The sequence below is a fragment of the Nomascus leucogenys genome, chromosome 15 (genome assembly GCF_006542625.1).
Source record: "Nomascus leucogenys isolate Asia chromosome 15, Asia_NLE_v1, whole genome shotgun sequence".
In the NCBI taxonomy this organism is placed as follows: domain Eukaryota; kingdom Metazoa; phylum Chordata; class Mammalia; order Primates; family Hylobatidae; genus Nomascus; species Nomascus leucogenys.
In genome coordinates, this window is record NC_044395.1 from 50756304 (window position 1) to 50963648 (window position 207345).

Here is a 207345-nt window from a genome sequence, read left to right on the forward strand (position 1 = left end):
TGGAAAACCTAATCCAGTCTTGAGAGTCAGGGAAAATTTTCCAGAGGAATTGAGATCTAAATTAAAACTTGACAATAAGCAGGAAGATTGGAGCATTGAGTGGGAGGGCCTGGGACAGAGGGCATTGCAAACACAAAGCCCTAGAGGTAAAAATGAAAATGATGAGTTTCTAATGGAGCAGAAGAGATTACCGTGGTTGGATAATAGGTTCCCAGGGATAGGAGAGAAGTGAGACAGGAGGCTGGAGAAGCAAGTAGGGACAAATCATGGTGGGTCGTCTGAGCCATACAGAAGATTACAGGCTCTGTGATGATGACAGAAGTTCACTCTGGCAAGTGTGGAGGAGGCTGGGAACAGGCAGGACAGGGTCGGGTTCCAGAATGAGTTCCACTGACCACAGTTTCAATCTTTCTTTTGCCTAAGGTCACTCACTTGGTTCCAGTTTCTGGTCCAAGGAGCTTGTCTCAGGCTCTGCCCTTTGCAAGATTGCAGTGACTGGCAAAAAGAATGACCTCATCTCTTTGGCTCAAGTTGTCAGCTTGCCTAATCTCTGAAGTCTTCTATGACTCAGGTGAGATGCCCACCTCCACACCAGGAAGTAGTCTATGAAACTACTCTTACCACACCACCAGAGAATATTTGGAGTAACACTACCTCACATCTGGAGAATGAGGCAGTATACATTCTAACTTCCATATTTTAAGAACTGTATTTGTTTATGGAAAGGAAAATAAAATGACATTTTCAGGAATATCTACCAATATTGGCAAACCCGAGGTAGTGTGCTCCATTTTTAAATAAGGGAATAATAAGGTTGTGAACTACTCCCTACACATTTCATACGGTTTTGAGGACATACTGTTTTACCCTTTTTACACCACACTAGCTAAGAAAACCCACTGCCAGAAGACCACTTTCTTGTTCTATGTAAATGAAATGTCTACAAAAGGCAAATATACTGAGACAGAAATTGAGAGGCTTCAGCTAGGGCTTACACGATAGAGTCACCAGCAGGGGGACTGCTTGGAGAGGAAGCTGTCCAAGTGAAGCCATCAGCGGTTGAAAGGAGTATTGCAGAGAAGAATATTCTTTGACCCTGAAATTGAAAAATCCTTCTTCTATCCAATGCCCCTGACTTTGGGAACTACCAACTGAGGCATCTGGTGAGACTGAGAGATATACTTTCCATAACCACACTTTGTTGATGCTTATTTTGTTTAAGAACATGAACTTGGGGGTCGGTTCAGGGTTCTGAAGCTGTTTACTAGTTGTGTGACCTTGGATGAGTTACTCTACCTTTCTGTGTCTCAATTTCCTGATCTATAGAATGGATATAATATTGCATACTTCTTAGGGCTGTTCTGAAGATTACTGGGTACAATTCCTGGCAAATAGTAGGTTCTCAATAAATGTTAATTCTTCCTTGTAGCCTTTTAACTGTTATGTGAGAATGATGGAAAGTAGGAGAATGTGAAACTTTTCTGTGTCACATTTCCCATGTAACCAGAGAGGGCTTTCTCCACCTAGTTAGTATCTAAATTTGATGGAACCCAAATATGCATCTCGGACCCAGCTCCAAGCCTGCACACACACACTCAGCATCAGTTAGATGGCTGACAGTCGCACCGTGCCCCAAACTCATTCTCTTCCACCCCCTCCAATTTGCCCCTCCTCCTCGAGGCTATGTTCCATATTTAGTAAATGACACCAGCCTCCACTTAGCTTTTCAAACCTGAAGATTAGGAGTCGTTCTAGACTCTTATTTTTTATTTTATTTTTAGTTTTTGAGACAGTCTTGCTCTGTCACCCAGGCTGGAGTGCAGTGGCATGATCTTGGCTCACTGCAACCTCTGCCTCCCAGGTTCAAGTAATCCTTCTGCCTCAGCCTCCCAAGTAACTGGGATTTCAAGAGTGTGTCAGCACACCCAATTTGTATTTTTATTAGAGACAGGGATTCACCATGTTGGCCAGGCTGGTCTTGAACTCCAGATCTCAAGTGATCTGCCCACCTCGGCCTCCCAAAGTGCTGGGATTATAGGCATGAGCCACCATGCCTGGCCCATTTTAGACTCTAATTTTCCTCACCTCCAAGCTTCAAGTTTCAACAGTCTATTAACAGATTCCACTGTCCACAGCTGGAATTGAACACATTCTACAGTAGATTTAACCCAGTCATTAATTTTCATCCAGAAGTATTTTGGATGATATTTGTTGAGCAGCTACTATGAGCTAGACACTATGTCAGGCTCTGTCGTCACTGCCTCCTCCCTAGTACAGGTCCCAATCTTTCCTGAGTTGACCGATGAAATAGCTTCCTACCTAGCCATCCTGAATTCAGTCCTGTCTTCACATTCTTCCACAGACCCATTCCCTTGTTTAAGACCATAAATGACTTTCCACAGATCTCTTAGGAAAGAGTTCCTGACATGGCTGATAAGGCCCTCCAAGATCCAGGCCCACCCAGGTCTAGGTCAGGTCACCTTTTTATATGCTCCAGTTGGGTTCCCCCCAAAACACCCTTATATGGGGGTTTTAGTGCAAGTAGTTTATTAGGGAGAGAGTCTTAGAAAGCTATGGTAGGAAAATGGGGAGATGAGGGAGGAAGAAAAGCCAATTCAGGATACGTTAACAAACAAGTTATTGGGGGATGGGTAACTGGGGCTTGGTTTCACTGGGAAGCCTGGGAGACAGGAGAAAATACGCTCAGAATTGTCTTACCCACAGGGTGAGGAAGGTTAACTCTCACTTATCATTAGTTGAGGGCGCCCCTGAGGGCATCGATTCCCTGGCCCCAATAGCCTACAGGGGCTAACCATGCCCCTACCCACTGCAGGTCAGAGAAGTCCTCACTCAGGACTGAGTGTTGAGGTGCTTGCAGGAAGAAGCTAAGGGCTTGCCTGGTGAATGCTGAGGGGATATGGGTAGCCACTAGAGTGACCACAGCTTTCAGAATGCAGTTGACCTCCCCTTTGTAGCTCTCCTTACCCTTGAAATGAACTCATTCAGTGTCAGTCTTTCAAGCTAATCTCTTAACTCTGTAAGGGTGTAGACCATGTCTCTCTGCTTCACCATTATACCACCAGTGCGTAGCACAGAGCCTGACATGTAAAAGGTGCTCAGAGATATTTAGCGAATGTTTGGATAAATGAATAAATGGTTATTCTTTCCAGAAAGTAAACCAGGCAAGCCATACTGTGAGAATGCCAGAAAGTAGTACCTGACAAATAAGTTACACCTGCGTAATAAAACCTCTATGTTATTGTGACATCTGAATTCCCATAAATCACTGATTTTTTAAAATTTAACTTTTATTTTAAGTTTGGGGGTACATGTGCAGGTTTGTTATATAGGTAAACTTGTGTCATGGGGATTTGTTGTACAGATTATTCTGTCACCCAGGTACCAAGCCTAGTACCCATTAGTTATTTTTCCTCATCCTCTCCCTCTTCCCACCCTCCATCCTCTGATAGGCTCCAGTGTGTGTTGTTCCCCTCTATGTGTCCATGTGTTCTCATCATTTAGCTCCCACTTGTAAATGAGAACATGTGGTATTTGGTTTTCTGTTCCTCCATTAGTCTGCTAAGGATAATGGCTTCCAGCTCCATCCATGTCCCTGCAAAGGACATGATCTTGTTCTTCCTTATGGCTGCATGGTATTCCATGGTGTATGTGTGCCACATTTTCTTTATCCAGTCTACCATCGATGGTAATTTAGGTTGATTCCATGTCTTTGCCATTGTGAATAGTGCCGCAATGAACATATGCGTGCATGTGTCTTTATAATAGGACGATTATATTCCTTTGAGTATATACCCAGTAATGGGTTTGCTGGGTTGAATGGTATTTCTGTTTTTAGGTCTTTGAGGAATTGCCACACTGTCTTCCACAATGGTTGAACTAATGTATACTCCCACCAACCTTGTATAAGCATTCCTTTTTCTCTGTAACCTCACCAGCATCTATTTTTTGACTTTTTAGTGACAGCCATTCTGACTGATGTGAGATGATATCTCATTGTGGTTTTGATTTGCTGATCAGTGATGTTGAGCTTTTTTTCATGTTTATTCGCCACATGTATGTCTTCTTTTGAGAAGTGTCTTCATATCATTTGCCCACTTTTTAATGGGGTTGTTTTTTGCTTGTAAATTTGTTAAAGTTCCTTATAAATGCTGGATATTAAACCTTTGTCAGATGCATAGATTGAAAATATTTTCTCCTATTCCTTAGGTGGTCTGTTTACTCTGTTGATGGTTTCTTTTGCTGTGCAGAAGCTCAATTTTTGTTTTTGTTGCAATTGCTTTTGGTGTCTTCGTCGTGAAATCATTGCCTGTGCCTATGTCCAGAATGGTACTGCCTGGGTTGCCTTCCAGGGTTTTTATAGTTTTGGGTTTTATATTTAAGTTTTTAATCCATCTTGAGTTAATTTTGATGTTAGGAAGGTGTCCAGTTTCAATCTTATGCATATGGCTAGCCAGTTTTCCCAGCACCACTTATTGAATAGGGAGTTTTTCCCCATTGTTGGTTATTGTCACCTTTGTTACAGAAGAGGTATTTGTAGGTATGTGGCCTTATTTCTGAGCTCTCTATTCTGTTCCATTGGTCTATGTGTCTGTTTTTGTACCAGTATCATACTGTTTTGGTAGCCCTGTAGTATAGTTTGAAGTTGGATAGCAGATTTCTGATATTTTTTGACAATACCCAGTTGAGCGCAAGCCCTCAAACTATGAAACTACTACAAGAAAACATTGGGGAAAATCTCCAGGACATTGGACTGGGCAATGCTTTCTTGAGTAATACCCCACAAGCACAGGCAAGCAAAGCAAAGACAGACAAATGGGATCACATGAAGTTAAAAAGCTTTTGCACAACAAAGAATACAACCAATAAAGTGAAGAGATAATCTACAGATTGGGCGAAGATATTTGGACACTACCCATCTGACAAGGGATTAATAACCAGAATATATAAGGACCTCAGATGACTCTATAGGAAAAAAAATCTAATAATCTGATAAGAAATGGGCAAAAGATTTGAACAGACTTTTCTTGAAAGAAGACATACAAATGGCAAACAGGCATATAAGTAGGTGCTCAACATCATTGACCATCAGAGAAATGCAAATCAAAACTATAATGAGATATCATCATCTCACCCTGTTAAAATGGTTTATATCCAAAAGACAGGCAACAACAAATAGTGGCGACGGTGTGGAGAAATGGGAATCCTTGTACACTGTTGGTGGGAATGTAAATTAGTACAACCACTATGGAGAACAGTTTGGAGGTTCCTCAAAAAACTAAAAATATAGCTACCATATGATCTAGCAATTCCACTGCTGGGTATATACTCAAAAGAAAGGAAATCAGTATATTGACGAGATATGTGCACTCTTATGTTTACTGCAGCACTGTTTACAATAGCTAAGATTTGGAAGCAACCTAAGTGTCCACCAGCAGATGAATGGATAAACAGAATGTAACATATATACACAATGGAGTACTATTTAATCATAAAAGAATGAGATTCAGTCATTTGCAGCAACATGGATGAAACTGAATATCATTATGTTAAGTGAAATAAGCCAGGAACAGAAAGACAAACATTGCATGTTCTCACTTATTTGTGGGGTCTAAAAATGAAAACAATTGAACTCATGGGAGTTCAACCATCCCCACCTCGCCTCAATCCCCCACACCCTTCCCATCCTCTGATAACTATCCTTCAGATGGGCTTAGGATGTGCTGGTGGGAGGTGGGGATGGTGAAATTGAGAAAGCCTGGTTTGGAAAAGATCTGTTACAAAAAGGTGAATATCACTGTGGGATAGCAGACAGTAAAGTGTTCCATCGTAGTTAGAAAGAGTGAATAAGACTTGCTGTTTGATAGCACAACAGGGTGACTACAGTCAATAATAACTTAATCATACATTTGAAAAAATCAAGAATGCAAGTTCCTGTAGCTGTTTTAAGTTTAAAAAGGAGGTAAAGTGGCATTTATTTTTGTATGTTCATGGGATAACTCATGAATATCCCCTACGTACATCATATGACTTTCTCTGAAACTAATAAACTTTGTGCTTCCCTTAAATTTTTAAATTTAAAAAGGCCCAACACAGTGATGGGCATCTACAGTCTCAGTATTCTAGAGGATGAGGAGGATCCTTTGAGCCCAGGAGTTTGAGGCCAGCCTTGGCAACATAGGGAGATCCTGTCTCTAAAATAAGTAAATAAGCAAATAAAAACTTGCTTTTAAATGTTCTACATCTTGATTGTGCTGTTGGTTTCATGAGTGTATACATATGTGAAAACTCATATGACTATTATATATGTGGAGATATCTTTGCTGATATAATTTGGACATTTATCCCCATCCAAATCTCATGTTTAATTGTAATCCCCAATGCCGGAGGTGGGCCCTGATGGGAGGTGTTTGGGTCACTGGGGTGGATCCCTCATGGCTTGGTGCTGTCTTTGCCATAGTGAGTTCTCTTGAGATCTGGTTATTTAAAAGTGCGTGGCACCTCCCCTGGCACTCTCTCTCACTTGTTCCTGCTTTCACCATGTGAGATACCTGCTTCCCATTCGCCTTCTGCTGTGTTTGGAAGCTTCCTGAGGCTTCCCTAGAGGCCAAGCAGATGCTGGCACCATGATTCCTGTAAGGCCTGCAGCACTGGAAGCCAATTCAACCTCTTTCTTTATAAATTACCCAGTCTCAGGCATTTCTTTATAGCAAAGCAAGAATGTCCTAATACATACACCTATGTCTATGTCTACATCCATATCTATGTTTATATCTCCAGAGAAAATAGCTTTGTGTAACACAAAATATGGATACATACTATCTCCCAAGAAATAATATGTTTCCTGCTGGTATCACAAGAATTTTTTTCTCTTCACAAATTCTTATCCCAATGCTTATATTTGAGGGAGAAATACAGTATTACTTTTCATTACCACTTATTTTTGACGCAGAGGTTTGTCAGAGGTTGACAAGTTTTAATAACTGTAGCCCAGAACCACTAAAGGCTAAACAGTGGTTCTTAAACAGGGTGATTTTGTTCCCCTGGAGACATCTGGCTATGCCTGAAGACATTTTAAATTGTCATGACTGGGGAAGGGGTGCTACTGGCATAAATAAATAAAAACTTGCTTTTAAACGTTCTATAACATTTGTGGGTATAATTAGTGGGTAGAGGCCAGGGATGCTGCTAACCATCCTGCATTGTACAGGATGCCCCCAACAATTGGCCTGAATTTCAACAGTACTGAGATTGAGAAAGCGTGGGTTGGAAAAGACCAGTTACAGAAGGGTTAATATCGTTGTGGGATTGCAGAAAGTAAAGTGCTCCATCATTATTCACCTATTCTTCATCTGCTCTTATAAATAATCAAGAGGCTTCATTCTGAGGGAGGACTAGTCATTATAATGTGTGTTCCTCCAGGGTAGAAATCAGATTTGGAGTCATAGCAGTAGCCAGAGGCCCTGGTTCTGCAGTCACTAGGGCTTAATTCTGTTGTCAGCAATCATCAGGAGAGTAGCTCCATCATATGGCTTCCCAGTCTCATCATTTTGACTTAAAAAGGATGTATTCAGAAAAATAGGGGGAAGTATATTCTTCTGCTAGGGCAGCCATAACAAAATACCACAGACTGGATATAAACAGTAGAAAGTGGTCCAGATTAAGGTGCCATCAGGGTTGAGTTTTCTTCCTGACTTGGGGAGGGCTTTCTTCCTGACTTACAGATGGCTGCCTCCTTACTGTATCCTCACATTGCCTTTCTTCTGTTCACATGGAGAAAGAGAGAGATCCCTGCTAGGTCTTCCTCTTCTTATGAAGATAGCAGTTCTACTGAATTGGGCCACACTCTTATACCCTTCATTACCTTAATTGCCTCCCTGAAGGCCCTGCCTCAAAATACAATCACATTGTGGGTTAGGGCTTCAACATATGAATTTGGGAGGATACAATTCTGTCTCTAAGAGGAGCATTACAAGTAAATGTGGGATATAATGATGACTGAATTTGGAGCCTGATTCTGTAAATGGAATGTTAGAAAAAGGGTGCATATTGATTGCTTGAGGAGAAAATTTGGAATTTTCTCTCCTAACTACTTTTTGGGTTAATTACAGAAAGGAGCAAACGGTTGAAAACCAAAACATAATAAACAACTTTTGTAACAGTGAAGCCATGGAATGGGGTGGAGAAATACTGATTTTTGAGGGTTAAAAATGCCAGAAGGAATGTATGTCTATGTATCTAAATTCTAAATTACCTTGTCTATCTATTAATCATCTATCTACGTATCTGTGTGTGTGTGTGTGTGTGTGTGTGTGTGTGTTTATACACATTTCCAAACAGATCTAAAGTCACCTTATTATTTTGGAGGCATAAAGTATACTAAGTATAATATGTATTATATTTCATATTTATTAGCTAGAAATATGTTTTCTTTCAATTACTAAGTAATTATTTTTTACTTCTCAACTCATCTCTTTGTTATATCATATATATCAAGAGCCATCATGCATATCTACCCTGAGAAACTCTGGGATGTTAGAGGCCTGTTTGTAAGAGGACCCCTGGGGCTTTGGGAGAAATGGTAGAAGGGGGCATTTAGGGTTGGTTACCATTATTCTTAATATATTATTATTATTATCATGATAATTTTATACACCTCATAATGCCACACGTATATACATGTATGAGACTATAAGATTAGAGATTTCCAGTTAAACATGGCAGAGTTTATCTCCTCTTCCTACTGAAACCTCACTAAATGTATACGTGTATGGTGGGGTGGGGTAGGTGTGGGGTGTGGTGTAAATCCAAAAAGACAGAGAATTGGAAAGGAGACATCAGCAAATGGGAAATTTCAGAAAAAAAAATTTGGAAGGTGGAAAATTAGTAGAGGAGAGAAACATAATTTTGAGCAGAAGAGGTTACTATGTGAGAACCCATAGAGGACACAGGACTTAAAGTGGTACCAATACCATGGAAGATAAGTGAGGTGCAGGGATCAGTTATATGTTTGTTTGGAGCTATTAGCACCAAAGGACCTCTTCCCCATCTCTTGATGCTAAGCAGCTAACCTCCACAGGTGACAGAAGACAAGTTCTCTGGAGACAATGAACCAGAGAGAGCCCAGACAGACTCAGGGATGCCACACATGTAGGGGTGAGGTGGAATTGAATTTATGGCAGGAGGCTGAAACATGCTGATTATGGGAAAATTCGAGTAATGAACAGTGAGATCCTCAGCCTTCTTTGTCAAACCTTGTCCCAGAAAGACCCTACTACCAAATAGCAACTAGACATATGCTACCCTTCCCTGCAGGCAGGAGATTGGAGGCTTTTTCTCAAGAGAAAACATGTGTACATACTGACATTTGAAGCCTCCAACACAAGAAAGCAGTGAAGGAAATCCCATTATGATAGTTGTGCAGTAGACCTAGACAGTAATCACCCCAACTGGAGCAGGAGAGTTGGAGGGTTCCGAGAGGGAGATTGCCAGGAAAACAGTGGAGTAGAAAGATTATTGGATATATCTGAGTATTTGAACAATAATAATAGGACCTTGACAGACCCAAATAAGCATTTGTATAGATTCACAGAAAACTGTGCAACTGAAAATAACAAGGCAAGTATTAACACTCAGAAAAATAAAAAGTTGTTCAAGAAAGGAAATATAATCATAGTATACTACCTGGCTCAACACTGCATAACATTTGCTTGCATTTTTTGTTATATAAATAGTGACTAATGATTTAACCAAAAATTGGGAGGCTAGAGGATGGAGTAAGTGAAGTTAGAAGTTGTTGGATAACTTAATTCTCATGTACCATAATGAGAAATTAATTTAGTTTGTGTCAAAAGTGATACTTCAAATTAGTGAGAAAGAAAGGTATATTTAATAAGCAGTGCTGGAATTTCCAAATGCTATCTATTAAAAATAAAAATTAGACCCTTATCTTAATATAAAACCCATATTTAAATAATTAAAGTACAGATATTCCTCAACTTATGATGGTGTTATGTCTTAATAAACCCATCGTAACTTGAAAATGTTATAAGCCAAAAATGCATTTAAGGGCTGGGTGTGGTGGCTCAGTCCTGTAATCTCAGCACTTTGTAAGGCTGAAGTGGGAGGATTGCTTGCAGCCAGGAGTTGAAGAGCAGCCTGGTCAGTATAGTGACATCCAGTCTCTACAAAAATTTTAAAAAGTAGCCAGGCATGGTGGTGCATACCTGTAGTCCTATCTACTTGGGGTGCTGAGGTGAAATGATCACTTGAGCCCAGGAGTTTGAGGTTATGGTGAGCTATGATTGTGCCACTACATTCCAACCTGGGTGACAGAGAAAGACCCTGTCTCAAAAAAAAAAAAAAAAAGAAAAAGGAAAACATTTAATATGCTTTTCTGAACATCATAGCTTAATCTATCCTGCCTTAAATGTCCTCAGAACACTTAACATTAGCTTGCAGTTGGGCAAAATCACTGAATATAAAGCCCATTTTATAATAAAGTATTGAGTATCTCATGTAATCTATTAAATACTCTACTGAAGTACAGTCTTTACCAAAGGTGTATTGCTTTCACACCATCATAAAGTCATAAAATTATAAGATAGATATTATTAATTTGAACATCGTCAGGTGAGGACTGTCTGTGATAAACATTTTAAGATAAGGGCTTTAAAAATAACCTTGGAATAGAAACAGCCTTCCTAAGCAAGAGACAAGCTGCAAAACCATAAAGAAAAAGGATGGACAGATTGGACTTCAAAAGAATGAAAAACTTAGAAGTAATAAGAAACAAGGTAAACAGAAGCAACAAACTTGGAAGAAAATATGTGCAACATATTTAAGAAATAATGGATTAATACTGTTTAGCTACATATATACTTTTCATTAATAGTAGTCCCATTTTGTTCTTTTTCAATCTGTCTTATTTTATATTCTGAATGTGATAATATCTGCAGTATTTGTAGTTCTGATTCTATATTTTATTGTTTCTGTTAACTCTTGTGCATGGTAGCTTGTTTCCTTGTGTTTTAATTGCAAGTTCATGTTCATTAAAACCTTATATGTGAGAACTTTTTAAAACTTTGGCTGGCTGTGGTGGCTCACACCTTTAATCCCAGCAATTTGGGAGGCCGAGATGGGCGGATCACTTGAGGTCAGGAGTTTGATACTAGCCTGGGCAACCTGGCGAAACCCTGTCTCTACTAAAAATACAAAAATTAGCTGGGCATGGTGGTGTATGCTTGTAATCCCAGCTACTCAGGAAGCTGAGGCAGGAGAAAAGCTTGAACCTGGGAGGCGGAGGTTGCAGTGAGCCACGATCATACCACTACACTACAACACTACAGCCTGGATGACAGAGCGAGACTCTGTCTCAAAAAAAAAAAAAAAAAAATCTTTGACTCAAAGGTCCTTTTCCTGAAAGTTTGCTTTTACTAACTAAATGCCTCAGAGCATTACCAACCCAGGACCACTTTGAAGGATATTTATGTATGAGGTTTTCTTATGCTACACAGATTTGTGGGTTCTGGTTCCAAACCTGCCTGAGGGCTGAACTTGTAGTTAGCAATTTTCCCCCTTCACTTCTCCCCAGTGTCCAAATGGCTTTCCCATTATTAGTCTTGCAAATCTGATCATGTCACTTTCCTCTACTTAAAAACATATATATAATCATATATATGTGATATACATACATATGATATATATGTGTGTATGATATATATATATGATATAGTGATGTACCCAAAGACCTACATAATGGAGTCTGGCAATGATAGATGCCCAATATGATATAGGATATAATTTTTTTAAAGGATTGTTTACATTGCTGCCTATTTTCTTTCTTTTCTTTCTTTCTTTGTCTTTCTTTCTTCCTTCCTTCCTTCCTTCGTTCCTTCCTTCCTTCCTTCCTTTTTTTTTTCAGAAACAGGGTCTCCCTGTGTTGGCCAGGCTGCAGTGCAGTGGAGCAATCATAGCTCACTGCAGCCTTGACCTCCTGGGCTCAAGTGATCCTCCTAGCTCAGCCTCTCGAGTAGCTGGGACTACAGGCACAAGCCACCATACGCAGCTAATTAAAATTTTTTTTTTTTGTAGATACAAAGTCTCACTATGTTGCCCAGGCTGGTCTTGAACTCCTAGGCTCAAACAATTCTACTGCCTCAGCCTCCCAAACTGCTGAGATTAGAAGCATGAACCATCACACTAGGCCTTAAAAACCTACAGACCAACTCATTTGTCTGGTCTCAGCTTGAACATTATTTCCTCATAAATACCTCCTCTAACTGCCTGTCCTGAAACTAAGTCAGATTTCCAATGCATGTTCTTATACCTCCTTGTACTTCTTCTCGCAGCATTCATGACACTTGAATTCAATTATTTGTGTAATTATATTTCAGTGACTCTCTTCATCACTGGCTGTAAAGTTCCTGTTTTTGGGAACTTTGTCAACAACTTTCACTGCTATATGTCTAACATCTAACGTAGGGCCTGGTGCATATTTGTTGAATGAATACAAAAATTAATTAATAGTTTGGGAAATATTACCATGGAACAAACTTAGTTCCCAGTTCTGCAATGTTCTTGCTATGTAAATGTGTCTAAATTATTTAACGTCTCAAAGTCTTGTTCACTTATAAAATAGAATTAGTAATACCCACCTCATATGGTTGTTATGAGGGTAACAAATGATGTACCCAAAGACCAACATAATGGAGCCTGGCAATGATAGATGCCCAATAAGTGGTAGCTTTTATTATTATTTTCCAGGTATGCCTCTTAAGTTTTGCAGAGTTGTGCCAACCAGTTTTTTGCACATATGCACTTTCAGCATACTCCTGTAGCATTTCAAATACAGAATAATGTAAAGAGCTTTCAGCCCTTGATGAGTCACTATATAAAGATAATAATTAATGGGTTATTCCAGAAATTGTCATTTAAAAGTGATATAGACTTAAAACTACGTAAAATTTACTTTTTTAAAATAAGCCAGCATGATGGTTTCATGGATGTATACCTATGTCAAAATTTATTAAGTTGTACATTTTAAGTATGTGCAGCTTATTATGTGTAGCTTCCAAGTTTGTTGCTTATGTTTAGCTTATTACTTATCACTCCTGAGTTTTTTGTTGTGGTCAAATCTGTCCATCATTTTCCTTTATGGCTTTTGCAGTTAGTGTCTTGATATGCAAACAAATTGTATACATTTAATGTATATATCTTCATGAGTTTGGACGTATGCATACCCTATGATACTATCACCACAACCAAAGTACTAAACATATCCATCACCTCCAGAATTTTTCTTGTGTTTTTTAAAATCTGTTTTTTTTAAATAAGAAAAATATTAAGCCATCACCATGTAGAATGAACTACATGAATTAGTTCTACTATTTAGGAGGAAGTTTGATCATTTAATTTTTTTTAACCAAAAGGATCTATTTCCATTATTTGGCTTCAACTTGAGGACAGTTTAATTGTTTTTCAGATGGGTTTTTCTCTTTGAGATTTGCTCTGCAGTTTGACAAATGTCGATGCCATCACTGCTGAAACTCCCCTCCTCAAATGTAAATATTTGCTGAAGGTTAATCTTGCTTTGATAGTACAAAAGCAAACTTTCTACATTTCAAAGTTGGCAGGTGCTTTTCACAGTGGTGCCCTGAAAAATCTGCATAATGCCAGTTTTTTTTAAAGCTGGTATCCTTCATAGATCTGATACTGGTGAACTTGAGCCTTTTTCTGAAGAGTGACTACTTAAGCATACAATTGATGAATTATGAGTATCCACACATGACTCAATAGTCTGTATTTCTGCTACTGTTAAGGCAGCAACAATCTTTATTATTTATTTATTAACACCCATTGAATACACTCAACTTGGGTTAGCCAGCCCAAAGACCCATGAATAAAACCCCAGGGCGTAGAACTGAAAGTTGATCAAGAGCAGGTGCTGCTTCCATGAATCTGGTGAAGAATTTTGAGATATAGTGGCCTAGTTTTTGTTGCCCCCAAAGCTGACCCTAATGCAAAAACTTGGGATGTAGGTAGTTTTTTAAGGAAGTGATCCCAGGAAGCATAAATCAGGAAGTGGAGGAAATGGAGAGGGAAGGGAGAAATGTTAATTTAAAAAATGTGTTAATGAGTAAGTTTCTGCTGCAGGAAACTGGGGCTCCATCTCACTAGGGATGCTGTAAGGACGCTGAAGGAAGAAGCTTCAAAATTGTCCCACCACGGGATAGAGAAGCTAGAGTATTTATCCACATATTCCTATCTTCATTGTTTGAAAGATGTCCCTGAGAATTAGGGGCATCTGTCCCTTTCTTCCACCCCTTTGTGGGCTGAGCAAACTCTTGTGAGCTGAAGAAAGTCCTAGACAAAGACAAAAAGAGACGTCAGCCATTGTGATAGAGCTGCATGCAGGTAAACTCAAAGGTTGGACAAGGGGATACGTCTGGAGCATAAACACCACAGGCTGCATGGAAGGTTTAGGATCTTTGATGTGACAGACTATCAATGCAAGGTGTCAATGAATGTGTAGTGGCATGGTTAAAGCAATGGGTTTATAAACTCTGAAGGAGTCCTTCACCATTTTTTTCTCAGAATGAAAATTGATGAAGTGCACAATTGACTAGTCAACTCAGTTGTTTGGTATCCAGTAGACCATTGGTTTTCAGAGCATGGTCTCTAGTCCTGCAACATCAGCATCACTTAAAATTAGGAATGAAATGAATAGGGGCCCACCACAGCCCTATTGACTCAGAAACTCTGGAGTGGTACTCAAAAATCTGTGCCCAGCCCTCCAGAAATCTTGATACACACTGAAGTTTGAGAATGATTGATATAGACAAAACACTGTACTGTGAGATGTAACTGTATCCCAACCACAGGGTTGTTAACTGTGTATAAAGAGAACTGTTTGGTTTCTGGTCTTAGTTAGATGCGAATATGGACAAATTAGCTGACATTTAGAAATCGTTTCCTATCTGTAAAATGAGAAGTTTCGATTAGCGTACTGCTGTTTCAAAGTTTTTTAAAGAAGTGGAACACCTACCTTCTTGGAAAGAAATTTTACTTGAAACATCAACCCTTATATACTAAAATGTCAGTATATAAGACATATAAAAAACAGAGCTCCAACATCATTAATCATCAGAGAAATGCAAATCAAAACTACAATGAGATACTACAGTACACCAGTCAGAATGGCAATTATTAAAAAATAACGGATGCTGGGGAGGCTGTGGAGAAAAGGAAACACTTATACACTGTTAGTGGGAATGCAAACCAGTTCAGCCACTGTGGAAAACATTTTAGAAGTTTCTCAAAGAACTTAAAACAGAACTACCATTTGATCCAGCAGTCCCACTACTGGGTATATACCCAAAGGAAAGTGATTCATTCTATCAAAAAGACATGTGAACTTGTATGTCCATTTCAACACTACTCACAATAGCAAAGACATGGAATCAACCTATGTGCCCATCAACAGTGGATTGGATAAAGCAAATGTGGTACATATACACCATGGAATACTACACAGCCATAAAAAAGAACAAAATCATGTCCTTTGCAGCAACATGGATGGACCTGGAGACCATTATCCTAAGAACTGCATGCTGTCATTTACAAGTGGGAGCTAAGTATTGAATACACATAAACATAAAGATGGGAACAATAGACACTCAGGACTACCAGATGAGGGAGGGAGCGGGGCATGGGCTTAAAAACCACCTATTGGGTACTATGTTTACCAACTGGTGACCGGACCATTTGTACCTCAAACTTCAGCATCACATAATATACCCCCATAACAAACCTGCACATTTACCCCTTAAATCTATAATAAAAGTTGAAACTATAAAACAAACAAAACAAAAAAAACCAGAGCTCTTGGTTGGGTATAGTGGCCCAGTATCCTGTCTTCTTACCTTCCCTAAGGTGGCTTCCCAAGCACCACTATGGATCTTCAGGGTTTGAGGAAGTATAGTTTGAGAACTACTGCGCTAGAAGACCAGGGTCCTTCTGCAATATGATCTGAGACAGCAGGCAGACTTAACCACTATTTACTTGATTATGATGACATTAACATAGACCTGGGATCACAAACCTTGGGTTCAAGGCCTTGGCTGTACCCCTACTAGCAGGACAACCATGGACAAATCATGTAGTCTCCGTGGCCTTAGCATCCTCATTTATTAAATGGCGTTGACTCTGATTCTTGTCAAACCTGCCTTAGAGGGCTGTTGAGAGGATCAAATGAAATCATGCATGTGACCATAGTTTATAAATTGCTAAGTCTTGTTTAGTTGAAAGGGATTATTGTGGGAGAAATTATCCTTCCAGGTAGTTTTCCTTTGTAACCGGTGCCAAAGATAGGTAGAGATAGACAGAGAATGTAAATAGTTAAATGGTCTGTAGTTTCTGCCTTATCTTAGAGGGATGCAAATATAATTTTCCTTTTTAATTAAAAACCTGTTTACCATGATGAGTCACTGAAGCAGAGACTTGAGTTAACCGGTTGAATCATTCTACAAAGCTTGTAAAAGTAATGTTTGAGTAATACTATCTAAAGAGATCATTTTTCTTAACCATTTACTGCCTACATGCTAATAATTTGAACATATTTCAGAATATGTTGACCTTAGTGTTTGCAGCTGCTTTCATATGCAGAAAAAATTTAGTATAACATTAATTCATATTTATTTAGTTTGTTTTTCTGTCAGATAAGTCTTCTGGGAGTGACTCATTCATCCACCACAGAGATGCCTGAGAAATACCAAACAGCATGTTTTATGGCTGTATTTTGCCATCAGGGAAGTTATAAATAGTTCCTTGTGGAACTCTTAGAAGACAGTCTAGTAGGAAGGCCAAACGTAGTCACTACAGTTAGCTAGTAGTCAGGTCGAAGACCTATTTATTTCCAAACCCTCAGGATGGCAGAGGGTTAAGATAATGTCTGAAAACTGTCATCCTAAGAAACAGATATTTGCCAGTAACTCTCAGTGGCCACATTGAGGTTGCCTGGACCTAGCAACTTTTCGTGAGTGTGTTTCACTTTGCATTTGCTAAACACAGTCTTATCACTACCTAGATCATCAACCTAACACTGTTGTACTCCAGTCAAAACTCTCTGAATGGGAATCAACACAGACTTGACAAGGATTTTCTTATGACTACCCCATATCTGGGTGGAGGGGCTGTCAACATCTCTGAACCTTGGAGCTAGCTAGGAAGACATGGAACAAGCTTCCTGTAAGTGTGCTCATTCACTCATTCAAAAAAGAGACAGGTACCCAGAACTTACTATTTATAAGGCACTGTGCTGGCCACAGTGGACAAAACAGGCCTTTGCTAAGATCCATAGAATACGGAGGAGTTGGCAGGCAGGAATTAGGGGTGGGGAGACAAAGAAGCATGGAGGGGAGCAGAGAGTGCTTCCAGCAGAGAGAACAGCACCTGGAAAGGCCCAGAAAAGGATGAATGGCATATTCTGAAGACTGAAGAGAGACCACAATAGATAAAGAACAGGGAGCCATAGGGGTAGTGAGGTGAGCTGGTGCCAGATGCTAGAGGATCTTGTCATCATGGGGTCCCTTTTCCTCATTTCTTTAAAGCTAAGACCAGTGCAGAGCAGTGCTTCCCAACTGCTCCATGGAATCCAGTGGGGTCCACCTAGGGGCCTCAGAGGGCCTTGGGGAATAGAGGTGGGAAGGGAATGGCTCTGGGATCCAACTTCTGCCTCAGTAACAACAGCATTGCTAATATCCATTTCAAATGTTGGGGATCTGAGTAAGATCACATTGGAAGACAGGGCCCCATGGATTAAAAAAATGATTGAAAGCCACCAGGTCTCCTCTGGCTCTGACATCCTTGGATAATAGTATTCCATGCTGATCTCCCTGAGACTATGCTGTCTGGGTTACTGGGTCCTTCGGCTTATTATCTCCTAAGGAGGAGCCCATTCCTGGCTGAAAACACTCAGAGTTATGGTGCGAGGAAAGGGCCTGGGACTTGCTAGCCTGCTTTTCACAGAACTTTCAGAAATGGTCCCTGAAATTTCACTTTCCCACTTTCACTGTTCATCTCTTCATGTCAGCAGGAGAGAAGACCTTCTGGCAGGATTCATACCTGCCTCGACGAGGAGCGAATGTGTTGTGATGCTGAGTCCCTGCCGACTGTGAACTAGAGCTTTATAGCACATCCACCTCCAGGCTGAAGAGAGTTTAACGAGCGTGGGTAGCAACTTCTCCTAAAGTGAGAGCTCTCTCTCTGACATACCGTTAGAGGCTCAGCAAATATCAGCAGAATTGTTTGCTTTCTGTTTCTCCCCAGCCCCTTGTCCTCCAGACGCTGGCTCCCTAGACCAGCACAACCTGTTTTAGCTTCTCTCTCACCTGACTGCCCTGGATTTACTTCTTGCCTCCTTGACCTCTGGACATTGCCTCAAGACCAGCCTCTTGGTCTGAAATTCAACCTTTGCTCACATACACATGGAATCTGCAGACTGTCTCTGCATAGATGGATTGAGGGCCTGGCTCCTCTGATGCAGAGCAGCCTGGCCATCTGCCCAAACCCTCACAGACAGTGGTCCTAATTTAGGGAATCAGTTTGGACACTACTTGACAGCTCTGCCTTCCCCAGCCACTCCCAGCTGCAGCCATTAGATGTCTTCCAGCAGGAGACAGGCCTTCTCAGTCCTCCGGTGCATCCTGACATAAGCAGTGCTTTTCAATGTTTAATGTCTAAAGAATCACCTGCGGATCTGGCCAAAATTATAGGTCTGGGGTGGGGCCAGAGAGCCTAAATTTCTAAGACATTCCCAGGGGATATCAATGTTCATGAACTCCACTTTGAGTAATAAGAAAGAGAATGTGACTAGACTAGCAGCCTCAGCCTCACGTGAGAATGGGATCTGGAATTAGTTTCTTGTTTTTCACTTATTAGTACACATTTATTAAACACTCTTTCTCTCCGTGGCAGTTGCTATGCTGCTATGATCCATTCTTTGCTTTCAAGGAGCTTACAATCTAACAGAATAATATTTCTATCGCTTAATTCTCACAAGATCCCTATGAAATCATGATTAGTGCCATTTTATACGTAAGGAAATAGTCTTAGAGAAGTTAAGAGATTTGTGAAAGATTACACTAATAGGAAAGGACAGCCTGGATTCCAGTTAAAACATTGCTCTGGCTCTGGGCCTTCATGCTTTCTAGGATATCTCATGCACCTTTTTCTTGATATTTTTGTGCTGCCCAAATCCATACAGTTGTGTTTCTGCCTCAGTTTCCTTGCCTAACACTTTAGTTGTGGATTAGGCTGAGATCTGCTCCAACCCTCTTCCCCAAATCTTGCTAGAGATCAGGGACCCAGCTCTTTCCAGTCTTTCCTCACCTACCCATCCCCTGTGGGGTCTTCCTATAGATAGTCCAGTTGCTTGGAAACACAAACCATTGCTCCATGTTGCAAAATAGCTTCTAGGAACTAGCCAGGGAAATGTTCTCTTCCCTCTATAACTCAACCTCATGGTCCTTTAGAGCTGCACACTCAGCATCAGGCACTTCAAAACATAAGTAAGCTATGTATTAGGCATAGTGAACAAAGAAGGAAGTGACACTGATTTATGCAGTATTCATTCTCCAGCCTCTTAACCCAGGGCAGTACACTAATGATCCAGACACCCTTTTCCGAGGGATGGACGCAGCAGCTAGTAAAGCTCCTGAAGTGGCTTGTCCCAAACCCTATCTCAGCTGTGCTAGTCTCTCTGCCAGCGCTCTAGGGAGAGCAGAAAGGATGGGATAGATTCTGGAGGAGTCGTCTTCGCAGGATAAATGTTACACAAGCCATAGCAGCTCTCCTCTGTGGTCATGGCTTTGACTTCTCCTAGTGCCCACACTTTCTTTTCCCCTGCCCTGCTAAGCAGGACCTGCTTCTCAAGCAAGCAAGGAGCTTACTTTCTATTGGCTCCCTTACTCATTTAGTTTCCTGGAGGGCAGGGAAAAGGAGAAATCTTTGCTATGGCCTCAACTATTTTATTTTAGAATGGCAGAATTTAGAAATAGTTAGGAATTGAGAAATGTGTAATTGCCAGTTCTCACTGACCATTGCAACATTTTCTGTTACTCAATACAAACCATTCTACCCCAAGACACTCAGTGTGACTTTTAGTGGGAAATCTCCAGTGAAATTCTATAAACCATAACCAGGCTGATCCTTTCTTTCATATTCTAATCTCTCAAGGAAGATGATCATAAAGCAGATCTTAGGTAAATCTTCTGTGGACGGTATGTAATTTTGAATGATGCCTCCTGCTTGTATAAATGTTCCTTCCCTCCTCACACACACTCAACAGACAGTAATACCCATCCTGCACAAACCCAAGTTTGCCATGGATCTTCAGACCCTGTAGCTTAATGTCAGCTGGATGGTCTGATCCCACCCTCTCCAATCTTCTTCCCCACCTCTGTCTGCATTGTTGAGGCCCCAGCATATACTACTCAGCAGCCTGCTGGAGGAGTTACAGGATTAGACTGTTTTAACCACATCATGGTTAAAACAGTGCTCTGTAAGTCACTGAGACTCCATTTGCACTCACCCGCACTCAGACAAAATGTAAACATGTTCATGGGCGGCAGTGTGGTGGCCTGTGGTTTCCTTTAATTCAAAGTTAAAGTCCCATTTAGGGTTTCCCATGGTTTCTTTGCAAGTCCCAGAATTGTTATTTGTTTACTCTGAACATGAAGGTGGCTGATGGAAGTTCAACCTGACTAACCACAGCATCCTGTAGTCAGCGCATAGATGATTGGAGCTTACGTAGAGTTTACATGCATCTTGAAAACTTTTGAGTGTTATTTGAACTAGTGCCTTAAGAAGTAACTCGGAGTAAAATCGTAAAGCTTTGCATCAATATTTTCTTTTTGGGACTCCAATCAAGTATAAAAAGTCTTGTGGTCCAACTCTATAATTTTTGAGCTGCAGGGTTGACTGTACAATTTTGGCAATTTCCAGGCATTTTTCTATGGAAAATTCCTTTGAACCCAGTAACAGATACTTAGTAGTATTGATAGAATTGACCACAAGTTTTTTAAAAATAGGAAACTTAAAGAAACAAAAACGGAAGTAAATTAGTACATTTTAGATGTTTTAAAAGTGGATTAAAGTACTAATATAAAGCATAACGTATAAACTATATCTTTACCTTCTTTCAAGTCCACATGCTATTTCTTGCCTTAGAAATTTGTAAATGATCTTAATGTAGAAAGTATCTGACTGAAGACTGTGCAAGCTGGCAACTGCTAGACTACTAAAATCTTGAATTTTACTGTTGGTGAATATCAGCCGGCAACATGTACTTGATATTCTATTTAAGGCTATTGGCACACTAGAAGATAATCTAGGACTCAGCACATTTCCCAAACACTCGTGTATTATTTATTCATTCTACAAATATATCCAGTGCCTACTATGTGTCAGAAACTGCTTTGGATTTTAAGCCTTAAAATGATGAAAAAGACAATGTTTCTGCCTGCATGGAACTTATATTCTAGTGGAGGCTCAAATGTTTGTTAGTTGAGTAAGTGAATAAATGAAGGAGGGTGGCAAGAGGGAGGAGGCTGGGACTGGGCTGGATTGTGGTGAAAGCAACCAATGTTCCATGATAATGCCTGAGGGCTTAGTCACAGCCGCAAGGTTAGGTCCAAGTGTTTAAGCCAGCGTGGTGACCTTACCATTCTCTCCACACTCAGAGGCCTACAAGGAGGCCCTGTCTCCATATTCAAGTGCTTGCTTGGGAAGTCATTGCTATTTGCACCTCCATCCTCCCTTTTACATGCACTTGTTCCTTAATGTTGGCATTAGTTATGGTCCTACTCCCTGTCGGCTGGTCCCTCCTCTCTGCCAGGCTCTTTGGATTGATACTTCTTTGGCCTGGCTGTGGATTCCCCTCCTTGCCTTTGTCCCTAAATACTCTCCTTGGGATTCCTTCTTATCTTTATCTACCGCTTCCCACAGCTAATGGCCAGATCTATCCCAATCTGAGCACAGCTATAGTTTCTGGTTTGAAGCCTTAGATACTCCCTGACCTAATGGGAAATCAGATGTCAGGGAGTGGGACTTAGCAGCAGCAGTTTCCAGACAGTGATGGCTCTCAGATCCAGGCAGGCAGCAAGGCTGAGTTTGCAGGGGTTCATCTAATTTGGAATAGGACCACAACTGGGAGGAGGAGGTTGACAAGAGAAGGTCAGTGGCCCAGGGATTCAAGACAGGTTCTCTGCCCTGGCAGAATAACTAAAGTGCAGAGCAAATAGTAAGATCCAGTCTTATAGATGCTTGAGCATGGCCAAGGTTGGGGCAAGGCTGTACCTTGCTGCACAGGGGTGGGCTCCAAACTCATTTTTTGTTAGCAGTAGCCATTCCAGACCCTATGACTAGGAGTCCGAGATCATTGATCTGGCAGTCTGCTTACACCTGAGACTCAGAGAAAACTGGCTAAAAGAACAGACTTTGAGAGGAGACAGACTAGGGTGTGAATCCCTTCACCTCTCTGATCCTTAGTGTCCTCACCTGTAAAATGGGAGCGGTAACACCTGCCTTACAGGGATGTGGTAACGATTCAATGAATTTGGTATAACTATTAGATCTCTTTGAAATGGAAGGCAGATAAATGAGTCTTTGAGCACCTAGGGCTCTCTATGAGGCCCAACTAAGGGTGGAGATGGCCAGGGCCCCAATGCTGGTGTGGCTGGCTCTGCTGCCACTGGCAGGATCTAGCACAGTCATTCAGGTAGAGCTGTTCAAGAGCAACAACACCCAGTGGGTGTGCGCTCCCACTGGATTCTGGGGAGTGGTTGGAGGTTGGCTCATTCATCTCCGCCACATGCTCACGTGTATATCTCACGTGTATATAGTCATCTTATATTTGTCTTGGCTCTGCTGTGAGCACATTACCTCTCTGGGTACTGAATCTACTTCCCTTAATCTCAAAAAACATTGACCAAAAACTGAAAATGGACATATATGTAGCTCTTGTCCCTGAGTCCATTCCACATACTTAAGCTTCTTTCATTCTTCTGCTCAGAAATCTTCAGTTGCTTCTTATGTTTAACTGTACCATTGCTGGACTTTCCAGGCCTTTTATAATCTGATTTTAACATGTCTGGCCATTCTGCTCCCTTTGCTTCCTAACACTCCCCTTCTTTGTCCCACTGGAACCTGTGTCTCTCAATCACGGCTTGCTCCTCCCAGCTCTGGTGCCTTCACCTCCAGTTGTCCCTGTTATTCCTCTTTTAAAAATCCTACTCTTTCTTCAATGTGGCTCAAGTCTCACCTTTCCCTTTTTTGACTCCTGGAATCCTTATTGGTCTACATGTCTCTGAACTCCTGTGATACTTCATATTTTAGAATCTATAAGATGCTCTAAACTGAAGATAAACCATTACTTTATGTACCATTAGAAAAACACTTCTAATTAAACTGGCAATTGTAGAATGCAAAACACATCCTTATCTCAGAAATGTTAAGCTATAAAAAAGATGTGCATCTTAGAATCAATGAAATATGGTAACTAGTGTGGATATTATTCATAATTAATAGGTGTTATCACTGTTTCAGAGTTGCCTGTTTATTTCTCTGACTCACCCACTAGAATGTATACTTCATGAGGACAGACTTCATGCCTGGCTCATTCACTGTTGTATCCCCCAGCATGCAGCACCCTGCCTGGCACTCAATAAATGATTGGATAAATGGATTTCTAAAGTGATTGAAAAGTTCCTTGAAGGCAGGGATTATGCATTGAACTCTTATATGTTTCCTACAGTATACTTACTTTAAAAATGGAGATATAACATGCATTTAGTAAAGTGCCCAAATCTTAAGTGTGCAGCCTACAGTCTTTTTATATATGTACACATCTGCATTATCATCACTCAAATGAAGATGTAGAACGTTTTCTTGTGGTACGTTTCCCAGTGCTGAGGAATAGGAGATACACATCGGTATTTATCAATACTTATTGATTGATTAAATAGGCTTTAGCAACCCCTGTATACCTCAGATGCAACTATTTTTCCTAGTTTAATGGCTCCTAAACTCTCATACATGCCAGAATCACCTGGAAGGCTTATAGAAGCGCATACTGCTTGGCCTCACCCCCAGAGTTAGAATGTCTGTGGTAGAGCCTGATAATCTGCTTTTCTAACATGTTCCCAGGTGATGCTGATGCTGCTTCTATGGGGTGGAAAATAGATTCTTTTTCTGGGTATTAAATGTCTTCCAAATCAGGTGCTCACTCTAGGCAGGGGTTCTTTATTTTTATTTTGCCATGGACAGTCTGGGAAGTTTGGTAAAACCCATGCGCTCCTTCTCAGAATAATGTTTCTAAATGAAATAAAATAAAATACCCAGGATTACATAGAAAATCAATTATATTTAAATCATTGTTCAAATTATTTTAAAGCTATTTTTAAAAATTCAGTATTTACAATATCTGCAACAAGTCAACTGTGGTGTTAAATAAAAAATGTGAGATTTCTATTGGTGATAAAGTTGCGTCTACTGATAATACTACTGTGGGTTGTTGCTTACATTTATAATGGAAGGAAATGCTAAATTTCAAATAGGCATTGATGAAAATAAAGAACCTAGGTTAGGAATCCTTGCCCTACTGCAATCTAAAATGAAATGATCTGCCCTTTGCATTTGGTGAAGTTCTCAAAAATTCAATTCAGTGCAGTGTCCCTCATGCAGAGACAGTGATGCTGGACATTCAGAGAGGAATAAGACACTGTCTCTTCCCTTATTCATGAAACTTCCATTTTGGAGAGTGAACACCAAAATATAAACAATAATTAAAGTGGAGTGTTACATATGCAGAAATACAAGAATGCCCAAAGCATGTAAGTAGAAGATGGAATGATTTATGTTAGAGCATGAGAGAGAGGGATGAGATCTCAGTTAACTAGAATCCAGTTGAATGGAAATTGTGGCAGCAGACTGTTACATTGGTGGTCCCTGATGAAACATGCTTCCAGATATTCAGGCCCTCCCACATTGATACTGAACTTGGCTACAAAACCTGCTTTGGCCAAATGAACATTAGCAAGCATGACATAAACACTTGCACATTGAGGCTTGACTCTTGCAATGCTTGGGATCCAGCAGCTATGTGAAAAGCTTAGGCTAAATTACTGAATGAGAGGCCATGTGGGCAGAGGCCTAGAAGGAGGAGAGACCGTCTTGGGGGTTCCACCCTCAGCTGAATGCAGCTCTCAGCTGAATGCAGCCGCATAAGAAATCCCAAGTAGTGAGTGCGGCAGCAGAACCATCCAACCCACAGAATCGTGAGAAATTATAAATCATCATTTAACCACTGCGTTTTGGAGTGGTTTGCAGCAAGCATACCAATAGATAACTGAAACAGTTGTTTTAAATTTCTTTAATATTTTTCCTTTTCTATTTGTCTTTTAAAGATGCAGAGGGTAACATAATCTGAAGCAGAGATTTTTCTGCAAACAAGTGAGCACAATTTTCAGAAAAGCTACTAGTATTTTATACATTTAAACCCTATAAGATCTATGACTAGAGAACTGATATGAAAATTATGACAGGTAAATTTAAATGCTGATCTTCAGAGAATGACTATCTTAAAAATCATAAACTCTTAAAACCTGGGATTTTGAGCTGAAGAGATCTTGGAATCTATGCAGCCTGACTTCTTATTTTTAGAGATAAGGACACCGAGGCAGGAGAGGTTAAATGACCAATTCAAGGCCACACAGTATGTTGTTAGCAGGGTGCAGAAGAGAAGACAAATCTCCTGACTTCAAATTCAGTGTCTTTTAATAAATACAAAATATTAGCCAGGTATGGTGGTGCATGCTTATAGTCCCAGCTACTCTGGAGGCTGAGGTGGGAGGAATGCTTGAGTTCGGGAGGTCAAGGCTGCAGTGAACTATGATCACACCACTTCCCTGCAGCCTGGGTGATACAGCGAGACCCTCTCTTAAATAGATAGATAGATAGATAGATAGATAGATAGATAGATAGATAGATAGATAGTAATTTGTACATTACCATCATCTTATTTACATTTTTACTGTAGGCAAGTGGATATTTTTATCCATCCTTTCCAATTTTTATTGATGGAAAATCTGAGATTCAGAGTTGAAGAGACCTGCTGATTTTTACATAAAACCAGAACTAGATTCTTGGCCATATGACCCCCGGTCCAGGGCTTTTTACTTACGTTGCCTGTGATATTCAATATAAAAAGCAAGGAAATAAACTATTTTTGAAAGAGAATCAACAGCAAACCCTAATCTGATACATCTTTGAATTCTTCATAGCAATATACCATATATAATGGTCATTCAATAAATATTTATAATATGAAATAAGTACATGAATGAGTAACTGAATAAACAAGGGATGTAACAAAGTTATGTTTCATGTGTATGTGTCATGTGCACCACGCACTTCATCCTTGAAGTGTATGGTTAATCAAGGTTCCTCTGGCCAGGCACGATGGCTCACGCCTGTAATACCAGCACTTTGGGAGGCTGAGGCAGGTGGATCACTTGAGGTCAGGAGTTCAAGACCAGTCTGGCCAACATGGTGAAACCCTGTCTCTACTAAAAATACAAAAATTAGCTGGGCGTGATGGCACACGCCTGTAATTCTAACTACTTGGGAGGCTGAGCCAAGAAAATCGCTTGAATCCGGGAGGTAGAGGTTGCAGTGAGCCAAGATCACACCACTGCACTCCATCCTGGACCACAGAGTGAGACTCTGTTAAAAAAAAAAAAAGACACAAAGGTCCTTCTGTACTTGAAAAGGAACAGGGGATAAAACCCCCAGTCAGTAGCAATGATAACATTTTGTAATTATTGTGCTTTGAATTCTAAAGCAGAGTAACTAACACAGACATAAGATCTTTCAACATGACTCTTTTATTCTGTATACAATAACTCACAAGTCCCTCTCTGGATGTGGCACCATGGTAGGAAGGAGGTGATGGGAGAACTTGCCACTGAAACAATGAGAAACAGAGCTGACTGCCTCTTCTCCCGAGTGGGAAAACTGAGGTAGAGAATGTTACCCTGTCAGCTTCAACCAACCCTTTCCAAAAGAAATATAAGCCACATATTTAATTTAAAATATTCTAGTAGCCACACTAAGAAGTAAAAATAAACAGATGAAATTAATTTTGATAACATATTTCATTTAATTTAATATATTCAAAATATTTCAACATGTAATCAATACAAAATTACTGATGAGGGGTGTATGTGTGTATATATTTTACACTTACAGTACATCTCAATCTAGACTAGTCACTAGCCCCAAGGGGCTGGTGGCTACCATTTTAAACAGCACAGGCTGTGTATCCTTGGGTAAGTAACTAAACCCTCATATAACTCAGCTTCTCATCTGTAACCACTGAGAGCTGCTTAGATGATTACATGAAATAATGAGTACACATGAATTTAGTCTAGTTCCTGGCAGGTAGGATGCACTCAAATAGTAGTAGCTGTAATAATCTACCAGGATCTCACTTTGTCACACAAGTGTTCAACCCCATTCTGGATTATTTTAAAAAGTCAGTAAGAGTCCCTACACAGATTACTGTTTTCTCTTCTGCAGTAGGTGCAGAGGGGCTCTTAGGTAAGATGAATTTCAAAGATTAAATAAATAAAACTAAAAAGGTCATGAGTTATGAAATTATAACTAGACTTCTTCTACCAGAGAGACTGTTTTATAAGATGGTATAAGATGGTCTTTTTTTTTTTTTGAGACAGGGTTTTGCTCCGTCACCCAGGCTGGAAAGTTTAGTGGCATGATCATGGATCACTGTAGCCTTGACCTCCCGGGTTCAAGCGATCCTCCCACCTCAGTCTCCTGAGTAGCTGGGACCACAGGCATGTGCCACCATGTCCAGCTATTTTTTATTTTTATTTTTTGTAGAGAACAGGTCTCACTATGCTGCCCAGGCTGGTCTCAAACTCCTGGGCTCAAGCGGTCTTCCTGTCTCAGCGTCCCAAAGTGTTGGGATTACAGGCGTGAGCCACCGTACCCAGCCATTCTAACCATTTAAAAATGTACAGTTCTGTGGTATGAAGTACAGTCACATTGTTTTGCAACATGCATGCAGAACATCTCCAGAACTTTCTCATTGTCCCAAACTGAGACTCTGTATCCATTAAACAGTAACTCCCTATTACCTTCTCCTCCCTAGCCCCTGGTAACAACTATTCTACTTTCTGTCTCTTTGCTTTTGACTATTCTAGGTACCTCATATAAGTGGAGGTCTTCGGTTTTTTGAAGTAATGTTTGTTTTTTCATTAAACATTAAAATAAACAAAATCTGTTCTAAAACAGTTATAGAGGAAACCTAGAGGTTTTTTAAAAAAGTGTAATGTTGACAGTCACAGATGAAAGACACTGAAATAATAACTAATGATGATGACACATACATATCTGAGGGAAGTGATCACTACAAAAGTTGTTCTTTACTTTTTCTTTTTCTTTCCTTATTTTTTTATTTATTGAGAAGGAGTCCCACTCTGTCACCCAGGCTGGAGTGCAGTGGCGTGATCTTGGCTCACTGCAACCTCCGCCTCCCAGGTTCAAGCAATTCTCCTGCCTCAGCCTCTTGAGTAGCTGGGATTACAGGCATGCACCACCACACCTGGCTAATTTTTTGTATTTTTGGTAGAGATGGGGTTTTACCATGTTGTCTAGGGTGATCTCGAACTCCTGAGCTCAAGTAATGCACCAGCCTTGGCTTCCCAAAGTGCTGGGATTACAGGAATGAGTCACCGTGCCCAGCCAGTTTTTCTTTAGTTTTTAAAGGAAGGCCATATGAAAATACATACACATGGTTATAAATTATAATATATGAGATTGTTGCTCATAAAGATGATAAATAATGATGCCACAGTTTTCACGAATATATGAAATACCTCTGGTATAGTAGATTCCTGGGTCCTAACCTTGACTTTGTCATTTGCAATTTGGCCTCGGTTTAAGGACCTGATCCTCTCATGTGCCTCCTATCTTCATCTGTAAAATACAGACACTAATAGCTGCCCTTCCTACATTATAAGGTTGAGTGAAGATCAAACAAGATAATCAAAGTGAAAAGGCTTTGAAAAATACAAAGAGCTGTAGAAGTTCAAGGCATTATTAAAGACTGTGGAGAGATTGCTAACACAATTTGATTCAAGGCCAAAGTTTTGTACTTTTGAAAGTTAAAAGGATATTCAGTATTTACAAATTATTTAAAAAACCAAATTCTTGCTTTGGTGACCCAGTACCATGACTAAATTGTGTTTTAAATGCTGTACATTTGATATGTAACTGGTATAAGTCATCTAACCACATTACCATGCCAGATATAATTATATAGCATTTTAGCAATATCTATAATTTCTGGTGGTTAAGAAGTTATAAATTCACATAGCTTAAAGACAAAGTCATGTCTTTAAGAGAAAGGTTCTTTTACTTTTTCATTGTGGCAAAAGTGCTGCTCTTTGTAACATGCATACTATGAAAGACCTGCTTGTCAATGCAATTTATCAAGCATTTATTTAGTGCCTATTGTGTATAAGTCATTTTGGGTAGCAATGAGGTGGGGAGAAGGATGGAGGTGGTAAGAAGAAATACAAGAGAAAGAAGGGGTCCCAGAAATGGTTGAGCTTTAAAACTAGTAGGGAGTGGCAGATCCTGTGACAAGTAACTATAAAGACAGGATGAAATCGATGCCAAGAAAATGCTTGAGGAATACACCATGGGAATTGGAGAGGTTGCAAGGATTAATTTATTCAATCTAGGAGGGCGAATCTGGTGACATTTGTCCTAAGCCTTGATGCATAAGAAGCATTCCTTGGGTCAGAAATAGAGGGAAGGACATTTCAAGCTTGAAGGAACCACACCTAGCCTATGCTACCAATAAATGTTTATTTACTAACTAGCTGATAAAACTAAATAATTTAGCAATGTGCCTGTGAGTCTACGAAGTCACTGTTGGGTGGTGTTAGGGGTTAAATTTCAGATTATCATTTAAAAGCACCAGCCTTCCACCATTCCAAGAGGGCAGCTCAGAGAGTGGTCATACACAATTCTGCAAACAATATTCCATTTTGTTCAGTTCCATAGAGCTACAAGAATCTTATCCTTGTTCAGACAGGGGTTCTCAACTTAAATAAGTCTACCTACAAAACTCTTCCAGGCCCATGCCCTACCTGCAGTTTTCTAAGCTCACTTCTACTCCTGTCCCAGTTAGTTTTCACAGATCCAGCACCAACCTTTACATGTAGGTTTAGTTTTTTCCAGGATTACATTTCCTCTTTCCAATATATTAGTTACAGTCACATACACTGAAAGAGGGGGACAATAAAAGCTTAAATTCAAATGTGACCAAGCTAGATCTTGAAGGAGGGCTACAAGTTAGGTCATCTGGAAGGGGTGACAGAAAACTGGGGTGCAGAGAGGCAGGCAGAGGCATGGAGATTATTCTTTCCAAAAACTATAATAACTCTCTTCCAACCATTATCACACCATTAGCTAACATGAATTGAGATCTTACCTTGGGCCAGGCAATGTGCTATATATGTTATGTGTTATCTCCTTGGCATGGGGCAGGTAATATGACTACTTCTATTTTATAGAAGAACAATTGCTAACAGAAGTTAAGTGACTTAGGCTGGGTGCAGTGGCTCACGCCCGTAATCCCAACACTTAGAGACGCTGAGGCGGGCAGATCGCTTCAGCTCAAGAGGTCAACATTGCGAAACCACATCTCTACTAAGAATACAATAATTAACTGGGCGTGGTGGTGTGTGCTTGTAGTCCCAGCTACCTGGAAGGCTGAGGTGGGAGGATGGCTTGAGCCTGGGAGGTTTAGGCTGCAGTGAGCTGTGTTTGTGCCACTGCCTGGGCAACAAAGTGAGACCCTGCCAAAAAAGGAAGGAAAGAAGGAAGGAAGGAAGGAAGGAAGGAAGGAAGGAAGGAAGGAAGGGAGGGAGGGAGGGAGGGAGGAGACTTGTCTAAAGTCACCCAGCGAAAGAAGGAAATTAAGTGACTTGTCCAAAGTCACCCAGCGAGTTCTGTGGTAGACCCAGGAGATACACCAAAGTCTGTGCATTTAACCTTACACCATGCTATCCCTACCCTCTTGCCTTCCCCTTCAATGTCAACCTAGAATTCTGTAAAGTTTAAGTGTCTCTTATATGCAAACCATTTTGAAGGGTTGCTATGGGATAAGTGGAACAGGCCGTTGCTGACTTGATATGATCGTGTTAACCAAGGCTTTTTCAGTGCTCTATATGTGCAAGGCATCATGCTAAACATGTGCATCTTCTTTTAATCTTCACAGTAGGCATGAGAGAGCAGTGCAATTATTTTCTCTCTAACAAATGAGCAAACTGAAGCACAGGGAGGTTGACTAATTGGTCTAAGGTCTTATTAGAAGTTGACATTTCTAACAGCATTTGGATCTTGGCAAGAGCTGTAAGGTTTAGTCTCTGAGCCATACAAGATTTAGACGAATTGGGAGCCATAACAAGACCCTGCCTTAAAATTTCTCCCCCACTTGCCTGCCCCACAACCTGAAGGAAGGATCCTGTGACCCTCTCTAGCATTTAGGCATTGCTATTTGTTTCCAGGGGACGAGTGATACTGGGAACAGCATGTATTTAGTTCCTTCAAAAGCCCTCTGCCAGGTGATGCAAGGCACTCAGAGGTGAGCAAGACCCAGTGCCTGCCCTCCAGAGCTAGAGAGGGGCAGAAAGGGGATAACCAAGGCAGGTGGAATCAACAATAAAAGTACCAAAAGCATCTGAGGTCATGCTACTCCCCTGCCTAAAATCATTCACCAGCAGCCATCACCAACAGGACACAGCCTGCTTCCCTCAGCAAGGCAGGTACAGCCACTCCTCCAATATCTGCCCTCCTACCTCCTTAGCTTCATCTCTGCTTCATTGTCCCAAATCCTGTGCAATAGCCGTGACATATGACAGGCATCTCCATGTCTCTGCCTGCTTCTCTGTGCCCAGTGTTCTGTCACCCCTTCAGTCTGACCTAGTTTGTAGCCCTCCTTCAAGACCTACCTTGGTCACATTTCTATTTAAGTTTTTATTGTCCCCCTCCTTCAGCGTAGTGACTCTACAACACTTTGTAAACCTATTATAACACTTACCCTAAAATGAAATTATTTACAAATTTGTCTCTTCAAAGGCAAGACCAGTGGCTTATTCCTCGTTTGCATGTGGTGTGCTCACCCAGCACAGGGACACACCAGGCTCTCAAAGGCTGAAGGAAGCCAGAGTACACATCTCTGCACAGTGCCAGGACTCTTGGGCCAGGCTAGCAGCCTGCACTGGGCACTAAGTGAAGCCCTTGGGGATAAGTATTTGTAAGTTTGGGAGAAGGAAGACCTTTGGAAGAACCAAAGGCAGACCTGGGCCACCCTCAGTTGAATGGACAACAATAGTCCAGGAGATGATAAGGAAAAAGGCTTTAAGGTTCACCTCCTTCAGAGGTTTGCCTGGGATGGCCCCATCATGGGTAACTTGTAAAAATGGGTCGTGATAAAATTTTAAAATTATTTTATTTATTTATTTATTTGAGACAGAGTCTTGCTCTGTCACCCAGGCTGGAGTGCAGTGGTGTGATCTTGGCTCACTGCAGCCTCCATCTCTCGGGTTAAAGCGATTCTCCTGCCTGAGCTTCCTAAGTAGTTGGGACTACGGGCCCTCGCCACCACGCCCGGCTAATTTTTCTTTTTTTTTTTTTTCTAATTAGAACAGAGTTTTGCTACGTTGGCCGGGCTGGTCCCGAACTCTTGACCTCGGGTTATCCACCTGCCTAGGCCTCCCAAAATGCTGGGATTACAGGTGTGAGCCACCGCGCCCAACCACAATATTGTATTTACTGTATTGTATTGTCTGCCTCCCTGCCACACAGCGTCTTCCAGGAGCTTACCAGTCCTCTGTGCATACCCCAGTAGGTAGTTCAGGCAGTACATGACTCCCTCACCTTTCTCTAGGTATTATTGTATTTTAAAGCATCACTTCATTTAGTCCTCTCAACAACTTTTTTCCCCCCTTCTTCTTCTATTTCACATGTGAGGAAATTGACGTTCCGAGTGTTAAAGCAACTTACCCCATGACCGGGCTCCATACCCTCCGCGCCCCTTTCCCTGCGCGGTGGCTGTCCCCTCTCTGAGTGCAGGGGCTCCTAGTGCTCCACACTCTCGGGCTCCAAGGCCCCCTAACGCGCCGTGATAAAAATAATAATAACAATAACAACAGTGCTGCTTTATTTGCACAGAAAACAAGTTGTTTCGGGGCAAGGTATACTTGAGAAGGAGGCTAGGAACGGGAGAGAAGCAGCAGGCGGGGGCGGAGGGCGAAGGGAGGGAAGCGGAGAGGGCAGGGGCTGGCGGGCGCTGGGTGCCGGGCGAGGAGGCCGGGGCGGGCCGAGGCAGGGAGCGGGCGAAGCGCCATTGGCCCGAGCACCCGGGACCGGCCCCAGCGCGCCGCCCGCCGTGGGGCGGGGGTGGTGGGGAGGGACTCGCGCACGCCGCTCTGCGTTGACAGTGCCGGGCGACACCCGGGTCGCGCCGCTCGCCTGCGAGCCGGGCAGAGCCGTCAGCGTCCGTCGGGAGAGTGAAGGCTCGCAACGCCCAGCCCGGGGGAAGGTAAAGCGCCGCGCCCGGGGCTGCGCGGTTTGCACCGCCAGGCCGAGGGCCGGGGGCCAGAAGACAAGAGAGACGGCGAGGCGTGCTCCCTGCCCGGCAGCGACTCGGAGGTGCGCACTCGGGTTCCAGTCTCTACTTGGCCCACTCGCTGTGTTACCTCGGGCAACTTTGTTTCCCTCTCTTGGTCTCTGCTTCCTCCTCTGTTAAGTGAGGGAGGTGGTGTAGAATGATGTTCGTTAGTCTTCCCAGTTCTAAAATGGGAACTGCGTTTTGGCACCGGGAAAGCTCCTTTCCTCGGTTTCCCACCTACTCTAGAGCCACCTCCGCTGCCCAGGCGGCCAGGAAGCTGGGATGCCTGGGTAGGCGAGGGTTCTGCTGAGCTATCGCGTTTTCTGGGGCTTTCAGGGACTGACCTGGGCTTGGGGCTGGGTGCTGGGGAGACCTGGCTGCAGAGTAACTGCCCCCGGATTGCTCAGGTGCAGAAAGGCAGGAGCGTCAGGACCTGTTTACAGGTGGGGTGTTGGGAAGGGCCCGCCAGGGGATGATGATTTCTCCTTTGAAAATAAGACGTGTTTTGGAATTCTCTTCCATACCCACACCTCGTCCCACGGCGAGCTATAAACTACACGAGTGGGCTTTATCATCCTTCGAAGTGGAAAAACGACTGTTTTTAGCGTCTAAGACACAGTGCTCCACCAGCATATAGGAAGTGGGTCTCTCTCTGCACCCATCCTGCCGCCTCTTCCCTTACCTTCCTCTTCTCTTTATAAATCCCCTCTGACCTTGAGGGGCTCCACTTCCTGCCTTAATGAAAAGTTCTTCTTTTCATTTAGTGCTGGTTTGTGACCAGCAGCCTCCAGGGCTTTGGGCTCAGGATTGAGATAGAAGCCTAGGTAAGAACAGGCTATGAATCACCCTGTCAGCCCGCTGAGCCACACAGCCCGGCAGGGATGTGCAGAGGAAGCCCGGTGGGGCTTCAGACAGACAGATCCTGGAAGGTGGGGTGGATGCAAACTGCCATCCAGCTTCCCATCCCCTTGTTGGCAGCCATTCCCCACCAGAATGGTGACCCCTGCTGTCTGCTGGATGGAGTGGCCAGATAGAGTAGGATGATTGAAAGGAGCTGAGGACTTGGCTGGATTTCTCTGGAAGGTCTCCAGCATCTCCCTCCCCTCACTTTCCTCCACCCCTGAAGTTCTGCCCCTTCTCACCCTTAGTGTGGTATCCAGGTGAAATCAGATTGCAGAACCCATCAAGAGCACCTAGGAAGGAGAAGAGAAGGTGTGGGGACGGCAGCAGGGCAATGTTGACTGCTGTTTAGTGGGCACTTACTATGGGCCAGACACTTCTTTGTATGTAATATGTCCTTAATTCTCACAAAGCCACATGAGGGGTGATATACTATACCCTATTTTATAGGTGAGAAACAGGCTCAGAAAGAGTGTTTCGTTTTGTCACTTAGCTAGGAAGTAGCATAGCTGGGATTCAAATCCAATCTCTGATTCTAAAACCTGTGTTCTTTACACTTTCTTTGTGCTCCTTAAGTAAGAGCAAGCTGGAATAAGATTTATTGAGTTCTCACCAGGTGTCAGGCACTATGCAAAACATCTTAAAGCTATTATGTCATTTATGGTGCAGGAGTTTCCGTTATTCTGGAGGTAATCTGTGACTGCCTTAGCCTCTCAGCAGCAGTCCTGTTCTAGAAGGCCTACCCTAATCCTGCCCAGCTGCTAGTGGGTGGGTGGGGCAGGGCCCTGTTTGCTTTATCTTAGAGGTGGTTTGGGGTCTAATGAAAGATTGATTGTCCACATCTGACCCGTTAGCCCTAACCGTTGGCTGGTGAATGATTCCACTGTCCCCTAAGAGGCCTTTTTCAGGTTTTGCTCAATAAACATTTGTGGAATGAATGAATTAGCACCTTGTGCAGAGTGGTCTGCTGCCTTGTGGAAATGTGAGGAAGCCTAGGGGAAGCCCAGGTTCCCCCATCTTCAAAACCCAGATGCTAGTCTAGGTGTTTCTCCTCTTTGGGCAAGGGAGGTACGGTGAACTGTGCCTGTGTAGGCTTCCAGAGCTCCTTGGGATTATGTTTGCTTGTCACCTGTTTTACAAAGAATTTTTAAACATACAGTAGATGAAGAAAAATGTGGCTTTTTTTTTTAATTAAGAGAAAAACTTACTTGGTATTAATGAGGTTGTCAACTCTCTCAAAAGTTGGGGGGGATAAGATTATAATGTTTGTCTTAGGGCTTACCAAACTTTTCCATAGAAGATCCTGCAATGGAAAAGAAGACCAACACATGCTCCTGTGCTTCTGCAGTTTTTTCATTTGATTTCATAATTATGGACTTTGATTTAAAAATATAAAGTTTTTTCTTCAAAATATCTGAATAAAGCTGGTGTCCTGGCAGATTATTGTATATTCTTAGGGGCTTCGAGTACCCAGATGGAGAAGCAGGACCAAGGTTCTGGAGGGCTTAGGCTACTGTTTGAATTTTCCACTCTCTGGTTCACAGTAATAGAGCTTCTCTAGTCCCGGGGGAGACATCCACTTTTTCCCATTTTTCAGAATGAAGAATGTTTTAAAACTAAAAATATCCTTTATTTTCTTATTACCAAAACTAAACATATTCATTGCAGAAAAAAATATAAGATCCAGATTAGCATTAATAATAATATCAGGCAGGCTGCGGTGGCTAATGCCTGTAATCCCAGCACTTTGGGAGGCCGAGGCAGGTGGATCACAAGGTCAGGAGTTTGAGACCAGCCTGGCCAATATAGTGAAACCCCATCTCTACTAAAAATACGAAACTTAGCTGGGTGTGGTGGCGTGCGCCTGTAGTCCCAGCTGCTCAGGAGGCTGAGGCAGGAGAATCTCTTGAACCCGGGAGGCGGAGGTTGCAGTGAGCTGAGATCACGCCACTGTACTCCAGCCTGGGTGACAGAGCAAGACTCCATCTCAAATAATAATAATATAATAATATAATAATGATATCAATACATCTATACTCAAATAATTAAAGCAAAACTTGGGATATAGCCTTCCAAATCTTTTTCTTTGCATCTATATTAATTTTCAAAACACACACACAAGTAAATACAACCCTTTTGACTGAATTATCGTCAGAGCTAAGAGCCATCTCAGATTGTTTTTGAAAGAATGTAGAGAAAAAATCATGAATAATTAAAAGCATCATGAAGGTTAATCTTGTTTGTGAGCCCCGAAGGTCACCCCTCATAATTTCCCTGTATTTATCTTCTGGGAGAGATGAGTGCTGGGCCATGGGGCTGCTGTTGAAAATGCAGGGTCAAGCTGTACTCTTGCTAAACATCTCAAATATAACAGAAAAGGTAGCTGTTTAGTGTTGCTGATGTGCAAAATTTGAGCAGAAAATTAAAAAACTAATTTGCACAGTAATTTGCAGAAAATTCAGGAGGGACCTAGAGAAAGTCATTGCCCCAGCATTGCATTTTATTACCTATGTGACCTTGGGCAAGACAGATGGCTTCTCTGAGCTGGTTTCCTCTTTTATAAATTGATGATAATAAACAAATTCTATCCTCACCAGAGTCACTATAAGGATCAAGTGTCAGGTGTTATTGTTTGTTACTTGGATTGCATGCATGTGTGTATGCTATTAATATTTTAAAAATGTTTAAACATAGAGGCAATAAAACCTTATCAGTCTTTATAAAATCCTGGAATCCAACTCTTGGTATTAGTAGGACTTAATCATGATGTAAATGCTCTATTGGGACTCAAGTTTTCTTCAAAGAATGTAGGTTTCCTTGGTGGCTAGTATCTCATTGATCTTCATCACAATCCTGAACAGAAGAGGACAGAAGATAGTCCCATTTTATAGAATGAAAGCAGGCTTGCCACTCAAGGGAATTGTTCAGTTACACAGGGAGTCTCAGAGCTCCTGGGAGCTGTCTCGACTTGCCCTAAGCAAGGCAGAGGCTTGCTAGGAGGAAGCAATGAGAGCCACTGAAAAGGCAGTGTACCCATGGGGGCATGTGATTGCCAGTAGCCATTGCCTCAAGGACTGCTTTCAGGCATGCGCTGTGCTCCTGGCTGCTCTGAGGAGATAATGGGCCCTGCATTGGGAGGCAGGTGGCTTGGTTTCAACTTCTGCGTCTGTCAAAGACAATCTGTGCAATCTGAGTTTAGTCACACTTTCTCCCTGAGCCTTGGTTTCCTTATAAAGTTAGAGAATTGGACCAGATGAGGGTCCTTCTAGTCTTAAAAATCTGATTCTGGGTTATTTTCTATTCATGGTTTCCCAAGTTGAAGTCTGGTAGAGAATTTCCACATCCAGATGAATCAGATGTCAGAAAATGTTTCCACTTTCTGTTGCTTCAAGCTTCTGACCCCTCCTCCTGATTTTCTAAGGGTCTCCTCTATTGACTGCCTTCATGCAGAACACATGATCCACAGATCATTGAGAGGAGAGTGGTTTCTGCTCATTTATTTGTTATTATTAATCTATAACCTCTTGAGATTGTTAGAAATGCTTTAAGGGAATTTTGGGGAAGGTAGGTTGACAGAAATACAGTATAATGAAAGCAGGTTTAAAAACTGGTAATAAAGCCATGTGTTTCACTAAGTATTTGCCTCTGAAGTCACTAAATACAGTAATTTTCCCTAGTGCCCATTTGGGCACTTGGACCTGTGCTAGGACTTTTGCAGAATGTGGGAGAAGCACATGACCTCACTCTTAAGTGGCTCAGAACTGGAGAGGGGGAGAAAGAGAAGGAAAAAGGGAGCAAAGAGACGTGCAGCTGTGATTGGAATAGGATAGAGATGAAAAGAACAACGTAGGAAAAGATTGAGCCCCTGAGGGCTCAGACTTTGTGGTTTATTTCTGTATCCACATAGCCTGGCACTGTTCCTGGCACTCAGTGGGAACTTAGTATAAGTATTTTAAATTAATTAATAAATGAACAAATAAAAGAATGAATGAATCACTCTGCTGAAATCTGGTGCAGTGTCCTCAGATTACTGCAGTGACTTCTTCACATATATGAACTACCTGCAACCTACAAAGACACTTTTCTATGTGTTATCCCTTGTATTGATGATTGAGATAAAAGAAGGCCAAAATAAGAGCATTTCCTAATGTTATACTTTCTAAACACTTTGTAGCTACTAGTTTAGATTTGGTTTATTATTCCTAGATAAGTTGTCCTCTTTCTATAAATGCATCAAGAAATATTTGGTGGTAGGTAGATATAAGACGTAGCAAACAATTCCACATATTTGCCTTCTGAGTTAGAGGGGGAAAGAAAGACATCACTTGATTTCTGAGTGAATATAAGCTTCTTTTTTTTCCCTTGCAGAAGCATTGTTTTACTGTAAGTCTTGACAGAATGGATGCCAGCACCACTAACTTCTGATCAGACAGATGTGTTTTGTGCTGCCATCCCTCCTGGCCACAGGCGCCTGGACTCTCCTGCCTCTGGCTGAGTCACTTGATTAAAACACAGGGCTCTGAGGCTGAGGGCATGAGCTGAATCCCAGGCAAGCTAAGTTGCTCAGTCAAATCTATTGCCTGACAATTCCCATTCCCTCTGCCAGCGATCTGTGTTGGGAGGAAGGCTGAGCTGTATTGTGTTAGATTTCTTAGGGCAGGTTCTTTACCACTGTTGGTTTTAGACTAGTCATTTGAGTTTTGTAAGTAAAAGGTTTGGGTTTTCAGTTTTGTTTTTGTTTGTTTTGTTTTGTTTTGGTAGAGATGGGATCTCACTGTGTTGCTCAGGCTGATCTTGAACTCCTGGGCTCAAGCAGTCTTCCCACCTTGGCTACCCAAAACGCTGGGGTTACAGGCATGAGTCACCACACTCGGCCCTTTTTCTTTTAGTTATAGTCTAGGGTTGTTTCAGTTATGCCATTTTGGGACACATTCGGGGTTTTCATCCTGAGACCTTTGCTATCCCCAAGACTGCAACTATTGTCATAGCATATAATTCCCTCCATGTGTCTATAAAATGAGAATGATTGGATTTGTTTGACAAGATTGTTTAGAGGATTAAATGAGGTCCTGTATTTAATGAAAACCAGCAAAAACAGATTGAGATGCTGTGCTGGGTGGTTGACCAAAGACTTACCAGCCAAGGACTCACGACTTCATTCCTTTCTGGTGCTATTGATTTAACTACAATTTCTACATGACGTCTTCAAGGTAAGTTTTGAATAGTTGGAGCCACCGGCATTCAATCTGCAAATATGATAGATCTACTGCTGTTATGGCACCTAGAGGTAGTAACTGGTTATGTAGGATTCATTTTATTCAGTTATTTTAAACGTATTTTACCTGATCTGGTATTTTTGGTTGCTAATGTAACATACTATATCACATCTAATTGCTTCAGACTGTTTTTCAATCTGAAGCAAGTGAATGATGAGGATGTCTAACATTTATTGAGCACTTACTATGTACCAGGCAGTATTCCAAGCACTATACCTACATCAATTTATTTAATCCTCACAATAATCTATTATTCATACCGTTTTTGGTACTATGATTGTTTCTATTTTATGATGAGGAAATTGAGGCCCATATAAGTTAAATAAGTTGCCCAAGGTGACACAGCCAATAAGAAGAACAACAGAGGTTTGAATCCAGGCAGTCTGACTTCAGAGCCCATGCCTTGGATCATTGGAAGATAATCTGATATGATTGTACGCTATCTGTACCCTACTTGTATTCTGCTCTACTGTTCATGAAATTACAGAGCTGCAAACTGAGTTCTAAATGCAGAATGAGGGTGTATAGCTTGGGATAGTGTTTTGACCACACAGGATAACCCTTGAAAATGGGCTTGTTGCAAAAATTTAGAAAATTTTGTTACACAGAGATAGTAATAATTAATAAAGTTTAAGTATTTCAGGAAATATTAGGGGGTGACACCAGACTACAAAGTGATGAGTCAGCAACTTAGTATACTATTTAAGAATCAACACTACCTGGAATGTAGTAACTGAAGTGTTGTGTTTAGGAAGTTGAATACAGGTAAATCACATAATTTATAGTCCTTTACTTAGAAAAGCAAAAATGGTATCTTTCTTTTCCATTCCCTTTAGGGATGCTACAAATAACAACATAATAAACAGAATGTCTATTATCTATCTAGTGCATACTCTGTGTCAGTCCCTTTGCTATGTCCTTGTTCCTCTAATTGGCAGGACTACTCTCTAAAGTAGGTGATAATTATCCACTTTACTGATGAGGAAATGGAAGCACAGAGAAGTCCTTTGCCCAAGGTCACAGAGGTAGTAAATGGCCAAACAAACAATTGAGCCCAGGTTACTTTGACTGGAAAACCTGTACTCTTTCCACAACCCAGTATTGCCTCTTTTGGGGGAGTTCTTTAAAGGAAAGATGTTATATTCATGCTTACTGAATCCTGTGTTAAGACATATGTTTGTCACTAGTCTTGAAACAGATTATAAATATTCAAAACTAGGACTGTTCAGAAAACCTAGGATATTTCTGTTACCATAGAGATGTAATGATGGGCTTGACATAATCTTCCAGGAGAAACAACTGGGTTCTCCCAGCGCTCCATGGCCTAAGGAGTCAGCCACTTATTCCTGCAGTTATGAAGCAGCACCACCCAGGACTAGAGCAACTGAAATACTATGGAGAACTGGCAAGAAGACCCTAATTACAGTTTATTTTGGGGCATCACAACTTGATAAGTGAGAGGGAATATACTGAAGAACTTGAGTAGAAATGAAGTTGATCTTCATGTTGTACATGATATGAGGATTTTATAAAGATAAAGAATTTTTATATGAGTTGTCCTAGCAGGACCACTTAGATATGACACATTTTTACAGTTTTATAATATGCATTCTTGAACCTTTTTGAAATGGTATCATACTACCTTTCTGCAAATGTATTCACTGTGTTCTTGCCAGATTCCTAGCAACACCTTGCCATCTGATGGTTATAGCAGATGATTTTGAGGTGCAATCATAGGTGGAAGGCCAGAAGCCAGAGTTACGAAGCATAGTGGCCAACAAGGTGATGGGAGAGGGGTCATGGTTAAGAAGATGCTTCCGGCTAGTGTCCATGTTTCCCATAGAGGCCACTTTGTAGTGGAAATAAACTTGGCTTTGGAATCAGATGAGCTTGAATTTAAACATGAATCCACTTACTAGTTGTGTTATAAAGCGATTAATTTAACTGTGGTTAGCAACTTTTGAGTTTCTTTGGGGTAGGAGTGTCAACTTCCTTTTCTGAAAAAATTGTGTTCATTTTCTCACAAGATGGGGTAATGAATATATTAAAGCCTCTGACTTTGTGTCTTGCATAGAGTCACCATTCAATAAATGTCAGTTCTCTTCCTTTTCCTTTTCTTCCTTTCCTTTCTCTCTTCCCTTCTCTTTCTTTCCTCTCTTTCCTTCTCTTTCTTTCCTCTCTTTCCTTCTCTTTCCTTCCCTTCCTCTTGGCTATTGAAGGTGACAATGGTGAAGTAGTACTTACAGTACAGTGTGGTAAGTGTTCTAGTAGAAATGCATACAGCTTATTGTGAGATTGCTGAGAGAGCAACTGCCAGGGAAAGTAGGAAGGTGACAGATAAGCTAGACCTATGGCTGAGTAGGAGTTTGCTAGGGTAAGAAGAGACTGAGGGCCAGGTGCACTGGCTCATGCCTGTGATCCTAGCACTTTGGGAGGCTGGGCCTGGTGGTGGGCACCTGTAATTCCAGCTACTTGGGAGGCTGAGGCAGGAGAATTGCTTGAACCTGGGAGGCAGAGGTTGCAGTTAGCTGAGATCATGCCACTGCACTCCAGTCTGGGCGACAGAGCAAGGCTCCAGCTCAAAAAAAAAAAAAAAGAAAGGAAAAAGAAGAAAAGAGAGTATGGTGGGGAGGAAACGTTGAAGGACGTTTCAAGTTCAAAGGCATGGAGGCAGGGAGAGAAGGGATACTAACAGAATGGGGAGGCTGGGCGCGGTGGCTCATGCCTGTAACCCTAGCACTTTGGGAGCCCGAGGCGGGCGGATCACAAGGTCATGAGTTCAAGACCAGCCTGGGCAACATAGTAAAACCCCATCCCTACTAAAAATACAAAAACTTAGCCGGGCATGGTGGTGGGTGCCTGTAATCCCAGCTACTCTGGAGGCTGAGGCAGGAGTATCGCTTGAACCCGGGAGGCGGAGTTTGTAGTGAGCCGAGATTGTGCCATTGCACTCCAGCAACAGTGCAAGACTCCATCTGAAAAAAAAAAAAAAGAGAGAGAGAACGGGGAAGAGACTACTGAGTTGGCACACAGGGCAGGTAACTTGTGGTTGGTGGCGCTGCTAATGTAGTGGAGTTTACCCAAAGACCAAAGGTGAAATGAGGCTACAATCTTACCCTTTATCTTGGAGGCTGCCCTTTATCTTTGAAGTTTCTCAATATTGTGAGTGAGATAATGAAATTTCTCTTTAGGATAATAACACTGCTCATGGTATGAAAGATGGGTTTATGGTTGATTGGCATACTTGTTTGCACTTGTGTGTACAGAGGAGATAACATATATTAAAGCTTTTTTGGTAAAAGATAATGGTACTTGTAGAGATGGTGCTGCTATTCAAGACTTCTATAGAAAAGTACATAATGTGTTGGAAAATGGTGACTCCATATGCTAATTTATGGACTGGATCACATTGGAGCCAAATTATTCCAAAAATATAAATATGTCTTATCTTGAGTTAAGCATATTTACCACTTTTCAATAAAGGACCAGGTGTGTTTCTGGCAAAATGATTGAAACTTGAATCCAGAAAAAAAAAAGTTTAAGGCCCCTTTTTGTATTTCCAGAATTGAGTTTAAGATTCTAGGGATAGTTGATGCCTAATGCATGCTGAATTTGGTTAGTGCTTTGTAGAATTTCTTGTGCTTAGCATGCACTATTGTGGTTAGCAGCTATTGAGTTTCTTAGAGGGAGGAGTAGAGAGGCTCAGCCTGCAAAACTATCATCTATAGGAAATGGCAAGAAGCTAGGTGGCCCTTCTCCCTAAGCAGTCAGGATCAGACCCAGGTACGCACGAATGTGTGTTTCTGTGTTTCTAGGCCTGTGTTTATGTTTTCCGGATAGTTGTCTGCTTTATCTAGGCCAGAGGGAAAACCCGACATTACCTGGCTTCCTTGGGGAAAGCCACTGGGGAGATTAGCCTTGGTTACTAGAGGTGCCTCAATGTGAAGACAATCACCTGCATCTCCACTTGAACTATTAATAATGTGTGGCCAGGAGCCAAGGTTGTGGAGGAGACATAGCTCTATCAGTCAGATTCTGCAGGGGACAGATGTGACCCTACTGTGGAACTGAGCACAGGTATTTGCTTGGTGTGTGAGGAAGTGAGGAGGGAGTGGATGTGTTTGTTTTTTTCCTTCTCTGGCATACTTTTCCCAAGTCCACTCTCTGAGAAGCCAGGAACTAAAAGCAAGTCTTGGGCTGACATTCGGTGCATAGGGAGTACGTTGTACATTTTAAATTCCTGGGGGCCAGGCATGGTGGCTCATTCCTGTAATCTCAGCAGTTTGGGAGGCTGAGGTGAGAGGATTGCTTGAACCCAGGAGTTTGAGACCAGCCTGAGCAACATAGCAAGACCCCATCTCTGCAAAAAAATAGAAAAAAATTAGCAGGGCATGTTGGTGCATACCTGTAGTCCCAGCTACTCAGGAGGCTGAGTTGGGAGGATCACTTGAGCCTAGGAGATCAAGGGTGCAGTGAGCCATGATTGTGCTGCTGAACTCCAGCCTGGGCTGCAGAAACCCAGGAAACTCTTGGAGACATCCTACATTGGGCTTTTGGAATACTAGACCTTTGAACGTGGACTCTTCCACGTGCCAATCCCCAAGCCCTTTCACTGTGTTAGTCAAGTCTCAGTCTAGTCCTTTGATAGATTATGGTTTGGTCTCTTTCCTTTGAGACCAAAGCACCAAAACTGATGAACTGTGTGTGGGAATGGTCAGGTCCTTGAGGGTGTGTTTGTGTGCATCACTACCTGTAGATGCAGTGACCAAGGGTGTGAGCTTAGTTTAATAAAGTATGGTATGATTGATCTTTACAGAAAATCTCTTGCTATTCTCTTTAAATTATTATTAAACAGTGAACATTTGTTGATAAAAGGAGCAGGATGCTTTAGTGGGAAGAATGTCAGATTTAGAGACAAGAGTTAATTTATTTGGTAGATACTCACTGAGTGTTTTCTATGTTTGTGTGCCAAATTGTTTTAGGCTCAGGGTCCAGTGGGGAAAATAGATACCTGTAATTACCACTCAGTATGATGTTCATAGTCAGATGTGCACAGCGGAAGGAGGTGGGATGGTAAGAGGGAAGGGAGATCAAGTGCCAAGGTAGAGTTTCCTGGAAGAGGTGGCATTTGAGAGGAGATCTGGGTGAATAGGAATCAGAAGGTCAAAAGGCTGGGAAATAGTATGGCGAGCATGGTTTCATGTTCAAGGCAAGGCTGGCAGAAGCTGAGGCCAGTGAAGTAGGCAGTGGGCTGATCATGAAGAGTGTCGTACATGTTATTAAGGAGATTGGATATTTTTTTATGGACTTTTAGTCCCTTTTGTTGAGCTCCTCCTAACCCTGTTTCCAACTCTGAAATCCTAGCTGTTCTTAAAACTGCAGCTCTATGCTAATTCTTCCTGAAATCTTCCTGGTTCATCATGGCAGGAAGTTTTCTTTCCCTCCTCTAACTGGTTTAGTGTTCAGCTTATATCTCTTTTATGGCCATCATCACATACTACTGTGTGTTATCGTTCTTTATGTCCTCATCTTATCTTCCCTTTTGTTCCAAAAGTTCTTAGAGCGCTGGGACTAATGGGACTTATTATTTCCTTAATGCCCAGAAGGCTGAGATAGTACAAGTGTGTTAAGTGAATATATTTTGAAGTGCTAAGTTATGTTCACTGTCTTTTTAAGGTTTTTAGTACATTGATTGGCTATAAGAATTTAGTGGTCAGTGGGCAGTTATCAGTTAATTAGATATTTGGCTTTTTATTCTCATGCGTGCAGAAAAGAATTAACATAGTGGGTGTGAAACTGCCTATCCATAGAAAGGCCTGCTTGCAAGTTGGCCTTTGGCTGGCATTAGGGAACTTGGATTTCAGGAGGATTCCCACAAATCTAAATGATAGGAGTAGCTCACTGTGCCTAAACTGTTTGTGCAAGCAATATGGTTTATGCCGGGCACCTGCTTTTCTTCTGGGAGTCTGGAATTTGGGTACATGCCAGGGAAGGGGTGCCTACATGACTTGTCCCCATTAAAAACTCTGGGCACTGAATCTAATGAACAGTCTGGTTGGTAACATTTCAGATGCATTGTCACAACTTGTGTGTCCAGTGTGACTCCTCTTGGAGAAGACCCGTGGGAGCTCCCACCCAGTTTTATCCAGACTTCACCCCATGCACCTTTTTCCATTGTTGAGTTTGCTTCGTATCTTTTTCGCTGTAATAAGTCATAGCTGTGAATATGACTGTATGTTGTCCTGTTGAGTTATCCTAGTGAATCATCAAACCTGGGACTGGACTTGGAGATCCCTTCAACACACCATGAAATGCCACATATGTGAAGCCAATTGTTTTTTATTTTTGGTTTGTTTTTGGCTAAGACTCTGAAGATATTAAAGACTCTGAGAAGTTATTGGTCTTTACATAAGAGAAGGGCCCATTTCTCAAGACTCTATGTATTTAGGCATGTGAAGAAGGTGCTTAAGAAAGTTTCACGTTTTTTTTTTGTCATTCCATAAACCAAATCAGATTTCACCTTTTAGAAATAAGTGTCAAGCTTTAAAATTTCAAACTTTGAGAGTGTCAGAAGCTGTGATGATCCATTTGTTTAAAAATGAACAGGGAATGGGAGGGCTCACAAAAAACTGAACTTGAGATCAGTGGGTATAGGCCGGGTACAGTGGCTCACGCCTGTAATCCCAGCACTTTGGGAAGCTGAGGCAGGTGGATCACTTGAAGTCAGGAGTTCGAAACCAGCCTGGCCAACATGGTGAAATTCCATCTCTATTGAAAATGCAAAAAAAAAAAAATAGCTGGCATGGTGGGGTGCACCTGTAATCCCCACTACTCGGGAGGATGAGGCAGGAGAATCTCTTGAACCTGGGAGGTAAAGGTTGCAGTGAGCCAAGATTGTGCCACTGCACTCCAGCCTGGGTGATAGAGTGAGACTCCTTCTCAAGCAGCAAGAACAACAACAACAACAACAACAAAACTTTCTGGTCTTGAGATCAGTGGGTATAGACTAAGGTGTGGTATGAGATAGATGAGTGGCCAGGTGGGGTATGGCCAGCTGGGGAAGCTATGTATAAACACAGACTTCTTAAGATTTTATTAGATCACATAGGCTGTAGCTGACAAAAGGGACAATAATAACAAAGACTAATGTTTTCTTTTTCTTTTCTTTTTTTTTTGAGAAGGAGTCTCGCTCTGTCGCCCAAGCTGGAGTACAGTGGCATGATCTTAGCTCACTGCAATGTCTGCCTCCTAGGTTCAAATGATTCTTGTGCCTCAGCTTCCCAAGTAACTGGGATTACAGATGCCTGCCAACATGCCCAGCTAATTTTTGTATTTTCAGTAGAGACGGGGTTTCACCGTGTTGGCCAGGCTGGTCTCGAATTCCTGACCTCAAGTGATCCTCCCACCTCAGCCTCCCAAAGTGCTGGGATTGCAGGTGTGAGCCACTAACATTTTCTAAGATAACATTTATATAGAACTTTACAGTTTTCAAAATGTTTTCACATACAATATCATTTAATGCTAAAATAATCCTATAAGGTAGGAAATATTATTAGTTTCCACAGCTGAGGCAACTATAATTCAGAAGAATTGAACAGCTTGCCCAGAGTAATATGGCCGGTTTGAGCTGCACACCTGTAGTCCTAGCTCTTCAGCCTTGACCTCCTGGGCTTGAGCAATCCTCCTGCCTCAGCCTTCTGAGTAGCTAGGACTACAGGTGCATGCCACTGCATCTGGATCATTTAAAAATTTTATTTATAGAGATGGGGTATTGCTATGTTGCCCAGGCTGCACTTGAATGCCGGAGCTCAAGTGATCCTCCAGCCTTGGCCTCCTAAGGTGCTGGTATTGCAGGCGTGAGCCCAAATTCAGTCCTTTTGATTTTAAACCTAGATCCTGGGAAATATAAGAACTATAAAGTCTCTTAGCTTCCTGATATATTTAAGTTTATTTAAAGTATATATCAGTCAAGCCTCAGACCTGACAGATATTACTGAGTGAATGAAAAGAAGTTGAGGCAAATTGGCTACTTTCACTCTGTGCCATCCTGTGTATCGATTGTGGGGAGAGAAACAGGTGATCTTTCTTTTTAGAAGCTGCATTGGGATTTGGATAGAAAGAGACTAGAACAGAGGAGCTGGGAGGATGTGGGCTCCAGTTCCAAAGCTCATGGTGCTCTGCAGGAGAAAGTTGAAGCCTTCTTGATTGCCCACTGTAAGAACTAGGTGACAAAGAGCTATTGGAGAAGGTTTGGTTGCATTTTTCATAATATCTCAGGTACTGTCAGAGTCCTAAAAATATCACTTATCAGAATTAGACTCTTAGAAAAATGAGGGGCAATATTTGCCTCGGATTCACTTTCATTATTTCTCTAAATCAAGGGAGGAATTCTTGGGACATTTTTCCTGCCCCAAAATAAGAGGTGGTCAGAGCACATATGGTGTTAAGTTTCTACCGTGTGTCAGATATCAGCTAGGTGTTTAACATGAATTCATGTTTTTAATTCTTACAGAGATCTTCAGAGGTAGAAATTTGATGCCATATAGCCTAGATAAGAAAAATCAGACTTGGAGAAGTTAAATATTTGCCCAGAGTCTCACAGCTTTTAAGTAGTAGCCCTGGAATTCAAGCTCAAGCCCGACTCCCAAGTCAGTGCTCTTTTTCTTCCCTGTGCTGCCTGAACACAATGATGCAACTTCATAAAATAATAATCATTAGATCAGTTCTTATGTAAGTGGTTAAATCTTACCTGAGCCTTAGTGAATGTTAAGGCTCTTCTATGAAGAAGTTTAAGCTTCTGGTGCCAGAGTTTTTCCCCTGGTGATGATGGCTTATGTGTATGCTCTGTGCCTGTGTGTTACCTTTCCTGAGTCCTATGGGATTCCCAGAGTGGCAGCCTTCCCAGCACTATTTGCAGTTTGGTAGATGTGAGGGAAGGGGAGTGGTGGCCTGCTCTGTCAGTTTGCTGATTTCAGAGCCAGCTCACCTGAAGTCATCCTTTCTTGCAGATATTTGGCAAAAACTCATCTGGGAATAATCTGCTTTATCAAATTTAAAAAGTTGGTGAAAATTTTTATATTGTAGAAATATAAGGAAGAAGATAGAAATAGATGGTTTGGAGTGGCTTTTACTATTCTTGGTAGTTTCATCCTGGAAAATGTTTCCTATGTAACTTTTTCTTTTTTTAACATAAGCAGAACATTATAGTTAAAAAAAAAAAACACAGCCTTGGGCTCTAGAAAATACAGTGAAAGTGCTGATCATGAGCAAATAAGTTCAGCACCTGGTACACTGCCTCTCAGAGACTAGGGACACAATTAACATTTGTTAAATGAGTGCAACTCAGGCTACTGGGCATAAGTATCTGGCCTCTTCTGCTGCCCAAATCACAGAGCAGCCCAGACCCCAGTTCACATTAGTGTGCTCTGGCTGAGAGGGTTCAGTTTTTTTTAGATCTGATGGTGAGCCTGGAGCCAGGCCATCATCATTTCAGAAAATAAAATGCAAGCATTATTCCTTGGGGGGATGTGGCTTTATTTGGGAGGCTGAAAATAAATTTAGCAGTGGTGGTAGTAATAATAACAGCTAATACTTATATTAGCTAATATAAGTATTACAGCTAATGCAAGGTTCACTATGGACTCATGCCAGACTAAGTCTTTTATACATACAAGTGCATGTAATCCTTATAAAACAATTTTAAGTAGATATTTTACTGGTGAGGAAGCTAAGTAACTTGCCCAAGGCCACACAGTAGGCAATAATTCTGAAATACAAATGTGGAGACCAAAGTACAGCCACTTAACCTCTCCTTAGTGATATTGTAAAGGAATGGGAACCTAGGCATTTTGAAAGACCATCTCTTTATTGTTTTTTCTTGGTTTTCTTTAGTAGAAAAAAATGATGAATGGATCTACTTTCCATGAATTCCTGGAGCAATTCCTGGAAATTCTGCTTTTCTTTTACTTCTGTATAAACCTCAAATGAACTTTTGTTTTCAGAAAGAAATACAAATTCAAATTCATGTTTGAGACTTACTTCCTGTACTTCCCCAGCAATATAATGATTTTTTTTCCTCCCTTCAAATACCAGACAAATAGCAGAAATCAAGCCCAAGCAAGTAGAAAAGTCTTGATAAATGCAAGTTTCCTTACCAAGGGATAATTCATGGAGAGATGTGATGCCCATTTGAGAATCTGGATTCTTTTGAGTTTGGTGATATGAAAGGCTCTTTTGTGACCTTGAGAAGGTGGGAGGTTTTGTTATTTGTTCTGTTGTCCTTTAAAATTTAAAACTGGCTGGGCATGGTGGCTTATTACTGTAATCCCAGCACTTTGGGAGGCTGAGGTGTGAGGATCACTTGAGGCCTGAGGTTTGAGACACCCTGGAAACATAGGGAGAACCTGTCTCTAGAAAAAAAATTTAAAAATTAGCTGGATGTAGTGGCATGTGCCTCTAGTCTCAGCTAGAGGCTGAGACTCCCTACGTGGGAGGCTGAGGCAGGAGGATTGCTTAAACCCAGGAGTTTGAAGTTACAGTGAGCCATAACTGTGCTGTTGCACTTCAGCCTGGGTGACAGAAAGAGGCCCTGTCTCTAAAAAAAAGAAAAAAAAATTTAAATCTTGCTGGGGAAGGTGGCTTATGCCTGTAATCCTGGCACTGTAAGGTGGGAGAGTTGCTTGAGTCCAGGAGTTCAAGACCAGCCTGGGCAGCATAGTGAGACCCTGTTTCTACAAGAAAAAAAAAAAGTGAATCTGCTCTTTTGAATCTTTGGAGGATGGGGATTGAGGGATTGTGTGCTCTTTTCTCTAATGAATTGCAAAGCAACATTAAAGATGGCAAAGCATTAACTTCTTTTTTTGACTTATTTTTCAGACCACATAGTTATGTTTAATTAAATATTTTCCAGGGTTCATATCTGTATGAGGGAGGGTATGACTAAAACAAGGTGGAAATGCAATTGCTTGCCAAATTACAGCTACAGATTCTACGACCTTTTTTGGGTAATAGGATTTTTCATTTGTGCAGAACTAAATATTGTGACAGCTGTGAGGTTTTAACCATGGATATGCCTATTTCTTTGTCTGTTGGAACAAATTCCATGACAGGAAGTGTTGAGAGCATGCCCTTCATTTTTAAGGACAGGTTATAAAATATTGGTTATAAGATATCTCAAATTAAATTTCATGAATATTATCAGAGTTTGAGGTGGCTGAAACTTTTCTCCATGTCTGCCTCTTTGAGAAATTTTGTAATTCAAAGGCCCTGGGCCGGGCGCAGTGGCTCACGCTTGTAATCCCAGCACTTTGGGAGGCCGAGGTGGGTGGATCACGAGGTCAGGAGATCAAGACCACGATGAAACCCCGTCACTACTAAAAATACAAAAAATTAGCCAGGCGTGGTGGCAGGCGCCTGTAGTCCCAGCTACTCGGAGAGGCCGAGGCAGGACAATGGTGTGAACCTGGGAGGCGGAGCTTGCAGTGAGCTGAGATTGCGCCACTGCACTCCAGCCTGGGCGACAGAGCCAGACTCCATCTGAAAAAAAAAAAGGGGGGGAGGTGGAGCCAAGATGGCCGAATAGGAACAGCTCTGGTCTACAGCTCCCAGCCTGAGCGACACAGAAGACAGGTGATTTCTGCATTTGCGTTTGAGGTACTGGGTTCATCTCACTAGGGAGTGCCAAACAGTGGGTGCAAGACAGTCGGTGCAGCGCACTGTGCGCGAGCCGAGGCAGGGCGAGGCATTGGCTCACTCGGGAAGCACAAGGGGTCGTGGAGTTCCCTTTCCTAGTCAAAGAAAGGGGTAACAGACGGCACCTGGAAAATCGGGTCAGCCCCACCCTAATACTGCGCTTTTCCAACGGGCCTGGAAAATGGCACACCAGGAGATTGTGTCCTGCACCTGGCTCGGAGGGTACTATGCCCACAGAGTCTTGCTGATTGCTAGCACAGCAGTCTGAGATCAAACTGCAAGGCGGCAGCGAGGCTGGGGGAGGGGCGCCCGCCATTGCCCAGGCTTGCTTAGGTAAACAAAGCAGCCAGGAAGCTTGAACTGGGGAGAGCCCACCACAGCTCAGGGAGGTCTGCCTGCCTCTGTAGGCTCCACTTCTGGGGGCAGGGCACAGAAAAAACAAAAATTCAGTAGGAACCTCTGCAGACTTAAATGTCCCTGTCTGACTGACAGCTTTGAAAAGAGTAGTGGTTCTCCCAGCACACAGCTGGAGATCTGAGAACAGAGAGACTGCCTCCTAAAGTGGGTCCCTGACCCCCGAGCAGCCTAACAGGGAGGCACTCCCCCGTACGGACAGACTGACACCTCACTCGGCCGGGTACTCCTCTGAGACAAAACTTCCAGAGGAGCTATCAGACAGCTGAATTTGTGGTCTCACGAAAATCCACTATTCTGCAGCCACCGCTGCTGACACCCAGCCAAACAGGGTCTGGAGTGGACCTCTAGCAAACTCCAACAGACCTGCAGCTGAGGGTCCTGTCTGGTAGAAGGAAAACTAACAAACAGAAAGGACATCCACACCAAAAACCCATCTGTACATCACCATCATCAAAGACCAAAAGTAGATAAAACCACAAAGATGGGGAAAAAACACAACAGAAAAACTGGAAACCCTAAAAAGCAGAGTACCTCTCCTTCTCCAAAGGAATGCAGTTCCTCACCAGCAACGGAACAAAGCTGGATGGAGAATGACTTTGACGAGTTGAGAGAAGAAGGCTTCAGACGACCAAACTACTCCGAGCTATGGGAGGAAATTCAAAACAATAGCAAAGAAGTTAAAAACTTTGAAAAAAAATTAGACAAATGGATAACTAGAATAACCAATGGAGAGAAGGGCTTAAAGGAGCTGATGGAGCTGAAAGCCAAGTATCGAGAACTACGCGAAGACTGCAGAAGCCTCAGTAGCCGATGCGATCAACTGGAAGAAAGGGTATCAGCAATGGAAGATGAAATGAATGAAATGAGGCGAGAAGGGAAGTTTAGAGAAAAAAGAATAAAAAGAAATGAACAAAGTCTGCAAGAAATTTGGGACTATGTGAAAAGACCAAACCTACGTCTGATTGGTGTACCTGAAAATGACGGGGAGAATGGAACCAAGTTGGAAAACACTCTGCAAGATATTATCCAGGAGAACTTCCCCAATCTAGCAAGGCAGGCCAACATTCAAATTCAGGAAATACAGAGAACGCCACAAAGATACTCCTCGAGAAGAGCAACTCCAAGACACTTAATTGTCAGATTCACCAAAGTTGAAATGAAGGAAAAAATGTTAAGGGCAGCCAGAGAGTAAGGTCGGGTTACCCACAAAGGGAAGCCCATCAGATTAACAGCTGATCTGTTGGCAGAAACTCTACAAGCCAGAAGAGAGTGGGGGCCGATATTCAACATTCTTAAAGAAAAGAATTTTCAACCCAGAATTTCATATCCAGCCAAACTAAACTTCATAAGTGAAGGAGAAATAAAATACTTTACAGACAAGCAAATGCTGAGTGATTTTGTCACCACCAGGCCTGCCCTAAAAGAGCTCCTGAAGGAAGCACTAAACATGGAAAGGAACAACCAGTACCAGCCCCTGCAAAAACATGCCAAATTGTAAAGACCATCGAGGCTAGGAAGAAACTGCATCAACTAATGAGCAAAATAACCAACTAACATCATCATGACAGGATCAAATTCACACATAACAATATTAACTTTAAAGGTAAATGGGCTAAATGCTCCAATTAAAAGACACAGACTGGCAAACTGGATAAGGAGTCAAGACCCATCAGTGTGCTGTATTCAGGAAACCCATCTCACGTGCAGAGACACACATAGACTCAAAATAAAGGAGGAAGATCTATCAAGCAAATGGAGAACAAAAAAAGGCAGGGGTTGCAATCCTAGTCTCTGATAAAATAGACTTTAAACCAACAAAGATCAAAAGAGACAAAGAAGGCCATTACATAATGGTAAAGGGATCAATTCAACAAGAAGAGCTAACTACCCTAAATATATATGCACCCAACACAGGAGCACCCAGATTCATAAAGCAAGTCCTGAGTGACCTACAAAGGGACTTAAACTCCCACACAATAATAATGGGAGATATTAACACCCCACTGTCAACATTAGACAGATCAACGAGACAGAAAGTTAACAAGGATATCCAGGAATTGAACTCAGCTCTGCACAAAGTTGACCTAATAGACATCTACAGAACTCTCCACCCCAAATCAACAGAATATACATTTTTTTCAGCACCACACCACACCTATTCCAAAATTGACCACATAGTTGGAAGTAAAGCTCTCCTCAGCAAATGTAAAAGAACAGAAATTATAACAAACTGTCTCTCAGACCACAGTGCAATCAAACTAGAACTCAGAATTAAGAAACTCACTCAAAACCGCTCAAATACATGGAAACTGAACAACCTGCTCCTGAATGACTACTGGGTACATAATGAAATAAAGGCAGAAATAAAGATGTTCTTTGAAACCAACGAGAACAAAGACACGACATACCAGAATCTCCGGGACACATTCAAAGCAGTGTGTAGAGGGAAATTTATAGCACTAAATGCCCACAGGAGAAAGCAGGAAAGATCCAAAATTGACACCCTAACATCACAATTAAAAGAACTATAAAAGCAAGAGCAAACACATTCAAAAGCTAGCAGAAGGCTAGAAATAACTAAAATCAGAGCAGAACCGAAGGAAATAGAGACACAAAAAACCCTTCAAAAAATTAATCCAGGAGCTGGTTTTTTGAAAAGATCAACAAAATTGATAGACTGCTAGCAAGACTAATAAGAAAAGAGAGAAGAATCAAACAGATGCAATAAAAAATCAAAAAGGGGATATCACCACCAATCCCACAGAAATTCAATCTACCATCAGAGAATACTACAAACACCTCTATGCAAATAAACTAGAAAATCTAGAAGAAATGGATAAATTCCTCGACAAATACACCCTCCCAAGACTAAACCAGGAAGAAGTTGAATCTCTGAATAGACCAATAACAGGCTCTGAAATTGTGGCAACAATCAAGAGCTTACCAACCAGAAAGAGTCCAGGACCTGATGGATTCACAGCTGAATTCTACCAGAGGTACAAGGAGGAACTGGTACCATTCCTTCTGAAACTATTCCAATCGATAGAAAAAGAGGGAATCCTCCCTAACACATTTTATGAGGCCAGCATCATCCTGATACCAAAGCCTGGCAGAGACATAACCAAAAAAGAGAATTTCAGACCAACATCCTTGATGAACATTGATGCAAAAATCCTCAATAAAATACTGGCAAACCAAATCCAGCAGCACATCAAAAAGCTTATCCACCATGATCAAGTGGGCTTCATCCCTGGGATGCAAGGCTGGTTCAACATATGCAAATCAATAAATGTAATCCAGCATATAAACAGAACCAAAGACAAAAACCATATGATTATCTCAATAGATGCAGAAAAGGCCTTTGACAAAATTCAACAACGCTTCATGCTAAAAAGTCTCAATAAATTAGGTATTGATGGCACATATCTCAAAATAATAAGAGCTATCTAGGACAGACCCACAGCCAATATCATACTGAATGGGCAAAAACTGGAAGCATTCCCTTTGAAAACTGGCACAAGACAGGAATGCCCTCTCTCACCACTCCTATTCAACATAGTGCTGGAAGTTCTGGCCAGGGCAATCACGCAGGAGAAAGAAATAAAGGGTATTCAATTAGGAAAAGAGGAAGTCAAATTGTCCCTGTTTGCAGATGACATGATTGTATATCTAGAAAACCCCATCATCTCAGCCCAAAATCTCCTTAAGCTGATTAGCAACTTCAGCAGTCTCAGGATACAAAATCAATGTACAAAAATCACAAGCATTCTTGTACACCAATCACAGACAGAGAGCCAAATCCTGAGTGAACTCCCATTCACAATTGCTTCAAAGAGAATAAAATACCTAGGAATCCAACTTACAAGGGATGTGAAGGACCTCTTCAAGGAGAACTACAAACCACTGCTCAATGAAATAAAAGAGGATACAAACAAATGGAAGAACATTCCATGCTCATGGGTTGGAAGAATCAATATCGTGAAAATGGCCATACTGCCCAAGGTAATTTATAGATTCAATGCCATCCCCATCAAGCTACCAATGACTTTCTTCACAGAATTGGAAAAAACTACTTTAAAGTTCATATGGAACCAAAAGAGCCCGCATCGCCAAGTCAATCCTAAGCCAAAAGAACAAAGCCGGAGGCATCACGCTACCTGACTTCAAACTATACTACAAGGCTACAGTAACCAAAACAGCATGGTACTGGTACCACAACAGAGACATAGATCAATGGAACAGAACAGAGCCCTCAGAAATAATGCCACATATCTACAACTATCTGATCTTTGACAAACCTGACAAAAACAAGAAATGGGGAAAGGATTCCCTATTTAATAAATGGTGCTGGGAAAACTGGCTAGCCATATGTAGAAAGCTGAAACTGGATCCCTTCCTTACACCTTATACAAAAATTAATTCAAGATGGATTAAAGACTTAAATGTTAGACCTAAAACCATTAAAATCCTACAAGAAAACCTAAGCAATACCATTCAGGACATAGGCGTGGGCAAGGACTTCATGTCTAAAACACCAAAAGCAATGGCAACAAAAGCCAAAATTGACAAATGGGATCTAATTAAACTAAAGAGCTTCTGCACAGCAAGAGAAACTACCATCAGAGTGAACAGGCAACCTACAGAATGGGAGAAAATTTTTGTAACCTACTCCTCTGACAAAGGGCTAATATCCAGAATGTACAATGAACTCAAACAAATTTACAAGAAAAAAACAAACAACCCCATCAAAAGGTGGGCAAGGGACATGAACAGACACTTCTCAAAAGAAGACATTTATGCAGCCAAAAAACACATGAAGAAATGCTCATCATCACTGGCCATCAGAGAAATGCAAATCAAAACCACAGTGAGATACCATCTCACACCAGTTAGAATGGCCATCATTAAAAAGTCAGGAAACAACAGGTGCTGGAGAGGATGTGGAGAAATAGGAACACTTTTACACTGTTGGTGGGACTGTCAACTAGTTCAACCATTGTGGAAGTCAGTGTGGCGATTCCCCAGGGATCTAGAACTAGAAATACCATTTGACCCAGCCATCCCGTTACTGGGTATATACCCAAAATATTATAAATCATGCTGCTATAAAGACACATGCACACGTATGTTTATTGCGGCACTATTCACAATAGCAAAGAGTTGGAACCAACCCAAATGTCCAACAACAATAGACTTGATTAAGAAAATGTGGCATCTATACACCATGGAATACTGTGCAGCCATAAAAAATGATGAGTTCATGTCCTTTGTAGGGACATGGAGGAAACTGGAAAACATCATTCTCAGTAAACTATCGCAAGGACAAAAAACCAAACACCGCATGTTCTCACTCATAGGTGGAAATTGAACAATGAGAACTCATGGACTCAGGAAGGGGAACATCACACTCCGGGGACTGTTGTGGGGTGGGGGTAGGGGGGAGGGACAGCATTAGGAGGTATACCTAATGCTAAATGACGAGTTAATGGGTGCAGCAAAACAACATGGCACATGGATACATATGTAACAAACCTGCACATTGTGCACATGTACCCTAAAACCTAAAGTATAATAAAAAAAGAAGTCCCTGAACAGGAAAAAGAAAAATGTTCATCTTTAAAACATAAAATATTATGATAACAGTTCTCAAATTCTTTCCTCCCTTATAGGTATTTGTATTTTGAAGTAAAGAAGACATGATAAAACCTCTGAAACTAAGAATCTTAGGTGGGGGTGGTATTTATTAATTATTTGCTTCTGTGATTTCTTTTGTGGAATTATTTTTACTTACTGTTTTATTGTTTCCAAGGAGTACTTCTTTGAAGAAGAAAAAATAACTTTGCAGCTTCAGAGTGACACATTTCATAGGCGCCCATTCAGAGATGGTTTTCATTCAATGGGCTAGAAAGTTAATCTACAGGTTAAGAGAGAAATGAACATCCTTGACTTAGAACATAGAAAAGCCAAGTGACATTTGGCTTGCAATTGCCTCCACTGCCCTGTCGGATAGTCTATTCTAAACTACCCCATTAGGATGGGTTTGAGAGAACTCTATTGGCAGAGCCCCGGGTCACCCCTAATTTGAAGATCACCGCCCCCTAGAGGCTGGGTTAGTGTCATGGTTTCCCAAGTAAGTCATGTCCTCTTCAGTGATTCAAAGTCTGACCTCCTACAGAGCAATAGGCTTTCCCTGGAGCAGACTATACCCCTCATCTAACCATTTTTTTGTCTAACTTCCTGTGACTCTTACTGGGTACATCCCCAAATTTAGTACATAGTAATAATCTGTTCTATACAATTCGCCAGTTATATACTTTGTGTAGGTTCAGTTTTCTCAGCTGGATCGTCAGCTCATCAAGGTTATTAATCCCTTTCTCTTGCAACTTTTGTAATCCTGTAAGCCGCAATAGCAGCTGCTGGTAGAATTCCCAGGAAATGAGATTGGGAGTTATGGGCCTTTCTCAGTTAAAAGATGTTGAGAAAGCAAGCAGCTCTTTGCTGCATGTATTCCCTTCCTTATGGCTCCAAGTTTAGACATATGACTCCACATGAGTTATTCCAAACATCTCGCTAACCACATGACTCCATCTGGGCCATTGACTTACGTTAGAGGAGAGGGAGTCAAGTGGACAGTCATAAGAGTCTTCAGGTATGTATTTGAGGAGCTATTGCAGGCAGATTGGAAAACAACTGTTTGCTATGTTCACAATGGATAGTACAAAAGGGAACAGATGGCAGTTAGATGGTAAAAACTTAGATGATAAGGAAGGAACTGGTTGACCTTTAGAACAGGAAAGATGTTTATAGTTCATCATCCCAATCCTCGTTATATGGATGAGATACTGAGGCAGAGGCTGGTTGAATGTTAAGTCCAGGCTCACAAAGCTAGTGAGTCACATAGCTAGGTATTGAACTGGTGTCTTTGAACTTGGTGTTTAATGTTTTTCTGTAACTCTCTACTCCCAATCCTTAATCATTGCAAAGATTGTGGCTAGTTGCTAAGGTGCTCTACCCAGCAAAGCTGAGTGAGGGCTCTTTCTTTGTGGAATTTTGTATATTTTTAAGTTAAAAGTCTAAATCATTGTCTTTCTGGGAGGTACAAGTAAAGTAAGATATTTTCCGTGAGCCAGAATATTTACTAAGGTTTTTTTTCTTTTTTTTTGAGACAGACTCTAGCTCTGCTGCCCAGGCTGGAATGCAGTGGTGTGGTCTTGGCTCATTGCAACCTCCGTCTCTGGGGTTCAAGCAGTTTTCCTGCCTCCACCTCCCAAGTAGCTGGGATTACAGGTGTGCGCCACCATGCCTGGCTAATTTTTTTTGTATTTTTAGTAGAAACGAGGTTTCACTGTGTTGGTCAAGCTGGTCTCAAACTCCTGACCCCAGGTGATCTACCCGCCTCAGCCTCCCAAAATGTTGGGATTACAGGCATGAGCCACCATGCCCAGCCTACTGATATTTCTTTTTTATTGGAAGATACACATTTGTTCACATGAACATTTCTTCTGCTGCATTTCATCTCTTCACATTAAAGTGGTTTCCAGGTCCTATGTTTATCTCTTCTGCTGTGGAATTGTGATCTGGGAGGACCTGCCAGCACCATAGGGCACATCCCAGTTATCCTGAACAGACAAGCGAGAATCTTCAAGTTTGTTCTTTATTTCTAACATGTAGAATCCCTGGAATCATGGGAAGCTACTGGGAGCCTGTCTTTGAAATACAGGTGAACCTGGAATAGGAGAGAAAGCACAGTGTTGGGCACATTGTAGGTACTTAATAAATAATTGTCGAACAAATAAATTATACTTCTCCTCACTTCTTCTCTTATACTTATGGAGCTGGGGAACCTAAAGACAAATCCAGTCTAACTTTTATAGTTATGCTTTATATTATGCAGTAAAGCAAGTGAAGTCTAGAAATGTTAAGTGACTTGTTAAAATTCATACAGCTAGTCAGGGGTTGTGCTTGGCCTATGCTTAGGTCATTCTGTCTCTTGATATTATATTAGGTTGAACCAAATGGAATTGCCATTTCTGTAGGTCAAAACAGTTGTATACAGGTTGAGCATCTCTAATCTGAAATCCAGAATGCTCCAGAGCCTAAACATTTTGAGCCCTGACATGACTCTACAAGTGGAAAATTCCACACCTGGCATCTTCACTTTCTGATGGTTCAGTGTACACAAACTTTGTTCTATGCACAAAATTATTTAAAATATTATTAAAAAATTACCTTCAGGCTATGTGTATAAGATGTATATGAGACAAATGAATCTGTGTTTCGTCTTGGGTCTCATCCCCAAGATATATATATGCAAATATTCCAAAATCTGAAAAAAAATTCAAAAATCCTAAATACGTCTGATCCCAAGCATTTTGGATAAGGGATGCTCAACCGGTATTGGCAATTTAATAGTGGTTCACCCTAATATGTTCTGAAGGATCTATACTGTATACATTCTTATTTCAATAATAGAAATCATAACTTTGTCCTTCTCTCTAAACCAAGCAAGCATATAATATTACAGCTTAATGTAGAGATCCCCATTTGTTCGGAATCAGTTGATCCTGGGTTTATATCCCTTGTTCTTTCTAAGCTGAAGTTTCCTCATCAATAAAATAGGAATAATATTATGTGCATCACTCATAAGATTGTTTAAAAGATTAAATTAGGTGATTCTTTGAAGGGCTTAGTATAGTGGCTGGCACATAGGGCTTAGTATAGTACCTGGCACATAGTAAGTACCTAATAAGTATATGATATTGTTACTTGTATCAAAAAGGAAGAGAATAAAACTGATAAGCCTTTAAAAAGGTATAACTTGGCCAGGGGCGGTGGCTGACACATGTAATCCCAACACTTTGGGAGGCCAAGGTGAGAGGTTTGCTTGAGCCCAGGAGTTCAAAACTAGCCTGGGAAATATAGTGAGACTTTGTCTCCACACACACACACACACACACACACACACACACACACACACACAAAATATATATATAAATATGTGTATATGTACATATATATGTTTATATATTTTTATATATATGTATATATATACACATCAGCCAGGTATGGTGGTGTGTGCCTGTAGTCCCAGCTACTCAGGAGGCTGAGATGGGAGAATCGCTTGAGCCTAGAAAGTCGAGGCTGCAGTGAGCTAGGATTGTGCCTGGGCAACAGAGTGAGACCCTATCTCAAAATGATAAATAAATATATAAATAAAATGTATAATTTTTCTGGAAAGCACATTCATCTTTTTGAGATTTGCAAGATATGCCAAGCCTTTGTTGTCTAACAGGGACATATCTTTATATTATCTCTATTTCATATTCTTCTGCTTGTTATAGGGAACATGTGTGGAATGATATTCTATTTTTGAGACCTTTGCTTTGACACGTGTGCTGTGTGCCACACAAGATTATTACAATAGAAGTAAAGCAACCAAATGTGAGTATGCAGAATGAGACCATGAGCTCTATAAAGGGAGGGGACCTTCTGTGTCTCAGTCATGGATGATTCCTTCTCATTTTCTTTTTCTTTTTTTTATAATTATAGAATAATTTTACTTGTAATGCATATTGTCAAAAATCTCATTCTAGAGGCCTTCTACAGAAAATTAAGGTCATAGCAGCTATTGACAAAGAGGAAGGGAAAAGGAATGTTAGCTATTTTACTATGATGTAATGGATGCCTTAGAAACCTGGATGAAATAAGGGTCTCTGGAACCAAGAAGGTACATTTCCACACTCATTATTAAAGGTGATGTGATTACTTTGGCAAGTTTCCAGACTTTTACATGATGTCTTTTTCACAACTTGTGTATATTTCACAGCTTCACAACATATTTATAAGCAATTGGTTCAACTAATAGAAAACATGCCATTTACTTCCCTTATCTTTGGGATCTGACACTAACTCTGCAACTTACTTTTTCTGTACCCCATTTTCTTACCTAAAAGGAGGTTAATAATATGACTCATCTCACAAACTTGTTGTGAAGAGTGAATAAGATAAAGCGTGCAAAGTCTTAAGAAGAAGACATGGCATTTAGTAACTAATCAAAAATGTCACCTCTCTCAATATCATTATTACCTTAGAAAAAGTCCTTCTCATTTTCAATCAGAGGCCAGGCACATAGTTAGGGTTCAAAATGCAGTTGACAAACTGACTGAATTAGCATAGTCTTTAAAAACTGGACCCTGGAACCATATCTCCTGTTTGTCCTTCCCTGCCTCATGGGTAAGCAAATATCTCCACTGCCTGGGCTCAAGAGACACCCATGTGTAAAGTATTTCTCAGATAACTACTCATGACCTGGTGACACATCAAGAGCAAATATATTTTCAGACAGCTGCACACTTGGAGGAAAAGTCACCACCCTTGGGTAAGAACAGACTAGGGCATTCCCAGCCCTGAGAAGGAAGCAGTAGATATTTCCTGAGTACAAGTAGCTTTCACAGCAGAGAAAGTAAACAGAGGCCCCTTCTCCTTCCTTTCCATACCTCTAACCCACCATTCTTAGAGGCCAGTAGGCTTTTCAGGTGTCTTCCTCTATTATCTAGGCTGCCTGTGGGTATGAATATACTAAATACCATAAAAATACAAAAAAAAAAGGAAAAGAAAAAAACAGAAAAAAGAAATAAACCATCAGGGAGGAGACGAAGCCCAAGACAAGTTGCTTTCTGAAGTGATGTAGTGGGAGAGGACTTGCAGTACAGTCCTAACAGCTACCCACAAATGCCCTTGTCGTCTTCCACTTGAACTTGTCTCTTCCCATTTACTCCATCCTCTATCTACATTTACTTTGTCCACACTACTTTGCCACTGGAAATGTAAGCAAAGTTTGATCTTTAGAGGAAGATGCTACATGAATACAACACTGGTTATTTATAAAAAAAACATAAACTTACTAAGAAATGGCTGCCATTTTTAGCTGTGAGGTGAGGACTAGTTCCTGGAAGTATCTATGGAAGGGTGAAAACATTTATTGAGCATCTAGTGAAGTTGACATTGAGCAAGGCCTTTTATGAACACCATGTCTCCTTCACATAGCAGCCTTGCAGAAATAAGTATTATCTCCCATTTTACAAATGGGAAATCGCAGGTTCAGAGAAATTAGCTGGCACAAGAACACACAAGAAATAATTAGGGCAGATCTGTAAACAAAGCTATGTATGCACTTGCTACTACAGCAGGCTCAGATGGAGATGGTCTGTAACCTCTCCACAGGCCTGTGAGGCAGGTGGGCACAGCTATTACTGACCTTTTGAAGTTGAGAAAATTGGAGCAAAAACATTGTGAATTTTCAGCTTATCTGGTTCTACTATGATGAGAAACTTCATCTATCCGTTCATTCGCTTATCCATTTATTAAAAGCACTTTTATTTGGGCTCTACTGTGGGTTGAGCATTGTGCTAGGCACTGAGAGGGTATCAAACAGGTATAAAACATGGGCTCTCATGGGTCTTATGACCTTTTATCCCAGATATGGTGATAAGAGTCCTGAAATATTTGTTTTTAATATAAGAGCAAAATTTAGGTTGTGTGAAAAACAACTGGTGCATTGGGAGTTTAAAGGAAGTTAGAGATGCCTCTAAACTCCCCATAGAGAGCTCTGTGGAGGTGGTTAAGTTTTATGTGTTGATGCCCTCTTTCTCAACCTGCCATGCACACACATACACACACTCTCAAATTGGTAGTGCTGATGGTAGCAGAGGAGAGGTCGCTTCAGAATGTTTTTAAATTAATCTTTTTATTTTGAGATAATTGTAGATAACATGAGGCTGTAAGAAATAGTGCAGAGATCGGTGTACCCTTTACCCAGTTTCCCCTATGGTAACATTTTGTACAACTATAGTATAATATCACAACTCAGATATTGGCATAGATTTTTTCCAGTTTACTAATGTGTGTGTGTGTATGTGTACACATGGGCCTGTGTGTATTAAGTTGTATACAATTTTATCACATGTATCAACCATCACTGGCCAGATACTGACCAGTTACACCACCACAGATTCTTTCCATTTGTTCTTTGATAATCACTCCCACCTCCCTACGGCCTCCACGGCCCCCATCCCTAACCCCTATCAACCATTAATCTGTTCTTCATTTCTATACTTTTGCCATTTCAAGAGTGTCATATAAACAGAACCATGCAGTAGTAGCCTTTTGGGATTGGCCTTTTTACATTTAGCACAATTCCCTTGAGATTCATCCAAGTTGTGTTCATCAAGAGTTTTTCCTTTTTATTGCTGAGTAGTATCCCATGGTATGGATGTACCAGAGTTTGTTTAACCATTCACCTGTTGAAGAGCACTGGGGTTATTTCTGATTTTTGGCTATTACAAATAAAGCTGGAATGAACAGGACTTTTTTAAACATAGTGTTATGTAACATAGTCAAGTCTAACCTTAGGCAGAGCGTGAAGTGGAAGTCACTGTCATTCTTTCCTTGGGAATATTTTATTCTTTCATTTAGCACTCATTCAACAGGTATTTTTTGAGCTAGGCATTGTGCTACTTACATTCTACTGAGAAATAGATGAGTGACAATCTGTTGACTCTCAGGCTTCATACATCTTAATATGTAGCTTCTTTGGAGAAAAACAGCCAGTCCAGGCCATGAGCCTCATTTAAGCTCCTGTGGACTCTGATTGACCTCGAGAGTTAAAACTTGGGGGGTATACCTTCTTTAATTCTCCTGAGCAAACTCATGTTTTCTGTAAGATTTCATGATGATTCAAATTCTCATTAAAAATCTTAAAAATTAGTGTTTTGAATTATTTTAGAAACAGAAATGGAAGAAGTTTTCTGCAACAATTGTTTTAAGATCTGTTTTTCTTTTTATAAAACTGTTAGACAAGGATTTTTACCTTTAGGAAGATAGTAGACACTTTCTGAATAATAGTTAAGGGAAAAGGCAAAATCCCACCTTTCCTTCTGTTTTCCATACCTGAAGGGGGTTCATTTCTGGCTGTCCTGGGTCCAGCTGTGTTGCTTGCTTGAGCTCATCCTGAAATGCTGTCCTATCCATGTTGGTATTTAGTTAATGTCTTTTCATTTTAGTTTTGTTTAGAATTACAAAAACCTTTATCCTCAGGTGAAAGACTGAATTCCACAGAGGGGACCTCATTGGTGTTTTGCCTTCCAGTTCTTAGCTGGGGCACTCAAGTTCTTTTCACTCAGCGACCATACATGGTTGTGGTTTCCATGTGGAATGGGTGTGGCATTTCTCTTGGCTCAAATTGCCCTTTTCTCACCTCCCACTTCTCCCTCTCTACCTTGAAGCCTCTTCTGATTGGTTTAATGAGAAATAATACCCAAATAAGAAGATACCGCATTAAATACATGCAAGTGCTGATGTGTTGCTGCCGGCAGCCACAGGCTGTGGTGTGAGTAACTAGTGATTCCGAGGATGAAAGAAATCAGTTTATAAATCCCAATGATAGGAACATTTTTTTTTTAACCCCTTACCAGCTCTGTGGAATTGTGGAAAGAAACTGAAGACCAGGATTCAAGATGATGTATTTTTTGTATAATTCTTTGCGTGTGTGTGAATGTTAAAGGCTGGCAATTTCCTATGCTTCTAATGTGCATAAATTTAATAAAACGAACATGTAATAAAGTTAAGGTGCATGATGATATCATTTATTTCCCTTGTATCTCAGCCTAAATAGTAGTGGCATTTGAAAGCCGTTATTTTAGAGAATAATATAATCATGGACCCTGAATTTGAAGTAAAGCAATTCAGCCTTACTATTCTCCTTGATCTCCTTTGATGTTTACTTCCACTTGTTTTTCTTCTTCTCTTCTATCTAAGATGGAAGGAAAAAACCAGTAAGACAGAGAATATATCTTTAGATGGGATTTTTTTCTTCACATCTCTGTTATTTCACTTACTCTTTTTTGCAAGACATTAATGAGGTTTAACATACTTTTTTTTTTTTTTTCTATTTTGCTGGCTTTGGTTTCCTAATGGGAGAATACAGCAGAAGGAATTTGAGGCATTAGTGGTTCATAGCCCAGAAAGCTCTGTTTTCAAACCATTGCATTGTACCATCTCTATCATTAAATATTGCAAAGCATAATCTCAACTGAATTCACTGAATGTCTTTCCTGGGGAAATGCTGCTTTTCTCCTCTGTCAGGGTCTTGACAAAGGTGAGAGTTCTGCCAGGTTTAAGAAAGATGAATTTCCAGTTACCTTGTGAAGGTTGATTTTAGGACCCTGTTCTGGGTCACACTAGGAAGCCTGCCATGGGCACATGGCACGTGGTTGTTGTGGCCATGTAATGCCCATCAGATAGCTAAAGACCTCCTCTTCCTGGGCTGCCTGGGGAAGTTCAGTGAGGAAATCTGTGGCCAGAATCTGAGCCAGAGATCAGAAAATGAGCCAGGCCAGAGAGTGTGCGGGGATCAGAGAGAAAGGATCAAGAAGAGCCAAGGACTTAAAAATGTACAACCCAAGCCACCTGGAGAATGATTCAGTGCTTTGTGACACTTTTGTCCAAGAAGGCAGCATGGGGTGGAAGCTCAGAGCATGGACACTGGAGTTCGACAATCTGGCTGGAGTTATGCTGCCATTACTAGCAGTTAACCGAGTAACGAGCAGTTACTTGGCCTCTCTAAACCTGTTTTCTTATCTGTAGAATGCTTACTTCATGTTGTTGTGAGAAATTAATGAGTTAATATATGTAAGGTACTTAAAACAGTGCCTAGAATATTCTAACTGCTGTGTAAGACTTTGATAGTCTTATTGTTATTATTAACTAATATTAACTATTTTTGCCTAGTTTGCTATATACCATCAAGAACAAGGGTGTTAGGATATATGAAGAACCAGAGTTCTATATATAAAAATCAAAGTGTTTGATATGGTTTGGCTATGTCCCTACCCAAATATCATCTTGAGTTGTAGTTCCCATAATCCCCACCTGTTGTGGGAGGGACTTGGTGGGAGGTAATTGAATCATGGGGGTGGTTACCTCTATGCTGCTATTCTAGTGATAGTGAGTGAGTTCTCATGAGATCTGATGGCTTTATAAGGGGCTTTCCCCCCTTTTGCTTGGCACTTTTCCTTGCTGCTGCCATGTAAAGAAGGACATGTTTGCTTCCCCTTCTGTCATGATCGTAAGTTTCCTGAGGCCTCCCCAGCCACATGGAACTGTGAGTCCATTAAACCTTTTTCCTTTCTAAATTACCCAGTCTTGGGTATGTCATTACTAGCAGCATAAGAATGAACTAATACAGTGATTTGGTACTGGGAGTGGGCTGCTGCTGTAAAGATATCCGAAAATGTGGAAGCGGCTTTGGAACTGTGTAACAGACAGAGGTTGGAACAGTTTGGAGGGCTCAGAAGAAGAAAGGAAAATGTGAGAAAGTTTGGAACTTCCTAGAGACTTGTTGAATGGTTTTGACCAAAATGCTGATATTGATGTGGACAGCGAAGTCCAGATTGAGGTGGTCTCAGATGGAGATGAAGAACTTGTTGGGAACTGGACCAAAGGTGACTCTTATTATGCTTTGGTAAAGAGACTGGTGGCATTTTGCCCCTGTCTTAGAGATTTGAACTAGAGAGAGATGAAACTTTGAACTTGAGAGAGATGATTAGGATATCTGTAAGAAGAAATTTCTAAGCAGTAAAGTGTTCAAGATGTGACCTGAATGCTGTTAAAAGCATTCAGTTTTATGTATTCACAAAGATACAGTTTGGAATTGGAACTTACGTTTAAAAAAGAAGCAGAGCATAAAAGTTTGGAGAATTTGCAGCCTGACTGTGTGATAGAAAAGAAAAACCCATTTTCTGGAGAGAAATTCAAGCTGGCTGCATACATTTGCATAAGTAATGAGGAGCCAAATGTTAATCAGTAAGACAATGGGGAAAATGTCTCCAGGGCATGTCAGAGACCTTCACAGCAGTGCCCCCCCATCACAGATGTGGAGGCCTAGGAAGGAAAAATGGTTTCCTGGGCTGGGTCCAGGGCCCCCCTGCTGTGTGCAGCCTCTAGGACTTGTTGGTGCCCTCCGTCCCAGCCACTCCAGCCATGGCTTAAAGAGACCAAAGTACAGCTCAAGTCATTGCTTCAGAGGGTGTAAGCCCCAAGCGTTGGCAGCTTCCACATGGTTTTGAGCCTGCCAGTGCACAGAAGTCAAGAATTGATGTTTGGGAACCTCCACCTAGATTTCAGAGGATGTATGGAAATGCCTGATGTCTAGGCAGAAGTTTTCTGTAGGGGTGGGACCCTCATGGAGAACCTCTGCTAGGGCAGTGCAGAAGGGAAATGTGGGGTTGGAGACCCCACACCCAATCCCTACTGGGGCACTTCCTAGTGGAGCCGTGAGAAGAGGGCTACTATCCTCCAGACCCCAGAATGGTAGATCCACCAACACTTGCATTGTGTGCCCGGAAAAGCTGTAGACACTCAATGCCAGCCTGTGAAAGCAGTTGGGAGGGGGCACTGTATCCTACAAAGCCACAGGGGTGGAGTTGCCCAAGGCTGTGGGAGCCAACCTCCTGTGTCAGCATGACCTAGATATGAGACATGGAGATCTCAAAGGAGATCATTTTGGAGCTTTAAGATTTGACTGCCCTACCGGATTTTGGACTTGCATGGGGCTTGTTGCCCCTTAATTTCGGCCAATTTCTCCCATTTAGAATGGGTGTATTTACCCAATGCCTGTACCCCCACTGTATCCAGGAAGTAATTAACTTGCTTTTGATTTTACAGGCTCATAAGTGTAAGGGACTTGGCTTGTCTCAGATGAGACTTTGAACTGTGGGCTTTTGAGTTAATGCTGAAATGAGTTAAGAATTTGTGGGACTGTTGGGATGGCATAACTGGTTTTGAAATGTGAGGATATGAGATTTGGGAGGGGCCAGGGCAGAATGATATGGTTTGGCTGTGTCCCCACCCTAATCTCATCTTGAATTGTAGTTCTCACAATCCCCATGTGCTGTAGGAGGGACTTGGTGGGAGGTAATTGAATCATGGGGGCGCTTACCCCCATGCCGCTGTTCTAGTGACAGTGAGTCAGTTCTCACAAGATCTGATGGTTTTATAAGGCGCTTTTCCCCCTTTTGCTTAGCACTTCTCCTTGCTGCTACCATGTGAAGAAGGATGTGTTTGCTTCCCCTTCTGTCATGATTGTAAGTTTCCTGAGGCCTCCCCAGCCATGCTGAACTTTGAGTCAATTAAACCTTTTCCCTTTATAAATTACCCGGTCTCAGGTATGTCTTCATTAGCAGCATTGGAATGGACTACTGCAGTGTTTTTCCTATTCTCTACTCACCACAGCACAGAACACTTCTGTACCCCAGATGTGCAGGGGTTTTCCCCACACATACCAAGCAAGCAATCAGTTCTGCAGCAAACACCAGCTGGGTATCCTCTAATTCAATTCAATTCTGACATTGCCTACGTGAAGATAGCATCAGATCTCATAGGCTAAGGGCCCAGTCCCACAAGACTGCTCCTAATTCAGATGCCAGTCGCAAGTAATAGGTTGTCACCTATATTTCTGATTGATTGACTGGCTGTAAATTGGGTTTCTCACTACTCCTTTTTTTGGGTTTGACTAATTCGCTAGAATGTTATAGAACTCAGAGAAAAACTTTACTTATATTTACCAGTTTATTATAAAGGATATTGCAAAGGATATGGATGAACAGCCAGATAGAAGAAATGCATAGGGCAAAGTATGGGAGAAGGGGCATGGAGCTTTCATGTGTTGAGCTAACAAGAAGCTCTTCAAACCCAATCCCTTTGGGATTTTATGGCAGCTTCATTACACAGGCATGACTGATTAAACCAATGGCCATTGGTGATTAGCTTAACCTTTGTGCTGGCAGGGACCTCTCTTCTCCCCAGAGATTGGGGCTTTGGACTAAAAAGTTTAATCATGCTTTGGTCTTTATTGTGACCAGCCCCCATTCTGAAGCTACCTAGTGGCTGCCAGCCACCAGTTATCACCTTAGCGTACAAAAGACACTCTTATCACTCCAGAGATTCCAAGGGTTTTAGGAGCTATGTACCAGGAAAAGAGAACAAAGATATTTCACATATTGCAGAGAGACATTTAGTTTGGTGGAAAATTATCCTACTCTTTAGATGAGCATAAGCACTATTGAAAGAATGACTGTTGCTTGCTTGACTACAGACTTTGGGATGGTTTTACTCTGGGCTCTGAAATGCAGTGAGAGGTATAGGGCCATAGTTCATTGTAGACAAATTCTGCTGTGGCCTGAATTGTCTTCTTTCACCAGTGTCAGTCACAGCATTTTATCGCCAGAAGGAGTCTATGTGAGAGATCATCCTTTTTAGTTCCCTCACTTTGCAGATGAGGAGATAGAAGCTTCAGAAGGTTAAGTGACTTGCCCAGCATCACATAGCAAGAGAGAGACTGAGCTGGGAGCAAAGTTGACCTTGCCTAATCCCTGGACAGTGTTCTTTCTCTAATACATACCAGTTTTCTAAAATCATGGCCCCTCTCTGCAGTGAGATGTACCTAACAAGTCTTCTCACACAGTATGTCCTTAGGAAGTATTTATTGATTGATCTTTGTTGATTAAAAATTTATAAAATGACTGTTTTTCTTCTTCTGAAATTGAAGATTGTTTTAGCTAAATATTTTCAGTTTTCCATGATAGTGTGACCTTTTTTAAGTCCTACTTCTGCTAGGAAAACAAAAAACACTTTATGAGTTTTATCTGTTCCATATGTTTATAGTTTTTGAAATGAACATTTGAAATTCCATTAGTCAGTTTGTAGATAGTAACTTATATCTATAATATATCCATATATACACATATCTATACACAACATAGTAATTAAGAGCACATATGGAGGTGAAATTATTCTGCTTCTGTGAACCCAGTTCCTCTTTTGTGAAATAGGAATGATAATGACAATTTCCTACAGTGTTGGACTGAGGATTTGGGGAGATAGCCCGTGTAAGTGTTCCAGCCTGGTGGCTCTTCATAGAAATAATAGCAATAGCAATAACTTCACATGTAATCCTGCTGTCCCCCTCCCAATAAACAACCACATCTGAACCAAAATAGCCTTGTTAGAACATTCTTCTATGGCGGAGGGATGCCTGATTTTACTACCTGGGGATGAGGATCCTGGTTTTATAATCACTTAGCAACCACTGAGCCTAACTTTCTATGTAATAATAGAGCAAGAAGTTTTCAATATTTCATAAATTGGTTGCAAATGTCTGAGAACTAAATGTATAGTAGTGTTTATGTATATAGATGTATATGTTATATAATATATATAGTATAGTACACTACAGAATATATAGATTCTATATTTTGTTTTTATTTTATTCATGTATTTGTTTCTTGAGACAAGGTCTGGCTCTATCACCCAGGCTGGAGTACAGTGGGGCAATCTCCTCTCACCACAACCTCTGCCTCCCAGTCTCAAGCCATTCTTCCACCTCAGCCTCCCAAGTATCTGGGACTACTTGGCATGCACTACTACACCTAGCTAATTTTTGTATTTTTCTGTAGAGATAGGGTTTTGCCACGTGGCCCAGGCTGGTCTCAAACTTGTGAGCTCAAGTGATCCGCCCGAGTCAGCCTCCCAAAGTGCTGGGATTACAGGTGTGAGCCACTGCACACCCAGCGTTATTTTAAATGGATAGTGTGTGCATGTGCCTATGCTGTTCCTCTTCACTAAGCTTAGACATTGTTAGGCACTTGCTCAAGGATAAGTCTTCAAGACTTCAGTGGTGCATGTCTACAGGTCTTGCTGCCTTCTGTTGAGTTGCTCAAGATGCCAGAATGGCTGAAAAGACACTAGAACTGGTTCTGCTGTCTAACTTGGGAGCTCTGCTTCTCTTTGGTCACTGCATTCACTCTGCAATTAGGACTGGGTACTGATGTGATGGAAAAGAAGGTTTAAATTCTCTTTGGTAGAAAGTCACTTTCAGCATCGAGTTGAAACTCCAAAACCACTCCTGGGTAACACTGTCAAATAGTCCTGGCCTCTACCCCATCCCCACTGCTTGCTAATTGTTTTGAGGGGTGAGGGGATGGGGTAAGGGTGAGGGAGGATTGTTTAATCTTATCATAACCTACATTGTATTAATTACACCTGCAAATTTCATCTCAGAACCCTTAGTGAAATTGTTTGAAGTGTTACTTGATGAAAATAAATTGGAATCTGCAGGTTGACTAAAGTCCCACTAGTAAGAAGACTGGCTGGGTGTGGTGGCTCCTGCCTGTAATCCCAGCACTTTGTGAGGCCGAGGTGGGCAGATCGCCTGAGGTCAGGCGTTCGAGACCAGCCTGGCCAACGTGGTGAAACCCCATCTTCACTAAAAATACAAAAATTAGCTGGCGTGGTGGTGAGCACTTGTAGTCCCATCTACTCGGGAGGCTGAGGCAGGAGAATCACTGGAATCGGGAGTCAGAGGTTGCAGTGAGCCGAGATTATGCCATTGCACTCCAGCCTGAGCAACAAAAGCAAAATTCAGTCTCAAAAAAAAAAAAAGAACTGTAATTCTGCTAAGTGAAACCTTAGGATTCCTATGACCTAAGTTTTACTCTTCTTGTGTCTGAAGCCTACTCTGTTAAGGACCTCTACCTGATTCCAGAGTCCCAATTCCTGTTTTTTGGTAGTTTTTTTCTTTTTCTTTTTTTTTGGTGGGGGGTGTGGGTGGGGGGCTTAAATCCCATTCTGTTAGTGTACAGAGCCTGGGCCTGTTTTATAATCCCTTCTATAATTTTGATGCTTTATTTTCACCTTGAAATCTTTTCTAGCCATTCCCCTCCTCTCCCTTCATGCCTCAGAAGCAGGTTCAGAGTGCACATTAATTACATTCTTGAGTGTTGGTAGCAATGAATGCAGTCTGGGAAGGTAGGCTTGCTGTACAGGCATGTGATTAGTCACACCTGCAGAGAGGAATACCTTGACTAAAAGGCCAATTAGCTCAGATACTTTCGGTAATGGTCAAGAGTGCCAAGATTAGTTGTTTTCACCTTCACTCAGTGGTACAGATCACATGTCCTTAACCCCATGTGAGCCCTCTTCCTGATACTTACTGTTACTGCCAAGGGAAAAGTAGGGCTTGGGGCCACCCATTTCTGCTACCAGGAAAAATACTCAGAGCATACACATGCTAATTACTGAGGTGACTAAAGAATGTCCACTTCTTCAATGAAAGACAATGCTCTTTTTTGTATGTAGGAAAATAGATGTCCTTTTGTTTTCCTGTACTCTACCCTCTCCAAAGCTGTACTATGCTGTCTTCTGCATTGAATTCAGTGAGTTGGCATGTGACTTGTCTAAATCTTTCCCCCTGTCCAAAGCTCAGGTTAAGTCTTACCTCATCCTGGTTTTTGCCCTGATCTCTTCACTACCCCTCTAACCACACAGCTGACACTTAAATATGCCCCATTGTCTTAGTCCGTTTTGTGTTGCTATAAAGAAATACCTGAGGCTGGGTAATTTATTTTTTTAAAAAAGGTTTGTGATGATTCCTCAAGGATCTAGAACTAGAAATATCATTTGACCCAGCAATCCCATTACTGGGCATATACTCAAAGGATTATAAATCATTCTATAATAAAGACACATGCACACGCATGTTTATTGCAGCACTATTCACAATAGTAAAGACTTGGAACCAGCCCAAATGTCCATCAGTGATAGACTGGATTAAGAAAATGTGGCACATATACAGCATGGAATACTATGCAGCCACAAAAAAGGGATGAGTTCATGTCCTTTGCAGGGACATGGAGGAAGCTGGAAACCATCATTCTCAGCGAACTATCACAAGATCAGAAAACCAAACACCGCATGTTCTCACTCATAAGTGGGAGTTGAACAATGAGAACACATGGACACAGGGAGGGAACATCACACACTGGGGCCTGTTGCAGGGTGGGGGGCTAGGGGAGGGATAACATTAGGAGAAATACCTAATGTAGATGACGGGTTGATGGGTGCAGCAAACCACCATGGCATGTGTATACCTATGTAACAAAACTGCATGTTCTGCACATGTAATCCAGAACTTAAAGTATAATAATAATAAAAGGTTTATTTGGCTCACGACTCTGATGGCTGAGAAGCTCAAGATTGGGCATCTATATCTGGTGAGGGCCTTCAGCTGCTTCCACTCCTAGAGGAAGGCAGAAGGGGAGCCAGCTGTGCAGAGATCACTTGGCAACAGAGGAAGCAAAAGGTGAGAGAAGTGGCTAGCTCTTTTTAAAACAACCAACTCTCAAGGGAACTAATAGAGTGCGGACTCACTCATCTTCTGAAGGAGAGTATTAATCTATTTGTGAGGAATCTACCCCCATCACCCAAACACCTGCCATTAGGCCCTACCTCCATCATTGGGATTAAATTTCAATATGAGATTTGGAGGGATAAACATCCAAACCATAGCACCCGTTGCTTTTAGTTCTTCTCTTCCTTTACAAATGTGTTCTCAGCTCTGTCACTTAACACCTGTGTGACCTTGGCTAAGCCACTTGACCTTGCTGAACCTCAGTTTTCATATCAGTAAAAGGGTGGGCTGGGCGTGGTCATTTGTACCTGTAATCCTAGCACTTTGGGAGGCTGAGGCTGGCAGATCACTTGAGATCAGGAGTTCAAGATCAGCCTGGTCAACATGGTGAAACCCATCTTACTAAAAATACAAAAATTAGCCAGGTGTGGTGGCACATGCATGTAATTCTAGCTACTCTGGACGCTGGGGCAGGAGAATCACTTGAGCCAAGGAGGCGGAGGCTGGAGTGTGCCAAGATTGCACCACTGTACTCTAGCCTGGATGATAGAGTGGGACTCTGTCTCTAAATAAATAAATAAATAAATGGGGGATTATGATGATGCTTATTCCTACCCGCTCTACCTACCTCCTAAGAAGAGTTGTGAAGAGTACATGTGCTACAGTACAGTGTAAACCGCCAACATGGTACAAATGGGAGCTATTATTATTGCTGTGGGCCAATATCTTCTTCACAACAGGAACCAGGTCTTAGGACTTAATAGTTGTACCCATTGTGCCTAGCTTAATCCCAAACAGAGGATACTGTCATTCAGGAAGGAGGGAGGGAGGGACGGAAAGAAGAAAAGAAAGACTTTTGTTAGATTTTATACCTATTTTCCTAATTATCATTCTCTCCTTCACTGTAGCGATGTCTTGTGAAAAGTGTTTAGTTTCTAAAAAGGCTTTGCACTGGGCAGCAGGGTGACATTTTTCTCCGGTAGTCTTCCTATTCATCTCTTTCTCCCTAAGCTAGCTTGGTGATGGTATTGGCATTCATTTTGTCATTTGATTTTATGTCCATGAGAAAAAAAAACAAAACAGGAAGGCACCTGAGAGATCAGAGTCCAAATGCCTCATTTTACAGGTGAAGTCACCCGGAGAGGTGAGTGAAACAAAGAGTTTCAGTTTTTAGTAGCAGAGCGAAGACCAGAACCCAGATCTTCAACTGTATCTCTAGGCAGGGCACAGGCTGACCCAAATTAATGAAGTACTAATGATCATTTGTGCCTGCCTTTGGAAGGGTTTAAGGTTTGATTAATACTATAAAGCTCTTGCCCAGATCAGTGCAAGGATTTTTGTTGTTCATGAGGGTATAGGAGAAATAGATTTGCTGATGCTATAACATCACACTTCCTGCCTGCTCTCCACACTTTGAATTTATTTATATAAGCTTCTAAATTGGGATCATGTAAAGAATAAAAATTCCTTTGTAACTGGTCTCATTTCACATCAAGTTTAACAACATTCTATCTTGCAAAGCTCGGTATTTGGGGTGTGTAGGGGTTTGAGGGAAACCCCAGCTCCTGTTTGCCTCTTTGGGTTCCTTTGCAGGGCACTGTGTACCTGGCCTTTTCTTCCACCTTTACTGCTGCTCTTCCTGTTATGTCAGAACTTTGGAGCCAGGTAGACCTGAGTTCAAATCCCAACTGTGTTGCTTGGAAGCAATATGAATTTAATGAAGTCCCTGAAGATCCATGAACTTCAGTTTCCTCATTGATAAAATGCAGGTGATGGTACCTACTTTGCTGGTTTGCCTTATGGTGTAGAAATGTGTGTAAAGATTAAAAAAGGTATTGGAGAAAGATTAAATGTCAGTTTTTTCTCTAATTCTTCAATAAAATTCAAGTCCTACCAATTAATTGCATTAATTTAGTTTTTTATTTTCTATAATATATGCACATAACTTTTAATGTTATTAGTAGTGAACAAGGCTTTTTGGTTTTGTATGTAATATCACATTCTTTCTTGCTGCCTTTCATCCGAATTTCCAGGGCTTGAGAATTTTCAGAAAGTTTAGTGTATAATTTATTCCTTTTAAAGATTTTCCTTCCTCTTGGTAAAAGAAAAAAGCCACATAACTGGACATCATTTCTAACTTTGAATTGCCTTTTTAAGAACTATGGTTTAGTTGGTTTAAAGAGAGGTTTTTCAGGGATAAATTTAATATATATTTTTCAGCTCTGCAAAGATTACATTACAAATCTGAATAGCTATATATTTTTTCTTTTTTTATTATTATTATACTTTCAGTTTTAGGGTACATGTGCACAATGTGCAGGTTTGTTACATATGTATCCATGTGCCATGTTGGTGTGCTGCACCCATTAACTCGTCATTTAGCATGAGGTATATCTCCTAATGCTGTCCCTCCCCCCTCCCCTACCCCACAACAGTCTCCGGAGTGTGATGTTCCCCTTCCCGTGTCCATGTGTTCTCATTGTTCATTTCCCACCTATGAGTGAGAACATGCGGTGTTTGGTTTTTTGTCCTTGCGATAGTTTACTCAGAATGATGTTTTCCAGTTTCATCTGTGTCCCTACAAAGGACGTGAACTCATCATGTTTTATGGCTGCATAGTATTCCATGGTGTATATGTGCCACATTTTCTTAATCCAGTCTATCGTTGTTAGACATTTGGGTTGGTTCCAAGTCTTTGCTATTGTGAATAGTGCTGCAATAAACATACGTGTGCATGTGTCTTAATAGCAGCATGATTTATAGTCCTTTGGGTATACACCCAGTAATGGGATGGCTGGGTCAAATAGTATTTCTAGTTCAAGATCCCTGAGGAATCGCCACACTGACTTCCACAATGATTGAAGTAGTTTACAGTCCCACCAACAGTGTAAAAGTGTTCCTATTTCTCCACATCCTCTCCAGCACCTGTTGTTTCCTGACTTTTTAATGATGGCCATTCTAACTGGCGTGAGATGGTATCTCATTGTGGTTTTGATTTGCATTTCTCTGATGGCCAGTGATGATAAGCATTTTTTCATGTGTTTTTTGGCTGCATAAATGTCTTCTTTTGAGAAGTGTCTGTTCATGTCCTTCGCCCACTTGTTGATGGGGTTGTTTGTTTTTTTCTTGTAAATTTGTTTGACTTCATTGTAGATGCTAGATATTAGCCCTTTGTCAGATGAGTAGGTTGCAAAAATTTTCTCCCATTTTGTAGGTTGCCTATTCACTCCAATGGTAGTTTCTTTTGCTGTGCAGAAGCTCTTTAGTTTAATTAGATCCCATTTGTCAATTTTGGCTTTTGTTGCCATTGCTTTTGGTGTTTTAGACATGAAGTCCTTGCCCACGCCTATGTCCTGAATGGTATTGCCTAGGTTTTCTTGTAATGGTTTTAGGTCTAACATTTAAGTCTTTAATCCATCTTGAATTAATTTTTGTATAAGGTGTAAGGAAGGGATCCAGTTTCAGCTTTCTACATATGGCTAGCCAGTTTTCCCAGCACCATTTATTAAATAGGGAATCCTTATCCCATTTCTTGTTCTTGTCAGGTTTGTCAAAAATCAGATAGTTGTAGATATGTGGCATTATTTCTGAGGGCTCTGTTCTGTTCCATTGATCTATGTCTCTGTTGTGGTAGCAGTACCATGCTGTTTTGGTTACTGTAGCCTTGTAGTATAGTTTGAAGTCAGGTAGCGTGATGCCTCCAGCTTTGTTCTTTTGGCTTAGGATTGACTCGGCGATGCGGGCTCTTTTTTGGTTCCATATGAACTTTAAAGTAGTTTTTTCCAATTCTGTGAAGAAAGTCATTGGTAGCTTGATGGGGATGGCATTGAATGTATAAATTACCTTGGGCAGTATGGCCATTTTCATGATATTGATTCTTCCAACCCATGAGCATGGAATGTTCTTCCATTTGTTTGTATCCTCTTTTATTTCATTGAGCAGTGGTTTGTAGTTCTCCTTGAAGAGGTCCTTCACATCCCTTGTAAGTTGGATTCCTAGGTATTTTATTCTCTTTGAAGCAATTGTGAATGGGAGTTTACTCAGGATTTGGCTCTCTGTTTGTCTGTGATTGGTGTACAAGAATGCTTGTGATTTTTGTACATTGATTTTGTATCCTGAGACTTTGCTAAAGTTGCTAATCAGCTTAAGGAGATTTTGGGCTGAGACGATGGGGTTTTCTAGATATACAGTCATGTCATCTGCAAACAGGGACAATTTGACTTCCTCTTTTTCTAATTGAATACCCTTTATTTCCTTCTCCTGCCTGATTGCCCTGGCCAGAACTTCCAACACTGTTGAATAGGAGTGGTGAGAGAGGGCATCCCTGTCTTGTGCCCGTTTTCAAAGGGAATGCTTCCAGTTTTTGCCCATTCAGTATGATATTGGCTGTGGGTCTGTCATATACAGCTCTTATTATTTTGAGATACGTCCCATCAATACCTAATTTATTGAGAGTTTTTAGCATGAAGTGTTGTTGAATTTTGTCAGAGGCCTTTTCTGGATCTATTGAGATAATCTTGTGGTTTTTGTCTTTGGTTCTGTTTATATGCTGGATTACATTTATTGATTTGCATATGTTGAACCAGCCTTGCATCCCAGGGATGAAGCCCACTTGATTATGGTGGATAAGCTTTTTGATGTGCCGCTGGATTCAGTTTGCCAGTATTTTATTGAGGATTTTTGCATCAATGTTCATCAAGGATATTGGTCTGAAATTCTCTTTTTTGGTTGTGTCTCTGCCAGGCTTTGGTGTCAGGATGATGCTGGCCTCATAAAATGTGTTAGGGAGGATTCCCTCTTTTTCTGTGGATTGGAATAGTTTCAGAAGGAATGGTTCCAGCTCCTCCTTGTACCTCTGGTAGAATTCGGCTGTGAATCCATCAGGTCCTGGACTGTTTTTGGTTGGTAAGCTCTTGATTATTGCCACAATTTCAGAGCCTGTTATTGGTCAGGCAAAGGCTTAGAGATAGTTTACTTTCTTTTTTGAATAGAGAAAACATTTATTGAAAAAATAAATTTCTGGTCTTTTGGAATAACACTATAAAATGAATGTGGTACTTTGATGGAATTTGGAACAATATCACCAAACATTGAGTGGCAGGCACAGGTCAGGTGTTGGAAATACAGAGGAGATTAACATGGCGTCTCCTTCTTCCAGAAGAGCTCAGGCTGATAAGGGAGACAGATAAGGAAACAGACATTTGCTATATAATGCCGAGTCCTGTGAGACCAAAGAGGAGGAGACTCTAACTCCACTTCCAGGAAGGGACTAGACTCATCTTCCAACAGGAGGTGACACCTGGACTCTGTCTTGAAAGGTGACTAGGAGTTTAAGAAGCTGGAGAAAGATCTTGCAGGCAGAGGATCTGCATGTTCCAAAGACAGAGGTGTGAAAGGTAAGTTTAAAGAACTTCAAGGGTACTGTGTCGGGAGAAATGGAAAGGAAGTCAGGGAGTAGATCTGGAGGGGCTAATGTAACCCTGAGTGGTTTGAATTTTATCCTGAAGACAGTGAAGCCATTGACTGTACCTCCCAGGGAGTCTTACACTGGCAGAAGACCTTAGAGGTCAGAACTGAGCCCTCTTATGTTTGCAGATGTGGAATCTGAGGCCAAGGAAAGGGAAGTGAAACACTCATGGCCATACAGGGAATTAGTGGCTGATAACCTATGTCTTTTATACAGTGGGAAGTAGGGAGCAGGGAACCTTCCCAAGGAAATATTTCAGTGTTGACCTTATGAAGGCAGATTCTCATAGGAACATTTGGCCAAGGATTTATCATGGGGACTTCATGGTTTGGGCTAATGACCCCAGCATGCCTTTTGCATATTATTTCCTTTAAAGGAAAGGCCATCACTAGCAAGAAATGCTCTTTGGCTATTTTTAGGCTGTGTGGTAGAGGGAATTAGTAGAATTCCTAAGGTTAGCTCCAGCTGTTTTTCTCCAAAAGGCCAGCTGAATATTTTATGAAATTTGCTCATTAGGGTTTTTATCCTTCTGTGAGGCATTGTACTGAGTCTGAGCTCAGGCTGGCCTGAGATATAAGTAAGGGGATTGGAGTTTGGGGACCACAAAACTGGGGCTGGGCTGGTTGCTGCCCATTTTGATATTTAATGTTAAATGGAGTTTTATATGTGGTTGGTCATTCTGCCTTTGTACACATAGTGAAGGTCCTTCTGGAATATGACAACTATCATGAAGGATGACTGGATTTTGCAGATTCAGAGACATAATGCCTGTGCAGAGTTGGTGCTGACTGATTGGTGTAACTACCATGTAATAGCACCTTTTACTCAGTAATACAACCTTACAGGACTTCATAGATAGCAAGTCAGATATTCATTAAGACTTATTCAATGGGAGCATGCTTGTGGCTATTTGTTATCTACAAGTAGAATACTACTTCCTATTGTGTCTCAGGAACTATATATATGAAGATAGGTGAAGTAAAAGCATTCTTCATTTCTTCTAGACTGTACTATGAACCTTTCTTCTTAACCAAATTTATGGGTATCTGCTTAGAGATCATGCTATGTTAGAAGGAGAATGGATCAGCCGGACACGTGCCTGTAATCCCAGCACTTTGGGAGGCCAAGGCGAGTGGCTTGAGCTCAGGAGTTTGAGACCAGCCTGGGCAGCATGAGGAAGCCTTGTCTCTACTAAAAAATAAAAAAATTAGCCAGGCGTGGTGTCATGTGCCCATAGGCCTAGCTGCTTGGGAGGCTGAGATGGGAGGATCGCTTAAGCCCAGGAGGCGGAGTTTGCATTGAGCTGAGATTGTGCCACTGCACTCTAGCCTGGGTGATAGAGCAAGATCCTGTCTCAAAAAAAAAAGTATAACTGGCTGGGCGCGGTGGCTCACGCTTGTAATCCCAGCACTTTGGGAGGCCGAGGCAGGCAGATCACGAGGTCAGGAGATCGAGACCACGGTGAAACCCCGTCTCCACTAAAAATACAAAAAAATTAGCCAGGCCTGGTGGCGGGCGCCTGTAGTCCCAGCTACTCGGAGAGGCTGAGGCAGGAGAATGGCGTGAACCCGGGAGGCGGAGCTTGCAGTGAGCCGAGATCGCGCCACTGCACTCCAGCCGGGGTGACAGAGCGAGACTCCGTCTCAAAAAAAGAAAAAAAAAAAAGTGTAACTATAATTGTATAATGTTTTGCACTTTACAAAATGTCTTTCCATACATGGTCTCATCAGCTCCCTGTGGTGATTCAGCAAAGAGGGTAGGCAGTGGTTAGTCTCAGTTTTAGAGATGAGCAAACTAAGGCTCAAGCAAATGCTGTCTGTGGTCACCAAGCTAGTAAGTGGGTAATCAGATTTCAAACCAGATCTTGTGACTTTACATCTTACGTTCTTTTTCCTTCATGACACTGCCAACTAGACTAAGGAAAAAGGGCCAGCTTCTCCTACAGTGTAAAAGTGGTTCAAGGAATGCCTTGAAAGCAAGGGAATTCTGTTGCATATACAACCAAGGAATGAAGGAGAATCCACAGCATGGGGTTTCTAAACAGGATGGAATAAACGTGAGCTTTGTCCCCCCAGCTCTGAAACAACAGTTGTCTGAGCTAGAACTCAGTGACATTAAACTAACAGTAACTTATGCTAATGAAAGAAATACTAATTTATTACTTTATTACTGTTGGTTGGGATGAATAGTTGTTTACATTCATTTACATTAATTAACCAAAGACAGTGGGTCTTGCCAAGTTTCCATTTTAAGAATTATATGGAACACTGATGATCACAAAGAGATCCAGTGTGCTTCTCCCCTCTCTCTGAAGTGTCTAAAGGTGAAACCATCCTTAGACTACACTGGTCAGGAAGCCTCAAGAGATGCTCTCAACACTTTGGTAACTATTTATGTTTTTTTCCACTACTATGTATAAGGTTCAGTGTGGCTAAAAATGGACAAAAACCCTTCCCTCGAAGAGTCTAGAAGTGGGAATTTGATATATCTATAAGTTACAAAATGTTAGTTATTGAATAATTACTGTGTTGGGCACCTATATATAAGCATTAATTTTCTTGACAACCCAGTAAGATAGGTATGATGCCCATTTTACAGATGAGAAACCTGAGGCTCAGGGAAGCTAAGTAACTTGTATAATAGGGCCACATTATATTCGAGTCTATCTGACTCTAGAGCCTGGGCTCTTTACTACTTCAGATGAGAGATGTACAGATAAGTATTATTAGGGCTCAGTGAAAGAGAAAATGTTGCCTGCTTGTGGTAGGGGTATTTGTGAGGGGAAATGGGCTGCAGGAGCAGTTTCATGGAGGAGGTGTCATTTACGCTGGGACTTGAGTGATAGGAAAGGTTTGGATGTGTGCAGATATAAGGTAAAGACATTCCAAGTAGAGAGAATGGCATAAACAATGGTCTGGCGATGATAGTGTAGAGGTGATATGTGGGGAATGGATGGGCTGTAGTTCAAGGGGTAGGAACGGTCCTGTAGGAAAGAAGATTGGATAGGGAACTTGGAATGAAATGAGAAGAATGCCAATACTGGAGTAAGGAATTTGGACTTCTCTGCCATCAGGGAAGTGGTAGGGAAGGTTTTCGAGTCAAGGCATGGCATGATGAGAGTGGTGCTTTGGATATGAGTCTAGCTGGATTGTGTATGGTAGACAGAAATGAGGGAGAACCAGGAGTGAATGAAGCCATGTTCAGAGAAAATTACAATCCCCTACATGAATGGTAGACAAGGAGAGAAAGAGTTGTACTGGAGGGAGATTGCACAGGTTCAGTCTGGCAATGATTGGTTTTTAGGATGAGGAGAGGAAAGCATCCACAGTGTCACCTCAGAGTTACTTACGAGGATGTACTTAGTTAACAGGTTCCAGGCAGCATGCTGGGGATTTGTATAGCAGATGCAATACGAATCCAACAGCAATAACTTGAGCACACCCTGAGCATGACTGTGTGGCAGATTTACCTGAATGTGTGTTCAGAGTTCTGAGCTAATGAATCTGGGAGTGGCCAATCTGGAGATCTATTCCTTATCTATGAGGAACATCTGAGCCCCCAGCTGTCCTGTTAAATGAGGCCCTTTGTTTTGGGTTAAATGATGGTTGCCAGGTGGAGGTTGTTAGGGGAAGGGTGCTAAGTGAAAATGCTTTATAAACTGTGTGTTTTTGCAAGTGGTTGTGGTTCTCCTGCCTAGCCTACCACCACGGGCCTGTGCGGTTATTCTGTCCAGCCTGCTGCCCCTGGACTGGTGGTTCTCCTGTCCAGCCCACCGCTGCTGGACTCTCTCCCCTGTGTGTAAGCCCCTGATAAAACCCCATGTTTCATTTGCAGGCTTTGGGTCTCTTCTTCAGCCTCTTAAACTGGGTGCCATCCCTGTTGGAGTCAATAGGGGTTTGGCACAACTCAGAGATGGACTCAGAGATGAATAAGTAACATTGTGTCCTCAGACTGTGTATTAATTTTCTATTACTGCTGTGATGAACTTAGGGGCTTAAGACAACACAAACTTCTACAGTTCTAGAAGTCAGAAGTCTGAAATGGATCTTACAGGCTAAAATCAAGAGATCAACAGAGCTGAGTTCCTTCAGGAGGCTCTAGGGGAGAATCTGTTTCCTTGCCTTTTCCAGCTGCTACAGGCTGCCTGCATTCCTTGGCTCATGGCCCCTTCTTCCATCTTCAAAACACATCACTCCAACATTTTCAGCCTCATATCTCCTCTCTCTCCTTATGACTATTCTAATTCCTTCATATAAGGACCTTGTGATTACATTGGGCCTCATTAGATAATCTAGGATAATCTCCCCACAAGATTCTTAGCAGTGATATCTACAAAGTTTCTTTTACCATGTAAGACAGCATATCTTCAGGTTCCAGGGATTAGGATGTGGACATCTTTGGAGGACCGTTATTCTGCCTACCATAGAATTAACATATTTATGGAAGATAACTTATCAAACTTTTTTGTACAGCCCTTTTTTGGCCTTTTCTGTATTCCATTGAATTGTTTTGCTTTTTTTCTTTCTGATCTTTTTTTCCTCTTCTTCGTTTACTCAATAAATGAGGCACCTGCTATATGCCAGGTACCCTGCTATGTGCTAGAGACACAGGATACCAAAGCCTTTCTGCCCACTGCTGGAGGAAGCTAGAGGAGGGCTGTTACTGCAGAACCAGAGACCAAGATATCAAACTCTTGGCTTTTGATTCTCTGAGGTTGGGGTCCAGGCCTAAGATGGAAAGATTTATGAGAATTCTTGTGTTTGAAGAATGAGATCCTTTCACCAAACTTTTCTCCTGCCAATACCCCATCTCAAATTTAGAAGATTTAAAAAACCCTCCTCAAAGGTCCCTGCAGTGGGCAGTGGGAGTGTGTGTGCATGCAGAAACCAATAATTTAACTCATTGTTAAAATGGTGTAGGAAGTTAGAGGATAGGAAACAGTCTAGTGAGGTAAATAGAAAAGGTAGCAGCAGTAATTCTCCAACCTTATAATGGCATGGAAAGGTGATTGAGTTAGTGAAATGTTGGGGATTTATTTATTGTCATTAGGTGTTTATGGAGCACTTACTGTGTCCCAGGCCATTTTACTTACAGCATAATGTCATCCTCATGGTAACCCTGTAAGGTGGATCTGTTTTGCTGCCCATGTTGAATAGATGAAGAAACAAACGAGAGTCGTTGGGGAAACTGCCAAAGAACTAATAGATTAATCCACTTCCAATTATCTTTTGACTCCAAAGCTACAAGTGCATTCTACTACATCACAACCCTTCTTCTGTTGGGGGTATAGAAAATGAATATGGTAGACATTATTTACCTGTGTCAGTTTCAAAATCAGTGTTTCTTTAGAGGATGGTGAGGATCAAGGAAGATCTTGCACACAGTAGAGGCTCGATGCATCTTTAATGGGGCAATTTGGCCTGACCAGATGGAATTGAGCAGGTATGGGACTACGCTGAGGCAGGTGAAGTGCCTAGAGCACAAAGTCTTTGGAGACAAGGTCATGCAAGTGCTGATGCTCACTTGTAGCACCCTGATAGTGAGTGTCTCTTTAATTATATGCCCTGGGTGTCTTACTCTTAAGGAGACACTTACTCTCAGAGTGCTGCAGGTGCAGAGTGCTGAGCTCACATGACCTTGCCTCTTTATATTTTGTGCCCTGGGTGCATTGCTTGCCTCACCTATAGGTCCTGGATTTGAGCAGAAGCTAGTAGTGGGAGAGAACCGGTTAAATTGTTTTAATTCTGGCTGCATACTACAATCATCTAGGCACCATTCTGAAAAATATCCTAGGTGGCAGTCTCCCCCAGGCCATATAAATCACAATTGTTGCGGGGGAGAGGGAGGATGAAGAGACCTGGGCATTGGTATTTTTAGAAAAATCTTTTCAGATGATCCTAATGTACAGCCAGTTTTTGGAACCCCCAAGTTGGTACATTTGGGGAGAGTCCCTCATTCCCAGTCTGGTTAGGAATGTACGTGATTGTACCAAAAGTGAGGCTTTCTCACTTTGAGTTTTTCTGTGGTCCTTTTAAAGTCTCAGCTGGTGATGGCTACAGTTCAGTTAACTTTATGATCCTGAGTTTAATTCCAGCCTAGTTAATAAATCAGCTTGTTCTTCCACTCCCTTCCTTTGAATTTGAAACCTAGAAAATAATTAAATCTGATATTCATCTGTAATTTGGGCTGTTATCAGTGTTTGGTTTTTAGGGGTGCTGTGAAATGCAGCCCAAACCATTTATTAGCCAGTTTGCAAATCCTTATTTATGTTGAAATTGTATATGTCCTAGAGGGTAAAGGAGATCTTCTCTGCATGTCCTAGCTCCAACGTTAGGCAGTTGTATGACGTTAAGCAATTGGTCTAACCCTTTTTCATCACAGATTCCTCATCCACGCAAAGAATTAGTTACGACCCTATGATTTGACTGTTACTTTATTTCATGTGTTTTCTCTTGTAACAGCTGAAAACAATTGATATACAAATATGCGTGTTTAACTTTGACTAATTGCTGTGCATTCACATCCTGTGGGAACATTTTAGAAAAATGCAGATTCCTGGACATCAGCTTTGAAGAGTTTGGTTCAGTAAGCCTTGAGCAATGTCTGGGAATCTGCTGCTGATCAGCCAGATTTGAATACTGCTGTTTATTGAAGCAATCATGAATATAATGAAAGTGATAGCACTCCCAATTTAGATGTCACTGTGGAGTGTGCTGTTGACAGATACCGTACTTCTCTTCAAGGAAGCCTTCCCTGGCTCCCCAAGAGTACATTAAATCCTCTGGCTAAAAGTTTTATAGCCCACTGCCCTTCTGCTCTGTGAGACTTCTTGGGCTTGTTCAGTATCTGCCCTGCTTTCCAGAATCTAAACTCCCTGAGGCAGGGGACTGCATACATTATCAGAACTTTTGGCGCATACAAATTACCCTCTTCCAGAATGAGATCTGGGCCTGGGGTGGATGCTGCCATTCCAAGGAGAGAGGAAGTTTCTCTCTGGTATTTGGAACTTAGGCAAGCCTCTTGGTGCTTCCCAAGCTGTGTAGTTAATAAAAGCCCATGGATATGGTGGCTTTTGCAGCAGCTCCATGCAATATCAGAACTCTGTTCTATGTGGCTTAAAGTCCTTCGTGATATGTTGTCAAAGATAAGTCACCCCTTTTGTAGACTGGCATCTCCCTTCTACATATGATTTGAATTTTCAGCTCAGGTATGAAGTTTAAAATGAACTTTCAGCTGCCCATTTCCTCAGATCCTTTCTTTCTTTACTATTTTTGTTTCTTAGAATCCTGATCAAGAAAATATAGATTAAAAGGATGGTTCTAGCACATTTATCAAGACTGGCAAGCATGAAAAATTCAGGTTCAAATTCCCCCCCTTGACACTTTAGGCCTCTTGGGGTCCAACCTTGGTCACTTGCCCCATTTACACCCTGTACTCCAGTTACCAGCCTTCTTTTTGAACACCTTTATGGTTTCAGGGTCCAGCGCTCTTGCCCAGAATGCCCACCTCCTTCTCTAATACAGCCTTAAAGGCTCGCCTCATTTTATCTCCTTCCTAAATCTTTGTGGCCTACCTGACACTTGGTGTGTGCCTCCTTTATTAGTAGCTGACATACTTGTATTATGGTTAGTCATGTGTGATGCTGTCTCCTCACATAGCCCATTATCTTGCCCTTGGTTAACATATTTTATTCCTATGGGTATTATAAGTTTAAACCTGTGGCCCAGCAATTGCAGAAAATAGGCTTTTCAGAAACCCAGGGATGTTATTGTTAGGTTTGAATATGAGATTAAGGAGTAGGGGGAATTGTCAGATAGGGTAGTCTTTCTACCTGTCTTTCCCTTTTCATTCATAATTTGAGACCACCAAGTCAGTTTCTAGAAGATACTAGCTGTCTGCTACTCAGCCTGGACCTGGAGGAGATGAATGAAGTAGAAAGATGGCTTCCATCTTTGGAAGAATCCACACAAAAGTGAAAGCTTTGTATTTTGAGATGCCTGTCCATTTTTAATTTTCAGTTGCTCTATAAAAAATGGCAACTGCCAGGCACGGTGGCTCACACCTGTAATCCCACCACTTTGGGAGGACAAGTTGGGCAGATCACGAGGTCAGGAGTTTGAGACCAGCCTGGGCAACATGGTGAAACCCCATCTCTACTAAACATACAAAAATTAGCTTGGCATGGTGGCAGGCGCCTATAATCCCAGCTACTCGGGAGGCTGAGGCAGGAGAATCATTTGAACCTGGGAGGCGGCGGTTGCAGTGAACGGAGATCACGCCATTGCACTCCAGCCTGGGTGACAGGGCGAGACTCTGTCTCAAAAAAAAAAAACAAGCAACCTATTATTGGACAGCTTATCCTTTCTTATTCTATCTGTATCCTTTCATTTGTTCACTTCTTTATAAAGAAGTTCATTTTATTTGTTCATTCAACTATTATTTTTTAAGAGGCTACCTTGAACCAGTCACAAGACAATTCTTTCCTCTCAAGAAGCCCAACTTAAGCAACACATTACATTGAGTAATTTACGTGTTTTTTAAAAATAGAGCACTGAAGGGTCTGACCCACAGAAACAAAATATTCATGTAGCATTGTTACCCAACTGTGCGTGGACAAAGTTTGCTTTTCATATAAACACGTTTCTGTGTACACATATTACAAAACATTTTGATTGGGCTTAAGCATATAAAATGTAGGTTCTTTTAGTAATAGTTTCTGGTTCGAGGGATTGATACCATTCTAAGAGGCTAGTAGGCATGTATAAATACCTGCATGGTGACACAGATGCCTTTTTTCCCCTCTATCCCATGCATATCCTCTTTTCCATGTCTATCCATAAACCAAAACCAAAGGGACTGATCATTTTCTAATTCCTAACAAGCTGTCCTTAGAAAAGCATGCCATGCCTTGAGGGCTGATGCATGTTGCCCATAAGAAAGGACAAAGTCAAATGTACAGAGGGAGGAACAGCAGGGTGAAAAGAGAACAGTCTAGGAATCAGGAAACTTGGGTTCTAGTGTCATCTTTGCCCCTAACCAGCTGTGTATCTTTCTGAGAAGTAGGGGATTAGTGATGCAGTGAAAGATGAAAAATAGTGGCTTCAGAATCTGAAGGCTTGGGTTCAAATCATATTCTGGTTGAGTAGCCTTAGGCAAGTTATTTAACTTGAGCGCCAGTGTTCTCATCCATGGGATGTGGAGAATACCTATCTGCATGGTGGTCAGAGTGGTTAAACTAAAATGTGTGTAAAGGGCTTAGCACCGCCTGCTCATTTTTTCAGTCCAGAGAGAAATGACTAAGATCATCAGAGGCTTAGAAAACAACATGTGAGGAACAGTTGAGGGAACAACAAAGTTTTTTTTCCCCTCAACTAAGAAGAGGTGGGGAGAGCATGACATCTTTTTTGTAAACCATTATGTGCAAGGGAGAATAAATTAAATGTGGTTCAAGAGAGCAGGGTAAAATGGAGCCAATGGGAAGAACTTAGGGCAAGTCCAACCAAGTGAGCCTGAGAAGTGGAGCAGCCCAGCTGTGCAGTTAGCAGCTTTGGGCATGGATGCCCTGGCAGTGTGATCTGATGATCATCAGGCTGGTACACCGGAGGGAAATCTTTCTGCTGAGAGGGAGGTAAGCAAAGACTCTCTGATTGTCACATTCAACTTGTTCCATCTTTGGCTTCTCCTTCCATCCATCCTTTGATGCTGCTGTGATCCTAGGAAGTTTACAAAGCATTTAGTTTTATGCACAATGGTTTCGTAAGTGTTCCGGTGGGGATGAGCCTTCTTGTTGATCAGGGCCTTTTTGTTTGGTGGCATTCTCCCCAACTCAAGCATATTTGTTACTGCTCTTCTGTTGCTGCCCAGATTTTTTTTTTTTTTTTTGAAGTCTTCATTCTTGATGTCATGGGACCATCAGAACAATTTGCCTGTCTTCTGAAATCCTCATCATGTGAGAGTCACCACTTACGTAAGTTTTACACTCCTTCCCTGGGATCTGTTTAGGCTTTGGTACAACAATACTGTCTGGGAAAGGAGAAGATGCTATCTGTGTTATCTGGGCCCCTCCTCGCAGCAGAGCCTGCTGGGAAGGAAATTTTGTTGTTAATTAGACTTTAACCTGGGATTCGAATTTTAATTGGAATTAGAGTTAGAAGCCCAGATCCACTCTTTGCTGCCTATCACAGGCAAGCACCAACTATTTGGGGCCTTAGTTTTTCTCTCCAGCTTAACTTTTGGACAATTGACAAGAAGAGTATTGGCATTCATAGACGTGGCATGGTAGGGCTGACACGTGGAAAATATGAATTAAGCACAGTCCACATTTGGAGTCCTCCAGTTTCCCTTTGTGCTGCTGTTTCTACTGCTGCTCCTTATCTTTCTTTGTCCTCTGCAGTGTCCTGAATTCTCACCAGAGCCTCACAGTAATCTCCACAAGGAAGAGAATATACCCATCATATGCATGAGATAACCAAGACTTACAGAAGTCATTCAACTTATTCAAACCACAGAATGATGTGAAAGATCTGGAGCTGGAACCCATTGAATAATATGGACCTAGTTTTTTATTTATGGGCCCTAGACCTATGTTCATGTTCAGGGGGAAATGGAAGCTCAATCCCCTTCCACCTGTGTTCATCATTTTTTTTTTTCATGAACACTTGAGTGCCTAGTAGATGCAAGACAGTGGCAAGAGCTGGGAATACAAATCACTGGGAGACACAGGCCTTGCTCATAAACTGGCAAGAGACAAACATGAGTAGGTAGGGATTTGAGACCGTGTGATGAGTACTGTGACTGACGAAGTCAGGTGCTAATTGAGCACATAGGAGGGGCACCTAAGCTGGCTTGGAGGGGTTAGGGAAGACTTTTGTGCAGTAAGTGACATGTAACTTGAGACCTAACAAGTATTAACAAGGGAAATGGTGTTCCAGGATGAAGGAACAGCACATGCAAAAGCCTGAAGGCAAGAAGAACTGGAAAATTTCAGAATGGCTGGAGCCTAAGGAAAAGAGCTTGGAGAGTAAAGCAGGTGCTAGTTCATGGAGAGTCCTACAGGCCACTTAAGGATTTTGAGTTTTAGTCAATGGTCCGTGGGAAGTTGGTGAAGGATTTTAAGCCTGAGAATGTGGCTTGGTCAGAGCTGAGTTTTAGAAAAATGACTCAGCATCATGCTGAATGGAGGATGGGTAGGAGAGGCTGAACCCGAGGAGAACTTGCCCCAGGAGCTCCTCCTGTGAACACATCAGTAATATCTGTGAACAATGGGTATGTTCACTCCTACCCTCCCTTCCTTACTGAGGTTATTGTGAGGCTCTGGTGAGAATGCAAGACACTGTAGTAGCCAAAATTCTTCCCTCACAGTTTAGCACTGAGGTTGCCCCCGTTCTGACTGCCAGCTCTGGGTCGGTGAGTCTCTTATACTTAAGCAGAGAATGAGGGTCCACAGAGACAGGGGTTTTGTTCTGCCTTGCTGATTGGAGGAATCTGTGTGAAGAGGAGAATTAAATGAGTTGTCAACTTTGGGTTGGCTTATTCTGACACAACCATCAGCAAATGCCAGTCAGACATAAGCTTGGTGGCAAATGCCCCCCTCAGCCTCACTCTCCTCGTGTGAAAAACACAGATAATAAGACCTACCTTGGGCTGGGTGCAGTGGCTCATGCCTGTAATCCCAACACTTTGGGAGGCCGAGGCCGGCAGATCACTTGAAGCCAGGAGTTCAAGACCAGCCTGGACAGCGTGGCAAAGCTGCAACTCTACCAAAAATACAAAAATTAGATGGGCATGGTGGCGGACACCTGTAATCCCAGCTACTTGGGAGGCTGAGGCATGAGAATTGCTTAAACCCAGGAGGTGGAAGTTGCAGTGAGCCGAGATTGTGTCACTGTACTACAGCCTGGGCAACACAATGAGACCATGTCTCAATAAATAAGACCTACCTCAGAGTGTCTTTGTGAGGATTCCATGAGATGTATGTATAGCGCCACATGTGTAGAAGGGACCAAGTAAATGTTTGCTGCCTTTTTATCTGGCTTTCTTTAATGCTGCTTCATCTCAGAGTAAAAGCCAGATGTCTTACTGTCCTCACAAGGCCCAATACAGTCTGACCTGTGTCCTTTCTGGCCTGCTCTCCTCCTGCTCTCCTGGGGCATTCTGGTGTACCAGCACTGGCCACCTTGCCATTTCTTGAATGTGCCAGACAACTCCCACCTCAGAACCCTGGAATATCTGCATGGCTTGTTTCCTCATTGCTGTCACGTTTTTGTTCACCTTCTCAATGAGGCCTACCCTAACCACTCTCTTTAAAATTCCTACTCTCCCTGAGTTATTATTCTCCTCCCTTCCCTTTTTTGTTTTCCTCCATAGTTCTCATCACCTTCCAATGTGTTATAATTTAATTATTTGGTATTCAAAAACTTATTATTTAGTTTGATTGTTCCACCCATTGGCATATGAACTCCACAGAGGCAGGAAGTTTTTCTGTCTTGTTCCCTTGCTGCACCTCCAGTTCTTAGAATAGTGCCAGGCTCTCAATAAATCTTTGTCAAGTGAGTGAGGTAAATGTTCAATTAGCTCCCATGCTAGACATCATCCAGACTATTAGAAGTTGGGTGAGCACCTCATACTGAGGAGTCTTGATTGCCCTCTGAGGGCTCTCTTACAGTTTGGTTGGGCACTGATTCCCACCTACCCAATTAAAAGGGAAGGGTTCCAGCCCTTCACCCCTTTGTAAAGTAGAAACATTGCCCTTTGCCTCACTAACAGCCTATTTTAAGGGAGAAATTTTAACCCTTAGAGGCTTTGACACAGAAGCACTAGTTAGCTTGTATTCTACTTGAAGGTGTGGAAGCCAACATTGCCCATTTCAGCAACCCTGCCTGTTACCACTGCTAGACGACCTAAGTTTTTTGTTGTTGTTTTCTTCCTGTCCACAACTCCTTGAATTTAAAGTCTCACATTGAACCAACCAAATGGCAGTGTAAGGCCTCATTGGGAACCTGGGTCCCAGAATGTGGCCTAAATGTACATTCTTGCCAGCCTTTGAGATCTAAGGAAGTTACTGCACATGAAAGAAAGGAAAGAATTGAGATAGCCATCTCTTGGTGATATTGTGTATTTGGATCAGGTTCATTTATTCATTTGCTCATTCATTTATTTGTTCACATTCCGAGACTCACAGTCAAGTAAGAGAGACTGAGAGTAGATCATCAAAAGAGTGGATGTGTATTTGGAGGAGAAAGTTTTTGTATTAGCAGGTTCCTGCTGCGGGAGTGTCGTATAACAACTCCCAAACCTCAGTGGCTTCCAACAACAAATATTTAGTTTTTTCTTTTATATCCTATAGGTCAGCGGGGATACCTGCTTCAGGGAGGTCCGGTTCAGGTCTGTCCTTTTATCTCTTTCTGGAACCCAGGATGAATGGAACCCAGGCAATGGATAATTGGGACAAGCTCTTCTCATGGCATGTGGCAGGAATACAAGAAGCCAGGTCAAACCACAAAAGCACATTTACAGCCTATGTTTGCATCACATTTGCTAACATTCCATTGGCCATAGTGAGTCACAGGCCAAGCCCAACATTAGGAGGGTAGGGATGAATTCTTTGCTTACTCTAGTGGGAACATGATAGTATAGTTCTGTTACAGGGAGGGAATGAAGAGTTAGGAATAATGATTGAATCTGCTGCAATTTACCTCGGGGTATGGAAGTTATGGAAGTCTTCACGAAGGTGGTAACTTTGATCTGTCTTGAAGGGTAAGTAGTTTTCAAAATGAACAAGCAGGTAGTAGCATATGCAAGCACATGCAAATTAAGAAGCAAATGAAGTAATGTCTTAATATTTATTTGAGTAATTACTGTGGACAGTATGCAGAGAGCTAGAGGAAATTAAAACAAAGGTCATTAGATTCCCTGTCAATGAAGCCCAAACTTCATGGGGGGAGATCAGAAAGAGACATAATACAAAAGAGAAATGTATTACTAAGTATAGTCTTACTCAGCTGGATGGAACAAAAGTGTGAACTCAGAGAGGAAGCTAGAATATATTTTTAGTAGCTATTTTTGGTACAGAATGCAAGACATGTGCTCTTTTTATATTCATTATTTCATTTAATCCTTACAATCTGTGAGGGACATCCTAATGTCAAGTACAAATGAGAAAACAGCTTCACAGTGGTCGGTAACTTGCCCAATGACTTATAGCTAGTAAGTGGTAGAAGGATAACTTCCCAGTAATTCTGTTTTTCAAGTAATTAATTTTTATAAATGTTATTCACTAGGGTACATACTCTTTTATTCTTAAGTGGGGCTGCTTGAAAATTGTTTTTTCTTTTTTTTTTGATAAGGAATCTCACTCTGTCACCCAGGCTGGAGTGCAGTGGTGCGATCCTGGCTCACTGCAACCTCCGCCTCCCGAGTTCAAGCGATTCTCCTGCCTCAGCCTCCTGAGTAGCTGGGATTATAGGCATGTGCCACCACGCCCGGCTAATTTTTGTATTTTTTAGTAGAGACGGGGTTTCACTATGTTGGTCAGGCTGGTCTCGAACTCCTGACCTCAGGTGATCCACCCACCTTGGCCTCCCAAAGTGCTAGAACTACAGGCATGAGCCACTGCACCCAGTCTGCTTTAAAATTTACTAAAGGTTTTTAGTGTGTATGTTCAGCACTGCACTTGTTAAAAGTGCCCCAACCTTGAGTGGATCACCTCTGAATTTCTGTAGGGCTGTGTCATTCTTCAGTTCTCACTTCCTTCCCATTACATATATATTGAAGATGCCTCAAAGAAAATAGGATTCTTGCACATTGTGCAACTGAAAAATCCTCACTTTGGATGGTGAGGTGTTTTGAAACTCTGCCTCTTCCTTTCCCCCAGTTTATATACACACACAGATAGGCGTTTTTCCCCTGAGAAATGAAAGTAGACAAGCTTGTTAGGTTCCTCTAGGCCCAGCAAAAGTTAGCAGTGGGACTGGATGAAGAATAACAATTCTCACTCTTCTGCAAACTATCTCTACCTAATACTAGTTCTCCTGTTAATATGGAGCACATATGTAGTACGGTGGAATGTTCCTACTTGTGAAGAGGTGAGCATTTAAGATTTTTATTTCTAGATTCTTGCTTGACCACTGGAATGACATATCCCTGATCTTACTGACCTTTAACATGACTTTTTAGCCTAGCATCCCCAGAGTTTGCAGAGAGAGAACCAGTTCCTTTTTGCAACCATCCTTTACTCAGGCGGATCGTTAAACATTGACAGGCGTTTTTGTGAGTTCTCCATCTTGGCGGTCTGGAATAGGGTTGAAGCATGTTTCATGACCTATTTACCATTTGCTCAGGAAGCCGGCTGAACTGGTTTCCTTGATCTCAGAGACCATCTTGCATGGCCATTTAAAAATCTTGTAGTAATGAGTAGTGCTTATAGGAACTGCCTCTCACTGTCTGGTGTTTGCTGTCTCATGATTCCCCAGGTAGGTGATGCTCTGATGCTGCTGCCTCTTATGAATTGACGACGGGTGCAGAGAGAGAATAAACTGTGTCTAAGACTGGACCAGAGAGTGAGTGTGCTGGAAGCCACCATAGGAGCAAGCGACCTGTTTGGCAAGGAATACAGCATCCTTCTGAGAGCCTCTTCTCAACATTATCCCACAGACCAGGACTTCCTCATGGGAAAGAGCACTTAGGATCTTGCTATCAGCTGCCCTAAACTTTTGCTGAGCCAAAATAAGACTTTTGATGCAGAACTGAACAAGATATTTCATTTTTGTGTCTTTTAATCTTCCTGGTTGCAGTCTTAGTTGTTCAGCCCTGAGAATTTTGAGCCACATTTGTTGCTATTATTTTTGCATGCACTTTTCAAAATGATTGACTTAAGCTTCCTGACTGAAGAGGAACAAGAGGCCATCATGAAGGTTTTGCAGCGGGATGCTGCTCTGAAGAGGGCCGAAGAAGAGAGAGTCAGGTAAGAGGCCAGAGAAACCTTGGGCATGAGGGAAGGAAGAGGCAGTCTGTACGAAAATAGGACACTGGGTTTTTTTTCAACCATAAGTGGTAGTTCTGACTTGAAGACTGAATTTGTGGATTCCAATTTTAGGTTTACTTCCTGGACAAAACATTTTTCCTCTTGGTGCCTCTTAATTTATCCTACTGGACTCCTACCAGAAATAGGGTCTTGATTAAAAACCTAACTAAATTCCTTTAACTTATTAAATACTGAGATAAAAATGAAATGTATACAACCACATACATCTACATTTGTGTGTCTGTGTGTATTTCTATCCACTTAAAAAAACTGGATCTACTTTTTTTTTTTAACAGAATCATGAACCAAATTAGAATTTTAAAAAATTTTTAGAATTTTGAAAAGAAAATAAACTAGCTCACATTTCTGCATGCTTTCAGAAATGTTGGAATTGGTTTTAATGGCAATTGAAAGTATTCTCTGAGCCAATTTTTCATTTGTCTTGGGTCCCATAAAGAGGAGTGGCAACTTTGATACACTATTCCTGTTGGGTGGAACCCAAATGTTCCATGTCAACATTCCTATCACTTTCATTCACCTTTGTGGTCAAACAAGCGCTAGGCCAGGATGCTGAAGAACTTGACTTTGTCCAGGCCCTGCCATTTACTGCCTGTGTAATCTTGGGCTTTGAAGGCAGTGACAGGCTTCCTGAATGTAAGTTAGTAGTGTTAATTTTATGATTCTCGCCCCAAGAGTTATCCAAAAGGAGCATAAGATATGTTCTTACTTCCTGGGACACAGGACCATGAATAATGGCTTTATTTTTACCATTTCCATATCTTGACATTGACTTAACATGGATGATTTATAAAAGAACATGCTAAAATTCACTTCAAACACTATAGAATGTCTGATTATGACTACTAAAATAACTTCTATATAGACAGTATTTAACAAGTTGCAAAGGGCTTAACATGCCCATTATTTTTTATGAGCTCACATACTCTTGCAGTTGGTGGGTGGAGTGGGATATAATTACCCCATTTGATGTGTCAGGAAGTTGACTTTGAGACAAGTCAGGTGACTCGCCCAATATCACACAACTGGTAGGTGTCAGAAGTGAGAATCAAATCCCAGTCTTAAGTACTCATTTGTTAACTCCACCTCCTCTCCTTGAGAAAACAATAACAGACAGGCCATCCTAGGACCTGGCAATGGAGGAAGGGGCTGGCTGTCATGGTGTGAAGTAGGACACTGAGTTATGATGACAAGCAGTGGCTGTAGGTAGCGGGGATCATGCTGTTCCTCAAAGGTCCCTTGCAATGCACACCTGGATGGGGCTCTGCTGTGCCTTCTCCACAAATGGTGTGCCTTAAACAGCGTCTCCAGGAGAGGTGAAGGATTGTCACTAACCCAGGCATTAGAGCCTCTTGGTAGCATTAATCTTCTACCCATTCACAGTTTATAAATCCCTTTTATGGATGTTTTCCTCTTATGTTCCTCTCAGCAATCCTGACATTTGGCAAAGCAGGGACTATTGCACCCATTTAGGAGTAAGGGCAGGAGGTGGGGGAGCATAGAGAAAATATTGATTCTTTAAGCATAAGGGGAAATGGTATTTCCTTTACTCTCTCAAAAGAAAATATTGGGGGAAGGACTTAGAAAGCAGTAGAGCTGGGACTGCACTGAGTCCCTCTTTCCACCTCAGGATGTGGGCCCGTGCATTTTGGAGAGGTGCAAGTACCTTTGATTCCTTCTGCTCAGGAGGTGTTATTTATGGTCTGCAATTCTCCCCCTCTAGATAGTCAGCTTACAAGGAGAAAGCCTCCTTTCATTCCCTCCCTCCCTTCTATCTTTTCTTGGCACCTGGGATTCCAAGCTGCTGAGTCTTGCCTGTAGTTCTATGATTCTGTCTGACTAGAGTGAAGGTGTTTCTTGGGCACTTGCGTTGGTTGATGAAAATATCCTCAAAAAATGCAAAGTTCTGCCTGAAACTAGGCCTTATAAGGGGTGTGAGTGTGTACCCTCTGGCATCAGCCAATCTACAACTTCAGCGAAAATGGTGTGAGTCCCTTCCTAGTGTTGGTGTTGCAGACGCTCCTTCTGTCTGTTGTTTCTGAAGGTGCCCCAGCAGCTGTCACTGGTGCTGGCTTTGTGTTTTGCTTTTGTGACTAAATGACAGGAAGAAGGCTTGGATTGGTGAAAACCCTGGTGTGAGTCAAGCCCTACCTACCATCACTTTCCCAAGAGACTTTCTAGTTAGGCACCATGCACTTCATGTGGACTTGGTCATGGGCAGTTTCAGGACCCTGGAGCTGGGGAGCAGTGACAGTGCACAGACAGATGGCAAACCTATGGCTTGTGGACCCTGAAAAAGGCTCAACTCATAGCCCGACCCCCTCTTTGCTTTAGGCCTGAAGGGATTTGTGGGGATGGTTTGTAGGTTGTTCTGCTCCTGGGATGGTGGAACCAGAACTGGATCTCTGAAAATGTTACTCCGTGGGCTTTTGTTTATCAGCGCCTTTTCCATTCCATTGCTGTTGTCTTTGCCTTTTCTACCAGAGTTATAGCCTAATAACCCTGAATTTTTGTTATTGTTGTTGTTCCATATCAGTCATTTTACAGAAAAAGAAGATAAAGCCCAGAAAGGGTAAATGACTTGCCCAGGGCCACACAGCAAGTCAGTGCCAAAGCCATGATGAGAAATCTCTTGGGCCAGTGCTTTTCCCTCTGCTCTATTCTGCTCATCGTTGTTATTCTTTCAGAAAGGAGCAGTAAGGGTTTGATCATGACACAAAAAACTCTGCTGCTTGGAACTGGAGATGAAACTGACATGCTTTTGCATCTCATTCCTACCACTAATGAACTGTGTTTCACTGGACAAGTTATTTAACCTCTCTTGAGCCCCAACTCAGAGTGGGCACGATCATAATACTACATTTAAATTCAAAAGATTAAAGTCAGGATTAAGTAAAATAATTTTTAGGAAGCGAGAGATAGCGAGAGATTTGGTAAAGGATACAAAATTACAGTGACCTGATGACTATATGTTATGTATATCAAAACATCACTGTTTCCTCATGAATATATACAATTATTATCTGTCAATTAAATTAAAAATAATTTTTAATCTTCCTGGCACATAATATGTGATAGTTCATTTTAATTCCTTTATTCACCACTCTACCTATACCTCCAAAAAGGGTCAGGAGATTCTAGTTAGTAGACTGATTCCTTAGAAGGAAATTACTCCTAAAACTCTTAATTATTTAATGTAGTAGAACTTAGCTGAGCACCTATTAAGTACAAGGCACTGCTCTGGACAATGATATGAAGAGAATTCTAGGGTGATTGAAAACATGGCCCCAGCTCTCAAGGAATTTACTATCTAATGACCTTTGTCCATTTAATGGATTATCAGTTGCAAATTTAAAATCTCAATTTTGTTTCCCTAACATGACTTTATAGTGCCTCATTCCTCCTAGGTGTTATTCGGCTTAGAAACACATTATATAATTATATCAGCCCAATCAAAACATCATTAGAAAGGCCAATTTATTACTAAAATTCAGACTTTTCTTTTAAATACTAATGTTTTATAGACTTTGGAGTGTAACTCTCCCATAGCCAAGAGGACATCACTAATGGATACACCACTGTTGCCTGCAAGACCAGATATCGCTTTAGAATCTTTTTCAGTATGGCTGTAGATGAGATCTGGCATTCAAATGGAAATGTTGCCATTCTCAATATGTCCGGTGCTTTGACTTGTTCACAGCCAAGCTCATTCAAGATACTTTGGAGATGATTTAGTTTATATGCCACTTCCCTTTTTTTTTTTTTAAAGAGAGTTTCTTTCTGTGGCCCAGGCTGGAGTGCAGTGAGGCAATCATAGCTCACAGCAGCCTCGAACTCCTGGGCTCAAGTGATCCTCGTGTCTCCCAAGTAGCTAAAACCACATGTGTGTGCTACCACATCCAGCTAATTAAAAAAAAAAGGTTTCGTTACTTCCTATCTCGATTTCGTGGATAGGAAAAATGAGTGTTGCACAGAGACATATCCAGTTCCTAAATCACTTGGTCTGTTAATGGTAGAACATGGACTCATACCCAAGGAAATAGTCACTGGGGTGTCTCTGGGGTACAGCTGAGACAATAACGGTTCCAGATCACTGTTGCTACCACACTGTCTTTTATGCTGCTCCACTACCTGTAGCCACAAGTACTGGACCCAGTTATTACCATGTATCGCTACACAGCCTGCTTCCCTAACACCCATGTGGAGACATTTCACAGACCAGCAGTGAAGGAGACATCAGGGTGGATTCTTTCTCTCTCTTCCACCCCTATCCTGTGTCTTCTGTCCTGCTGCCCTGCCCCACCTTTAAGGAAACATAACCATACATACACATATGTAATTTTAGTCTTTTATGGTTTGAAAATCACATACTCAAAAGGTGGCGTTTCCTGTGCTTTGCGTCACACTGCCAGCAGGAAATTGCTGCTCATGTCTGTCTGTACACCACCACCAGCACTGCATCCCCCACCCCCATATACACACAACCACATCTACGGCGATGGGTGTTTTTGCAGTAGATACGATCTCAACCGCCACCACATCTTATGATTCTCAGCTGCCTCCTTAGACCTAGTTTTTTTTTTTTTTTTTTTTTTTTTTTTTTTTTTTTAATGAAGGCAGTTGTCATTGAAGGACTAATTTCCAGGACCTCTCATGGTGTTTTTCTGTCAAAGCAAAGGGGAAAGGAACTAACATTTGTCAAGGGACTGTACATGGATTTTCACATAGATTTTCCTATTTCATCTTCAAAACAGTGTAGCTGAATCCACTTAACAGATGAGGAGATAGGGTTGAAGAAGGTAAGTGCCCTGCAGGATTGAAGCCTTGCTGATCCAACGTCAAAACCTGTGCACTTTTCTTACACTGTGCTGCCTCTCAGCAGACTGCAGAGATCTATGATGTGTCATGTAAAAGGTGGATATTTCTTGTTTTCCACTGTAAGGAAGGTTTGTAGTTTGTTTCCCACATGTTGGTTTTCAGATTCTTCATCAAAGATTGAGTTCCTTAGGAGGAAGAGTGAAGTGTGACAGCCATCTTAGAAACCGAAATCATGTTTGGCTCTCTGAGGCAGGATTGGGTAGTAGAAAGTGTGTTGGCTGGGAGTCAGGCTGGCTTCTGCTGCCAGCTCTGTGTGACCTTGGGCAAGCCTCTTCACTTCTCTGGGCTTCTATCATTTTATCTAGAAAGTGAGGCCATTTGTAACTATCTAAGGTACCTTTCAGCTCTCACATTCAAAACTAACATCTGAGAGCACCTCCAAATCACACAGTCTAAACATCTTGCCCAGTATATTCTGGGCAAGATGAAAAAAGAAAGGCTGGAGAATGGACCAGCCAACCTATCTGGCCAGCAGCTGTCCACAGTTGACTAGATACTATCAACCAGGTCCTGCAGATGATGTTCCAGCTTTGCCTAGTCCTGTTGAGTAGCTGGAAGCTGAGGTGTACATAAGTGAGCACAAGGAGAAAAGGGGTAGGCTGAGGGCAAAGGTGTTGAATCCAGCCCAGAGGGCATTTCTGCTCTTCTGGCTTTCCTCTGTAAGTGCTCACACTCTTGGCATGAAAAGGAGTTGACATTGACAGTTAGGGCTGTAGATAGAATTTTTAATGTCCGATTCGAAGCAGATGGCTGGTATGGGAATTAATGAGTCAGTGAACAAATAGACAGGGCTTAGATATGGCTTTTAGCATACAGAAGAGGTAAAATGGCCATCTTGTGCAATGGATGAAATTCTTTGAACAACATGGTGAAATTGTAAGGATGAAATGATAAGAGGCTTGTTAAGTGTCAGATGTGTGGTTCAGCACAAAGCAGATACTGTGTGCTAGCTGAAGGAATGGGAGAATGAATGAGAGAATGACCAGGACATCCCACCTGGGAGGCCAGCAGGCCAGTGTACTTTCTGGATTGAGTGCTCTTCTTCAGCCCTCACTTCTGCCCACCAGCCCACCGGTGTTTACTGAGCATCTTCTCTCTATTTAACTCTCTGCTAAACATAACGTGTGTGTATGGAGAGGATGGTAAAGGATAAATGTCGGTCCCAAGAAACTTACGCCTTTCTCTCTTCATCTAGATGGTATGATAATTAGAGAATGAAATGCTTATTTGGTTGATGTAATTAGAGTTCAGAAAAAAATGAGAGATGAACATGGGCTGGAAAACGAGAAGATTTTAACAGCAGCACTAGATAGTGGGATTTTAAAAATGATCTACATCTTTACAAAACTTAAACTTTGATGTTATACATATGGATTTATCTACGAAATATTACAAGTGACTAAGATAGAAAAAGAAATTGATTATTAAACCTAGTAGTGATAGTCATGTAAGGAAATATGTAAGTGGCACTTAACTACATTTGAAAGAATTTCCTGTTCTTTTGCCACTTTAAAATAAGTGAGCCAGAAACCCTTTCCTTACTACAACGGCTACCAGCCTTTGTAGGGGCCATTGATTCAGGGATTCGATGCACAACCTGTGCTCATTGTGCATTGATCGTGGGCTTACAGACAGTCATTTAGGCAGGAACAGATCAAGGTTTACACAAGAATCCCCACAAAGTGCATTTTAGTTGAAAAACAAAAATAAACAATCTTATGAAAAGAAATTGGGTGTTGTTCTGCTATAAGGGTTTGTGGCCTCCTTCAACAAGAATGCTGACCGACACCACATTTCATGATGTTTTTTCCTGTTCTGATGAGAGATAAGCATGTCCTGCTGCATCAGGAGGAGACACCATCATTGTGATGGGGTCTGAGGTTCACTTAATCTCAGCAGTGACGGGATCTTCTTGATCTCTTGCCTGACTCAGACGGGATGGCTGCTGAGCATTTATTTGTTCTTTGATTTATTCACTCAACAGACAGTTATTGGGTATCAGGTCTGTTCCAGGCTCCGTGCTAGGTGCTGGCATTACAAAGGTGGTTAAGACATAGTCCTCACTTGCAAGGAGTTGGCAAAGACCACAGATTAGTGAGTACAACAGATGTGCAAACAGATCATTGGAATGTGATATAGTAAGGACTGAAGTGGAGGTGCTGTGGGAGCAATGGAAAAGGAGAAACTGTGATAACTGTGCCCTCCTGAGTTAGGGAAAGCTTCCCAGTGAGGCAGTGTTTGAGCTGGATTTGAAGGATGAGGAGCAATGGGCTGGACAGAGAAGTGAGGGAAAGATATCCCATGAGACTTCACATTAACTGGCCTTGTACCAGGATCTAGGCAGTACTAAGTACTTTCAGTTAAACATCTCAATCATCTCAGAAGTCCTGGAGGGTATGTCTTATTTTCCCTGATCCTTAAAAACTAGGAGACTAAACCTTAGAGGAGTTTGGTAAACTGTCCAAGATCCCATCTAGGAAGGGTCAGAACTGAGATTTGGATGTAATTTGGGGAGCCTTGAAAACCCAGAGTCTTTCTGCCACAACTTCCTGCCTCTGTCATCTACAGAGGTCACAGAAGAGCATTGGAGAATTGTAAGACGCCGAGCCTGCTGGCAAGTGGGGTATGGGCGTGAGTGCTGGAAAAATGAATCTGAAAAAGTAACCTGAAGCCTTTTTACGTGGTCAGGAGCCTCATCTGATACTCCTCTACTCTGCAAGAACTGAATAAATACCCCCTATTTTCCAGACACTAAACAAAGATGTATTGAGTACAGACCCTGCCCCCAGGAACTCACCAGGGAGAAGTAGAAGAACTTCTCCATTCTGGAATTGAACTCAAACTTGGTCCTTTTTGGAGGAGAAAGCAAAGGTTCACCAGCAGTTGTTTGCTCTGCTGAAAACAGTGTTGAAAGCAGTGTCAAACCATTAGGAACATTTAATAAAAACCATGATCCTGTTGCTGACTGAGAACTATGAAGCGATGACGCTCTCCCTGTTAGGGTTTACAGATGGGCTGTCATGACAAAGAGAGGAAGTTCCTGTAACAGTTTACTCTGGGTGGAAGGACACTCTCCAGGCACGCTTGGGAGAGAGGAGACATTCTTGCTAGACCTGGGATAACTGCTCCCCCTCTTTTTCCCACTCCCAGGTATGCCTGTGTGCAACCCTTACATGCAGCGCTGCTACCACCTTGGCCCATTCACATTCTCTGCCTGAAGCACTTTGATTTGCTAATTGAGGAAGAGTGCATATTAGTTTGAATGACTATCTTAAAACCCCCTTGGATTTATGTAGCGCATTATCTTCCGAGAGTATAGTGTTCCTTTACAGCTTTTATTCCACTTTATTCTAAGTACATCTCTATAAACAAGAGAGATTTTGTGATTTTTTTTGTTTTACTGAGATGGATAGAGAGATGGAAAGGTTAAGACTTGTCAATTAGAACAAAGATTTTAGGGAAGTTTTAGGAGGGCAGACTATCTTGTTTGTTCTTTAGGTTTTAGCTTTTCAGTAAGCATGAATAATTGTGAAACTGTTAAATGCAGGATCTGCACAAATGGAACCTGCCTGTACACACTTCTCCTTACTTTTGGTCTTCCCTGATTCCAGCAGCCTTTTTAGGATTCCTTTCCCTAATAATAAGCATCAGAGACATCGCTCCTCCTCCACAGGCTTCCAGGAAAGTCTCTGATAAACTCATATCACGCAAAATGGAAAGACTGATAAGCTAATGACTACCACATCCAGTGTTTATTAGGTGCCAGGGAGGTGCAGAGAGCTATCAAATGAATTCACTTGGTTAAACCTCATAGAAACCCCAGTTTTAAAGTCCAAAGGTTACTATTACTAATGCTTTTTTACGGATAAGGAAACCAAGGCTTAGGGAAGCCTACAGTATTATCCCTCCCTGGGGTATTTGCATTTGAACAGCAGACACTGAAGAATGCAGCCAAAAAGTGAATTTGCTCTTGAGAAATTTCAGGCATCATACAGGAATCGTGGATTAAACCTTTATTTGAAAAAATGTTGGCCTTGTCTTCTCTGACTTTTCAAAGACGAACATACATTTGTTAGTCATCTGGGAAGTTTCTGGGATCATCTGAAATATTAAAGCTTCATTTTAGCTGTATGTTTACACATGTCTTTATGCAGTGTCACAATGAACTCATTTATTTACTGTGGGTTCTCAGCAAACTAAAGCTCTTTTCCTTTTGTAGACATTTGCCTGAAAAAATTAAGGATGACCAGCAGCTGAAGAATATGAGTGGCCAATGGTTTTATGAAGCCAAGGCAAAAAGGCACAGGGACAAAATCCATGGCGCAGATATCATTAGAGCATCTATGAGAAAGAAGAGGCCCCAGGTAGCAGGTGAGTTGACTTGGCTAGTGCATTTACAACCAGCATTCATTTGGGAAGGAGGAGCTGGGAGAAGGGAATGGTGTCAGAAATCTGCTGATGGAAATCATTTGAATGTACACTTTTCATAATGTGTGGCCCTCTAGTTTAAAATTCCCTTGCCTTGGATTTGGATGGATGAGGGCAGAGCTAAGTGACTCAGTGTGGTGTAGAGGAACATAGGAAGCCCTTTAGGTGCCCTGTTGAATTATAATAGCATAGATAGTTGGGGCCTGTAAGGGATCTACCACCTCTTCTTTGGCTTTTAACTCTGAAGATTCAGAATCTTCTGAGTAAAATGAAGGGCTTAGACAAAAAGATATCAGCCTCTCTGTTCAGTGATCTTAACATATGGTAGTACTTTCTTAATTAACCAATTACATTATTTAAGAGACTGTAAAGGCATTTTTTTAAATGGGAAAACCTTCTTGTTTATTTGATTGAACAAAAATAAATTAAGCTGTATAGGAACAAGTTTAAAGTCCAGAGAGACATCAAGTTTGTTTTGAGGCTGTAGTAGCTGACACAGCATCTCCTTGCTACCTACTCCAGCCTTCTCTGTGGACCACAGTGATACATTCAAGATCCTGTTAGCTAACACAGGAGTTTTAAAACACTTTTCCATTGGTTCTTCACCTGCTTATTGCCTGTCATGCCTGTGGCCTATAATAGTAACATTTAAAAATGAAAGTCAAAAGAAGGGGAGAATAAAAATGCCAACCAACCAAAAACCCACTTTTACCTAAAGGTTTGGGGGTAAATCTTTATTTCTCCACCCATCTACTGAATTGATGGGATTTATACTATCATGACAATGCCCATTTAAAAGTGGCAAAGGCAGCCAGCATCCCACCCCAGATGGGCTTGTAGCATGGTTTCTGTGGCCAGGGGGGTTACTATGATAGTGCATATTCCTTATATCATGGCACTATTTTTATGTCTTTTTTTTTTTAATAGACATAGAGTCTTACTATTTTGGCCAGGCTGGTCTCGAACTACTGGCCTCAAGCAATCTTCCTGCCACACCCTCCCAAAGTGCTGCGATTATAGACATAAGCCACCATGCCTGGCGACGGCAATATTTTGAGGGCTTGTTTAAAATTCTGTTGAGTTCATTAAATACTTACTGGTTACCTTCTCTCTAATTAACTCTGGCTTAGTCCATGTAAAGCCTTGTCAAGGTCTACCTTGTACTCAATAAGGAAAATAGCTATCACCTTTTGAGCATCTAAAATAGGATAGGCGTTTAATCTCTATTATTTCTAATTGTTGCAGTAATCCTGTAAGGTAGGCATTATTTCCCCCATTCTATACATGGGACATGTGAAGCTCAGAGAAGTTAAGTAACTTGCCCGAGATTATATAATTGGCAAATGGCAGAGCCAGGATTTCAAAATATTTCTGAATTAGTGCCATACTCGTTGCAGATAAGTACTGACTGCTTAGTACGTACAGTGCATTGTTTGTAGCCCTCTTGCTTTTCAAAATCACCCAGACCTTCAGAAATCTTGAGGGGTACTGGTTATTACCAGGTGACCCCATTTTGCAGTTGAAGAAACTAGACTTACATGTAACAGGACCTGTTGGGGGATACTCTCCTGGAATGTGGGTATTTGGAAACTGGAAGCTCCAGCACTGCTTCATCCTTAATATTGATGAAAGTATTCTGGGTACTTACTGGCTCTGTGGCCTTAGGCAAGTTCCTTGAACTTTTTGATCCTCAATTTTCAAATCTGTATACTTGGAAAATAGCTCTCACCTCATAGAATAATGCATGCAAAGAACTCAGCACAGTGCCTGGTAGTTAGTTATCATTCAGTTGATGCTAATTATCAGAGATGTTCAGGTAAAGAGTGAGTGCTGGATGTTCAGAGGCAAAAGAGGTTATTTTCTGAAGCAGGAGCACAGAGGTTTTATGGGGGCTCTGACATCTGAGCTGGGATTGAAGAGTATGTAGTTTTGGATTTGTAGAGACTATGGGGAGGAGGAGAAGGCAGCGGAGGAAGACATTCCTAGACCATAATCATTTGTTCCCCTTTGTATCTTAGAGCATGTACAAGATATTTGAACACATTGTAGCTATTCAGTAAATGCTTCGTAATGATGGTGCTTTTATCCCACTGAGGACTTCCTGCCCTGAGCATCCCCTGGCCATGCACATTTAGACCTGAACCCAACTCAGTTCAGATTAACCTAGAGGCAGATAGAATTTTGCTTTAATGGTCTCTGGAGTTACTCGCACATTTAAAGGTATGCTCATTCTCTCAGGAGACTCTGCTTGGGGAATCTAACGTCGTGGGAATTTACTGACATCTTTCTTAGATGTAATTCTGATCAACTACTTAGACCCAGTGATTGCCTTGGCACTGGGAAGGCCTGAGGTTCAGGTTCAAGCCTTCAGTGATAAGAGCTGATAAGAGAGTTGTAGATCATGGAGGTGAGAGATAACCTTCCTGTCTTTATTGTTTCCTGTTTCAGCTGAGCAGAGTAAAGACAGAGCAAATGGGGCAAAGGAAAGCTGGGTGAATAATGTCAACAAAGATACTTTCCTTCCTCCAGAGCTGGCTGGCGTTGTAGAAGAGCCAGAAGAAGATGCAGCACCAGCAAGCCCGAGGTAAGGCAAAGCTTCTGGGGAGAGCTGCTGCATGTGGCTTTCATGGCCTGGGGTGTCACATGGGCAGAATGGCAGGCTATGAGTACAAATGCCAGACTGGGGTCATGGGCATGGGGAAGGGGCAGTGTATGAGACAGTTCTGGGCCCCGATGCAGATGAAGCCCAAGTGGTACTCTTTCTCAGCTTCCAGAATTTCCAACAAATCTACGTCTTAAATAAAATAAAAATGTTAAGTGGTGATTTCTTCCAGCACCAGCAAGAGCTGTTTTTATTTCTCCCATGGATTTCTCCTTAGAGTGGAATGAAGAGGTACTTCAAAATGAATATCAAGGAATAAGTCATTTCAGGGAAAAGATAAACTATGATCAGATTGTAACAGCCTAGTGCAATGGAAGAAGCTGAAGCACAAGAACCAGATAGATGTGAATTCAATTCCTGGATCTGCCGTTTATTAGCCATTTGACTATGGGCAAGACATTTAACCTTTCTGAGTCTATATTCTTAACTATAGCTAGGAACAATAATATATACCTGAAAAGCTATGGCAAGAATTAGTGATAAGGTATGTAGAATACCTGGCATGATAGATACTCAGTAAATGCCTCTTAAGGATATAGATTATCTTCAATATTTTAGTCTTGGGGCTTTTTGGTGTTTTTCCTACATGTTGTTATCTGACCAATCAAAATGTACATTTGCACATCTTTGCTGAGATGCAGCCAATTGTGGGGCTACATTGCTATAAACCTTTTGAGCCATAATGATTTGTTTTTAGGTATTTAAGGATCTTCTCATGGGTGTCTGTTCCTTGAGGGCATAGTTGTTACCCTTTAGTGAGAGAGGCAGTTGCCTTTTATCTGAGCTCCTCAATTAAGTTAGTTCAATTCAGAGTCTCCAACTGGGATGAAGTTGATGAATTTACTGGTGGGATGTCACTGAATCAGGGTCTAAGGCTGAGGCACCTGGGAAGAGGGATATTTCTAGCATAGTTTATAGGTGTCAGGGAGGGTATATGATATAAGTACCAATAGGCATTTTAAAGTAAAATATGAGTAAAGTTATATCACATGGATAATGGAATACTGACTCTATGGGTACTCTAAGGGTACCCTTTATTTATCTATTTCCCATTTGGAAAGGGGATCATTTTGTTTCCCATGAATGTCAGGCTGTACTGTTTCCTCTCTGGGACTATTTGTAATATTCTTTTATGTCTGTAGAGGCCATCTTGGCTGGGGATAAAACACCTTAATAGTAGTCACTAATTGATAATGTGACCTTATGGTAGTACTGACTTAACTCCTTGGACTTTTATTTCCTCAGCTTTAAAATGGGAACAATAATATTAATAGTTTGCTAGCAGAATTACTGAGAAGTTAATTAGCTAGTGAATATAGAATTCCCAGAGCAGCCCATTAGCAAGTAATAAGTGCTCAAAAAATGGAAGCATGAGCTCTTGCCTATATATATTTCAGGAAGCCCAGGAAAGAGTGTGAAGGACACACTATTCTGTCCCCCTGGGTGACTCCCCACTTGCCACCTGCCTATAATCTCTCTAATGGAATGAAGGCCTTCCTTCATAAAGAAAGATGAGACCTAAAATATTGTCATGTTAAAGAAACACAAAGAGAGAGAACATAGTTATTTATATTTACCACCAAGAAGCTGAGAGAAGCTCTTAAGAGCTGGCTTTGATGGGGACTGGGGAGCACTAGAGCACTGACCGGCTGAGGGAGGGGGGAGCAGGTGCCACAGAAGGGGAAAGGAGATGATTTGGGAGCATCAGAGACAAATAGCTCATTGCCCCATTTTATCTGGGTCAGACTTTCCATCCTTCTTCCAGGAACTTATTCTATCTCAATGGCCCTGAGGGTCAGAGGTGCCACTGTCCTCATAGCCTAACTTTTTCTTCATGAACCATGGGGCTGATGGGTATTCTCCCACTCTTCCTCAACTTGAGGTTAACATAGTATTCAAGATTAGCATCTCCGTTATTTTCTGCATTCCTTGTGTGACTTCAGGCAAGTCTTTCAGGTCTCATCTGTAAATCAGAACAGAATTTCCTCACCAGGATATTGTGAGATTAAATGAAACAAGGTATGAGAATCACTCAGCATTTCTCAGGAAGAAAGAAAATTGGCCATTTTCTGGTGGCATGAAAATTGTTATTATTACATGGGTGAAGTATGGTTGAGAAGGCAAGAATAAAACTGTTAGACATATCCAGGATGCTTTGCTTGTTAAAGGCCAATCCTATAACACATGCCATGGGTGGTAATTATCCAGGAAGTTAGAATGGGCTATTTTTTACTTGCTTCTTTCAATATTAGAAACTACTACCTTACTCAGTATCCAGTTCCTGCAATGTTTCTTACCTATACTTTAACCTTTGTGAACTGGGTGTGTTAAGTGTATTTTGGGGCCTGTACTTTTAGACTAAGTGAACTTTAATAGAATGACTCAATACCTGTCAGTATTTTCTTAGCCAGGAGTCAGAAGTTGGGGAGTGTAAGGTGATAGGCTGGTTATTGTAGTTTCTGGAGTTTTGCTAACAGGCTCTGTGGCAACATCTTTCTTTCTGTTGTGGGCACAATTCTGTGGGGTCCCACACATGAAGAAGTAAAACACTGTGGGTACCCAGCATGTAGTCAAGCATTGGCAGCTGCCTGCATTCTTTCTGAACTCACCTTTGTTTGCACCTGGAGTACAAGGAAGCAGAGAGGTTTATGGGCAGAGGAGAAGAAAATAAGGCTTGTTCTGGAGTAGCAAAAGGAAAACCCTGAATGCTCACATTTCTAGTTCTGGTTACAGACTTTTCAGGTGGGCATTGTTGGTTGGACCAGCACTTCATAAACCCTTTGTACTGAATTACTAGTTTTGTTTCATTTTAAAGTTTTTATTTCTAATCATCACAGATTGATATCTTTTATAAAATATAATGAAAATAAATACTAGAAAAATAAAATACAGAAAACAACAGTGGCATGCAAAAGATAAGCCCATTGAGCATGTTTGCTATAAATAGTTCTTCAGCACATAGCCTCCATTTCTGTACTCATCTCATTGTGAACCAGTGACAAACAGTGTGTGGATGGGCACTGGTCCATGAACCATATGCTGATAGCACATTGTGTGCCCCCCACAACAGAAAATAACTGTTGAATATGTACACAGTAATCCACAGGACACAGCTGAGCCAAGGTGGGGAGTACAGAATGAAGACTCATCCCATGAAGGTCAGAACCCTGTCCATAAATGAGGTATATTGTTTCCTGACTATCAAAGTAGGTCTGTTCTGGTTTTACTAAGAAGCTGTCACTTCAGAAGTGTCCCCATAAGCCCTGGCGATTATAGAAAAATAGAGGAGAATTTGAGGGTCCTCTCAGATTTGCATAGCTATGAGAGAAGAGCATTCAAGATGGAGAACTAGACTGCAGGAGGTAGCCTATAAACCTCTGCATGGCCATGTCCCGTCCTTGGCCTGTAAGGAGGCTTGGCCGCTGCAGAGGTTTGTAATGTCTAGTAATCAAACATCTCTAGAGAATGTCTCCCAAATGAGTTCAGGGAGAACAAGATCAACCCTTCACTGTGGTATTTCAGTCCATGGCATTGGCAGGTTTTCTTCTGGGCACTTACCTGTAAAATGGCAAGAAAATGATAAATTTCCTTGTAAGAAAAACTGTGCATTTACACCTAACTTTGTTTTTGGTAGAATTAAAAGACTATTTGTAAGTCTTTGTGCTTCATTGCCTGTGCCTTAGGGATGCTTCTGACACCAGTCTCCTTCTTACTGTCTGTTGAATAGGAACCAATCAAAGTCGCATCTTTAGCTCTTAGTTTTCCCCCACAATGCTCTTTTTTCTGAAAGTCTTTCATAGATATTAATTTCCCTCTCCAGAAGGATTAGCTATTGCATTTACCCCTAGTATTAAGATGAGTGTAAGGTACCTAGGTTGCTCCCAAAGGCAGGGTAGAGATGAACCAATCTGAGATAATGCATCTGATATTTTTTCCTAGGATCGATAGCAAATCTAGTAATGTGAAGATTTCATTTCTTGGAGGCCTAGCCTACAAAGTCATTTATATTGAGCTCTTAAAATAATAATTCTTAATTCTATAAGAGCTCAGATTTACTCCTATCAGTTGTAGTAGGAATAGTTTCACTGTGACATAAAAATGCCTCATACTTTTATATGCGTGTTCAACAACTCTGTAGCCTGAACTGTGGGAACACTGGAGAACTATGTATACTCACAAGTAATATTTTACTTAAAGAAATACTGACTTGAAGTGCTTCACATAAGATATTTTCTAATTTGCCTCCCTCACTCCATCCCTGAGCCGTTTCTTCATTTGTTTGCTCATTTGTTCATGCTTCATTAAGTGCCAACACATGCCAGCACAGTTCTGGGTGCTGGGGATGAGACACAGCTTGAGGCCCCAAGGAACTCACAGTACAAAGGGAGAGATCAAAACAAAAAACAAGTCAACAACACTTGTAGAATTTGTTTCTGATTCTATAAACAACATTTAAGCTAAAACAGAAAACAAAAAACAAAAAACCTCAGAAAAAGGCATATCTGCTATTATTTTTACCTGTTTTACAGAGAAAGGCTGGTGAAGGTTAAAAAACTTTTTTAAATGACTGCATGTGCATAGAAGCACCTTGTGGCTGGGTAGAGCAGGCAGCTGCCTGTGTGGTATAATTTTAAAATGGCTGTAAAACCTCTTCCCCCAGTGGCCCTTCCTGTTGTTATTTATTCTTTTTAGTTAAGATTTCAAAGACTTGTATTAAAATGAAGATGCTTTTAGGAGGGGCACCCTGATGCCAATACCATAGTCTAATATTTTAATAATCTTCTTAACAAAGTAAACTCATTCTGTCTGAGTGCTGCTTCTAATGTCCTTTTTTGAAGAGTGCCTGAGGGAAAGTTACAGAACACAGGGTGTGGAATTTGGCTTGCTTCATAGTTTAAAAATCTTATCATGTGGAATGTATGGAGTATCTTTTATATTCAGGACACAGTCTACTACCCTCTGAGAGGAATTCTAAGAAACAGAATCTAACACAGTATCTGGCTCTATTCTGTATTCTCTTAGGAAAAATAATGCACTGATTTATGAAGATATGACCACATGATAGCAAATAGTGCCAGGAAGAAAGGAAATTCCTAATCCAAAGTACCAATAAAATGTGCTGCAATAATTGAGGCAAGAGAGACGTACTCCTAGCCAGGTTGATATAAGAGGTGAGATTTGGACTGGGTATGAAGAGGATAGGGACGATTTGGGTAGACAAAGAAAGCAAAAAGAACACTTACAGGGAGGGACTGGGGAATAGGTTAAGTGGAAATAGCAGAGTCAGGTGAGTTTCTGGGGCAGTAAGTAGATTGACCATTTTGTTTGGCATGAAAGGTCAACAGAAAGGAAGAATGGGAAAGTATATTGGGGCAGATGGTGGGTGGTCTCCAGTACCTTGCCGAGGAGTTCAGACTTCATTCCACGGCCTTAAGGATCCTGCAAAGGTAATGAACAGAAGAAAGACACCACCAAAGTTGCATTTTGGACCATTCCAGTGTAGTGGTAGAATGTAGAATGGTTTAGGAGAGTGGAACTTGGGAGTCAGGAAGCCAAATGTGAGGCCAATAGAGTTGACACAAATAAAGGAGGTGTCAGTAGAGGTGGAAAAGAAGAGACAAATTTGGGAGTCCCTGGGAGGGAAGAATCACCCAGACTTGCCTCCAGTCCTCTTGCCACAAACCACTGCTTTAATGCAAGAAACCAGAGGCAGTATAGCCTAGCCATTACCGTGATTGCCTTTGGAGTCAGACACACCTGGGTTCAAATCCCCAGCTCTTTTGCCAATTTTGTGACATCAAGCAGGTTAGTTAACCTCTGTGAACCTCAGTTTTTTCATAAGTGAGATGGAGAGAATGATAGATAAAATGATAGGTAACATAGAGATGATGCAAGGATCAATTGAGAATAAGGTGGTTGCTGTACTGATTGCCCAATAAAAGACAGACAAGCAAAACATTATAGTATCTCTTGAGAGAAACAAAGCTACTAGGAAGTAGCTGCATTTTCAGACAAAATTTGAGGCACTAAGACTCTAGTTTTAACTTTTTCCTATTAAGCAGACTGTAAACTTTAACTGAGTATCCCCTCTCATCCCAGTTTGCCCCTATCCCAACCACAAGGTAACCTAATGAATCCTGTGTGTTTCTAGTATTTTAGTGTCTGACCATATGTTCTGACTGTTTTGTTTCTTCCTCTCTTTTTCTTTCCGAATAGCGGAAACAGACATTTTGTTTAATACCTAAATAGTCTGCCTCACGTAGTTTGGCAAATAACATGGATTAAAACAAAAAAAAAAGCCTCCTGCTTACTATCTGTTGCTGCTTCTCCTGGCACTGGCTCAACTGGCCTTCGTTTATTTAGCTATTCACCAGTTATGTACCAGGCACTATGCAAGGCACTGCAGAGGATATAAAGATGTTTGAGATACTCTTGAGGGATCTCCCACTTTACTATGTGAGGTAAGATATGTATACACAGAGGAGGTTGCATAGTAGACATGAAATACATAGCTAGATACAGCTCAGTAAGGGAGAGACCTCATCTCTAGGAGGTAGGGACTACATGATTTGCAATATGGGCTGTTGAGGCTGGCGGCCTGGAGGCACAGGAACTGGAATTCCAGGGAGCAGAGGGAGAAGGATATAGACACTCTGCTTATCCTTTGGGCTAGGTGAGTGGGAAGCGGAAAGGAGAAAGATGGTGGGAAAAGATGGGTGTTCCATAGAGACTCCCAACCATCAGCACTTGGCTCAGGTCTTCTGATTATCTGACTGCTTTATTTACTAAGGAAGATTATGCAGAACACTCTGAGAAACTGAGCATAGCATCGACTATATGGATGTTGTTCCTCATATCACCCACTGGCTTCTAAAAATGGCATTCAAGAGAAACTGCTTTCTGGTTCTGAGCTATTGGTTGTTTTTATTATATAGAGACTGAATTATATCAGTGACTAGGTTTCTTTTTTCACTGTTTCTAGTTAGCTTGATTCAAGTTTGTGCACACCTATTACAGCAATGGAGGACTCCTGTAATGTGTGTATTAGCCTTAATTCGGGCTCCATTATACATTCCTATTCTGTTCCCTCCCCTTTCCCTCCCATCCTCTATTTCCCTCTTTCTTGCCTCTGTGTAATCAGGCTGTATTTTATATCCTTCTGCTCATCTGCTATAATGCCTTTCTGGAACAATGAGGAGAGTAATGAAAGGAAGAATGGCTTCTTCAAGAGCTCAGCCTTTTCTTGGGAGTAATTGTGTAAAAATAGCAATTGAAGTACAGAGATAAAGAAAAGAAATGAGGCTGCAGGAACATCTAGCCCATGGTTTTAATGACAATAATCTTGGTTGAGGTTCTGTGGCCTTGGGGGCAAACTGCTCCCCTCCTCTCCAGGCCTTTGGTTCCTTGCTTCATGGGGAAAAGCAGGAATCTTACCCCTACCTCCACAAACTAAGGTATTTTCCAAGCTCCTGACTCTGTGATGCCACTGAGAGAACTGGTGGTGGTAACAGGACATGAAGGCTTCAGCCAATAGCGACTTCACCTCCTGTGCCTGAGGCAAGACCACTGGAACAGGAAGTCTGCGCAGGTTGTTCCTCTCCCCACCCAGGGCCTCCATGACCCTCTTTTACCCTTCTCAATCAACAGCCAAGGGCGTGGTGGTTCTGGAGGGAGCCTGCTCACCTCACTTGTCTCTACTCACTCTTGCCTTACTCTCACTCTGGCGCTGTCCTATCCCTGGGATAGGGAATCATTCTCTAGAGAATCCTTATTCTTCTGCACCAGCTTCCTCTCCTAGCCTGCTGATAGCTTTCCACTTCAGAGGCGTAATTTATAATTCCTCAAAAGGTGAGGTTTTATTCTCTGAATTATTGTTTCTTTTGCAGTTCCAATGTGGTAAATCCAGCTTCCACTGTGATTGATATGTCCCAGGAAAACACAAGGAAACCAAATGTGTCTCCAGAGAAGGTAGATTGAGCCCAGATTTTGAAAATCCTCGTATTTGTTAGGAATGCCATTTTTCCTCACTGTGTCAAAGCACCACAAAATAGAGAATTTTGTAGTACAGTTTTTTGGTACCAAATACAGGTAATTTTCACTATTTAGTTTAAGAAGTCACTCTCATGGTGGAAAAAGTGGATGGATACCATGTCACTGCATTGTTGAAGACCCAGATTTCTTGCCCTAGAGAGTAAAAAGTCTGAAGCTCTTTGGTGCTGCTGCTTTTTAGCATATGGAATAAGGCTTGTTAGTTCCATGTCAGTCCTTATTCCTATATTCCTATGCATAGCTTCCTAAATCTCTGTTAGACATCTGCTTCTGGGAGAGAATTGCTAATTTATTAAACTGTAGACAGTAAACATTGTTATTGAGTCCTATATTAATTTTTAAAACCTCTATTGATACCATTTTTATCATTAGAATTGGTGATAATAATAATGACTATGAAGCACTTCAAGATACCTAAAATGTCTTCAAAATCTTTGGGAAAGGTCAATTACAGTTGTGTTTTGTACAGTTGTGATCTAGCACACTGAGAGTCTGGCATGGTAGAAGAATCACTGGTGGGACTCTGACCTGATTAGAGACCCAAGTTACCTTTGACCTTGATCTGGTCTTTGCTATATCCGGGGCCAAGTTTTTTCACCTGTAAAATGTGGGATTTTGATTTAAGTGTCTGATTCTGAGCTAACTTTGTAGGACTCTGGCTTTGCATATATTTTATATAATTTTTATATGGCATATATGCTAATTCTGTGCTAAGCAGATTAATCAGGACAACTGTTTTTCAAACATGCCAAATAATGGAGTTTATGGGATAAAACTATCAAAATTGAAGATAATAGGCATTTGCCAACACTGAGTTGCTGTCATGACATTTAAAATAAGTTTAATAAACAATATTTGTCCCCAGCAGAGGAAGAATCCGTTTAATAGCTCCAAGTTGCCAGAAGGTTACTCGTCACAACAAACTAAAAATGAACAGTCAAAAAATGGAAGAACTGGTTTATTTCAGACTTCAAAAGAGGGTAAATATTATTTTTATGAACTTGATATTTTTATCTTTGTTATCTGTGGACTAAGGGGAATTCTCAGAATTCCTTTTACTCAAATAACTTCCAAGAGAAAGTGAAAAGTCCTGATGGTTTTCTTATTTTACTGTGCTTGTTGGTTTCCTTCCTGAGGGAGAGGAAGCAGAATTTTAGAAACTGATAGCTCACGCATTCCAGTCTCAGACTGTGACTTGTTACGTGACTTCCTTGTGTCTTGGATTCCCTCATCAGTAAACTGGGAGATTTTTTGACCCAAGACATTCAGTCTTCCACTTAACAGTATTTATTAGATGCCTACTGTATGCCCACAAAGTTCTGTTTAAAAGGGCTTGCCTCAAGAAGAAAAAGCCTGTTGACAATGTTATGATCCTCTAATCTGTAATTCTCAGCCCAGCCGCCCAAAAGCGTTTGATCAGGTTTGTGGCTTAACTGATGTAAGTCAGCCTGCTATGGAATTTTATCATTTTTATATACTGTTAAGAGGAAATGCTAAACATTTCAATCTCTTCAAAAGCAACTTGAAGAAGATTCCACAAGCATTAAAGAGTGGTTAGGGGTAGAAGATCAACAAACAGTGGAGCTGGGGTTTTCAATTAGCCCGTTTGAATATTAAAATACTTTCCACTGGGCACGTTTTATATTACAGAAAATATTTTGTAGAAAAAAAAATCAGTGGAACATGTTAGATGTTTGTTTTTAACTTTTCTTTTCTTTTCTTTTTTTTTTTTTTTTGGCCATGGAGTCCCACTCTATTGCCCAGGCTGGAGTGCAGTGGTATAATCTCAGCTCACTGCACCCTTTGCCTCCCGGGTTCAAGGGCTTCTTGTGCCTCAGCCTTCTGAGTAGCTGGGACTACAGGCTTGCACTACCACGCCTGCCTAATTTTTGTATTTTTAGTAGAAATGAGGTTTCACCCTTTTGGCCAGGCTGGTCTCAAACTCCTGGACTCAAGTGATCCGCCCACCTTGGCTTCCCAAAGTGCTGGGATTACAGGTTTGAGCCACTGCGCTTGGCCTGTTTTTAACTTTTTGACAAAAATAAATTTTGTGTTAGGTAATGGGGTTTTATTTTTTTAAGTTGAATTTCCTTTTCTGATTTCTGCAGGTGAATTTAAGTGACTTCTATGTTTTCCTTTAAGCCTCTTTTGAGAAATTTTCTTTTCATTCTTAAAAAAAGCTTTCTGTATTGGGTGTAAAATAATCACAAACTCTATAAGGCACAGTAATCTTAAATGTACAGTGCAATGAAGTTTATACATGATTTTTCGCATAGAAGTTATTTTTTAGAGCAGTTTTAGGTTCACAATATTGAGCAAAAGATATAGACATTTTCCATATACACCCTCTCCCCACACAGGCATAGCCTCCCTCATTATCAACATTCCTTATGAGAATGGTACATTTGTTACACCTGATGAACCACACTGAGACATCACTGTCACCCAAAGTACATCGTTTACATCAGGTGGCGTACATTCTATGGGTTTGGACAAATGTATAATAGTGTGCGGCCACCATGTAGTATCACAGAGTAGTTTCAGTGCCCTAAAAGTCCTCTGTGCTCCAATGCATGAATTTTTAAGGGCTTTTCACATTAGGCCTGTAGTTGTGCTACCTACTTTACTGTCTTTAATATTTTAATAGTTTTACTAAGTGTGGGTTAAGTTTATGACAGGTATTTTAAATTATATATTACTCTCCATATGATATATCACCTACTGTGTTTTAATTTTCAGATGAATTGTCAGAGTCAAAAGAAAAGTCAACTGTCGCAGATACTTCAATCCAAAAGTTAGAGAAATCAAAGCAGACTTTGCCAGGCCTTTCAAATGGGTCCCAAATCAAGGCTCCAATCCCCAAAGCCAGGAAGATGATCTACAAATCGACTGATTTAAACAAAGATGATAACCAGTCTTTTCCTAGACAAAGGACAGACTCCCTGAAAGCGAGAGGGGCTCCAAGAGGGATCCTCAAGCGCAACTCCAGTTCCAGTAGCACAGACTCAGAAACCCTTCGTTATAATCACAACTTTGAACCCAAAAGCAAAATTGTGTCACCTGGCCTAACCATCCATGAGAGAATTTCTGAGAAGGAGCATTCTTTAGAAGACAACTCTTCCCCAAACTCCCTGGAGCCATTAAAGCATGTGAGATTCTCTGCAGTGAAGGATGAGCTTCCACAGAGTCCTGGGCTAATCCATGGCCGGGAAGTAGGAGAATATAGTGTTTTAGAATCTGACAGATTGAAAAATGGAACGGAAGATGCAGGGGACACAGAAGAGTTTCAGAGTGACCCTAAGCCTTCTCAATACAGAAAGCCTTTGCTTTTTCATCAATCAGCCTCAAGCCCAAATGTATCAAAAAGTGAAACACATCAGCCAATGACTTCTGGTTCTTTTACAATTAATGGGCTGCATTCTCATTCAGAAGTTTTAACTGCAAGACCACAGTCCATGGAGAATTCACCAACCATCAGTGAACCCAAAGATAAATCATCAGAATTAACAAGGCTTGAATCTGTATTACCCAGAAGCCCTGCTGGTAAGAGAGTTGTCACTACTAGATTATAAAAACTTGGTGGACTTGAAATGCCCAGGCCAGCTAGTCCTGTAGAAGCCCAATTTAACCTTCTAGACATTCCATCTACAGTTCAGACAGATGCCACTGGAAATGTTTATACCTCTTAATGGGCTTGGAGATTTTCCTCAATCACCAATAACTAAAAGTACCAGGGTAGCACAGTTTCTGGCCCATTATGCTTTACCCTAAAATATATATAACCATATCAATTATTTAAACAAATAACAATGTTTTTAGTTAAATCAAGGTGGAATAGAGTAAGAAAGAATTCCTTTCCTTAGCTAATACCTTTGTACAGGGTAAATGTATTATTACTTACCTAATGCAAATATATTAATTACAATTTTAGCAGACTTTGGTTTCTCTTGTAATCTCAAGAGAACCTTCACTTTCTTAGTGAAGGTTTCTTAGGATTGCAAGGTCAGGAGTTTGAGACCAGCCTGGCCAATATGGTGAAACCCCATCTCTACTAAAAATACAAAAATTAGCTGAGCGTGGTGGTGCATGCCTGTAATCCCAGCTATTTGGGAGGCTGAGGCAGAAGAATCGCTTGACCTGGGAGTGCATTTGCTGAGGAGTGTTTTACTTCCAATTATGTGGTCAATTTTAGAATAAGTGTTGATCTTTTCAAAAAACCAGCTCCTGGATTCACTGATTTTTTGAAGGGTTTTTTGTGTCACTATCTCCTTCAGTTCTGCTCTGATTTTAGTTATTTCTTGTCTTCTGCTAGCTTTTGAATTTGTTTGCTCTTGCTTTTCCAGTTCTTCTAATTGTGATGTGAGGGTGTTGATTTTAGATCTTTCCACTTTCTCTTGTGGTCATTTAGTGCTATAAATTTCCCTCTAAACACTGCTTTAGCTGTGTCCCAGATATTCTGGAATGCTGTGTCTTTATTCTCATTGGTTTCAAAGAACTTATTTATTTCTGCCTTCATTTCATTATTTACCCAGTAGTCACTCAGGAGCAAGTTGTTCAGTTTCCATATAGTTGTGCAGTTTCGAGTGAGTTTCTTAATCCTGAGTTCTAATTTGATTGCACTGTGGTCCAAGAGACTGTTAGTTATGATTTCCATTCTTTTGCATTTGCTGAGGAGTGTTTTACTTCCAATTATGTGGTCGATTTTAGAATAAGTGCGACGTGGTGCTGAGAAGAATGTGTATTCTGTTGATTTGGGGTGGAGAGTTCTGTAGATGTCTATTAGGTCCACTTGGTCCAGAGCTTAATTCAAATCCTGAATATCCTTGTTAATTTTCTGTATCATTGATCTGTCTAATATTGACAGTGGGGTGTTAAAGTCTCCCACTATTACTGTGTGGGAGTCTAAGTCTCTTTGTAGGTCTCTAAGAACTTGCTTTATGAATCTGGGTGCTCCTGTATTGGGTGCATATATATTTAGGATAGCTAGCTCTTCTTGTTGCATTGATCCCTTTACCATTATGTAATGCCCTTCTTTGTCTTTTTGATCTTTGTTGGATTGAAAACACAGTTCTTAAACTCTAGTATGCAGAACAATCACTAGAATAGCTGTTAGTAAAGATGACTGTGCCCAATCTTCAGAAATTCTTCTCATTCAATACATCAAGAGTAAGGCCCAGGAATGGAAATATCCTCATTGTCCCATTTAAATATTATGGATAAAATTCCTTGTTTAGTCTTATTTGAAAGTTGTTTTTCTAACTCCTGAAATCGCTTAAGTCTGTGCTTCTCAAACCTGGGTTTAGGCCCCCTCTAGGGTTTATGATATGTGTCAGGGGATGGGTGAAGTCATAAAATCGGCATGGCATATCTTCCTGGAGTGTCAGTTTTATACAAAGATTTAAGAGTAAGAGAAAATTAACATTTAAAATGTAACATGGAGCTGGGTGTGGTGGCTCAAGACTGTAATCCCAGCACTTTGGGAGGCCAAGGTGGACGGATTATGAGGTCAGGAGTTCGAGACCAGCCTGGCCAATATGGTGAAATTCCGTCTCTACTAAAAATACAAAAATCAGCTGAGCGTGGTGGTGTGTGCCTGTAATCCCAGCTATTTGGGAGGCTGAGGCAGAAGAATCGCTTGAACCTGGGAGGCAGAAGTTGCAGTAAGTTGAGATCCCACCACTGCACTCTGGCCTAGGCAGCAGAGCGAGACTCCATCTCAAAAAAATAATAAAATAAAATGTAACATGAAACAGAATGCAAAATTCACATGTATTTTTAAAATAAACAAGGAACTACAAAGAAATTTTTCGGTTAGGTCTATACCCTGTACTTCCAGGTCTCTACATTTCCTTTCCTTTACTGTCATAGGGCACCTTTGGTAGAATACCTTAATTAGGACAATTTACATTTTAACCCCTGAAAAATACTGGTATAAACAGCTATTGGTATAGAAAGTGCAAATACAAAGTGCTTTTATAAAGAAGATGATGTGAATGATTAACAGTTCTTTAAGCATACTCTTTTCTTATTTAGAAAAGTATTTCTATGTTGCAGATGAACTGTCTCATTGTGTTGAGCCTGAGCCGTCTCAGGTGCCAGGTGGCAGTTCTAGAGATCATCAGCAAGGTAAGCCCCCTCCTCTCCCAGCTCTAAAAGCTAAGACATCACATTCTGGTCCATATGCCACTGAGATAAAGAAGTCAACTGATGATTCCATATTTAAAGTTCTAGACTGGTTTAACCGAAGTTCTTATTCAGATGACAATAAGTCATTCCTCCAACATCCCCGAGGAATAGAAAGAAAAACAGACTCAAAATCACAGGTTGCTACTGACTTGGTGACAGATGACACTACTTTAAAAGAAAACGGCTCAAAGATCCTATCATCCAGCAAAATTGAATTGAAGCCTGTGAGATCTGATTCAACATTCCAAGTAGAGGGAGATATGCTGGTTTCTGAAAGTTGCCAAGATGATAATGTGAATATCAAATCCAAATTCATGAATTTGTCCCAACAAGGCACCCCAAAGGAAGGCCCAGGTATATTGCAACCATTTGAAAGCTATGGCACCCCAAGTCAAGGGAGTAAAAATGTGGACTATAGCCAAGATTCAAAAAGCATAGGAAAAGGGAATGGGGTATCTCCTTCAAATAGTAACTATTCCTATAGTGTTCTCAAGGAATCTGATGCAGAAAACCAAGTTCCATGCAACACTAATGATATTGGCAACTTGGGTGAAGAAGAACCCAAGTTTCATGCTGATAAAGAAAATAGAGGACACTCGGAAGTGAATTTTGACTCTTCAACAATTGTCAAAGAACCAAGTTTGAAAGATAACATGAAAGCAGAGAGAAAGAGCAAAGTAGGAAATACCTATATCCTGAAAGCTTCCTTAGAGCCAGAGAATATTAAGTCAACACCTGGGGTTGCCAACAATGGCTCTCCTTGGAAGAAGCCTGAGGTCCAATTCCAGCAAGAAGCTGGTGAGGTTCCCAAGAACCAAGTGCAGAGAGAGAAATACAAAAGAGTGAGTGACAGAATATCCTTTTGGGAAGGAGAGAAAGCTGCTGCTAAGATAACTCATAAAGAACCCACATCTTCATGTAGCCAGGAACAACCTTCTGCTAAAGCATATCAGCCTGTGAAGAAGTCACAGGGTGTATCATCCATGGACAGTTTATCTACAGACCATAGTGAATATAATCAGGTGATTCCCAAACGAGTGGTCCTAGATGAGGATGATCAAGCATCCCAGCTCTCCAATTCTTATTCCTCAAATAAATCTAAAGAGACCAAGCCACAAATAGCAGGTCCATCCAGAAACTGTCTTTCAGCTGAGCAATCAGATAAAGTGTCTCTGTTTCAGAATAAGAAAAATGAGCCTATAAAAAGGTCACAAGTGGCAGACAGTTTGCCTTCTAGAAGAAACATTACTTTACCAGCACTGCAACATCCCTCAAATGTTGGGAGTGAACGACATGCTCCTTTGGAGAAAGACAGACCTCTAGTTCATGAATCAAATGCCAACTTTAAAGTTATGTCCCTAAAAGAAAGAATGGATGAACCCAGTGCAGAACAGGTCTATAATCCCTCTCAGTTTGAGAATTTGAGAAAGTTTTGGGACTTAGAAGCTAATTCAAACAGTAAGGATAATGACAAGAATATTACCACAACAAGCCAAAAAAATTCTGCGCCTTTTAATAGGCAGAAACACAAGGAATTCAGCGACATTAAATTATCAGGTAAAAATACCCATGGAGCAGAGGTGCTTCTAAGCCCAAAAAAAGTTATGGCAAGAGAGGAAATGGAGAAATTAAATTCAAAGGGCATACTCCAGGTCCTACCAGATGAAATCGCATTTCCTTTGGGTCCACTTAGAAAGTATACTCATCAGTTGCCAGGAAATGAGTCATCAAAGGAAAACGTGGAAAAGAATACAGAAGGGATTGTTACTCCAGTGTTTAAGGAAGAAAAGGATTACTCAGACCAAGAGATTCAAGAATCCATAGTAAAAACCAATGTTTTGTCTAAAGACTACAAAGACACTTTTAATGACAGCTTGCAGAAACTGCTTTCAGAAGCCTCAACACCAGCAATTCAACCCTCTGGTGGAAAAGTTCATGGAAAACAAGTGCTTGAACCAAGTGTTTCTGAAAATAGGACATGGCCTCAAAAAACAGATTTTGCTGATACTGAGGAAGAAGTCAAAGGACCTGAGAAGATCATTAATGAGCATGTTGACAAAACAGTAGTTCATCCAAAGGTTAAACGGAACTCTTTGACTGCTAGTCTAGACAAACTCCTGAAGGAAGCAACTGGAACTTCACCCTCTCCCTTGCAAACCAAGTTGGCGCCCGTTATCACTGGAACCAACTCTAAGCTGGAAGAGGGAAGATTTTTTGGAAAAGGGATAGAACAGAGTCACAATACTTCAGCTGATAAGAGAGAAATACTAGCTCCTTTTCCAGTGAGAGATGAAACTTTTGGAAATACAGCTCTCCCCAAGAAAGCTGAAAGTGGTGAGTGCCAGCTAAGCACAGAGAATTTGATTCCGATGGCTGCAGAAGATTCTCATCCATTGGATCCAACTTCCCAGCTTTCCAGAAAGGGTTCTTTTGGGGATGTGGCCAACCCTCCCCAAGATATGCTTTTTCCCCAGGATGCTCATCTTGTTCCCCAGGCTAGGGCACACCCTTCTCAAACGGAAATTTTGGAGACTGTAGAGAAAGTCATTCTTCCACCCAGACCTGTATTGAATGATGTAAATGCTGCATTACAGAAGCTGTGTAGAGAAGTATGGTTAAGTTATCCAGCTGGAAGGGAAGTAGGTCCTGGAGAAGTGAACCCAGAATTTCCTGAAGCAGTACAGGCAGTAGGTAGCCCCCTAAATCTTCCAGGAGTGATATCACCATGGGCTACGATGGACACCATAGTTCCAGACAGGAAGGATTTTTATTCCTCCAATGTAGTTCCTGATAAAACTCACGAAGTTGGATCTTATTTAGCTGCCCAAATGTCTCTATCAGACCAGACGCTTAGCTCATTTGCTTCCATTGTTGCTCAGTATGGCAAAGACCTACCTCAGGAGGTGGAAGAAATTGTGAGGGAAACAATTATTCAACCCAAATCAGAGTTCCTCAAATTCAGTGCTGGCTTAGAAAAACTACTGAAGGAAGCAACTGAAACCTTCCACTCAAAATATGAAAGCGGTACAGGGAATCTTTCTCCATCAAAGTTAATAGGTAGTACAAAGGAGCCCAGGCAAGCCACTTCTGAATTCCATCCTGAGGAATTAAAAGAAACAGTAGAAAAGGCTGAGTCTCCATTAATAACTGAGAGTGCTTTTGATGCTGGTTTTGAGAAACTTCTTAAAGAAATAACTGAAGCTTCTCCTTATCAGCCCCAGGTGTCAGTGAGAGAAGAAACTCATGAGAAGGAGTCCTCACAGTCAGAGCAGAACAGGTTCTTGGGGACAGTGCCTCATTTTTACAGGGCAGCCTCACAGACCTCTGAAATGAAGGCTAAAAGTAATGGTTTGGAATCTCAAGTCAACCAATGTGATAAAATGTTGGGAGGAGACGCACTTGTGACTGATTTATTGGTAGATTTTTGTGGTTCCAGAAGTGGAGTTGAGATCCCTAGAACCCCACAACTTCATGTGGCTCATGAAATAGGGACCATTAAAACTGTAAACCCCCCAGAGGACAGGGACAGTGAAAGTAGGGTTGCAGGGGGACAAGGGACTTCTCAGGAACCTGGCTTTGGAGAGGCTTCTGAAGCAATTAGTGTGTCCGGAAATAGGCAACCCATTCCTCTCCTGATGAACAAAGAAAACTCTACAAAAACAAGTAAAGTTGAATTGATTCTAGCATCGCCATATAAGAAACAAGAGAAAGAGGAAGAAAAAGAAGGTTTCTCTGAGTCTGATTTTTCAGATGGAAACACCAGTTCTAATGCAGAGAACTGGAGAAATCCTTCCAGTGAGTATTTAAAAATTTTTAACTCAGAGTGAGTCTGCTTTATGGAATGCTGATGTAAAGGATGATTTTTTTTAATTGGGATTAATTTGATATTCTTAAATGATGTTAAATTCTTCTTACCACTTCTGTGTTCCTGAGCCTTTCTTAATTAAAAAAAATTATATTTTTTAATCAAATGGGTTACATAAAACAGCTTTCCTATAAGCCTGTTTCAGAGTCTGAGCTGACTTCTCATTAATCTACCTATAGAATTTTTAGGTTTCAAAAAATACTTTTTAAATAACTTTTTGGGTTTAGAAAGTACCTTTAGTACATTTAAGCTAGTTTTCCTCCTGGAAATATTTAGAATTTCTTCCTTAATTGGCAGTCTTTATAGAAGTCTAGTAAGATTTGTGGCAAAGATGTGCCACAGATGGACACAAATTTCCCATTCAGGAGCAATATCTTATCACAGTGGTGGCTAAATGCTAGGGACAAAATACAAGGCTGGAACTTTCCTTCTCTCAGATACCTTGTGCTGTGGTGTTTTTGTTGCCACTTTCTCCCTCTCATTTTCAATTATATGCACAATCTTCCCTTTCTAGAGTATGACTTTGGCCAGATGACTCACCTGATGCCACCTAAGGGCATTGCCTGGCCAGGTACATTTCTCTGGCTCCAGCCTTGGCTAAGTTGATGACCTGAATCGATCTCCGCATTCATCTACATGAACGTGGGGGCATTGGTTTTGGTGGCCAGGCTGTAAAACACAGGGCTTGTCTCAGTTTGCTATTTAATCAACATGTGGACATTTTAGCAGAGAAACTCCAGAACAAATAGGAATGAGAAGCTACCAGTTTAAAATGATAAAATGATAGAGAATGTTTTTTGTCTGGGACATTTTAACCAAAGTTGCACAACTGGTGTTGATTGCCTTCCTTGTAGTTTAGTAGAATTTGTCATGTGTTTAGCTCCCTTTAGTTCCAGTGAAAATAGATAAGCTTTACTGAGTGGCTTACTTTGAGGTGTGGATTCTTTTGTAAGTAGCTATAGGGTCTCTTCTTGAACACTGACCAAAGAATCTACCTTTAATCCTGTTCAGTTAAGTTGAAGCCCCTCTAAAAAATTTTGTTGTTAATAAAAAAAGAAATTGAAATATCAATCTCTAAAATCATACATATTTATTTATAAATCTCTAATTAAATCTCTAAATTTATTTAATCTCTAAAGTAAATAAATTTACTTAATTAATAATTAATATTTAATTAATAATTAATATTTAATTAATTAAATGTAATTAATATAATGGCAAGAATAAAGCCAGCATGTTAAAGTTGTTGAAGTAGGCTCTTACTAAACTGCCCATGAGTTGCTAGCGTAAACTGACCCACAGGAGAAGGGGCGCTTGCAAATTTGCAATTATGTTAGAGACTGTCATCTAATGTGTATCCCAGCATAACTGACTGAATAGTAAAAAGCCTATCTAAAAAAGCAGTGTTAAATAATCACCTAGGCCAGGCGCGGTGGCTCACGCCTGTAATCCCAGCACTTTGGGAGGCCAAGGCGGGCGGATCATGAGGTCAGGAGATTGAGACCATCCTGGCTAACATGGTGAAACCCCATCTCTACTAAAAAATACAAAAAAGTAGCTGGGCATGGTGGCGGTGGCTGTAGTCCCAGCTACTTGGGAGGCTGAGGCAGGAGAATGGCATGAACCTGTGAGGCGGAGCTTGCAGTGAGCCGAGATCACGCCACTGCACTCCAGCCTGGGCTACAGAGCGAGACTTCATCTCAAAAAAAAAAAAAAAAAAAGCACCTAAACAGAGCCCAGAGAAGGCATTTTAGAATTACAAGCCAATTAAGAAGTATCAAATGATATAGTCATGATTTTAATTTAGGTTTATATACTCTAACCTAAATTATTATTTTAAAGCAAACTGCAGTGGGGGTGGGGTGAAAAATGAAGAGAAACCTACTATAAGGGTACTGTAATTTTGGGGAGCAAGCTAACACATTTGACTTGTGGCTGAGCTCTTAACTAAGCAATACCTCAATATGCTCCTTTGGGAAAAATTAAAGGTTCAGTAGTCAAATACTTTTGGAAATGCTGGGCCATTATGCACAGAGAAGGTCTGCAGTAAGGAACGTTTTAAATTTGAACAGAGAACATCCAAATCTAATTCATCTTAGAATCCATTTGCTATGGAATGTACTAGGCAGAACTGGAATGTATTTCAGGAAATTATTGTCTAGAGAAATGGTTCTTAAATTGATTGATTCCTTAATTGAATCACTCATTGACTCAGCAAATATTTTAAAGTGTTTATTTCCAGCCACTGTTCTAGGCACTGAGAATACAACAGTAATAAATGTCAGTACTTAGGCTTATTCGTGATGGAGCCATTCCTTTTATAAAATAATGGCATTAGTAAATGATAGAGGCCTCCCTCCCGCAACTTTAAAATGCCTTACTAAAATAAAAATTTGACTATCCCATGTTATTTCCCAACATTTCATTGGAAATTATACTAGATCATGAAACCCTGAAAGTCTACAACCTTCGATCTGGAGAATGCACTCATCTTTTTACCCAATTATACACAGATGTTAAACATCTGAATCCTGCCTTCCACGGTTTTGAATTAATTTTATTAATGCTCCTAGAAGTATTTCATGGCTGTCTTCAAAAGCTAGAATGTTAAATGGGAAAAGTCAATGTCTGGCATAGGACAAATCATATGTCTAAATAGCAAACAACTAAGAGATCACATTTCTATTAATGTGGTAATCTTTAGTTTCTGTACGGTTTACGTTTGCAAATATTTCTTGACCAGGAAAATTATTTTTAAGACCATATTAATAGTGGAGAAATTTTATTTTCTCCTGTGAAATAAGTGCTTCTTAAAGTAGAGAAACTCATAGCATAATGTCTTTTTTCAACCTACCATTTCTATGTCCATATGTTAGAGGATTTTTTTTTTTGGTATTGTGCAGTGTTCATCGATTTTGTTTTATAACAGGTTCAGAAGAAGAACCCAGTCCTGTTTTGAAAACTTTGGAAAGGAGTGCTGCTAGGAAAATGCCTTCCAAAAGTCTAGAAGACATTTCATCAGATTCATCAAGTGAGAATAAAGTTCGCCTCACTGTTCATGCCCCATCTAAGCTTAAAAATGCCTATGTGCTCTCCTGTAGCCTCACTGCATGCTGTTGTGCACTGCAACCCATAATGGGGGCAGTTAACACATGAAAATAACCTTTCCAAAGTGCGCTGAAGAGGCTCAACCTAAAGTGGCTGGAACTTTGCTTATAAAATAATACATTACATTTGGTTACTAAAACACCAGGTTTCCTTTAATTGAAGAATCCCAGTTTGAGTGTTTCTCAAGTACAGTGAGTTTCAAAGGATCGTGGTAGCTAGTAGTATTAGTGAAAATAGTCATAACTAGCATTTATTGAATATTATTTGCCAAAATGTGCCTAATAATTTTACATGTATTATCTCATTTAACCAGCACAAGCAACCCTATGAGAGGTGAATTATTGTTATCCAAATTTAAAGATGAGGAAAATGAAGCTCAGAAATGTGAAATGACCTTTTTAGTATTACACAGAAGATCTGGGACTCAAAATTAACAGGCTATTATCAAGAACATTTATGAAGGGACCACATTATGTATGACAGCATTGGATGTCCAGTGAATTTTGCATGACATGGAGTTGAATTAGTCCCTGGCTTCAAGGACTTTCCTTTCTCTTTTATCCCTTCTATTCTGTTCACACTTTTCTTTTAGATACTGGAACTATAAGCCCAAAACTACTTAACATGAAAGACTTTAGGTACACAATTACCCAATGGCAGCTGCTTTAATGGTGAAGGATTTCTTGAGTACTAACAGAAAACATAATATATAGAGTTGTGTGCTAGACAAATGGACTAAGAAACCATGACTTCTTGGGATTTTGTTCTTGCTATTTTCAAGCTAAATTGCACCCCTGGGATTGCAGATGGTCATAAGAAAAATTATCAAGTGAAAAGTTAACCACTGCCAAACTCATATGATTGATAATTGGCCATTGTTATGTTTAGAATATTTTTTGTGCATTTGCAATTAAGAATAAAAAGTCAGAATTTAAAAAGGAAAAAAAGAAGAGAAAAAGCCAATCCACCAAACATTTCCCAACATTCACAGATTCCCAGGGGTTTGAAGACAGTATTCCCAATTTGGAATGTAGTCCTGACTATCCCAAGGATCTTGGAATCTCAGGGTTAGAAGGGATCTTAAAAACCACCCATTTTAACCTCCCCTCAATGCAGGAATTCCCTCTAAAGCCTCCTCAACAGGCAGCCACCCCCATATACGCCTGAATGCTTCCAGAGAAGGCGAGTCGAATCCTTTGTTGGACAGCCCTGATTGTTTTATGTTGGTGATGGGCCCCGAGAAAAAGAAAAAAAGAAAAAAAAAAAATCTCAGAACAATTGTCCCATTTAGCAGACCTCTTGCCTGTGAAACATGGGGCTATTTCCATGGTGCAGCTTTAAAGTACTCAGGAATGTATAGGGTTAAAAAAAAAATCACCATCAGCTGACGGGTATTCCTGCACGCTCCCTTCCAAATACCGATACCCACTCTCACACTAGCCTGCCAAGATTCCACTTAGCAGCTGGTCCCCAGTTACATCTCTTCAGTTGACTTCCCAAGCAAGCCTCCCAGAGGCATATGCGAATGATGATGCACACACACAAATATTTGTTAATGACCATGGGTTTGGGAAGGTGTTAGTCATGGCTAGCATCATACTCTTTACAGAAGAATAGAGAGGCTGTTGCAGCCCCGTGCTTTCTCCTGCTGCTGGCCGATTGCTTGCTCTGAACTAACACTCTAACCCTTGGGAGTCTGTGTGCAGCAGTGATGTGAGCTGCATCCGGGCTGAAATGGGAGCTCCCGCTATGGCACTGGCTCAAGGAGCTAATCTAAAGAGAAAGTATTTTGGGGAAGACATCTTGGTTGCACCCCTCATTGCATCTTGACTAATTGCTTCCAACTCCGGGGGCTTCCAGGGACAATCTCATTGTTCTTTTCTCTCCAAGGGTCAGCCATGTTAACCATTTGTTAATTTCTTCTGAACAGATCAAGCAAAAGTAGATAATCAGCCAGAAGAATTAGTGCGTAGTGCTGAAGATGGTAAATATCTTTATGTATTTGCATGTCTGTCTTTGTATTAACTTCTGGGGTGATTTGGGCAGTCTCCGGGACGCAGCTGTTGGGTAAATAGAAGAACGTCATTTGCCACTATGTGGTGAATAGTGCCTAAGTTACTATAAAACTGTTCTGATTTGGTACATTTAATATAGTTTGTATTCTTAAGGCTTCTTCTGGTGATACTGTCATGAGGATCTCATCAGAGACCCTTGTGAAGCAAGGGTTTCTATAAATAGAAAATTGTATTTCTTTGGATATGAGCTGATTTTTGCTACTCTGACTTGCAGAACTCTTTGTAAAAGCAGGAAGAGTGGAGTGAATTCCTGGGTTAAGTTATTCTTCTGTTTGATTCGCAAGTCTCAGCATTTAGATCTCTCTGGGCACAACTGGTAAAATCTTAAATTCAAAGGAAAGAGTCCCAGAACAAGGGTGGGAAATCGTGCCTCTGCTTATATAAATAACTAAATATAGACAGACGGTGAAGTTGATTCTGAATATAATGGAGCCAGAAGATCTTGAAGCTTGTCAATGGATCAGGTATTACTTGGCTCTGTTACAAGATGAATCTTATAATGGTGCCTTGGTTGAGGGAGAGACAGAAATGATTCTGATTTTTATAGTGCAGAATTTATGCAAATGTATAATTTGTATTCGCATGCTGGATTTTATTTATTTGTTGTTAAATTGCCTTCACTATAATCATAAAAATGTGTACTCACTGAGCTTTCCCATATAAATGCAGCAACAGAGCTCCTTAAAGGTCATTCTTTACTTTTACGTAATAATTTTGTCTTTCTCATTTTATATTTACAACAACCTCACTGAAGTTGATGGGGCAGGTTTTTGTCTTCATTTTCCTGATAAGAAAAACTCAGAGAAATTAGGTGACTTTTCTAAGATCCTATAGCTAGTCAGTCACTGGGAGGGCAGGAAATAGAATCTCAGCTTCATTACTCCTAGTCCAGTGCTCCTTCCCATTTTCCATACTGTGGTCTAGTGAATTACAGGAATGATGCTTCATATCTCCTGTGTTTGATCCCAGATTTTTAGTTGAACAGGAGACCTTAAAGAGGCTAATGAAGAAGAGTCACAATGAGGAATGGATAAAAGCAAGATGAAAACCTGTCAGATGTATTCTGCTGTCTCAGTTGTGAAACTGACATTTGAGCTTTACTTTCATGTCTCTTTAATCCTTCTGTTAAAATGGTATTTATTCTCAATGTTGCCCTCCTGAGTAGATGAGAAAGCAGATCAGAAGCCAGATACAAATGAATGCATACCAAGAAGTGAGTAGCAGGATCTTTCTCACAAATGACTAAACATTCCACTTTACATAGTATTAAATAGACTGAAATAACTAACCCCATTAATAACACAGTATTTATTATTGGCACTAAACTCCTGCAGCTTGCAAAGCTATTTCATTATGATAAGGGTTTTATTGAAAACATTTTACTGTTGTCTATGTTGAAAGAATGACTTGTGGTTCCATTGAGGGAGAGTTGTATATTAAATATATATATATGTTATTGCTGATATTATTGTGCTTTTGTCAGTCTCTATGCTGTTTGAATCTCTGCTTAAAAGAAGTTGGCACCTTCTGATTTCATTTGGTTTTTATGTTGCAGTATGATTTTGAGTATTGGATCTCTTGTGGCCTCTATATGAAACTGTAGATGTGAAGTCATTTATAACTTATTTGGACCTATGGAAGAACTGTTAAAGAGTATGTGCTTCTCTCCATATCCATAAAAGCAAATCTTATTATGCCCAGGGTTTAAACTCTGAGGTTCAAAACTGACTTGAACGGTAAATGTTCTAAGTATAAACCAAATGAACAAGTGAATCTAAGAAGCAAATGTATACCTGTGGTGACTAATGCCCATCTACTAATTAATGTCTATCATCAAGCAAAGATAATGTTTGTTCGATCTTTTCTATTCAATTGTAAGATTACTCTACTTAGCTGTGACTACTATCTTAAGGACAAATAACACATTTAAAAAGTACTCAGATGGCCTAGTAAAGCATGCAGCAGTGTGTGTGTGTGTGTGTGTGTGTGTGTGTGTGTGTGTGTGTATATGATTTTTTAGCTTCTTGGTTTCACTCTGTTTCATAAACCCTAGGCACTGGGGGTATGAAGATAATGATACACATATCTACCCTCAGGGCCACAATATTTTAAATAATAATTTCCCAACAGTCTTTGGATATGCTAACAGGGCTTAATGAGGAAAGCAGCTAAATGGAGGAGCCATTAGATAGAAAACCAATGTGCTGATGGCTAAAAGTCAGTGACATGTAGTGGGAAACCTGAAACTTTGCTCATAAGGTCCTCCTGCCAGCAGTGAAGGTGCTGAGCTTTGGCACATGACTTGACAAATTCTTAAGAACTGCCTAGGAAAGAAGACAGTCCAGGCTTCAGCTCTTGTGAGTATGTGCTCTCTGTCTGACTATTGCAGAGGAAACAAGCCTTCTGTCCCTAAGGGGTGTTAGGTAAAGGGGCTTTTCCAATTACTTTTGAACTAGGACATACTTAAGTTTGAGCATCTTATTTTATCTTCCTATGTTTTGTTCAAAATTTAGTCTGAGAAGTAAAAGCAAAACATATATAGACATATATGCCTAAATATCTGTATCTTTATTCATGATCTCCTAATTGGCTTAGTTTATTGGTCAAGGCAAATAGACTAATCCTCTGCTGAACTCTGGGTAAATTAATTTGTCCCTTTTTTGTGATATCTTCCAAAATGACTGTTAGTGCCTTTTCACTGGTAAAGAGTATATTCTTACCACAAAAATCAAATACATGATCCACACACAAATGATGAAAGCCCATAAATCTAAAACTGATTACATTTGAGTAGTGGGTATAATTGAATTTGACCTTCATAGCATCATCCAACAATATACTTTGAAAATAGTAGGGTGCAGTGTTATAACAAAAATGTTTTTGCATTCTTATTGGACTATATTGTGGGACCTAATCTTACAGTGCTACCAGTATAACTCTCCCTAATACACACACACTGTTGTTTAATGGGAAGTGATTAAAGTAGGTGTCATTTTAGTGAGACACCATAAATGCATTTTGATATGCATTTACCTATGGGAGCCTAAGGATAGGTGAAAATTGTTATGTGAGCAAGGATATCTTTAGTACATGTAGCTAAATTTTTAGTTTTTCCTTCATTAGATTTCTTTAAAGATGAATTTAATGTTTAAGGATGAATTTGAGTCTTTTGTGTTATGTATATAAATATAATTTGATTTTTACCTATTTTCTTAATATCTCTTTTAATCATAAAGTCAATGTATCTGTTTCATTCACAATATAATTTAAGATTCTTTATCATATGATACTTATTTGATTAGAAAATACTTATATAGAGCTTACTCTGTGCTAGGTACTAAGTGCCTTGGAAAATATTAACTTATTCATTATAAGAGCTATGATTCACCATAAGAAAAGCTTAGATGTTGTGATTCTTAGACAAAGAAGAAAACAGTTTTCTAACTAGGTGTATGCAAATTAGGATTATAATTTATCCTCTTCTTGTACCTTCTACACATATACTTTCTATATCAGAAAGAAGACATATGCTACATTTTCTTATTAAATTCTTAGAGTACCCTAACTTTAACCATTCTAACTTTGCCTTGGGATATTAAAAATTCTGAATCAATGAGGTATCTAAATAATTTAATTTTCAAAAAATAATGTTTATTTTATAATTCTGAGTGAAAAACACTATCAGAAAAGTAATCCTCGTGCTCACTAAACAAACCTACTCTAAGACACTCAACAACCAGAACACTTTTATTATTGAGTTGTGTACAAAAATCTTGACTGTCCGGATGAAATAGTTTTTCAGCCTGCAGTGTGTTAGTAATATATCTCAAGGAGATGAACCAATAAAGTACAGACCTTGTGGTCTGAAGCTCTGTTGTGAAAAAATAAGCTAAACCAATTCACACTGACAGTATAATTTGAGTCAAGTTCAGCTCCAGTTCAATAAAAACTAATGTTTTTTAAATTAACTTTGTTTTGTATTTGGTTCAACTCCTTGCTAGTTCTCTCTATATATAATTTATAAAAACTGCATGTTGCTAATCTCATGATCCTGTGCATGTGAACTACTCTGCCTTTAACTTTTTTACAAAATCATGTTTGTTCATAGATTAAATAAAAGTATGTTTTCAACTTAATGTCTAATGTTTTCTGACAACTGTAAGAATAATTTTGAAATGGAAATGCTGCTGTTTAGTTTCCACAGTGCCTACACAACCTGATAATCCATTTTCTCACCCTGACAAACTCAAAAGGATGAGCAAGTCTGTTCCAGCATTTCTCCAAGATGAGGCAAGTTTGTCTTTTGTACCTTCAGAAAAATGGAGACAGAGGGTTGGAATTGCTATGCCAAGGTTGGTGTGTTTGTATTCCACTGTGGCAGAGACCAAAGAGGTCAGAAGGACTGGCCCTTGCCTTTCAAGTCAGTAGAAGTAGTGTTGTTGATCCTGGAACAAGGAAAGGCACATCTCATTAGACTCAAACAGTAACTCCTTTTGGTTAGTGAAGTCAAATTGCATAGATTTGGGAATGTGACTTTTGTTTCAAAGTTAGTACAAAATAAGAAATCCAGGAAGGTATATGAACTGATTATTCCTCTGTAGTTTGGAGTAGAGTTGATTTGTGAAAACTTAATTTAGGCAGCATGACTAGTTTGAAAGTGTTTGTTAATAAAGTAACAATGACACAGCAAGCTTTAAGGAGTATTTACTGGGTGCCAGGCACTTTACATATATCATTTAATCCTTCAACAACCCTAGGAGGTAGACACCGTCATTATCCCCACACATTACAGGTAAGGAAACTGAGAGTAGGGGAGATTAACCTTACTCGGCTAGAAGGGGGTTCAACCAGGACTGGAGCACAGATCCAACTTGCGTGCTATTAATGACTATACTATATACTGTACGGTCTTAAGAAAGCACATGACTATAATTTACTGTTCATTGAGTACCTAATACGTGCCAGGTACCTAATACTCATTCTGTCATCTAACTCTTACTAACTATATGTGGTAAGGACTATTTTCTTCGTTTTACAAATGAAGAAAGCCCCAGAGAGGTTAAATAACTTTCCCCAAATCCAATAGCTACTGAGGAGTAGATCTAGGACTTTAACTCAGGTCCTTTGACTTAATTAAGATTCCATGTTCTTGCAATCAGGTAGTTAGGAGCCTAAGCTTTGGAGCCAGATATCCCCAGTCCTGGTTATGATACTAATTTTCTGTGTGTTCATGGACACATTCAGTAACTTCTCTGAGTCTGGTTTCCTTGCACCTACCACATGAGGTTGTGGGGTATCGGTAGGATAATGCAGAGAAAACACATAGCACAGTGCCTGGCATATAATGAGTACCTGGTAAATGTTAGCTGCTACTGTTTGTAGTTTTGGTCTGATTTCTAACGGTGAAATGAAAGGCTTCATTATCAAGCATTCTCTTAGTAGATGGAATGTTGAGGAAAGCTCTGGGCAACACATAAATTATATTCTGTTACTGGCCCGGGCATCCTTTTGTCCATTCTTGGGCCTTCAATGAACTGTATCTGCAAATATTCAGCCCTGGCCTATGGTTAAGAGCACGTGTTACAGTTTCCTTTGGAAAGAATCACTCATTCTTTGGAAGTAATTCATTAGCTAGAAGCCAACAGTAGGCATGCCATGCAGTTCAACCATATAATAATATGAGGCCGGGCATGGTGGCTCATGCCTGTAATCCTGGCACTTTGGGAGACTGAGACGGGCAGATCCCTTGAGGCCCAGGAGTTCAAGACCAGCCTGGCCAACATAGCAAAACCCGGTCTCTACTAAAAATACAAAAAATTTGCTGGGCGTGGTGGTTCATGTCTATAATCCCAGCTACTCGAGAGGGTAAGGCAGGGGAATTGCTTGAACCCGGGAGGCAGAGGTTGTAGTGAGCTGAGATCGTGCCACTGCACTCTAGCCTAGGCGATAGAGTGAGACTAATTTGAAAAAAAAGTGTACGTGTGTATGTATGTGTGCGTGTGTGTGTGTGTGTGTATTTTCGAGGCAAATTATATAACTTCCTGGTTTTTAATTTTTCTCCTTCCTTCAATTTTAACCTGCTGTCGCATAGCTGTACACAGAAGACAGTTCAAATCATCTGGGTTTGTGTATCAGAGATGCCAGAATTAGGCTGTATCATTTTGCATGGGGTATAGGGTTGAACTAGGTATTAAAGAAAGTGGAAATGCAATCAGGCCTTGCTCATCTGTTCCCTTTGAGACCTATCATCAGTCACATTTGTTGAGTGCCAGTTACATGTAAAACACCATTCCAGATCAACAAGTCAGAGTCCTGTCCTTCCAATAATTCACTAATGATCTGATATACTAGGTAGAATGTAGTAGGCGCTAAAATAGAGGGAAATGACAATCAGCATGTGGGGAGAGAGTGTGACAACAGAGACATTTAAAAGATACGAATTTTTTTAATCCTTAAGAAAGGATTCTTATCCACGTAAAGCATTAATTTTGCTTTCCTTTAACTCCTTTATTAATCTGCATTAGAATTGGCATCCATTATTTTGATGCATAATTGCATGGTCCTGGAATATGCTGGCATGAACTAACTACTCCATAAAGGTGTCCCTTAACCCCTGGTGCCACTGAACTGTTCCATAAGCTCTCTAACCCTAAAAGGAGCTCACTCTGAATCATAAATTTTTAAAGCTACTATTTAATAAACTTTAGATTCAAATATAACAAAATTTGTTACTGTAACTTTTCTTTCTTGTCCCAGGTAAATACTTCCTCAGATATGTTTAAAATAAATACCTGTATCTTACTTTTTTTAAAAATGTGTTAAAATCTAATGTGGGTAGAATGTATAATTTAATATACTTACCTCTAGCAACAAAAAGATAAGCATAATAACACAGGAATATGTAAGGGGTAGTTTAAAAATTTTAAAAATTAAAAAATATGTATATGGCCTTGAGTTGAAATAGATGAGACTAGCATTTCTTTTTTCCTAGTTTAATAGTGTGTCAAGTAAAAGATTTGATTTTTAGAGAAGTTAGGGGCTGTGCTAATAATAAGAGGAATTAAACATGATGTTTTGGTTTTAACAGTAAATCTTTTTATTATCTGTGTAAAGTTAATTTCTCATATATACCAGTAGAGTTCCCCAGGCAAACAAATATATAATATTAAAAGAGTGGCAAGAAAGCTCACAATAGTGCTGTCTTCTGCAGCACTTTGGGAGAGACTACTTTGTAGGTGAAAAAAAAATCACTTTGTTATTTTGGTAGCTAAGCACTGCCTTCCTCCTTAGGTGAGGTCAAGGCAGACCACCCACTCCATCCTGAATCCCATACCCTGGCAATTAGCATTAACATCCTTTGACCTTGCATAAATGTCAGTGGGATACCAAAATATCATATTTGCCTAAACAGAGATTCTGATCTTGACTCATTCTGAATTTAAATATTGTGCATATTATATGCTGTTTTGTAGAGTGATGACAGAGAAACAGATACAGCATCAGAAAGCAGTTACCAGCTCAGCAGACACAAGAAGAGCCCGAGCTCTTTAACCAATCTTAGCAGCTCCTCTGGCATGACATCCTTGTCTTCTGTATGTAAACAAAGACTCCATATTAATATCTCTCCGCATCTCTGAACCTTGCTCTGACATGCTCATACTCATTGTAAAACAGCCTCCTTTTGTATTTCTCAGGGCACAAGCAGTTTCTCTAATCCATAATTAGCTTCTGGCTAGCTACATCTATCTTTTTTTTTTTTTTTTAGACTAACAGGGTTCATATCCATCATAAATAAATGTTCATGGAGTTTTTTGTTGTTGTTGATGTAAGTACTTAACAAATAAACTTAAATTTCCAAGAAGGTGAACCACTAAATTTTTCTGTGCAACAAATGGGGTAACTATGATAAAATCTGCTTGTATCAGATATGCTTTTATATATGATTTGCAGGCATAGAATTGAACCTCTCTTTTAGTAATCCTGATGAATCAATATACTGGTTGACATGAAAGAATATGAGAGGTAATTCCTTGCCTTTTAGAAGGCATCTGAGCAGCATTTTAAAAGGAAATATCCTTAAATGTAGTTACTCAGATTTGATTTAAGGGAATCTAATTTGACTTTACATAGAACTTCTTGCATAAGGTGAAGTTGTGTGTGCATGTAGTATGTATGTAAAAATATATGTAAATATATCCACATACACTTATCTGAGTATCAGATATGCATACACATACATATATTTCACCCAAGTATGCTAAACAAATGATAAAACTGTGCTTAAATTCTTGCTAGCCTTGTGTTTCTGAAACCTTTTTTAAAAACCTATTTAAATTGAGTTTCTGCCGATAAAAATCTAACGTCTGCCTTTGGGAAGGTTTTAAACTCCCTTCATCAATCATCCATTTTCTACCCTTCCTGACCTCTAAAAGCGCATGGCTCAGTAAGCATTTTTCTAGATTCGGTGGGTAGGTAACATGGTAAAATTCCTTTTTAGTGCCTTGTGTGTCACTATGATTAGAGTGTCTGGGTTTTCTCACATCTTCTTTCTTTCAGATTTTAAATATTAAGCATGCCTGAAAATGGATGCCTTTGAATGCCACCTAGCATAAAATCACCCTGCTTTGAAATGAGCCAGCATCTAAATAACATTGCATTTCACTTTTCATCTATGTCTTATAGGGAAAATTATTTAAAAACATTACTCGGCTGGGCACGGTGGCTCACACCTGTAATTCCAGCACTTTGGGAGGCCGAGGTGGGCAGATTACTTGAGGTCAGGAGTTCGAGACCAGCCTGGCTAACCTGGTGAAACCCCATCTCTACTAAAAATATAAAAATTAGCTGGGCGTGGTGGCGTGCGCCTGTAATTCCAGCTGCTTGGGAGGCTGAGTCAGGAGAATCGCCTGAACCTGGGAGGTGGAGGTTGCAGTGAGCCAAGATCAAGCCACTGCACTCCAGCCTGGGCAAGAGAGCGAGACTCCGTCTCAAAAACAAAATGAAACAAAAAACTCTAGTCATGTATATCATGTCAGGTTGTCTTTATAGATATGTCTTTATGCTATATTGAATTAACTGCTCTTATAAGCAAGCTAAAGTAATAATGCCAGCAAGGATAATATCCATGATCCTTGTGCTAGGTTTACGAATGAGATAGAGACAAACACTATGTATTTCTGATGCTTTCAGGTGAGTGGCAGTGTGATGAGTGTTTATAGTGGAGACTTTGGCAATCTGGAAATTAAAGGAAATATTCAGTTTGCAATTGAATATGTGGAGTCACTGAAGGAATTGCATGTTTTTGTGGCCCAGTGTAAGGACTTAGCAGCAGCAGATGTAAAAAAACAGCGTTCAGACCCGTAAGTACATTTTAGAGTCACCTACCTTCTCTTAGTTCTCAAACTGTCAATCTTATAGGAATTGGAAGGAAATAATCAAGAGGAGGGAGAGTATGTGTTAAAAGGAATGTTTGAAAAGTTGGGGAGAAATGCTGTTTTATTCTATAAATTCATATGTCAAACATTAAATTATAAAAATCACAGAGAAAGGCCGGGCGCGGTGGCTCACGCCTGTAATCCCAGCACTTTGGGAGGCCAAGGCAGGCGGATCACAAGGTCAGGGGATCGAGACCATCCTGGCTAACACAGTGAAACCCCGTCTCTACTAAAAATACAAAAAATTAGCTGGGCATGGTGGCGGGCACCTGTAGTCCCAGCTACTCGGGAGGCTGAGGCAGGAGAATGGCGTGAACCCAGGAGGCGGAGCTTGCAGTGAGCTGAGATCAGGCTACTGCACTCCAGCCTGGGTGACAGAGCGAGACTCCATCTCAAAAAAAAAAATCACAGAGAAGCACAAAATGTTTCAACTTGGAAAGGACCTTTGGGGTCATCTTGTTCAGTTCCTTCATTTTACAGATAAGAATGCAAGGACCAGAGAAGGCAAGTAACCCATATATGTGAATTCAGATAGAAGCAAAATGAGGAATGAGGACCTGAACCTGTCTCTTTCCACCACACTCTCAAACTTTTTACAAAATTAGGGACACATGGGACACACTTCATAATGCTCAGTGGTATAAAAATAGTTAAGACTCTAGAATGAGAGAATTTTCATATTTAAATTATATCTTACAGAACTTTAGGGGAAATTACTAAAATTATTTTTTTTAAATCACAGGTTTGACTGCACTTCAGTTTTTGTTTTTTTGTTTTTTTTTTTTTTGCAAACGCTGAATGGTATTCCCTACTTATCCCTATGCAGAATTCTGATTCCTAATTATTTTGCTGAGACAAGTGCAATGCTTTTTTCTTTTATTCTTGTTATAAAAACAACTGAGCTCAACATCCTTTATTTTTTTAACATTGAAGATAACTTGACTAGGTATTTACTAAGATTATTTCAAAAGACAGTAACAAAAACTTAAAAATACTGCAAGCACCGAAGCGTTTTCTCAGAAGGGAACAAACTAGGGGAACAAACAGATTTAAGCTCTATGCTGAAAGTGTGAAAGTGTGTTTTCTTTTTTTTTGAGATGGAGTTTCACTGTTGTTGCCCAGGCTGGCACGATCTCAGCTCACGGCAACCTTCGCCTCCCAGGTTCAAGCGATTCTCCTGCCTCAGCCTCCTGACTAGCTGGGATTATAGGCATTCACCACCACACCCAGCTAATTTTATAGCTGTGTGTGTGTGTGTGTGTGTGTGTGTGTGTGTGTGTTTTTTTTTTTTTTTTTTTGAGACCAGCCTGGCTCATGGGGTTTCTCCATGTTGGTCAGGCTGGTCTTGAACTCCCAACCTCAGGTGATCTGCTCACCTTGGCCTCCCAGAGTGCTGGGATTACAGGTGTGAGCCACCTTGCCTGGCCTGGAAGTGTGTTTTCTGCCCCTTTCCACCCCTGCATATTAGTTAAGGCCAAAGGAAAAACGGAATTCAGGAAATGTCCGTTAAAAATCTTCAAAACAATATAAAATGATCCATTCCACTAAAACCCTTTGCACATTTAAGTATAAAGGTATTGGTGGGAAAATTTGTTATTCACTGCTTTTCTCAGTGTCATGAAATAATTATTTCTGCTGTCAGTTTTCAGTGTATTTAAAAAACTAGAGGTGGAAACATTACTTTTATTTTATTTGACTTTGTCTGTTCAATTCTCCTTTTCAGATATGTAAAGGCCTATTTGTTACCAGACAAAGGCAAAATGGGCAAGAAGAAAACACTCGTAGTGAAGAAAACCTTGAATCCTGTGTATAACGAAATACTGCGGGTATCTATGAACTCTCTCTATAGGAAAATCCTAGATGGTGACCTGTTTACCATGTCTTCTTTGGGTAGTAGCTCTGCAGGATAAAGTCAGTCACCAAGAGAGGAGAAGGAAAGGAATAAAAATGTTCTGAGGCTGTTTTGTTTGAGACAAAACAACATGAATGTTGTATACATTATTTCATTCACTCCCCATACATACACTGGCAGGCTGGTATTGGTATCTGCATCTCACAGATGAGGCAAATGAAACTTGGAGAAATGAAGTAACTTATTTAAAAACACATAGCTTGGCTGGGTGAGGTGGTTCACGCCTGTAATCCCAGCAACTTTGGGAGGCCGAGGTGGGTGGATCCCTTGAGGTCAGGAGTTCACGACCAGTCTGGCCAACATGGTGAAACCCTGTCTCTACTAAAAATACAAAAATGGGCCAGCATGGTGGCAGGCACCTGTAATCCCAGCTACTCGGGAAGCTGAGGCAGGAGAATGGCTTCAACCGGGGAGGCAGAGGTTGCAGTGAGCCGAGATCACACCACTGCACTCCAGCATGGGTGACAAGAGTGAAACTCTGTCTCAAAAAACAAAACAAAACAAAACAAAAACAAAAACCCATAGCTGATAAAGTTGAGCATTGCAACCAGAATGATCTTCTAAAAGCACAATTCTGATTACGCTATTTTTCTGCTTTCTATAACCCTTAGGGTCAAAGCAATCTTTCTTAACATGCACACCAGTCCCTTCACAACCTGAACTCCAGCCTCAACTTTCTTCTCTCATAGTCTTTGTTCCAGTCACCCTGAATTCTTTTCGTTATTTTAAGGAAGTATATTTTCTCACAATTCTGTGAATTTCTGTTCCTTCAGGCTGGAATATTCTTCCACACATTATTTCCCTAACTACCTCCTACACTGTCTTAAATACCTCCTCTTATGAGGGGCTGTGCTTAACCCCTAAATTCTCCTGCTGTCTGCTGCCTCAATAATCTTGCTTTATAGCCGGATATGTTAACAGCAGTTTAACTAGTGGTTTTATTGTCTTCCTTGCCATTAAATTATAAGTTCCATGAGGGTAGGGACCAACTCAGTGTTGTTTGTAAACTGTGTGTCTTTGGGCACCTCAGATCTGCCAAGTCAGGTTAATGCTAGTTTTCAGATTTGCAAAAGGAAGATAATAGTACTTACCTACCTACCTTAGCAGTTGAGAACAGTAAATTAGTTAATTTGTGTGAAAGATCAACGCACATTAAGCATTTAATAAATCTTGATCCTTAATCTGGGATAGGTATTCAAAATATGTTTACTGGAAAGATAAATGGACAGATGAATAGAAAGTATACTTGGCTCATATTCTTTTTCTCCCCCAAAACTACATCATGCTGCCTTAGTCATGACTAACAGATCATTTAAAACTAAAAATAAGTGTTGTTCATTCCCTCTTTCTGAAAACTCTGTCCAAGTATTTGATCATCCTCTGGAAAAATAAGCAGTTAAATCAACACTTAGTCATCCATGGTCTGAATTAACCACCTGTAGAATTTTTGTAGCAAGTTTTTAATTACAGTTTAACTGATATACCCTGAAAGAGTCGGACCGACTCAAAGAGTCGCGCCCGATCGGGCTCAAACCAAAGACACGCTGGTCGCCGTCAACAGATTTTATTGGAGGCACCAAGGCAACACCACACGGAGGAGGAGAAGGAAGGAAGAAGGGGCGAGCTCCTTAGGTGCTGGGTTTTTATACTGAGTGGGGCTACGTGGGCATCGGTGATTGGCTTAGGGGTGGGGTTTGGGTAAAAGACAGGAGGTGTTCTTCCCTAATTGGCCTTCTGTTGGCGGGCTCCCAGGGTGGAGAACCCGGAACCGGCGCCATCTTACTGTGCCCATGTTACTTAACATACCCTAGTACCCTGGCTATTTCTGGGTCAGCTACTTCAACCCTACATTCAGGAAAAGCCAGATAATTTAAATGTTAAGCTCAGAGAAAGGCAGACTTACTACAACCACAATGGACATTCAAGTAGTACATCATGAAGCCAAATGGGAATTATTTTTAGATTAGAAGTACTGTTGTCCTTTCCATGATTATATATAATTAAAGATTGACTACATTTGAGATGAAAAACTGTTAGGATGCCAGATCTTTTCTACTTGGCCATATGAAGCAGGAAAAGACAAGTTTATTTATTTTAAATACCTCGTCTGTGTGGGATGTTGATAATGGGGGAGGTGTGTGTATGTGGCGGCATACATGGCATATGGGAACTCTGTTCTTTCTGCTCAGTTTTGCTGTAAACTGAAAACTGCTCTAAAAAGACTATTTTAAAAAAGACCTTGTTCTTAAGTAGAAAACAGAGAATTGGGTTACATTTGATTTGTATTTTAGACTGAATTTTGTATTACATCTAGCCTAAAAATATTCAGCAAAAATTGAAAAATTGGCTTTTATTGTTAGAGAGCTATTACCAACTATGATATTTGAGCCTTGGTTTGTTTTTCCAGAGTGGGGAAGCAAATCAGCTTTTATGAAGGATGGATTTTAGCTCTTTGAAACAAGACACTTAGAATAAGGTGACTTTGCAATATTTTTGGGACTTGAAACCTAACAGATAAGAAAATTTGATATAAACAGATGAATTTTCTCTTCATCTCTGTGTTATAACTTTGGCATCAAGTAATGTTATTCATCATTTAATTTTCTTCTTTGAACTTCAGTATAAAATTGAAAAACAAATCTTAAAGACACAGAAACTGAACCTGTCCGTTTGGCATCGGGATACATTTAAGCGCAATAGTTTCCTAGGGGAGGTGGAACTTGATTTGGAAACATGGGACTGGGATAACAAACAGAATAAACAATTGAGATGGTACCCTCTGAAGCGGAAGGTGAGTCCGGAATTTTTTGTTTGCTTATTTGGTTGGTTGATGTGGGGCCTGGTGTATAGGAAAAAGCTTAATTGCATTTAATTCAGAGTTCAGATCTGTAGTTTGGGATAATTTTAAACTAGAGGAAAAAAAAGAAAGGAAAAGAAGGTTATTGGGAGAATGTTTAAATCATTTAACACAAATGTTTCAGAGACTTCAGGAAGGTCTTTTGAACAATTCAGTCCTTTGAAATTTGATACTGACTTTTAGCCTAATATGTGGCTGAATTTTGATAAATGTTCCATGTGTCACTTGAAACCAAAGTGTATTCAATGATTAAAGGATGTAATGTTCTATATTTATCAATTAAGTCAAAACTGGTTCCTGAAATCTTTTATATCCTCATGGATTTTATGTCTGTGTGTACTGTGAATTACTAGGAGAGTTAGAATTGTGGATTTGTCTTTTTCTCCTTTTAGTTTTACTATTTTTGATTCACTATATTTGAGATTGTCTTATTACATATACATACAACTATAATTGTTATATTTTCTTGATGAATTAACCATTTTATCATTTTGAAATTCCCTTTTTATCTCTAGTAATGCTTATTGCCTTAAAATCTACTTTGCATGTATTTGTATAGCTCTATTAGCTTCCTTTTGATTAGAACTTTGTTTCTATCTTTTGATTTTCAGCCTTTTAAAATTCTTGTAGTTCAGATATATTTTTATAAGCAATAGTTTTGATGTTTTTCCAGTCTTAAAATATGTGTCTCTTAATTGGATTATCTAGTCCATTTGCACTTAATATAATTATTGACATATTTGGGTCCAAATCTAGTATCTTACTATTTGTCCTGTTTTCTTATTTTCATAATTGCCTCCTTTGGGATTATTATTCCATTTCTTCTCTCTCTTAATATGTCAGTCATAGTTTATTTTCATTTTTCTTTATTAGTTCCTGTAGAGATTATAATATGTACCCTTGAATTCAAACTGTAATATAAATTACAACTTTTGCCACTTTCAGAACAATGAAAGGAACCAAGAACATTTTAACTCCATTTACCCATTCTCCCATCCTTTGTGCTATTTTTGGTCATGTTTTAATTGTATATATTTTTAAGTCCCGTAAGACATTACTGTTATTGTTTTACACAGTCTATTAATTTAGATTTAACCACATATTTGCCTTTCCCTTGCTCTTTATCCTTTTCTGGATTTATCTGTGGAGTTGTTTCTTCTGTTCAAGACTCTCCTTTAGTTTTACTCTTAGTGAATATCTCCTGGCAACAGATTCTTTCAGATTTTCTTGGTATCATAACATCTTTTTCAATCTTTGAGGGATATTTTTGCTCTGTTGCTAGGTTGACAATTATTTCTTTCAGTGTTTCGAAGATGTCATTTCATAGTATTTGGTCATTTCTGTTGTGAAGTCAGCTATTAGTCTTATTTTTGCTCCTTTGAAGGTTATGTGTTCTTTTCCAGATTTTAGGATACTTTTCTTTGTCTTTGATTTTTAATAATTGTACTATAATGAGCCTAGGTGTAGTTTTCTTTAATTTATCCTGAGGTTTGGGGTTCAGTGAGCTGCTTGAATCTATCTATGTTTTGGTATCTTTCATCACTTTGAAAATTTCTCAGCAATTATTTCCTCAAATATTACTTTTGCCCCACTATTTTCTTCTCTCCTTCTGGAAACTCCAATTACAAGTATGTTATACCTTTTTATTCTGTCCAATATGTCTCTCATGGTCCTTTCTGTATATTCTTTTTTTCTTATATTTCAGTCCATTTTTTGCTAACCTTTTTACAATTCAACAATTATATCTGCTATGTCTATTCTGTTGTTAAAACCATCTACAAGTTAAGTCAATCTATAATATAAAACTTATATTTTCAAAAGTATATTTTATTTTGACTATTTTGATTCCATTTCTCTCCAAAAATTCTGTCTTAACATTGCCTTTAAAAATATAGCATGCAAAGTTATTTAATGTATGTACTTGAAAATTCCAGTATCTTAAATATTTGTGAGTCCTGCTTATCTATTTTTTAAAATCTTAGTTTGGACACTTAGTTCTTTGTCTTGGTATGCCTGTTCATTTTTTGATCATATGTGGGGGGTTGCATATGAGAACGTTCTAGGAATAATTTGGGAGGATTTACTTTTGCTTCTGACACAGCAGGCATAGACCACCTTCATGTAATCTGGGAATGAACTGACTTTGAAGCACAAGCCCAGTTTTCATGTGATCTGGTCTAGTTTTTGTTTGCTCATATTCCTAGGCTAAGGCCCTTCAGAGGTTCCAACTGAAAGCCATGGGAAATAGTTCTCAAAATCAGCATGCATCTGATTCACCTGAAGGACTTATTAAATCACAGATTCTGGGGCTGGGTATGGTGGCTGTCACCTGTAATCCCAGCACTTTGAGAGGTTGAGGTGTGGATTGCTTGAGTCCAGGAGTTGGATGGAGACCAGCCTGAGGCATGTGGCAAAATCCTGCCTTTGCAAAGAAATTAACCAGGCGTGGTGGCATGCATCTTTAGTCCCAGCTACTCAAGAGGCTGAAATGGGAGAATCACTTGAACCCGGGAGGTGGTGGTTGCAGTGAACTGAGATCATGCCATTGCACTCCAGCCTAGGCAACAAAGCGAGACCCTGTCTCAAAAAAAAAAAAAAAAAAAAAAAAAAAAAATCCACTAGATTCTGAGCCCTATTCCCAAGGTTTATGGGCCCAAGAATACACATTTTTAACAGGTTCCGTGTCAATGCTGCTGGGCTAGAAACCATACTTTGAAAACCACTGGTCTAGAGTGTTTTTCCAGTGCCATTCCTTCTTGGCAGGCCATGGACTCCAAGTTTTGTCTCCCCAGCCTCATGAAACTGCTAAAAGTCCTGCTCACCTTTTCAGTCTCTTTCTGTTAGGCTTTTTATGTGCTCAGTTTGGCACTACTTAAATGTCTCAAAGTGAAAAGCAGAGAAGAATGTCAGACTCTAAGATCTCATTCATTTGAGTGCTGTCTGTGTTAATAATTCCTTAGCACTTTCAAATTGATTTTTAAAATCCCGCCTTGTAAATTGTTCTTAGTTTAGGGGTTGATGTGATCCAAGCTAGTTCATCGTAGTAGGAAGTGATAAATATAACTAATACAAACGATAACTTAGTGTCTAGGCAACAGTGGAACTGTTTTAGTTCCACTAAAGAAATGGTTCTCAAATGTTATATCAAAATCACTTGAAGCACTTATTTCTAGCCCTACCCAAGACCTGAACTCCTCAGAAGATATCAAAAGCATCTCATTTGTAACTGGCTACCATTACGTTTCTGATACATACCCCAAGTTTTGAAAATAAAGCTCTAAAGAGCCAGGATTTGAAAGTAAAACTATCTTATACAGGTTTAGCATCCCTAATCCAAAAATTTCAAGTCCATAATGCTCCAAAATCTGAAACTTTTTGAGTGCCGATATGATGCCACAAGTGGAAAATTCCACACCTGCTTCATGTGATGGGTTGCATAAAGTTATTAAAAATGTTATATAAAACTACCTTCAGGCTATGTGTAGAAGATGTATATGAAACATAAATGAATTTTGTGTTTAGAATTGGCTCCCATCCCTAAGATATCTCGTTACGTATATGCAGATATTACAAATTTCAAAAAACAAATCCGAAATCTGAAACATTTCTGATCCCAAGCATTTCAGATAAGGAATATTCAACGTGTACTTGAAAATAACAAATAGAAGTTTAAAAAATTATTGTTCAGTCTTTGTTATACTTACAGAATTCTATGCATTTGGCCTAAAATAATCAGATTAGTGCAGCTTTGAAAATGTAAGATATGGCCTTTTCCCGCTTACTTTCACACACTATCTCATACTCCTTCAAATAAAGGGAATACAAATAAATTGTTTTATATGCTGGCTTAATAGCTAATAAAATATTTATGTTTTGATCAAAATTAAAGCATTCTAAGAAACCTCTCCCATCTCCAAGAAAGCCATTCTGGTTTCTTCACCATCTTTGAGACTAAAGGCCTTGAAATATTTTCTGGGTATCCTCCAAGATTTTTCAAGATAGACAGCCTAGTTTTCCCAGGTATTAAGGCAACAGTCTAGTTCTGATGCAGAGAGAAATTTTAATCCAGAGCACTCATAAGTGACACCTGTTCCCAGAAATGGGACAGATATGGTTCTGCAATGGGACCTATACCAACAAACAGGATGAAAAGTCTGTCTCCCACCTGCTGACATTTCTTCACTTTTCAGACAGCACCAGTTGCCCTTGAAGCAGAAAACAGAGGTGAAATGAAACTAGCTCTCCAGTATGTCCCAGAACCAGTCCCTGGTATGTAATGATTTTCTGTTCAGATTTATGTCCTTTCCTTATCCCTCCCTTCTCACAATATTTATTAATGCGTTTTCAAAGGCGAGGCCCTAAACAAACGTATCAAGTTAGTAACATATAGACCAAATGAGTCTATTCATAGTTGTAAATAAGAAAATTCTTTTTTTGTTATTGTGGAAAAAAAAACATAAAATCTACCTTCTTCACCATTTTTAAGTGTACAGCTCAGTGGTGCTAAGTATATTCACATTGTTGGGAAACAGATCTCCAGAACCTTTTCACTTGCAAATCTGAAACTCTTTATCTGTTAACCAACAATTTCCTTTTCCCCTACTACCAGCTTATGGTAATCATGATTTTACTTTCTGTTTCTATGAGAAAGTTCTCATTTTTTTTTTTTTTAGTTTATAGTCATTAGGTTTCACCTCACTCTCCAAAAAGTTTGTATCTGCACAATTTGAATGGCTTGTATTCAGAATTTGTGTATTCCTGTGTTTGGAATTTGGACTTATTGATAGTGCTATAAGAATAGAACTTGAGTGTTCTTTTTCACAGGTGGCAATTAAGAGGACTCCAGAGAACTTAAAGCTCATTCACCCTCCACTCTCAGGGTCTCATTAAGAGATAGAGCTTTTCCCTCAAGATTATCAATTGCCTCCTTGTCAGGTCTTCAGCCCAGTTAAGGAGCAAGAGACTAGCAGGAAATGAATGCCAGCCAGCTCCTTGCTCCATTTCCCAAGCAAGTTCCCCAAGTTAGTCTCTTTAAGAATCTGTATGAATGTTATGGCTGAAATCCAGGGTTGTAAACTCAAATGCTTTCAGTAAACAGGCAGCGAAGCTAGTGAGATAGAAGAAATAATTGATGGTGAGGATAGTGACTGAACTAAAGAAAAGCATTCTGATGTAGTTTATACCGCCCCCCATGCCCCAAAAAAGAAAGAATTAGAGGGCAAGCAAAGCATATTTTCAGGCCAGATTGCTGTCAGATTACCACCTTTGAACTTCTGGATTTTCCTAAAAGGTAGATTCTTTTGCATATAATTTGTATCCTATCATTTAAACTCAACATTCATAGAAACCCCATTTCCCTTTTTCCTTCTATCACTTGGTAGTAGAGGGCAGGGGTATTGTGTGTTGTGATGGGTGCCACCATGTCTGAATTTTTGTCCATGTAGTTTTTCTTCCTTGAAATGGCTTCCTCTTCTCCTCAACCTGCCAAAGTCTTAGATGAAGCCCCATCTCCTTCATAAAGCTTTGCCTAACTATATTAGATCTCACTGATCATATCATCTTCTAGAACATTACAGTAATAACTTGGAGTTTCACTATATATTACATTTTTATCATTTTTTTTGAATTATTCTCTCCAACATAACTATAAACATTTCCCAAGGGCATAGATTATTTCATGTATTCTCTGTATATCTAATGATGTTCCTAGCATAGCACAGAGATGAGCATATGATAGATGCTCACTAAGTACTGTTTGGTTGACTGATTGAGCTAACCCATTCAGAAAAATCTGGTGGCATTCCTCTGTTCGTATGAACCCAGCCTAGACAACAGTTTCAGACTAAGCCAACTTCTTAGTAATTATCTGCCTATAATATTAACTATTATGTATGTACATACAATATCCCTATAAAATGTTTAACCACTCTTGACTGGGTGTGGTGGCTCATGCCTGTAATCCCAACACTTTAGGAGGCTAAGGCAGGTGGATCCCTTGAACTTGGGAGTTCAGGACAAGCCTGGGCAACATGATGAAATTCTGTCTCTACAAAAACTTAAAAATTAGCCAAGTGTGGTGGCACATGCCTGTAGTCGCAGCTACTCCAGGAGGGCTAAGGTAGGAAGATCTCTTGAGCCCAGGAGGTTGAGGCTGCAGTGAGCCATGATTGTGCCACTGAACTCCAACCTGGGTGACAGAGTGAGACCCTGTCTCAAAAAAAAAATATATATATAACTACTCTTAAAAATGACTATACCTTAGCCAATACCTGTTTTGGTTACTTTATACCCAAATATGTTTTAAATGTCTTCCACTAGCACCAATTGATATTGGTATTAATGTTTGAAAGGTATATGCATTTCATTGAGATGTTTTGAATACAACTGTAAATGGATGATTCACATTCCTGATGTTTGATTTTGTTGAACCAAGCAAAACCCCAAATGAATGATGTACTAATGATGTAATACTCTGTACTTAAAGTCAATATGAATTCTTTTTATAGAGCTATCAATTTTAGGAAAACCAGATTATGAAAGACTTAGTTAAGACTGTATAGATTTAATCAGTTCAGATGATACCATCAAGTACTAGCTAGTATCTCCGTGCCAGAACATTTTTAGGCTGACATCTTTGGATGCAGTATTGCCAAGGGAGAACTGGCAGTGAAGATTTTCTCTTCTTTTTCTATTATAGGTAAAAAGCTACCTACAACTGGAGAAGTGCACATCTGGGTGAAGGAATGCCTTGATCTACCACTGCTAAGGGGAAGTCATCTAAATTCTTTTGTTAAATGGTAATAGTATTGATGACTCTGTCTGCATCAGTTCTGTAGCCTGGCCTTTGCTGGTTAGTTTCAGTTCTCTATATCTGTAATGCTGACTCATCATTCATAATTTAAATGAATTTACTTGGGATAATGGAGACATGAACTGGAGGAATCTATATCATGAACTCTCAAGGCTTCATTTAGCTTTAAAATCATAAAGTAAGAGGTCAAATGAAACTAGAGACCTCATACTCAATATGTAATGTCTTCTAGGGAAAACATCTGTTGGTGAGGGCAATAATCAGTTCAAAAGAGTTTATTAAATTTCTGATGGTAACATGTCACACCCCTTGACTCCTTTATGGAGCAGGGAGAATTCCGTCTTTCCTTTGTCCCACCTGTTTTGTGGCCTATTTGCAAAGGGTCATTGTATGAGACTGCAGATATTTGGAAAATGATTTGCTAATCAACCCTTACTAAGAGCTTGAGACAATTTGGGTTTTTAAATGGCAAACTCTTCTCTCTGTTATACATATAAAGTGGCTGGCATCTAGTAAATAATAACCAAACAGATATTAGTATGTTCTCCTAGTTTCTCTAATGTTATTTATATATAGCCTACCAGAAGACCAACTGTAGCTTTTTGAATATATGTGACATATATCTGGTAGGGCGAGGTGTCTCATGCCTATAATTCCAGGACTTTGGGAGGCCAAGGCAGACGGATCACTGGAGCCCAGGAGTTCAAGACCAGTCTGGTCAACATAGCAAAACCCCTTCTCTATTAAATAAATATATATATATGTGACATATATCTAAGTAGCATAGATGATATTATGATTTTCCCTACACATACTTTCTATAGATGTCAGCTGGTAAGATTTTTTGGTTCAAGTCAGCCCCATTCTAAGACCAAGTCAGTCAGGCACATTCTGAGACCATTCACAGACCTTCTTGCCGTGTATTGCCACTTGTATTGTCTTATATTGCCACTTATAAGAGGCATGGTAGGTTAAAGTTCATTTTAATTGTTATCATAAATGAAATGTAAGTGATTGTAAAAAAAAAAATTACATAATTTATTTCCGAAGTCAAATCTAGCAATTTGGAGAGGTTTCTCTTCTTTTTCTATTCTGTACAACACAAAAGTCTTAGGCTATCACAGCTAATCAGGATAGCCTGTGCTTGCAAATTTTAAAGGAATCCTCAAATGATTACTAGCATATTAAGCACTTACTTAATGCAGGCATGGAGCTAAGTGTTTTGCATATGTTATTTAATTCTAATTTTAGCCTTATGAAATGAGCATCACCATTCCCAATTTATAGATGAAGAAGCAAGTGTCCGTGAGGTTGAGTAACTTTCCCTAAAATGCATACCCAGGAGGTAGCAGAGTCAGGATTCAAACCAAGTATGGCCGACTCTAGGTCCAGAGTCTTTTCAGCATGATGTGTCCCTACCCCCTACCCCACTGTCTGCCAAACCACCACCACCACTATCTCTCCACATCTTTTCCTCCATTGTCAATCTTTAATAGCTGTGTTCTTATGTATCGAAAGCATGAATGTTCACTATCTTACTAAAATGCTCCCACAATCATGCCTCTTTTTGTAGTACCATCCTTCCAGATACAAGTAGGAAAAGTCGCCAGAAGACAAGAGCTGTAGGGAAAACAACCAACCCTATCTTCAACCACACTATGGTGTATGATGGGTTCAGGCCTGAAGATCTGATGGAAGCCTGTGTAGAGCTTACTGTCTGGGACCATTACAAATTAACCAACCAGTTTTTGGGAGGTCTTCGGATTGGCTTTGGAACAGGTACTGTTTGCTACATTTTTAATTCTCCATGAGCCAAATTTTTCTAGAGATACTAGAGGTTTGTTTGTTGCTTTGCTTCTTCCCAGTGAAAACTGAGATATCCTGAAAACAGGTATCTGTTAAGTATAGTGAAATAAAGGAGGAAAGAAATGTCAGGTTGTGTGCCAAGGGCTCCAGATATGAGGATTAACAGGGTGAAGTGTCTCTCCATATAGAGCTTAAGTTATCGTGGCAGTGGCAGGGACAGAAAAGCCTTCATCACTAGTCTGCCCTGCAAAAACATTTATGGTCCTTCAAGGCTAAATATATGCTTTAAGTAATAACAATAACATTTATGGAGCACCAGTCACTGTATTAAATGCTTCATTTACATTATTTCATTGAATCCTCACAAGTCTATGAGGTAATTACTAATGTTACCCCCAAAGGAACTGATAGTCCAAGAAAGTAAGTAACACAGCTACAAAGTGGCAGAGCCAAGATTCAAAATTGAGTATGTTAGACACTAAAGCCTTAGTCACACTAACCTAGAGATTATCTAGTGTCATCTCCAACCCAGTGCAGGAGTCCTCCCAACTCCCTTATTCCCTGATGAATTTTCATCTGGCCTTTACATTAACTTGAAGAAAAATCGTTGCTCTGGGAATTATGGTAATGATTACAAAAATGGAGTCACTCAGACAGTTGAACAGTTCTTCCTTATATTGAGTCTCACATCTGCCCTCCCAGTGAAGAAAGCTCCTCCTAGCTTCCACTGGTGGTTATAATTAGGGAATGACTTTCCGTCTTTCCCCCACCCCCAATGAGCTGTTTCTTTCTAAATGCAAAGCTTCCTTTTTTCAGGTAAAAGTTATGGGACTGAAGTGGACTGGATGGACTCTACTTCAGAGGAAGTTGCTCTCTGGGAGAAGATGGTAAACTCCCCCAATACTTGGATTGAAGCAACACTGCCTCTCAGAATGCTTTTGATTGCCAGGATTTCCAAATGACCCCAAATTCCACTGGCTCCTCCACTGAAACTACTAAGCTGGTGGAATCTGATCTTGAAAATCTGAGTAGGTGGACAAATATCCTCACTTTCTATCTATTGCAACTAAGGAATACTACACAGCATGTAAAAGTCAATCTGCATGTGCTTCTTTGATTACAAGGCCCAAGGGATTTAAATAATAACAAAATGTGTAATTTGTGACTCCAACATTAAAGAAGATATTTGAACAAGCTAGGAAAATTGAATTTCTGCTGCTGCTTCAAAGAAAAAGCTGCCCCAGGGCATTAAACATGGGGTATTGTTAACAAGCAAAATGTTCTTGTTTGCCATCATGTGTTTCACACCACAATTCTGTGCCACAGTTAAGAGGCTCTGGTACCCTTGCAGGATCTTTGTAGGTTGTGGGGAAAAAGTAGCAGAAAGATACTCAAAGTGGAGCGGGGAATGGAGACAGAACATCAGTGATGATAAAAAAAAAAAAAATGGACCTTAAGAAACGATTTACTCTGTAATCTCTAATAAAATATGGAATTCCATATTAGGGCAATGAGACTGAATTTACTGGTGTTTTTCTGCCTTGAGAAAACAGGCAGTTAAAACAAGCCTCAAATGTATTTTAGTGCCACCCACTGGCTGTAGGTAAAATTCAGTTGTTGGCTTGTTTTAACTTAATTCTAAAATAGGTCTCAAGCCTGTATTTTTATGAGTTTATTTTTTTAAAACCCTGCATATATATGATTGTTTTTCTTATAACTTTACTATATGAAAGCAGCATAAGAGTAGTCACAAACATGTTTTGCAACAAAGTTTTAATTAGAATGTAAGTTGTTCAGTTATATTGTACTTCTTATGTATGTAAAATTTTCATAAAGTATTTTGTAAAAACCCTTAGAATAAATTATCATTTGATTTAAATTGTATTAGAAAATTAGCCTGACTTCTCATTTTAAATAAAATATTTTAGGAATTCTAAACATCTAAATTTCCTAACAAGGCTAATGAACTTCTTCTGGGCTAATATTTCTACAGTCTTCACTGCAATTCTGGGCATCATCTCCCCTAAGTGGGCAACTTTGGCTATGTTATTAAGAGTAGGATTTTTATTTTTATTTATTTTGTTTTAAACGACATAGCAGATCTCAAGGATTTTTTTTTAAAGTAGTTAAAATGCTTTGGGGATGATTTTAGTATATGAAGCACATTACTCTCCCTTAGGACCCAACCAGCTTAATTTTCTCAAAACAAGCACTGATTTAATGTAGGTTCAAGAAAGCCTGAGTGACAGGCGAACATGGGATCTTACAACAAGCATCTCATAAATGTCACTGAAAACAACTAGAATGCTTGCCTGTTTTCCCAAACAGGTGCTAGAACGTTCTACCCACTTGTCAATAAGAGCGACTAACCTAGGTCAATGCCCTTTCCATTGTCTCCTCAGGTGTTTTTTTTTTTGTTTTTTTTGAGATGGAGTCTCACTTGGTCACCCAGGCCGGAGTGCAATGGTGTGATCTCGGCTCACTGCAACCTCCGCTTCCTGGGTTCAAGCAATTCTCCTGCCTCAGCCTCCTGAGTAGCTGGGATTACAGGTGCCCACCACGACGCCCGGCCAATTTTTGTATTTTTAGTAGAGGTGGGGTTTTACCATGTTGGCCAGGCTGGTCTCGAGAATTTCTGACCTTGTGATCTGCCCGCCTCGGCCTCCCAACCCAGGTTTTTTATTAGAGTGCTTAGTCTAGCTCTATTTATCGTTCCTGCTCTGACCTTAGGGAAGGGCAAAATGAGCTAATTAGAGTCACACTTCCTAGAGCACAGTGGCAGAAGCACAAACCCTGTTCTGGCTTGTGCCACATCATAGTACAAGCTACTTTCTCAGCCTTTCTTTCAGTTACCTGTAAAACCAGCATCCAACCAGCTCTGGAGCACTAATGAGATTGGCTCCTTTATCTCCCCATCTAGGACCAGGACTGCCTGCCTCGTCCTATCCCCTGATCCCTCATCTTCAAAACACCAAAGTGGAAAATAGAACCCCCCACCTTCCTTGCATCTATCCACAGCACTTCTGACTGCCTCAAGAAGTCCAAGGAGAGGTTTCACATGAAAAAAAAGTATAAATCATAAATTTAATCTTACCTGGTTCAAAAGGAAGGCTATGTGTGAGCTTCATGCTTTATAAAATGTAAGCATGGCTGGGTGTGGTGGCTCATGCTTGTAATTCCAACACTTTGGGAGGCTGAGACAAGAGCGTTGATTGAGGCCAGGAGTTCAAGACCAGCCTGGGCAGCATAGCTAGGTCCCATCTCTAGAAAAACTAAAAAAATTAGCTGGGCATGGTGGTGTGTGCCTGTAGTCCTAGCTACTTGGGAGGCTGAGGTGGGAGAATTGCTTGAGCCTAGGAGTTTGAGGCTGCAGTGAGTTTTGATTGTGCCACTGCACTCCAGCCTGGGAGACAGAAGGAGATCCTGTCTCTTTAAAAAAATGTAGGCAACTTGAATTCTTTAGTGAACTCAGGTTGACATGCTTTTGAGCCAGTGTAACTTTTAGGCAAAGAGCCTGCTTGAACTTCAAAGTACATTTTTTTAAGCTAGAGGCATTTCTTGAACTGCATATTTTAGGGCTTTTTTTTTCAGAAGCCCAACTGGTAATAAGCCAAAAAGGAGGATTTATTGGAAATATACTGGGTTAGCTCACAGAATAAAGAAGTACTGTGGGAACCTAGGTTATTTTGGGGACTTGCAGGCTGGAACCAGAAACTCAGATGCGATCTCTCTTCTTCAGGGAGTGAGAAATAGCACCTCAGCCAGGTTCAACATCACAACCTCTCAGCTAAAGCACTTCTCTTTCGTAGGTTCAGCTTGAGAGACCTATGGTGGAAACTGGCCAGGTCTGTGTCATATGCCCACCTATCAGACCATTCACTGTGGATGGTGTAATATGATTCACCTAGCCTGGGTAATGTGCCACCCTGTGGCCAAAGGAAAATGGTTCATTATTAGAAGAATGGGATGTTATATAGACACTGGCGAAATCAAGAGCTAGGTATACATGCAATTTGTTTCTACCTCAAGTGAAAATATTTCAAAATACCATTATTTTTAAAATGAAGTAAAATTTCTAAGGGTCAATGCTGAGTCTTTTCAGAGAGGCCTAAATTCTTCCATTTACTGTGACTGCTCTAGCTTCTAAGTAGGTGGTGAGGATTCTGGGAACTCCTTGGACTTCTCACGTGGTCTAGCAGTCCACCCAAAGCATGGTTACTGTTAAGCTAGGCTAGCTTCTTTCAGAGATGCCTACCACCCTTCCCCTCAGCTGTATTTTCCAGGGAACTTGCTTAGACATCTTTGCAGATCCCTGGCATCCATACTCACTATACAAGTAAAAAACCCCAAATATCTCTTTCCACTGTACTTTCATTCCCATTCTGCTTTGGGATTGGTCTCTCATCTACTCTCATCTTCACTCTCTCCCAGGCTTATTCACTAGTTTGTTTTATTAAAAAAATGTCCCCACATACTTGATTCAATCACAGACTATTCTATTTCTTTGGCTGGCTTTTTGCAAAAGAACTGGTTCTCCTTTAGCCTTACAAAAAGAAAACGCACTCTCACACCCAGTACCTCAATCAGGATGTGGGATCAGATTTCAGATCATTGCTCCTCTCTCTTCCTGTAAATGTTTCTAAGGATGTGTGCCATCCAGTTGTATCAGGAAGGGAGTACAGTGTAATGGTTAAGTGACCTCCAGAAACAGGTGGCTTGGATTTGAATCTCAGTTAAACCACTTAGTAGCTGTGTGACCTTGGACAAGTTATCTAACTTCTTTGTATCTCATCTGTGAAAAAAAAAAAAGGGGGAGGGGGCATTGTGCCTACTCCATAGGTGAAAATAAATGAATCAATATAGTGCTCACTTTTGACAGATAGCATTCTGTAAGTGTTTGCTATTATGATTATCCCTTCCACTCATTCTTGTCCTCTACCATCCTTCTCAACTCATTCATTGACGACCCTGGCACCTGGCTCCACAGCATATGAATGTTCATCAGACACCCTGGCTTCTTAGTTCCTTGACCTCCTCGATTTGAATGTCCTTAACCTCCTCGATTTGAATGTCCTTAACCTCTATTCCTTTTCAGCCACACAAATCCATGAACTTCTTGTAACTGGGAAGTTCTACCTTTGAAGCATTAAATGTGAACATCCCACTCTGACCAAAATCTCCTATGCTTTCAGCTTTCAGTTCATTATTCTGTAACATTATTTTTAAAAGTCATTGTGGACTCCATCCCTCAAACCCCTATCAGTCACCTCCCACTATCACTTGTCTATCCAGTCAACCACTCTCTTGCCAGTAGCCTCAAAATTTTTGCTTTCTTTTCTTTCCACTGAATACCCACCCACCAGCACTATTACAGATCCCATCCCCACATAAATTCAGTGGAACTACCCTGTCCTTGGTGCAAACTGTGGCTGGAGAAAATCACACATCCACCCTTTCTACAATAGAAATGAGAAATAGATGGAGAAATAAAGAGTCCTTGTGGCTTTGCAACTGCAGTTTTGGTTCTTGAGGTCCTATCTAGTTCCTGCCTCTCCTGCTTTGACTCTATGAGCTCCCTCTGTGCACTTTCTGTGAGCCAATATATTTCCATTTGCTTAGCTAAATTGAATTGGGTTTCTATTAAAACAATCTTGACTAATATGCCCCTTCCATCCAAGACTGGTTTTGTATCCCTTCTTTGTGCCTTCAGTAACACCCAGTGTTTACCACTGTATCTTTGAAAAGAGTGATGTCTAATTTATCTATGATTACTTTAGCGGTGTTCACACTGAATTGTTATCCGTTTATCCATGTCTATCACTAAACTGTAATCATCCTGAGAGTTGGGACTTCAATCTTGGATATAATAGTTTCTCAGTCTATGTGAGATGAATGAATGAATGATCAAATGGACAAATGAAGTGTGATCTAAGATCATGGGCTTTGGTATCAAAAAGATCTAGATTTGAATTCTGGCTCTGTCACTTATTCTCTGGGTAGCATGAGATAATTTGCTTAACCTCTCTGAACCTCGGTTTCTTTGTTACCTGTAATCTATAAAATGTGGATAATAATGCCTACCCTTCAAGAATATCATCAGAATTAAGTGAGAGATGTACAAATAAATGCCCACTACCTAGAAGAGCTCTGTAAATGGTAGCTTTAAAAAGGAGGGAGGCATGGAAAGACTTAAAGATAAGTGGAGAGGACTCATTGGTCACCACAAGGGAGAGCATTGGTCACCACAAGGGAGAGCATTGGTCACCTTGGATCTCTGGGAAGGGAATATACGGGATACTTTTAGGAGGGGAGCTAGAAAAAAAATGATTGAGCAAAGAAGACAACCACGGCAGAGAGGAACCAAAGTGATTACTAAACTAAGTTATTTGAGGACAGTGATCATATCTATTTTACTAATATATTCTTAGCACCTAGCATTGCAAGCAATCTTGCAAATGTTTATTGAATAAATGAATGAATATTGATTAGGATCTTATCAGATTCTTGGTCTTGATAAGTAATCTATAGATGTATGTTATTTTAAATAATGTAAATATAAGTTTAATAGAAATGTGTATTAAAATATATTTGCAAAAAAGAAAGATAAGCTTTTTTAAATGTGGAAAATTTAGCTGAACATGGTGGTACACACCTGTAGTCCTTGCTGCTTGGGAGGCTGAGGCAGGAAGATTGCTTGAGCCCAGGAATTCAAGACTGCAGTGAGCTATGATGACGCTATTGCACTCCAGCTTGGGCAACAGAGACCCTGACTGGTAAAAAAACAAATGTATATGTATCTTTTTTGAGTATTTTTCTGCATTCTTTTCCTCCTCTCAGGAAATATGTTTTGTGAATTCACTTTATGATATCAGACAACCATATAATCAACAAATAAAATTTTCAATGTTTGTAAGACCCTTTTATTTAAGAGGACCATTCTAATTTTCTACTCATTTGCCTTGGAAATAACTAGATGAGCTCCATTTAAGCATATGAAGCTTGAAATTTCAGGAAAAGGACAGAAGAGAAATGTGGAAAAATTACAAATAAGTTTAATTCACATTTTTAAAGTCTTTGGAATTCACTTTCGCAAAACTTCAATATCCTACTGTTTATGTAGTTGTTAAAATTTCAGCTAAAGAAATTTCCCCAGTCCTCAGTCTTGGTTTCCATATATAGACAAGAAATTCAGGATTTGAAACATGAGACCTTGATCTTTGACAGTGAGGGAAAAACCTGAAGCTCTTCTTTCAGATTCGTTTCGCTCTCAGTGAAATCTGACGCATTTAAAAATTCATCTCATATCTATAATGACACCCAGGGTTTTTCCTTATCATCATGACTTGAGAGATAGTAAGTCTGACCACCAGAAACTGTGACCACAGGAATAGTCAACTCTTTTCCCTACCCTTAATTTTCACAGGATTGAAATCATCTGAATTTTAAGTTTTGTATTTTGCCTTTTTCAGTTGTATTTCTAACATAAGACTTTCCATGCTATTAAAAATTACCTATAAATGTAATAAGTTTTAGTGGCTGCACAATATTTTTTGTATGAATATATCATAATTTTTGTAACCATTTCCTTTTTTTTTTTTGAACACTTGGGTATCCAACTTTTAGTTGTTACAAACCACACTACAATGAAGAGTTTTGAGCAAAATGTTTTCTTTCAGATTATTTCCTAAGCAAAGATCTCCCCAGAAGAATTACTAGTTCAAAAGCCATAAAAATATCTTAATTTCTCAATACCTACTGTCAACTGAGTTTCACTAACAGTTTAAGAGAGTGCCTATTTCAATATGCCTTTCCAGTCCTGGCTAGTCTTAAGAGAAAATTTTTTGACTAATTTGATACATGAAACTATATCTTTTATTTATTTATTTTTTTTTTTTGAGACGGAGTTGCGCTTTGTCGCCCAGGCTGGAGTGCAGTGGCGCGACCTCAGCTCACTGCAAGCTCTGCCTCCCAGGTTCACGCCATTCTCCTGCCTCAGCCTCCTGAGTAGCTGGGACTACAGGCGCCCACCACCACACCCGGCTAATTTTTTGTATTTTTTTAGTAGAGATGGAGTTTCACCGTGTTAGCCAGGATGGTCTCAACCTCCTGACCTCGTGATCTGCCCGCCTCGGCCTCCCAAAGTGCTGGAATTACAGGCGTGAGCCAACACGCCCGGCCGAAATCATATCTAATTTTAACTTGTATTTATTGGATCACTGTAGACGTTCAATTCTTGGCCATTTTTGTGAATTTAATTGTTTATTTTTCTTTTTAGATGTCAATGTTTTGTTGATATGTATAAAATATTTATTTAAAAAATGTAGTGTCTGGGCTGGGTGCGATGGCTCATGCCTGTAATCTCAGCACATTGGGAGGCTGAGGCGGGTGGATCATTTGAGGTCAGGAGTTCAAGACCAGCTTGACCAACATGGTGACACCCTGTCTCTACTAAAAATACAAAAATTAGCCAGGTGTGGTGGTATGTAACTGTAATCCCAGCTACTCGGGAGACTGAGGCAGGAGAATTGCTTGAGCCCGGGAGGCGGAGGTTGCAGTGAATGGAGATCGTACCACTGCACTCCAGCCTGGGTGATGGAGGGAGACTGTCTCAAAAAAAAAAAAAAAAAAAAGTAGTGTCTGTCATATTATGGATATTTTTCTCAATTTGATTTTTACCTTCAACACCCACTTAATACACATTTATTTGAATCTCCCCCATGTGCCAGGCACTAGTCTAATCATCAAGGATGAAATAGACACAGTCCCTGCCCTTAAGGATCTTACAGTCTAACAGAAGGAAGCTGGCAGATAAACAGTGACTGCAATAAAATTTTCACATCCTCCACCAGAAGTACAAATAGGCTATAAGTGGATGCACTAAAAGATGTAAGTGACCAATTGGACATGTAGGGGCCAGGAAAAGGCTTCAGAGATGATTCTTAACTAAGAATAAAAAGCTTTACTGGAGTGACAAGGGACAAAGTAGGAAAGGCGTTCCAAGCAGAGGAACACCTAAAGATAGGGCCAGAGAGCTGGTTAGTGGATTTGGGTTTGGCTTCAGTAGTTGGGTATGAAGAGTAAAATGTCAAGAAAATCCAGTGGAAGAAGGGGCTGGAGAGACCTCAGAAGTCACATAATTTTAAAAATTATACGTAACTTTTTGAGTAAGCTTTCCCTTTCTGATCTTACATAATGTTTAAGATAAAAAAGAAAATCCTTCCTAGCCCCAGAGATTTGATGTTTACCTTCATTTTCTTCTAGTTTCTGTTTACATTTAACTAATCTATCAGGAGTTGACTTTGGCATATAATGGCAAGCTTCATTTGGATCTTATTTTTTCTGTTTTATTGTTTATCAGTGTGGTTCACTAAGCTTCTTTCTGTAACCTTATTTTGCTAATGGGTAAAAACAGGGGGTGTTAAATATCTAATAAAGAGGATTTATGCCCAGGTGGGGACAATGCTAAGAACAACAAAAGAAATTCCACTGGGGTTTGCTATTTTAATACTTAAATACCAAAAGGGAGCTGTGCCAAACATCACGGGTGCAGATATGCAGCCTTTTAGGGTCCTGGCTCTCAGAATACCACTACTACTTTGCATTCATAGACTGAAATTTTTTGAGGAGCCAACCATGTTTCCACAAACAGTAACTTATTCACACGATAACTGAAGAGGGGAGCGGGAGGATAAATATATCATTGCCTGCTTCATTTGTTTACTACTACCAGAAGTCAGGTGGAGTCAGGCTTCCTCCCCTGATGCTGGCTGGAGATTGAGTGGGGTTGGCATCTCTGTGCTGTACAGGCCAGACACTGAGACAGTTGACAACTGAGAGCTGTGACTGGTTAGAAAGGCAAAAGTAACCCGACCAGATTGGCTCTGGACTCCCCCAGATTCCCCTGTTGTTACTTCATAGCATTCTGAAGACCTGTCCACCAATTACAGGGCTCCTTACTGGAAAAACCAACTGCTGGGGAGTGCCAAGAGTCCCTAGCAACACCCTGCAGCTTTCGAAATCTGAGGGGAAAAGACTGTAGTCAGCCCTTAATGGATGAGAGCACCTATGCTCCAGAAAGAGCAGGCTCCCAGGATGGACACCCCGCCCCCTGAAGAACGCTTAGAGAAGCAAAACGAAAAATCGAACAACCAGGAAGAGGAGATGGAGTTTAAGGAACTGGACGGCCTGAGGGAAGCCTTGGCAAACCTCCGGGGACTGTCAGAGGAGGAGAGGAGCCAGAAGGCTATGCTTTGCTCCCGCATTGAAGAGCAGTCCCAGCTCATCTGCATCCTGAAGCGGAGGTCAGATGAGGCCCTGGAGCGCTGCCAGATCCTAGAGCTGCTCAATGCGGAGCTGGAGGAGAAGATGATGCAGGAGGCTGAGAAGCTCAAGGCCCAGGGTGAGTACAGTCGGAAGCTAGAGGAACGCTTTATGACCCTAGCAGCCAACCACGAGTTGATGATCCGCTTCAAGGATGAATACAAGAGTGAGAACATCAAGCTGAGGGAGGAGAATGAGAAGCTGAGGCTGGAGAATAGCAGCCTCTTCAGCCAGGCTCTGAAAGATGAGGAGGCAGAAGTATTACAGCTCACAGTCCGGTGTGAGGCCCTCACTGGGGAGCTAGAAACGCTGAAGAAGAGGTGTGCTCAGGATGCTTGCCAGGCACAGGCGCGCGAGAAGGAGCTGCTGGAGCTACAGAGCCAGCAGGCCTGCACCCACACCAAGGAAACAGAACAGCTGCGCAGGCAGCTGCAGACCCTCAAGCAGCAGCATCAGCAGGCTATGGAGCAGATGGCTAAGGCAGAGGAGACACACAGCAGCCTGAGCCAGGAGCTGCAGGCCAGGCTGCAGACCGTCACTAGAGAGAAAGAGGAGTTGCTGCAGCTGTCCATGGAAAGGGGCAAAGTGCTTCAGAACAAACAGGCAGAGATCTGCCAGCTTGAGGAAAAGTTGGACATAGCAAATGAGGCCAGGAAGCATGCGCTGGAGCGGTTTGAGCAAGAGGCAGTGGCTGTGGACAGCAACTTGAGAGTCAGGGAGCTTCAACGCAAAGTAGATGGGATCCAGAAGGCCTACGATGAACTCAGGCTGCAGTCTGAAGCCTTCAAAAAGCACAGCCTGGATCTTTTAAGCAAGGAGAGAGAACTCAATGGCAAACTCCGCCATCTCTCTCCATAAGGAAGTTTCTGCTTCCTCTGGCCTGCAATTCAGAATTCAAATATTTGCGTCTTAGCATTATGGCAAGAGTAAAGATGATATCCCATTTATTATACTTTCAAGCACAAAAGGGGCAACTCAAAGAAAAGCTACTTTACTATGATATTGTTGTTATTATTGTAAAGACATTATTAATTTTCATTTCTACACCTAGAATACACAAGATTTGCCAGATTTCCTTCTGTGCCTTAGAAATCTTAAATTTACTAGTAGTATCTTCTCCTACCCATAACTTATTAATTCTCAACCTCAGATATCTTCATATATGTTAGGATTTTAAATTAGCAGCTGCAATCTAAGTGCAGTGAGATGTGCCATTGTGAAAAATAATTAGCTCAATTACCCATTGTAGATAGTTAGGCTTATAGTCTCCCATAGTTGAGATTGTAAGCAAACAGGTATCAGCATAATAGCGTGAATACTTTGCGGAAAAAAAAAGTGTCTGACTTTATTTTATTTTGCAGTAGCTCGGAAAATGATTGAGATCAAGTTCTTTAACAAAGTAGGTCAATTTTATTCTATATGAGCAATATGATTCAAATAAGTTATATAAAACAATTTTTATTTTTTCTGCAAGCCTAGATAATATTCCATTTTTTGGTTTTCTCTTTAAAAAGAGGATTTAGATGTGCAATAATGCAAATATCAGTAGCTTAATTTGATATTGCATGATATGCTAATAGACAATTAGACAATTTGGGGTAACAAGTCATAGCAGATATGATCTATAGAGTAACTCAGAAATTGTTTTCTGTCTCTGTTAGCATATTTTTTGTAATTAAGTTTTTCCTTTTTTTAAAAAAATCTAAGCTGAATGTGTATATGTATGCTTGCAGCATTTTTGTAGTAATACATACATTTTGTAAGAATAGTTATAAAAACATGATATATATATATATAAAGTTCTTTAAAAAGTTCTCAAAGGTAGTTATATTTTCTTATCTTCCTGTAATTAGGTATTGATATATAAACATTATTATGAATACCTCTCAAAATAGATTGTAATGTAGTATTTTTCTTACCCATTTTGGTGAAGGCTACCAAGTTACATAATGAATTTACTTAAAAAATATGACTTGGTGCCTTTTTAATAAAACCATTTCCAAGCAAGTGTTACCTTACCTCAGGTAATTTTTTACACCCATTTTTTCACACTTCTATTAAGATTATGCTATTAAATACAAACTTTTCTCTTCAAAATAGAAACCACACTGCCAGCTTCAAAGGACTATTTACTTCCTCCTACAGGTTACCAAGAATCAGAATATAGGAGCTAAGTTAATCATGGATATCCTTTATTGAGCCCATACTATTTATCATTGTGCCAAAGCAATTTGGATGAATTACTTTATTTAATCCTTAGGACTATTCAAGAAGGAAAGTGTGTTCATTTCTATTTTAAGGAAGAGGAGACTGGTTTCGGTAATTTTGCTTAAGGCCAGCTGGTCACTGGGGAGCTTGAATTTTGATGACTACAGCACACTGAAAGATAATTTTTGGTGACTGAGTGCCAGGTGCTGGGGTAGGCACTAACAAGAAGCATAAAGAAGCATGTTTACTGCCCTGGAAGAGCCCCCACACAGTCTAAGGGCAAAAATAATAATTATTACATACTGTGATCACAGGGGAAAAACATAGGCAGCATTCAAGGGTTGGCAGGGATGACTCCTAGAGATGCTTAATTTCCTCAGGTGGGGAAAAGGGAGAGAGGGTTGAGATAGCATCGGTTGAGATAGCATCGTGTAAAAGCATAGAGATATATTTACATGCCCCGAATATTTGGGTGAATCACAGCAGTGGGGAAAAGGTGAAGAGAAGCATGTGTACAGATAAAACTGTAAACGGTTATGGTAGGTTGGGGCCATAATATAGGGGACCTTGAAAGCCAGGCTGGCCCGTTATATGAGAGAGAGGGAGGGGCGCAAGAGGAGGGGCAAACATACAAATGGAAGCCACGGACCCAGCCCGCCTTTTCCCACCCAGGCCCGTGCTGCTCTGCGAGGGGCCTGGTGCGCATGCGTGCCGACCCTCTCGCCTCTCTACCGCTCCTCCTCCCTCCCACAACCTGTAAGTCCAAGCTCGGCTCATCCATCCCAAACTGCGGCCCCGTGGTAATCCTTGGGGCCTAAGTTTTGCGCCCAGCCTGCGGGGAGAAGTCCCATGGGCAAAGGCCGAACGGTTCTGGAAGCGGGCTGAGGGCCGTTTGGGTATGAATCCCGGAATTCCGGGTACTGGAGTGTGGTCTACAAGGGGAGTGGGCTCCGGGGACTCCACGTTACGTGGGGGAAGAGCGCGTCTGGAAGATCGCGTCGGGGGAGTAGGGCAGGGGGTAGGGGCGCGTGTCCCCTAAAACTCGGGCGCAGGGGAACGAGCCCAGTTGCCCTGGTCTGAGGACGGCACTGTTGCAAGCTGTGCTGAGAAGTTTGTGTACTTTTGATCGTTATTTGCCGTTTTGGAGATCCTAAGTCATCAGATATGGGCCATTTTATAAGGTTCACCCTAATGCCCTTTTGAAAAATTTCGAAAGTGGGAAATGAGAGTAGAAAGCCAAAGATAGATGCCTCTGAAGAACAACCGAAGAAGAGCCCACAACATAGACTAAGAGGAACGTGCACCTATCATTGTGTCAGGTGCTTTTCATTCCACCCTCATAACAACTTCTCAAGGGAGGTTCAATTATCGCAATTTTACGGATGAAAAAAAGGGAGACTCAGAGAGGATGATTTGTCCAAATCCAGGAAGGTTTGGAGAGGCAAAAGTGAGTTTTGAACCCAAGGCCCTGGGTATGCCGCCTACACAGGCCCCCACACCTGGTTTAATGCTCACTGTTGCTGTCGCGAGATTCTTATTTATTTTTTAACAAGCGGCCCCATATTTTATTTTTTGTTCTGGGTACTATCAAGGAAGTAGCTGGGCCTGTTTTCTGGCTCCAAAACCCATGCTTTCTCCAGTATACAAACTACCTTCTTAAGAGCCTCAAAAAGGCATTGTTTTCTTCCTCTGTGCTCCGTGGTGTTTTGTATTCCACTCTGTCAGTCCTCATATTTAATCTGTGACCTAGAGCCACATCAGGGGGTAAGCAACCAGTTTATCTATTATGGTATGTTGCTCTATTAAGTGATGCTTATCACTGGAACAAACTGACAAAATGTAAATCGGCCTCCTCCAAACTACTGCCTTTGAGGGGGAAATTTAAACAACAACACTCTTTTCTAAAGCAGACCTATATCCCTGCTGAATTTTTCTGCGACATCCACAAGCAGTAGCTCTCAAACGAAAGCAGAACAGAGATCCTAAAAGCAAATAATGTATGAGTAGTGCCGTGTAGCTGATAGGTGTGACTTTTTGTTACCTAAACTGTGAGCTCTTCAGTGTGCCCTAAGGAACTTGTCTGGTTCCAAAAAATTATGAAAGAGAGCTTGAAAAGAGGAGAGCTACAGGAGAAATGAACTGACTGGTATTTTCAGAATACTGACTCTGCTTCAGTTAGAGAAAATGAATTCAAGTTAGTTTGTTTCTAGTAAACAAAAGATTAATAGAAAATATTTGTCAACCTGACTCCATATATTAAACAATTATTTAAAGAAAGTTGTTTGAAGGAGTACCTGCCCAGGTGCCTGCTGTTCTACTCAGCCCTCCTTTCCCCAGATACCCATGAGGTAGCTGTGGCTGAGTCAGGTCAGGGATATTCTGCTTTCCACTATGGCAAGACCAACAGAGCTGGGCAGACTTGAGATATCACCTCTTGGCCCATGTAGAAAAGAGGATGATGACTCTTAACTACTCCCCTAAAAGCCTACCCTCCCCCTCCAGACAGCTTGTCTGCCAGTGTCATTGGCCAAAATTGGGTCATATGCAAATACCTCAGCCAAGCATCTTCATAGGGCATGTTGCCAGCATGATTGATTTAGACCAATCAGGATCCACCCTGAGATGGGAATGAAGCCAGTCTGTGCCACATAGTGGAAGGGACTACCTGGCAAAGGCAGGGCTCTGCCAGCAGGAATGAAGAAGGATGGATATTGGATGGACCATCAATAGTGCCTTCTGTGCTACATCTATTTAGACTGCCAGAGCCTTATCAGGCAGGGAGCCTTTTTAAATCCTTAATCACAAGTCTTGGCCTCTTAAAAAAGTTATTGGAATTTGGAGAAGTGGCTAAGAATAAGCTTTTCTAATCATTGTGTATTCCTAAGGACAAATTGGATGTTATTTTCTAAACACTAAAAACATTAAACTTAGAGACACCTAGAGCTGTACAGATGAGTCTCCCTACTTGATGCTGTTCTCTCTAAAACCTTCTGTATATTCCACTTGGGAAAAATGAATCCAAGAAAAAAGTTGTTCTTGCACAGATCTGTCTGCTCATTCATTACACATTCAACTGACTACGGTCCCCTCACAAGACCCTTACTCCCCAGTCCCACAGAGGGACTCCTGCCTTAGCTACTTGCCAGACAGTTCCCACTTGATGATCTAATCCACTCTTATTTGTACTAGTCTAAAATAATATTCCCTTTCATGTTTAAGGTTATTCATTACATCATTGTTACAGCAAAAGATTGGAAATAGCTTACATACCATCAATAGGGAACAGGTTATATAAACTATGGATCCTTCACACTTTGGAACACAGTGCAACTGTAAAACAAAAGGAAAAGGAAGCTGTTAATGTATTGATATAGAACTACCTCCAGGATATATGCAGAAAAAAACACAACAAGCTATAGAGCAATATCCATATTATGCTGTATTCTGTGTAAGGGGGAGAGGAGGAGAGGGGTATTAGCATGCAAACATTTCCAGCTGCATAAATAACTATTGAGAAAAAAGTTGTTATTAGTGGTGTGGAAACATATAGGGAATGAGGTGATCAGGGATAGGAATGGGAAAGAAACTTCTTAATGTATACCATTTTATATCATTTGACTTTTGAACTATGTGAATATATTACCTATTCAAAATATAGTAAAATTGAAAACAAAAATAAAAGAATCTTCCACATATCTGTTTAACTTCCCAATAAGCTATATTTCTGTTTAGGCAATTCAAAAGCCTGCACATCTTCCCCTCTCCAAGAACTGGGTAGGCACGGCATATTTTAGATAAAGCCAAATATGGCCTGACAGATCTGGGTCAGGACATTCAGCTGGAAGCTGCTGCTTCCACAAATGTTCAACAACATATGGCTAATGACAATATCTTTTTCTTCCCTAAAGAATGCCTCCCAATGATTAGTATTTCTCTCCTAGAGATTTGGATGTGTTAGCTTCTCTCATGGATTTTCACATGTCTGTATAAATCTTAGATTTTAGAGAGCCTGTTTTCTTATAAAGCTTTTAGGCTTTTGGTATTCATTGTTGTTTTTATGCTGACATACCAACAAAAGGTAGTGGAGGTAGATCAGCCATTCTGATCTTTCATTTCTGATCTTTCTGATCCTAATTGCTAACTCATTCACTGAATATATTGCATTAATTTAACAAATATTTATTGAGAGTCTATTAGCCAAGACACTACGCCAAGTGGTAGGATACAATGTGAGCAAGATAGAGACCTTATCTTCACTGACTTTGCATCCTTCTAGATGAGAAACATGCTGAACAATAGGAGGACATGGAAGTGCATAGCAGGTTCCTCCAGCCTAATGTAGGAGTGATTAGAGGAAGCTTTTCCTGGAAGTGGATTTAAGGTATCTGTAGAATGTGTAAAAACTGTCCAAGAGAAGAGGAAAACATGAGAGTACAGTAGCTTGGAAAGCTTCACAGTACCTCCTGTTCCTGATCAAGAAAACTGCCTTTCCAACAGCTGTACCATTCAGGGCTGCAGAATAAGCAGCTCCAAATAGACTCAAGAGATTCTCTGGCCAGATTAATCCCATTATGCTCACATCCACATTTACCTTAGTCCTTTCCAGAAGTCTGAGCCTTCATAATCTTACTCAATCCTTCCCCTCCCCCCCCACCATTCCCATGCAAACTCTTTGAGAGAGCCCTTTAGAAACTCAGATCTATGATCAGCAAACCAGCTGAAGTATTAGTGCAGTAAGCAAAAGGGTGTATTGGCATAAGACTGCCTAGATTTAAATCCTGACTGTTACTGGGTGACCTTAAATTAGGTCTTAGTGGGTGATGAGGTAACCAGAAAGCTAAAATCTTCAGTAAGGAAGAGATATAAGGATGACATGGCATGAATTTCAAATTCGTATAACGATACAAATCAAAGAATTATCCAAAAGGCTTTAGAAAACAGTATTTTCAATGAATATTCTTTTTTTTTTTAATTATACTTTAGGTTTTAGGGTACATGTGCACAATGTGCAGGTTTGTTACGTATGTATCCATGTGCCATGTTGATTTCCTGCACCCATTAACTCGTCATTTAGCATTAGGTATATCTCCTAATGCTGTCCCTCCCCCCTCCCCCAACCCCACAACAGTCCCCGGAGTGTGATGTTCCCCTTCCTGTGTCCATGAGTTCTCTTCAATGAATATTCTTAATGGAGTATATTCCAAGGACAAATAGAACTGCAAAGAAATCTTAGTAAATTTCATTTGTTAGTTTGTTAGTTGTAATATTGGCATTATATGAACATTTTTCTATATATTGAAGCTAAAGCAAAAAATAATTATGTTAATGTTGCTAAGGAGAAAATTTTCAAGACTTGAATGCAGGTATTTAAAAAGTTAAGTAAAAAATTATTTAATGTTTAATTTGAATTTAAAATACCAGTCTAAACCCCTGACAGTTTTTCTGTTAAAAAAAAAAATACATATTCCCTAGCTCTGTCAACTGAAAGGCCTAGAAGCAATAAAAATCCAATGCAATGAGCATCCCTAGGGCCTGTTTCTGGCCTCCCAAAACTGTTTTCCACTAAATTGAAGAAAGGCTCCCTGGAGGAGAGGCTGACTTCAGAACTGGTGTAGGAAAAGTACAAGATAAACCTGAAAAATCTAGATGTGTCAGAAAGCAAATTAACCATCAGAGACTAATGGAGTTCTGTCAAATAGACAAGAGAGCTAAATTGGAGGGGCTCTCAATGGCCAAAGATGAAAAATATATAACCGCAATTGAGTGAAACACTGAATATCATGATACACCCCCCAAAAAGATTAATTACAATTAAAGAGAATTAATTGAACATTTATTCTACTTTGCCTGTTCTCTGTATTTCAGGAAAACAAAATGGATCCTAAGTAATGAAAGTTGCTTTTCACAGAATAATTCCAGATAAAAGTAAAAAGGCATTTTAAAAATAATTGTGTTGTAACCTTGACTGAAATAATTTAGGAACTGATCATCATTAGATGAAACCATTAGGAGAAAGGTTAATGGGGAATTTTGCAGTGGGAGAATTATACTGTCACCACTTGAAAACAATGATCAATCTTAGCATCACTAAAAACAGGACAGCTAAGTATTGTGTGCCTCCTGGTGCAATGCAGTATGCAGAGCAGCACCTCCTAGGAAGTATTCTTGCCAAAAATGTTGAACCTTAAGATAATTAAGCCCTAAGAATTAACTTCCCATTTACAGAAAATATGTGGGCTAGTGGGATAAGTCAAATAACACCACGAGAAAGCAAACAGGCAAATCTAGAATATGGGACATTCAAGAGGACACTTGACCTGGTTTCACACAAAAGGCATTTGGGAAAGGGGGTGGGGGATTGCTGTCCTAGATTAAAAGAAATTTAAGAGACATAACAACCAACTGGAATGTGTAGAATTGTTTGGATCCCGATTAAGTCATCTGTAGATAGACATTTTTGAGACAACTGAATGTGGACTAAATGATATCAAGAAATCCATAATAATTTTATTAGTTGTAATCATGGCATAGTGGCTACACAAAAAAATGACTTAAGCCAGGTGTGGTGGCTCACACCTGTAATCCCAGTGCTTTGAGAGGCCAAGGTGGGTGGATCACCTGAGGTGAGGGGTTCGAGACCAGCCTCGCCAAAATGGTGAAACTCCTCCTCTACTAAATATACAAAAAATTAGCCAGTTGTGGTGGCTGGCACCTGTAATCCCAGCTAATCAGGAGGCTGAGGCAGGAGAATCGCTTGAACCTGGGAGGCGGAGGGTGCAGTGAGCCGAGATTGCGTCACTGCATTCCAGCTGGGTGACAGAGTGACACTCTGTCTCAAAAAAAAAAAAAGAAAGAAAGAGAAAAAAATGACTTTACAGTGAGGCACAGTGGCTCACACCTGTAATTCCAGCACTTTGGGAAGCCGAGGCAAGTGGATTGCTTGAATCCAGGAGCTTGAGACCAGCCTGAGCAACATGACGAAATCTTGTCTCTACAAAAAAAAAAATAGAAAAATTAGCCCGGTGTGGTGACTTGCAGCTGTAGTACCAGCTACTCAGGAGGCTGAGGTAGGAGGACCACCTGAGCTGCTGGTTGAGGCTGCAGTGAGCCATGTTTGAGCCACTGCAGTCCAGCCTGGGTGACAAAGTGACACCCTGTCTCCAAAAAAAAGAAAAAATGACATTATAGTTAAGGATGTACACTGCCATGTATAGGGATGAAACGACATGATGTCTAGGATTTATTTACTTTAAAATATTTCAGCGATAAAAAAAGATAAAGCAAGTGTGGAAAAATCTTGATAATGTTAAATCTGGATGAAGGGTCTATAAGGATTCTGTGTACTATTCTCTTCGTTTTTTGTCAGAGTACACATTTTCAGTATTTAAGAAATTAAAATGTTTAAAGTTTTGGGGTTTCTAAAGGAGAGAGCAGAAGGAATGATCTGGAATTGACAATGAGAAGTAAGAGCACAACAGCAAAGTTCTGGCTCTGAGGTGCCCGCTGTGGTGAGAGAGGAAACAACATCCACTTGAGAAGTGGAGTCCTTGCTATCAGAATATGAAAAGCTTTCTTCCTACCCTTCCAAATCTTTCATGCTCAAACTTCTATGCCTGCTCCCTTTCCCCCACTGAAGCAACAATTCTCAACTTGAGTGGCAGCAACTGTGAGGTTTGATTAGTTAGGACATACACTAGTAATTTCTCACTATTTCAGTTGGTTACAAATGATGGTAATTTTTAAATAAAATATATTCCAGATTAGTCCACAATAGTATAATTCTCATTCAGTTGCATTCAGAAATGCTTTCTTGAGAAGGAGTTAGAGGAGTGGAAATATAATACAGCTAGCACACTGGGAATTGCACATTTCATGCAAATATGTATGTAGTGCTTGTAAACATAATCCAACAGTGCCCTGGACACCGTCAATCACCTGATTTCTTCAATTTTCATCCAGTCATAATGTCCCCTCATGGCCTCACTACCCCTTACAAATTATACTTCATGGGTAAACAGGCAAACTATAGTAAAATGAGCACCCTCGTCTCTCTACTACAGGCATACCTTGTTTTATTGCATTTCACTTTCTTCTGCTTCACGTATATGGCATTTTTTACAAATTGAAGGTTTGTGGCAACCGTAAGTTGAGCATGTCTATCAGCACCATTTTTCCAACAGCATGTGTTCACTTTGTGTCTCTGTGGTTTGTAACTCACACTATTTCAGGCTTTTTTCATTATTAATGTCTCTGTCATGGTGATCTGTGATCATTGATCTTTGATACTACTATTGTAATTGTTTTGGGGTGCTATGAACAGCACCCATATAAGATGGCAAACTTAATTGATGAATGTTGTGTGTGTTCTGACTGCCACTGACTGGCCATTCCCCAGTCTCTGTCCCTCTCCTTGGGTCTCCTTATTCCTGAGACACAACAATATTGTAATTAGGTCAATTAATAATCCTACAATGGCCTCTAAGTGTTCAAGTGAAAGAGTTATACATTTCTCACTTTAAGTCAAAAGCTAGAAATGATTAAACTTAGTGAGGAAGGTGTGTTGAAAGCAGAGACAGGCTGAAAGCTTGGCCTTTTGCACCAGTTAGCCAAGTCATGAATGCAGAGAAAACATTTTTGAAGGAAAAAAATTTGAAGGAAATTAAAAAGGGCCACTTCTGTAAACACATGAATGATAGGAAAATAAAACATCCTTATTGCTGATATGGAGAAAGTTTTAGTGATCTGGATAGAAGATCAAACCAGCCACAACATTCCTTTAAGCCAAAGCCAAACCCAGAGCAAGGCCCTAGCTGTTTTCAATTCTATGAAGGCTGAAAGAGGTGAGGAAGCTGTAGAAGAAAAGCTGGAAGCTAGCAGAAGCTAGCAGAGGTTGGTTCATGAGGTTTGGGTATTCTGAAGGAGAGAGAAGAAGAAATGATTTGGAATTAGCAATGCGAAGTAAAAGCACCACAGCCAAGTTAGAGAGAAAAACCCATCTCTGTAACATAGAAGTGCAAGGTGAAGCAGCAAGTGCTGACGGAGAAGCAGCAAGAAGTTTTCCAGAAGATCCAGCTGAGATAATTGATGAAGGTAGCTACACTAAACAACAGATTTTCACTGTGGACAAAAAGGCCTTTTATTGGAAGAAGATGCCCTCTAAGGCTTTAGTAGTTAGAGAAGTCAATGCCTGGCATCAAAGCTTTAAAGGACAGGCTGACTGTCTTATTAGGGGCTAACGGGCTAATGCTGCTGGTGACTTTAAGTTGAAGCCAGTGCTCATATTTACCCTTCCAAAAATCCTAGGGCCTTCAAGAACTATGCTAAATCTACTCTGCCTGTGCTCTATAAGTGGAATGATAAAGCCTGAATGACAGCATATCTATCTACAGCGTGGTTTACTGAAACAGCCCACTGTTGAGAACTGCTGCTCAGAGAAAAAGATTGCTTTCCAAACGTTACTGCTCACTGACAACGCAGTTAGTTAAGAGCTATAATTAAGATTTACAAGGAGATCAAAGTTTTTATGCCTGCTTACGCAACATCCATTCTGCAGGCCATGAATCAAGGAGTTACTTCAAATTTGAAATCTTATTGTTTCAGAAATACATTAAGGCAAAGCTGCCATACACACTGATTCCTCTGATCTATCTAAGCAAAATAAATTGAAAACCTGGAAAGGATTCACCATTCTAGATGCCATTAAGAACGTTTGTTTGGAAGTTTGGAAGAGGATTCCATCCTTTATGGATGACTTAGAAGGATTCAAGACTTTAGTGGAGGAAATAACTGCAGATGTGATAGAAGTAAGAGAACTAGGATTAAAGTTGGAGCTGGAAGATGTGACTGAATTACTGCAGTCACATGATGACACTTGAATGGACGAGGAATTTCTTCTTATGGATAAGCCAAGAAAAATGGATGGTTTCTTGGGATGGAATCTATTTCTAGTGAAGATGCTGTGAACATTGTTTGAATGACCACAAAGGATTTAGAATATTACATAAACTCAGTTGATAAAGCAGCAGCAGGGTTGGAGAGAACTGACTCCAATTTTGAAAGAAGTTCTCCCATAGGCAAAATGGTATCAAACAACATCACATGCTATAGAGAAATCTTTCATGATAGGAAGTGTCAATTGATGCTGCAAACTTTATTGTCATATTTTAAGAAATGCCACAGTCACCCCAACCTTCAGCAACCACTACCTTAATAAGTCAGTAGTCATCAACATTGAAGCAAGACCCTCCACCAGCAAAAAGATTATGACTCACTGAAGGCTCGGATGATTGTTAGCATTTTTAGCAATAAAATATTTTTAACTTAAGGTATGCACATTTGAAAGACATAATGCTGTTGCACGCTCAGTAGACTACAGTATAGCGTAAACATTTATATGCACTAGGATACCAGAACATTCACATGACTCACTTTATTATGATATTCACTTTATTGTGGTGGTCTGGAGTCAAATCTGCAGTCTCTCCGAGATATACCTGTACATTTATCATTTTACTGTATCTACTCAGAAAAACACTGACCCATTCCCTGCTATCACTGCTCCAATTCTCTGCTATAGAAAATCCAGTAAACGTATATTGGTGCTGGAGTACCATAAAGTCATGGTCTTTGGGGAGGATCTGATAGACTTGGACTCATCTATTCCAATCCCCCTTTCAATGTGCTTTTCTGTGTTGCAAAAATGTAAAAGCTGAAACAAAAGAAACACAAAAGCAAACTATATTTGCCAGACTCCTCTGCAGCCATATTTGGAAGGTGCAAATGAGGCAAGGACCCTTGGTTTCCTCCTTCGGCCATTGTAGCTGCCAAGTATATTCTTGTGGAGACATTGGGTTTTTCTGTAACAGCATCTCGATGTCCATTCACTAGCTTTATAGGATGTGGTAGCCAGCCCCTTAAGATAGGCTCTCTAATGATTTTTGTCTCCTACTATTCATGCCCTTGTCTCATCCTCTCCCACCATGAATAAGGTCTGACTCATGTGACCAAAAGAATCTTACAAAAGTGACGGTATATCATCTCTGAGGCTAGGTCATAAAAGACATTGGTGCTTCTTCTTTGGTCTCTTGGATCATTTGCTCTAGGTGAAGACAGCCACCGTGAAGTGTAGACACTCGTACAGCTCTGTGGATGGGCCCACACGGAGGAGGAACTGAAACCTCCGTCCATGACCAACCAGTTAGCCATGTGAATGAGCCACTTGGAAGTGGATTCTTTAGCACCATTCAAGCCTTCCAGAGGACTGCAGTCCAAGCCAAAATCTGACTAAACCCCATGAGGATTTCAGAGCCAGAACTACCTAGCTAAGCCACTTAAAAATTTCTGACCAACAGAAAATGTGAGCAACAATAAATGTTTATTGCTTTAAACCACAGTAATAAACAAGTGCTTATTATTGGATGTTTGTCCTTTTTTAAGTTTTGGGTAACTTGTTAGGTAGCAATAGATAGTCAATAGTTGGGGTTGAGCCAGGTGCGGTGGCTCACACCTGTAATCCTAACATTTTGGGAGGCCAAGGCGGGTGGATTACCTGAGGTCAGGAGTTTGAGACCAGCCTGACCAATATTGTGAAACCCTGTCTCTACTAAAAATACAAAAATTAGCTGGGCATGGTGGCGGGCACCTGTAATCCCAGCTACTCAGGAGACTGAGGCAGAATCGCTTGAACCCAGGAGGAGGAGGTTGCAGTGAGCCGAGATCAAGCCATTGCACTCAAGCCTGGGCGACAGAGTGAGATTCCATCTCAAAAAAAAAAAAGAAAAGAAAAAAAGAAAAAAGGAATAGTTGGGGTTGAGAATTTGGGGAGCAGCAGTAGTTTTCCTTATCCCTAAATCACAGCTAAAGCAGAGTTTTCTTGACGTCAACATTCCAGCTGTCTATTTTACCACTTTTCCAACTGGGGCAGAGATAGTAGCTACCAATTGGGCCTATTTGGCAATGTTGTGCTGAGAGGCATTCTTGATAATCCAGTCTAATGCCAACTCCTCCCTCCAGTCTTTCTAATGACTTTTAAAGCACTACATTCTCTGAATTAAATTTCATTCCTCCTAAAATAGCTAAGTTGTTTTCTGTTTCCTGCAGTTGAGCACTGAATGATACAACATGCTCAGCTGGATTCTCGGTGTATTTGGTCAGCCTCTCTTCATCTCCTTTAACAGTTTTACTGAATGGCTGCCATGACAAAGCAGTACCCAAAATCAGGTGGTTTGAAATAACAGAAATTTGTTGTCTTGTGGTTCTGGGGGCTAGAAGTCCAAAACCAAGGTATTGGCAAGGCCTTGCTTTCTCCAGTGGCTTTGGGGGAGAATTTTTCCTTGCCTCTTCCAGTTTCTGATGTTTGCTGGCAATTCTTGGCATTTCTTGGCTTATAGACACATCATTCCAGTCACATGGTGATATGGTTTGGCTGTGTTCCCACCCAGATGTCATCTTAAATTGTAGCTCCATAACCCCACATGTTGTGGAAAGGACCTGGTGGGAGGTGACTGAATCATGGGGGAGGGTTTTTCCCTTGCTGTTCTCATGAAAGTGCATAAGTCTCACAAGATCTGATGGTTTTATAAAGGGCAATTTCCCTGCATATGCTCTCTTGCCTGCACTATGGAAGATATGCTTTTGCTCCTCCTTGGCCTTCCCACATGATTGTGAGGCCTCCCTAGCCATGTGGAGCTGTGAGTCCATTAAACCTCTGTTTCTTTATAAATTACCTAGTCTCAGGCGGTTCTTTATAGCAATGTGAGAATGGATTAATACAGTACATTGGTCCTGGGTAGTGGGGTGCTGCTCTAAAGATACTTAAAAATGTGGAAGCAACTTTGGACCTGGGTAACAGGCAGAGGCTGGAATAGTTTGGAGGGCTCAGAAGAAGACAGGAACATGTGGGAAAGTTTGGAACTTCCTAGAGACTTGTTGAATGGCTTTGATCAAAATGCTGATGTGATAGAACTAAGAAGTCCAGGCTGAGGTGGTCTCAGATGGAGATGGCGAACTTGTTAGGAACTGGAGCAAAGGTGACTCTTGTTATGCTTTGACAAAGAGACTGGTGGCATTTTGCCCCTGCCCTAGAGATCTGTGGAACTTTGAACTTGAGAGAGATGATTTAGGATACCTGGCAGAAGAAATTTCTAAGCAGCAAAGAATTCAAGAGGAAACAACATAAAAGTTTGGAAAATTTGCAGCCTGATGATGCAGTAGGAAAGAAAAAAACCCATTTTCTTGGGAGAAATTCAAGCTGGCTGCAGAAATTTGAATAAGTAATGAAGAGCAACATGTTAATTACCAAGACAATGGAGAGAATGTCTCCAGGGCGTGTTAGAGAACTTTGAGGCAGCCCCTCCCATGACAGGCCCAGAGGCCTAGGAACAGAAAATGGTTTCATGGGCAGGGCCCAGGGCCCAGGGCCCCATGCTTTGTGCAGCCTAGGGACTTGGTGCCCTGCATCCCAGCTGCTCCATCTGTGGCTAAAAGAGGCCAAGGTACAGCTCAGGCTATGGCTTCAGAGGGTGCAAGCCCCAAGCCTTGGCAGCTTCCACGTGATATTGAGCCTGTGGGTGCACAGAAGTCAGTTGGGGTTTGGCAACCTCCACCTAGATTTTAGAGGATGTAGGGAAACACTTGGCTGTCCAGGCATAGGTTTGCTGCCCAGGCATAGGTTTGCTGCAGGAGTGGGGCTCCCATGGAGAACCTCTGCTAGGGCAGTGCAGAAGGGAAGTGTGGGTTCAGAATTCTCACACAGAGTCCACACTGGGGCACTGCCTAGTGGAGCTGTGAGAAGAGGGTCACCGTCCTCCAGACCCCAGAATGGTAGATCTATCAACAGCTTGCACTGTGCACCTGGAAAAGCTGCAGTCAATGCCGGCCCATGAAAGCTGCCAGGGCGGGGGCCTGGACCCTGTAGAGCCACAGGGATGGAGCTGCCCAAGACCGTGGGAACCCACCTCTTGCGTCAGTGTGACTTGGGTGCGAGACATGGAGTCAAAGGAGATCATTATGGAGATTTAAGATTTGACTGCCCTGCTGGATTATGGACTTGCATGGGGCCTGTAGCCCCTTTGTTTTGGCCAAGTTCTGCCATTTGGAATGGGTGTATTTACCCAATGCCTGTACCCCCGTTGTATCTAGGAAGGAGCTAACTTGCTTTTGATTTTTCAGGCTTATAGGCAGAAGGGACTTGCCTTGCCTCCGATGAGACTTTGGACTGTGGACTTTTGAGTTAATGCTGAATGGGGGACTGTTGGGATGGCATGATTGGTTTTGAAATGTGAGGACATGAGATTTGGGAGGGGCCAGGAGCAGAATTATGTTGTTTGGCTGTGTCCCCACCCAAATGTCATCTTGAACTGTAGCTCCCATAATCCCCACATATTGTGGAAGGGACCCAGTGGGAGGTAATTGAATCATGGGGGCAGGTTTTTTCTATGCTATTTTCACTGTAGTGAATAAGTCTCATGAGGTCTGATGGTTTTGTAAATGGCAGGTCCCCTACATATGCTCTCTTGCCTACTGCCATGTAAGACATGCCTTTGCTTCTTCTTTGCCTTCCACCGCGATTGTGAAGCCTTCCCAGCCATGTGGAACTGTGAGTCCATTAAACCTCTTTTCTTTATAAATTACCCAGTGTTGAGCAGTTCTTTGTAGCATTGTGAGAATGGACTAATACACATGCTTATCCTCTACCTGTGTATCTTTCCATTGTCTTCCCTTTGTGTTTGTCTCTGTGTACAAATGTTTTTTTTTTTTTTTATAAGGACAAAAGTCGTGCTGAATTAGAACCCACCCTAATAAGCTAATTTTAACTTTATTATCTCCATAAAAATCTTATTGCCAAATAAGGTCACATTCTAACATACTAGGGATTAGGACTTCGACATGTCATTTTTGAGGGACACAATCTAATCTATATGAACTCCTATCCTCCTCTTCAGTCTCAGCTGACAACCTCTTCTTCTAATCTATCTAGATATTGACACTACATTGTATTCTGGTGCTCCAGCTGAAAAATTTATGTATGCATGCCTCAGGGGATGAGTTGACATTCTTTTCCTATGGTTGGAAAATCTATGGTTAAAGAACTTGAGAGGCTAGGTGCAGTGGCTCACACCTATAATCCAGCACTTTGGAAGGCCGAGGTGGGTGGATCATGAGGTTAGGAGATCGAGACCATCCTGGCTAACACAGTGAAACTCCGTCTCTACTAATATACAAAAAATTAGTTGGGCGTGGTGGCAGGCGCCTGTAGTCCCAGCCACTCGGTAGGCTGAGGCAGGAGAATGGCATGAACCCGGGAGGCGGAGTTTGCAGTGAGCAGAGATCGCACCACTGCACTCCAGCCTGGGTGACAGAGCAAGACTCTGTCTCAAAAAAAAAAAAAAAAAAAAATAGATCTTATTGTGGGGGGATTAAAGTGTTAAGGGGAAATAAAGAATACGAAACAAAGTATCAATGGCCCTCTACATGTCTTAATTTTCATTTTGTATTTCATGCTTGCTGGAAACTTTCAAGATTTTTCTTCTTTCAAGTTCCAATGAAATGCTTGTGTATTTACAAACATGTAATTAGTCCAGGGACGGTGGCTCACACTGGTAATCCCAGAACCTTAGGAGGCCGAGACGGGCAGATCACGAGGTCAGGAGTTCAAGACCAGCCTGGCCAACATGGTGAAACCCTGTCTCTACTAAAAAATACAAAAATTAACCAGGCGTGATGGCAGGCTCCTGTAATCCCAGCTACTTGGAAGGCTGAGGCAGGAGAATCGCTTGAACCCAGGAGGTGGAGGTTGCAGTGAGCTGAGATCATGCCACTGCACTCTAGCCTGGGCAACAGAGTGAGACTCTGTCTCAAAAAAACAAACAAACAAACAAACAAAAAACATTTAATTAATTCAGTTGTAAATAGTGTGTATACGAACACATGTCCTATGATTTCTCTTCTTACCCACCCTGCTCCAACCTTTTTGTCTTTATTTCTTAACACACTATTGAGGTTTCAGGTGAAATCTTATTTCCTCAGAGAATTGTCCATTGAGTATCCAGTCTAAAATAATTATAGATTTATTTTCAATTGGGTGACCCTTTAAAAAATCTCTGTATAGCATTTTTATAAAACTTTCCTATTTGCTGTCTTCTCTCGTTACAAAGTCGGCTCCATGAGAACTTTATCAACCTTGCCCATCATTATATCCACAATGCTTATAATAAGATCTAGCTCAAAGTAGATCGTGTGTGTGTGTGTGTGTGTGTGTGTGTGTGTGTGTGTGTGTAGAATGACTGAATAAATTATTTTCTTGCTTTGGTCTTGCAATTCTAGACAGATGCAGAATAATGTAGATATGTGAGATGGGTCAAGTTTTGTATAACCTTTATTTAGCTATGAGAAGCTGAACAGATGTTTTTCAAACTGCCTCCCCAATACAAAAAACCCAATATACAGGAATATAAAGTTTAGGCTTCTCTCACGATTATCTTAAGCTAGTGAACCTCACACAGTTTTTACATGGCTTTATAGCTCCTTCCCTCCAAAGACTTGGAGTACAGTTGAATCCTGACACATGCTGCAAGTCATTTAATAAAATAGCCATTCATGTTGTTAAAATCTCCATGTAAAATACAAATAGGAGCATGTTTCTTAATCTAATAAAAATACTAATCTCAAATCAATAGCTAGATAGTAAAGGCATTCCTGTTAAAGTCAGGAATAAGACAAGGAAGTTGGCTATAAACACTATTATTAGACATGAATCTGGAAGTGCTATTTTATTATCAGTCAAGATAATAATAATAGTTGCAAAGAAGGAAGTAAAATAGTTATTATATATAAGGTTATGTAATTATTAAAAATTGATAAATAAGCTGAAAATTAAAACAAGAAAGTTTGGTGCACTAGTCAGTTAAAAATTTAACAGAAAAGATAAATAGCTCTCCTACATGGTAACAATAACCATTTAGAAATAGAACAGAAGAAATAATCTATTTTAAGCAAAGTTTGCATAAAAACTAGGCAAAGTTTGCAGAAAAACTAGGTGAAAGAAATGAATAAATTTAATGCAATTTCCATAAAAATTCTAACTTTTTTGAACTTGGAAAGTCTTCTAAAGTTATATGGAGAAATAAATACTTAAGTATAGCTAGAAAATTCTGAGAAAGTAAAAGTAACAAAGAGGGACTTGCCATATGAGATATGAAAATGTAATATAAACTCCAATAAAAAGTGGAGTGATTTTGCTTCTGGAATTGCAGAACTGATCAATAAAATAGATAAAGACCAGAAATAGATCCAAGTGTATGTAAGAATTTAATATATGGCATGTTGGGAAGTCAGTGGGACAGGTATGGATTATTCAATGAATTGATAAGTGGATTTTTTTTTTTGACATAGTCTTACTCTGTCACCCAGGCTGGAGTGCAATGGCGTAATCTTGGCTTACTGCAGCCTCTTCCTCCAAGGTTCAAGTGATTCTCGGGCCTCAGCCTCCCAAGTAGCTGGGATTACAGGCATATGCCACCACACCTGGCTAATTTTTTTGCTAATTTTTTGTATTTTTAATAGAGATGGGGTTTCACCATGTTGGCCAGGCTGGTCTTGAACTCCTAGCCTTAAGTGTTCCACCTGCCTTGGCCTCCCAAAGTGCTAGGATTACAGGTGTGAGCCTCTGATCCTGGTCTTTGATAAATTGACTATTTAAAAATTACAGCCTGAGAAGCAGCTTTACAACTCTACCCCTAGTAAATGGTAAAATGATTTAAAAAAAAAAGTTGGAAAATATAAGAGACAAAGGGATGTTTTCCTTATAACGTAAAGAGTTCACATAAATCAAGAAGAAAAAAGACAAACATCTTCCCTGAAGAACATTTTCCCCTACTTCAAAGAAAAATGGGTTAGGGAAGTGAAAATCCTATTCACATTAGAAGTCAGTTGGTCATGTGACAAACGTTCAACCTTCCAATAATCAAAGAAAAGCAAATCTGTGCGGTTGCGGTGGCTCGCGCCTGCAATCCCAGCACTTTGGGAGGCTGAGGCGGGCAGATCACCTGAGGCCAGGAGTTCGAGACCAGCCTGGCCAACATGGTGAAACCCCATTTCTACTAAAAGTACAAAAAATTAGCCAGGCGTGGTAGTGGGTGGGGGTTGGAGGCGGTGGGTAGGGGGTTGATGTCTCTCTATGTTGCCCAGGCTGGTCTCGAACTCCTGGACTCAGGCAATCCTCTTGCCTCGGCCTCCCAAAGTGCTAGGATTACAGATGTGAGCCACCATGCCCAGCCAAATCATGTGTATTTAAAACAAAATTTTATAACTTAAAAAATATAATCAATCAATCAATAATATTGAATTTTGCCCAAGGGGAAAATAAAGTTGAATGGGATTACCAGCCATACAAAACACCTGTACTCAAGGGAGGCCAGAGTATGCATATATCACCTTGAACTGTGTGCTGTTGTACTTTAGCAAAATCATTCCTAACAGAATGTTAAGCAGGACAAGGAGTCCCTTTATTTTTTCTTCTAGATACCACAGGTCATACTTTTTTCACACCTTGAAATAATTGTTTTCATTCAGTTGAGCTTTAGTGTTATGCCTTCAGTCAAAACTGTAGACTTGGCCTGGCACGGTGGCTCACGCTTGTAATCCCAGCACTTTGGGAGGCCGAGGCGGGTGGATCACGAGGTCAGGAGATCGAGACCACGGTGAAACCCCGTCTCTACTAAAAATACAAAAAATTAGCCGGGCGTGGTGGCGGGCGTCTGTAGTCCCAGCTACTCGGAGAGGCTGAGGCAGGAGAATGGCGTGAACCCGGGAGGCGGAGCTTGCAGTGAGCCGAGATCGCGCCACTGCTCTCCAGCCTGGGTGAGAGAGTGAGACTCCTTCTCAAAAAAAAAAAAAAAAAAAAAAAAAACAAATAAACAAACAAAAAAAAAAACCGTAGACTTTATTCACTCACTCAATAAATATTTGTTGAAGCCTATGCAGTACCAGGCACGTTTCTCAATATTTAGGACCTGTCAGTGTTCAACTTTCCTGGAACTTGCTTTCTGTCTCTCTAAGAAATACTTTATAGAAGCTGCTATCCTTGAGGATATCTGCTACATTATTCAGTATCCTATAGAGAAGTTTCTTTAAGATTTAAGAACTAGAAGAGTGGTTAAAGAATTCATATATACTTTACTCATGAACAAAGGAAAATTCATTTCTCTTTTTTGTTTGGGCTGTCAGGAAACAATTTTTAGCCCAACTCAAACAACTGAGTAAGATAGTGCATCCATCCAGTTCCAACATTAACCTTTTCCCGTTTCAGAACTCCTTCTCTTCCTAGTTCATCTTTTATTGGCCTTGCTTTTTAAAAATTCACAATATTCTGTTTTACTATATTCTAATGTACTTGTAAACTGCTTCAGATCTGAAATCTCTTGTGGGATGTGAACCTAAATATCTGTATTTGTAAACTGCTTCAAATCTCAAATCCCTTGTGGGATATGAACCTAAATAACAAACAGAAAAGGTCTCTAAAATAAAAGATATGTTTTGAGAATAGAGCATTTCAATGGGAAAACGCATGCCATAGTAAACTATGTGTGTATTCAGGAAGACAAAGGAAGACAAAGAGTTTTAAAGGAAAAAAAAATGAGGATGGTTACACATTGTTTTGAAATAATTATCTTGGCTACAAAGGTCAATAACAAGGGTGACGTCAGTTCAAGGTTGGACAGGCAGTTTCTGGGCAGACATCCTTGCAGAGGTTTTGTATAAGGTCGTGATGGTCTTTGTGCAACGTTGTGGTTTTTACAGTCTTTGTTTTCAGGCATATAAGCATGAGTACCCTCTCTTCATAGCCTTTTCTGGCTCTATTTGTCAGAGTTTTTGTTTGTTTGTTACCCAAATGCAGTAAGTCAGTACTGATTGGATCTTGGCTCAAGTGAAAATATCTACTTATAAAAAATGGCAAGAACAACTGAAGACAATTTTTGTAAGCAATGTTTTATTCTACATTCATTTTGCTTTGGTTTTGATTTTTTTAATTGACAAATAATAACTGTCATATTCATTGGGTACATGGTGATGTTTCTATACATATGGAATGTAGTGATCAGGTTAGGGTAATTAGCATATCCATTATCCAACTGAGGACATCTAGTATGGCCCAGGTATTAAATAGTATTAGTAAAGGATTGTTAATTTTCTGAAGACTTGGTAATAGTATTATGATTATGAAAAAAAGTCCGTATTTTTAGAGATGCACACTGAAGTACGCAGGGGTGTGGTGTCTTATCTGCAACTTTAGGATGATTCAGCAAAAAAAAATTTACAAGCATTTATGTAAAGATAAAGCAAATATGGCAAAATGTGTTGAACCGTTGAGTCTGGGTATTGGGTGGTATTGAATTAGGGTGGATAAATCTAGAGTCTGTTGTTATTTTTGCCGCTGTTATTATGACATCACTAGAAAGCTGGAATTATTCCCACTCTAAAGCACCCTGAAATCTCGCGACACTACGGCCTGGTGGCGCGCGAAACGCGGTGGGCGGGGCTGGGGCGAAAACCAGTGACTTCCGGCTAGGCCGTTGTCTGGGTGGCGCGGTCGAGTCATCGCAGGGTCCCACCGCTTCGTTCTCCCGTCCCTCCCCGCGCCTTGGCGCGGGGGGTCGACTAGCCAAGTGAGGCGGGAGGCGACTCGGACCTTTCCCTGCATTTCGTTTCGGCCAGTGCCGGGGGCTACCCGCCCTGGGATCCTTGGGGCCGTGAGGCCCACTCTTAGCGGCCCGGGCCTACCGCGGCCCGCCGCCGGCCCTCATGAGGCATAGCCTGACCAAGCTGCTGGCAGCCTCGGGCAGCAACTCCCCAACCCGCAGTGAGAGCCCGGAGCCGGCTGCAACCTGCTCGCTGCCCTCGGACCTGACCGGGGCGGCAGCGGGGGAGGAGGAGACGGCGGCGGCCGGATCTCCCGGCCGCAAGCAGCAGCTTGGCGACGAAGGAGAGTTGGAAGCCGGGAAGGGGAGCCGCGGCGGCGTGGCCGTGCGCGCGCCCTCGCCCGAGGAGATGGAGGAGGAGGCGATCGCCAGCCTCCCCGGGGAAGAGACGGAGGATATGGACTTTCTGTCTGGGCTGGAACTGGCGGATCTCCTGGACCCCCGACAACCGGACTGGCACCTGGACCCCGGGCTTAGCTCGCCGGGGCCTCTCTCCTCGTCTGGCGGAGGCTCGGATAGCGGCGGCCTGTGGAGAGGGGACGATGACGATGAGGCCGCGGCTGCTGAGATGCAGCGCTTCTCTGACCTGCTGCAAAGGCTGTTAAACGGTATCGGAGGCTGCAGCAGCAGCAGTGACAGTGGCAGCGCCGAAAAGAGGCGGAGAAAGTCCCCAGGAGGAGGCGGCGGTGGCGGCAGCGGTAACGACAACAACCAGGCGGCGACAAAGAGTCCCCGGAAGGCGGCGGCGGCCGCTGCCCGCCTTAATCGGCTGAAGAAGAAGGAGTACGTGATGGGTTTGGAGAGTCGAGTCCGGGGTCTGGCAGCCGAGAACCAGGAGCTGCGGGCCGAGAATCGGGAGCTGGGCAAACGCGTACAGGCACTGCAGGAGGAGAGTCGCTACCTACGGGCAGTCTTAGCCAACGAGACTGGACTGGCTCGCTTGCTGAGCCGGCTGAGCGGCGTGGGACTGCGGCTGACCACCTCGCTTTTCAGAGACTCGCCCGCCGGTGACCACGACTACGCTCTGCCGGTGGGAAAGCAGAAGCAGGACCTGCTGGAAGAGGACGACTCGGCGGGAGGAGTCTGTCTCCATGTGGACAAGGATAAGGTGTCGGTGGAGTTCTGCTCGGCGTGCGCCCGGAAGGCGTCGTCTTCTCTTAAAATGTAGGGTCAAGTAATCTGCTCTTTATCCGCGTTTACCCCTTTCAACTCCCTTACACCATGTCAAACTTACCTTAGTGGGACATCTTCACCGGACACATTTCAGAGGAGAGAAAAAAAGTAATATTGAATCTTAAAGTGTTTAGCTAAAAGCATGAATGTGACACAGTAACCAACTCCTAATGATAACATGTGACTATTAAATCTCTCTGACAGTTTCTTTTTTAGGTGATTTCCTTCCTGCCAGGCTCCGTTGTAGGGGTTACAGAACAGTCGTTCCCGCCTCACAACCTGGTAAGGATCCATCTCTTCCCGTAACGCTCATGCTCTGCTGCTTAGTCTACTTTAATGGGCAACATCTCAGTTTGTGTGTGTGTGATTTTTTTTTTTTTGTTTTTTTTTCTGTTTTGGAAGGTGGGAGGGAAATCTAATTTGGGCCCTGTCCACCCTGGAAACAGACTTGTGCTGGTCAAGAATGTATTTAAGATGCCTCTTCTGGTTGAAATAGCTATTAATGTGTCACCTTATTCAGACTTGCGTGTACCTAGCTCTTCTGTCCCCAGTGTGGACATGGCCTTGGATGACATCGGTTCCAACTGTACACTGAAACCTGCTTATAGAGAGACAGTTTGGAGACAGTGAAACAGGTGAAGTTGAATGGAAGTTCCGAGTTGTACAAGGTGCAAATTGGAATTCCGATTTTAGGGCAACTTTTCAGAGGTTGACAATAAGTATTTGGGGCATGCACAAATGTGATAGTTATTTTGCTGGAGGTGACAGGTATCTCTTAAATATCAACAATGCCTTTTAGTTTTCAGTAAGAGATATAGAAACAGTCTATATGGAGTAACAGATTTTAATGTCTCACCATTAGAGAAGTTGGAAATTAACATGCATATCAGACTCCTGTGTTTTAGTTAATTGGAGAGTAAGAATGGCTAATGTTTCTTTGAGGACCAGCAGTGATTACCCTATCACTGAGTATGAATAAATTGTTGAACATCTTTATTTTTGTTGTATTAAAATTTTAGGTTAAATTTATATATGTATGATTAGATATTGAAGGTTGTGAAATGTGAATGAAAACGTGTAAAGTGAGGCTTCACAAAGAATCTTATTCTCTGTGTTTCAAAAGTATTTGTCCTATTTTAAAATAATTTTTTAAATTGAGTGGTTCTGGCCACTTAAATGACACGATTGGCACTATTTTTCCCAAAGATGGGATTTATTCTTCCCTTGAATCTATTAACCAGTTGTATAAATTGAGTTATGGTGTCCTTCAGTGTAAGAGGCATTAAGAAATTCTTTGTGAAACATCACTGCTTGATAAAGTATATACGTATTTAGCATCCTTGTTTTTCTTTGTGCTAAAGTGGATACAGCTGTTGGGGCAGAAGAGACGGGACCAGCTGCTGGCCACATTTCCTGCTTTATTTTAAAAGGTAGTATAAGAAATGAGGAAAAAGAGGTAATATCAGGGCTTCTGCTGTTTTTTATTTTTAAAATGTTCATAATTAAAAAGTACTTTCCAGCAGTCCAAAGATGTAAGTTATCTTACACATAAAATGTTTTATTTTGTTGTTATTTGGTTATGAAAATGGAATCCTTGTTCTTGCACAACTGTAAATGTTTTGTTGCTAGATAATACGATTTGAGACCTGAATTGGTCTTTGGTTTCCAGTGCATCACAGCATATTTTGTAAAATCATCTACTACTGCACTTGAGCATGAATGGGTAGTAGCCAAACTCACAAATTGGAGTGATGAACCTGCTTATACCTAAGGGCAGGAGCAAGCCCCTCACAATGCAGCTGCATGGGTTTTTAGTGCCTACTGAATTTTATATATATATATATATATATAAAAAAACCAAAAGTAGTTGGAAAGATTATTTGAAATGACTAATTTGTGCTATCTTTATGAAATATGTTAAATGTAGCCTTTTTGAAACAGAAGCCTTGAATTGAAATTTAACTAATACTTGAACATTTTGTATATATTTCTTTGTATATAATTTTGTGCAGTACCAATGACAAAAATATGGTGTCATAATAAAACCAGGTTTGTTGATCTTTTAGTTATGGGCTCAAAGAATTTATTCATCTCTAACATGACATTGGAAAATAATGGATGAAAATAGGAAAAATGATTGTTGTTAATGCTGACTGTGGGTCTTAAAAGGTTCTGGAAAGCAGTAAGTTCATTTTTCTAAAAACTATAACATTCTGTTGGAGTATTTTCTTCCTTACGTCAATACTTTTCCTGCATTATTTGAAATTGTGGGCTGGGGAGAAACAGTAGTCAAAGCTTTCTGAATTGAGATGCTTTGAAATTCCAAGTGTAGATTTTTAGAATGTCATTTTATAAATGGCAGTTTTTGGAATTACTTGATAAAGAACTTTTGAAAATGGAAAGATTAGTATGGCCTATTTTTAAAGCTGCTTTGTTAGGTTTCTTATGTTTTATTAACTGTCTTTTCTCAGTTTCCATTTCATTTTTTTTTTTTCTAGTTTTGGTGACTTAGTGATTTTGTCATTTTTTACATCAACTTCATGGTCTTGTTTTTACATGGTGATTGCATGTATTTAGGATCTATCTAATAGGGGCTTTAAATAAATTTGGTCATATTTATGTGTAAGCACATTTTACTGTAAATGTTTGGGTTTCTGAATTTAAACAGATCTGTTTATTTCAGTATGTAGTAAACAATATCTTAAAGTGTCCGATTCACTACTTGTTAATTAAAAAAGTTATGATTAATGTGAAACTGTTGTCTTACTATTTTTAGAAAATTGTGTTCTGGATGATTAGCACATGGATAAAGGAGACTTCTGGAATATAAAATGGATTGTTTTTGAAATTTCTAGGTTTGGCTCTATTTACTGTAATGGTTGAAAACAATTTAGTATTTGGGTGACCCTTTTGTTTTTCTTCTAAATGTGCCTCTATGGTAAAATACAGAACTAGACTAAAGATGTAGCTTTTTAATATTTGTCTTCGATGGTGGCAGGAGTTCATACATTAATTGAACTAACACATCATATTTTGACCTACTATTTCTATCATATTGACTTACTGTTTCTGCACTTCTTTGACCAGACTTATCTTAAAAAGTCCACTTTTGTTAAAATGTAGTCACACCTCTGATATAATCCAACAAAAAGTGTTCAAAATATTTTAAATATTTGTGCATTTTATAATCACTAAATTAATTTCTCTCTCTTCTCTTTAAACAGCTTAGCAGTGTCTGCAAAAACGAATCTTTTCCTACAACCTGTTAACTGACTGGACTGATGGTAACAAAGTAATTGTGAGAGCCATGTCGGTCAAAAATTTGGCATCTGCTGAAAAAAATGAATGCCATTTTCAAGTTCCCAAATTACTTCTATACTGATTTCACTTTCCAGAAATGGAGATATGAAAAGATTCTCTGGAATCCTTGAAAGACTTAATAGAGATACATGAGACTAAGTTAATATTGGAACAAAATTATACTTTGTCTTTCATGGGAGTGATACTCAGTTATTGCATATCTTTACAAAATTGTAACCTTTGGAGAATTACAGTATTTCATCAAGAAATTAGAGTTTTTACATAATCAAGAGCATATTCTATGGAATTAACATTTAGTGGACTAGAATTACGTAAGCAGGCCATCAGTGATCACAAGGCATATGAGTTTGTATTTATTTCCTGGAACATGAGAGCTAATTTGGAGTACAGACAGACACCCTGCTGAGTAGAATATAAAAATTAATGTAAAGTTCTGAACTATAAAGAGTAGTCCTTTTAAATAGATGCATTGATTTGTATATCTTTGAAAAAGTTGATTATGATTAAATGTGTGGGTAGTTAATTACAATTTAGGGTAACAACCAGGATGTATGGATTCTGAGGTTTTGGCTTCTTGAGCTTTCTCTTGAGTACTTGATACTGTTTTTTTAATATTTTGAGGTTTCTAATTAATGGTATGCTAGTTTCTACTGTTCTATATAAAAATTTATCTAGTGTTGTATAAGGGCTTTAGTATTCTGGATGATGGGAGTGGCTTTTTGTGGCATATGGTTGTTTTACTTAATTGAAATATTTTTTCAGTTTATTACAAGTGTGAAAAAACACTCAAAACTCTGGATTGTTTTATTTCATTTTTGTTGGATTATGTTAATACATTCCTTCACCTGGTTTAGATTGAGTCATTTTATCTCACTCATTTGGAAATGTGCAGCTGATAGAAGAGGGATTGGGGTAGGAGATTGGCTCTTACTTCATAATAAATATACAGTTGGTTATTGTATTATTCAAAACTTGTTAAATCCAGTCAGTTTCTTACCATTTTAAATGTATTCAGTGCCTGCGAAGCCAGGCAGCAAAGAGTATTCCCACTGGCTTAAAACTTAAGTGCTGATGCTCCTACAGTACAGCTAGTTACAATTCCAGAACCCAAAGGCACCAGCATTATTTGGTGACCTTAACTACTACTTTGATAGAACAGACTGGGTAATTCACTGATAAAGAGTCATTATCTTTTAAATATGTGATTACCTAGTTCAGCATTTTGAATGTGTAGTTTAAGGTCTCTCTGATTTAGTAAAATTTTAAAGCTAAATAATCTGATGACTCTTGAAAGTTTAATTGGTACTATGACATTTATGTTTTTTTCCCCCAGACTCACAGCCAATACAAAGTTTTGAGACTCTCCTAAATGTTAATATTTTTGCTGTTTTTCTGAGCTGTTTTTTTATTTACTTACCACCTAAGCTGGGGATCAAAAAGGGAATTCTTCCATTAGAAATTTGTAGTGTTATGTGTGGCCAGCACAGTATTTTTCAGATTTGAATTTCAGTACCTTTATGTGTAGCCTCAGTACTCTCAACACCAGTCACTCTTTATTGTCTTAAAATACTCCATACTTTTTGTTGACCCAAAATTGTTGAAAATATTTTGCTCAGTTTTCACAATGAACTAATTGAAAAGTGTAGTTACTGTGTTGTAAACATTTGTGTAGTTCTGTTAATATACTGATTTGAATTTTATTTATCTCAACTTCCTTTAGCGTCTGCCTCCAAATTTTGTCTTTGCTGTATACCCACTGAGATCAATTCCCTAGACCCCTCTAGCTCTTAGTGTACTATAATTTGGGCTTTATAAAATATATTAATGTCTTAATTTAAATAGAATGTGAGCCCTCTTTTTTTTAAGCCAAATAACTACACAAAATAAATTATAAAAGATTTAGTTTGTCTACTGTGACTAGACTGAAATATTAAAAATTGAGGGTAGTTTACTTCAAGTGTTAGCTACAAATGACTCAATGTCCTTAAATAATGCAGGTATCTGCCCTCTGAACAAAAATTTTGGCAAAGTAAATTTGTAGCGACAGACTTAACATGATTTATTATGTTGCCCATTTATGCTAATGGAAAAGATAATTTAAAAATTTGTGGCAGAGGACAGATATTAGAAATACTTTTTGGTTACAGAAACCATTGTAAACTCATCCTCATTTATAAATGGTATTATGCTAGGGAGTAATTGGACTAGGAATGTTTAAATGTGCTCAATCGTCAGAGAACTTAGTTATATCATTGGGCTTTGAATTATCTAAGTTGATTACATAATTCTATATTCTTAAGGAGTCTAACTCGGTACTTGGGTTAACGCCAGAAATTACTTTCAATTCATTGTTTTTTCACTGGGATGAGTAGAACTCTGCTTTTAGTAAAAGTGACAGAATGTAGGTAAAATGGATGATTTGGGGTCAGAGCTTTTCATCTTGATATTTTAGCCTGTAAAATAAACAGCTATATTGTTTTGCCCTTTAAATGTTATATATATCTTTCTGTCTTTCTTTCCCTAGTTATAAAAGTAAAGCATATTCTTTATAGAAAACTTGGAATATCCTGAAGGGAATCAAGAAGAAAAGAAAAATCACCCTTATAACTCTATAAGCCATAGAATATCCACAGTAAACATTTTGGCATGCTTCCTTTCAGTCTCTTGTGCATATAGATTCTTTTGCCTCATAACTGGGATCATTTTTTATATAAGTTTGGTAGATAAAACATTTTATGTGCCTGTTAAAAGAACAAATCATCTTTGCTTTCTGAAAAATTGAGATTGTATTTTGTTAATTTCACATGAGTTTTTCATCTTTGGCAGCACAGCTTTATATTTTTCTTTAAACAGAAGCTAAAGGCCAGTTTCACTCACAAAGATGCCTTTTCTAAATTATGTATAATTTTAAGTAGCATAAGATTACTTAACAGATATGTCACTATTTGGAAGTAATAGTTAAGAGATTCATGAATAATCTTGGATGCCACTTAAAATTTTGTTTGGTACTTCTGATGATTGGCTTGCTTCATAAGTGTTGGTTTAGATCTACGCTGTCCAGTACTGTAACCATTAGTCACGTGGCTAAACATTTTAAATGGATTAAAATTAAAAATTCAGTTACTCAATTGCACTTGCCACATTTCAGGTGCCCAGCAGCTACATAGGCTAGTGGCTAATATATTGACAGTACAGATAGAAAATATTTCCATCATCACAGAAAGCTCTGTTGGACAATGCTGATTCAGTTGCTGTCACAAAAGAAAATGGTTTAGAGAACTAGGATGAGAAATGTTAGGAGAACAGAAGAAAGCACATCAAAAATTTAAATGATCTTAGGAAATGAACCAACTAGGATATTTCACTGAGGGTCAGAGAGATTAGTTAATTTTGTGATTCTAAATATCCCACAATAAATGGAAGCTTGAAAGACTACCTAAACTAAAAATACAGCTTTCCAAATAAGGTGACTCGAAGTAGGTAGGTCTATATCATAATAGCTGAAGCTGAGCCTGAATGACTCAAGAAGATGATTGATTGATTTGAGGAAGGTTGTTAAATCAGTTCTAAGAATCTATGGATTGGCCGGGCACGGTGGCTCACGCTTGTAATCCCAGCACTTTGGGAGGCCGAGGCGGGCGGATCACGAGGTCAGGAGATCGAGACTACGGTGAAACCCCGTCTCTACTAAAAATACAAAAAAATTAGCCGGGCGTGGTGGCGGGTGCCTGTAGTCCCAGCTACTCGGAGAGGCTGAGGCAGGAGAATGGCGTGAAACCGGGAGGCGGTGCTTGCAGTGAGCCGAGATTGCGCCACTGCACTCCAGCCTGGGCGACAGAGCGAGACTCTGTCTCAAAAAAAAAAAAGAATCTATGGATTAATAATTTGAATTGAAAAAGTGAATTATAAGTAACATTTGGTAGAGTATATTGATGATACATATGTTTTCATTTTTTATTCCTGTTTGGCATTATGAAGTCTTCAGTGTAAAATACTATATAGTTACTTTTTCCTCTTGTGTTGTGTTACAGACCAAACTCAACGCCTAAGGTAAAAGAGTAGAGCAAGCAAGGTAGAAGAGACAATACTGGGCAAACTAGTGAAGTTAAACTTGTTTAAGTGGGTAGCTTTTAATTAGATTCAGCCTTTTGTTGCCCTGTGTAGCCTTTTGTTGTAGGTCCCAGAATTATACCTCGTGATAAATTACAAGTCTATGTTTATGCATAACATTAGACATAAACTGTTTTTACCATTTTATTTTTGTTTACATATTTGTTTAAAATCAGTAGATTTCTTGGCCAGGTTCAGATAACTGAAGGGCCTTTATAAGTAGTTTATATTGTTCAGACCCAAGGTATGCTGAAAACGTAGTCTGGAGCACAATAGGAAATAACATCTTTCTCAAGACAGGCTTAGAAGTTCTAATCCAGTAACTTAAGATGTTCCCTTTGTGTGGTAACAGAGCTGATTGATACCTGTAAGAAAACATTGAGATAGTTCAATAGAAAAGATTGTTGTATCAAGTGGCAAACCTATCTATGATACATATTAGTCCTAGAAGTCTTAAGTTAAAACTAAAGATTAAAGTAAAGGTCTTCAGTGTCTATTAATCCCAAAAACTTTTGTTTCTTTATCCAGTTTGCTTCAAGGCTATAGCACAGATTGCTGATGCAAGAGTCCAACAGAGAATAGCCAGAATTATTTTAGAATAGAAGGCTAATATAACAGCTAGACATTTTCTGATGGAATTTTCCTTTAATGCAAATGTTCAAACTCATCCAAGATAATTGTTTATATGATAGAAGTTTTATGCATAATACTGTTTGCAGCTTTGTAGTTAGTTTAGTATTTAGTACACAAATTAAGGTTAATACCCTGAACTACACACCAAGTGTAACTGTTTGAAATTCTTGATCAGTAGAATTTCATTATAAGAAAAAACAGGTCTTGCTAACTTCTAATCAAGAGGGTAACATTGCCTTTGGTCTAAATGCCTTAAAAACAAAATATATTTGCTGCTTTAAGTTGTGAGTTTTATAGGTAATCACATATTATAAAAAGTTTTTCATTTCCTACCTGGCTGCTAGGCCACCATTTACAGGTATAGCCAAGAAAACAGGGTATAGACCACCAATAACAAGACCAATCAGTCCACTCCGTGTTATGGTACAGGTTTCACAATCCAAATCACCTAGGAAATAAATTAGTCATGGAAATGAAGGTCATGATAGTCAAGCAAACATGATTTAAAGACTGTAAGATCCTCTTTTGTGTATCAGGTATTTTTCAGGCAATATATCAAATGTAATTCTACAAAGCATGTTAAAAGGTATAATTACATCTATGAGTAACTTAAAATAGCTAGGAATAATTGGTAAAACTATTAGGAAAAAAATTCTCTAATTTGTTCTCAACTTAGAGATAATAATCTCATGGTTTGGGCTGCTGCTAGCTTTCTGCACTTGTTTTTTATCAACAGACCTGGGCTAATATTTTCACTCAGTCTGTTCAATTAAATGGGCGATAGCTCTTCCTTGATCATAGAAATTGTTTCCACTGGTCATGGGAATTAAAACAAAATACTCGTCAAATTTAAACAAATTTGGAGCAGCACTTAACAGAAAATAAAATTTAGATGGACTGCCTTCCCTAGCACCTATGGTAATATTTTTATTTGAAATAATTAATCAAAAGATTCAGCACACATGGTAAATTTTCAAAAGGAAATCAAATCTCCATGTATTTGATAAACGTATATGCATTTAGTGCTTTAAGAGATTTACTATATAAAGAGTCTTACCACCATAAAAATATTTTCCCCCTTTAAGGAACTTCTCTATAAAATATGAATAAAAAATCTAAGGTAGCCAACGTTATTTATATACATTTGTATATATATAGTATTTCCATATATATAATTTTCAGATATATATGTATATATGGATTTCCAAATATTTCTTACTCTAAATGAGCACTGTGAGAAAGATATGTTAGAAAAAGGAAAGTATTGCCGGGTGCAGTGGCTCACGCCTGTAATCCCAGCACTTTGAGAAGCCAAGGCGGGTGGATCACCTGAGGTCAGGAGTTTGAGACCAGCCTGGCCAACATGGTGAAACCCTGTCTCTACTAAAAATACAAAAAATTAGCTGGGCGTGGTGGTGGGCACCTGTAATCCCAGCTACTCAGGAGGCTGAGGCAGGAGAATTGCTTGAACCCAGGAGGTGGAGGTCGCAGTGAGCCAAGATCGCGCCAGGGCACTCCAACCTGGGCAACAAGAGCAAAACGCCAACTCAAAGAAGTATTTAGAACTGCTGTGTATGTGCATCTTGGTTGGTAGACCATGCTAATATGAATTATTTGCCACATTATATAGGCTAGCAAGATTTAATCTTAACACTGCATTACAGCATACAGCTACTTGATATTAATAAGTATGGACTAAAGCTGCAAATAACATATACTAAGGCAAAGTCTTTGGTGATAGTGAAGTAGAATTTACCTGTATTTAAAGGAAAACTTACAAAACATCTGTAAGTTAAGTCTGTTGTAAGAAAAGGTATCCCTGCCATTGGTAAGCCAGCAGCTATACGAGCCTTTGTCACATTCAAGATGCGTCGAAAAAGACTGTTTGCTATGAGGCCACAAAGAGCAGCATTTAATCCAACATAAACTGATCCATTTTCAAGTAGATTCCTGAAAGGGTGAGAAGAAAGAACTTTTTCTTTGGCATTATTGTGTGTGTGAGCTGTCCCGATTTTGACATGTGTTATAGGACTTTGGGAATACACTAACTGGATACAACATCTATCCCTTATAGAACCAAAATCTTAAAAATTGCTTTATATATAGGTTTTTGCTCTTCTCCTAGCAGCCAGTGGGTGCCTCTCCTGAGCTCCCATAATAATTAATACTTCCTCTCTAGCACAACACATTACAAGACAGTACTATCTTATATAATCACTGATGTACATGTCAGGCTTCTACACTAGTCTTTAAACAACCAGAAGACAATGGATACAAAGATGTATTCTGCCTGACACAGGAGATGTTCAATAATGTGGAGTTAATGTGATTTCTTTCACTCTTCCCTGAAACATTAGTGTCAGGATTGGGAGTATTAACATTTAAGCAATACCCTATGCTAGGTACTTTATAACAATCCATTGATGAGAAATAAACTGATGTTTTGAGGTAGTGGTAGAACTGGATTTGAAGCCAAGGTTATGTATGAACTTTTAACCTATGTCCTATGCATTCTTTAGTTTTGGGAAAAAGTAATACCTTACATGATTGCTGAATATTGAAAATGCTGACTCCAAACTTTTCAGGCTACTACTTAGCTTTTTTACCACTTGCATTGCCATCTACAATACAGTCTTAAAATTTTCATTACTCTTAACTAGCCAAAGTAGCCACACACTACCTCCTCTAACTTCTATGGCTTACACTCATCTTAAAATAGCTTTTTTAGGAACTCAGCTTCCTACCTTGTATAAGGTATTGCTTTTCTTATCTGACACTTTGCAGTCATGATGCCTATCACTCACTGAGAGCTCCACTGTGTGCAGCAGACTTAGTGCTAAAGGCACAAAAAATTACCTTCTATCTTCAAGGTTAACATAGTTAAATATTACTGGAGAAGAAAGAGATGTAAACGAGATATAACAGAAGTCTATGAAAATGGTAATGGTGGTACCAGACAGTGGCAGTTCAGGAACTTGCAGTACATAGATTATAATTAGTGATGACAGCCTGGAGAACCTACCAACCACAAAAACCATGTACATGTGAAAAGCCTATTTTTTTTTTGTGGGGGTTGAGGGAATAAAAAACTTGAACACTTCCTCTAAAATATTTCATCATAAAAATCATGTGAAATATATATTATGCCCATTTTAAATCCCAATGTTCAGGTAAATAATTTGCCTGTATGTATATATAATATATATAAAATACATATATACATGTTATATATAAGTCCATTTGTTTACAAGTATGTTACATATACAAATAAATAAAAAGTAGTACAAGTGAAATCTGCATAGCAAACTTTGTTCTCCCAACCAGATTTTTCCCATAGCTAAAGTCAAAAATGTTTAGTTAATTAAAAGCACAAAATTGTTGCCTAGCAGCCCCTTGCCAGTTTTCCAAAAAAGTACCTATACCAACTAAAAACTCATGACTTTTTGATAAGGCATACACAAGAAATAGATATGAAATAGCCCAAATTTAACAGATGACAAACATGTATGTGAAAGTATTGCTGTAGATCAGAAAATGAAGTTTTTGATATTAAGAAAGCTCCATACACCGAAGGACATGCCAAGTAACTGTTAAATACCTGATTAATAATCAAAGAGGAAATGAAGATTCAAACTTAGAAGATAAAATGGGAATGAAGAGAAAAAACAGGAACAAGGCAAAGATAACAGGACACTGTAATCTGCCTAGTTTAGATGCCAATGATTGAAAGATTTATTGCCTCTAAACTAAATTTTGCTTTACAGTTCCAGGTATTCTTTCTAATTTGGTAAAGAACCCAGTGACAGCCTGCTTTCTTCTCTTCAAAGCTGCCACCATCTACTCTTTTTTGAGACAGTCTTGCTGTGTCACCCAGGCTGGAGTGCAGTGGCATGATCTCGGCTCACTGCAACATCCGCCTCCCAGGTTCAAACGATTCTCGTGCCTCAGCTTCTCCAGTGGCTAGGACTACAGGCACGTGCCCCCACATCTGGCTAATTTTTGTATTTTTAGTAGAGATAGGGTTTCACCATGTTGGCCAGGCTAGTCTTAAACTCCTGACCTCAGGTGACCAGCCCGCCTCTGCCTCCCAAAGTGCTGGGATTACAGGTGTGAGCCACCATGCCCAGCCTACTCTTCTTTTGTTAGTCTTTCTCACTTTCCCTATCTTGCTGGCCTGGAAACATGGACATAGTTCCTTTTTTGCTTTAAAATGTTTTCTGTTACCTCAGGAAAACAACTAGAAGGGAGTGGAGCTGGAGTGTGGGGGAGGGGGGTAAAAGAGCTTTTAAGATCTCACCAAGTTTTTACTACTGGCCTTTTTTTTCTTCCCCTCGGAGATCCTTGTTGTGAACACTACTGGTCTTGATTTATAGGTTCTCCCTGATTAAGATGGTAAGTGGCAGCAAGATGGGGATTTGTTCAGTTTTCATTCCTGAAGATAGCAAGATTATGCTTCCAGAATGTATTTTAAATCCATCCTCTTTTCATCTCAGGTGTCACCACCCCTACCATCTCCACTCACCAGGATTACTATGCCATTTTTTCTACTGGTCTTTGTGTTTCCTTTCTTTCCTACTTCATATCTGCTTTCCAAAAAGCAGCTGGAATGTTCTTTAGAAATGCTAACATCATCCCCCTGCTCAAAACTATTCCTGGTCCTTATGCCCACTTCCTTAGTACTTCAGTAACAATGGTTACTCAAGTACCACAAGCCTTGGCTATCTTGTGGCTAGGCATATGCCATTACCTCTACTTAAGACACTGTCCCTCTCTCCTTCCCAGGCGGCTGCTTTTCATCCTTTTATAGTCAGACCTTCTTGACTGTCAACAAAGTGTAAGACATTTTGTGGAAGTACACATTAGCTGCCTGGCAAAGATCAGTATATTCCCTATATTGGTTTTTCTCTTTAATATTTTTTTTTTTTTCTGTTTGAGACGGAGTCTCGCTCTTGTCACCCAGGCTGGAGTGTAGTGGTGTGATCTCGGCTCACAGCAACCTCCACCTCCCAAGTTTAAGCGATTCTCCTGCCTCAGCCTCCCAAGTAGCTGGGATTACAGGCACCTGCCACCACGCCCAGCTAATTTTTGTACTTTTAGTAGAGACAAGGTTTCACCATGTTGGCCAGGCTGGTCTGAACTCCTGATCTCAGGTGATCTGCCCGCCTTGGCCTCCCAAAGTGCTGGGATTACAGGCGTGAGCCACCATGCCTGGCCCTCTTTAATAATATCTTACAGATCTTTAGCCATGATCCTATTTCTCTGACATTCTCTATCTTGCTATGTGTGTTCTACGGTACTCTTAGACTGGTAAGCATACTGACAGAATGAACTGGAAAAAAAAAAGACATTTTAAAAGTTATTTTAAAGTTTTGTTATTTAAATGGTCTGTAAATGTTTACATTTTACTATACTCCAAGCCTAATGGAAAAACTCAAAACATTATACAATTAGATATGTCCAAAGACATGAGTTCCAGCCTCACCTTCCACAATTAGCTATGTGATATTGAGCAAAATGGTTAAACGCTCTCATCCAGGCAAGAAAAGGGCAATTTCCTCCTCACATTCCATGTTGTTTATACTCAAACCAGATAAATTTGAGATAATGAATCAATGGTGAAAATCCACCTGATAAAAGGTATTTTTAAATTAAGAAGGGATCTTACCTTTCTGCCTCTGGAAGCTGGTTAATTTTTCTGGATATATCAACAATTGTTATGTTTTCCTTGGTATTATTGGATTTATGATTTTCCATTTTGAGCCTTAAAAAACATGAAGATATCATTTCTCAAGAATTTATACAAAGAATTTTAAAAACCTTCTGAAGACTAAAAATAATACTGTAGAGCTAATCTGGAAAAAATCATTGCATATATATTATTAAAAAAAAAATCTAAGTGAAACAGAAACCAGAATATGAAAAGCAACACATAAAGCTTTTAGGAAATACAGAATATCTTCATAAACCTTGAAAGTATTTCCTAAACAATTCACAAATAGCACTAAACATAAAAGACTTATAAAACTAGCAGTATTGAAGTTAAGAACCTATGGTTATCAACATATACCATAAAGCTAAGCTAGTGTGGGAGAAAATGCAACAGAACTGACAGAGTAGTTAGTACCCAGAACATACATGGAACTACATATCAACACGAAAAAGGTAAGCAGCCCTACAGAAAAACTGACAAAATATTTGAACAGGCACTTCACAAAAAGGAAAGTTAAACGGCCAATAAACATGAAAATATGCTCACCTTCATTGTAACTGGGGGAACAACCTACAATGAGATACCAATAGGTACCCATAGGTTAGCTAAAATTAAAATCTGACAATTCCAATTATTGGCAAGAATGTGGGGTAGCTAAAACTACATTCTGTGTACAGAATGTGGGGTAGCTTTACCCAAACTGTACAGTCACTTTGGGAAAGAATTTGGTATTATTTAGCAGATAGAAGACACACATACCTAGCAATTTCATTTCTAGGTATACCTGAGATCAGGGCTCAGCAAACTTTAAAGGGCCAGATGTAAATATGGTAGGCTTTGCAGGTAACATACAGCCTTTGTTGAATATTTTTTTTTAAAAAAAGCTATAAAAACATAAAAATCATTCTTAGCTGGGTGGCTGTACCAAGGCAAGTGATAGGCTGCAATATGGCCTACATGCCAGTAGTTTGTTGATATCTGCACTAGTTAGGATGAAAATGTTAAGGGAATGGTGAATGATGAAGATTTGGCTCAGGTTTCAGGGTAACAGCTAAGAAAAACAAAGGCTGGGTGCAGTGGCTCACGCCTGTAATCCCAGCACCTTGGGAGGCCAAGGCAGACGGATCACCTGAGGTCAGCAGTTCGAGACCAGCCTGGCCAGCATGGTGAAACTCCCTAACTTTTAAAAATGCAAAAATTAGCCAGGCACGGCGGCAGCTGCCTGTAATCCCAGCTACTCGGGAGGCTGAGGCAGGAGAATCGCTTGAACCTGGGAGGCGGAGGTTGCAGTGTGCCGAGATCTCACCACTGCACTCCAGCCTGGGTGAGAGCGAGACTCCGTCTAAAAAAAAAAAAAAAAGTTCAGGGCACTCGTTTAATTATTTATTGCTACCTGTTTTATATCGGTAAGACGTCATTTGGAAATGTTGAGTACATTGACATTCCGTATCTCTAGACTTAAAGTTAACCTAATAAGTACAATGCAGCCTTAGAAATTTACGTCTAGGTTTCTGGTAGTCAAATTTTTGAGGGCCTTGGCTACAATAAGATAAGACGCAATCCCTGCTGTACAAGAGCGCTGAATGATTTTGTGTATGGGGTGGTGAAATATATAATCAAATTCAGTATGTATATATTGTACTGAGGGCAATTAAGTCACTCAATTCAGTATAAGTCCTGACTGGGCAGCCCCTGTGGGCATTTTGTCTCCGATATTAATAACAAATACCTATCAAAGACAACGCCGTCTGTAAAAACTACAAATATTTCGAAAGATTTTTGTGTTACCTATCTCATGTCATTCTTGGAAGAGCTCTGAGAGATAGGCAGTTTGGGGCCTATCTGAGACACAGGTAAAGTGGGGTCTGTGAAAATCAAATTTGGCCGTGGTCACCTTGTAAATTGACAGTAAACCTGGGATTAAATTCAATCTCAGGCATTTTTCCCTTCTACTGGGTTAATTTAAATATAAGGTCTTTCCTTCTAGAGTGCAAAGTAAAGAGAGGCAGCACCAAGAGCCAACTACACTTCTACTTGCTCTCATTTACGCGCAGCGCTGCTGGTAGCTAGCGTGTCACCGCGCCGCGCTTCTCCTTACACCGGGACATTTACTTCACCCCCTCCCCCGGAATACCAGTACCTTATACTCTCCTCCCAGTAGCCTGTGGGTGCCTCCTCAGGTCTTCCTCAGCCACACGTGGGGTCACTGCGGCCTTTGCTCAAATTGCCTGGGCGCAGCCATCTTTGGCTGACTCGTGACGCGGCGTGGGCGGGCGCCGGGTCGCGGCTGCTAATTGGACTGCGGGACGGAGGTTGCAGCCAGGAGCGGCTTCGGGATGAGAGGCTTCCGGCCTTAGGAGGTGCCGGGCGGCTAAGCGTTGAGGTTTGTTTGCCAGGCGTAGAGTGTGCTCATTTCACCTACTCTTGCCTCCCAGGACAGAACTTGTAAAAATTGTGAAATTTCGAGATGTAAGTTGGGTGACCCTCGGTCAGCCTCTTCCATTGAAAACGTACCTCGGGCATATTACTTAACTTCCTGGTCAGTAGAGCCTCCTTACGTTCTTGGCATGGGGTAAATGAAAACTGCACAGCTCTTGGCATGATAGCTACTCAGGTTAAAAATAAGTCAAAGGGGAGCTATTTCTTGGCTCTATGAATTTTCTACTCTCCCTAGGAACTTAAGCTCCCTGTGCCATGTTTTGATCTGTATTGATTGCCCTACCATAATCAGCACCTCAGAGCTGGAGCTTATTTTTCTGAGGATTTCTCGTGTTCTCCAGAGTACTGCTTATTTGGAAGCAGTGTTGGGTGAAAGTCATCTTGTTTCTTCTTGCTTTTTAAGCATAAATACTAGAAAATTTAAAATTATATATGTGGATTGCATTATATTTCTATCGGACAGTGCTGTTTAGAAGGTACCTCTAATGCTCTCCTCCCAGCAGCCAGTGGATGCCTCACCAGGTCTTCCTCAGCCCCGCTGGGGCTCCGTGCAAACTTTGCTCAGTTCGCTTGGACTAATTAACCCAATAGAAGGGAAAAATGCCTACAATTGAATTTTATCTTAACTCTATTAAGATTAGCAGTAAACATTGTGCCAAAAAATATATAACTAACTGTAGCAATAAATACATGATCGTAACACATTATCAGAAATCTTAATTATTCTCATCCTCTCAAATTTCTGAACAAGTGATAAAGTGTTGCATTGTCCAGATAATTTTTATACTCTCTCTCCATTGCAGGGTTGCTTTAGGCTCCATAGTGCCAAGAAGTCTGTAATTGCAGTTTCTAAACTTGCACAAATAGAAAGACTTATTTTCATGAAGGTGTACAAGAAGGAAAATTCCTAGGAATTTTATTTTTGTTTTTTATTTTTTAGACAGAGTTTTCAATGGCCTGATCTCGGCTCATTGCAACTTCTGCCTTCCAGGTTCAAGCGATTCTCCTGCTTCAGCCTCTAGAGTAGCTGGGATTACAGGCGTGTGCCACCACGCTCAGCTGATCAGCTGATTTTTTTTTTTTTGAGACTGAGTCTCGTTCTGTCACCCAGGCTGGAGTGCAGTGGTGCGATTTCGGCTCACTGCAAGCTCCGCCTCCTGGGTTCACAGCATTCTCCTGCCTCAGCCTCCCAAGTAGCTGGGACTACAGGCTCCCGCCACCACGCCTGGCTAATTTTTTTGTAGTTTTAGTACAGACGGGGTTTCACCGTGTTAGCCAGGATGGTCTCTATCTCCTGACCTCGTGATCCACCTGCCTCGGCCTCCCAAAGTGCTGGGATTACAGGCGTGAGCCACAATACCCAGCCTCGGCTTATTTTTTAGTAAAGACAGGATTTCACCACGTTGGCCAGGCTGGTCTCGAACTCCTGACCTCAGGTGATCCACCCGCCTTGGTCTCCCAAAGTGCAGGGATTACAGGAGTGAACCAGCGTGCCTGGCCATCTAGTCTTTTACTCACTTCGCTTTTCATCTCAAGGTTTTAAGCAAACAAATGACAATATTCTGCTCACTACCTTTGCCTGAATGGAATTTCACGAGGCCTTCTCTGTAACTGTCTGTGTTTCCTAATTATGCAGAAACTATAAACCACCATCTTGTAGAGAATAATGGCCAATAAGGTTGAAAAGTTTAAAAAAAAAAAAAAAAGAGTGTAGAATACTTCAGACTGAGAATTTGCTCCCTTTTGTGTGCTTTATTTTCTGGGAAACGTTAGTTATTTAAAAATGGGAGTTAAAAAATTCATAGTTGCCGGGCGCGGTGGCTCACGCTTGTAATCCCAGCACTTTGGGAGGCCGAGGCGGGCGGATCACGAGGTCGGGAGATCGAGACCACGGTGAAACCCCGTCTCTACTAAAAATACAAAAAAATTAGCCGGGCGTGGTGGCGGGCGCCTGTAGTCCCAGCTACTCGGAGAGGCTGAGGCAGGAGAATGGCGTGAACCCGGGAGGCGGAGCTTGCAGTGAGCCGAGATTGCGCCACTGCACTCCAGCCTGGGCGACAGAGCGAGACTCCATCTCAAAAAAAAAAAAAAAATTTCATAGTTACACTATGATAAGATGCATATGATGTAGAAAAAAATGGAGGCAATACTGCAGATGGAGATTAGATAGGTGCCTCCAAATAAAAATCTCAAGGACATCTCATACTCCAAAGCTGAAAATCATATATGTTTTCCTCTCTCATATCTACTGTTTCCTGTCTCAGGGCTTGATAGCACCATCCATTTCGTTGCACAAGCCAGAAACTTAAGTTCATCCACATTACTCCCTGCAGACTAATCAATCGTGAACAATTTATTGATTTTCTTCGTAGATATTATTTACACAAATCATCTCTTATTTAGGCACTTGAGGTGACTCTTTATTCTCACAGATTCCACTCATCTTCCTTTCAGCAATTCTCTACATAGCATCTATGCAGACAATTTAGCTGAACTTGCGCTGTGCATGGAAGAGAGGGGATAGAACTGTAGCCAGAAATCTGCAGTGTTTATGATGCTTGCACCAGACAACTGTAAGCTCTTTTTGGAAATAGGAAATAAAGAACAATTTGTCAAAGAGTATGTTTCTGTTACTAAAAATACATGCAATTCTTTCGATTTTAAAAGTTTTGAGAAATGCCTAAAAAGATGATTTAGTTTCTTGTAGCTTGTCTGAACTCTCTAACAACAGAATATTGGCACATAAAATAGCTAATCTTAATAAAAGAAAATGGAATTTGACCACTTGTCACTATCTTTATTGCTACTACCTATTATCTCTTACCTAGACTGTCTATAAAATCCTGTGTC

The 207345-nt window shown here is 40.5% G+C and overlaps 4 protein-coding genes across 20 annotated transcripts; 3 read left to right on the forward strand and 1 right to left on the reverse strand.

The window, feature by feature from the left end:
- Nucleotides 1-33594: 33594 nt before the first annotated feature.
- On the forward strand, nt 33595-155831 carry SYTL2 (synaptotagmin like 2). 9 transcript variants are annotated; one of them, XM_012504842.2, is made up of 20 exons: nt 33595-33822; nt 95246-95736; nt 104912-105063; nt 107569-107704; nt 115669-115750; nt 116697-116811; nt 118571-119374; nt 121886-125812; nt 128812-128913; nt 130921-130974; nt 132231-132278; nt 135261-135355; nt 138538-138657; nt 140255-140424; nt 142223-142325; nt 145032-145202; nt 149459-149537; nt 151966-152065; nt 153653-153858; nt 154702-155831. In XM_012504842.2, exons 2-20 carry the CDS (start codon nt 95636-95638, stop codon nt 154845-154847), a joined length of 6711 nt encoding a protein of 2236 aa, XP_012360296.2. In that variant the 5' UTR covers nt 33595-33822; nt 95246-95635; the 3' UTR covers nt 154848-155831. The 9 variants fall into 9 exon arrangements, with proteins under 9 accessions (XP_012360296.2, XP_030684799.1, XP_012360292.2 ...); XM_030828939.1 differs by having other exon boundaries at nt 116700-116811; XM_012504852.2 differs by having other exon boundaries at nt 33597-33822; nt 121886-121957.
- A 7966-nt stretch (nt 155832-163797) lies between these two features.
- On the forward strand, nt 163798-165276 carry CCDC89 (coiled-coil domain containing 89). Its single transcript, XM_003254599.4, has one exon. It carries the CDS (start codon nt 163939-163941, stop codon nt 165061-165063), a length of 1125 nt encoding a protein of 374 aa, XP_003254647.1. The 5' UTR covers nt 163798-163938; the 3' UTR covers nt 165064-165276.
- A 21687-nt stretch (nt 165277-186963) lies between these two features.
- Nucleotides 186964-194257, forward strand: CREBZF (CREB/ATF bZIP transcription factor). 8 transcript variants are annotated; one of them, XM_030829099.1, is made up of 4 exons: nt 186964-188273; nt 188487-188564; nt 188803-190464; nt 191507-194257. In XM_030829099.1, the coding sequence occupies exons 1-2, from the start codon at nt 187213-187215 to the stop codon at nt 188500-188502; spliced, it is 1077 nt and encodes a 358-aa protein (XP_030684959.1). In that variant the 5' UTR covers nt 186964-187212; the 3' UTR covers nt 188503-188564; nt 188803-190464; nt 191507-194257. The 8 variants fall into 8 exon arrangements, with proteins under 8 accessions (XP_030684959.1, XP_030684960.1, XP_012360354.1 ...); XM_030829100.1 differs by having other exon boundaries at nt 188803-189712; XM_012504900.2 differs by having other exon boundaries at nt 189644-189712.
- Nucleotides 194258-195843: 1586 nt separating this feature from the next.
- TMEM126A (transmembrane protein 126A) lies at nt 195844-204371 on the reverse strand. 2 transcript variants are annotated; one of them, XM_030829571.1, is made up of 5 exons: nt 204197-204371; nt 202012-202107; nt 198103-198296; nt 196680-196794; nt 195844-196078 (listed from the first exon to the last, which is right to left on the reverse strand). In XM_030829571.1, the coding sequence occupies exons 2-5, from the start codon at nt 202098-202100 to the stop codon at nt 195886-195888; spliced, it is 591 nt and encodes a 196-aa protein (XP_030685431.1). In that variant the 5' UTR covers nt 202101-202107; nt 204197-204371; the 3' UTR covers nt 195844-195885. The 2 variants fall into 2 exon arrangements, with proteins under 2 accessions (XP_030685431.1, XP_030685432.1); XM_030829572.1 differs by lacking the exon at nt 204197-204371 and adding an exon at nt 202603-202614.
- Between the last annotated feature and the right edge of the window lie 2974 nt (nt 204372-207345).

What these genes read in the sequence shown, in the direction of transcription:
- SYTL2 (XM_012504842.2), top strand. Translation starts at nt 95,636, where the DNA reads ATGATTGACTTAAGCTTCCTGACTGAAGAGGAACAAGAGGCCATCATG. An exon ending in AAATGAATGCATACCAAGAA is followed by an intron (nt 132,279 to 135,260) that starts GTGAGTAGCAGG and finishes GCTGCTGTTTAG; the next exon opens with TTTCCACAGTGCCTACACAA. An exon ending in CTAAATTCTTTTGTTAAATG is followed by an intron (nt 152,066 to 153,652) that starts GTAATAGTATTG and finishes CTCTTTTTGTAG; the next exon opens with TACCATCCTTCCAGATACAA.
- CCDC89 (XM_003254599.4), top strand. Translation starts at nt 163,939, where the DNA reads ATGAGAGCACCTATGCTCCAGAAAGAGCAGGCTCCCAGGATGGACACC.
- CREBZF (XM_030829099.1), top strand. Translation starts at nt 187,213, where the DNA reads ATGAGGCATAGCCTGACCAAGCTGCTGGCAGCCTCGGGCAGCAACTCC.
- TMEM126A (XM_030829571.1), bottom strand. Translation starts at nt 202,100, where the DNA reads ATGGAAAATCATAAATCCAATAATACCAAGGAAAACATAACAATTGTT. An exon ending in CAGCTTCCAGAGGCAGAAAG is followed by an intron (nt 198,297 to 202,011) that starts GTAAGATCCCTT and finishes TCACCCTTTCAG; the next exon opens with GAATCTACTTGAAAATGGAT. An exon ending in AATGGTGGCCTAGCAGCCAG is followed by an intron (nt 196,079 to 196,679) that starts GTAGGAAATGAA and finishes GTTTTCTTACAG; the next exon opens with GTATCAATCAGCTCTGTTAC.